The sequence below is a fragment of the Bubalus kerabau genome, chromosome 23 (genome assembly GCF_029407905.1).
Source record: "Bubalus kerabau isolate K-KA32 ecotype Philippines breed swamp buffalo chromosome 23, PCC_UOA_SB_1v2, whole genome shotgun sequence".
Lineage (NCBI taxonomy): Eukaryota > Metazoa > Chordata > Mammalia > Artiodactyla > Bovidae > Bubalus > Bubalus kerabau.
The window spans coordinates 1,455,847-1,720,647 of record NC_073646.1 but is presented as its reverse complement, the minus strand read 5'-3'; the positions used below and the strand labels follow the sequence as shown (position 1 = coordinate 1,720,647).

The following is a 264,801-nucleotide window of genomic DNA, read 5'->3' as shown; positions in this document are numbered from 1 at the left end:
GCCTGGGTCAGCAACTACGTGCCAGTTCCTTTTGTGAAAGCTTTGGCATTTTAAGCTAGGGAGCCATGCTTTGTTGCTGTCACAATAGCAGCTCTTGTCCGGGTGCACCCGCTGAACGGAGACCGACACCGGCACAGTTTCCTCCTGTGAGCAGCTCCCAGTGTGTCCAGCAGGCCTGGCAGCCATGTCCTCCGCTTACCGGGGAGGGGCCACCTCCTTAACCCAGGATTCTGCACTCGTCATGAGATGCTGGCTCGTCTCCAGTTCATGTCCAGTTGACACGGTTTTCCATTTGGCTTCAGCCTCAACGCCTGTCTTTTGAGCATTCAGAAGACAGACCGGATTCAGGGGTGAAACCTGCGTGGTGTCCATGGACCCATGTGGGCCTCAGCAGGGACTGCTCTCCCCAGGGGCTCCTCCAGCCCCCTCTGGCCTGCACCCCCACTACCTCTGACATAGGTCTTTGGTGGGTGCCAAAACCCTCCCCACAGCGCATTGGCCTGGTTCCCGCTGGAGCATGTCTCAGCTCCGAGCCTGCAGGGGGCGTGGGGCTCAGGTCCTCTGAGCGGTCACGGGCAGCAGCACGCAGCCCCCTAGACAGGAGTCTCAGTGGGGCTCCAGGCACCTGGCTCAGAAGCTGGGCTGGTGGTGCGCTTGCGCGTCATGTCGAGAACCCCGAGTCCTCGTGTCCTGAGTGTCCGTGGAGCAGCTGCACTTGCTGTGAGGTGTCTGGAGCTTGGAGGCCTCCTCAGGCTCTGCACAAAGGCCGGGTCTTGGGCTGGACCCAGGTGGAGCGCTGGGTGGAACCCCTGCAGGCAGAGCCCCTGAGCAGCAGCCCACTTGGCAGTGGGATGGGCCACAGCCCCAGCCACGCAATATTGGGGGGCGGCTGAGGCAGAGCTCCCAAGTCCACCCTCACCAGGCAGCTCATCCTGATGAAAAGTGTCAACACGGCCTCAAAAAGATCTGACGTGGCTTCCCAGTCTGTTCAGAGTCCCTGGAGCCCTCCGCCCAGCCCCTCCATGGACATCTTACTGAGCCAGCCCTGGACACTGCAGCTGGACTGGAGACTAAATTGGGCTTGTCTGCTAATGGCACCCCACTCCAGTACTCTTGCCTGGAAAATCCCATGGGCAGAAGAGCCTGGTGCGCTGCAGTCCATGGGGTCGCTAAGAGTCAGACATGACTGAGCGACTTCATTTTCACTTTTCACTTTCATGAATTGGAGAAGGAAATGGCAACCCACTCCAGTGTTCTTGCCTGGAGAGTCCCAGGGATGGTGGAGCCTGGTGGGTTGCCGTCTATGGGGTCGCACAGAGTCGGACACAACTGAAGCGACTTAGCAGCAGCAGCTGTTTTCTCAGAACTGGGCAGGCTGGTGGCCGCCCCTTTGGAGCATGTCGTGCACCTCAGGTGGGCTGCCCCCCGGGCTCCTGCAGCAGGACCAGGAGGTGGGGGAGGGCGCCCCACTGTGGGGGAGTCTGAGGCTCAGGTGGGGAGCTGGCTACATACACGCTACTTCTGCTCCCGTTGCTCCACGATAAGGTTCACTCAGCACAGTGCTGTTCAGCGTGCAGGGCCATGTTTATGCCACGTTAAGCAGTGTGTCCTCTATTCCACCTTGCCTCTAGAAGCTGTTTTGAAATCCATGACCAAGGAGTTAACCAGCTTTACCTCTGGGTGAGCAGGTCGCTTCCTACTTCTCTCTGGTTCTGAGTTATCTTCACTAAACGTTTTTGTTTTCTGTTAAGGATGAATGTTACTTTTAATAAGTTAGCTTTAATAAGTGAAGTCAAAGGTGAGTGGACGTGAGCTGGGCCAGGGTTATCCACAAGAGCTTCTAAAAGCCCTGTTGGTGGCTGTCCAGGCTGGAGGAGTGTCTCCACCTCACAGGAGGGGCTTCACGCCCTGGGACGAGTCTCAGAGTCTCAGCAAAGAGGAGGCGAAGGTGGGGTGCAGGTAAGGTTCAGGCCCCACCTGGGTTTGGGGCAGGGCCCAGCATCCTGGGATTTAGGAGGGTACAGGTCTTCAGGGCTGGAGGGTAGCAGGGTGTCCAGCCGCCAAGGAGGACCTGTCTTTGGCCAGTTCCAAAGTTGGCCTGCTCCTGGGACCGGTGCCTGACAGGAGGTGCTGCCCAGGGATGCCTGGATCCCACAAACGGGCCATCCTCCCTGGGGACAGTCCTTACAAGAGGGCCCTCTGGTGTGGAGTCGAGCAGGCAGGATGGGGCTGGGACGATCTCAAGGTCTGAGCTTCCAGACACCCAGCAACGGGCGCAGAGAGCTCCTCACCTGGCTGCCTCCTCCTCTGTGCCCGAGGCTGGGGCTGGGGGCAGGGGTCACTGGGACCCCACCAGGCACTTGGTGCTGCATCGGCGCCCGGTAAGCTCAGTCTACGCCTATGCCGTCTGTGCTGTGTCTCGGGTTCTGTCCGTTTTGATGGTGAGGAATCTCCTTTCATCTAAGGAAGAGCTGTTTGATCTCCTTCAAGAGCAGCAGCGGGACCCAGGGATGGAAGCACAGAAGCTGGGCCCTGACCTGCAGGCAGCCCTCCAGCCGCAGGCCTCCCGGACCCTCCGTGGCTGGGCCCCTCCTTCCTGTGCTCCAAGTGTGTGTGTGTGGCTTTGTCCGGAGGCTTGTGTGGTGGTCTGTTATTGATACATCCATGCATCTCAGGCCTTAACTTGGTGAAAAGCACCGTCCAGAATGGAGGGAGTGGGTCTGTCCGTGGTCCATTACACAAGACAGAGAGGTAAGGGTCATGCGTTCCCTCCCGCCCCCACCACTCTGCCACTTGGTTCAGAACCCGCATTCGGGACAGCCAACACCGTGAACGCTTGGCTCATCTTCAGTACCTGGATAGCTCTCTTCCTCTCTTTCCCTTCTGAGAGTGCCAGAATCGGCCGTGCTGTCACAGCGCCCGTGGCGGCCTCCGCTGGACAAGGCCGGGTGTGCGGGCGGCGGCAGCTGCTCTGGTTTGGGAGCCGGCGGCCCTGGGAGGCGCCCTCTGTCTCACCTGCACCTGAACTGGAGCAGAGCCCCCTGCTGCACAGGGAACGCGGCGTGCCGGGTCCTGCCCTCCTTCCCGCAAGCTCCCGCGCGTCTGCGCTCTGCGTGGGGGCTGTGGCGTCGCACACTCAGGGCGGGCTCTGCTCACCCTCACTCCCGCCTCTGGCGGCACCTGCACTGCCCGAGTGGAAACACGGTCAGAGGCATCCGTCAGCCCACGTCCGCCTCCTCACGGGAGCCATCGCTCTGAAAAACACGTCTCTTGCCGTGTTCTGGAATAAGTTTTGTGTTCAGAGTTACACCTGAATACTTTGTTCAGACTCAGCACCACAGCCCCAGGACGGCGACTTGGAGCCATCCGGTGAAGCCGACAATGCAGATCCGCCCGACCTCCTCCAGTCTCAGGGCGTCAGCCCTGCGTGGCCAGCGTGGAGGCGGGTCAGAACTCGCCCTGGCGACCGGTGGGCCCCGTGTAGCACCGCCCGCCTCTCGCAAGGAGTCTGACACGGCTCTCTGAGACGAGCCAGCTAATTCTCATGCACAGGAAACAAAAGACAAAGAAACAGTAAGGCACCGTGCCCTCCAGCCTGATATATGTTAAATGTTTGGAATATGTTAATCCTGAGAAATCTGTTGCCAAGTCTCATTTCCGGTGACAGGAAGCATTCCTGTGTGTTACCCCAAGCCCGCAAAGCCAGCCCAGGTCATTACCGTGGATCTTGTTTTGGGCTGGCTGGCGACACCTGCATGGACCGGAGCAGCAGGGGACCTGGGGCTCTGAAGTCTGGTTGCCACAGCAACCGAGTATTAACCAGCACCGTGACCAAGTGCAGCGGGAGGAGGGTCACCGCGCAGGTCACACGGGTCACTTCCTGTTCCCTGCAGCGCCCAAGGACGTCCGTGAAACACAGACTGCCAATTTGCTAAATGCTTCCTAACTGGGAGCATGCAGTTTAAAATTATTTTATTTAAAGCGTGAAGCCTTTAACCAGCTCTTTCAAATTCACCATCCAAGCTCTGGCTGAAATCTTCACAGATGTGAGAAGTGACCAGGAGGCTCCTATCCCAGGAGACCTGCGCAGCTCACACCAGCTCCAGAGGATTCCTGGGCAGATGGAGTCCTGGGGGTGGGGGGACAGTGGACTGGAGGCCAGACCCAGCTTAGGGCAGTGGGGGGAGGGAAGGTGAGCAGGAGCAGCCGCACGTCTAGGCGGGCATCATTAGTACCTCTGGGGCCTGAGGGTGGCCCAGGTTCCTCGAGGACAGGGCATCTTTGCCAGTGGTTCCAACAGCTGGAGGGGTCAGCGGACCTAGGCAAGGCCCTACGCAACGCGGGGCCTCTGGGAGGGGTGTGAGGTAGACGTGAGGGGCTCCTGCCCTCACTGGACAGGCTCACGGCCGCCTGGTGCCCCATCCAGGTGGGAACAGACAGACACGCGTGTCCCCATAACATGCGGCGGCCGGTGGCTATTTGTAAACACCAGCGGGAGAGTTTCCCTCAGGTTCTGTGTGGCCTCCCTTGTGCTTTTCACCTGGTCTCATTTTGTATTTTGTCTCAACCAAGAAGGGAGGCATGTTAGCTGCATGTTGGGCAGGGAGTGCTGAATGGACGGCGGTGTTGGTAGGGGTCCCGTCTGGGTGAAGGGCGGATGGAGGTTCAGTGTCTGGCCAACCGCTGTGCGGCTCACCCCCCTGGCCGGACACCGCACAGCAAAGCTGCCCTTCGTTCCGGAACTGTGTTCCTTAGGGGGGGCCGCCTGCTGCTCTGGCCCCTCCGTCTCCCGGCTGACCTGTGACCCCGGCCCCCATCCTCCACCCCCTCGAAGGAGGTGTGGCCTCAGGACATAGGAGCGTCCCCAGGACGTGTCCCAGGTGTGAAACGGCCCTTCCTTGGCATCAGCAGCAGCGGATGGCTGCTCTGCCTGGAAACCTGCAGCCCCGCGCCCCGGGGAGGCGCCTTCGCCGTCTCCTGCTCCTGACCGTGAGGCTAATGGGCTTCCTGCTCACCCCACGGAGGGCGCTGTCATCTGTAAAGGATCCTCGCCTGCCGCAGTTAACTCCTCTCCTAAGTAACTGTCACAGTTCCGAGGCGGCTGTGAGGCTTCAGCTGCTCTCGGAGCCCTGGGGCGGCCATGGCCGCTGAAACCTGCTTTAGGTCACCTTTCCTCCCTGTGTGTGCTGCCCGTGACCCTGGGTGACTGACCACAGCATCTGGGAGCCCCCTCTGAGCCCCCGACGGTCAGCAAGCATCTCTCACAGGAACAGCCTGGCCCCACCCATGTCTGTCCTGCAGCGCGATGCCCACCCTGTGGTGGCCACGTGCTCTGTGACGCAGGCCACCCAGGGGCGAATTTTCTGATCCTTGGTCCTCAACATAAGAACGTCTCCCCTCTTCACAGGCCCGGAGGACAGGGCTGAATGCCGGCACCGTGTCCAGGAGCAGTTCTTTGGGGAGCAGGTGCCCCAGGTGTGGGGAGTGAAGTCAGCCGAGAGGCTGAGGGCAGTGTTCAGCACACCATGGGCCTCCCTTGGCTGCAGGCAGCCCCGGCAGGCACGGGCCAGGAGAGAGGCGCTTGGGAGCTCTGGTCTGCCCACCTGCAGCCAATCTGGCCCACAGGTGGCCGCAGCCTGCAGGGTGGGGAGTGTGTCTGCACTCAGAAATGGAGACCACCGTCAGCGGCCGGCCTGAGCCCTGGTCAGGACGGGACGGAATGACACCGCGTGTCCCTGTCGGGCTGTCCCCTGAGACGGTGGGTAAGCGGCTCCTTGGAAAAGGGGGACCACGGAGCTGCCCACGCTCTCCTCTCCCGCGTGCAGGGTGGGGTGCCAACCCTCAAGCTCGCAAGGACACCTCCCACACATGCTGGGCCAGCCTGGACCGTGTCCGGGAAGCCAGCCCGGAGCCACAGCGGTGTGAGTGTGAGCTGCGGGCGGTGTGGTCAGGTAGGTTCCTGGCCGCCTGCTCACTGCCACCCCAAAGCCCCTGGTGGGAGGTCCCCTGCTGCAGGCGGAAACTTCCAGCCCCACGACGGGCCTGCGCTCGGCGAGGGGCGAGGTTGCGCGTCTGGAGGAGGGCTGTCCCGGGCCGCAGAGAACAATGGGGCTCCTTGTGTGCGCCGCAGCTGCTGACCCAGTGGAGGAAGCAGAGCAGGTGGGTGCCAGTGAGCGCTGATGGCAGCAGGCCTCGGCCTGGAGGGCGAGACGGAGTGCCCACGCCCCGCAGGGCGAGGCAGTTTCCGGGGGCGGGGAGCAGGCGGGAGGGCAGGTGACACGTGCGTCCCTGGAGTGCAGCAGGCCCGTCACCTGCTTCCCGGCACTTAGCAGCTCTCTGGGCGCCGCCGTTTGCACGTCACTTTGATGGGTGTCACTCAAGCAGCACATTAAAATTCTGTGTGTCGCGTCTGTGCAGAGCAAGGTGACAGGGAAGGCAGGCCGGGCTCTGGGGACCCCTCCGCCCACCCACGTGGGCCCTGCGAGCTGTGGAGGGCCTCCAGGGAGGTGGGAGGCGGGCCCCACACGGGTGGGCCTGTGCTGCTCCTGCCTTGGCCTCTCTGGGATCTGCCCACTCGCGGGGCCGAGCAGAGGCGGGTGGGGTTGAGCGGCCTGTGAGGGCCCTTCTCAGAGTGAAGTCCGCCCGGAGCCACGTTACTGCCGCTCCACGTTCTGCTGCTGTAAACCGCAGGTTATAAAATGTCCCCATGGCACTGGAAAGCAGTCCAGACTTAATGATCACAACCTCTCAGGACAACACCAGAGAAGCTGTCAAGAAAGGAAGAGTCCGCTTCTTCCTGTTGAGACAGGAAGGAGGTTTGAAGCGCGTTAAGAAGCACAGGTCATCCATGTCCACAAGGAGGACAAGACCTGGACGTGAAGTGGTGGCTCCGGTGTGCGGACCCTCGAGGTTCTACACGGGGAAGGCCCTTCCTGCTGTCCTGGCTGCAGCACCTGGGGGGCCAGCGGGCCCCTCTCCCCTTGGCCAGTCACCATGGGCTCCGCTTTCCTCTCCTGATCACAGAGCCCCCTTGGGGCTCTGGGGCCCACCTTGCTCAGCTCCCTCCTAACAGCATGCCTCCCCGGCACCATCCAGGCTTCTTCTGCTTCTGGAATCAACTCCAGACTGCGTGGGGTGCTCTGCTGTCCTCAGAGCCCGCAGCCCAGAAGGCTCGGCCAAGGCGGGCGGGGCCGCCCCCCGACGCCCGCACCGCGGCTTCCGGGTGCCGCTAGAAAGCAAACTCGCCGGCTTCTTTCCAAGAGGAGGACTGAGTTTCAGAAATCCACAAAGCGAATGAGAGTCAATGGGATTTCTGCCTCCATATTTTACTAGGAAAAATTTTAAGCTGCCGAGTTTCAAACAGTTGTGCAGGGAAAACCCACAAACCCACCAGCTCCACCTGCCCTGGCTGGTGCTTTACTCGTTGGCGTCGCCGTATCTGTGCGTTTCTCCTCTGAACACTCAGTGCGTCTCAGAGCGAGCAGCGCAGACAGGGTTTAGAATTCATTCAGGTTTGTCTGGGTTTTGAGGAAGATGTTCACAAACACTGAGCACTCGGGTGTGCTGCCCACACCCGTGTCCCTCACACGGGCTCCCGGCGGGAAGAGCGACCAGCCCCCACCCGGTGGCACCAGGCTGAGCCACGCAGAGCCTGGACCTGCATCCCCCACCCCCAGCCAGCTCCCCCTCCCCGGGGCAGCCGGGATCGCGGTCTGCTCTGCGCTCAGCACCTCTCAGGCCGTCCCGCCTGGGCTCTGCCGCGGGTGCCCCAGGAAGCTACTGCTCATGTGCTCTCTGTTCCTCAGGGTGGGAGTCCCAGCTCCTGGAGACCGGCTTCCTGGGAATCTTCCTGTGCCCTCTCTGGACGCTGTCTGCACTGCCCAGGGACACCCCCACGTCCCGGGTCGTCGTGTGGGGCTTCCGGTGGCTGATTTTCAGAATCATGCTTGGAGCGGTGAGTACAACCTTTACCCGTTAATGTGCAGGGGGTACGTGCCCTCCTGCCACTTCCCTGAGGTCCACGGGCCTGTTTCTGAGACCCTGACTCCCCCAAGGCCCGGGGAACAAAAGACACTCAGGGAGGCCCCCATTACCCCTGCCCCCTGCCCTCCTAGGGTGTGCAGAGTGTCCGACCCCACCCCAGGGAGGCCTCCCGTCTCTCCTCCCGACCTGCCTGTGTGACCGGTGTCCCTCCCGAAGGCCGCATGCTCAGCGTCCCCCTTCCTGCTGCACACTCCTCCCGGCCCTCGGACCAGGCCTCTGCCCGCTACGCGGCCGGCGGAAGAGCACATCTCAGTTTTAGCTACACCTGTGAGGTTCCAGAAGCTTAAACTAGGAGTGAGGGGACTCACCAGGCAGAGGCCGCGCAGCTCTGTGGTCGGTGCCTCCCACCTCTGCCCTGCTTGTTCCGCTAGAGTCACACCATGCAGACGGGCTGGCGTCTATCTGCTCTAAGCTGTTCCTCGTGGGCAACCACGTGCCTGCAGGGAGTGGGGCCCGTGCGGCGGGCGCGTCCCTGCCCCTGGCCCTGCCGGCCCCCTCAGAGCCGCAGTTCTCCAGGCGTCAGCAGCCACTGTGACTCGGCGGGACTCCATGCCCCTCCTCACCCGTGTTCTGTTTACTCGAGGGCATCTTACACCAGGGGGGCCGCATCCCTGCAGCACAGTGTCCGACACCCTCGTTCCTGCCGGCCGCAGTGAGCGCCGGTCCTCCAGCAGGACGGCGTGCCCCCAGGACGAGGCGCCATGCTCTCAGCTCCACACACCGCCCCAGCCCCGACACCAGGTGCCGGGGATGAGCTTCGTAGGGAGCGGTCAGAGGGGTGGCGCGGGCTCCTGACCCAATCAGGTAGGAGTGGCTGCGGCACTGGGCAGCGCTGCGTCGGGTGACTGTGTGTCCAGGCTCCAGGGTGAGTGCAGTGCTGCCCTCGTTCACACCTAACTGGAGCGGGCATGGCTCGCGGGTCCCTCTGATGAAACAGGAGACCACGAGCCGTCCTGACAGCAAAGGCATTCTTAGCTTCAAATCTGTTTTAGCAGTTCCTTGCCCACCTAGGGCTCGACTCTGGCTTCTCTCTCATCTGGCTTTGAAAAGCATGAAAGCGTACGCAGTGTTTCAAAGGCCTGTGTCAGGATCTCCTATGATGGCAGCCTCGTGTGTGGCACTGAAGCCAAGGGCCAGGGTGGAGCCCAGCCAAGCGGGTGCAGAGCCCAGGGTGGCGGAGCCGTCAGGCCGCTGAGCGCAGCTCGCTGCTGAGCAAACTCCCACGACGCCTCAGAGGTGGTGAATCATTAGCATGTTGTAAAGCACCTTTTATGGAGTTTTGATTGACAGTGAGCACCAGCTGGATAAAAGATTATCAGGTGCACTAAAAGTTGTAATTACTTGATTCTATCTGTACACTGGATATTATTCGCCGTGCTTTGTGGAAAGCAGAGCGGCAAGGCTGGCTTGATGAAAAGGAGGGGCAGCAGCCGGGGTCTGTCCGTGGGAGCTGGGCAGACCTGGGGCCTTACGCCCCCGGGACCAGCCCGGCAGGTTGTCCCGGATGGTCTCTGCCAGCATCTCGAGGATCCACGTCACACCGTGCGTTACAGCCTGAGGAGCCGTGAGCCAGGGTGTCCGTGGGAGACTGCTGAGAGCCGGGCGGGGCTGAAGCAGCAGGGACACGTGTGCAGGGTCTCCATGCCGTCTTTACAGCTCTCCTGAAGTCTAAGGTTTTCTTCAAAATACAACATTAAAGAGACATAGCATGAGCGGCTTCATGCGCGGGCAGTGGGCGCTGAGAGGACGCAGAGGTGGGTGCGCAGCACTGACATGAGAGGGCCAGCGGGGCTGAGCTGTTGTGTGAACTGAGTCAGTAAACACCTCCCACCGAAAACCCCAGGCCACTCCACTGACGAGTTCAGTCACATATTTAAGGAAGAATCAATGCAAACCCACACACACTCATTCAGAGAACACGAGAGGGAACCCTTCCCAGCGCACTCCTGAGGCCAGTGGACAATGATATTTCAGACAGGGAGGTTCCAGAGCAGTGTTCCTCAAGAGCACAACAGAAACTCTCAAGGAACAGTCAGCAGGTGGTCCAGAGTACATGGAGGGGTCAGGTCCACACGGGTTTCCCAGGATGCAAGGCTGGTGATACATGAATTCAGTTCAGTTCAGTCATGTCTGCCTCTTTGCGACCCCATGGACTGCAGCACGCCAGGCCTCCCTGTCCATCACCAACTCCTGGAGTTTACTCAAACTCATGTCTATCGAGTCGGTGATGCCATCCAACCATCTCATCCTCTGTCATCCCCTTCTCCTGCCTTCAATCTTGCCCAGCATCGGGGTCTTTTCAAATGAGTCAGTTCTTCGAATCAGGTGGCCACAGTATTGGAGTTTCAGCTTTAGCATCACTCCTTCCAACGAATATTCAGGACTGATTTCCTTTAGGATGGACAGGTTGGATCTCCTTGCAGTCCGAAGTAATTCACCACGTTGCCAGACGTAAGGAAGAAAGAGATCAGATGACATATTAGTCTCCTACGATGTAGAAAAAGCATTAGACAGTGTTAAACACTTATTCACAATTAACAAAAAAGTTCTTAGCAAACTGGAAATAGAAGGAAATGTCTTCAACCTAATAAAAGATAACATACAAACTGCCTACAGCTGACATCAGACTAAATGGTGAAAGACTGAATGTTTTTTCCTATAAGCTTGGGAACAGGGCAGTACTGGCCACTTTCCTCATGGCTACTCAGCAGTGTGTTGAAGATCTTAGCTTGTCTTTAAAGAAAGAAAAAGTGATGAAAGCCCTGAGGACTGGAAGGAGGAAGTGAAATCATCTGTGTTCATCCCACACATGGACGATCACATGGGCTGCAGAATTAGGGAGTGAAGCTGACCCACGTGCAGGATGTGGCCAGTGTTTCCACCTGCTAGCAAAAACTCAGAAAACAAAGTTACAGATAAACCCTGCTGCTGCTAAGTCGCTTCAGTCGTGTCCGACTCCATGCGACCCCAGAGACGGCAGCCCACCAGGCTCCCCCGTCCCTGGGATTCTCCAGGCAAGAACACTGGAGTGGGTTGCCATTTCCTTCTCCAATGCATGAAAGTGAAAAGTTAAAGTGAAATCGCTCAGTCGTGTCCGACTCTTAGTGACCCCATGGACGGCAGCCCACCAGGCTCCTCTGTCCATGGGATTTTCCAGGCAAGAGTACTGGAGTGGGGTGCCATTGCCTTCTCCGCAGATAAACCCTAACAACCATAAAATACTTAGGAAGTACTCACAGAAGTGTGACACTTGGGCCCTGAAAACCCCCAGACGGTGCTTAGAGGAGCCCTGGGCAAGGAAGTCTTCCTTGTTTGTGGCCAGCAGTCAGTTGTCCCCATACTGGTCGATAGATTTCATGCAGCCCCAACATAATCCTAGAAGAGTTTTTTTTTTCAAAATCGGTGAACTGATTGTTTGGTGAGCACGGAAATGCCCAGGACCGAGTCTTGAGTGGGAGTAAAGCAGTTGGCTTCATGCTACTTGTGGGTCCCGGATGCTCCAGGAACGGTGGCTCTCGAGGTGCCAGGAAGACGCCGGCAAGGCTGCAGCGATGGGCGGGTCAGCGCGTGCAGACGGCGCCATGCTGACATCAGCGTCAGGTGACATTTGGACAAGGCAGTGAGCCAGGTTGGCTACGACAGAAAGGAGCTTCCACAAGAGGTGCTGGGTGTCCATTGGGTGCACGAACCCCCGCCCCACCACACCTCCCATGACAGGCAGTTTGAGGTGGACAAACACATAAAACCAAGACACCTCTCGCAGATAATGTAGAACATCCGCAGTCCTGGGAGAGGTGAAGCCTGCTCACAGCACAGAAACCACTAACCGTTAACGAAAAGACATGGGTTAACTGGACAATTAAAATCTTGAGCTCTTGAAAAGACACCACTGAGAAACGGCGAGCCACAGGCTGGGGGCGCACTCACCACAGCAGGCAGAGCCTCCGCGTGCAGCCCGGGAAGGACGACGGGTCACTCAGGAGAGGGAGCGGTCTGGGCAGGCGTGAGCACAGGCGGGTGTGCACACAGCCGTCCCCGCGCCGGGCGCCCGTCAGCCCCACAGAGAGCAGAGCCCCGCATGCCCCAGGGCCGGGCTTTCCTGGGCGGAGCAGCAGGTGACACCACGTCCTTCAAGCCCTGGAAAGACCGACCGGCAGCCCCGCCAGGTGCCACCGCTTCCCGCCTATCTCCCGCACAGACTGCAGGCCTGGCCTGTGCGTCGCGGGTTCTTATCTTGGTTTTCATTTCCGCGGACGTGGAGGTGACATGACGGCCCCAAACTGTCCCCATAGCAGCCGGGGGGCAGGGGCGTCACCACAGGTGGGGGCCGCGGGCCTTCTTCCTGTAGGAGCCTGCCTTGGGGCAGGGGCTGCCTCGCAGAGACGTCCAGGGCCCACGAGGACGGCAGCCAGAAGACGCAGTGTCGCCAGAGCAAGGGCCGTAGGAACCTGTCTGCTGCTGGACGTCAGTGGGGGCGCCCTGCTTGTGGATGTTGGGGGAGGGCGGGGAGACCATCCGGCTGCCAGGTGTGGGCGGGGGCCTGTCGGCCTGCACCGCATTGACTAGGTTGTTAGCGTGGCTTTTCTTTTCCTGCGTGTTCTCTCTACAGTTCTTCCAACGTCCTTCACTACCTTTCCCCAGGTACCACGTTGTTTTTATTATTGCTTCACATTTTAAGAGTTAAGAACGTAGGACCTTAAATTCTCACTAAGCAATATCACCGCTAAGGTCAGCAGTTTTCACCGAGAATTGCATCTTTGCTGTGGCCGGAGCAGGTTGTGTTTTTTGTTGTTGTTTTGTTTTGTTTCGGGGTTTTTTTTTTTTTACCATGCCACACAGCTTACAGGATCTTAGTTCCCTGACCAAGGACTGAACCGGGGCCCAGAAGTGAAAGCACCGAGCCGTAACCACCGGACAGCAGGGAAGTCCCTGACGCAGGTGGTTTTTACGTGACGTAAATGGAGAGGTCGCAGCATGAAAGGAGACCGCGGAGAATCAGGGCAGGAGGACAAGCCTCCGGGCCCCCCAGGGGCAGCACGAGGATGCGCTTTTCTGTCTGCCCTGGGCAACCCGCGTGCCTGCAGGCTGCGGAGGGCAGCCTGGGCCTGGTTACCACCCACAGCTCCAGCCTCACACCTGCACACACACCCTGGGATTCCCAGCTCTTGGTGTGCAGACCACACCTGTCTGGTTAACGCACAAAAGCTGCATCTAAACTGGAGAAAGAGACACCCCAGGACCCACTGTGCTGAGGCCAGGATGCAGCAGGGCAAGCCGCGATTGAAGGCCCACAAGAAAACACTTTCTTCAGATAAAGGCGGTTTTGTCTGAACTCAGCCATAAAGTCACGCAGACTATCATGAAAGTTTTGGGCCAGTGAATTTGACAACACAGGTGAAATGGACAAATTCCTTGACAAATGTAGCTCACCAAAACTGAGACAGAAGGAAAGAGGAAATCAAAAGGGCTTCCTATCTGGTAAATAAATTGGATTTGTAACAAAATGTAAAAAACCATTCCAGAAAGAATGTGTAGGCACAGATGGCTTCAGCAGTGATATCAAACATCTGAAGAGGAAGTAAGGGCAGTCCTACACACACCCTGGAGAACAGCGGAGGTGGGGCCATTCCCCAGGTCCTTTCACGTGACCAGCAGAACCCGAGGAGGCCAGCGCAGAAGGAAAACCAACCAGCATCCCTCACGAGCAGAGACACGGGGACTCCAAGCAAAACACCGGCAGATCGAGCCTGGCCATGAGAGGCGTGGCTTACCTCAGAAACGCACTTCACTACAGCAGCAGAATGAAGCTGAAGAGCTGTTTGTCCGTCTCAGCACAGAGCACACCGAGGAGCCCATGCAAGGTCATCTCAGGCGGGGCTCCCGTGCCGTGATGAGGGAGAGCATCCATGCGTGATTAGACAGGCCTGCTGCCTGTTTCTGGTGCTGCTCTCCAACACTGTGTTGAAATCCCAGTGCAATAAGACAGGAAAAAGAAATAAAGGCACAAAGATTCCAAAAAAGGAAGTGAAACATTCACAGATGTGATCATACAAAACCCCAGGAATCTTAAAAAGCAGCTACCGAAGTGAATACATTAATTTAGCAAGGTTGCAGGATACAGTCAATGTGAAAAATGAATGGTCCATCATATACTATAAAGAAGTCATTTGAAAATAAAATTCTGAAAATACTATGGGCCATTGCTTGAAAACTCCAATGCCTCATAATAAATCTGATTAAGGATGTAGAAGACATGCATTAAAACTGCAAAACATTGCTGATATGAACGTAAGACCTACATAAGCAAACAGGTGTCCCCCACTCACAGGGCAGAAGACTCAGTATTGTCAAGATGTCTTTTTCACCTGGATGTATATATAAATTCAGGGTGATTTCTATCAAAAAAGCCCAGTGGGCTTTTTTGAGGGAAAGACATGTCAATTCTAAAATTCACATAAAGAGAATCTTGAAAAAGAACAAAGTTGGAGGACTCACACTCCCTGATTCTTAAGGTTAATTTAAAGCTGAAGTATGAGGTTGATCTAAACTACAAAAATACATCCGTGGAGGAGAGGAGAGTCTGGAGAGAGACCCACCTCTGCTGTCAACTGACTTTGAGCCAAGGTACCAAGTCAGGTCAAGGGAAAAGGAAAGTCAATTTTGTAAACAGTGCCGAAATCACCGGGTGTCTGTGTAGAAGGAGAAAATGAGCTTTGAGTGCTGTTTCAACAAAGAAGATCAGATGCTCAGTAGGAAGAGCCTCCTCTCCAGAAGTCAATCCCTGCAGTAAAAACCTTATTAACGTGATAAAAGAAACACGGGGATGCAACACACCACGCCCCCCAAGAACAAATCAAGTAGGCATCCCGGCCACTTCCTTGCGGAGCCTGCAGTCTGTCACCCCGGCTCCTGGGAGGCATCCTGGGACCCTGAGGAGCACTGTCCAAGGGCTCTGACCTCTACCCAGCTGAACTCCCTCACAGCAGCTCCCCTCCCCGTCCCTCGTCTCTGACCAGCCACAGCAGGACAGTGGTGCCTGGACCTGCAGTGGTGGGGGGCCCTGGACCGTCCCCCCCACCCGCTCCGCAGCTCTGGCAGGTCTGTCCCTGGCAGAGGTCATCTGGGCGGTTTTCACAGGCTTCCGGGGTTTAGGGAGGGGGCATGATGAGCCCCCCACCAGCATTATCCAGAGTTTCCCTCCCTTCACGTTCAGCCCAGAGGGTCCCCCACAGCCGACGCAGTGCCCCTCACCTGCGTGCTGCCTTGGTGAGCTCAGAGGGCAGGTTTCTGTTTGACCCCACCTGGGATTCTGAAAGCAGACACTGCCCCGTCCTGGAGAGAAGGGGCCCATGGTGGCCCTGGATTGGCTGGGACCCCTTCATATGTGGACTGTTCAGTCCTGAGACCCCGAGCAAGCCCATGTGCACTCAGGTGAGGTCTGAGCGCTGAGCTGTGACCCTCAAATGTTGCATCATCAGGAGACGGGACACAGGGCTCCCCCACCTCTCGCAGAGCACGTGGGGTCCCGTGGGTCAGCTCTGCGGCCAGAGAAGATGCAGGGCGCTGCCAGATTCGATCAGAACTGAGGCACCCCAGCCCGCATGCCCACAGCTGTGGACACATCCCTGACCAGCAGGCCTGCTCCAGGGAGAGCCGGCCCCCTTCCTGCACCTGCAGATGTGCTGTGTCCACTTGTGGGAGGAGCAGACAGAAGGCAGCCGCCTGTGCTTACAGATGAACAGTGGGGTTCCTGGAGCAGACTCTGAGGGGAGAACGGGGTGCAGGGCACGTGCAACACTGGGGCGCTGACGAGGGAGCTGGTGCTGGCTCGGAACCTGAGGCCGTCACCCCTCCCCCCGCCACAGGCCTGGGAGCCCCTCACCCAGTTAGGTGTGGGGGGACTGATGTAGCATCAAGAAAGTGATGTTCTTTCTGTGGCCAAAGGCCTTCTTTCTCCCGTTTCCAAGGGGGAGATTTTCAGAAGCGAGTTCTGGGACCTGTGAGCTTCAGAGAGAAGCCCCTCTGCGTCCCCTGGGCGCTGTCCCCACCCGCTGCCCATGAGGTGAGGCCTGGGCCCCCTCAGCCGCCCCAGAACGTTCCCAGGTCCTGGCACTTGCCCTTTCCCCAAGAAAAGCAGGGGCTGGGCGGACAGCTGCAGGTCACTTGGTGTCTTACTGGCCTGTCTGTGCCATTTTTTTGGAATTAATTTTGGGCTGAAAAAGGCTCAAAGAAGGCTTTGTTCCTTTGACACTTACTCTGGAAGAAAAAAAAATCCGTGGAAAATCTGACATCTGCATTGTAGAGAGAAATCAATAGATGGGAGGAATATAATTATCCTCTGCTCCCAGAAGAACATTTCAGATTTTTAAGTGTCTCATATCAGCTTAGAATTTGAATGACATTTTAATTATTTTGTTTTTTTTCTTCTCTGCCTGGCGTGAATCTCCAAAGAGTGCCACTCTCGGGTTCCGGGGGATGTAGGGAGCGGAGCCGTGCTCACGGGGAGCGTCGTGTGAACTGGCACGTTGTCCTCAGGAGCCAGCGGGGCGTTCGGCCAACAGGATGCTGGGGTCTGCAGCGCTGCTTCTATGCAGATGCAGCCAAGTCTGGGGTGTCCATGCTGGGAGCTGTCTCCTCAGCACGTCCGTGATCTCAGCAAACCCCCTTTCCAGAGCCTCAACCCCGCCCCCAGAGTGACCTGTCTCGAGAGTCTGCAGACACGGCAAGCAGGTCCTCGGGCGTGGTTCCACCTGACTGCGAGGCGCCCAGGCCCCGGGGGGGTTGCTGGACAGCCACCAGGGAGGACGGTGCCCAGGACAGTTGGGTATTGTGGCCTCCATGGGACACACGTATGAACTCGCTGTTGGGCCGCACGGCAGACTCACACCTGGCCTGTGAGCTCGGCCAGGACACAGGTACTTGGCCTCACCGTGGAAGCTGCCAGTGTGGCTGCCGCAGGGCTCCACTGTTTCTTGTGTCTGTTCCGGGTGCCACGGCATCCCTGCCTCCCACAGGGGCCCAGGCCAGGAGCTGGCTGTGTCCTCGGCCCATCCTGTGGGCTCCATGCTCCCGGCCAGGCCGGAGTGGGGCACGTCTCATCTCCTGGGCAGGCATCCCGCCTTGCTGGCCACCACAGGTGGGGCGACTCACACTGTCTACTCTTGGCTCAGAGCCCTCGACTGTCCCAGAGTCCTTCCCATACAGGCTGCTGTCTTCGTGATGCGGTTCTCACCTTCCAGGGCGGTTGTCCATTGAGACAAACATCAGGGCTGAACCTCTGTGTCAAGCAACAGCCTCACTCCTGCCAGGGGACAGATGGCTTCTGACCATGTAGGGGTCAGGTGGAGCTGTGATTCCCAAGGGCAGGTGAACAGGATGTGTGGCAGGCACGAGAGCTGACTGCCCTCATGGCCACTGAAGAGCAGCATGCTGGCCACTGCCTGGCGGGGAGACTGGCGGGGCTGCCAGGACGCTCACCCACAGGAGCCCCTCTCTGCAGCGGGTTGCCCAGTGGACTGGGCAGCAGAGGAGTCCCTGAGCCCGAGGTCTCCCTCATGCTGTGCCTGAGTGCCGGGGTCTCCCGTGTGCTGTGCCCTGAGTGCCGGGGTCTCCCACGTGCTGTTTCCCATCATGTCAGCAGCGGGTGGATACTCTGTCTGAGGCCCAGTGGGACATCGTCCCTCCCCCATCTTGGCATTTCTGTTAGGCTGTGTTCTCGTGCTTTATGAATTTGCCTTTTCTAAAACCTCACAGTTGCATTACTGTGATGATGCTCAGAGTCTAAAAGCTGGGTTTTAAAGAAACACAGGAGGAACTGACGTAAAAAGGAGAGTGTTTCTTTTTCCTGCATTTGCTGTTACTCCTGAGATGCTGAATGTTCCCTCCAGGAACACTGTTTGCAGTTGCCCTTCTGAGTCATCCCTGCATGTCTGTGCAGGGGTGGCTCACGGTCCTCTCCATCCTTGCAGGGCCTGATCAAGATCCGAGGGGACCGGTGCTGGCGGGACCTCACCTGCATGGACTTCCACTACGAGGTGAGCAGGGCGGCCAGGGGTGGGTGGGGGCGTGGGTGCAGGCTGAGCCCACCATCCCCTCAGGACAGGCCCTCCAAATCCCTGCTCCTGCTGCTGCTGACCACACTCAGGCTCATGCTGGGGCCTTTCCGTGATTCACCTGAGGGCATCTGGCCTCAGAACAACCTTCTCCTCTGGCATCGGCTCAGCCCCCTTTGCCTGGGCTCCTCAAACCAGCCCTGTCTTTCTCACCCGGTCTGGGCACCACCTGTCAGGCGGGATGTCTTCCTTCCCCGGGGAGGCTTCGGCCTGCTCCCTCCGAGGGGGTGGGGGGTCCCAGAGTTGGGGTGCTAGTGCCCAGATGGGGGGCTAGAGGCAGGAGCTGGGGGTCCCAGAGTCGGGATCCCAGCGCCCAGACGGGGGCTAGAGAGGCAGGAGCTGGGGGTCCCAGAGTCAGGGTCCTGGTGCCCAGAAGGTGGGCTAGAGAGGCAGGAGCTGGCGGGTCCCAGGCCCCGGCTGCTCTCATGACCAGGACGTCATCGGCAACAAGCAGAAGAGCATCATGGCCACTGTGCTCCTACGAGACCCACACAAGGTCATCACAGCTCAGTGTTAGGAGGCACAGAAAACTACCCAAGGAGGAAGGGGCTGGAAGAAGAGGGACACCTGGGAAGCTGGGCATCCAGGTTCCTTTACTGTTCTTGCAACTTCTCTGGGCTTCCCTGGTGGCTGAGCAGTAAAGAATCCGCCTGCCAATGCAGGAGATGCAGGTTTAATCCCTGGGTCGGGAAGATCCCCTGGAGGAGAAAATGGCAATCCACTCCAGTATTCTTGCCTGGGAAATCCCATGGACAGAGGAGCCTGGCAGGCCACAGTCCATGGGGTCACAGAGTTGGACATAACTGAGCAACTAAACAACGACTTCTCTGTAAGATGGAAATCGTGTCCAGTTGAGAAGTTAGCAGGAAGACACTCTCCCAGTGGGGGTTGATGGCCCTTCCCTGGGGCGTCGCACTTGGAGCCCCCACCTCCCTGTGTCCAGTGGGACACCACACCCTCCAGGCACCTGGGCCTGCGCTCTCTGACCGGCATCTCCGTGTGCCCACCGCACACCAGGTGCCTCAGCGTCCACAGCTAATCCGCGAGGAATCACACCCACGGCGGGAGGGAGAGGGTCAGGCCGCAGCCACACCCAGGGCCAGGGTGCACGGGCCGCGTGGCTGGCAGCTGTGGGAGAGTGCTTCCTTTCGCTGGGCTCTAAGCCACATCCAGGGGAGTTACCACCGAGAGTACCATTTACCTTTGGCCCAGCCCTTCCCTCTGCAATGCGGGAGACCTGGGTTCAATCCCTGGGGAAGATCCCCTGGAGAAGGAAAAGGCTACCTACTCCAGTATTCTGGCCTGGAGAATTCCATGGACTGTATAGACCATGTGGTTGCAAAGAGTTGGACACGACTGACACTCACTCACTTCCTCTGATGGCTGATGGCAGCCGTGCTGTCTGTATGCGTGCACGTGTGGGCCGTGTGTGTGCAAAGGACACAGGGCCCTGGAGGGGGAGTGCACAGCAGACCCCGGCGCCCTTGTCGGACCCGCTGTGCACAGGCACGGAGAGGCGCACTCTGAGTCAGTGGGGCTGTGGGTCCACCGGGGCTGGGGCCGCAGAAGCCTGGTGTCCCGCCCCCAGCCCCGTGCCCTTCACAGAGCTGGATGTCCACAGTGGCCGCCCCAGCCCCACACAGCATCGGCACAGCTGGCCCCTCTGCGGACGGCTGCATGTGCAGGGAGGACAGGGCCCGTCAGCTGGGCCCTGGGCGCCGGCGCCACGGCTGAGTCAACACACAGGCCTTGGGGACCTGCCGCACCCGCCTACCCCACACACATGTGGAGGCCATTCCCAGGAACACACACATGGGGCCGGGACCCTGCGCCCCCAGCCTGCATGTCCTCGGAGAGGAACTCCACGTGTGAGCTCCCGCCATCCCGCCTCCTCCCCACACCCCATCCCTTCACGGGGGTTTGCCAGCGCCTGAGCAGCTCAGCGCTGTGACCACAAGTGCCCCCCGCCCCGTCTCTGAGCACCTGGTCACCAGGGCCCTCAGGGGTCCCTGAGGGGTCGGCGTCAGAAGTACGGGAAGTCTAGGAGTGCCAACTCGGCCGTGTGAGCTGCTGGAGGGGGTGCCTCTCCGGCAGGGCCGCCACGGGGCACACGGGGTAGGGTGCGGAGGGCGGGTCCCCGGGGGCCTCCAGGCACAGCTCAGGGCCTCCCTCGCCCACAGACACAACCGGTGCCCAACCCCGTGGCCTACTTCCTGCACCGCTCCCCGTGGTGGTTCCACCGCTTCGAGACCCTCAGCAACCACTTCCTGGAGCTGGTGGTGCCCTTCTTCATCTTCCTCGGACGGCGGATGTGCATTGTCCACGGGGCCCTGCAGGTCCTGTTCCAGGTGAGAGCCGCGCCCACGGAGAACCTGAGCTCCCACATCCCATCTGCCGCGCCTGTGGGGGTGGACCCACAGGGCCCCCATCGCCTGGCGAACCGTGCCCCCATCTTCCCGCTCCTCGGCGTGGGGCCTGTGTGCCGAGCTGCCCCAGACGTGGGCTCCATGGTACTGGCGGGGGGAGGGGACCCACGCCAGGAGGGAGCCTGTGGCTTGGTTGGTTGTTTACTATGGCTGCTTCTACCAAGTTCTCTTGTTTCTTGTTTACTAGAAGTTTTGTGTTTTTCGTTTTGGGTATTTTTAGTCATGAGTGGGTGAGGTTTAGCAAAAATGCAGCCACAGTCAGTTACCTTCCTAGAATGAATCAAACTCAGTCGTGCTGCGTATATGCCAACACGTTGCTGGGTACACTTGCTACCGTTTTGTCTGGGTTTTTTGCACTGTCAGTGAGGTTCTTCAGTGGTTTTCTATCCACACTGGCCGTGTCTGGCTCTGCTCAGGGTCTCAGTCTCACCCTCATAAACAAGACGGAACTGTTGCTCCGATATCCCCACTCGGCCCGGGCAGGGCATGGTGGGCGGAGCGGGGTCTTTGTGGCCACTGACAACCTTTCGTGGCTGCTGAACATGAAGGGTCTCTGTTTTCTGTAGGTTTTTTAATGGCAAACATTTTCCTTAGAATTTGTCCGTTTTATCTGCTTTTAGACGTCCTGGTCAAGGAACAAGTGTGGTAGTCTCCTATTTTGCAGTCTGGATTTGTGTCCTTTCCTTGGAAGTTGTCACTCATGATGCTCAGAGCAGATTCTTTTCCAACCAGCCTCATGCTCTTTCAGTGAAAAGTTCCTGTACTTCAGCAGGTGCATTTATTTCCACAGCTTTGTTTTCTCTTTGCCCTTGTTTAGCTCTCCTCTGAGGTTTTTCTCATTCCGTTATTTTCCCTCTCCTAATTACTGAGTATACTGTTTCAGGCGAGCACATGCTGAATCCCTGTCCTTGCCGCCATGATGGTCCTGTGGCTTCAATGTGCCGTCTTGGTCTCCCCTACCCACCTGCTTTTGCTGCCAGTATTTTAAGCTCTACTTTGCTTTTAATCAACAATCTTTTTAAGAACAATGTTAGATTTACAGAAAAACTGAGTTAAGAGTACAAACTGGCCCTTACAGACTGGCATCTCTACTTAGTGATGTGCAGCTGAGGTTGCTTGTGTCCTTCTGTGGGTAGAGAGCTCATCTCTTACTGCTGACTGATACTTCACTGTCTGGATGCACCACAGCTTCTTCCGGACTTGACTCTAGGGCAAAACTCTGGCTGGCCGGTGACCCTTACTCCCAACAGCCTCTGAGGAGGGACGTCCCCAGGAGCCCAGGGGCACTCCTCCACGTCCCTGCCGTGCACACACTTCAGCTCAGGCAAAGGCTCAAGCACCCTTGAGGTCCGGCAGCATGGACACAGCCTCACACTAGACGGTCCTCCACTGGCACAGGATGCCCAATTGCTGGCTCCCCTTTGCTCTGCCGATGGAGAACATGGGTCCCGCTCCCAAGGCAACTCAGAGGACCTGCCTGGAGCACAGCCTCTGTGGGCACCCAGGTCTGCTCAGCCTGCATGGTCACCAGGGTGACTGTGAATCGCTCTTGAGGCTGTGGGGGCATTGATGAGTTGCTGCTTCAGCTGCTTTCACCAGCCTGGGACCACTGGAACCCTCTCAGGGCTATAAACGTGGCAGGGGCCCTCCTGGCATCCCTCAGGCTTCACTGACTAGTTTCTCTCCAGAAATCCAAGCCCAGCTCTGGCAAGCGGTAAGGAAAAGCAAATGGCCATGTCACAAAAAAATTAATTGAAGGAAGTTTGGGTTACTGGTGCAGGTAGACGGGTTTAGCTACTTGAAAATAGGATTTGGGAAGGTATTTATGTTGACATTTGACCCAGCAGCCTCAAAATGCCTTTGTTTGTTCCCAGTGCACGTGATGTCTCATGGCATTTTAGGATGAGGACCCTTTAACTGGACTGGCCTGGCCGAGTGTGTCCTGGGCCGGGGTGCTGGCATCTCCACTGTGGGGGCCATGCAGACTTGGGGGCTCAGGGGTCGGTGGCTCCCAGGCCACATGGCTGGGTCTTCACCCAGCTCGGGCTCTGCTGCCCGGGTGGACAGTGGTGGGCGGTGGTGGCGACAGACACTGGGCAGAGGAGAGCCAGAGCCGGACCCTGACAGGTCAGGCCGACTTGTGGCCCTGGGCGTCACTCTCAAAGGCCAGCTGTGCACTCGCCTTCCGTCCCCCAAGGCCCTGGGAGCCTTGGTCCAGGCACATCCCAGCGTCATATTCCCCCATCCACATGGTGCCCAGGACAGGCCCAGGCTGCGGCTCTTCTCTGAGGCCTGCTCTGTTCCCTCCTGGGGCCAGGCCTCAGCTGTCCAGAGCAGAGAGGATGAACGGCCTGTGGCTCTGCAAGCCCGCCTCCCGGGAACACAGCCCTCTGCAGGCATGGCACTGGGTGCTGTGGGTTTGCATGCTGCTCTCGTCTCCACGCCCGCGACCCCGAGGGTCCCTGGCTCTGTTTGTTTCCGTTTGTTCCCCAGGAGAGGGCTGAGGATGTGAGCACTCGCACCTCCTCCCACGCTCAGTTTGCACAGCTGTTCCGGAAGGTTCTGCGAGTTCTCCAGAGACGGCCTGTTGTCTACATGGGGAGGCGCACCACCTCGACCTCGGACCCCATGCTCTGCCAAGGAGAGACCCTGCAGGGCCAGTGGTCAGCTTTTGCTGTGGGCCCAGCGGGACCTCCTATCCCGACGTGAACCAGACCCGTGGTTCCTGGTCCACGCAAATACACACCTCACATCCCAGACTCCTGTCCCTACCTCCCACCACGTCCGGCTTTTTCTAAACTCCATGACATCAGCCACAGCCCAAGGAACATCGCTGTGGGGACATCACTACAGCTTTGGGCACAGAGAGCTGCCCCCACCAGCCTGAGCGAACTCTCCGCAGCTGGGGTAACAGTGTAACTGCCTGGGGCTTCTGGCCACAGAATATCACCCACGAGCACCCTCCCCCTCCTTGAGGGGCAACTCCTGGGCCTAAGGTCGCACCTCACAGCTCGTCTTCCCACTGGCCCCTGGCACAGGGTCATGGCCAGCGTGTGCTGGACAGGGGTGCCACGACAGCCTCCTGAGTCCCTGGGGCTCCCGCTGCCATGTTAGAAACAGGCCTCCATCCCCAAACGCTCTGATGAACCTCATTCTCTGGGTCAGACCCCCCAGCTGGGCACACAGTGAAGTGACAGGGAGGGGTGTCTCTGGGCCCAGGGGACCCACTGAGGCAGGACTGGGGTGGGAAAGCTAGGCATTGCTCAAAGGTCGTTAGGGCCACACATGGACTTAGGCTGCCGAGTCCTCATGCAGCTGGAACTGCAGGGCCTCAGGAACTTGCTGGGCCAGGGCGTTCTTGGTTGTGGCCTGTGGACCAGCACCCGGGGCCCTGCCTCGCCCCCCAACAAGAGCCCCTCCTGCCACATCCAGACGGTCACGGCCACTCAGGTGGCTGTGCCAATGAGGGAGTGTCCTCATCTCCTGGGCTCCAAAGCTGGGGAGCCTGAGCCAGTGGCCAGAGGACCACGCCCAGGGCAGGCTAGCCAGACACCGGCGTCGTGGGGGCAGCTTGTGGCCCTGGCCTTCCTACAGCTCTCAGGAGAAAGGACCACTCTGGCGCTGGCCCCATACCGTAACTCCTGCAGCTGAGTCTGCAGCCGGGACACCGAGGTCACTGGGCAGGAGGCTGAGGCCAACCAGCAAAGCCTCCTCAGGACACAGAACTCAAAGCCCCAGCCAGCAAGGCCAAGGCGCCAAGCGGACACACTGCCCCAGACCTCAGAAGGCTGCATGGCCCCAGACCTGCGGCCCCCACAGCTCTGGCTAGGAGTGCCAGGGCTGCACGGCGATGGCCTCTCTCCAGGGCTCACACTGGTGGGGCCATTCAAAGATGGAGAACCCCCCCTCAGAAAACTCAGGGCCTGAGCTGACTCAAGGGGTCCCAGCCCCACCTGTGCTGAGCCGCCCGACCCCTCCCTGGGGTGCTTCCTTGGCCCCCAACGGCTGCAGTCAGACCAGCCATGTTTGCCATGAGCGGGTGGGAGAGACTATGGTCCCCCAGGGGTGGCCTGGTGTCTGTCTCTCCAGGAGGGCTTGGGTTACAGCCAGTGAGACGATGGGGTCCCAGACCAAAGCTGGGGGGGCGTGGGCAGCGTCATCGCTGTGGGAGCCACGCCAGCTGAAGCCTTGTGCCCATGCTGGGCCGTGGCCCTCATGGGTCCAGAGGCACCCAGGGCCCCTCAGATGACTCTCATTCCGAATGGAAAATAACTGGCTTGGAACAGAAATGAGGGGAACAAAGGCCCCCAGGGAACCCTGCTGGGCATGTGGGGTCTTCTCATCACAAGCACAAGTTCGCACTCACTGTTAAAGCTTTGCAGCCGTCACTCCAGCAGCTGCGACCACGCTGCGTAACTGCCTCATTTAAGCAGCCCACAGGCTGCCATGTCCAGCCCCTGCCTGCCGGCGTGCGCGTCCTGCTTGCCCACTTTCCCTTTGTGTCCCGTAGTTTTCTAACATTTCATAGCAGAGGCTGCTGGCAGGTGACTTCCCTTCAGCCCTCTGGGGTCTCGCTGGGGAGTCTGGGGGCCCTGAGCCCCACCCCTCTGGCCATGACTCCTCCCTTCTGGCAGCCTCTGTGATTTTTCTTTTTCAGTTTTTCAGCATGTTGATTCAGTGTGCCTTGGGTGTGGCTTTCTTCGAGTTTATCCTGTTTTGAGATTTCCTAGGCTTCCGTGATCTGTATGTAGTTCTCATCACTGAGAAGTCTCTTCATGTTCCTCCGCGCCCCTCCCCTCCCGGGGTTTAGGTCACTCGTCCGCCAGGCTGCTTGGCTCTGTCCCCCGGGCCCTGCTCGGGTCCACTTCTCCCAGTGCCTCACTTCACAGAGCTCCTGTGGTCCTGGCTCAGATTCACCGACTCCTTCTACAGCGTCAATTTTGTCAAAAGCCTATCCAGTGAATTGTTTTATATGTTACTTTTTAAACTCTCGAGTTTCCGCCCAGTTCTTTGGCATTTTCATATTTCTCTTACTTACGACTGTCTTAAGCCCCTTAATTTTTGACAGTAGCTGTTTTCACATTCTCAGCCACTGGCTTCAGCCCGTTTTGGCTTCTGACTCTGCCCCGGGCAGGTTTTTTCTCTGCCTGTGCCTTCAGGCTACTCAGCACTTCCAGGCTGTTACCTTTCCGTCACTGCTGGACGCCAGTGTTGCGGATTCTCTCCTGACAGCCACTGATTCCCTTACAAATCGCTTTCTGAGCCTCCTGGACACACAATGTCTCTCCACATGAGTTCCCAGGACTCAGGGGTCTTCCAGACCCGAGTAAGGTCAGTGAGGACACACCCTGGGTGGGTCAAGCACTTTCCCCGGCCTCACAGAGGAGGCCCCATCCTCCGAGCTCCGTGGCCGAGGGAACCGAGGCGGAACTGCAGCTCTCGGTTCCTGAGCCCCCTGCCCTGTGCCCACGTGGCGAGCCAGCCCCTCCAGCTCCCAGCATCTCAGATGCTTCGTTTTTCCAAATGCAGTCATTTGTGTGGCCTCTGAGCATAAGGCAGACAGCCCTGAGGTGCAGCCCTGCTTCTTGGGGTGGAGGCGGCGGTGGTGGGGTCTTGGCAAACTCGGCTCAGCAGAGCAGAGGAAGTGTGCGGGGAACAGGGGTGATGCCAGTGTCCGTGGGCCTTGCTCTCGATCCTCGTCCGTGGTAGGGGTGGCGGGTCCTGACACTGCCAGGCCTCATGCTCAGCTCAGCTCTCTTGAGGGACCCTGCGTCCTGATCACCCTTCTTCACATTCCTGCTGCTGCCCACCTCCCTCTCATTCATGGAGCTGAGTGGAGACCACTGAGGGGCTCTGAACTCAGTTGGCAGGTGTCCTGCCTCCCTGGGCTGCCTTCCTCACTTTTCTTTCCTTTTCTTCTAATTTTTTAACATTTTTCAGGCTAAAGGCTTACACTGTTTTACTTTTGACTCATCCTCGGAAATGGGAAATGGCCAGAACACGTGTGGGCTGAGGTCTCACTCCAGTAAACTGTAGGCACCCTCATCCCAGGCCTCCTCAGGCCCGAGAGCGCCGTTCACTCTGGTCCGGGAGTCCGTCTAGGAGCTGTTGGCTCTGCTGCATCATCTCCCTCAAAGGGCCTCCTGCGCCTGAGCCACATCACAGAGGGCCCCCACTCAGTCTCCCAGATCACGATTCTCCCTGAGCATCATTCCTTCTGCTGCTCACCTGTCTGGGTTTTAGCGTTGCGTGTGTACATGCAAGGGTGCAGAGGAGCAGATACTGCTCACTCCTCGGGGTCCTTCAGGCTAGCAGTGTCCTGCCTCGGTTTCTCTGGATGCCTCTGGGGTCTCGGGAGCCCATGTGGCCGGAAGGCGAGGCTATGGCTCAGTGAGGGTGCAGGCTGCACCAGCCACAGCTGGGAGGTCCGCCCTTGGGCCACCTGGGGTGAATGTGGGCAGGTGGCTCCAGGAAACCTCTAGCTGCCCTGCTCCGCAGCGTGACGGGGGCAGTTTGAGTGTGGCTGGAGTGGTGGGACTGGTGGCTTCTCCCAGAGCCCGGCGGCTCTGAGCACATGCCACCTATCCGCTGCCCGCGGGGCCCGAGCAGTCACTAGGCCCGAGGGCAGTGTGACAATGGATGGGGCCGGCTGCTCCCCGCACCTTCTCAAGGGCTGTGGAACACGGGCAGGGCCCCCAGGGCCAGACCCAGAGGTGTCTTCGCAATGGAGGCTGCAGTGTGCCAGGGGCTTCTCCCCAGCTCTGGCGGCCGTCTCAGCCAAGAACTGCGCAGTAAGCAGAGGGCTTGCCACCCACGTGGCCCCACAGCTGCACCAGGGTGGCAGGCCCCCGGGGACCCGCGTGTCCTCACCCTCCATCTCCAATGCCAGTGGCCTTACTGCACAGCTGAGCCTCGGAGAGAACGGGCCCCATTCGGCTGACCAGCCCACCCGCAAGCACAATGCGCTGGCGGGGCTGTCAGGAGGGGTAAAGGGACAGCTCCCCTAAGCCCGTGCTGACACAGAGGAGGAACCAGTGGAGATCTAAGGACTTGCTGGTCGGAGACAAGGTCTGCCCAGGGGGAGCTGGGCCCGGGCCACATGACCCCTGCCACCCCCGTGGTGGTGGAGGGCCTGCTGGCACCCCAGCCCAGACCCTCAGGATCCTGCAGTCTCAGCAAACCCCAGGGCAAAGCGCCGTCAGCCCCGAGCAGCCCTGCCAGCTCAAGACCAGAGGCCCAGGGACCTCAAGGGGCTGGGCGTGGCTGTGGGAGAGACCACCAGACTAGGGCAGGCGCAAGTGGGGCCACTTTGGGCACCAGGGTTTGTTAACATCCTAGACAGTGAAACATAGAAATTATTTTTAGGCTCAGAACCAGGAAAATTAGCTTTCCAGAGTAATGCAGGGAGAGACCTCCCTGGTGGGCCAGTGGTTCAGACTCCGCACTTCCACTGCAGGGAGCACGGGTTCGATCCCTAGTTGGGGGACTAGGATTCCCCCTCTGTGCAGCACAGCCAAAAAATCCCAAAGTAATCCAGGGAGAGCTGTGACTCCACATCTCACATCACACTCTGTGAAACCCCATCACGGTCCATGAAACTGACTGGCCAAAAACCCAGCTCCCCGCTAGACCTGGGTCAGGCTGGTGTCTGTGACCACATGTTCTCCCTGGTCACCAGGATGGAGACACAGCTTTAACGACAAATCAAGGAGTGGGTATCAGCTGAGCCTCACCTGGCCGCATAGCTCTGGCCTGGGCCTGTGGTCTCACCTCCTCCCTCAACACCCCACTCAGCCCTGACCCATGAAGCAGAGGAGCCCATGGGCGGCAGATACGCACACAAACGACCTGGGTGGGCACTTGGTCACTCTGCTACTTGGGGGCTGTCGGCTGGTCCGGATCTGACTGCTCTGCAGAAATGTGACCATCTGGTTGGACAGCTGAACTTGATGAAGTCCTCCTTACTCTTCTCATCACCATGGCGACTCCGCTGTGGTCACTGCGGGTCTGCTGTCACTGAGGGTCTCTTTTCACTGAGGGTCTGTTTACTTGCTGGTGCTACTGATCCCCGTTTCCTTCTACCTTGCTGACCTGCAGCTCCTGGTGTCGTTTCCCCTTTTCTGAGGTGGTGTTTGAGGCAGTGTCTCCCTGTAGACACCGCCACATGGACCGCCCACACCTGAGACCCCCGTCGTCCCAGAGCCCCTGCTTCCTTGCGGGTCTGAGCCCCACCACCCCCAGGGGCAGAGCCTGGACCAAAGCAGAGCCAGTGTGACCCTTATCTCACACCTTCCCCAAAACGCTAATTTGAAATAGATCTGAGACCTAAACATATAATATCCAGACCTGGAAAATTTTTAGATCTTTATATCTCTGAAAGAAGAAAAGATTTCTTAGATGGGACGCAAAAAGCAAAATTGTAAAGTTTTTTAAAAGTGTAACTTGCACTTCCTGAAAGTGGAAAATGTCACCTCTTTGAAAACCAAATAATGAAAATGAAGAGGCTGCAGCTGGCAGTCTGCATGCTGACAGGACAGGCTCTGCCGGGACCTGCACTCAGCGAGGCACGGGGGTGTCCGGGTGCTCCCCTCACCCTCCCTGGCCTCCAGCCAGCCCCCTGCTGAGTCACCTGGAGCCTCCTCCCCTGTGTCTGTCACTCCTGTAAGGACCCAGAAGCTCTGTGTGCAGTTGGCCTGGGGCCCTGTGCTCAGAGGCGCCTGCCGGGCACACGGGCGGGCGTGACCCTGCAGCCTCTTCTCCCCTTGAGTGAAGACCACCCCACTCCCAGCCACACCCTTGACAGCCAGGTCTGCATCATGGAGAACCTGCCACTTTGAGTCTCTAGAACAGCTGACAGACATGCGGTTACCAGAAGGGACCCTATGGAGCTTCTGGCTGGGAGGCAACCCCCGGACGCAGGCAGCAACACTCGTGGACAGACCAGGGAGCGGAAGCCCCTTCTGTCCCGCACTTGGGGGACCTTAGTTCTGACAAGTTGTCTGGTCAGTGCCAAGCCCAGGGGACTGAGTACGTGTGGGCTTCTTGGACCCTGGTCATCCAGGCTCACAGGGACACTCACCGGATCCAGCTGGGCCCATGGAGGCTTCTCAAGACGGGCAGTGACCAGACTCTCGGGCAGCCACCCGGCAGATAGCACTGGGAGGTTCACGAAGACAGGGTCCAGCTAAGTTGCATCCAGGTGCAGGCCGACCTCGCAGGCCGCCTGTCCCGGGGATAGACCCAGGCCAGGGCTGGCCTCGTGCCTGGTCACTCCGTGGTGGAAGCCGGGCTGGCACAGGCGCACGCACCAGCGCACTCCCCAGTCCTGGTCCAGGGGAGCAGCGGGAGCCCCATCCAGACCCCGTCCCAGTGAGGGACGCGCTGCAGGGCCCCGGGGCTGGCTGTCGAGGAAGGCACGCTGGGCCTGCTGCTCACTGGTCACAGTGACAGCTGCCACAGACACAGATTCGTCCTTTCCCGGCTGTGAAGCTGAGAACCCCAGCAGCCTCCGCACGCGGGCAAAGGCCAGACTCAGGGTCAGCAGGAGGGGTCTCACCAGAGGCGCAGGGCAGAGCCCACCTCTGAGGTCGTTTGGGACATGGGCATCCCTGGGCCAGTCTGAGGGAGGCAGGGCAAGCGGCCTGGGTGGGGTAGGGGGCTGGGCACCTGGGATCAGCACGGGCTTCGGGAAGGGCGCGACCCCGGCCCGTGCGTCACCACAGCTCGTGAGGTGCAGCGGCTGGAGCCTGTCTCCCCGCAGGTGGTCCTCATCATCAGCGGCAACCTGAGCTTCCTGAACTGGCTGACCATCGTGCCCAGCCTCGCCTGCTTCGATGACGCCACCCTGGGCGGCCTGTTTCCCTCGGGGCCTGGCCGCCTCAAGGACCAAGTCCTGAAGATTCAGGAGGAGGAGGCCCGAGGGGCCGGGGCCCCCCGGACACGTGGTGGGTGACACTGGAAGGCGGGCGTGGCTGGGGAGCCCAGGTGGTCTCCATGTCTGGTGCCAATCAACCCCTGAGGCTATGGCACCCAGCCCCGTGCCCACCCCAGCGGCCTGGGAGACAGAGCAGTGTCTCCACGCCTGGGCAGGGTCACTTTCGCCTGCGTGGTATGGACGGTGTGTCCTGGTCCTCGGCACAGTGACCTCAGATACTCCAGCCCAGGTCTTGGGACAGCTTGGGGGCTGGAGGGGGGCTGAAAGGAGCGGCTGTGTTTCCACATCAGCCTGGAAGGTATCCTAGGCTCAGGGAGAAGGGGCTGCGCGTGGTGGGAGCCCTTCCCAGACTCCCCTAGGGACCAGCTATACCTCTTTTGGTCTCCGTGGGCCCAAGGGGCCACAGAGAGGCCACGCCTGGGGGCTGCAGCCCACCCATTGTGCCCCCTCCCAGCAGGCAGCGTGGCACGGGGCACGGTCAACCTGGCACTGGGCGTTCTGGTAGCCTGGCTCAGCATCCCCGTGGTCCTCAACTTGCTGAGCCCCCGGCAGGTCATGAACAGCTCCTTCAACCCCCTCCGGATCGTCAACACATACGGAGCCTTTGGCAGGTACCTCAGGGCCACTGAGACCCCGGGGGAGACGCGCACACGTGGCCAGCCCCCGCCTGCACCCCCAGCCTTACCGTGGCCTGCTCGGGTCGGGGGTCAGGGTGGGGAGGCTCAGCCCTGACTCAGCCCCTCCCCATCCCTGCCAGCATCACCAGGGAGCGCACGGAGGTCATCCTGCAGGGCACAGCCAGCGCCAACGCCAGTGCGCCCGACACTGCCTGGGAGGACTACGAGTTCAAGTGCAAGCCCGGGGACCTGAGGCGGCGCCCCTGCCTCATCTCGCCGTACCACCACCGCCTGGACTGGCTCATGTGGTTCGCGGCTTTCCAGGTGAGGCCCTCGGTGGGGAGACCCTCGATGGGGAGGCCCTCGGTGGGGAGGCCCCACAGACACAGGATGAGGTAAGGGAGTCTGTGCTGGGGCGTGGCCCATGGGAACCTGCCAGGGCCCCCCCCAAGGCTCTGTGGGTGCCCAGGGCCGGGCCTCCCTGCCGGCTTCTCAGAGTGCTTCCCCCAGAGCAGACAAGGCAGGCATGGCCAGCGGCAGGGCAGCCAGCATCCGCGGAGCCTTCACTCAGACCCGAGCAAACCGGCAGGACTGTGACCCCCGCCCAGGACGACAGCCTCTGGGAGGCTCAGTCACGTGTCTGGGACCCCTGGTCCTGCCAATGACAAAGCCAGGCCTGGCCCCATTCCACCCAGGTCCCCGAGGACAGGACACGGGGGAGGCGCCCAGGAGAGCAAGCAGGCGGCAAGAACAGGAAGGACCAACACCACGGGGTACAGGCCCCCAGGAAAGCCCCACCCAGGAGAGCTAACTGCCAAGTGTGCTGAGTCAGGGCGCCCAGGCCGGCAGCCTGAAGGCTGGTAGCTGTCAGGAGGGAGGGGCGGGGTGCACACACATGGGGGCTCTCAGCTGTCTGCACCCCGAGTGCCCCGTCCTCTCCTCACCCCCAGACCTACGAGCACAACGAATGGATCATCCACCTGGCGGGCAAGCTCCTGGCCAACGACGCGCAGGCCCTGTCCCTGCTGGCCCACAACCCCTTTGAGGGCCGGGACCCCCCCAGGTGAGACGCCCCTGCCAGACAGGCCCCCGCTGCAGCCTCGGCTGCCCCTCAGGGCTTCTCTCCTAAATGCAGAGCTCTGCCCTGGGGGCCGGCCCGGCCCAGAACCAGGCCTGGACACAGCAGTCCCGAGGCCCCACATACCCACTGAGGACCGCAGGCTCAGTCTGCAGGCCCTGAAGCTTGGCCCTTCTGCTCCCGAGCCCCACTGCCTGCCATCACAGGCTGGGCCTCTGGCTGCTTCTGGCCGGGCACAGCCCAGCTCTGCGCCCAGGGCCGTCCAGGGGCTGAGGCTGCCCGCTGCCCTCGCCTTGCAGGTGGGTCCGAGGAGAGCACTACAGGTACAAGTTCAGCCGCCCTGGGGGCAGGCACGCGGCCGAGGGCAAGTGGTGGATCCGCAGGCGGCTTGGCCCCTACTTCCCGCCGCTCAGCCGCCAGGACCTGAGGGGCTACTTCACGTCCCGGGAGTGGCCGTACCCAGAACCTGAGTAGAGGCGGCCAGGGCTCGTGGCAGGAAATAAAGCAGGAAGACAGCGGCTGGTTGCTCTGAGTGGGGGTCTCCGTCCCCAAGGACGTGTGGGAAGCAGGGCTGGAGAGGAGGGGCTGCTGGCCCGGATGGGGTCCACGCTTCCTCGTCTGCCTGGGCCCCACATCGCTGCTCACCAGGGGGCCCTGAGCCCCTCCCTGGCCGCGCTCCAGGTCAGCAGGCCCCGGGCACTGGCGTCCCAGTGCTGCCCGCGTGGCCTCTGCCCCCAGCTGTGCCTGCAGCACCCACTCTGGGTCCTTGGCACCAGCGGGCTGGTCCTCAGCCCAGCGTGTCGTATGCCAGTGTGGCCAGGAGAAAACCCTGCCTCTCCTTTCTGCTCCAGAGTGGGTCCCCACTGCATGCAGGAGGTGCGTGTGTGGGAGAAGCTGGGGCTCCCCTCAGAGCCCACACACCCCTGCACCCACTCTCCCCTGCAGTGACCAATGCCCAAGGGTGTAGACAGGGCCTCTGTCCTCCTTGGGTGGGCTACCCCCACCAACCCTGATCGAGGTCCTCCCCCCACCTGTGACCACGCGCTCCGTCTCACGCTGGAGCCTCCTGCACCCTGACCCTGACCCGGGAGGGGGGCACAGCAGAGCGGTCAGCCCTGGCCCGGACACTGGGGTGCGGGGTCCCCAGGGCAGCCGCTCTGTGGCCTGCTCACTTCAGGTGGAACTGGATTAATGGTTTGTTGCTTGGCGACCCTCCTGGGCTGCAGCCCAGAACCTCCACAGCCTGACGTCAGCGGTGAGTGGACACCTGCCCCCCCAGCCATCCACGGCGCCTGCTGCAATGCGGAGGGTCCCCACGAGAACAAGCTGGTCTAGGCCAGGAGGCCAGACTGAGGTGGGCACAAGCGTGAGTCTGTGCAGAGCCCCCCCGCCCGCCTGGGGGCCAGCCGGCCCAGGTGCCAACAGAGAGGCCGTGTTCTGCTCGCAGGCAAACAGGCGCCCTGTGTCTACCACGGGACAGATGGGGCCTCAGACACGGAGCCTGGAGCCAGCACGTCTGCCCACGATGGCTGCATGGAGCTACCGCTGGCCCGCCGTGCCTGGGCCCTTCCCGGGGGGCTGTCCTGGGGACCCTGCCAGTGGGTGGGAGTACCAGGGGTGCCCCTGTGGGGCCCAGGACGGGCAGGGGGCCTGAAGAGACACTGTGTCTTGGCTCCGGGTGGCCCCCTGGCCCCAGAACCACAGGTGGCCTCCTTGCCAGGAGCCGTGGTGGGTGTCCGCCCTGCCAGCCCTGCCCACCACACTCTGGGCTCAGCGCCACCCAGGGATCAGGCCGGGGAGCCGTCAGGACTCGGCACTCCTGGTATGGGCTCTTCTCTTGGCTTTGGTCCAGCCATACTGGTCCCAAGACTCCTGGGACCTCTTAGGACACACACAGACGGTGATCTCAGACCTGCAGGCTGGGCGGAGCCATGGGTGGAGCCATGGACAGGAGTGATAGCAGGAAGGTGGCCCAGGAACCCAGTGGCATGCTCTCACCCCAGGGGACATCCCAGGTGCAGTCAGGGTGGGTACATGGCCCACTAACAAATCAAGGGCCCCATCAGACCTGCCCATGCCTCCACAGGCTCGGGTCCCTGAGGGGTCCCTACTGGTCAGAAGCGGCCCCACCCCGACCTTCAGAGCCTGTCCTGAGACCCACACCCTCCTGTCGAGAACAGTCAGAGCCCACCCTCCTGCAAAGCCCTCCCATGGTCCACCTCACTGAGCCTGAACCTGGGGTCTCCACCCATCACCTTGCCCCTCCCCTGCGTCCTCTCATCCTGCTCACCCACCAGCCATGTGGGGCCACAGGGCCTTTGCACTGGGAGCTCGCGGTGCTCACGACACTCAGGGCCACCTCTCCTGCCTTTGCTCGACCCCAGCTGCTCCTGGTCACACATGGGTTGGCAGGGGCTCACGCTGGCCCCCCAGTGCTGGATACACTGTTGACCTGATGCAAGAGAAAGGCCCAGAGACGTGTGTCTGCTCCAACTGAAGCTGCCTCTGTCCAGTGTCAGGACAGTCAGCTGTTGGTGGGGAGGTCGGGGGGGCAGGGACACAAGGTTGGGGCTTGGCTCACCCCTCCCAGGACAGGCGACTGAGTCCTGGGGGTCCTGGTGGGTGAGGATCCGCCCTCCTCGACAAGAAGCTCAGCTGCAGGTTGGGAACTGAATTTCTATCAGGTACGGGCCACTGCACAGGGTCCTAGGTTCACCTTCTAAAACCAGGAGTCCACTCAAGGCAGGGGCAGAGATATTCTCACAACACAGGAAGGGGTGGCCTGCTCGCAAGAGAGGTGAGCAGAGTGTGGCCTGGGCATTGACCCTCTAGGGGACTGGAAATTTAAGGTCAGTTCTTCCCACCCGCTCTCTCGAGCTGCCGCCTCATGGAAACCTCTGCCTGACAGGCTGGCCCTCGATGAGACCCCCGCCCCGTCTGGGGGCTTCTCCCCTGCAGAGCACTCTGCCCCTGTGGCTGCCTCAGTCTGAATGGGGGTCTATGTGGTGATGGTTGCAACGCCCGGGCCCAGCCCCACACCTCCCCACAACTCTCTAACTCGAGGGCCCTGCACTCGGCCCTCTTGCTCCAAGACGACTTGGGCCTCCGGTCACCAAGCAGCAGCTAAGCTCAGGTGACCCACTGAGTCTGGCTGGGGGCTCAGCTGGGGGCCTGTCTCAGGGAGGACCCACTGCCTCCCTCTTGCTTGAGGACAGAGCAAAAGGCTCAGCACAGGTCCTATCCCCCTGAGCAGGGTGTGTGAGAGCCTGCCTCCATCAAAGGGGCTCTGGGCATCATCCCTTTGCCAGAAGGTCTTCTCTCTCGGAGATGATAAACGCTGAGGCCACGCCCACCTTCAGTCAGATCCAGCCCTCCTCTCCCCAGGCTTCCGCATCCGCACAGGGATGGCCCGACGTTCAGCGCTCTTAGACCGCCGGCTCTGGAGGGACAGGGTCGGTAAACACCGGCCTGTGGCCCCTCAGGGGCAGGACCATCTCCTGAGGCTGTCAGTTTTTAGAATGGCCCGTGGAGACGTGGAAGCCTGAGCGGCCCTGAGTGCCTGGCTACCTGTCTCGACTGCCCCGCTGGAGGCCGCCCAGGGGCTGAGGCCTGCTCCCCCCGACATTCGTCGGGGGCTGTTCTCGGTCCCCTCGCCCCTGTTCTCAGCAGCCACTCCAGCTTCTCAGGTCAGCTGTCCTGCTCTGTCTCACCCGCACGCGTGCTTTTCCTTCCTGCCACCTTTTCCAGGTCTGCCTTCCGTCTTCTCCTCGGGCTGCACGCTTACTGTCTTTCTTCCTGTTCCCCCGATTTCTAAGCACAGCTGAGGACCCTCACACAGTGGCTGCGCTTGCAGGGCTTCGTGAATTAGACCGTGGTCTCCTCTTAACGCAGCAAACAGCAGAGGCAGGGACTGAGGTGCTCACGCGCAGGGACTGGGAGGCAGCCTTTTACCTGAGTTTTATCAGCCTGTTTGTCACTCCCAGCGCCCCTCGCCCCCACACCGCCAGCACGCTGGGTCAACACCCCTTTCAGAAGTGAACAGACTCTGGTACGAAGGACACTTGAATTCCAAGAAGGCTACTTGCGTCCCTCTGCGGAGAGGTTCCCTTGCTCAGCATCATGACAACCTGTCCCCAAGATCCACTCCCACCCTATATCCTGTGGCCTGAGGACACCATGGACCTTTGCGCTCAGGGACTCAATTCCAAAGGTGGAACTCACATGTCAGAAAACTTAACCTTTATAGTTCCTAAAATAATCAACAGAATTGACGCAACAGTAGCTTTTACTGACGAAAAGAGAAGATACAAACAACTAAAATCAAAAAAGCTAAGTGGGACATTACTATCTACATCACAGACATAAAAAGGACCACAAGAGAACAGTGTGAACAAATGTGCCAACAAATCAGGTAACCTAGACGACCCAAATTCCTAAAGACATGAAACGCTCAAAGTGACTCAAGAAGAAAAAGGAAATTGAAGAGATCTCTTGCACATAAGATTGAATCAGTAATCAAAACTTCCCAGCAGAGAAAAAGACTGAAGCAGATGGCTTTGTTACAGAATACTCCCAAGAATTCAAAGAAAAGTTAACACAAATCCCTCCCAAACTCTTTCCCAAAAAAATCAGAAAAGGAGGGAACACTTCCTAACTCATCTTATGAGGGCAGTATTACCCTGGTAACAAAGACAGACAAAGACACCAGTATCCTTTATGAACAGAGATAATTCTGTTATCAGAATTATTTATAACAAAAATCCTCAACAAAATACTAGCAAAACAAGTCTATCAGCATATTAAGAGAATTATATGCCATGACTGAGTGGGATTTTCCCCAGAAATGCCAGAGTGGTTCAACATAAAATCGATCAATGTAATACACCACATCAACAGAATGTGGTGGTGGTGGTTTGGTCACCGTGTCGTGTCCGACTCTTGCAACCCCATGGACTGTAGCCTGCCAGGCTTCTCTGTCCATGAGATTCTCCAGGCAAGAATACTGGAGTGGATTGCCATTTCCTTCTCTAGTAACAGAATATAGGTGCAGGGAAAAAAAAGTCTTTCAGTTGATGTAAGAAAGTCATTTGCTCTCATGATAAAACCACTCAGAAAACTAGGAAGAGAAGGGCACTTCCACACATAACAAACATTCATGAAAAACCCCACAGCTAATGTCATCCTCAATGGTGAGAGACTGTAAACTTTACCTCTGTGATCAACACCAAGACAAGGACACCCATGTGCACCACTGCTATTCAACACTGCACTGGAGATTGAGCCAGAGCAATTAGTCAAGAAAAATAATTAAAAGGCTTTGAAATTGGAAAGGAAGGAGTGAAACTATATTCACAGATGATATAATCATATATAGAAAAGTCCAGTGATCCACAAAAATACTACTGGAGCTAATAAATTAATTCAGCAAAGACTGAGGGTATGAGATCAACATGCAAAAATCAGATGTGTTTCTATACCTGCAATGAACAATCTGAAAAAGAAACTAAGGGAACAATACCACTTACAATAGCATCCAAAAGGATCAAAAACCTAAGAATAAATAAAACCAAGGAGGTGAACGACTTCTACACTGAAAGGTGCAAAAATGAGAAGCATCTATGTCCATGGATTTGATGACTTAATTCTGTTAAGTTGACAGTACTAATAAAGTATCTACTAAGTTGATGAATCTCTATCAAAATTCCAATGGCCTGTTTTATAGAAATATAAAAGTCAATCCTCAAGTCCACATGGAATTGCAAGGGCCCCAAATAATGAAAACAACTTTGAAAAAGAAGAAAGTCGACGGGCTCACACTTCCTGATTTTAAAACTTAATACAAAGTAATCAAAACTGGTAATAGCACAAAAATAGACACACAGATCAACAGAATAGAAAGCAGAGCCTAGAGAATCCCTCACATGTTTGGTCAAATGGTCTTTGACAGGGTGCCAAGACCATTCAGGGGAAAGAGGATAGTCTTTTCAAATGATGCTGGGAAAAACGGATCTAAATGCTAAAGAATGAGGTTAGGCCCTCACCTCACACCATATTCAAAAATTAACTCAGGGACTTTCCCTGGTGGCCTAGTGGCTAATAAGATTCTATGCTCCTAATGCAGGTGGCCCAGGTTCGATCGCTGGCTGGGAAACTAGATTCCACATACTGCAATCTAGTTCTCATGCGGCAACTAAAGATTGCATGTGCCGCAACTAAAACCCAACGCAGCCAAATAAATATTTCTTTTCTAAGTACCAGTACACACTTCAATGTGGATAAAACTTTCAGTTCAGTTCAATTGCTCACTCATGTCCATTTCTGTGACCCCATGGACTGCAGTACGCCAGGCCTCCCTGTCCATCACCAACTCCCTGAGTTCACTCAGACTCATGTCCATCAAGTCGTTGATGCCATCCAACCATCTCATCCTCTGTCGTCCCATTCTCCTTCTGCCTTCAATCTTTTCCAGCATCAGGGTCTCTTCCAATGAGTCAGTTCTTCACATCAGGTGGCCAAAGTATTGGAGCTTCAGCTTCAGCATCAGTCCTTCCAATGAATATTCAGGACTGATTTCCTTTAGGATAGAGTGGTTTGATCTCCTTGCTGTCCAAGGGACTCTCAAGAGTCTTCTCCAACTCCACAGTTCAAAAGCATCAATTCTTTGGCACTTGGCTTTCTTTATAGTCCAACTCTCACATCCATACATGACTACTGGAAAAAACATAGCTTTGACTAGATGGGCCTTTGCCGGCAAAGTAATGTCTCTGCTTTTTAATATGCTGTCTAGGTTAGTCATAGCTTTTCTATGAAAACATTATGCCCAGTAAAATAAGCCAGACAAAAAGATCACCTGTTATATGATTCCTTTTATAGAAATATCTAGAACAGGTAAATATAAGGATACAAAGCTGACTAGTGGTTGCCAGAGGAGAGAATGGGTGGGGGGGGGGGGCAACTGCTAATGGTTCAGGGCTTCTTTCTGAGGTAATAAAATACTTTGAAACTAGATAGAGTTGATAACTGCATGAGACTGATATACTAAATGTCACTGAATGTTCACTGCAAAATGATTAATCTTAATGTCAATTTCATCTCTATTTTTTTAAATAAAACAAAAAAAAAAACCTTGTAAGTGTCCTGAGACCCTGCCCCAGGGGCTGGGAGACCTCACGCTTCCATGTGTGTGGGGCACATGGCACAAAAGCGTTGGGGGGAGGGCAGATTAAGTGCTCCATCCCTTTACTGCTGTGTGCACACGGCTGGATTCACTCAGGCTGAAACATGTGGCTGTGGTTGGCGGGTGGGATGGAAGGTGGGTGTCCAGAATCAGCCTGTGACCACACTTGGGCACTGACGGTCTTGGAAAGACAGTCACACACGCGACTACCAATTAGCTGAGGAAAGACAAGCAAATGATAAGGGCAGTCATGGCTGCACAATGCTAGGCCAAGGAAAGGAGGGCAAACAGAAGGGCAGTCGTGGCTACGCGGTGCTGGTGATTCTTAAACCTGCGTCTGCTGAGGCCACCGACCCCCTCTTCCCGACTCAGATGAGATTCTTAGCAAGGCTTCGGGGCGGAGCACAGCTGGGGTCCTCTGCCCACTCTCTGCAGGTGTGTGGCCACCTCATCCACTGGGACTGATCTGACGGGTGAGCAGCAGCTGACCCTGCAGCCTCTGGGCTGTGTGACCCTGCAGCCTCTGGGCTGTGTGCGTCACTGTTCCAGGGGTCACACCTGCCCAGGGGTGTGCATGGTCCACATGATAACAGCTTTATCATACATCCTGGGACCTCGTGGTCTCAGCCCCCACTGCTCTAAACTGCCTTGACATCTTTAGCACGTCCCTCACAACAAGTAGAAGCTTCTTGTTCTAACACAGGCAGACTCGTCTCATCTCACTTCACAGATATTGGTGCTTTTTACAAATTGAAACAACCCTGCATCAAGCCTGTCAGCACCATTTTTCAACAGCGTTTTGTCATGTCAGGCCTCCATGTCACATTTTAGTAGTAATATTTACTTAATTAAATATTAATTTAATTCTCTTAATAGTAATTAAAATGTTTGAATATTGCATTTGTTATGGTGATGTGTGATCGGTGATCTTTGATGTCACTACTGTTAATTGTTTTGAGGCCACAACCTGTACCTTTATAAGACTGTGAACCTAATGGATCAACATTTGTTTCCGACCTGTCATCCTCCCAGCTCTCTTTCTCTCCTTAGGACTCCCTGTTCCCTGAGATACAACAATACTGAAATTAGGCCAATTAATCAATCACCCTACAATGGGCTCTAAGTGTTCAAGTGAAAGGAAGAGTTGCCCATCTATCACTTTAAAGCAAAAGCTAAAGATGACTGGACCATAAGGAAGGCTGAGTGCTGAAAAATTGACACTTTTGAATTATGGTGCTGAAGAAGACTCTCGAGAGTCCTTTGGACTTAAGGAGATCAAACCAGTAAATCCTAAAGGAAGTCAACCCTGAATTTCATTGGAAGGACTGATGCTGAAGCTAAAGTTTTTTCCAATATTTTGGCCACCTGATGCAAAGAGCCAACTCACTGGGAAAGACTGAGGGCAGGAGGAGAAGGGGACAACAGAGGATGAGATGGTTGGGTGAAATTACCAACTCAGTGGACATGAGTTTGAGCAAACTCAGGGAGATAGTAAAGGACAGGGAAACTTGGCATGCTGCAGTCCATGGGGTTGCAAAGAGTTGAACATGACTTAGTGACTGAACAACAACAAAGATGTTAAATTTAGTGAGGAAGACATGTCAAAAGTCAAAACAGGCCAAACGCTAGGCCTCTTGCACCAAATAGCCAAGTTGTGAAGACAAAGAAAAAGTTCTTGAAGGAAATTTAAAGTGCTCCTTCAGTGAACACATGAATGATAAGAAAGTCAAACAGCCTTATTGCTGATGTGGAGAAAGTTTTAGTCTAGATTGAAAATCTGACCAGCCAGAACATTCCCTTAAAAGAAAGCTCATCCAGAGCAAAGCCCTAACTCTCTTCAATTCTATGAAGGCTGAGAGGGGAGGAAGGCGCAGAAGGAAAGGCTGAGAGGGGAGGAAGGCGCAGAAGGAAAGCCTGAGGCTGACAGAGGTAGGTTCATGAGGCTGAAGGAAAGAAGCTGCCTCCATGACAAAAAAGTACAAGGTGAAGCAGCAAGTGCTGATGTAGGAGCTGCAGCAAGGTATCCAGAAGACCTAGCTGAGCCAATTAATGAAGCTGGCTATACCAAATAACAGATTTTCAATGCAGACAAGACAGCTTTCTATTGGAAGAAGCCACCTAGGACTCTCAGAGCTGGAGAGCAGTCAGGGCCTGGCCTCAAAGGACAGGCTGACTCTCTTGTCAGAGGCTAGGGCAGCTGGTGAGTTTAAGTTGAAGCCAATGCTCACTGACCATCTGAAAATCCTAGAGCCCTTAAGAATTATGTGAAATCTACCCTCCTGCATTCCATAAATGGAGCCACAAAATCTGGATGGCAGCATATCTGTTTACAACATGGTTTACTGAGTATTATAAGCCCACTGTTGAGACCTACTGTTCAGGGGAAAAAATTCCAGTTCCTTTCAAAACATTAATATTACTGCTCACTGACAATGCACCTGGTCCCCCAAGAGCTCTGATGGAGACGAACAATGAGATTAATGTTATTTTCATGCCTGCTAACACAACATACATTTTGCAGCCCAAGGATCAAAGATAAGTCATTAATTAAGAAACACAGGTCCTTGGATGGACCTGGGCAAAGTCACTGAAAACCTTCTGAAAAGGAGTCACCATCCTAGATGCCATTAAGAACTTTTGTGACTCAGGACTCATCGACACTAAAAGGAGTTTGGAAGAAGCTGACTCCAACCCCTATGGATAACTTTGAGGGGTTCAAGACTTTAGTGAAGTAATTGCTGATGTGACAGAAACAGCAAGAGAACTAAAAGTGGGGCCTAAAGTTGTCACTGAGCTGCTTCAATCTCATGACAGAATTTTTAATGAATGAGGAGTTGCTTCTCATGGATGAGCAAAGAAAGTGGCTTCTTGAGACGGAATCAGCTCCAGTGAAGATGCTGTGAATAGTGTTGAAATGGAAACCAAAACTTTAAAATATTACATGAACTTAGTTGATAAAGCAGCAGCAGGGTTTGGGAGGACTGACTCCAGTTTTTAAAGAAGTTCAACTTTGGGGTAGCCAAGAGTCCCACACGACTGAGCAACTGAACAACAGCTATGGGCGCACTGCTCTCAGTGGTCCTGCCTGCTGCAGAGGGCTCGCTCACAAAGGAAGAGTCAGTCAACGGGCACTCCTGCCTGCTGCAGAGGGCTCGCTCACAAAGGAAGAGTCAGTCAACAGGCACTCCTGCCTGCTGCAGAGGGCTCGCTCACAAAGAGTCAGTCAACGTGCACTCCTGCCTGCTGCAGAGGGCTCGCTCACAAAGAGTCAGTCAACGTGCACTCCTGCCTGCTGCAGAGGGCTCGCTCACAAAGGAAGAGTCAGTCAACGTGCACTCCTGCCTGCTGCAGAGGGCTCGCTCACAAAGGAAGAGTCAGTCAACGTGCACTCCTGCCTGCTGCAGAGGGCTCGCTCACAAAGAGTCAGTCAACGTGCACTCCTGCCTGCTGCAGAGGGCTCGCTCACAAAGAGTCAGTCAACGTGCACTCCTGCCTGCTGCAGAGGGCTCGCTCACAAAGGAAGAGTCAGTCAACGTGCACCATCAGCATCTGCTTTTAAGAACCTGTCACAGCCACCAGCCTTCCGCAACCGCCACCCTGCTCAGTCAGCAGCATCAACACCAAGGCAACTCACAGAAGGCTCAGATGACGATTAGCGTTTTTAAACGGAAGGCGTGTATGCACACTGCTCTTTAAACAAAAGGCTATTGCACACTTAATAGACAACAGCACAGTGTAAAGGTAACTTTTGTATGTGCTGGGAAACAAAGAAAGTCATAAGACTTGTGTTATTGCGCTAAAGCTTCCTGCAGTATGCTGGAACCAAACCCATGATATCTCTAAGTTGTGTCTGTAGTTTACATACAAATAGTGGATGGTGTTATTTCTTTTTTACCCACCTGAAGCTCTTTGTTTTCTTTTTTATTCATTTATTTTGGCTGCACAGTGTGTGGGATTTTAGTTCAGCCCTGAACTAAAATCAGTTTTTCCAGTAGTCATGGTTGAACCATAAAGAAGACTGAGCACCAAAGAATTGATGCTTTTCACTGTGGTGATGGAGAAGACTCTTGAGAATCACTTGGACTGCAAGGAGGTCAAATCAGTCAATCCTAAAGGAAATTAGCCCTGAATATTCATTGGAAGGACTGATGCTGAAGCTCCAATACTTTGGCCACCTGATGCAAAGAGCCAACTCCTTAGAAAAGACCCTGATGCCGGGAAAGATTGAAGGTGGGAAGAAAGGGGACAACAGAGGACTCGATGGTTGGCTGGCATCACCAACTCAACAGAACAAACTCTGAACAAGCTCTGGGAGATGGTGAAGGACAGGGAAGCCTGGCATGCTGCAGTCCATGGGGTTGCAAAAAGTCAGACACGACTGATGGACTGAACAACAACAACAGACCAGGGATCAAACTCAGGCTCTTGGTGGTGACAGCACAAAGTCCTAACCACGGGGCTGCCAGGCAGCTCCCTCTTGTCTTCTTGCGCTAGCTTCCAGGTGGAGGCCCACCATCTCTCTTATGATATCTTTTTTCTAACCTAAAAGTTGTCCCTTTAAAATCTCACTACAGTGAGTTGGTCTACTGCAAAAACCCTTTGGCTCAAACCATGTAAAAATGCTGGAGGAAAAAAAAATCAAATTTTGTATCTGAACTCACACACACAAAATATAATTCAGTACAAGAGGAGGTGAAAGGCAGAACAGTGCACCCCGGGCTGCAGGGAAGAGGCACCTAGTCCTGATGACATGGGGACTCCCAACAAAGACCTTTGCATAAAACAAAAACCCTTTCAGGACCAAACATTAGAGAACAAAATCACTGAAACCGACTCTGATTCCTTGAAAATATCAGTAAAAGGAGACTTCCCTGGCGATCCAGTGGTTAAGAATCCACCTGCCAGTGTAGGGAACACAGGTTCGATCCCTGGTCCTGGAATATTCCACATGCCATGGAACAACTAAGCCCTTGTGCAACAGCTACGGAGCCCATGTGCCCTAAAGCCTGGGTTCTGCAATGAGAAGCCCGCACACCACAATCAGAGAGGACCCCCCACTGCAACTAGAGAAGGTCCACGCACAGCAACAAAGACCAGCGCAGTCAAAAATAATAAACATTTTTGAAAAGAAATGAGTATGTTTGCTTTTTAAAAAGTTTAAACATGTATCAGTAAAAGGGATAAACTTCTAGCCACAATGAACAAGCAGAAAAGGAGACAAAACACAAATTACAACAAGAAGGAAAAGGGGGACATCACTACAGATCCTATAGACACTGAAAGGATAACTAAGAGAATATTGTGAATTTTATTCCAATAGACTTTACATGCCAGTTGAAGTGAAAAAGAATTCCATGAAAGTACACGTTACTAAAACTGACTCACAAAGAAAGAGAAAACCCTAACAGTTCCATAACAATTTTAAAAATTGAATTCTTAATTTAAAATCTTCTCACAAAACTTTAGACCAAGATGGCCTGATTAGTATATTCTATCCAACATTTAATGAAAAAAATATCATCCTACACAAACTTTCATAAAATAGAGGAAGAGGAAACACAAAATATGGTCAAAATATAAAATGTGCAACCACATGAAAAACAGTTTGGCATTTTGAAAAAACATTAAACATGTACTCCCATATGATGCAGCCATTCCTCTCCTAGGTATGAAAACACAGAGACCTGTAAGCAGGTCCATAGCAGACTTCTTCATAATAACTGCAGAGCTGGAAGCAACCCAGGAGCCCATCAGTAGGCAAGTGGATGAACCCATAGCGCTGTAAACACACAACAAATAATTCTTAGCAATAAACAGATCAAATTATTGCTACAAACTTGAACCTCGAAAACATGCTGAGCTAATACACACTGGAATACACACAGGAATACACATTGCATAATTCCATGTATGCAGGGCTATCAGTTCAGTCGCTCAGTCATGTCCGACTCTCTGTGACCCCATGGACTGCAGCACATCGGGCTTCCCTGTCCATCACCAACTCACAAAGCTTCCTCAAACTCACGTCCATCAAGTCGGTGATGCCATCCAACCATCTCATCCTCTGTCATCCCCTTATACAAGGCTATAGGGAGGGGAAAATTCTCAACTACAGGGACAGAGAACAGATCAGGGGTTAACCCCAGGGGGCGGGCTGGGGAGGGGCTGACTGGGAAGTGAAACAAGGAGTATTTACAAGAGCTGGAAATGTTCTGTCTTAATTGCAGGGTAGGTACTTCAGGGTTTCTCAAAAACCGTTAAGCTGTACACTTAACATAGGTGTATTTTGTTTTATGTAAATTATGACTGACTCTGTGGACAAAGCCCTGATTTGTAGTATTTTTTAATTTCCATGATTAAATACTCTCACCAGATCACTCAGCACAGAGCTTGGAAGCAGTGAGCATGGTCAGTCTCGTGTGTCGGTCAAGCCAGCTCCAGCATGCCACCACTTATCCCTCAGTCAAGTAAGAAACCCTGAAACATCACTACAGCAGGCTAAAATAAATAAGACTTTCAATGCCAGGTGTTGGTGAAGCTGAAAGCAGTAGAAGCATTGGTCCCCATTGGAGATTGGTGACATCTACTAAGGTGGACGGTGTACACACCAGGACCCAGTAGTGGCATGTCTGAAGCATCACAACAGAAGTGTAGACAGATGTCCCTGGGCACTACACGCGTGCACAAGAGGCCACAGCAGCACTGACGGATCACTAAGGACCCAGACAGCTCTCAGGAGTGGAGAAATACACACGGGCCTGCACCACACGAAGGGACAACTGACTGCACTCGAATTCTGCCACAGGATTTCACGTACGACTCAACCCCATGGGTGCGCAGGCCAATACAGACAACACTGGGGGGCACCTCCTGGGGCGGTTACACCCACATTCTGTTTGTGAACATTTTCTGAGCTCACATTTTGTGAACTTCCATATGTGTTCCAATCCACAATTAAAATGTTTTCTACAGAAAAATCTGTTTTCGTCATAGTGTCAGACCTTTTAGGCTGCATTTATTGTAAGAGTCTGGAGCTGGGTGTTTGTCTTTTCTCAGACCGTGTGTGCCCACTTGACTCCGGGTGGGGGCCCCAAGCACCTCTCTTGTGTTCTGACCGACACATTTTCCCTTTGATGGTTGCCCATTGTCAAAGGGCTTTGTTCCCCGAGTTTGTAAACCTGTTGCGAGAGACTCAAAAGCCCCCAGACAGCCCTTCCTCCCTCTCCCCCGAGCCCTGAGGACCAGAGCAGGTTCACAAAGCTTCCTTCATCTACCTGCAGGGACACCTCACTTTGGGGCTGAAAGTCAGGCACGCGGTGACACAGAGCTGGCAGAACCAGACAGTACCTCTCACCTGCCTCTCACCTGCCTCTACTCCGCGTGGGGCCACGATTCCGTTTGTCCTGGAAGGGTCGTCCGCGTGGCAGCCCCGGCTGGCGCTGGCTCGGAGGGGCTGCACCTGGGGCGAAGGCCTCGGTGCCAGCCAGCAGCTGCGCTCCCGCCGGGCGTGCATTTGCATCTCAATACGCTGGGCTGGAGCTGGAGGAGCCAGCTGTCGGGGCCTTGGGAGAAACGCGCCTTGTTCCTTTAAGGGGTGGGCTCAAGGCTCTTCATCAAGTGGCCTCCATCTCCCTGCAGTCTTCACACTCACACAATTCTTCTAGACGAAAAAATATGAAGCGCCATTAGCGAGTTATCAGGGGCCAACTGTGTCCCCATCAAAGCCCCTCAGTCCATTGAGGCCGCGTGCAGCTGCAGGGGCTGGCGCCCAGCAAGCAGCCGGCCGGGCCATCCCTCCGTCCCGTCTGTCCATCTCCACCGGGCACCACGGCCCCCGAGGCCTTTTACCATCACATCCAGTGGAGTGGATGGCACGTTCGGAGCTCATGCGCTGTCCTGGGGGACCAGGCCCAGTCAACACCCCCAGACAACTACCCAGCCCCAGCGGTCCCGTCCTCCCCCAGCTGCTTCCAACCCAGTGCGACAAGCACGCCCCTTGCCAACCACAGCCCTGGGGCTTTAGCACACAGGTCTGCCCGAGAGGCCATCCCGGGTCCACCCCAGTGTGTCCCTCACCACGGGTCTCAGGACAGGCATCCCCAGGCCTGGGGTTCCCTGCTCCTCAGTCCCCACACAGGGGGATCAACTCCACCACGGAGGGCCTATAGGTTGGCAGTAGCAGATTGAGTTTGTTGTTGTTAGTTGCTAAGTCATGCCTGACTTTGCAACCCCCACGGACTGCAGCACACCCAGCTTCCCTGTCCTTCACCATCTCCACTGAGTCAGAGATGCCATCTAACCATCTCATCCTCTGTCACCCCCTTCAACTACATGGACCTTTGTTGGCAAAGTGATATCTCTGCTTTTTAATATCTTGTCTGGTTTTGTCATAGCTTTCTTTCCAAGGAGTAGCATCTTTTAATTTCATAGCTGCAGTCACCATCCATAGTGATTTTGGAGCCCAAGAAAATAAAATCTGCCACTGTTGCCACTTTTTCTCCATCTATGTGCTATGAAGTGATGGGACCAGATGCCAGGATCTTAGTTTTTTGAATGTTGAGTTGAATAGTGTCTCCCAAAATTTACATCTATGCAGAACCTCAGAACATAACCTTGAAATAGGGGCTTTCTGGTGCGATGAGCTAAGAGGAGATGCGGCTGAGGTCCTCACCCCAAGAGGAGATGGCACACAGGGGATGTCACCTGATTTCAGCTGTCCGGGTTGTGGGGATCTGACTTCGCAGCCCCGGGACACCAACACAGCCACCATTCCCCCCAAGTGCAGGTGTGACGGGGACTCCCTCCCCCGGCTTCCTCTGACTTCTCTGGTCAGCCCTGGGGGCACACACTTGGCCCCGGCCTCACTGACACACCCAAGTCAGACGCAGGAACAGCTCTCCTTTGATAATTTAGATGAAATGAACCAAATCCCCCCAAACCACAACCAACCAAACCTAATCAAATGTAACAGGTACTGAATAGTCCTATAACTGGGAGGACATTGAATTTGTAGTTATAACTACAAAAGAGAAATGCCCAGGCCCAAGTGGTTTTACTGGTGAACTCTGGTGGTGGTGCTTTACTCGCTCAGTCGTGTCCAACTCTCTGCAAACCCATGGACTGTAGCCCACCAGGCTCCTCTGTCCATGGAGATTCTCCAGGCAAGAATACTGGAGTGGGTTGCCATTTCCTTCTCCAGGGGATCTTCTTCACCCAGGGATCAAACCTGGGTCTCTTGCATTGCAGGCGGATTCTTCAAACATTTAAGGAAGAAATAACAACAGTCCTACCTGATCTCTTCCAGAAAGTAGAAAAAAAGGGAACACTTCCCAGGTCAGCTTTATCCAAACCAAATTAAGAAAGGACAAATAAGAAAATCAGAGACCATCACCCCCTCACAACATAGAAAACAAGTCACCGATCAAGTGGGATCCGCCTAGGAATGGATAGCTGTTTCGAAAGTCAAAAATCAATTAAAAGACCAAATAAGAGAAACCACACAAATCCTATCAATAAAGGCGGAAAAAAATCAGACAAAATTCAGTATCTATTCACGATAAACAGCAAGCACCTCTCAGCAAATTGGGACCAGAGGTTCCTGAGCCTGACAAAAGGCGTCGACACACCACAGCCCCCACCCCTCAGTGGGGAGAGCCACACAGCGGTCAGCTGGGGACTGACCCCTGTTTGGAGGAGCTGGGACAGGGTAGGAGGGGGCAGATAGTCCAGAGAAGGCAGGATGGCTACCAGTGCCAAGTGGGAGAAGCTGGCAGACAAGCACCACGTCCCACACAGAGTCATACCAGGGTCTCCTCCCCAGGGCAGGGGCCCCAGCCCGGGAGCCACCCCCACTCCCCAGGGCCCAGTGCTGAGCCTCGGTCAGGCCCAGGGTGGACCTGCAGATGCCCCTGCCCCTCGGAGGCCGGGTCTGAAGGGGCTGCACCCCCATGTGAACCCCGCAAGTCCAGGTTCAGCCAAGGTGAGTGCTGGCCCGCCACTGCCTGCCAACAGCTCCCAGGAAGGGGCACCCCGAGGGAGCGTCACCATGTCAACAGGACCCCCAGGACTGTCATGCTGACCTCTGGAGGTGAGAGGCTGGCACTGGGCCCCGAGACCCGCCCCCCGACTGACCAGGTCTGGTCTAGGCAGCCTCCCCACGCCTCATTCCACCACCATTTTGACAGCTTCATGGTGATTTTCGTACTCATGAGCCGAGAGCCTGTGTGTTGGCCACAGGGCATCCCCTGGAGCTGCCTTGACCAGTCTGTGGCTCCGGACATCGGCCTCACTCGGACCAACGTCCAGCGTCTGTGGGCAGAGCTCAAGGGCAGAGCTGGACCAAGGGACAAGGGCCTCTCTGCTTGCGGCCCCACGTCATGCAAACACTGGGTAGAACTGAGGGGAAGCGGCCTGGGCATCCCCCGTGGAGGTTCTCAAACCACTAATCTAATCTAACCTATTTCACATGGGTCTTAGATTCTGCCAGTGAGGAAAGGCCAAGGGAAAAATAACACATAACGAAAAGCACACAGATGTGTTTCCTGGTCCTGCTCACACATGAGAGGAGGAACCTGCCTCCCTTTGGCTGTTTCCCCACAACCCTGACTCAAACTTGTGTGCTGATGCCAGCTTTGGTGGCAGGGCCCGCTGCTGCCTCTGACGGTGGGGCCCTACCTCCAGTCTCTGTCCTGTGGAGACGTCTCCAGACAGGACAGCAAAGAAACCCTGAGTGGTCCGGTGGTCAGGACTTGGCCCCTGAGGGGCAGCCAAACCTGCTGGGGGTCTGCCCCCAACTCGACCCCACTCCAACAGCCTCCCAACCTAGAAGACCCCAGACAGTCCAGGGCCCCTACCCCGACACACACCGCTGCCAGACAACCCCCACAGGCCACGCCCACCAGCCCTCACCTGCTTCCCTGCCCAGCCTCCTACTCCCTCCTCCACTCTCTCCTCCAGCCTTGCTGTCACCCCAACCTAAGCTCGCCCCCCCAGCACAGCTGAGCCCCCAGCCTGAGGCCCTGGGCCCTGCTCCCTCGCCAGCCTCCACCTCCGTGTGGCCCCTGGGAACCAGCCCAACACGCGGTCAGCACTCACCCGACCCAGCCCTGGAAGTACCCACCCGCCCCCTGCAGTTCTCCCCCCTCACCCAGGAGCTCACAGCCCCGAGCTCCTCAGGCACAACCAGGAAGGAGCCCACCTACTGCCTGCGGACTATCGTGCTTGGGGCACCTCTGAACCGCTCACCTCTCCGGAGCTCCAATCGCTTTGGGCCCTGAGTGTGTGTGGGCTCGCAGGAGGATGCACAAAGGCACTGTGGCTCCCTGACGCCACTCCCCACCGGCTCCAGGCTCCCACCTGAGCCAGTCGAGACGCCCCCACACAAGGAGCATGGCCCCCCGAGGGTGCACATGCACAGCCCATGGCCCCATGGATCTGGCCCAGCGAGCTGGGCAGGGACTCCCACCCACAGAGCCCAGAGGTGATGGTAAACAGGTGTGACTGAACCCGAGCTGTGGAAATCTGTTACACAGCCACAGAAATCGAATTCCACCATGTGGAAATGTTACAAAACTGATCATAATGCAATAAGGCCAGAAGGTATGAAGTATCAAAAAGAAGACAGAAAAAGACTTCTATGTGGAATTTTTTTTTTTAATTGCTCACTCCTGGATGAGTGGACAAAAACAGCTAAAATTACAGAATTTCTAACAAGATAATGATGTGAAAACACTACATACCAAAATCTTTGAAATACATTTAAAGCACTAATCATAAGACAATTTGCAGTATTAAACATTTTTATTTAAAAATACGAAACAAGTTAAATTCCCAACCCAAAAAAGCTTAGAAAAAGAACTAAGTAAATCAATAAAGAGCATATGAAAGGAAATACTAAAAAATGAGAACAGACATGCCAGGGTGAAAAACAGAAAAAGCACAGTCATGGTTAGTAAACCAAAATCCTGATTTTTAAGTTAACAGAATATGTCATCTATTAGTTAACTGAGAAAAGAGGAGAAAGCCAGATATACAAAATAAGAAGTAATAAGGGCAAATAATCATTGAAACAATAGAAATCATGAAAAGAGGCCACTTTACTTCAGGCTCTACAAATGAGTCTGAAGCCTTGAAATGTCCTGGGGAAATATACACCAAAACTGACACTGTTAGAGATGGAAAACTCAGACCTATTTCCATGGAAAAAAAGTTACCATAAACCACCCCAACCCACCCTACCCTCCCAAAAAATTAGGCCTAGATAATTTCACAGATAAATTCTACCAAATCTTTAAGGGCCATATGGTCTTAAAGCTTTACAAATTATCCCACAATGTTGAAATGAGGTGGTAACTTTTATATTCATTTTCTAATGCAAGAAGAAAACTGGTAACCTAACAACAATAAGGACAGTATGAAAGAAGACATTTACAAACCAGCATGACTTACTAATACTGATGCGAAAGCACTAACCGAAACACTGGCCATCAGAATACAATGCTGTATGAGGAAAATAAGACACCACACCAAGGGGGATTTATCCCAACACTATCAGAAATTTGATACAGAAAATTCACTATATAGGTACATTTCAGGACAAAAATCACGTGATTATCCCCACAGGTGCAAAAAAAGCACTAACAGGGACTTGCCTGGTGGTCCAATGGCTGAGACTCCAAGCTCCCAATGCAGGAGCCCACGTTCGATCCCTGGTCAGGGAACTAGATCCCACGTGCCACAAATAAGCCTGGGCACTGTAACTACTGAGCATGTGTGCCATAACGAAGACCCAGCACAGCCAAAATAAATAAATATTTTTTAAAGCCCTGACAAAATTTAATTTTCTATATAGAATTTCTGATAGTGAAGTAACTTTGGAGTCTTGGGAAAAATCCGCCTTGGTTGTTCAGTTCAGCTCAGTCGCTCAGTCGTGTCCAATTCTTTACAACCCCATGGACTGCAGCACACCAGGCTTCCCTGTCCATCACCAACTCCTGGAGCTTGCTCAAACTCATGTTTATCGAGCCGGTGATGCTATCCAACCATCTCATCCTCTGTCACCCCCTTCTCCTCCTGCCTTCAATCTGTCCCAGCATCAGGATCTTTTTCAAAGAGTCAGATCTTCACATCAGGTGGCCAAAGTATTGGAGCTTCAGCTTCAGCATCTGTCCTTCCAATGAATATTCAGGACTGATTTCCTTTAGGGTGGACTGGTTGGATCTCCTTGCAGTCCAAGGGACTCTCAAGAGTCTTCTCCAACTCCACAGTTCAAAGGCATCAATTCTTTGGTGCTCAGCTTTCTTTATAATAAGTCCAACTCTCACATCCACACATGACTACTGGGGGAAAAAAAAAATCCATACATGACTACTCCTTTCCTCAAGCAGAGTTGTATTCTGATGGCCAATCTTTCAGTTAGTGCTTTTGCATCAAAATTCAACAACTAGAGGGACTTCCCCGGCGGTCCAGTGGTTAAGAATCTGCCTTGCCATGCAGAGGACCCCTGGTTGAGGAACTAAGATCGCACATGCTGGGGGGCAACAAAGACCAATTGCTCTGGAGCCCGCACTCCACAACTAGAGTCCATGTGCCACGACTAAGACCTGACACAGCCAAATAAATAAATATTAAAAAAAAAAATTCAACAGCTGCAGGTGACAGCTGCATTGGACAGCAGGCTTAGCCCTAAAGAATCAATGGGGAAAACAGACTCAAACGACAAGTGAGTTCACAAAGGCATGAAATTCACACACAGAAATCCAGAGTTTTCTGTCCACACAAAACAACCAATACATACCCACCCCCTGCATCAACCTCGGAAACCAAGGAGATGAAACACTTGAGAATTAACCTAACAAGTCTGCAGAAGTCATTATGGGACAATTAACCGTGAACTTCCAGATGTTCAAGCTGGTTTTAGAAAAGGCAGAGGAACCAGAGATCAAATTGCCAACATCTGCTGGATCATCGAAAAAGCAAGAGAGTTCCAGAAAAACATCTATTTCTGCTTTATTGACTATGCCAAAGCCTTTGACTGTGTGGATCACAATAAACTGTGGAAAATTCTGAAAGAGATGGGAATACCAGACCACCTGACCTGCCTCTTGAGAAACCTATATGCAGGTCAGGAAGCAACAATTAGAACTGGACATGGAACAGACTGGTTCCAAATAGGAAAAGGAGTACGTCAAGGCTGTGTATTGTCACCCTGCTTATTTAACTTCTATGCAGAGCACATCATGAGAAACGCTGGGCTGGAAGAAGCACAAGCTGGAATCAAGATTGCCGGGAGAAATATCAATAACCTCAGATATGCAGATGACACCACCCTTATGGCAGAAAGTGAAGAGGAACTAAAAAGCCTCTTGATGAAAGTGAAAGAGGAGAGTGAAAATGTTGGCTTAAAGCTCAACATTCAGAAAACTAAGATCATGGTATCTGGTTCTATCACTTCATGGCAAATAGATGGGAAAACAGTGGAAACAGTGTCAGACTTTATTTTTTTGGGCTCCAAAATTACTGCAGATGGTGATTGAAGCCATGAAATTAAAAGACACTTACTCCTTGGAAGAAAAGTTATGACCAACCTAGATAGCATATTGAAAAGCAGAGACATTACTTTGCCAACAAAGGTCTGTCTAGTCAAGGCTATGGTTTTTCCAGTGGTCATGTATGGATGTGAGAGTTGGACTGTGAAGAAAGCTGAGCACCAAAGAATTGATGCTTTTGAACTGTGGTGTTGGAGAAGACTCTTGAGAGTCTCTTGTATTGCAAGAAGATCCAACCAGTCCATTCTAAAGGAGATCAGCCCTGGGATTTCTTCGGAAGGAATGATGCTAAAGCTGAAACTCCAGTACTTTGGCCACCTCATGCGAAGAGTTGACTCATTGGAAAAGACTCTGATGCTGGGAGGGATTGGGGGCAGGAGGAGAAGGGGACAATAGAGGATGACATGGCTGGATGGCCTCACCGACTCGATGGACGTGAGTTTGAGTGAACTCTGGGAGTTAGTGATGGACAGGGAGGCCTGGCATGCTGCAATTCATGGGGTCGCAAAGAGTCGGACACGACTGACCGAACTGAACTGAAAGAAGTATGAGTACAAACTTCAGATTAGAGAACACCTAGTGTTGTTTGTGGAGAAGGCAATGGCACCCCACTCCAGTACTCTTGCCTGGGAAATCCCATGGACGGAGGCGCCTCGTAGGCTACAGTCCATGGGGTCGCTAAGAGTCGGACACGACTGATGCGACTTAGCAGCAGCAACAGCAGCAGCAGCAGTGTTGTTTGCGGTTAACATCCCGAGTTTGCCTTGTGCTTCAGTTTTAGGAGAATGAACACTGAACACCTCGTGTTTAGGAAACACACCCCTGGAATATGTCAGGGGCGGGCACTGTAATGCAACTTAATCTCTGAGGACAAACACAGGAAACATTGACTTTTGGGTGAGCTGGGAGAAAGGAATGCAGAATTCACCATACTGTTTTTTTTTTTTTTTTTGTCCGTCCCAGCGCCCGCGGCCCAGTTGAATTTCCCTCCCCCCGCCCACGCTCCCCACACCCGCGGGGCGCCCCAGAGGGTCTTGGGGGTGGGGGGGACGCCCGCCGAGCCGGGCCGCGCGGCCTGAGGTAGAAGCTGAAGTGAGGTGAGGCGGGGGTGACGAGGAAGGGCCGCTCCCGCGCCCGCCTGGGGCCCAAGATGGAAGCGGCCGTTGGCCCGCACCTTCCCGCCGGAGCCTGTCCCTGAGGAGAGCGGGCGTCGAGACCCGCCGCTCTCCCTCCCGCCCCCCGACCTCACCCCGGGGAAGGCCTCCGCCGGACTCGCAGGCCCCGCCGGACCCCCGAGGAGGGATTTCCCCGCTCCCCCAACCCGGCCCCGCGCCCCGGGTCGACCCCGGCGCTCACCTTCACGTCCCACCATACTGTTTTTGCAACTTTCCTCTAGATGTGAGATCATTCCACAATAAAAGGTTAAAGAACTGAATTACAAATACCCACCTTCTGTGACCCGGCACTCCCCTGCAGGAACCTGGGTCACACTTGTGCCTGTGAGTGAATTTTCTTCTACAAAGATATTCTCTGTTGTGTCCAGACTGTGTTACCAACTTTTAATGTCACTAAATTACATCCACAAAAGACAGGCCATGCAGGTGGAGTCAACCCCTCACAGAAGGTGCAGAAGGGGGTGTGTGTGGAGGGTTCTGCGCACACAGAACACCCAAGACACAGAGAAGCAGGGGTGCACCCATTTCCCAGGGAGGAACTGGGAGCACTGGAACACAGAGCTCATGTTTCAATGCATATCCCTAAAAATTAAATACTTTAAGACATAAACAACATTGATACCTTCAAATACAAGACAATATATGCTGGCACCCTGCTATGGGCTAAACTGTGTCCCCCAAAAGTAGATGCTGACATCCTGACCACAGCATCTAAGAAGGTGACCTTGTCTGGAACTGGGGCCTTAAGATAAGGTTTCCCCCCTCGCCCCCCGCCGGGGCCTCCCAGGTGGTGCAGTGGTAAAGAATCCATCGGCCAATGAATGCAGAAGATGAGGCCCCCCTGGAGGAAGGCAGCCCTGATCCCCTAAGACTGGAGGACTTACAGGAGGAGTGTTAGGGAAAACAGACTGAAACCACCCATCCTGGCCAGGCAAGATAGAAACCACCTGTGAGAGTTCTCTTACAGCGGCAAGTCCTGGTAAGGAACACGGAACTAACGAGTTACCACCAAACGAAATAATTTGGGAAAGGTCAGAAGGAGAGAGAAGACACCAGCCCACAGGTCCTACAACCTCCCAGAGCCCTCCTTGCTGGAGTCCACCTTGGCTGAGCGACATGTGCACCGCCAGGAAGCGCCGCGAGTCAGGATGACTGGACAGACAACCCAGAGAGACCAGGCGCCATGCTTCCAAGCAATGCTCCTGGGCCCAGGCGCCCCTTCCCAATAGTCTCTGGCTTTGCCAGCACGCAGTCTCCTGGGACAATTCATTCACCAAAGGTTAGACAAGCGCCCACTCTCAGGCTCTGGAAGGGGTCCCCCTTCCTGCAACAGGAGGAGAGACACAGCCAGAGCAGTGTGAAGACGAGACCAATACCAAGGGCCATGGACAGCCCTAGAAGGTGGATGAGGCAGCAAGAGCCTCCCCGGAGCCACAGAGAGTGGCCTGATCTGACCTCCGACCTCCAGACTGTGAAGGGACGGGAGCCCCCAAGCCTGTGGCGTTTTTAGGCAGCCCTGGGAAAGGAACAGACCCTGAAAGCAAACAGGCCTGAGTCCAAGGTGCAAACATCCGAGGGACCCATCAGCCAGACAGGGAGCCCAGGGGCTGAGACCGCCCCTCCCGAGTCTGTCCCTGTCACAGGATGCAGACTCGGCTGCGCTGCAGCCAGAAACCACCTCGGCCTTGTTAAGTGCAAATGTGGGCTCTTTCAAATGCTAATCGGGATGCGCAGGGGGCCCCCAAAAGGAAACCAAGAAATGGGCCCAGCAGGGCCTGGGGCAGTTAGGAGGGGTGAGCAGGGACAGGCAGTGGCAGACAGGAAGTGCGGCTCGGCAGACAGATGGACAGGGTCTGTGCGCTCAGTGCCGCCAGAGGGGCTAGGGTCCAGACCAGAGAGCTGAGGGGACAGTGACAAAGCGCCCGGCAGAAAGCCCAGTGACCACAGTGTCCACCTGCAGAGCCACCCCAGGTGACCAGCGCTCCTGAGCAGAGCTGTGTCCGCTGAGAGAGGCCGGGGGTCAGCAGGGCAGCCACTGGCCCAGGGAGCCAGGCAGGGCCCCACCTCAGGCACAAGTGCGGGAATAGCTGCTGAGCTGACTCGCCTGACCCTGCTTCTGCACATTACTGCCCGAGCCACGCCAACGTGCACACACACAGACACACATACACACAGAGACACATGTACACACATGTGCACAAGCACACACCCCAGCTTCAAGGGCTCACCAGGCCTGCGTCCATCGGTACATAAATGACCTTCTTCCAATAAGCCAGGCATCACTGTTACCCCAATTCTCAAGAGAAGGAAACTGAGGCAGTGTTGTAGCCACGCGTTCCAGGAAACAAACTCACTCAGAAGGACAATGCAGATAGTGGAGTGCAGTTTATTACACCGGCGGGCCCAAGGCAGAGTCTCCTCTTAGCCAAGGACCCCGACCAGCATTTGTGAAAATCTTTTATACCCCATGTGTACGTGTCTGAACCCACCACTCCAAATTCCTTGAGACTTACATAAACCAAGGAAAATACAATCCCAATAACCTCATGATTCACGTGCTATGTGCTCATGTGCTCAAACAGTCAAACAACTAGCCAATAATCAATAAACCCGAGGTTACACTCCGATAGACACAGAAAAGTTTATGGCCTGTCTAGAGGAAGGGGTGATTGGTGTATATTTTCTTTTAGGCGATGAGTAACCTAGATACAATCTTCAAGGTTCCCCTGTCTGGAGGGGGTCTTATCCTTCTGTTGTTGTTTTCACACAGAGTTCAGAGTCCATTGGAAAGGTGGCCGAGCATGATCAGCATGAACAGGCCTAAGATGGAGTCCTGGCCCTATGAATTCCTTCTTCAGCAGGTGATGTGACCCTATCCACAGCAGATGGCGGTGGAGCCAAAGTCCCCATGGTGGGGGCAAGGGTACACCCTCACTGTGCGGGTCCTTCCCGCCTCCTTATTCACTTATTCCAGATCAGCTCTGTCCTCTCCAGGCAAGGCGACAAGGCAGGTCCTCACCAGGGACGCATGCCACAGAGCGGAGGAACAGAGACAAGTGCTCTGAGTGGCGGGACTGGGATTCCGTGTTGAGGATACACGTCCCACAGAGGCAGTGAGGCTGTGGAACTGGGGGCATCAGAGGCACATGGGCATGAATTCAGTTTCAGTCCAAGTGGCTACAGCAGAGGTGCATGGACAAACGTGTGTGTGCGCCCTGCCACGTCCCTGAGCTCCTCCAGAGTCCCCTCCCACTGGAGGGCCCCAGGCTCCTCAGAGTGGCATGGGGACAGCAGAGCTCGGACACCTGTCATCCAGAAAGGAGGGGGGCTCCCACTGGCCAAGGCCCAGATGCTGGGGCAGGAGCAGGAAATAGGACATTGAATGAATGAACGAATGGAGACTCCAACAAGGAGCAAGACCTTTGGAGTCCACACAGCCAGAAACAAGCCACGTGGAAACTACAGCCTCCTGACAAGCAGTGCCAGGCAACGATCCTTCACAGAGGCACACGCGTGAACCCCCTGTCCTGAGGCAACATCATACAGACCGAAGTTTGGGTCCCCACAAGGCTAGGGCCCCCATCCTCCAAAAGCTGAAAGTCACCAAATCCAGAGGAGATGAACACGCTTGCACACTGGCCTGTGCTCCAGGCCCACACGCCTCCCCAGCCAGCACGGGGTCCACTGCGGTGGGCTTAGGGTGCACCAATCTGTCAAAGTGTCTCCCTGCCCAAATTCCCTAAAGCATAGATGAGCTTTTATGGTGAATTTGCTTTGATTTTTCCCTAAGAACTTGGTGACCCTCCCTTGACACAGAGACTCTCCCAGGATCCAGAGTGGGGGAGGGCGGCTGCAGCGGGAAGGCCTCCTCAGGGACTCGGAGCCCCAGGCGAGAGCGCTGCTCTCAGGGTGGTTTGGGAGGCCTGCTATCTGGCAAGCTGCTCCCTGGCAGGGCTGTAGCCAGAGCAGTGGCGCTTGGCCGGCCCGGGTTGAAGGTCCTCCTTCTCTCCCTGGCCCTCTGACCTGCCCCAAAGGGATGCCCCCACAGTGTTTTCTGGGAAGTCTCCATCCTCCAGTTGGTCCCCCACGACATTAAACAGGACCCCTGAGGCACAGTCACCCTCACAATGGCCAGACAGGGGGAAAGCCTGGTGTGCTTTCTGGGCCAGTGACAATGAAAGAGACCTCCCCTAAAACCCAACAGCCCACTGAGCCCGCCGGCCTGTGGGACTGACCTGCGCAGCCAGGCAGGGCCTTCGGCAGCAGCACCAGCCTAGTCGCCGCTCCGCCTCCGGGGGGTTGTCCCCCAGGCCCATCCTGCCCACAGCTGCATGGTGCAAGCTCGCTGCTTCTCTTCTCAGTGTGTATTTTCTCTGGACCCCAACCCATGGGCTCTTCTGCATTCTCTTTGAGATAAAAATCAAACACAAATCTTTAAAGGCCATCTCCAAAAACCACAGAATAGCTGGAATTAAATAAAAATAAAGCTTGTGGTTTTCCTCCCAGGAACTTCCTGCTTATCTAAAACGCACTGAGTCAGCAGCACCTCAGAGCCCAGATGGAGGTTCCTGGGGCCTCAGCCTTGGGACAGAGTCAGCCCCGCAGGTGACCAGCCCCCAAGTCCCAGGGTACATCAAGGGAGGGGGACAGTGGCCAGACCTGCTGATCCAACACCGATGTACACATGTGCAGTCCACACGGGAGGCTTAAGAGTGTCCCCAAATACCCACATTCGCCATGATTCATGCCCAGGCTGTTGTGTGCTCTCTCATGAGACAGTCGGTCAGGTGTGGCCACAGAAGAACATCTGGGGAAAGCCAAGTTTATCAAATTCACAGACCCCAGAGATGGAGCCACATGTGCAGGGCCACAGGGAAGCACAAGAGTGGAAGCCGGACCCGGGGGAGGCCTAGAAGAGCCTTTCTCCGTCCCGGGGGCCAGGGGCTCTAGGGCTGTCCCCAGTTGTCTGGTCCCTGGTCCTGGGTGACCAGTGGCAGGGGGAACACTGGCATAGGGTGTGGGCTGGATAAGGAGGTGGGTGGGGTTTAGAAGCTAGGTTTCTTAAGATGCCAAAATGTCACAGATACAGAAAACTGTAAAACACAACCAACACAAGCTGAACATCAGATCATGACATTACGCGGCAATGGGGTCCTCGCAGATGGAATGAAGTAAAGAAGCTTTAAGACGAGATCATCCTGGATCAGGGTGGCTCTAAATCCAATGACTGGCATCCCCACAGAGGAGAAGCCACATGAAGATGGGGACAGAGGCTGAAGTGACATGGCCTCGGGTCAGGGACACCTGGTGCCCCAGGAGCTGGGCAAGCCTGGATCTCTGCTGCAGCCCCGTCAGCCTCCAGACGGGGCATGGCCCCGAGACAGCGCCATCTCTGATTCCAGCTCCAGCCTGCAAGAGAACCAGTGTTGTCTTAGGCCCCCAGTTTTAGTGATTTATTGAGGCCTGAAACCACGGTCTCAAAAACGTTCCTAGGGGTTTCGGCATCATCGTGAAACAGAGTCGAGAAACCAATAAAATTGACTGTGAAATCTTCCTTTCAGCTGCCAGGAGAACACCTTTGGGATGACATTTAAATTTAGGGGCGGGAGGCAGAAGGAATGCTTTGGTTGAGAGTCTGCCAGGACTGGCACCACAGGAGGAGGATCAAAGGTTTTCACCGGGAAAGCCCTTGGTGTATGAACAGGTCCTTCTCACCTCAGCGCCCGACTCCAGGTTCCTCCCAGGCTCCAGGGAACACACACTGGGATCCGCCTGCATCTCAACACAGCACAAAAATCTCCTTTCCCCAGACAATTAATTTAAGATGCTAGGACACGTGGGGCAAGGCATCTGAAACCTGCTCAACATCTCTGCTGAACTCTATGTGGAATTTGTACCTATCTACTGACTGCCAGGAATAGATGCATCAGCCAAATGACTGCAGTCATGAAGGGCACTCACATGCATCTAGTGGCAAGTAACAGAGCTGCAGGAAGACGGCGAAAGGAAGCCACTGCAACTCTAAAGGGTCCTGGTGCTCATCAGAGAAAGTCCCATCCGTACTTGCCTCTCCCTGCCCCGAAGGTCACCCTCTTAGAATATATATTCCACACAGCCTTAATAGCCAGGAAGGCTCTGTCATACTTTCTGATCCAGAGTTAATAGTTTGAAATAAAAATAAGTTTTATTTTTAGAAAATTTTCCAAATACAAACCATAACATAAAATTTAATGTGACTTTTCTTTCAAGCCATATTGTCTCAAAGTCCTGACAGAGTCTCCTAAAAATGGGGGCAGGGTACCCATCTGAAAAATCACTCTTCTGGAAAAACTGACTTAACAATCATGAAAAGATACAGATGCTTCATGCATTTATTTGCATGTTATCCTTGAGCATGTGCACACACAGACACACACACAAACACACTATGTGCTCAGTTGTGTCTGACTCTTTGTGACCCCACAGAATGTAGCCCACCAGGCTCCACTGTCTACAGAATTTTCCCGGCAAGAATACTGGAGCCGGCTGCCATTTCCTTCTCCAGTGATCTTCCCAACCCAAGGATCAAACCTCTGTCTCCTGTGTCTCTTGTATTGGCAGACGGATTCTTTACCACTGAGCCACCTAGGAATCCCCATCCTTGGGCAGGGGCCATGCTCATTATTGTTTCAGTTTTAGTGCATGTGATAAAGAAGCCAAAAGCACGTGGAATTTAAAGGAACCCACACCCGCATGAATAACTCCAATGTCCTCGCCCCCAGCTTCCCCGATGGTTTCAGCTCCTCCAGACTGATTTAAGCCTGAGTTTTTGTGCAGAATAATCTGACTTCCTTGTACTGATATGGGAAGAAATAACAGCTGTTTTCACAATTCACCATCCACACATGGTAACAAAAGACAGTCACCTCTCAGAAGCTAGCTTTGCTAAAAGTGGCTGTTGGGAGGCAAACTCCTAACTGCACTTTGATGGATGAGACACAGGTTAACTTTGCCAAGAAGGAGAATTTGGGAGAGAAAAGAAAAGACAGACAAGGAATTTCTTTCGTGCAGCAAAAATATTCTACAGCTTTCGGCTGTAAAGTTCTAACAACAAACAAGCTTTACTGAGGAGAAGAAAGAAACCACACACTCTCCAATGCAGAGCCCAAGGCCCAAAGCTGTCCCAGACTTGAGGAGATTGGAGTAAAAGCAAAATCACTGAAGGAACAAAAGCAGAGAGGCTCAAAGGCAGCCTCGAACATCAGTATTTTCAACGAATAAACATCCGCAGGCACCTGTTTCCTGGGAACCAAGAGAGAAAAGCAGAGACTTTAAAGAAAACCAGGGAGTGAGGGGGGTGCCGTGGGGACTAAAAGGCAGCTAATTTTATCTGGCTTCTTTCCAATGATAAAATCTAATCCATCATTTTCTCTGGGTGAAAGCTCTTAATGAAAATTTAGAGAGTGCAACTGAAATTTAGAATTCTCTGGGGATTCTGCCGGGAAGATGTCTAACCGCCACACAAAACTTGCGGCAGCTGACTCTGCCGAGAGAACTGGCCACGTGGGAGGCCATGGGGCTGTAGTATGGCTCCTGGACCTCCGTGCCCCTCGCTGCCACCAAGGGAAACCTCCTCCTCCAGCTAGGGAGCCCAGTTTACTGCTTTCCACTCAGGGACACCCTGTGGGGAGGGCTGATGGAGATGCAGCCTTTCAGCACAACACACTTGCTGACATCCCCTGCATGCCGTCCTCACTCAGACAGACAGGAAAGGAGTCTCACTAGTCTCCCTCGTACAAACATCACACCTGGCTAGTTCCAGACATTTTCATCACCCCAAAAGGAAACTCTGCACCCATTAGCACTCACTCCCCACCCCACCCCAGCCCCTAATCTGGTTTCTTTTTTTATAGTTTTACTTATTTACTTTTGGTTGTGCTGGGTCTTCGTTGCTACGCACGGCTTTCTCTAGTGGTGGCGAGCGGGTTCAGCAGTTGTGGCGTGCACGCTCAGTCACCCTGAGATATGTGGGATCTTCCCAGATCAGAGATCAAACCTGTGTCCCCTGCACTGGCTGGCAGATTCCTATCCATTGTACCACCAGGGAAGTCCTAATCTGTTTTCTGTCTCTCAGTTTGCCTGTTCTGGATGTTTCACACAAGTGAACACATGTCAGGTATGTGGCCCTTTCTGTCTGTTTTCATTCACTTCAAACAGTGGTTTTGAAGTCCGTCCACAATCTGGTGTGTGGGCGCTTCGCTCCTTTTCACAGCTGGATGATGGCCCTTGTATGGACAACTTCACTCCAATTATCCACCATCCATCAATGGACCCAGGCTGTTTTCTACCTCACAGCTGCTGTAACTGCAGGAAAAACCGTGGGCAGGCAGCTATCTGTTCAGGTGCCCATTTTCAATTCTCTTGGGTATGTACCCAGGAGTGGAGTTGCTGGGTCACCTGGTGACTGTGCTTAACCTTCCATGGAAACTCCGACTGTTTCCCACAGCTGCTACACCGTTTTACATCCCCATCAGCCGTGCACAAGGGTACCAATTTCTCCACATCCTTGCCAGCACTTGTCATTTTGCATTTTTATTTTATTATAACCACCAGAGAGGGGGTGAGTGGAATCTCATGGTGGCTCAGATTTGCATTCTGTCAAGCATTTGTTCATGTCCTTGTTGGCCATCCACTTATCTTCTCTGGGGAAGTATTTGTGAATCTGCATTTCCACTGCAGAAGGATGCGAGTTCAATACCTGCTTGGGGAACTAAGATCCCACATGCCACAAGGCATGCCCCCCCCAAAAAAAACTTTACTTAGGCCACAATGTGCAGCATGCAAGATCTTTGTTCCCTGACTAGGGATTGAACCCATGCCCCTCGCATTGGGAGTACAGAGTTCCAACCACTGGACCACCAGGGAAGCCCCTATTGGTGCATTTTTGAACTGGGTTGTTTGTCTTTCTCCCGTTTCCACTCATCTTTCTGTAACCCTGCATGTAGGAGTCTGGGGCATGTGGGGTCCTACTACTCTGTGAGGCTCACAGGGCCCTCCAGTGCACAGGCTATGATCTTTGGTCAGTGTTTGGAAACAGAGGGAATGATCTCAGCCTGTTAATGATCTCCTTCCTGGGTGTTCCCTTAAGGATCTTTGATCAAAGGACATCATCATCCAATATATTTAATATTTTGTTTTCTCCTGGGAAGAGATGGATCCCAGTTATCCCAGGGCAGAAGGAATGACCCAGAGGCCAGGTTAACACCTCAAGCCACATAACACAAGACAGCGATCAGGGCTTTCACATCACTGAAACCCAAGCCCACTGCCACCTTCAATCCCAGAGAGGGCCCGAAGAACCAAACTTCATCAGAAAAAGCCAGAAAACACATAGCGATACCAGATACCACCACCAAGCTTACAGTAGTGACAAACATTCTTCTGCCACTTCAAAGCTGCACCACCACGTCCATCCCCTGTGCCACGGGCTCAGTAGCCCCTTCATTTTCCTCCTTTGATAAACAGGCAATTCAGATTCGTTTCCACAAAAGCAGGGCCCACATAATTCTCAACAGATGTGCTCCAAGCACACGCGATGCTAGAGAGTTGTGCTAAGGCCCTTCTCATCTTAACTCTCTTTCATTCTATAGTGTCTCACCCTGGAAAACCAGCTTGATTCAAAGGAGCTCCCTGAAATTCAGAAACTACGTTATCCTGTACCTACATGAAAATACGGGTATGACCTCTCACACTTGCAACCTGAACACAAGGTTTTCAACGATAAACATTCTAAGCCGAGACTCCCCTGGTGGTCCAGGGGTTAAGAATCCATCTGCCGACGTAGGGGATGCAGGTTTGAGCCCTGGTCCTGGAAGATCCCACCTGCCAAGGGGCAACTAAGCCCATGCACCACAATTGTGAGGCCAAGCTATAGAGCTCGCAAGCCACAGCTACTGAGCTTGTGCTCCCCTACAAGAGAAGCCACTGCAATGGGAAGTCCCCGCTCTCCACAACTAGAGAAAGCCTGCATGCGGAACAAAGACCCAGAACAGTCAAAAATAATTCATAAATTTAAAAGAAAAGAAACATTCTAAGTCATCTCAGCAAACCTCGGCCCAGTGCATCTGCGCCTGGTTAGGATGTGGCCTCCAAGAGGAGGGGCAGGCATCCTGCGCAAGGGTGGCTGCCTGCCCCTCCTGAGGGCGGGGGTCACCGGAGCTGCCTGAAGCCCTTTGGCTCCCCGTGGCCCAGGCAATGGAGCCGATGGATTGGTGGTTCTCTCTGAGCCCAGGGAGACAGGTTCGAGGTGTGGAGGTGGGACATGGCAAACTGCCTTTTCTTACGTGGGACATTGTAAAACCACTTCAAACCAAAATTAGAGGAAAAAACTAACATTTTTTTTTTCAATTTTCCGATATGTGAAGTCCCCCAGACCATGACAAATCACCCGCCCTGTAGAAAGAGCACCCCTCCCTTCTCTGTAACCCCCCATCTGCCTTCCCTTGGACCTCTCCTCTCACTCACCTTCCCACCTGACAGTGTTTCTGTTTCTGATGAAAGCCATCACCTGTCTGACCTTCCCACTAACTGGTGAGTTTCTGTGCATATCACACACAAGGGGAGTGGAGCAGGGGCAGAAGGAGGGCGTGGGGCTCCTCAGTCCTGGCTCTGGCCCCCTCCACCCCCATCGCCTCACCTCACCCCCAGGTCTGGCCAAGTCAGGGAGCCTCTGTGGTGAAGGAAGCTGTAGGGTAGTAACCAAGGTGTGTGGACTGAACTGACAACAGATTAACAGAAGAACAAGTTCATTTGTATGCACATGGGAGCCCAGAAGAGTAGCTGGCTCTATAAATGGTTTCAATTAGATGCTTATATACCTAACTTAATAGGGGAAAGGGAGCCGGGAGAAAAGCCCTCTTACAGGAAAAGCAAATCTCTTCAGGAAAGACAAATGGGTTTTAAGAGAATAATCGAAACGTAACAAAGTATGTGATAATGTCCCCTAGAAGGGACTTGGGATAGAACGTATTCCCAGTGTCCCCTGGGAGCAGACCCCCCACAGAAGGAATTTACCACTGCCTGACTTCCCAGAAGCTGCTCTTAGTCAGATGAGGGACGCTCCAAAAAGCCCTCTTTATGCATCTGTTGATTCTTGCATGCCTTCAGCTCAAAATAAACTTCACATCAAGGTGCTGTATTTTGTACTGTTTTGTTTTGTTAATGCTATTTTAATTTTTTTAAGTTTTATAAAATCTTTATTTGAAATTTAAAAAATGATTTGGCTTCACTGGGTGCTAGCTGCTGCATGCAGGATCTTTAGCTGCCATGTAGGATCTAGTTCCCTGGCCAGGGATCGAACCCCAGCGCCCTGCATTGGGAGCGCAGAGTCTTAACCACTGGACCACCAGGAAAGTCCCCAAGGTGCTGTATTTTTGTCATGGCACATCCTGATCCCCTTCATGACCCATGACCACACATGTTCACCCTGTCACCCAGCACCAACCAAGTCCCCTGGGTCAGCAAGAGTCGCTGCTGTGTGGGCCATCTGCTTTTCCCTCCAAAGCCAGGTACAGAAGATCCTTTAAGGGCTGCTTGATCTCCCACATGAAGCTGATTAGAACATACACTGGATGAAGGAGTCAAGAGGGGAGTGTGGCCCCCCCCGCCTGGCAACCTGGGAGCCCACTGGGGAGCAGAGGAGATGAATGGTGTTGGGTCCTCACACCAGGAAGTCACCGACAGAGCCAAGGAAGGGGGTGCCAAGGAAGAGGACACACCAAAGCCTCCCCTCCAGGCCAGGCCAGTGACCCCTGGTCCACGATGCTCAAGTACAGGTCACAAGAACACCCTCTGACAGAAACCCTTCAGCGGGCTGCTTCCTGGAACCCTGGCTACACCGATGCTGCTGAGTGGCTCACATGTACCACCCCCGCCCCCACTCACCTCCAGCACCCCATCTCTCCAGGGTTTACTCTTCCAGTGAAACCATGGTTGTGTTCAGAGGATGTGATAAAGTTTTGCAACAACAGCAAAAGGCAAGAATTCTGTCCTGATGTATCAGAGTTTTTTCCACTGGGAATAAACTGAATAAATTCCCCTCCTTTTCCAACAAAATATAGACACAAGCATGCTTAAGTTCCTACATAAGACCTGTGCTTAGAAATGTCTATGACCCAAATATTTTGTCAATTCAGTATGTACTGGGACACCAAAAAAGACCAAAAAAATACCAAGCAGTGAGTCCTTTCATAATCCTCTGAATTATGTTTTGACATTTGAGTTTACACAAATCTTGTTTGTTTTTACATGGGACCCATTGTGTTCCTGTATACGTGTTTCTTTTCTAATATGAGAAAAATTACTCTAAGGAGATGAAACAGAATGTCCCACATGTCTCCACAGTCAAAGTCAAGTGGCTGGAAAGAGTGGAGCTAGAACTGGTTCTATGGGATGGGGGTCTGGCATCCTCGAGCTGGGTCCCAGCAGTTAGCAGTAGACCCAGTCAAAGCTGTGAGGTCCATTAACAAAATCACTACCATCATCACCATGACCATCATCACAAATACCACCTTCATCATCACCACCACCATCACCATCCTTACCAGAACTACCATCACCATCACCACCATCATCCCCACCATCATCATCACCATTATCATAACCAAAACCACCACCATCAAAATCACCTTGGGCTCACATTTACCAAGCACTGACCACTAGCCCTTTTAATGTACCAATTTATCTAATCCTCACACCCTGTGGGGTTAACCTCAGTTCACAAGGGAAGAAACCATGGCACAGAAAAGCTGAAGCCACACAAAATGGGAGGGGACAACAGCAGAATGTCAACCCCAGCAGTCTGGCTCCAAAATAAGACCCATTCCCTAAATGTCAGTTAGACCAAACATCAGTCCAACTCCCAGACTCATGGGAGAAAGTCAGCAGAGGGCCATGCTGCTTTCCTTTCTCTTAACTGTTTCTTTTTTTCTTTTTTTTGGTTGTACTGGGTCTTCATCACTTTGCACAGGCTTTCTTTAGTTGCAGCGGGCAGGGGCTACTCTCCCGTTGTGCTGCACAGGCTTCTCATCGCAGTGGCTTCTCTTGTTGCAGAGCTCAGGCCCTAGGGCAAGGGCTCAAGAGCTGTGGCCCACAGGTTTAGTTGCCCTGTGGCATGTGGGATATTCCCGAGGCGTCCTCTGCATGCAAGGCATATTTTTAACCACTGGACCAGGAGGGAAGCCCCCCTCCCTCTGTTTCTGACACACAGAGCTCTGAGCTCTCAAGCAGTGAAATGGGGTGGTCTCTGTCATGCACAAAGCACCTCTGACCCCCATTAGGAAGGGAGAAAGGTGGCATGTGGATATTAAAATGGGAACTTCTGGTTGTTCACCCACAGTTGAAGCAATCCAGGTGACCCACACTCAACATTTGGTGTGCTTTTCTGAAGATAAATGACAAAAAATTCAATTTCTGGGGGTAGGGCTGGTTGTGTTTCTGCTTTAAATGCTATCAGATTCCTCAGATGGGGAGGCCATGGGGCAGGGGGGTGCACACAGGTGGAGGGTCTGGAAGAAGCTGTGAGCCAACTGAAAAAAAGCGGTCAGTCAAGAGACTGTCAAAGGCAGCAGGAACCTCTTCGACCACATCCTGATGTCCAGGGCAGGGGGCTGCCTAAGCGAGTCCTACAAATGGGAAGACTGCCCATCAGCTGTGTCTGAGGGACAATGGGAAACAGAGACTCACCAAAAACATTTATGAAAAGACAGGAGCCTTGATCCTCACTCAGCATCCTCACTCAGTAAGGATGTGTCAGTGAAGAATGGAACCAAAGGCACTTTTTCTAGGAAACAGGCTTTTCCACAAACCAGTTGTCACCAGCACAGTGAGGGGTAAGGACCAGATGGCCATGTGATTCCAAGCCACTTCCACCCCAAGCACTGGGGAGGCGACAGGGATGACCTTCAGGGGCGCCCCCACCCCCCAATCCAGCCCAACCCACTCAGCCCAGAGTGTCTGCCAGCCCTGCAGTCACTGCCTCGTCTGTGCGCACACCCACGCTCCCTCTCACCCTCTCCTGCCTGCTCCCCATGGAGCCTCAAGCCCCTCAGCAGGAGCTGGTCACCCACAACTAACACAAATCCACACGTGGACCCTAAAGGGCAAAGCAGATGAAGGCAGTAGCTCAAGGCCCTGAGGCCAGAGGGAGAACTCCCAGAAAAGCTAAAGGGGGTGTTCTGAAGAGACAGCAGCCTGAACTCACAATCCTACTAGCTCACCTGAGGCCAAGCCCGGCAGGGAGAGAGCAGGCTGTTTGCCCAATGGATCCAGGGAACCAAGCTGGGAGAACATGTGCTGCCCAGACAGAGCCCAACCACTGTGACCAAGGAGCCCCTCACCAAGCAGAGTCTTGGCTCTCTCTGAAATGAGGCCTCAGGCGCGAGCAGCTGCAGGGCTCCTCACCAGGTGCTCCACTAGGTGCTCAAGGGTGTCAGGCCAGTTCCCTCAGCCCTGCTTTGTTGTTGCTGCCTCTCCGACACCGCGTGCTCTCCTGGCCCCCGTTGCCATCCCCTCAAGCACTTGCCCCTTTCCCCCTCCTTCTCCCTTTGAGGACAGGAAGGACCCTGTTCTGTGCCTCCAGGCCCTCTTAATCTCAGGAGAAGGAAGCAGGATGTACAGAAGGTCATGATCCGAGCAGCAGTCACCATCTCCTTGCCCAACCAAGAGAAAAACATCCAACAAACCCCAGGTGAGGGGCATCCTGCAAAATCCCTGACCAGCGCACCTCAGAATGGCCAAGGCAGTCAAAACTAAGTCAAAGACCCTATTCCAGGGGAGCCCGGGAGATGCAAGGACCACACATGACAGGGGACCTGCTGCAGGAAGAGGATGCCACCTAACACTGTGCTGGGGTTGGTTCATAACTGTAACGAGTAGAGGCTAGCAACAAGGGATGCGAAGGGCAGGGGGCACACAGGGACACCATCCTTTCTACTTTGTTTTTCTGTAAGCCTAAAAGTGCTCTTAAAAAAGTTACAGTCTATTAATTACCTTTTTTTAAGTAGCAAGATGCCCCCGTAATCACAGCAGCCCAGTCTCTCCTCAGACCCTGAAAGTTGAAAGGACTGGGACCCTCGCAATCACCCAGTCTCTAACACAGACACTGTCCTCTGAGAACCCCGAATATCTGAGCCTCAGCAAGACTGACGGGGCAGAGTAACCTTGATTACAAACCAGGTTTCTGCAAGCTTGTTTATCCTCATAAAATTACATTAAATATTTTATGTTTGACCTTCCTTATCTTTCAACAAAAAGAATTACAAAGCAGCAAATCAATGTGGACAGAACAGCAGAAAGAACTTGAGTTGGCCACGTAGTTATAACCTAGCTCTTCTAAGGGATCTGCACCAATGATGGGAAAATAAAGCTGTTTTTCTTTAAACTGTGATGTTTACATGCACTGGATTTATCATCACTGGTTTTAAGTGAAAGTCCTAAGTGTAACAGCTGCTCTGTTTTTGTTTCTAAATACCCCTAGATGTCACCATGTAACAGAAACTTGAAAAATTTAGGAGAGTTGAAGAGTCCTGACGCTAAATTTGAAAGGCAGGTCTGGCGTTTGCAACTTGGGGAAGCAATTGGGTAGGCCTGTGGCTCCACCTAGTGGCAGAGGCCAGGCAGGGGACATGGGTGAGCCGCCAGCTGAAGATGGAATGGCCTGACACCACCACACAGTAATGGGACTTCAGGAGCTGCTTTTTTGGAATTCAGGTGAAATGCAACATGAAACTGTGTCTTGGCAGGGCTTCTGGGATCTTCCTCTGAGATCCAGCTCCAAAGACCTAGCTCCACAGACCTCAGCCCAAGAACTGCTCAGGACCTCCAGATACCACAGGGAGCACCTCTTGCCGTGTGCTGCCATTGGTGCATTTGCCCATTAGAGATGGACAAAAGTGGAACTTGGCCATCTGCACAACCCAGGCCCTGCCCAGGACCAGGCCAGGGGGCTCGAGGAGGGAGAGGCTGTGGAGAAACAAGGAGAGGGGGGCCTCAAGGACTCACCAAGATAGGGCGGTGGTGGACCCCCACCCCCGTGGGTGTTGAGCAGCACCCCTGGCCTCCACCCCCAGACCCCACAACCATTCCCAATGGAGACGGTGGTGGGGCAAGACTGGATGTAGATCCCAGGAGACCAGGCTTTACAGCTGCTGTGCCTTGATTCACTGGATTTTGTCTCCAACACACCCCTCCCCCTCCCTACAATCCTGGCTTACTTGCTGTCCAAGCCACAGGCCATCAGGACAGTGCCCAAAGTCCTTACTGAGTCACGATGGAAGACAAGCTTTGTCCCCTGTCGCCTGTCTGCCCAGCCTGTTAGTTTTTCAAAAACTGCCTGGTGTCCAGTTCCATGGCACACCTCAAAATTCACCTGGAACAATAATCACATGGCTCACTCAGGTGTCCAGAACAGCCCTTTAGGAGGGAGGGTGTCCCTTGAGAGGGGACCTAGGTGAGGAGGTTTGAGGGGGGAACTGAGAGGGGGCACCTGAGGGGGAGTACCTGACAGGAGGGGCTGATCTGAGAAGGGGGGACCTGATGGGTGGGGACATGAGGGGAGAGACCTGAGGGAGGGCCTAAGAGCGGGTATCTGCATGGGGAGACCTGAGACGGGTGGACTTGAGGGGGAGGGCCTGACGGAGGGGGGATCTGAGGTGGTGGGTCTTGAGAGGGTGAACTTGACAGAGGGGACCTGAAGGGGATACCTGAGGGGAGACCTGAGAGGGGAGACCTGAGTTGGGGTAACTGAGTTGGGGTATCTCAGGGGGAGACCTGAGAGGGGGAATCTAAGAGGGGTGGACCTGAGGGGGGTACCTGAAAGGGGATCTGAGTTGGGGCACCTGAGAGAGGTGGACCCTAGGGGGAGGACCTGAGAGGGGAATCTGAGGAGGCGACCTGGGAGGGGGCACCTGACGGGGGAGACCTGAGGGGGGGAACCTGAGATGGGGGGACCTGAGGGGTGGGGACCTGAGAGGGAGGACCTGAGTGAGGAGACCTGAGGGGGGGACCTGAGTGAGGAGACCTGAGGGGGGGACCTGAGTGAGGAGACCTGAAGGGGGGGATCTGAGAGGGGGTCCTGAGGGGGAGACCTGAGGGGGGGACCTGAGGGGGGGACCAGAGGGCGAGACCTGACAGGGGGACCTGAGGGGGGGACCAGAGGGCGAGACCTGACGGGGGGGACCTGAAAGGGGATCTGAGTTGGGGCACCTGAGAGAGGTGGACCCTAGGGGGAGGACCTGAGAGGGGAATCTGAGGAGGCGACCTGGGAGGGGGCACCTGACGGGGGAGACCTGAGGGGGGGACCTGAGATGGGGGGACCTGAGGGGTGGGGACCTGAGAGGGAGGACCTGAGTGAGGAGACCTGAAGGGGGGAATCTGAGAGGGGGTCCTGAGGGGGAGACCTGAGGGGGGGACCAGAGGGCGAGACCTGACAGGGGGACCTGAGGGGGAGACCAGAGGGCGAGACCTGAGGGGGGGGGGCTTGAGGAGGGACCTGAGGGGGAGACCTGAGGGGGAGACCAGAGGGTGAGACCTGACTGGGGGGACCTGAGGGGAGGGCTTGAGGGGGGACCTGAGGGGGAGACCTGAGGGGGAGACCAGAGGGTGAGACCTGACTGGGGGGACCTGAGGGGAGGGCTTGAGGGGGGACCTGAGGGGGGGCTTGAGGGGGGACCTGAGGAGACCTGAGGGGGGGGAATCTGAGAGGGGGGACCTGAGGGGGAGACCAGAGGGCGAGACCTGACAGGGGGGACCTGAGGGGGAGACCTGAGAGGGGGGGCTTGAGGGGGGACCTGAGGGGGAGACCTGAAGGGGGGACCTGAGGGGGAGACCTGAGGGGGGGGGCCTGAGGGGGAGACCTGAAGAGGGGACCTGAGGGGGGGACCTGAGGGGGAGACCTGAGGGGGGGGACCTGAGGGGGGAGACCTGAAGGGGGGGATCTGAGAGGGGGGACCTGAGGGGGGACCTGAGTGAGGAGACCTGAGGGGGGGGACCTGAGGGGGGGGACCTGAGAGGGAGACCTGAAGGGGGAGACCTGAAGGGGGAGACCTGAAGGGGGGGATCTTAGAGGGGGGACCAGAGGGGGGGGACCTGAGAGGGAGACCTGAAGGGGGAGACCTGAAGGGGGGGGATCTTAGAGGGGGGACCAGAGGGGGGGGACCTGAGGGGGAGACCTGAAGGGGGGGATCTGAGAGGGGGGACCTGAGGGGGGGACCTGAAGGAGGAGACCTGAGGGGGGGAACCTGAGAAGGAGACCTGAGTGGGGGGACCTGACGGGGGGGACCTGGGGGGAGACCTGAGGGGGGACCTGAGCGGGGGGGACCTGAAGGGGAGACCTGAGGGGGGGAACCTGAGAGGGAGACCTGAGTGAGGGGACCTGATGGGGGGGACCTGAAGGGGAGACCTGAGGGGGGGAACCTGAGAGGGAGACCTGAGTGAGGGGACCTGATGGGGGGGACCTGAAGGGGAGACCTGAGGGGGGGAACCTGAGAGGGAGACCTGAGTGAGGGGACCTGATGGGGGGGACCTGAAGGGGAGACCTGAGGGGGGGAACCTGAGAGGGAGACCTGAGTGAGGGGACCTGATGGGGGGGACCTGAAGGGGAGACCTGAGGGGGGGAACCTGAGAGGGAGACCTGAGTGAGGGGACCTGATGGGGGGGACCTGAAGGGGAGACCTGAGGGGGGGAACCTGAGAGGGAGACCTGAGTGAGGGGACCTGATGGGGGGGACCTGAAGGCGAGACCTGAGGGGGGGGACCTGAGGGGGAGACCTGAGACGGGGGACCTGGGGTGAGGACTTGGGAGGATCTGAGGGGGTGACCTGAGGTGGCGGGACCTAAGGAGGGACTTGAGGAGGGGACCTGAAAGGTGGGACCTGAGGTGGGGGACCTGAGAGGGAGGATATGGGTTGGGCAGAGGCACCCTGACAGCTCATCTCCCCTTTTTTCACAGATTCGGGCGGACGGTCTAGCTCACCAGTGCCGCCGTGGGGGGAGGGGGATGCCTGGCCACCTCAAACGTCACCTGCCATAACTTAACAGGAGCCCGAGAAGCCAGGCCAAGGGAACACCTGAGCTTGACAAGTGACAACGCCACCTCCGTTCCTGCCACGCCTCCACAGAGGACGCCGCCGCCGCCCCGTTGCAAGATGGCTGCGTCCCGCAGAACGGCGTCCCGCGGAAGCCCCGCCCCTCGCCGGGGGGCAGGCCCCCTGCGTGCCCCGCCCCCTCCGCGCTTAGACCCGGAAGGGATCGCCCAAGCGGCAGTGGGCTTCGAGCGCCGCGGGCTGTGGAAGAGCGTTGACGGCGGGGATCGCGGAGCAGCGGAGGTGCCCGGAGCCTGCTGCCGGGCTTTCCCTCGCGGTGCCGCTCGGTACTGTCTTCACGGCAAACACCGCATGTTAACACCAGTAAGAACGCCGGAAACTTGTTTCGCTTAAGTTCTTTAGCTAAACTGGCCGTCAGCCTCCGTCCTAGGAGTCCTCGTCTTCTGATAACGGCGTCTGTCGCGAGTTCCCTGTCCTAATCCTGGCCGTGAGGGGAAGCCCCCCGAGTCTGCCCTGCGTTGCCAGCGGCCGAGCAGCCAGGGCCCCGCGGTGCGTGGGCTCCTCTTGCAGCTCCGCGCCGCCCGGGTCCTCCGGAAGCCAAGCCCAGAGCAGATTCGTCCTGTGAAACCGAGCAGCGAGCCGCGCACACCTCGGAGCCGTCCCGCCGGTGCCGCCCCGAGAGCTCCGCAGTCCAGGACGCGCTCCCGCGTTTGCTTCTTGCGTGGACTCCCTTTGGCTTGGTCCTTCACCGTTTCGCATGACAGACCCTTCCCAGGGAGGTTGAATTCTAGATTCCTTGTAACTCTGGTGTCAAGTTCTGCAGAGCAGTCTGCATAGACTGCATCCAGAAGTGGCAGACCTGGCCCAGGCGAGGGAGCCCTGCGCTGAACCTGGGAGGGGTGAACGATGTCCGCGGTCCCCATGGGAGACCTCGCCCCCTGGCACAGGACGGGGGTCCTTTCTGGAGATAGATCTTTGTGATAGTAGAGGGTCCCCATTCAGTTACTTGCACTCTGCAGTCACCAGAGCTTCTGCAGCTTCAGATGAAATGAGCAGATGGCAGGGATTCCAGGTGTTTGAGGGAAGTCTTTAGATGAAGGACACAAAACCGAGGGTGAGACCTGGGCAAGCCCAGAGCCCCGGGGCCTCAGTTTCCTGCTCAGCCAGTTCATCAGACCTACTCTGGGCGGTGAGCACTGCTGGGCATCATCCCTACTGTGGAAGGCAGCCCCAGCTGACAGCAACGTCCCCTAAAGTGTCTCCTCTGCTTTTGTGGAAAACCTCTGTGCACTGAAACTGTTTCTAGGAGCCTCTTCCATCCACCCCTACATGGTGGGCATATCGCTTGGGACCAGAAGCATACCTGCTGAAGGTGCAAGGCCCACCAACACTTGGCCACCGGGCAGGGGAGGGGGGTGGCTATGGCAGCTGTGAGACAGAATTGGGGGGCCCGCCACACACCCCCAGCTCCACTCACATAGCTGCCCCATGATCAGGTAGAATTTTCTGCAGTGCTGCACAGACCTGGGGGTGCAGCTGCAGATCGAGAGGGAAAACCTAGAGCCATGCCCAGGCCTGGGTGACAACGCACTGGTGGCCCGACGTGTGCATTCGTCCCACTCACCCACCTTCATGGCGAAAGGCCCTTTGGGGGTGCAGACCAGTAGACTTGCCAGCAATGTGCAGGACCCCTGAGTGACACTAGCCTCATCAGAAGGGGACCCCCATGGCCTGTGGGCACTGGAGTGTTCGGTGCTTAGGCAGGTGCAGGCCCTGGGCCTCTTCCTGAACCTCAGCAGCACCAAGGTATAGACCACGTGCGTCTTTCTGACCCACATGCTGGCAGGAGCCAATGTCATGGGAGGACTGGAGCAGGCGGGGAAGGAGAGTCACCTGTGGACCGCAGAGCCATTAGAATAAACTGCTTAACCAGAGTCAATTCCCTGAGACTTTATGACTCACAGCTTATGCTTACAACCTGTGATTCCCTGGAATCATTTACTGTGTATTTTGCAAACATGAGTCTAAGAGCTTAAATTACTTTTGAAAGTCATTTTCAAACACTCAAAGATTATCCAAGAACTACCTAGTTTCTTGTGAGCTCTGTTTAACTGGGTGAAATAGTTTCTTTTTTATCTTCCTATCCCCATGTTCACCTCAGACAGCTGTTTCCAGGGATGGGAGACAAGCAGGCACATCCCCTGAGGCCTCAGGAGGGGAGTCAGCCTGTTGTAATCGAGAGGGTCTCACACCTACCCTGGGATGGGTGCTGGCAGGCTGGGTCCCCACCAGCCTGCCAGCACCTAGGTCTCCTGCCAGGCCTAGGTTCTACAGCATGGACTACTTGTCTTAAGTTTTCTCACCAGAGACCAGGCCTGTTGCCATGGGAGGGTTGTGTGTAGGGTCTGACCCCACCCCTAAGGTCGAAGCGAAGCTGCAGACACAGGGGAGGTGTTCTCACCGGACCTCACCACGCCAGCACATGGGGCCAGATCTGCCCCAGCTGCACATTTCATTGCTGGGGCACCACATGGAAGAGAGCCTGGTTTCAGGAGGACCAAGCGGGGAGCTGACAGCACCAGGTGGCTGTTTCACCAGCATGCTCTGCATACTCAGAACAGACCAAGTGAGAGGTTGCCCTCATCTCTGGCCCCTGCCTAGCGAGGCCACAGGTCTGAGTAGCACTGGGACCAAATCAGGCTGCAGGTCCTATCGGGTTGGGGCGTTTCCTGCCCCTGCCCCCCGTCCTCCTTGGGGACCCTATTCAAAGTGGGTCAGAGCACCCCACACACCACTGACTCGTCCTGAGCACTAGAACCAGCACAAAGGGACCCTGCCTCGCTGCATCTGCCCCCACACCCGTCACATCCCTGGGAGCCCAGCCGGGTCCCCACTCCAGTCAGGAGCCCTACGGGCATGGGACCTGCAACAGCCGTTTCTAGGCCAGCGAGGAGCCCTGTTGATTCTCACCAGCAGCCCAGTTAGGGGAGCTAATTTCAGAAAGGCGGTTGGTCTCCCTGGGTCTGCTCTGGGTGACTGCAAGGTGGCATCAGCTGGAGCACCAGCTGTCACTGCTTCTGGAGCATCCTCCCCCCACCGCAAACCACTGGGCCTCTGCTCATTCCAGACCCACCCAGTCCCTCTGCGGATCTGGGGTTGACAAGTCCAAACTCCCAGGAAGCTGAAATAGGAGGCACCGGTCCCCCAGTTTTCACCAAAGACAGCAGCTTCACAGGCTCACACAAGCATGCACACATCAGCTTGACTGCCGTGTAGTCACGGCCTCTGTCCCACGGGGTCACCAGGGTCAGCACAGAGACCACTTCTGAACCCTGAGGGTCCACAGAGCAGCAGGTGTGGCCGGTGCTCACAGCCAGGAAACAGCATGCAGAGCGGGAATGCACGACCCCACGCCCCACACAGCTCCCGCCATCCTGGTGAGGTGATGACACCCAGGCGTTTTCAAGTGCCATCATGAAGGCCTCTGTGCAGTGGTCTCAGTGGAGCACTCCGAACCATGGAGGAGAGATCACACGACGCAGGCCTCAGAGCAGAGCACAGGGGCCATGCCCTGCCAGGTCACACCAAGGCTCCTCCCAGGGCCAGAACACAGTCCTGGGTTCCCCATTCTGCCTGCACCCTCCATGGGGAAGGCATGGCTGGGGGCAGGGACTGGCTGGCTTGGTTTCAGTCTAAATCTTGAGCCGGTTCTGGGGGCTGACTCAACACTGTGCCTGAGCACCCACCCCTTGTGAGCAGGGCCCCAGCCACGGGAGAGCCCCAGGCACCCCGAGTAACAGGGTGCCTGCCCAGTCACAGGGCACCAGAGGAACAGGCCAGGGGTGGGGGCGGGGAGTGAGGTCAAAACTGCTGGCCATCTGCCCTGAGGAGGATGCTGGCACCCTTGGCTCTAAGTCCCCCCACCCCCCATAAATCCATAAAGAAATAATCCCTAGTTTTCCTAACATGCCCCAGTTCCAGAAGCGCCTCCTGTTCCGTTGTCAGGTTGGTGTGGGAGAGGGCCAGGCAGGCGCCACTGACCTTGTTTTCTGTGATCACAGCAGGGAGAGCCCAGGGCCCGAGGTGGGCGAGAAGCACCCCAGGCCTGTCCCACTCCCGAGTGGGAGCACCTGCCAAAGGCCTGGCCCAGGCTGCCGTGGGGAGCCATGGGGTCTGGCCTCCAAGGGGACTGGTTGGTGAACTGGACCCTGCCACCCACCACAGCTGCCCACTGCTGGCCTGGGAATGCAGGGCAGGAAGCAACTCCACACAGACCCAGGTGCCCTGGTCAGAGTAGGCTCACGCCTGTGGTGGGTCAGCCCTGGGCCTGTCAGTGGACACTGCGGAGGCTGGGAGTGGGGGTGGGGGCGGTATCCCGGCCTGGAGACTCCAGCCCATGAGGAGCACTAGGGTCTGGGGTGCGATCTACCGGCTGATGGTCTTCGGTTCTGCACCACGTGGCAGCCTGCAAGCCCACCCAGCCCAGCCGGAGGACACCTCGCCCAGGGCCAGAGCCGAGCCTACACTGCTCCCAGCTGCACCTCCCACCCCCCAAAGGCTGGCAGAGTGTGCCTGGTGAAGCCAGCTCCCCAGGGTCAGCCCAGCCCCCCAGGAGGGCGGGCAGAGGGTGGGGGCGGTGCCCGGGCCTGGCCCAGGTGGCGGGATGGGCGGGGCACCTGCCCAGGCTTTGCCTGGCTCGCTCGCCCATCACTCGTCCTCGCCATCCCGTGGCCCTCGTCATCTCTGTCCTCGCGGTCGCCGTCCAAGGTAGGTCTCGGGAGCTCGCCCCTGTGCTGAGCAGACTCTGGGGCCTGCCCAGGTCCCACTGGGCTGACCCGGACGACCCCCCAACCCCTGAGGCGCCCTTGCCTATCTGTCTTCGGGCGTCCTCCTGTCCCAAGGGGCCGGCCAGACCGGGGGAGAACCCTCCATCCGCCGGCTGGCTGCGAGGGGAACAGCTGGCTGCGAGGGGAACGGCGTCCGCACGCGCCGCCCACCCGCAGTGCCTACCGAGCAAGCGAGCGCTGTGCGCCAAGGCCGGGGGTGCGCGGCGGGCTAGGCAGCGGGGCTCGGGGGCTGCGGACCCGGCTGCCACCCCCCCTAGCTGGGGCGCGGGGGGATGCACCCACATGAATGTGAGAACCTGCGCTGCCGGGTGGGGTGCTGGAACTCGGGGTCTCTGGGAGGAAGCCCCTGCTCGCCCCCACTGGCTACCCCCCAGAGCATCGCTACTTCCCCAGTCTCACTCCCTCCTGGTAGACCCTTCCAGGAGCCCTTTCCGCACCCTGAAGTAGGCAGTGTCACACTCCTGGCAGCCCCTGCCCACGCTTCCCAGGTCAAGGAAGCCCGTCCCTTGGTTCCCAGCTTCGGTGATGGGGGCAGGGGTTGGGGGACAGCCAGGGGCTCCCTGGGCCCCCGAGCAGGCTGGAGCAGGGGGAGGCAAGGAACAGCCTTGCCTCCCTTCACTTGCTGGCCGGGTCTGGAGTCTGAACCTGTGCTCTGCCGGGTGGCCCGGCAGTCAGGCAAGTTGGAGGAGGTGCAAGGCAGCAAACTGGAGGCTGCAGGGGCCCGAGTCCTGGACCAGCTGGGCAGCCCGTGACTCCAAGACCCCAGCACGTGCCTCAGCCCACCCCCTGGGCAGAGATGCAAATAGCAGCCCCACCCTCCTGGCCCCTGGATTAACCTGCCCTCCGGGTGGGCTTTGCCCATGCAAAGCAAGGGGGAGGGGTGTGTGTGTATGTGCCCAGCCCCTGACACAAAGGTCTTCTGCGATGGGAAATGGGTCCTGCACTTGAAGGGTCAGGGACCTGACCTGTCCTGCTGTTGGCAGGACACTGCCCCTCCCCTCTCCAACCCAGAGGCCCAGCCAAGGTGAGGCTTCAATGGCAGGTAGGGGTGCAGAGCTAAGCATGGAAAGTTTTCTCGGCAGTTAATGAGCCCCGTGGGAGGTGGGGGGCAGGCACGTGGGGCCTGATTACTGTGGCCTCAGCCCCAGCCCTGTTCCCTGGTGGGTGGCGGAGGCCGTGGGGACTCCCCAGGCAGTGAGCGGGTGTCCCTTTCTGTGGGGGGTGCTCACCAGAGGGAGGGTGCATCAGGAGGGTGACTGCAGGCTGGCAGCCCCTGGCTCTGTGGCTTGCCCCATACTCCCCAGCCCCAGGCTGGCCACTTCTGAAGCCCCCGACGCCATGGAGGAGTGGGACGTGCCCCAGATGAAGAAGGAAGTCGAGAGCCTCAAGTACCAGTTGGCTTTCAAGAGGGAGATGTCGTCTAAGACCATCCCTGAGTGAGTCCCCAGGACACCCTGCGGAGCCGCGGCCACACCCCCCAGGCTGGCAAGATTTGTGTCTCATTTCCCTGCCCTGTGCTCATTTGTATGAGCCAAGACCACACCCCCACGCACTGCCACCAGGCAGCACTCCGGGGGCCAGAAGCCCACGTGCTCACCCACCCTCCCCACCACAGGCTCCTCAAGTGGATCGAGGAAGGGATTCCCAAGGACCCCTTCCTGAACCCCGACCTGATGAAGAACAACCCATGGGTGGAGAGGGGCAAGTGCGCCATCCTGTGAGCCCCCGCGGCCCAGACTCACGCCTCCCTGTAAAGTGGACGCCTCTGTAAAGGTGTGAGTTTTATAAAGACTTTGGGAGAATGCTGGTGCTTTTGTACACTTTCTAGGAGAGAGAAAGCAACACCTAGGTAGCCGGTGTGTATCAGGGGATATCTGGTGTAGTCCAGGGTGTCTAGCGTGACCCCAGAGGGTCCAACATGGACTAGGGTGTCCAGCATACGCCCTGGGGACGTCCAGCATGGGTCGGGGTGTCCAGTACAGCCCAGGGTGGCCGCCCAGGCTCCAGGGGCTCACCATGCCCCCTAGAGCAAGTCTCTGATGTACAGGCTGCGCCGCACAGCATTGGAGACGCCCTCCTTGAAACGGAACCACACGTCACTCCTGCCCACTGCAGTGCCCACACGCCGCTCAGCTGTGTCAGTCTCTGGGGCCTCGTGCCCTGCGGGGGCCACACAGTCATTCTTCCACCTGACTCCGGCCAGTCCCTCCACCGCCCACCCCTCCATACACACCTGTGCTCGGGGCTGCTGCTCTCTTGACAACCACACGACCGAAGAAGTCCCTCTCAGGCTGAAGGAGACAGGCTGGTCAGGTTCATGGGGACTGAGCTCTAGCGGACTAGCCCTACCTGGGGAAAGGGCCCAGAGGCCATGGCCCACTCCTGCTGAGCCTCTCTGCATGCACCCTCCACCACGCTCACACTCACCTCTTCCCTGCCAAGGTCAGGAGGTGCCAGCACGCTGCCCAGGTGGGAACTGGGCCTAGGCAGAGCCATCATGCTGAGCAGCAGGGAGCTGGACTCCAGGACTTAGAACCAGCCCACTGCAAAGTCGCCTGCCCAGGCCCCCCAGTGCCGCCCCCACGGCCTCCCACTGATACGTCGGCCCCTACCTGTTCCTCCAGGGCGGCTCTCTTCAGGATACACTCCAGCCGCTGCTTGTGGTTGCATGGGGCAGGTGGCTGCAGCTCCTTCTCCCCCGAGCCCCCCGGGGGACCCCCATCCACCTGCCAGAAGTCACAGACAGTGACAGTTGACTGGGTAGGACCACGGCGGGGCTCGTATCCTCTCCAAGGGCCCTGCCCTGCCCAGGGCCTGGGGAGGCTCACCTGGGGGCCATCTCTGGCCCGAGCCGAGGCCTCCATCCGCCGCATCTTCTCCACTTCCACCTCGCGGGCAATGAGCTGCTTGGCCTGGTAGGTGAGGGGCTTGCGGGCGGGCAGCTCGGGAAAGTGGCAAACCTCCTCCACATTCCTGCTCTTGGGGTGAGCGGGGCAAGGCAAGCCCCGGGACACCTGGTCAGCAGGGACAGGCCACGAGCTACTTACCACCTCTGGCCCCATATGGCAGATGCAAGAGTGCAGGACGGGGTCCAGGCCTGGCCCTGCTATGCCCCAGCTCCACAGCAGCAGAGGCATTCCCACCCTGAGCCTCAGTTTCCCACACCACACATGGGCAGGTGGAGGGCTGCCCAAGGAGGAACTGACACCACACAGCAGGGCCTGGGCTCAGGCTGGGCTGAGCGCATGGAATGAGCATCATTACCGCCCAAGGCCTGCATCCGGCCCCCACTAGTGCCAGCGCTCCACCCCACGGCCCTCTCGGGACAGAGGAGCAGAGCCCTGTGGAGCTCGAGGGCCCTCTGGGGGCAGCTCCTGCGGGCACTGAGGGACTCCACGTACACCTCCAGTCCCAGGGTCGGCCCCAGCGGGGGCTCCACTGCACAGTCACATTCGGGCAAGGAATGAGCTAGACCTGACTCCCCCGGCCTTCAACAAGAGACCTGAGGCTCACACCATGCCTTCAGACTCTGGCCGAGCAATCGCTGTGGCACCTGGAGCCCAGCACCCCCAGCCCAGGTGCTGCGCAGACTCACGGCTCCAGCCTGTAGATGTACTGCCCGTCGGGCGTGCGGTCCTGGCGGTAGGTGAGGCTGTAGGCGAGCATGGTGCCTACCAGGCTGGCCAGCTGCTGCTTCTCTCGGGCGCTGTACAGCTGCGTGCTCACCTGTGGGCCAGCAGGGCACTGAGCCAGGCCCCACCCGCCCCAGGAGGCACGCCCCTCCCGGGCCCGGCACTGCCAGGCCAGGCACTCACTGGGCGCAGCTTGGGCGTGAGGATGTCCAGAAGCAGACAGAGGGTGTCTAGGATGAGTGCCTGCGGTGCAGCCCGGCTGCGGGTGGCTGGCGTGATGCCCGACACCAGCGTCTGGATCAGGTTCTGTGTCTGGTTCATGCGATTCTGGGCCTGGGGTGGAGGGCGGACAAGGACCAAGTCACCCAGGACCCCAGGGCTAGACCCTGGCCCCGGGCAAGGCACAGGCCGTACCTCCTGCTGGCTGCTGGGGAAGGTGATCCGTGGCACGTGGCTGGAAGCGAAGAGGAGGTGGAAGGCCGGGAGCAGGAAGGGCAGGTAGCGCATCAGCTGGAAGCTCTGGCCGTGGAGGGCGGCCCGGCCCAGCAGGTCGTCAAAGGCCAGCCAGTCAAGGGCAGTGCACACGGCGCCCAGGCTGGAGTCCCGTAGCCTCATCCGCAGGAAGTTGTCGAACAGGCCCTGAAGGCAGGTGGACGGGCCAGTCCCTGAGGCCCTCCAGCCTCATGGAGCCCACCCACAGCACAAGCGCCACCCTGGGGGGACCTTCCCCTCCCACCAACCTGTAAGCTGCAGCGAGTGGCCACAGGGCCATGAGGGGGCCAGAAAGGCCTAGCCTGCTGCCCCCACTCGTCTGACCCAGTCACCTCCTAAAGGAGAGGGAAGCTCTGTCCACCAGGGTCAAGGGCACAGAGCCTACACACGTTCCACGTGGGAGTCCCTCCCCTCCAGCCACCACGCTGCCCTCCACATAGTGGTTTTCCGGATTTGCAAGGATCCCCAGCTGCTAATCCAAAGCTGCTTAGCCAGGGAGGCAGCTTACACCAGGCTTCCCGGGGGTGGGGGTAGGGGGGCCTGCCACCTGCTCTCCACCCCACCTGCACATCTGGAATCCAGCCCCTCCTGCCACTGCCGGGCCCTTTAGCTACTTCCCAAAGGGCAGACACAGAGATCCCACCAGACAACCCCCGCCAGCCATCCCTCCTCCTGCCTGACCCTGCTCCCTCTCAGAAGCCTCCCAAGCACCGGGTCCACCAGTTTCTCCTTGGGCTCAGCACCACTGAAGCGTGCGTGTCCCAGTCAGTTGCTGGCCAGGGTCGAAAAATGCTGCCAGAACCGGGCCTCCTGCCCCCCAGCCCCCACGAGGCTGGAGGTGGGGCACAGTTACCTGGACCACCTTCTCGTGCTCGCCTGCAGATGCGGCCATGTGCAAGATGTGGTAGAAACGCTGCGCGGCTGTGGTCAGGGGCGCCTCGGCAGCGAGGGGCCCCGAGCCCGAGAGCTGGTCCCCGAGCAGGAGCATGTGAGTGGGCAGGGTTGAGTCCTGACCCACACGGCGCCTGCAGGGGGAGCTGAGGCTGGAGTGGAGCCCTTGCCCCGTCACCCAGACCCAGCCCTACCCGCCCTCGTCCTCCGGGTAGCACCGGCTTGTGCATGTTTAGGGCACCCTGAGGTGCCACAGGAGGGCGAGGTGCCACGGCTCCGTCAGCAAAGGCAGAGCTGGCTGTCTTCCCAGGGCGAGGGTATCGTGGACATTCCAGGCCAAGGCTGGCCTGCCTACCTCTGGGCCCGGGGCAGCTGGAAGACCTCCTGCCACACAGAAAAGAGCCCCTTCCGCTGATCCTTCAGGCCAATGCGCGTGCTCTGAACGGCCTGAACGCTCAGCTCCCGCTGGCCCCGCCTGTGCAGGAACTGGACATGGGGTCAGGGAGGGTGAGGATGGCTGACCCCAGCTCCAGCAGGAAATGGACACAGGGGAGGCGTGGAGGGGGCGCTGGCCACCCCGTCCCCTGCCCCAGAGCCACCTGCCCACCTGCAGGGCGTTGATGCAGGCGCGGATGTCGTTGTCCGTCTTCTCACAGAGGGCCGCCAGAGCGCCAGGGTCAGCCCGCATGCCCCGCCGCAGGGAGATCTGCAGAGGGGTGGGAGGATGAGTGTGCCCCGAGCCCTGCCCGGTAGCCACCACCTCCCTAGAAACAGCTCCTATCCGACGGGGAGCAAAGGCCGAAGAGCCCTGCGGAAGGAGCTCGGTTGCGCGTTGGAACCACCCACAACCAGAGAACAAACTGGCCCAAGACCTCCACCCAACGTCCTGGGAGTAGCTGGGGGGCCACAGGCGGGTGGTGGAGGCAGGGCAACCCTCACAGACCTCCTGGAGCCGCTGCATGAGCCTGGAGGGCAGCGTGGGCGGGAAATGTAGCAGGAGGGCCTGCTGCTTCAGCTGCCGGAGAGAGGGCGCGAACCTGCGGAAGCAGGGCATGCACAGTGAGCCGGCCCTGGCCAGGGTGCTACCTGAGTCCAGCAGGGAGGGAAGTGGGAAGCGAAGAACAAGCCTCCCAGTGGAGACCCCGCCCACCCGACAGAAGCCCCTCCCCAGCCGAGGCGCCCCCCTCCACTCACGGGTCGTTGCAGATGCAGATAATGGGCCTCATCAGGAGCCCCGCCTCTGCCCGGCGCCGCCGCCCCCCGCCTGTGGGCACAGATGGGCCCCCTGGCCCTGCCTGCTGTGGGCCCTTGCGATCCAAGACACTCAGGAGAACATTAATGGCAGCCTGGGGGGGACATGGAGATGGCAGTGAATCATAGCCCCCCCACTGCGGGATGACCAGCCCACCTGCCAGCCTACCCAGGAGGCCCACCGTGGGGGCCCCATCGATCTCGTCGATGACCAGGCAGTTGGGTCTCCCACCAGCACCCAGGACGGACTCCATCTGCGTGGCCGCCTCGATGCGCGTGCGGAAGGCTTCAGGGCTGCGGTCATCACTGGAACCAGGAGGCCCGGTAGCAGCTGTCAGGGTAGCCAGTGTCCCCAGCCAGACGGTCCCCCAGGGCAGAGCCCCCACGCCTACCACTCAAAGATACTACACAAGGCCACCCCCTGACAGCACGCCAAGTCCCAGGAGCCCTGAGGTGTGGACCATGCCACCGCCATGCACCTGGGACACCAGACCCCACCTCCAAACCAGGCATTCAGGGCTGTGTCCCAGTCGACCAGACACGTTAGGACAGAGGGAGGCCCAGCCTTCCCCCACTCACCTCGCATTCATCTCCACCACGCAGTACCCAGCGTGCCGCGCAATCACGTGGGCCAGGGTGGTCTTGCCCAGCCCTGGGGGCCCACACAGCAGTGCCACCTGCAGCCAGGACAGGAGAAAATGTGCTGCAACCCACGCCGCCTCATAGACTTTGGGAGTCCCTGGCCCAAATACCAGAGACAAAATCCCATCCCACAAAGTGCAGTGCCAGGGGATGTTGCCCTGCCCTGCCCCTATCACCAAAGGAGAACAAGACCCGCCTGCTCGTGGCACAAACAGTAAAGGCTCATGTTAGGTGAGTGGCATTGAGATCTGACACAGACACAGCTGTTACTGCCATGACTGACGCCTGAAACCCACCCACGTTCCAGTGTAATCACTGTGGGAAGGTGCAGGGCCCTTCAAGCAGTGCTGACTTTGTCTAAGTCATTAGAAGAAAGGACTCGAGTCCTAGCTCAAACTGCTGACACTCCACACCAAGACATTAACATCATCACAGCCTCGGGGGCAGTAAATGTGCCTCATGGCCCCCAGAGGCTGCAAAGGCACCAGCCACCCAGAATACAGCCATTAGACATGTGTGCAGAGCAGTCAGGTGCACTCACCTTCTGCCGGGGCCGCCCACTTGGGTCCAGCTCAGCCTCCAGCATCTCCTCGAGAACTTGTTCGTGGCTTTTCCACTTGCTGGAAGCTGTGGCCTCCTTGCCACCACGAGCTGGTTCTGCACTGGGCCTAGGCTTCCGGACAGGCTTCTCTTGGCCAAACACCACTAGGTCCCACAGCTTCAGCCACTTGAGAAGGCAGCGGTTAGTGAACTGAAAAAAGAGAGGCCTGGCCTGGGTGGGGGGTCTCCTCATGCCTGCCCCTCATGTCACCCTACTCTTCAAAGCCCAGAGACACATGCAGGGACGCTGAGGCTGAGTGACCAGTGAAAGGCCCAAATTGGCCTCAGTTTCTTTATCTACCAACACAATCCAACAAAGCTCATCAAATCCTTTCCCTAAATTCTGACACTCCTGTGGGCTGGCAACACAAGGACCTATTAGGCCCTGAGTTCTTTTCTCTCAGCAACAAAGAAGCCAGTCACATTTGAGCAAGAACAAGGCCTCACGTCATCACTGAGCAGCTCCGTATAGCGCTGTGGTGCAAACTCATCCACCCAGAGGCAATGCTGGGAGGCATCTTGGCTGTCAGCTGGCTCCTCCTCAGGCGCCTCTGAGGGCTGGGTCTCCTCCTCCATCTCCTGTGACCTGAGACTGGAGAGCATCATACCCTGAGCCACTGGGCCTTAACCCCATGCAGGGACTACCCCCCTGGAATGCACACTAGGGGTCAGCAGTCCAAGGACTAGCGAGGATCCTGGGGTGGAGAGCCCCCATGTCACCTGCACAGCATGTCTGAGAGCCGCTGGGCCTCTTCCAGCAGTCGCTGCCGCCGCTGTGCAAATTAGATCAAAATAGCTCAGCCACCAGTCACCCAGGAGCCACTCCTTCCCTCCCAGGAAACCCCAACAGCCCCCACCTCGCTGTCGACCTTCTCCTTCAGGGAGGCGAAGGGCATGCCCAGCAGGTCCAACTGGCCACGGCCACGCCACCGGGTGTCACGGAAAGGGCTCTGTGGGGGAAAGCGGGCAGCAGTCACTCCCTTCTAGTTATGGGGTTGCCACAGCTCCCTCCCAACGGTGCTCAGGGATCCATGTGGCATTCCCTAGCATCCACAGCCACAAGGAGCCCCTTCTAGCCACAGACCCCAAGGGGGTCACTGGGATGGCAGCAGATCTAAGGAGAAGGATGAAGGAAAAGGTAGAAAAAAAGAGAAGAAAGAGGGGAGAAAAGATGGAGAAGGAGGAGGAGAAAGAAGGTGGCCTTCCCGAATACAAGACCAGAGGCAGGGTGACCTCTAGAAGGGTACCCGGAGTCATAGTGAGCATATGAGGTCCATGTACCGGCTCGTGGCTACACAGCACCCACCTGCACCCCAGTGCCCACTGGGTCAGCCCGAAGCACCAGAAAGGCCCGGTCGCCGCCCGTGGAGGTCACATTGACGTAGTCTTCCAAGACTGGGGGCCGCCGCAAAACAGAATTGCGGGTGGCTAGCGAGGCCTGAGTGAGACCCGCATCAGCCCCAGAGTCTAAGGGCCTGGGAGGGAACCACGATTGTTATGGGGATACTCAGGGAAGAGCCATGGACCCAGCCCTGCCCCAGGCCCCAAGCGTTTGTTGGAGGAATGGGATCCTTCCAATGCCCCTGGAGACGCCTCTGCCCCAAGTTACACACCCTTCGCCCAACAGCTCATCAGGTATCTCGGGACTTGGTGGGGGAGTGATGTTCAGAGTCGGGGAATCAGGAGGTGTCATCTCTTCCATCTCCTCCGACCTAAAGTTCAGTCTCCTGACAGCCTGCAGTCTGGACCGTTTGATGTGGGGAGCTGGGGAGACACATGGAAGGAATAGAGGACCTTCCCCAGCCTCGCACCCCACCCCTATGCTCTGGGCCCCAAAAACGTACTAGGGGGCAGGGATCTGTCGCCCTGGATGTCAGGAGCCAGATGCCTCTTCCTGACACTGCCCTTGCTGTTCCTTGGAGGTCCGCCTGGAGAACAGTGAATGGCAGCGTCCCCTCCAGCAATTGCCTCCTCGAACGTCAGGCGGGGCCGACCCACAGTGGGCCGGGGGTCCCTGGAAGGCGACAGGGCGGCAGTCCCTGCGGAAGGAAAGCCCATAGCAGTCATCCAGAGCAGCTCGTCTGCACACACAGCCACAGCCCCCGCGGCCGGCGCCGCTGCAAGGCCGTGCTCTCTCCAAGGGGGTTGCGGCCTCTCCCCTGCGCGGCCCTCGGAGCAGCCCTCCTGGACTCCCCGGGAGGGCCAGGCTTCCGTCGAGCTACCTGGGACGAGGCCGCGGCGATACTCGCGCCTACCTTCCAGCTCGGCCAGCACCTCGAGCTCGGCCGCGAATTGGCTGTCGAAATCGTCCTCGACGCCGTACAGCTCCAGCTCGTAGTCCTCCATGGCTGCGGGATGCGCAGCCGCCCGCCGCTGGGACCTGGCTCCAAACCTCCCGCGCCCCGCGCGCCGCTCCCGCCCCCAGCGACCCGGTGCCACCAATCAACGGCCGGCGTGCCCGGCGGCGCGCTCCATTGGCCAGGAGGAAGGGCGGGGAGTGGGCGGGGTTGCGCACGCACGCTGGGCGGGGCCGAGCCCTGACGCCAGAGGGGGAGCCGCGGGACCCGGGCGCTCTCCATTGGTCAGTAGGACCGCCTGTCCGTGCCTTGGGCGGGACGTGGGCGGGGCTGAGACCGCAGGCCGGGCCGGGCCAGGCGCACCTCTGTGGCCTGAATTACTGCTCCGGGACCACTGGGCCGCGAGGCGCGGGACGCGAGTGCGGGAACCAGGGACAGGTCGCGGCATCGGAAGCCCGGACGGCGCAGCCCAGCTGCAGGTCGATCCCGGAGTGGGCAGGGGCGCGGGAAGGATTTGCAGCCAGAGTCCACCGGGCACCCTTCCGCCGGTGTCCATGAGAGTTCCGCGGAGAGGAGCCAGAGCAGGGGGCGTCTGCGTGGGCGAGAAAGGGCCCCGTCTCCTGCTCTGTACCCGCCCCACTCAGGAAAAGGCCGATATCACGTGTCTGTGGCCCGCCTCGGGAAGAATCCGTGGGAGCAGGCTGGAGGGCAGGACTGCTTATCCCCACAGGCCCGGGTCTGGGCAGGACCGCCCCACAGCCAGAACTAAGGGCACCACTAGCTTGCCCGCTCCTAGCCAGAGCCCCCAACCAGTAGACGCCCTGTTCATCCCACTCAGAGGTTGGGAGTGCAGGCACACAGTCGGTCTACAAGCTTGCCTGACAGTATCAGTGGCTTCAGACCGACGGCCCTGGGGAGCAGGGGTGTTCAGGCCAGGTGGGCAGGGCTGTGATGAGGGCTAGGCAGCCCATAACCCCGTTCCACGCACTTGCCTCGCATTGCAGCCACCATGGAGCCAGGCAGTGTGGAGAATCTGTGTGTCGTGTACCGGAGCCATGACTTCCTGGTGGTGAACAAGCACTGGGACGTACGCATCGACAGCAAAGCCTGGCGGGAAACGCTGACCCTCCAGAAGCAGCTGCGGCACCGCTTCCCAGAGCTGGCTGACCCAGACACCTACTACGGGTTCAGGTACCCACAGTGGCTTCCACTGGGGGGGAAGCAGCCCCACAACCCAGCCACCACTGAGCCTCTGCCCCATACTAGGTTCTGCCACCAACTGGACTTCTCCACCAGCGGGGCACTCTGTGTGGCTTTGAACAAGGCGGCTGCAGGCAGTGCATACAGGTGCTTCAAGGACCGGCGAGTCACCAAGGCTTATCTGGCTCTGGTAAGGCCGGGCTGGTCCTTGGGGCAGGAGCCTCCGATCCTCCGTCCACTTTGGTAGGCTGTGGATGTCAGGTGGGCTTCCCAGCAGTGGCGGGTGACCCCATGAGCAGCATGTGACCCCCTGCCTGGCAGGTGCGGGGGCACGTCCAGGAGAGCCGGATGACCATCAGCTACGCCATCGGCAAGAACAGCACAGAAGGCCGGACCCACACCATGTGCATTGAAGGCACACAGGGTACGGAGGGCAGGGGGTGGAGGGACCAGGGACACAGCCGTCCAGAGGGGCCCCTGGATGAGCTGGGGCAACCAGGCCACATGACCGGGCTTCAGTGGACTCAGCCCCGGAGTGGCCTAACCCTAACCCCAGCTATCTCTCTGAGCTTGCCTCGCTCCCCTCAGGTTGTGAGAACCCAAAACCAAGCCTCACAGAGCTGGTGGTCCTGGAACACGGGCTGTATGCAGGTGACCCAGTCTCCAAAGTGCTGCTGCAGCCCCTCACAGGTGTGCCCGGATGTGTGCCCAGGGCCCCTGCTCCCTGCTGACGATGTCCTGCCTTGGCCTCTCCCGGCACAGGGCACCACAGTGTCCCCATCCTGCAGGGGAGGAACCTGCCCGGGAGCCCCCAGCATGCTGACCAGGCTCACTCCTGCCCCCCCATGCAACCTCAGAATCTGCAGCCTCTTGCCCCACACGAGGTCTCTCTGGTCTGGGTTCTCAGCTGACTGGGCACTGCTTTGGCCCTGCCCTCCCCAGCAGCGTCCCAGAAGTTGCTTCTGTTTTGAGCTCTGACTTTGTGGCAAGAAGCACAGGGAGGTCTGACGTCCCCAGGGGCTGCATGAAGCTTCAAGGACAGCACTTGAGATGATGTGAATGGGTTTGGGGTGGGCACAGGGTTGTGCTCCCACCTGACTGCCCCCCTCTCCTCCCCAAAGGCCGGACGCACCAGCTACGCGTGCACTGCAGCGCCCTTGGCCACCCCATCGTGGGGGACCTGACCTATGGCCAGGCCTTGGGCCAGGAGGACCAGCCATTCCGTATGATGCTGCACGCCTTCTACCTCCGCATCCCCACGAGCACCGAGTGCGTGGAGGCCTGTACGCCCGACCCCTTTGTGCCCTCCCTCGACGCCTGCTGGAGCCCTCATACCCTGCTGCAGCCACTGGACGAGCTCGTCCAGGTCCTGCGGGCCGCCCCAGACCCTGACCCCTCAGAAGGAGGCCCCGGGCCCTGCAGCCCCTGCACGCCCCTACCTGGGCCAGGCCGGCCCCCACCACCCCCCGAGACAGACGTGCAGCGGGCCTCCTGCTTGCAGTGGCTATCAGAGTGGACGCTGGAGCCAGACAACTGAGAGCATCATGCTAGGATGGGAACAGCAGGCTGGGACCTGCAGGCCGGGGCTGCTGGTCAGAGCCCTGGAGAGTCCCTGCAGCGGCCAGGCCTAGAGCTGGGCAGCTGCGATCGCAGAGGACAGGACTCTTGGGCTGCAGGACCCACACTGGCCTCCGTACCAACGCTGCTCTCCAAATGGCCTCAACAGCGCCTCGCTGGTTCTAGAGCCTCAGCTCCAGGGACTGACTTGTAGACGTGATTGGGGTCAACATGCAAGAGGCAGAGCCAGGACCTGGGCCAGCCTTAGGTGGGCTCCTTCTGGCCCCCTACCCCACCCCCCAGAGCACCCTGCTGCATATTGCTCTGCCTGGACCTCCGTGCCCGCCATCCCCAGCCTGGCTGGGTCCTCCGTCTGCAGACCTCTACACCCTGACCCCCGCCCCCCGCGCCAGGCTGGTCCTACCTTGTGCCTTTGCTTCTGCCAGATTCTGGCCCCCCCACTCACATGCTGAGCGTCTCGCGTGGAAGTGGGTGTGGGCCACACACGTGCCATCAGCCCCCCCAACCCCCACCACATGTCATTCCTGCAGGCCTGCCCTGAGCATTGCCCTGTGGGGTCTTCCAGGCCCCTCGTTGCAGCCGCTGCCTCTACCGCCTGCCTGACAGTCCCCAGGCAGGACCTCCGCCTGGAGCCAGGGGAGCCAGGCAGTCTGTCCATCCCAACAACGTGGCCCAGCTGCAGGCCCAGCTGGGCTCTGAGGATGGAGAATAAACGCTCAGTGACAACCTGCAAATGGCTGTGAATGTGCCTGATGTGGAGGCTTCGGGGGGGCCTGGTCCCCCACCCCAACCCCTGCACGGAGCAGACCTTTGCCCTAGGTCCCCAGCAGGAGCCTGGATGGACCCTGTGGTCCTAGCTGCTGACCTTCCTACCCCCCACATGCAGAGAACAGCCTGCAGCCCTGCTGTAGGGGCTGGGCACAGAAGCTGGGTCAGCTGCGTCCCTGGAGGACCCCCAGGCCCCCAACAAAAGCATCAGAGCATCCGCCAGGGCTCCCCGCAGAGCTGCTGCCCAGAAAGTGCCAACCTTGGGAATTCCAACATCTCAGAATGCCACAGGGGACAGGGGCAGGGGGTGGCGCGTGCATGGGCCTCCTGGCAGCAGTCACACACCACATCACTGTGCCCACCCAGGCGAGGCCCCTCCTCTCGGCTGGCTAAGGCAGACAGGCCCTGTTGTGGGGCTCCTGGGCTCAACCCAGCTGTGATCACAGCGAGAGCTCAGCCAGGGTGGAGCCAGAGGCAGCTGCCTGCCCAAAGGGTCTCTGAGACCCTGCCCCTGCTCCCTGCGCCTCCATCCCCTCATCCCTAACAGCACTGGGGGAGTCCACAGGGCAACAGCCCGCACAAACAGATGCTTACCGCAGCAGGCCAGCGCCAGCCTCCGTCAACCTGGAGTGGGGCGGGATAGCCTCCCCTCCCCGCACTCCCAGCCCCTCTGTCCTCACCAGAATGGCCCCTCCACCTCCCTCCCACTGTCTTCCTCCTCTGCCCTCCTCTCCCTGCCACCTGCCACCCCCACCCTAACCCAGCAATTTACCTGTTTCCTCCCCTCCTCGGGCCCCTGCAGAGCCTCAGGGGCCGTGTCAGCCTGGCTCCCCTGAGCCCCTCAGCCCCAGTGCAGGCTCCGCCCACAGCCCCTGCTGGTGAGTGTCTTCATGGAGGATGAAGGGTGGTCCCTGAAGGACTCGCCATGAGCCCACCTAGTGCAGGCTTCCGGCCCCTCCCCGGCCCCCTCGCGGCCGCACCCGCTACACCTCCCGCTCAGCCATCATGCCTGCTGCCACCACAGGGCTCACTGCTGCCCCCAGCCCCTCACAACCTGTCCTGGGCCTGCAGTGGACTTTGGAAGTCCCTCAGACACACCCTGTTGCTTCCTAGCTGCTGGCACCTGCCAGAGGGTCTGGGCCCACAGGGGCTGCGGCTGCGGCAGGACCATCTTGACAGCTTCCCTTGCAGATGGCCTCCCTACCCAGCTCAGGCCGGGCCACCCCAGAGCACCCCAGGGAGTGGCCAAGTCTCTGTCCTTGTGCCCCAGCAACTGGGCACCGTGGGGCAGGCGGGGCTCCTGTTATGTCTCCCTGGATCACAGGTCCTGAACTCATGAGGGCGTTTCCCGTGCCAGGACAGAGAATCGTTTTTCTCCAGCGGGCCGGCGGCACTGCTGTCCACCACCCTCAGGTCCCAGGAAGCTGCTGGTGAGGCTAGGGAGCCAAAGGCTGGCCCACCCCCTCCCTTCCGGAGCCAGGAGTCCGCCCCCACCCCCACCCTCACCCTCACCACCTTGCCACAGGGACGGGGGCACACAGCCACCGCTGCCATGTGCCAGACTTCAGGACCTGCTTAGTGCCGAGGGGCCTGGGAGGTCAGTCAGGCTGCGGCCTGGGGCCAACCCTGACTGCTGGGCGGCAGGGTGGGACCTACTGCTGGGGAGGGCCTGGAGGAAAGCCAAGGGCACACAGGACCCACTGCAGAGCACAAGCCTGCTCAGGGCCCAGGGGCTGAGCCTGCAGAGCAAGCGACAAGACAGATGGCAAGAGGGCTGGACTGGACAGACAGGCGGCCACAGAGGGCAGTAAGGCAAGGTGGGAGGGTGGCAGGGCCCATGGGTGCCAGCTGCCCTGGGGATGCCCCATAGCCTAGCTTCTCTTCCTTGAGAGCCCCCCCATCCCCTCTGAGAGCCCCCAGGGCCAGATCTTGACCTGCTCCCTAGGGGTAGCCTGCCTCCCACCACTGGCGCCTGGGCTAAGGCCTCAGAGCCCAGACATGGGGTCCACCCACCGATCTGCCCCCCACAGCCTACTGTGGGCAGCCCACAGAGGTCACGCTCCAGGGGCACGATGCTGGCAGCTCAGGAGCCCAACCTGGCCGTAGGGCCCAATCCCGCTCCCACTTACCTGCTTGGCCAGTCAGGCCTCAGTCTCCCCATCTGTAAAACGGGCTGGCGGGGGCAGAGGCCATGAGCAGTACATGGCAAAGCTGGGGACAGAGGGCCTTTCTACAGCTTGGCACTTGCCTTGTTGCTGTGTTCATCTGTCCACCCGGAGCCTGGGGTGCCCTGGAGGCTGAGCCCAAATAGGGTAGCGAGCGTCTTCCTCCTGCACTCACTGGCCTGTAGGGAGTGCCCTCCGCCCGGCCTGGGCTCTTGGGTGGGTGGAGACCCCATCACCAAGTGACGAATGAGTGCTTGAGAACTGACTGGCCAGCCTTGGGGGGTCACTGCTGGGGCCCAGAGTGAGACTGCCCACCTCCCGTGGGGTCCACCCCCTGAACCCCACCCTCTACAGACTCTAGGTGTCACTGTTGGGCCAGCTGGACAGGGACTCACTGGACAGCTTTCAGGAGGGAGGGACTGTCTCCACCGGCTCTGGGTGCCCTCCAGCTGTCGATGCTGTGGCTGGCCTTCTAGGGGTCAGGGAGTGGCCCTCAGCTGGTCCCTCCAACCCTCAATCCCCAAGGGTCAGCGCCTTGGCTTGTATGTGGCTGGCTTGATGGGCATGTGGCCCTGGGTGAGCTGGCCCTGCCAGGAGGGGACAGATGTGGTGAAAGCCAGAGGCTGGGCACGAGGCATGTGTGACCAGCATGGTCCTCCCATCAAGGCTGCCTGCACACTCTCCTTGCCCCACAGCGCACACACGTGTGGACATGCATGGGAAGCTCTGCTCCAGTACCCACAGAACAGAAACACACCACACATGTCACTCAACCCAGATGCCACAATGGGGCCACGTGTGCCTGAAATCCCTGCTGGGGACACACACGCACCTCCTGCACATGTATGCATGTAGAGGTGTGTGCTCCTGGGGATGCATAGACATGTGTGTGTGCTCATACATAGATGCCAGCACACACGTCAAGTGCAGGTGCGCACACGTACAGGTGTACACGCGACACTCAGGGCAAGATCATGCCTGAGCCAGGCCCCCCTGAGTGGGGAGGGACGTGTGCTGGACCGCTGCCAACCGTGAGCTAAGCCTCCTGCTCCCATGGGGCTGGGGAGCAGGTGCCCGCTGTGCCTGGGGCCTCCAGGGGCTGACAAGGCAGCGTCACCTGGTATAGCCCCACCCCTTCCTCTACACATCTGCCTGGAGGGCGTCGCTGCCAGAGTGGGTGGCTGGCAGGGCAGGGTGCTGAGCGGGTCATGGAGGTGAACGGAGACACGGGCGCTCCCACCTTGCACCACCCCTGTGCTCTAAGGCTCAGTTGCAGGGGCTGACCCCGAGTGGGCTGGGACCCCGTGTCTGGAGTCTACAGCATCCCTGCGTCCAACATCTGCCGTCTGGACCCCGAGCAGCCTCCCTCCAGGACAGACGGCATTCTTAGTGCTCAGGTGAGGGGCAGGGAGGGGCCGGAGCCACCACCCAACGGACACACAGGGGCCCAGCTGTGAATCGGGCCTCCTTGCAGCCCCGGGCAGATAGCTGAGCCCCTCTGAGCCTCCATCTTGCCCCCATGTGGGGTGTTTACCTCCCCATCTTCTTCGTGCAGAGCCCAGAGGCCCGCAGGTACCCCAAGCCGCTAGTCCGTGCATGGCCATGGCCTGGGGACTCGCAATGAGGACGAGGCTCCCTGCCGCTGTCCCCACCCCAGGCCTGTTTTGGCCTCTACCACGGCCAGGGCGCCCAGCAGACTGCAGCATGGGTTGTGCCCGTGGCCAGGTCACACTGGGCATCTGAGATCTGGGAGGGGAAGGGGGCTCCCTGGGCGCCGGGTGCGGGGTGAAGCTGGGTGGCACCAGAGGAGGTCGGGGCCACCAGGCCTCTCCCAGCTGCTGCAGGCACTGACTGGATCCTGGAGGTCCACCACCCACCCTGCCCCCCAAAGCTGTCGAGAGATTTGCTCATGGGAGACATGGCAGCCAAGCCCATGGGTCCCCTGAGCCTGACCTGCAATAAGAAAAGCCCTAAAATCTGGCCTGGCTCCCCCACAGCCCCACTGCTCCCTTTTGTTCCAGAGATTCACTGTTTGTGGGTTGTGCCTAAGACATGGCTGCAGCCCAAGATTCAAGGTCCCCTGCCCCGTGTGACCCTGGATGGTGACCTCCCCTCTGCAACTACCTCCCCCGGCCTCACCACCTTCCATCTCCTGTCCAGCTTGACCTGGACCCACTGCCTGTGACCCTACTGCCTTCCTGCCAGGACGACCTGTCGGCACCACACAGCCATGGGCCCCAGAGCAGGTGAGACGACTCTCCCTCCCCCTCTTGGAGGGCAGTGCCCACGGCTGGCTCCCAGGGGGTGGCAGAACCACACTTCCCCCTCCTGAGCCTCTACCTGGGGTCCTGCCCTGGGCCCACCACTGGGGGTCGGGGAGCAAAGGGGGCGGCACAGATGGGGCACTGGGCCGTGGGGACAAAGCAGGGACAAGGGGGCCACGGCCGGGAAAGACTGAGCATTTGAGGAGCAGGAGGAGGTGGGTGCTGACCCCTGTCCCCTGCTTCGGGGTCTTGGGGCTCAGAGTAAGAGGGCAGAACCGTAGGGGTGGAGGGAGAAGGTGCGCTTATGTGGACACTGCTGGGCCCGTGTGCAGGCCATCACATAGGTGTGCACGTGCTTCCTGACACAGTCACATGCCACCATCCACACATGCATACACACTGTCACACACACGTGTACACATTGTCACATATACGCGTACACACCACCACACATGTGCACGCACACCACCACACATGTATGTGCACACCGCCACACATGTATGTGCACACCGCCACACACGAGCATAAGCACTGTCACAACCGTGTACATATCATCACACACGCACATACACACCATCACACATGTGTGTACACTGCCTCACCAGCAGCCACACAGATATACTGTGTGGGCATGAAGACCACCACAGACATGTACACCCCACCACACGTGTGGCTACATCACCACACAGGTACGAGGTGCACACGCGTACAGCACCAGACAGAAGACACACTGCCACACACGCCTGCCTGTCAGAGGTGCCCAGCAGGCTCGGGGCCAGGCGGGCGCATAGGTGCCCAGCTCCCCAGGTGGTGCTCCCCAGCGTCAGGGGCGGTCACAAGCCCACCCGGGATGCAGGGCCCTGGTGGACCCACACGGGATGCTCCCACACACGTGCGCGTGGCCTGTTCTGTTCCAGGTGCCCTGGTGAGCCCGGGCCTCGCCCTCCTGGTGTCACTCACTGCCCACTGCTCTCACCCCCAGGCCGAGGGCGCCTCCCAGGGAGGCCTGGATGCCAGCAGGGCTGACCTGTGGGCCAGGTGAGTGCAGGCTCCGCGTCCACAATCAGGTTTCCTGCAGCAGATTCCCTGGATGGGAGTGAGGAGGGACCACCTCCAGGGTCTGCTCACGACGTGCGGGCATGGCCGAGCAGGGCTCCAATACAGAGGCCTGGCCCCGGTGGCCCAGGTTACTCGCTGGAGATGGCTCTGGGCCTCTGGGGTCCTGCACTGGAGTCGCACCCACACAGCTGGGACAGGCCCCCCTCCGCGGCCTGGAGACAGTCACTTCCTGTCCTGAGGCCTCTCAGTTTCGTTCTCTCCACCCTGAACCTGGCTGCCCTCTCAGGCCCCAAGACTGAGACCCATCTAGGGGGTCTCCTGGTGGGGGCTGGAAGTCACTGGTCTGCCCCCATCAACGGACCAATCAACTGAACCACCAGGCAGGGTTGCAGGCCCAGCTGGACCAGTCAGGCCCTGGGTGTGGTCTTGTGAGATCTGACCCTCGCTGGTGCATGGGTCTTCTTAGAGTCATACCATGAGGACAGCCTGGCTGTGGGCACCCAGCAGGTGCCCTCCAAACCCTCAGCCATCTTGGGGCCTCGGAGCCCTAAGACCCAGAACTGGGCCCCTGGTACCAGGCCTCAGACCCAGAGTCTGGACAGGGGTCACTTTTTTTTTTTTTAATGTTTATTATTTTTTAAAATTGTATTTGGCTGTGCCGGGTTTCATTTGCAACATGCAGAATATTCAGTCTTCACTGCACACATGGGATCTTTAGTTGGGGCATACAAACCCTTAGTTGCAGCATACGGGACCTAGCCCCACCAGGAATCGAACCCAGGCCCCCTGTATTGGGAGTGTGGAGTCTTAGCCACTGGACCACCAAAGAAGTCTCTGGACAGGGGCTTGTTGTAAGCCTTGCTCATAGCTTGGAGCCTTGGCACCACAAGGGTGCCCTCGGAGGGGGGACGTCCACACCTCTTGCATCTCTCACCCTCACCCCAAGTTGAGGAGTCTGACCTCCATCCCGAAGGCTGCAGTCTGGGGCCCCTACTCCCTCTGCCCCTCACCGTCAGCCTCCTTTCTGCCCAGTGCCAGCGCCTCCCTCCTGCAAGGTTTCTGGTGCCAGCCGGCAAGCCAGCTGTCCCGCGACCAACTTGCAGCTCTCATCAGGAGGATGGCAACACAACACGTCCTCCTCAGAGCCTGGCAGGTCAGCGGCGGCCACCGCCAAGACTGCTTGGGGGTCGAGGGCAGGGATGGACTCCCTGGAGAAGGGCCCCAGGGACAGGCAGGAAGGGAGGTGCCCCTAGCAGGGGGCCCGGGCAGCACAAGGTCAGGATCGTGGGGTCAGGACGCAGGGTAGTTCTCCTGGAGCGCGAGGGCCACTGTACCGACAGTCTTATTATAAAATTAATGTAAAATCAGTAATACATTTGACATGACCTGAAGGGAACGGGACAAGATGTCCAGGCAGGGGTGGATTGGGTAAGTGGACCCTTAGTGAGCCACCATGGTGGGGCCCGACACCGGAGGGGAGGGGCTCTGGGGCTGGTGTTCCCTGTCCTGTTCTCACCTGGAGGTGGATGCAGGAAGAGGCGGACAGGAAGTCAAGTGACAGAGAGCTGCCAGGCAGGAGGGGTTGGTGGACACGGGACAGAACTGAGAGGTGGGTGGGGGCTCCAGGGAGGTCCCAGTCAGAGCGGAGGGCCCAGGAGAGCCCAGGCCATGCAGCGAGTGACATGCTGCCCGCCCTGCCCAGCTCAGCTGCCTGGCCAACCTGGCCGCCCGACAAGGCCTCCAGGGCGACTTCGAGCTCCACCCCCCCGACCTGCTGCTCTTCTATAAGTGAGTGCCCTTCCCCACCCAGCACCTGGCCGTGTGGGCTGAGCACGCTCCCGGGGGCACCTCCGTCACTCAGAGGCCCCCCGTCGGCCCTCCCAGCGGCCCCCCAACCTTTCCGCAGCCTGACGCAGGTAAAGGAAGCAGACTGCCGGGCCTTCATCCGCCGCGCCGCCCAGGGAGACACAGAGTTGCTGGCCAATCTGCCCAACCAGAGGACTGCCCTGCGGCACAGGGCCCTGGTCTGCCTGGTAGGTGCCGTGGGCTAGCTGGCCGGGTGATGGGCTGTGGGACCAGGCTCATGCTGACCTGCTATCCTACAGGGAGGGCCCCAGCCAAGGCTCAACGCCTCCGACCTGCTGCTCCTCGGGGTCCTGGTGTGTGACATGGACGCTTCCAGCATCGTGGCAGCAGGCCCCCATGTGCTGCAGAATCTGCAGCACTGTCCCCGGCTCACAGCTGCCCAGCAGGCTGCCCTCAACAGGCTGCTGGCCAGTGGCAGGACCGTCCTCGGGTGGGTGGGGGCCCCCCCCTTCTGCCTAGGCCTCCCCTCCTGCAGATGAGAGAAGAGGCAGTCTGGGGGTTGATGTTCACAGCCCCACTGACCTCCAAGTCCGACCCAGCTCACGCCCCACCCTGACCCTGCAGCCCTTGGGGTACCCAGAGACCTGGGGCGGGAGCGTCCACTGGGCAAGCCCTGGGAATGGCACTCGGGGAGGGCAAGTGGCCTGACGGGTCCTGGCGCTGCTCAGGAACCGACTCGGAGCCCCCTTTGCACACCAGGCTCCCCGGCTCCTGGAATCTGGAGGGGCTGCGGGCTCTGGGACGCCTGGCATCATACATAAGCCCCAGGCTGTGGATGCAGGTGCAGGAGGTAGGTCAATGCCCCAGGTGGGGTGATGGCGGGGGAAGGGGGATCCAGCCGACCTTCCACCAGCCTGTCCAGCCCTGAGGGCCGGCCTGCAGCTACTCTGATACCCAAGTGGTGTCCCCAGTCATTCCCCGTCATGGAGTTTCTGTCTGAGGGGAAGGAGAAGGGAACAAGTGGCCCTCCCCAGGGTGTGGACTCTGCAGGCCCGCCCGCCAGGCCGTGGGCCTGGACTTCTTCCGCAGCACAGTGGCCGCGTGCCGCGCAGGGCAGCTCAGGCAGCGTGATGCCAGGCGCTTTGTCACGAGCTTCCTCGAGGCCAAGTCCAAGGCGGTGTCCTCACCGTCCAAGCGGGACACAGGTCAGTGTGGCCACCATGGCCTGGGGATGCTGCATTCCCCTCTGCTCGGGTTTCTCATCCTGCAGTGGGGGCCCCAGAGGCATGGCACCCTCTGCCTGGACCTCCTGAGCTTGGCCAGGGCCTGCGTCCTGGCCGGAGCGAGTGGTCAGAGTGGTCAGCCCCAACTGGTGGGGCTGGTTTGGGCACTGAGATCAAGGTCAGGGTTGACTCAGCCTGGTCTTGGCCAAGTTTTTGGCTAGGAGTCAAGCTTGGAAAGAGTCAAGGTTAGGAGTGAGGTGGGGCCCAAAGTCAGCAGTGGTGGTCAGCTCAGGCAGAGGCTGACCAGCCAGGTCCTAAACACCAGCACCCCACCGTACCACAGGGAGACCCTGCGTCCGTGGCAGCATCACTGCGGCCACCCTGCACGATGACCTCTTCCTGATGCGCTATGACTGCGGGCAGCTCGAGTCCTGCCTGGGCAGCAGCGTGCTCAGGGCCAACCTGGACCCCCTGCTGCAGCACCCGCTGCCTGCCGAGTGCCAGCAAGTCGTCAAAGCTAAGCTAGCTAGGGTGTGCCAGGGCCCGGTGGTGGGAGGGGGTAGGGGGTCACGGTGTGGCCTGACCACCACCTGCCGCCCACCTGCAGGTCTACCCGGGCGGAGTCCCTGAGGAGCAGCTGCGGCTCATCCCCTCGCTGCTCTACCTCTACTCCCTCTCGGAGATCGGCCAGTGGCATATCACGTCCAAGGACACGGTCGTGACCCTGTTGGCTCCAGACGGGGCCCTGGAGAACCAGACCGAGGTGAGGGTGGGTTGGGGTGTGGTGGGCAGGAGACGCTCGCTGATCCTGGCCTTGCTGACCCCAACCTTGCCTGCAGGCCATCCTGCAGAAGTTCCTGGACCACAATGGCACCGTCACTGCTGCGCTGCTCGTGGCCATTGGGGGCTCTCGCCTCTGCTGGATGAGCCCCCGGCAGATCCAGGACATCCGGCCCTCAGAGTTCCGGTGAGCCCCTCTCAGAGTTCCGGTGAGCCCCGCTCTGAGTTCCGGTGAGCCCCCGTCAGAGTTCCCGCCCCAACTTTGGAGCCAGCTCCACTCCTCAGCCAAGGCAGGCCCAGGTCGGGGCCCAGGCCAGGCCTTCCGAGGTCACCAGCTTCCCATGGCCACAGTGACAAAGGTTTACAAGCAGAGTGACTGAAAGCAACAGAATCGTGTCCTCTCATAGTCTGGAGACCAGAAATCTGAAATCCAGGCGTCAGCAGAGCCGTGCTCCCTCTGAGACCTGAAGGGGAGGCTCCTTCCTCCTCTCCCAGCTTCGGGGGCCCCATCACCCATCTCTGCCTCTCTGTGCATACACTCCCTTCTTCTTTGGACACCAGTCATTAATTTAGGGCCCACCTTAAGTCAGTGTGTGCCGACTCACTGGAAAAAACCCTGATGCTGGGAAAGTTTGAGGGCAGGAGAAGGGGACGACAGAGGATGAGATGGTTGGATGGCATCACCGACTTGATGGACATGAGTCTGAGCAAACTCTGGGAGATGGTGAAGGACAGGGGAGCCTGGCATGCTGCAGTCCATGGGATCGCCAAAAGCCCGACACGACTCAGAGACTGAAGAACAAAGTCAGGGTGACCGCATCTTAATCTGATTACGTGCACAAACAGGAAAGACCCTATCTCCAAATCAGGTCACACTGTGAGGTTCTTGGTGCACCTGCGTCCACACTACGGAGCCCAGTACCGAGGGCAAGGGGAAAGCCGCAGTTCGGGGTGAGAGGGCGGGGCCGGTGTCCCCAGGTGGAGGGCCCCTGGCCTGCCCACGAGCCGCGCCCCCTCCCCCAGGCTGGCCGGGGCCCTGGACATCTCCTCCTGCCCTCAGACCCGCAAGAACGTGCTCTTTGACAAGGCCCGGGAGGCCTTCGCCAGCGCCAGCACCTCGGACACCTACTACCGCTTCATGCGCCCCTACCTCGGTGAGACCCCGGCGGGCGTGGGGCCCTCCTCCCGGAGCCCCGCCCCCCGAGGCCCCGCCCCTCACCGCTGCCCCGCCCCTAGGCGGTGCCCCGGTGGAGGAGCTGCGGCACTTGGCCCAGGCTAACGTCTCCATGGACATCGACACCTTCACCAACCTGAACCCCCGAGTGCTGCAGGTGGGTGGGGGCTGCCCATCAGGGGGAGTCGGGGAGCCTTAGGTTACGGTCTGCAGGCCCCAACACCCCAAAGTCTGAGGTGTGCAGACAGTGTGGGCCCCAGGTCACTTCTCCAAGGTGTTTCGCAGGGTCTTACCACCCCCGCCCCCGGCCAAGTGCTGACCCCGCCCCTTCCCTCCTCCACCCTTCACTGCCTCCCGCAGAGCCTGACCGTGGGCAACGTGACGACGCTGCTGGGTCCGAATGTGGGGGACCTGCAGAAGGCTCGGAGCCACCCCATCATCAGCTCCTGGCTCCGTAGCCTCAATCGGTCAGCCCTGAGCGAGCTGGGCCTGGACACGGACGCCACCAGCCCCACCAGCTCTGCCCACTCGACCACTGGGACGCCCAGCACCACCCTCTGGACGCGCCATCAAGCCCCCACCTCAGAAGGGCCTGGGAGCACCGCCCCCAGCTCGGGTACCCTGCACCCACCCTCCCCCTGGGGTGGGCCATCCACCCTCTGCTTTGTGTGCCCCTCCCCCCCCCAACCTGACACCCGCTACTGGCTTCTCCTCTTTCGCCCAATCTCATTCTCTGCTGGTGACGCTTCCCATGTGCCTCCTTGGGTGACACATGGGTGACTCTAACTTAGCACTGCATTGCCTGCTGAGTTAGTGAAGACACAGTCACCTCCCCAAACCTGCTGAGCAGCAGAAAGTGGAGGATAGGGGAGCTCTGAGGTCCTGGTTGGGGCCCAGAAGAGCAGCGCGACCTGGGGGTCCTCACCGCTCTTCCCCACCTTCAGGGGCGGCGGGAGCTGTGAGCCCTGAGCCTGGGACGCAGGGCAGCCTGGGAGCTCCCAGCTGGGCTGAAGGTGCTCCCTCTGTGTCCTACCTGCAGGCAGCCCACCAGCCCCCCTGGGGTACCTGCCACTGGCTGTGGCCCTGCCCGCAGGCCTCCTGTGGCTGCTGTATGGGGGCACCCCAAGGCCCAGCTGGGAGCACCTGCAGGGCATCTGCGGCATGGTGGAGGACCTCACTGCCCCAGCTCCACATGCAGAACAGGGGTTGGCATGTGGAGCTGGACGCCTGCCTAGACCAAGACGCAGGCCCCAGGGGACCTGGCCACATCCCCCATCCTAGGGGCCTTCAGGGCCAGTCCCTGCCTACGCCCAGCTCCCAGGACCTGGAGCCAGAACGAGGGCCTGGGCCCGGGGTCACGGCCCCAGCCCGTGAGGAAGATGCTGCCCCTGTGCTCAGGCTTCTTCCATGGACTGACTTGGCCAACTGACTTGAATAAAGGACAAGGTGATCTTCCTGCCTGTGTCCCTTTGATCTGGGCCTGAGGAGGGACAGAGCCCCTCTCAGCTGGGATCAGGACTCCAACTGGCCATCTCCTGGGGCAGTTGTGTCACCAGAAGCCACCTGGACCATTGGCCTGAACTCGGGGGAGACCCTGCGTGGAAACAGCGCCAGGAAGGCCCTGAGGGCCTCCTGCCTGGAGCCCCTCCCCCTTCCAAGTGCGCGTGGGAGGGGCTGCAACCCAGGCGGCCCTGTGCAGGGGGCACAGCCGTCAGGGCTCCCCTTCAGTCCTCAGAACACCACGGGGCACCTCTACAAGAGGGGGATGGGGTTCTTTTATTGAGCTCCAGAGCCCTTGGGGTCCAAACCCGGTGGGGTCTCCACGCAGCGCCGGTCGCCAGGCCACAGCAGCAGGCTCAGCTCAGGACCGAGACCAGGAGCAGACTTGCGGTCACAGTGAGCACGGGTCCAGGCCCTTGTCCGAGGCGGTGGGGGCCTCCCGAGGAGGCCTCTGCACAGAGAAGAGGCGCCTCAGCCCCTGCCCCTCACTCTGCCCGACACCGCCCAGCCGGCCACCCCAGCCCACCTCGGCCGCGGAGGTCCAGGACCAGGTAGCCGTTGGGGACGCCGCCGACGAGCCCCAGCCCCAGCCTGTCCAGGTCCTCCTGCGACTGCCGGGAGATCCAGTCCCGCAGGAACATGTTCCCCGCCTCAGCCTTCAGGCCCACCAGGTTTGGGCCCAGAAGTTTCTGCACCTCGGCCACGGTTAGCGACTGCCAGAGCCCGCAGGCGGCGGTCAGAGTTATCCTGCCTTTTCCCAGAGGCTTCGGTCTTCTCCTGCGCCCAAACCACCCCAACATCCCACCCACGGACCCCGCCTTAGCCTCTGTAGACCCTGGAAGGGGCTTTGATGGCCGCCCCTCCCAAGACCCCGCCCCTAGAGGCCCCGCCCACGGGAGGGCCCGCCTTTCCCTGCCGTCGTACCAGCACCGCCTCTGTTGTCAGTTTCTTGAATGCCGCCACGTCTATACTGATGTTCTGCGAAGTAAAAACCCGCAGGTCTTCCGTGGAGGCCCCACCTGCCCTCGGGGAGAGGAGACCCCAAGTGTGAGACCGTGCAGCAGCCCCCAGTCCCACCCTCTGACCACAGGCTACCAGAAGCCACTTCTTCTACCAAGAGTCCCTTTTCCTAAGGAATTCCTGGGCCCCTGATTTGCCTGCTGACCACCTGACCCTCTGGGTTGAAGGACAGGTTGGAGGTACCCAGAACTCACAGGGTCTCAGCCAACACACACTTGGAGGGACAGACTGTGAACACTGGTCACGCCACCAGTGGACTGCCCAAAGACGGGGGAGCCTCAGGCATCATTCGCCCTGTATCTTCCCCGGGCTCACCCAGGAAGGGCTTGATCCTTGTGAAGTATTCAGACCCGCTGACGTTCTGGAAGGCCATGCGGGCCTTGTGGTAGAGGACAGCCATCTGCGGTGGGCTACACGCGTCCAGGTCCTGGGGTGTGGTCATCCTGGGGAGGCAGCATGGGGCTGGGCAGCGAGCTCAGAGCACAGCGAGCTCGGAGCACAGCACTCCCACCACCCCCGACAGACCCCAGGACTCACCAAAGCACGCTGAGCTGCACGGAGCCCAGCTGCTCAGGGCGGAGGAAGCACAGGTAGGCAGGGCGGAAGGTGGCCAGGGTGTCCAGGGCGGCCTTATCCAGCTGGCCTCCTCCCCCTACATAGCGGGCAATCAGGGCAGCCACCTGTGGGAGAAGGCCACTCAGTGGCTTGGGGCAGGGAGATGTATGCCCTGGGCCTTGACCACCTCACACCCTGTGCCACACCCAGGCCTGTGCCATCTCACACTGCGCCCCCCCCACCGGGCCTGCACAGCCTCACAGCCAATGTCTGCCCCTCCCCACCCCCACAGCTCTTACCTGAGCATCTACCCCACGCCCTTGGCTGACTTTGAGCAGAGATTTCACAGTGTCCAGGGAAGTCACATTCCACTTGTGGATGTCCGCAGGGGTGACGTAAAGGAAGAAGTAACTCAGGTGCTCGATCAGGGACTGGGGATACCCCTGCGGGTAGAACTTCCGGGGGAAGGGACCGTGAGGGCCGCCGCCATGACTGGGGCAGCGGGGACGGCCGCAATGTGGCAGGCGGGCTGAGCCCTGAACTACCTCATCCAGTTTGCGCTTGAAAATGTGCAGCTGCTGGTAGGTGAAGGGAATCAGGTTCACTTGTCTCATCTGCGTGGCCAGCAGGGCCCCGTCCACACAGGCCTCCAGCTCCCACTCCTCATAGAAGAAGAGGTTCTCATCCACCACTTGGGCCTCCCGCCCGGGGGGGCAGGCCTTCTCTGCAGGGACAGCCAGGGGGTGGAGGGTGCTGGGCTTCTCCTGTCAGCCTCCTCCTCCTCCTCCTCCCACAGGGTCTCCCTTCGCTGAGACCCTGAGCAACACACGACTCTCTGGGCCTCGGTTTGAAAAGTGAAAGTCGCTTAGATATGTGCGACTCATCGGTCCATGGAATTCTCCAGGCCAGAAGACTGGAGTGGGTAGCCTTTCCCTTCTCTAGGGAATCTTCCCAACCCAGGGATCGAACCCAAGTCTTCCACATCACGGGCAGATTCTTTACCAGCTGAGCCACCAGGGAAGCCCAAGAATACTGGAGTGGGTAGCCTATCCCTTCTCCTGTGGATCTTCCTGACTCAGGAATCAAACCAGGGTCTCCTGAGTTGCAGGTGGATTCTTTACCAACTGCGCTATCAGGGAAGCCTGGGTCTCCATTTACTCATCATCAAATGGCGCGATTCTATTCACTCTCCCGCGTTATCATGATTGAAGGAGCTCAGTGGCCAGGAAGGGCTGCAGGTACAGGTAGAGGAGACCTCACGGTGCTAGCCCCCAACCCCCGCCTCCTGACACCGATGGGGCTGGGCTGCATGCTCACTCTCTGTGCCCCGCCGGGCCCTCGGGAGGAGGACGGTCAGCTCAGGCTGCTGCCAGGACAGGTCCCAGGATGTGCGCTGCAAACTTGAGGTCAGGAGAGCCTGAGAACAGAGCAGAGCTGGGACTGAGCGGGGAGTGTCCTGGGGTCCGAGGAACCCGCCCAACCAGGGCCAGAAAACGTTCCCCTGACTCCCCAGAGGGTCCTTACCAGTCCCACGTCTGCAGCCTGGGCCCTGGAAGGTAGAACCCAACCTGTAGGGGAGGGGACACCAGGCTTGAGGGGTGGCCAGGGGCTCCACCCTGGGAGGAAGGGGGCCACGGTGGTCCCTCCCGGCCATCCCCTGGTGTCACAGCCCACGACACCCCACGAAGGAGCACAGGCCTCCCCATCCTCCTCCCGGGGCCCCTCTGCTCAGGACAGGCAGACGCCTGTGCTATGGGCACCCTCAGTTTGGCCTGTGCCCCCATCACTACCCTGCTTCGGCCTCCAGCCCCGCCAGGCAGGGGGGTCCAGCAGGGCTGCCAGACACAGTCCCCTCTGGGGGCAGAGATGAGGCTAGCTGCCTGCCTGGAACTCGCACCTGCTGACATTCAGGACATGGGTCTCTGAATTCAGGGGCACTGGATGGGGTGGGGGGCCGTGCCCACAGTGGGGGAGCACCCGCAGAGCCAGCAGAGCCTTTCCTGAGGCCCCGGCCCCCTGCGGACAGCCCCCCCCCTCCCCCCACCGATCTCCGCAGTCCAGCATCCGGCCACCCACCCTCAGTGCTCACCAAGGCAGAGAAGCAGGAGCAGGAGGCTGCCATGGGCGGGGGTCCCCCAGGACCCCAGGCGGGGCGGAGTGGTCTGCAAGGCCATGGTCTGCGGCGCTCTGATGTCCCCCACACTGTGTCCCCCACCTGCGACACGGCCCCAAGCCAGTGCTGAAGGGGCACCGGGGCTGGAGGGCTCAGACCTGCACAAGCCTCCAGGGCGTCTGTGCGGCAGGCCCCCGGCACCAGCCGGCCCTGGCCCCACCCATCTGGGAAGTCGGCCCCTCCTGCGGGGTCAGGGTGAGTCAGCCCGGCCCCCAGCTGTGAGGGCCCCAGCTGGCGCAGGCCTCTCGCCCCGCAGGGCAGGGCGGGGCAGGGCAGTAGTCTCCTGTAAGGAGGCAGGGCCGCTGCTGGCTCTGGCTGACCTCGGTTCCCCACTCAACACTGGGGAGCTGAGCGGACCCCCACCCTACCCCGCAGCATGGTCATCTCCCCTGGGCTTTGTGCAAACCCAGGGCCTGCTGGGGCACCAGGCTGGCAGGGCCCACCGGGTTCCCTCCTGAGCTCCCCTCCAAAGCAGAGGCCTGGGAAGCGCCAAAGGGAGTTCCGCAGGGCCTAGGGGTCAGAACTCCAGGCTTTCACTGCTGTGGCCCAGCTTCAGCCCCTGGTGGGGGAACTGAGGTCACACGTGCCATGTGATACAGCCAAAACACAACCGAAGGTGACAGCCCTTTCTGCCAGTCAGCCCCGTGGGTCGGGGCAGCCGGACATTCTGGGGGGACCCTCCTGTGCTCTCTGGAGTGGGGTTGGGGCCTCTAGACCAGTGTGGGCAGGAGGTGGGTGGGGAGTGGATCTCTGGAGAATATTGTCCCAGAATAGGTGGGGGTCAGAAGCAGACCAAACTGCTGTCCACACGCATCTCCCAGGGAGGCCTGGAGGGGGGCCACCAGGGCCAAGTGGAATGGAACATCGCCCTCCACCAAACCTCTGCCCAGGCCTGTGTTGGGCCCACCCCGGCCCAGAAATGGGGGCACACTTCTGTGCTTCAGGACCCCCTTTCATCAGGGCAACGAGCCCAGCCTGCAGGGAGTGTCCTGGGGAACAGCAAAAGCCCAGGGGGGCCCCCCGCCCCCACCAGGCCCCCAGACCAGAAAATAGGCAGTTGAGTGGGGCCTTGCCCCAGGGGTGGGTGAGGCCTTTCAGGAGCTCTGTGTCCCCCTGCGGTCTCCCCTGAGCCTCCAAACCCAGCCTCAGGTAATGAGGGACCCCACACCCCAGGTAGGGGTGCCCTCAGAACCTTTGCCGGCCACTGTGGGCCCTGGCACCTGTAACCTTTGCACCCCATACCACCACGCAGGTTAGGTCAGGGCCACTGAGGCACCTCAGCTGTCAGGGTGGCAGCTCCCAGAGTGGCCCAAGTGTGATCACAGGGGTCACGGCTGTTTGGGGCCCCCCAGGCCACGAGTGCAACAAGGACACAGGCCACTCACGGCGCTATCTCCCTTCACAAGACCGCTTCCCTTTCTGGTACCCAGGGTGGTCCCCTCTCCAACCTTGAGTCCTTCAAGACCGGTGTCCACCTGGCTACCTGTCACTCATGAACCACCTGCACACTCCCCCGAGTGCCACTGGATGTGGGCCTGCATAGACACTGCACTCGCTGGAGAAGGTGATTTAGGCCCTTGCCCAGGACCTGGGGTGGGCCTGCCTGGCAGCACGTGGGGTCTGGGGTCTGAGTGGACCACCAGCTCATCAGAGAGGCACACGAGGTAGCGGTGGCCGTGGCCGTGTCTGTGTCGGGCTGGCTCCAACGCCCAGCCCAAGAGTCCTGAGCTCATGGCCTCCAGCAGGTGCGCAGCTGCAGGACGCTGGTGGAAGCTCTCTCCCTTCCCACCTGTCTCACCACCCACAGGCCCTCCCACCCCAGCCCAAGCTCGGCCCCCAAGGTCTGGCTCTCAGCTGGTGGAAAATGAAGTCAGACCACATTCCCTGCCAGCCCCAGGCCACTCTAGTGAGAGAGGGAAGGGGCATAGAACACACATTTAGAGGCTTGGATACAGGATCATTTCATCCGCCCCAAGCAGAGATGCCTTGCGGCTTGCCTGTGGTCACACAGCCTATCAGGAGCAGCTGGGGCTAGGATGGAATTGACCCTGTGGGCATAGCCCTCTGAGATCAGGGGAGGTGGTCCCCGCCGCTCCCCAGGTGCAGTGGCGAGAAGGGTGAAGCACCAGTGGGGGCAGGAGAGGGGGGCTGCCCTGTCTCCCCCAGCCTCCCAGGTTGGGCCCAGTACCAGCCTCCGCCCAATCCCTGCTCCCAGCAGAGCTGTTTGGCTGGAGGTGCTGACAGAAGTGTCCCGCCGTCACCTCCCCCACACGCCCTCCCTCGTGACCCCACCCCACGCAGATGAGGCCGAGCTCAGTCAAGAGCCTGGAGCCTGGGCTGGGTGCTGAAGACCCCGGTCACTTCCCCAGGGTCAGCGGAGGGGGGGCTCTGCCCATGGTGACTCTGATGTTCTGAGCCTGTTTCCTCAACTGGGATGTAGACTCCTGGTCTGTCAAGGGAAACAAACGAGGGGCTGGCCAGCAGCTGGGAGGGATAGGACTCAGGCTGCAGGAATGTGCGGGTGGAGACCTGGGGAGGGCGTGGGGGCAGGGGAGCCGCCTCTGTCTTTTCCTCTGTGGGCAGGCGTGGGAGCTCCAGGTTGGCTGACCGTCAGGTACCAGGCATGTATGGGGAGTCAAGGCCTCGCCTCATCAGGTTTTATTCTCCCATTTCTAAGGTGGTAAAACTGAGGCTCAGTGCCGCAGAGATGCCACAATCGCACAGTAAAGCCAGGGAGTGGCCCCCAGCTGGTGCTATGAGGGTCTTGACCCGAGTCAGCACGTTCTGGGTGATTGCTGCCCGGCCAGGACATGACCTCCAGGAGTGAGCTCCAGGCTGGGGGTGGTATGGTGGTGAAGTGGCCAGGGAGGGGGCCTTGGGAGCTCACCTGCCCATACACTGGCCATCTTCCAGAAGGGAGGTGGAAGACACCTTCCTGCTGCTGTGGCCCCCGGGGTGGACAACATGTGTCTTTGTGCTGGCTGGACACCAGTGTCTGCATCCTGACTTGGGCACTTGTGGGCACTCGTGCAGATCCTGACTTGGCCCCACAGCCTCCGTGTGCACCCCTGGAGCCAGAGTCCCTGGCAGCTCCTTCGATCCCTGCCCCGCACCCTCGATACTTCAGTCAAGTCTGTCTGCAGCACACACCTGCAAATGTTTCTGTTTGTTGATCTGTGTATGTACAACTACCCCGTCTCTGACCTCTCTCCATGGGCTGGGTTTTCTATTCTGTGCAGTCAAGCCCGATACCAATTCATACAGAATTCAGGACGGCTGCCAGGTACATTAGGGGAGGAAATGGCAACCCACTGCAGTGTTCTTGCCTGGAAAATCCCATGGACACCAGGGACATGAACTAACTCACAGATAGAAGTGTCTTTTTTAAAAAAAAAAACTCATGTTCATAGATAACAACTGAAAAATCCAGGACAAAATATTTAAAAACCAACTCCCAGGACTTCAGTGGGTTTAGACTGGGCGCTTCCACTGCAGGGGGTTTGGGTTCAATCCCTGGTTGGGGAACGAAGATTCTTCATGCTGCATGGCACAGCCAAAAACCAATAAATTTATTTTTTAAATACACAACAATTCCGAGGGCTCTGGGGAGTGAAGGGAAGGAGGCAGATTTTGAATGGGAATTGATATTCATGGGAAGGTGTCAGGGAGCATAGATTTCCCTTGTGGGTGTAGCTTTGTGGAGTGGTGTGCTCAGACACCAGCCGAAATTCCTCATCTTTCTGGTCGAAGGAGCCAGAGAGCAGAGTAACTAGAGAACTCTGAAAAGGAGACAGCAGAGGAAGGGCTCCCAGATTCTGTGTATGAGCCCCACCCAGCCCCTCAGTGACACCTGAACCACTGTGTGTGCGAGGCAGACAGCTGAAACGGCCAACTGGCCAAAACTCTGCCCACCTTCTGAATGGCAGGGGTCACAATTCAAGCCTGACCAAGTTCATTCTCTGCCAAAACAGAGGCAGCAACAGTCTTTGTAGAAATATAACAGAATGCAGTGTCTACACAACAAAAACAGTCACAACAGTCAGGATAAAATCCAAAGCTGCTGGCGCAGGGAGAGCCGGGAGACTGTGACTTGTCTTCAGGGAGAAGAATCTGCTGGGGCCGCGATAAGACAGTGTTAGGATTATCAGACAATGAGGTCATGGAAAAAATGGGTTCTCATGCATGCAGAGGTAGGGAAAAATGAAAATAGTCCTTAAAGAACCAAGTAGGGCATTTTGGAAATGAAAAATACAAAATCTGGAATTTAAAAATTCACTAGATGGACTTAACAGGGTTAATCGCTTCCACTGGAGGGTTAGGTGGGGCCCCTGCAACTGCACATTTCCATGAATTTGGAGATGTGAGGAGGTTCCTCTGTGCCTAACTGCAAGAATTGCAGTTTGAGCCCAAAAGAACCAACAGCTGCAGCGCAGGTGGGAACTGACAGTTCACGTCCTACGTTACTTTGATTGCACAGGAGGTGTGTGTGACTCGTTACTTTTCTTGTTAACATGAAGACCATGCTTTGCATGTAAGTTCTATTTTCCCTCCTAACTTTAGGTTGCCTTCATTAAGAGACACAATCAGGCCCCTAGCAAAAGCTAAATTCCAAAGCCATTCAGTGATAGATGATTCAAGTTAAAGGAATCACGCTGAATTGTACACTTTACATGGGTGGGTTAGATGGTGTGAGAATTCTTTCTCAGGAAAGCTATTTTTAAAAGACAGGCCAAGGGGCTGAACCGGCTTCCCTGGGACTCAGTGGCAAAGAACCCACCTGCCAATGCAGGAGACATGGGTTTGATCCCTGGGTTGGGAAGATCCCCTGGAGGTGGAAATGGCAACGCACTCCAGTATTCTCGCCTGGGAAATGCCATGGACACAGAAGCCTGGAGGGCTACAGCTGATGCCGTCGCAAAGAGGCAGACACAACTGAGCAACTGAACAACGGTCAACAGACAGTTGACAGAAGAAGAATCGGGAATGGCCAATGGGCTCGTGAAAAGATGCCTGACTCACTGGGGAGGTGCAGATCACACCCCTCGCCACAAGACACACACCCGCCCACCAGAACCAGGACCCTTAAAGGGACCAACAAGGACAAGTGTGTTGCGGGCGTGGGGCAGTGGGACTCACACCCTCTGGTGGGAGCACAGGGTGGTGCTGGCATTTCTGCCAGGCGTTTTTTGTTTGCTTGGCCATGCTGTACAGCTTGTGGGGTTTCCTGACCGGGGACTGGACCTGGGTGCCCAGCGGTGGAAATGCAGAGTCCTGACCACTGGACCACCAGGGAATTCCCTTGACTAAGCTGTCTATTTAAGCCACCTCCCGCCGTAAGCAATGGGATGGAAGATCAGTGTATCGGCCATCACCGGACATGGGAAGGTGAGCTGAAGGCCCTGCACGCTGTTCTGGTCCGTGTGTGCAGAGCCGTCGCCCCGCTGGGTGGTGGTCCGGGCTGTCTTGATCCACCCTCACAGCCAGGTGATGGCAGGTCCCCCGAGGGCTGTGCGTAGGGTGTGGTCGCCACCTCCCAAGGGAGATGGCAGGGAGGCGGCGCACTCGGGTCTCTCCTCCTCTCCGCAGGACGACTTCAGGAGTACACTCAGCGTGTTCACCCCCACCCCGGGGCACCACAGTGGGCCAGGACCTTGCACGTGGGAGCTGGGTCCTCCTCACTGGGGCGCCGCTCCACACAGGCCGCCCCAGCTGCAGCTGGGACCACCTCGTGGCCCAGAAACCCGGGATCCAGCTGCCGTCGCTGTTTTCCACCCTCTTTCCACTTCTTAGTTTCTTAAGAAGTTGGATATGCTCCTAACCACAGAAGGTAGCCATTCTACACCTAAGTAATCACTCCGGAGAAATATGCCTGGATGTGCACACAAAGCCTCGTACGTGATTATTCATAGCAACTCTGTTTACAATAGCCCCAGTCAGGGGGAAAAACAAATTTCCATCAATAGACCAGCAGGGAAATGAAATATGATATTATTCCTATGATAACATACTAGTCAGAAATAACAAGGAACAAACTACTGATACATGAAGAAAAAGATGAATTTCAGCATCATTATGCTGAGTATGGAGAAGGCAATGGCAACCCACTCCTGTACTCTTGCCTGGAAAATCCCATGGATGGAAGAGCCTGGTGAGCCGCAGTCCATGGGGTCGCGAAGAGTCGGACACGACTGAGTGACTTCACTTTCACTTTTCACTTTCATGCATTGGAGGAAATGGCAGCCCACTTCAGTGTTCTTGCCTGGAGAACCCCAGGGACGGGGGATCCTCGTGGGCTGCCGTCTATGGGGTCGCAGAGTCAGACACGACTGAAGTGACTTAGCAGCAGCAGCATGCTGAGTATATACCGCATGGTTCCGTTTCTACAAAAATGTTAAATTGCAAACTAATCTATCATGACAAAAGCACAGCAGTCATTGCCAGGGGCCAGGCAGCTTCACTAAAACTCAGGACTCCTGTTCGTAGGAGGGGCGGCGAGGGATCTTCTGGGGCTGGTGGGAACATTCTGTCTTGACTGGAATGCAGTTTCACAGGTGTGTAACCACCAAAGCTGTTTGGACTGTGCCCTTATTGGATGCCTTTATGGTGCGTAAGTTACACAATAAGATTGATTTAAAAGTCAGTAGCATAATATTTTAAATGGATAACCAACAAGGACCTATTGTATAGCACAGGGAACTCTGCTCAGAGCTATGTGGCAGCCTGGATGGGAGGGGGGTTTGGGGGAGAACATGTGTATGTATGACTGAGTCCCTTCTCTGTTTGCCTAAAACTATCATAACATTGTTAATCCCCTATACCCCAGTACAAAATAGAAAGATCAAAAAAAGAAAAAGAAATAAAAGAGGCAAATCAGGGAAAAAAAGATCAAGAGCATAACAGCTGCTGACAAGGATGGGGAGGAACTGTCACGTCGGGGGTTGTAGGTGGGGATGTCAAGACGAGCCGTAGCTGCGGAGGACACTCTGGCAGGTCGTCAGGACTCGAGCCTGGGGCCACCGCGTGACCCTGCAACTGAAATACACCCCAGGCCAGCGGTCCTCAACCTTTGTGGCCCCGGGGCCAGTTTCCTGGAAGAGACTTTTTCCACAGACAGGGGACACAAAGTCTCTAGAAATCAACCTCAGTAGGTACACAGGACACCTAGCTTTATATGGAAGAACCCAGCCTGATAAAGGGCCCCTGACATTAGTCTATAAATTCAATTCAACCCTAGTGAAAATGCTAGGAGGACCTTTTTTTCAGGAACGCAACAAACTCATTCAAAAAAATAAAGAGAATAAATATCCATGGTGATATAAAAAGAAGAGGCAAGCTCCCAGATATTAAGATAAAGTCAGAGTGATTAAGATAGGAACAAAGGCTCAGATTAGAGACTTCAGGCAAAACACACCTGTGGCGGGACTTCACGCCCGGAAGGCGGTTCCTCAAAGCAGTGGGGGCGCAGGTCCAGGGGACCGGTGGTTTGGGAAACAGGACGCCCTGGATGAAGAGAAGGGAAGCAAGACCCCTAGTTTACACCACGTGCAAGCTGGATACTGAACACGGTCAAGACCTGTGTGTGGTGGAGGGAACTATATAGACAGAAAAAAGGCAGTGATTGAGGGAGATGCCCAGACCCCACAGCAGGACTTTCACTGTGCGGCATGGGCAACCCGACTTCCTCAGAGTCGAGGACCCCTCTCTACTCAGGAGACGAGCCAGCAGCTAACAGCAGCTCTCAGACGGAGAGAAGACACGTCCAACACCCAGAGTGCCTCGGCTCAGGAATGAGACCACGCAGAGGACCGCACACCAAGAAAAGCTGGACATCAACAGAAACAGTGGCCAGGACACAAGCACGAATTCTCATAGGGAGGCCGAGCGGCTGGTGGCTTCCGAAGCCAGAGCCGACCTTCGCGAGAACCGTAGAAAGTCGAATTCAAACAGGAGGTTTACAGAATTAGAAAGGTGGACAATAACAAGTGCTGAGACAGAACCAGCGATAGGTTTTTTTTTTTTTTCTGTAATAAGCAAAAGTAAGTGATGCTTATTGAAGAAATGTAGAGAAGCGTGGAGAGGAGGCGCGGCTTTGCCCCTCGCTGGGCTTCCCTGGCTCATGGCCAGCTTCGCGCTCAGCCCCCCTCAGGTGAGGCCCCCACTTGTCCTGCCAGCTGTTGCTCCCAGGCAGTCCTTGGCTTTTCCACTCTCTTTGGACAAACAAAGCAACTTTAAGGCTGTTTATTCTGCCCGTTAATTTTTTTTTTCTTTTATTTTCACACAGCTATATTCATTCTCGTCAGGGCACCCTGACACACCTGAGAATCTGGATAAACAGTCACTCCTGGCTTTGCTGGTTTCCCCCAGGACCCATTTAGCTCTGATCCAATAATCCCCATGAGGCCCAGGGCAGCCGGCCAGCTCCCCGTGTAGGACCCATGTCCTCAGAGGGCAGGAGCCATGCCCCAAGCTCAGGAGGCTGGCTCCTGCTCTGGCTTCTCAGTTTGTCCCCCAGTGTGGGCAAAATAGGAAAGAGGACTGGAGGCTGCTGCTGGCCTGGAGCCAGGGGCCAACCCATCAGTGGGCCTCTGTTCCTGGTCACCTCCTCCAGGAAACCTTCCTCACCCCAATTCAGCCAGCGCAAGTGGCCTGAGTGTGCTGGTACCGTGAGTGGCTCTCCTGGGCTGGGGGGTACGGGACAGCCACTCGCCCAGCTTATCTTATGCCCAGATGTCCAGTGCTGTCTGGCCACCTCCCGCTGGGCCCCTGCCGCCGCCTGGGCCCAGCCCACCAGGTCAGTGCCACCAGATGTCTGGCTCTGTGGCCAGGCTCGCCTGCAGCTGCAAATGGCGCCATCTGGTCCAGACCCTGGGGGCCTTCCTGCGATGACTTCAGCAGATAGAGGCATAGGCAGGCATGGGCAGCCTGGTGCTGGGGGTTGGTGGGAGAAGGGAGAGTGGCAGGAGGCTGGGTGTCACCCCGTCCACATGCCTTGACCCCAGAATGAGGGGCTGCTGCAGGGTCTCCAGCTGCTCCAGCACCAGGGCCCACAGCATCTGCCGAAACTTCCTGCCCTGCAAGGTGTCTGGGGGTGACGGCAGGTGAGCAGGGCCACCTTAACTCTCTGACCCCCAACCCCACCAGTCTGGGGTCCTGGGGTGGTCACTGGGGGCAGCGGATGGGCAGGGTTTGGGAGCAACCCTGGCTAGAGTCAGAGGTCAGGCTCGGACCCCGAAGGGCCCGTCCCAGGTCAGGCTCGGGGGCCTTCTCCCTGCAGGTGTCTCAACCCCAGTGTGGGCAGAGAGCGTGCGCACCTTCACATGCACACGCGTCTGTACCTGAGTCTGTGCAAACTCCCAGCTGTGGAGGGAAAGGACCTGGGAAACCACCTGTCTCCAGCTCAGCACCTGCTTGGAAGGAAACTGAGGCTGGGGTTGGGGTGGAGCGGGCAGGGCGAGGAATGGGGGAAGGCAACTTGAGCAGACAGGCAGGGGGCCCGGTGTCAGGGTGGGGCCAGGTGTCACAGTGGAGTCCAGGTTCAGGGTGGGATAAGGCCAGGCTGACGGGCAGTGCCCACCCTGGCCTGGGGCCTGGGCACACTTATGCTGGCCCGGCTGGCCGCCAGCCCCAGGACCTCAGGCGTCATCATCACCCGGAAGCTGGATGAGGACCAGGCCTTGGACCAGCTCTTCCTGGAACTCTGTGGGTGGGCCTTGGGACTGGCCCCTGGCCTTGGCACAGTTGGCACGGGGTGGCGTGCCCAGCCCCTCCCACTCTGCCCTCAGGCTGGGGCTTGTCCCACACAAAGCAGGCAGGGGGGCTGACAGATGGAAGTCAGGAGGGTCAGACTGGAAGGAGGGGTCAGACCGGCAGGAGGGGCACAGGGATGATGCCCCTGAGGCTCACCTGGTGCTCTGGCCGCCAGCACACCAGAGGGGGACATGCTCATGAACCTTGACCCCAGGCAGTCTGGGTGGGCAGCCCAACTCCTCCCTGACCGTCACGTTCTTGGGGCCAGGCTGGTGGAGCAGCTATGGACCCCCCATGCCCCCGCCTGGAGTCCTGCTGCGAGGGCCAAGGGTAGGGGAGCAAGGGAGGATGAGGAGGGTGCCAGGGGACTGGGGCCTGACAACAGAGACGAGGGGGCCACCGGTCCCACAACACTTGCAGGGGCTGCCTCTCTGGAAACCAAGCCCCCAAGACCTGCGGTTGAGCCTGCGGCTCTGCAGGCTGTGGGCACCTCAGGGAGTGCGGCCTGGGTGGGGACCCCTGCCCCACCCAGAAGCCTCGCGGTCCTGCTGCCAGGCACACGCCACCTTGGAGGCTCCAGGTGCCCCCTGACGACCTGTGGGCTGAATACAAAGTGTGGCTGCAGAGGCAGCAAAGGGTGGGCCGGCCTTGACACTCTGACAAGGCGGCCGGGGCAACAGCACCACCAACCAGCTGCAAACCCGCCGTCAGGGCAGGCCGAAACACGCTTTAGCGGACGCCCTGCAGAGTTAGACCCCCTCAAACCAGCTGTGTGACCGGCGCTCACCCTCGGAGACACAGACCAGGTGCCCGGCCGCCATCCTTGCAGGCCCGAAGCCCCGAGGCTCCACGATGGAGGTGGGCCCCGTGCCCAGCACCCCGCAGCCGGTGGGGGGTACCCCCTCAGCCTCCCCACCTGTGCTGCTTGGCCCACCGTCCCCAGAAGCAGCCTCCTGGGCTAGGGCAGGGCCAGCCTCCGGTGTGAGGACAGTGTGCGGGCCCTCCCGAGGTCTGGAGTTAGGGCACGGCGAGGGCCTCTCTGGGACCGAGTCTTTCTGCTGCTTCCTGCAGCCCCCCGGCCCTGGGCAGCAGCGTGGGGGACCCCGAAGGGCTTCTGGGCTCTCCCGGAGCCCTCTCCTCTCCAGCCCTGGCCCTGGCTACAGAGCGAGTCACACAGGCCCCTCATTAGGCGCTAATTGCCGCAGGCGCCGGGCCCCCCCCCCAGGGCCGTTGCTGGGATCACACCTGTTGACAAGCTGGGGCGGCCCCGGCGGGAAGGCTCACGGCATTGATGATGCCGCTAATGATGTGTTCTTGGCCCACAGTGATTCCCTTCCACTAATAAAGCCCTGTGCAGCCCGGGGCTGCAGGTCTCGCCTCGCAGAGCCCGGGGGGCTCGGGTGGGGATGCCTCAAGCCAATTTCCTACAAAGGTCGACTCCTCTCTGGGGTTCTAGACTGAGAAGCACAGGGACCGGCCCCAAGTGGGCCCCCCACACCCGGTGCTCAGAGCCTGGAGCCGCTCAGAGGGCAACGGGAGGGTCTGCACAGACTGGCCCGGAGGCTGCGCCTCCATGCCTACTGAGTCATGGCTGGGGGAGCACCTGGGACCAACAGAGACCAAGCTGACCTGCCCAGAATCCCCAAGGGTGAAGACTCTTTACCTTGTAAGGAGACCCTAGCGGGGCACCCGTACTAACAAACAGTACAGTCCCCGGTTTATGAAAAGGAAGAGGAGGGCTTGGAAGGCAAGAGCCCCGTGGCTGGGTATGAGGCTGGCCTGGCTCCGGGACAGTTGCCTGGGGCAGGCCCCTGGGACACGAGGCCCTGCAGCCACGTGGGCAAGGCCTGCGGCCCCGTGGTCTCCCCATTCCTCTCACCCGGTGGCTCCCGGCCCCAAACTTAATACGGAGCACTTTTCGGCAGGTGGCCCTGCCAAGCTGGGGCGGCAGCAGGAATCCCCTGCCCCTGGCCCGAGTCACCCTCCCCAGTCCAACCTCCACAAGGGCATCTGGGTGGGTCCTGTGGACCACAGAGACCTTGACCACGTGGGCTGCACCCTTGAGGCATATCCCTGCTCCTACACCCCAGCCATGTGGAACCCCACTTCTGTCCAGCTTATTGGGGGGCGTTGACCCACAACACCATAACAGAGAGAACATGTTTCAAAATCACATGTTTAGGAACATTTTTAATTTATTTTGGGAAAGACAAACTACCTTTTACTTGTCCCCACCAGGGTCATTGTATTCCCACTGCACACAGACTGTCTGCCTGGCAGACAGCTGCTGGCCCAGCCCGGGGCTGGTGGTCCTTGACACCAAGGCCCATGTCCCCTCTGCCTGCCCGTGTCCCCTGACTGTCTGCCGGCCCCTAGAGGAGGGGGCTACAGCCAGGTGAGCCACACCCCATCATGCAGCCCTCTGCTGAATCCCCCGATTCCCATGAAAACGTGGACATGTGGCCTGCGGTGGACTGAATGGTGCCTTCCAGCAGAACCCGTGGACGGGGCCTTTGTAGACATAATTAAGTCAAGGCTCTGGAGAGAAGCTCATCCTGGATTAGGGTCCTGAACCTAGGGATCCTTACAGGATCAGAGAAGTGGGGAGACACAGGAGCCATGTGACAATGGGGACAGAGGCTGGAGGGACGCAGCCCACGCCCAGGGAGGCATGGATGCCCAGAGGCTGGATGGTGGGACGGATCCCCCCAGAGCCATTAGTGGGGCCCAGGCCTGCCAACACATTGATTTCAGACTTCAGGCCCCCAGACCACGAGAGAAAACTCTTCCGTGGTTTTAAGTCTCCCAGCTGTGGTTTTGTCCCCGCAGCCGCACGGTTCCGACGCCTCACAGGATGAAACTGAATCCACGGGCAGGAGGGCTCAGTATATCCACATGCCTTGGGAGAAACCCCACCTGCTCCTGTCCAACCACCAGACACTCGATGGTCAGGTTTGGACAAAGCAGGTCCTGTGGGCGTGGCCAGAGCAGAGGACGAGCTCTGCACCCGCTCGGGTTCAGGGACAGGGGTGCCCACACACAGCCAGAGCGTCAGAGAACGTGCTCAGGCCTACCAACCCGGCCTCAAGAGCCTCAGCCCCTCCCTGTGTCCTCATCTGGCCCTCGCGGTCCCCCATGTATGTAAACACTGGCATTGCACATGGGAAGCGCAAGGTGAACGCTCGATAATGATGATGATGAAATAATTTGCAAAATGTGAGGGCACACACACCGGAGGCGAGGTGTATTGTTGGCACAATAGCCTAGGGGCTCTAGGGACATGGCTGTGAGTTAATAAAATACCCCGAGGGGCTGAAAAGTCCCTGCTCTTGGCTCTACTCAGAGCAGGCAGGAGGAAGACCTGCCCTCATCGTGTGTATGTGTGTGTCAGAGAGAGAGGTCAGAAACCCCTGTTCAGCTTTTTTCACCAGAAGCTGGCTCTGGCACTCCCCCAGGCCCTCCTACACGGGTAGACCAGTGTGTGCTTACTGCCTGGGCCTCTGGGGGCCTCTTGGGGTAGCCAGCTTGAGTGGCAGCCTGCAGCCCCATTTTTAAAAATACCTTTAAAGAGATATAAATACACATACCATGAAATATGCAATTCACCCATTTGTAGTGTGTGATTCAATGGTTTTTAACATAATACATTATTAATTTTAAAATTGTGTTAAAACATACATAACAGGTCTTCTCTGGTAGCTCAGCGGTAAAGAATCCACTTGCCAATGTGTGAGACGTGGGTTTGATCCCTGGGTTGGGAAGATTCCCTGGAGTAAAAAATGGCAACCCACTCCAATAATCTTGGCTGGAAAATTCCACAGACAGAGGGGCCTGTCTGTGGGCTACAGTGGGGCTACAGGTGGGCTACAGTCCGTGGGGTCTCAAAGAATCAGATACTACTGAGCACACACACAATAATGAGACTGTCAAGATTTCAGGAGCTGTACCCCAGACCTTAGTCAGATATTGCCAGGACATGGAGGGGATGCCGGGCCCGGAAGCCCACCGTACAGCTCCTTGGGAAAACCCCTCTTGATGCTGAGAAGGAACTCCCATCCTGGGAGCCAAGAGGAGCAGCTGCAGGGGCTGGAGAAGGTCACGCCAGCTTGTGGGCTGCAGCGCCCTGGACTCCACACTTAATCCACAGGCAGGTGAAGAGTCAGCAGGTAGCGCCCACGTCAGGACAAGAACACCAAGAGCAGAGGCCGGGATGGCCTCCCAAAACGTGAGATCATGCCCAGGGGATAGTCTGGGGCTGACCCTGCCAGGGTGCCTTCAGGGCTGGGCCCAAGTGGGGCCCTAGGATGCACCAGATTCGACCACTGGAGTTTTCTGGAAAGCCCCCATAAGAAGTGGTCATTAAATGTATATGACGGAGACGTCCCTGGTGGCCCAGTGGTTGAGAATCCACCTTCCCACGCAGCGGATATAGCTTCAATCCCTGGTCGGGGACTAACATGCCACACGCCACGGGGCAGCTAAGCCCAAGCCGCAGCTGCCGCCTCTGTGCTCCAGAGCCAGGGCTCTGCAAGAAGGGATGCCCCGAGCGCCGGAACGGAGACCCAGCGCAGCCAAAATGAAAATAATAATAATAAAGACCTTTAAAAAATGTATAGGACCACTGAAGAATTGAGTCCAGCCAGCAGCGTTCTATCCGCGTTCCACAGAGAAAAGGGCTTTTCTCAGGCTGGTCTCCGGAATAACCGGGGGCGGGCTTGCCAACGCAGGGGACGCGGGCTCGATCCTCGGGTGGGGAAGATCCCCTGCAGGAGGAACTGGCAACCCACGCCAGTGTTCTTGCCTGGGAAACTCCATGGACAGAGCAGCCATGGGGTCGCAAAGGCGTCGGACACGACCACGTAATTGAGCACACACCCTCCCAGAGCTGCGGGGCCCTGCACCGGCCGGCCGCCTGGGGGAGCCGCTCCGCACCCCTGCTCCCATTCCCTTCTCACTCCAACCGAAGCTGGCCGCCTCTGCGCGTCCGGCGCCCTTCCGGGTTCTTGGGCTGGTCCAGAACCAAGAACAGCGACTCTGCGGCTTCTCTCCGGGGCTGACACTCGGGGAGGCGAGCCCGGCGCTCCGAGAGAGGCGCGGCTCCTTCCCCGCGGCCCTCGCCGGCGCGGGGTGCGGAGCACCGGCCCGCCAGCAGGGGGCGCGCGCCCCCGGGAGCCCGGCCGCGGGGCCAGCCGCGCATGTGCACGCGGCGCTTTCCGGCAGTGTGGCGGAACTGCCTCGCTGTTTCGCGGCGTTTGGCGACGCCGTCCGCGCCGGGGCCGGCGGCAGTGTGGCGCCATGGCGTCGCCCTTCAGCGGGGCCCTGCAGCTGACGGACTTGGACGACTTCATCGGGCCGTCTCAGGTGGGCGGGCCGGGCGGCTGCTTCGCGCAAGGAGTCCTCTCCGCCGCGGTCTCCCCCGCCAGCCCGAGAGAGGGGGTCGGGATCGGGGGGCCTGCTGGGTCGCACAGCCCCGCGGTTTCCGGGTCCCCTTCCCGGGCGGCCACGACAACCAGCTCGGGGCCGGGAGGCCCCGCCGAACTTCCCTGGCCGGTTCCTCGCACCGCCGCGAGGGCAAGGGGGGGCGTTCCGCTGCGGTCAGCGCTGTGGTCGGCGTAGGTGTCGACCTCCCGGGGAAGGAGACAGAGCGTGTCCCCAAGGGGACAGGCCAGCCGCACGTGAGGGCCGGCCGCCTCCCCTGCTGCCCCGCTTATCGGTTGCCGGCAGCCGCGCGGGACCAGGGCTCGGCAGAGGCGTGTCGAGGGGAGCGCGAGAGGCCGGACGGACCTCCTGCCAAGGCTTTCCGAGGCTGCTCGCTGGGAACGCGACGGCCCGCGAGCTTCCTCTCAGGCGGAGAGGAATTGGGGAGAAAGGAACCATCTTCCAGGAACTGGGCGAGGCAGAGCTTTTCTGCCGACCCTCGGCCTCCAATGAAATACTGGCCTTCCGTGCGGTGCCCCAACCGCCATTTACTGGCGGTGTCCGCGGACAGTTAGGTTGGCCACAGCGCCTGCACCTGCATCAGGTCAGCGACCTCGATGCACTCGACAGGCAGGGCAGTGTCTGAACGCGCGCGAGTAGGGTAAGCAGCCACAGCGCCAACCGCTTCTGCGGCGGGAAGGCCGGAATCAGGGCAGAGTTTTCGTTCCAGTCAGTGTTGGGGCCCCTCCGCCGCTGTGCGCTCAGGCGCCCTTCGGGTCTTTTACGGGTAGGACTGCATCAAGCCCATGAAGGTGGATAGGAGGCCGGGAAGTGGCGTGGCCAAGATCCACATCGAAGATGACGGGAGTTACTTCCAAGTCAGTCAGGTAAGTTCCAGCCCAGCTGACCTGTCCAGTGACAGGTGCAGTGACCATGGCACCTTCCACGTGTCACCAGCCCTTTCTCAGGTGTGCACTGCAGAGGGCTCTTTGCAGAGGTGGCAGTTCCGGCATCCCTCTCTCTCGAGTTCTAATTGTGTAACATTTTTTAGTCCAGACCACTTGTTCTTAGTGAAACCTACTTCCTGTGTAATTGAGCAATGCCAAGACCCTGGTCCCACGGCGTTAAAGTTGACACCCCGACTGTCTGCCATTTGGGTCCTCGAGAACACCCATGCTGTCCCGAGGACTGCAGGCACCAATGGGCGCACCGGCCCAGGGGTCCCCCCCAGCAGGCGAGGAGCCACAGGATGGCTCGCGGCAGGGCCAGACAGCGGGAGCCAGCGATTCCGGGGAAGGAGTCGATGTTTACTCAGCCCTGGAGGGCGACCTGGCAGCCCAGCTGGGGTCCCGCCTGAGCCCAGCAAGCATGGGAGGCGGGGTCCTTCATGGGGCCGGGGGCCCTGCTCCAGAGCAGCAGGGGTTGACCTGGAGGGAAGGCCAAAGCACATCAGTCCCTGTTGGCCTCGAGGCTGGCCAAGCACCCTGAGCTCCGCCTGCCACTGCAGTGCAGCGTGGGCCTCGTGAGTGGGCTGGGAGGGGGTCCCGGCTAGTCAGCCCCCAGTCACAGTTTGGGCCCCTGAAGCTTTGCCGGCCCTGACTCAGACCACTCCCGTGTGTGCAGAGGAAGCGAGGGCTCTGCTGGGCCCGTTTGTGGCTCAGAGCTGCCCAGCCGTCGGCCTGGAGGCCAGTGTGAATGCCCAGTCCTCGACTGTCTGGCTGAGTCTGGCGTCCTAACTGCCCCTTGCCTGCCTCGCCCACTCTTCTCTGTGCAGGTGTTGGGGGACACAGGCTCCCACCACCTCCTCCTCCCTGTTCCTCTGTCCTTTCTTCTTTCATCTTCGCCCTTGCCTTTCTCTTCCTTCTCCTTTCAGAACCTGGCCTTGAGCATTTTCCTGTCCCCACAGCACTTTCCTGTCCCCGTAGGCACAGTCTGGGGACCAGTGATGAGTCGGCTGCTTCTTTGCACATTTAATGTCCATGTCCCTCCCCTGGTGGGCAGCAAGGCTCTTTAATACAATACGCCAGCCACATTTGTACCCGAGTTAGGATTTGGTGCCTCTAGGAAAGTTTAGAACATATATATGTATTTCTGTACTAAGTATTTACTTTCTAAAAACTTACGGCACATGAAGCCAGCCAACTACCATGCTGCTTGTCAGCACTGTGAGCCAGAGAATGAAGCTCTCCCATGGGTCCCATCATCCTGAGTGCGCTGTGTCCTCGTGTGGAAGGGCCCTTGGGGTACCGGGTTCTTGTGCTTCCAGGATGGAGGGATGAAGAAGCTGGAGAAGGCCAAGATCTCGCTGGACGACTGCCTGGCGTGCAGTGGCTGTGTCACCTCAGCGGAGACTGTGCTTATCACTCAGCAGAGCCACGAGGAGCTGCGGAAGGTTCTAGGTGCCAATAAGGTGAGCAGTGGGCCGTCTTCACTAGTGTGGTTAAGGCAGCTCATCTGGTGCTACTTGTCCTGTGTCTCCTGGGGACTCCTGGCATTGAAGTGTTAACCCTAAACTTCGAGTTCTGTGTGTTTGCAAAATTGACACGCCCTGATGTGGTCAGCAGAGAAGGCAATGGCAACCCACTCCAGTACTCTTGCCTGGAAAATCCCAGGGACGGAGGGGCCTGGTGGGCTGCAGTCCATGGGGTCGCTAGGAGTCGGGTCGGACACAACTGAGCGACTTCACTTTCACTTTTCACTTTCATGCGTTGGAGGAGGAAATGGCAACCCACTCCAGTGTTCTTGCCTGGAAAATCCCAGGGACGGGGGAGCCTGGTGGGCTGCCGTCTATGGGGTCACACAGAGTCGGACACGACTGAAGCGACTTAGCAGCAGCAGCACCAGCAGCAGATGTGGTCAGGCTGTAAACCACACAGAGTGAGCCGTGGGTCCCGTGCTTTGCAGACGGCAGCACCTGATCAGCAGAAGCTGGTTGTCATCTCGGTCTCGCCCCAGTCCAGAGCGTCGCTGGCTGTGAGGTTTCAGCTGAATCCTACGGACACCGCCAGGAAATTAACAGCATTCTTTAAAAAAATAGGTAGGTGCTGAAGCTCGGCGAGCTCCCGCGTGGGCACGGGGCTGAGGTGACACCCGGCTGTCACTGGACTTAGTGTATCAGAAGCTCTGTTGGAGGTCAACTCAGCTTGAGCTTCTGTTGTGATGATTGAGAGCAGGGCCTTTTAATAAAAAACCCCCTGAATTTTGATGCTGCACATCCCCGGGCCTGGAGTTCACCTACTCTTTACTTCGTTTTTAAATTATTACCACCAAGGCACGGTTCTCAGGCCTGAGTTCGGCCCCTGGTCGGCCCCTGCACGCCGGGGGCAGGGCTGGGAGGGCATGGGGGGCCCAGTGCAGGCGGCTGTGCCGGCGTGTGCGGGGTGCGGCCTGGCACCTGCAGGCCTGAGCTCAGAGGCAGGGCGCCGGGCGTCCACCACCGACGCATCCCGTGACACCCGCCCAACCCGGGCGCAGCCGTCCTTCCAGGGGTGAGGTGGGTGCTCCCTCACAGGCGCACACTACGTGTTCGACACCGCCTTCTCAAGGAACTTCAGCCTCCTCGAGAGCCAGCGGGAGTTTGTGCGGCGGTTCCGAGGACAGGCCGACCCCGAGCAGGCCCTGCCCGTGCTGACTTCCGCCTGCCCAGGTGTGCGCCCGCGGCCAGTAGCTGGACGTGGTGAGGAGGGTGGGGGCTCTTCGGCAGGAGCCACCTGAGGGTCACCTGGAGCTACTTCAGTTCCTGAGGGGTGATCACGGGGACACTAGAGACACGTGTTGGCAAGAGCAGAGCAGAGGGCTCTTTGGTGGGACCCTAACTCCTTGCATGAGTCGGGCCACCCCCGGAAGTCACCTCACTGCCCTGCTCACACCCCGCGTCGGCCTCAGGCTGGATCTGCTATGCCGAGAAGACCCACGGGAGCACCCTCCTCCCCCACATCAGCACGGCACGGTCCCCGCAGCAGGTCATGGGCTCCCTGGTCAAGGACTTCTTCGCCCAGCAGCAGGTAACGGGGACCCAGAGTGAGCCCCCTGCGGTGCCCCCCCCGCTGCCCCCCGTCAGCCCCGCACCATCACCTCACTGCCACGCCCTGCGCACAGCATCTGACCCCCGACAAGGTCTACCACGCGACAGTAATGCCCTGCTACGACAAAAAGCTGGAAGCCTCCAGACCCGACTTCTTCCACCAGGAGCACCAGACACGCGACGTGGACTGTGTCATCACCACAGGTGCGCGCCCGGGCCAGCCAGCGCTGTGGCCGGGAGCCGCGCGTCTGTAATGGCCTCTGTCGCTCTTGAGACTCAGCTGAAGCGCGTCTGTGCTGTGGTCTCCTGCAGGCGAAGTCTTCAAGCTGCTGGAAGAAGAAGGGGTCTCGCTGTCAGAGCTGGAGCCGGCTCCTCTGGACAGTCTGTACGTCATCACCGGCCGTGTTGGAGGAGCTGTAAGCTCACCCAGCACTGGGTGCTCTCCACCGGGGGGTCCCGAGGGTCTGGGCAGGCGGCAGGAGGGGCCGTGGCCCTCAACGCAGGCACTGGCCTCCTCCCTTTTCTCTGGCCTGGCCTCCCTTGGCCCCTCGTGTGTCTCGGTGTCTAAGATGCTTGAGATCCCGAGGCAGCCTGTGGACAACTGGCTGATGGTCGTCAGAGCTGACCCTGACTTCACACAGGTCTGAGCTCCCCCGGGACAGGTGGTACGACGGAGGGGACAGTCCTTTGCCGCACAAGCCTCTGCCCAACACACCCTCAAAGCCTTGGGCTCTATGACTCATCTTCTGCTTAGAAAGCAAATGCTCTCAAACCTGAGACAGAGGTTGCTCCGAGGCCTCGGTGGGCAGCAGCCCCAACACCACCTGAGGCCTGGCCTCTTCCCCAGGTGCAGCAGTGCCTCTGCCCAGGAGCCCACGAGCCATCGGGGCGGGGGCTCAGGGGGCTACCTGGAGCACGTGTTCCGGCATGCAGCCCAGGAACTCTTCGGGATCCATGTCACTGAGGTCACCTACAGACCCCTGAGGTCAGTGGGGAGGGCCGGAGTCAGGCCCTGCGCTCTAGCTCAGGTGATGGGACCAGCGCTCCCGAGCCCTGGGTCTCCTCATGGTAGAGCTCAGTGTCCCCTACCCACAGCACTGGGCTGCACGAGGGCGGGACGGAGCTCCTGGCACACACTGTGTCCTGATGTGAGCCCCCACTCCAGGGAGGGTGGGCTGGGGCTCATCTGACCTTGGGAAGGTGGGGTTCCCATTCTACAGACCAGGAACCTGAGGCTGGGACTACCTGCCCCACTGGTGGGAAGGAGCTTCTTCCCCTCCCCCCTCACCGTCCCCACCGGGAGTGAGCCTGGTATGCTGTGTGGACAGCCAGGTCTGTGCCCTCAGGAACAAGGACCTCCAGGAGGTGATTCTGGAGAGGGAGGGCCAAGTCCTGCTGCACTTTGCCGCAGCCTACGGCTTCCGCAACATTCAGAACCTGGTGCAGAAGCTCAAGCGCGGGCGCTGCCCGTACCACTACGTGGAGGTCATGGCCTGCCCAGCAGGTAGCTATGGGCAGGGGGCCCCCGGGACCCTGTGCACCAGCCGGCATTCTCCGTGACCACGCCTGCCCCCCTCTGCCACAGGGTGCCTCAACGGCGGGGGACAGCTCAAGGCCCCCGACATGCCCGGCAAGGAGCTCCTGCAGCAGGTCGAGAGGCTATATGGCCTGGTCAGGACAGAAGCACCGGAGGACGCACCCGGGGTCCAGGAGCTGTATGAGCGCTGGCTGCAGGGCGCAGGCTCGGAGCGAGCTGGCCGCCTACTGCACACCAGCTACCACGCTGTGGAGAAGGCTGGCTCTGGACTCAGTATCAGGTGGTAGAGGCCTCACGGGTCCAGCCAGTCCACTGCCACCAACACCAGGACTCCTGAGAAGGTGGGGGGTCTCCAGCAGGGCAGTTGCCCGAGACCCCGAGGGGCACCCCAAAATGCTGCAGGGACACTGGGACCCTCGGAGCAATGGGACTCGGGATCGCTCTCACCTGGACTCCTCCTTCGGGGCCGCAGGCTCTACCAGTCGCTGGCCCTCTCCATGGTCCTGAGCCTTGAGAGGCCCGGGCTCCCCCTGGGTGTGGGGTCTCAGCTCGTCCCGTGGGAGGGCTCCTCAACTTCCACCTCTAGAGTCCCCCCAAACTGCTGTGGGGCGGTGGTGACAGGCTGGACCTGCCCAGCTGGTGAGGTCACAGCAGAGCCTGGGGAACCTGCCACACTGGGCAGCCGAGGACACTGGCTGGACACAGGCAGCCAGCCCATGACCCCACCTGGGGTGGGGTGCCCTTCCACCGAGACCAGGTGTCTGACAGAGCTGGGATGCCTGGGGCCAGAGAACCTGCCTCCCGGGGGCTGAGTCCTGTGTCCACAGCTGGACCCCTACTGGCTGGAGCCGGGGTGGGACACGTCCCTGAGAAGCTCATCTCTAGTAAAAACAGCTTCTTTTCAAGAGTGTCTGTCTGCATCGAGAAAAAGGCCTTTCCAAGCTTTATTTGAAGTTCAGGAGCCCTGCGCACCCCACTGCACTGTGTGCAAACACCCCTGTCTCACTGTGGCCCGGAGTGGGGCTGGGTGTCCAACCCCAGAAGTGCCAGAGCGCCCACCCTCTGGGGCCGGGCAGGACTGAGGATGGCCGAGCCCTCCTGTGGGTCGAGGGAGGAGGGCCGTGTGGCCTGGCCCATGTAGAGCTCACTTCTGCCGGGGTGTGCTCAGGAGCCCCCACTGCAGCGCGAGGAGAGCCCGGGCCTGTGGCTGCAGCGGCTCAGCCGCCCTCTCGAAGCTCGCTCGCTCCCTGCAGAGCACGTCCAGGACGTCGGCTGGGGCCGCCTTCCCTGTGAACTTGCGCACAGACTCCTCTCTGTGGGGAGAGGGGCACTGTGGGGTTCAAGGGAACCCATGGGGTGAACCAGACGTGGTGGTAGAGACAGCCCAGGGACCGGCCCCCTGCCACCTGATGTCCAGATAAGTGCAGGGGAGACCCAGAGCACAAGTCAGCCCCATGCCAGCCTGCTGTGCAGCGAGGTGCCTGGGGAGGACACAGGTCCCCAAGACGCACTGGCTCAGGCCCTGCCCCGTGCTCCCCAGCCCCCCTCACCCACACGCGAGGGCCCAGCATGTTGGCTGGTACTCACGCCACCCTCAGGAAGGGGTTGTAAAGGAGTTCCTCCCCCAGGGTTGCGGGCACCGTGGGCACATCATCCTCATCCCTCTGCTGGAACGAGCACAGGCCCCAGTCACCGCCTTGTCTGGCAGCCCCAGGCAGCTTGGTTCCGTCACCTGCAGCCTGGGGGTTTGAGCCTAGGCCCTGAAGGTGGGCACTCAAGGGCCAGTCTGCAGGTGGCCCAGAGCCTACGATGGGTGAATGCCCCAGCCAAGCCAGGCCTGGTCACCCAGGCCAGTAGTCATGGCTGACACCCCACCCACACACACACACTCGGTGCTGTCCTGGCCCCAGCCCGCCCCACCCTCAACCTTGCCACCGAGAGTGGAGGAGCGGCCACACCTTGGCCCACGACAGCTTGGCCTTCACATGGTCGTTGTAAGGCTCCACTTTCTGTGCGAACTCGAGGTTGCCCAGTGTGTGCTCATGACCACAGAACACCTTCTGGAGAGACGAGGTGCTTGGGTGCACAGCAGTGCCATGGGCAGAGATGCTCCCCACCCCCTCGCCGGTCCACTTCTCGCCACAGCTGGCAAGAAGGCAGTCATCCTGAACCCTGGCATAGGCAGGTGCAGTGCGTGCTGCTTATATGGGAAGCCGGGCCCCCACAGCCATGAGAGGGCAAGGGGCAGACTGCTCACTGTCTCAGGGGGCAGGGTGCCCAGGGTCTCCACCAAGCTCTGGTACATCTGCTGAACTGTGCCCTCCAGGCGTGAGCCGCAGCCGGCCACGGACAGTGCATCCCCTGGGGAGTTGGGTGGGTCAGAGAGAGTGGAATGGGGCACGGGGAGGTGGGGCAGGTGGGTACAGGGCAGCCAGTACCCGAGAACACGGCGGGAGGGTCCAGACACTCCTCTTCCCACAGGAAGTAGCTCATGTGGCCCAAGGTGTGGCCGGGCGTCAGGAGGCAGCGCACGTGGATGGCCCCAAACTGTGGCAGAGGAGCAGGTGAGGAGGTTGGGCTCAGGCTCTCTCCCCGTCCCTCCCAGGCGAGCGCTCACCCGCAGCTCCTCGCCATGTGCCAGCCTGCGCGTCAGCGCACAGATGCGCTCGTCCGCACCCAACACCACCAGACCAGGCAGCAGCCTCGCCAGTTCCGCGTTGCCGCGAGCGTGGTCCCTGAGGATGGGTGAGAGTGGAATCACGTGGGGTTGGGGCTGGGTTGGAGTGAACCCGCCTGCCTCAGCCCTGCCCCTACGGCACTCACCAGTGGTGATGGGTTGTCAGCACAGTGGTCAGTGATACCCTCTCCCGGCCCACGATCTCCAGCAGCTGAAAGGGATGGGAGTTAGGGACATGCAGATGGCCCAGGTGGCTGCCTGCATTGGGGCACCAGGCCTGGGTGCACAGTGTCCCAGGCACGGGATGGTGGTAGGGGCAGTGGAGACCCAGCAGACAATTAGTGAGCACCCACTGCGTACAAAACAGGCACCAGGTGAAAAAGTCCAGAGATGGCTCTAACCTCAGAGAAGACCCAAATCAAGACACCCTAAACTCCAAATAACCAGAGACCAGAGAATAGGGGAGGGTCTGCCCCCAGCAGTGTTGTCCAGAGCCTCTACCGGCGGCCTAAGGTGCCTGGGCCCACAGCAGTGCCCCCGCTGCCTCAAACCTGCCCTCACCCTTTTGGGCACGGCCACGTCCACGGCCACAGCTTCCCGCGTGCGCTCCTCGATGACCAGGTACATGTAGTTGTCCTCAAGCACAGGGATGACTTTGACCTTCATGGCCGCAGAGCTCAGCCGCACAGCGCCTCCTGAGCCCCTTCCTCAGCGTGGGGCTGCCCTCTCCAGACCCTAGGCAGGGCTGTGCGCGGGAGGGGTCAGTTCCACACACACGCCAGAAAGGAGCCCCGCTGGCTGCTCCCGGACTGTCCCGAGGCCCGTCTGGAAGGCCAAGCTCCAGGTTCCAGATGACCTGCAGCTGCGAGGACCAGTCCCTCGCCGAGACGCCTCCCGCCGCAGGCTCCGCCCCCACGCCAGAAGCCCCGCCTATACAACCACGCCCCCTTCCGGTCCTGCCCCCAGTAGGACCGCTGCCCGAGTAGGCCCCGCCTGCTTCCCAGGCCCCGCCCCCCACGCCCTCCCGGCACAGCGCGACCCCGGGCCCGCCCCTCTCCGGACCCTGCCCCTCTGCGGATCCGGCCCTCAGCGCCGCTCCTCAGGCCCCCGCCCCAGACACCCTCCCGGCCCGGCCACCCCCTTCCCAAAGGTCCTCTCACCTCTGTGGGTTGCGCCAGCCGGTCGCGCGGACTCCCTGAAGGACAGCCGGACAGAGGCGGACCTCGGGCGCCAATCCCGGGGCTTGGACGGAGCGCGCCACTCACGCCGCCGCCGCCAACGGCCCGGGCCCGAGGGGCCCGCCCGCGGGGCCGGCCCGGAGCCTGCGCGCCGCGGGACCCGAGCCCGGCGCAGGGAGCACGCGTGCGCGGAGGGAGCGCGCGCACTCGTCCGGCCAGTCGCGTCCGGAGCTCTGGCCCCTACTCCGCGAAGCCCTCTTGGCACCGCGCTGAGCCAGTCTTCCCGAGTCCCCCGGCCCCGGGTTGGGATGTCTTCGGTCGGGCTGGGAGTGTAGGGAGGCTCCCGTTTGTTCGCCTGCTCGTCCCGGCGCTCAGCCTGGGGGCCTAATGAGTGTGGAACCCACATGATAAGGCAAAGCGCGCTGCCTGAGGATAACAGTGACAGGGGCGGCCGCTGGGCTCCCTGTGCGCTGTCCCACACCTCCCCAGCCTGGGCCTTCTGCGCACTCCTGATTCCATTCTCGCCCCTGAGATATGCTGGGGTGACCGTCTGAATTTCCCAGATAATGGAAAGGAAGCCGGAAAGGTGTCACCAACCACTGAACTGTTCTGCTTGCCCTCGTGGGCGGGGCACCGGGAGTCTCCTGGGAACGACAGAGGCCTTGGCAACACAAGCCACGGTGTTGCAGTAACAGGCCGGTAGTCGAGGCGACACTGGGCTTGGGGCAGCCTGCAGTCCCTTCTGTGTATGGAGCATGTGGCAGCCCCAGGGCCCCCTCCTCGGGCCACTGAGAATGTGAGTCCTCCCAGGACGCTGCTGCTTTTGGGGGTGTCCCCTGTTCCCTCACAGGCCAGGAGGGGTGTATGTACTCAGGAACCGAGCCTGATCCTGGCCACGGGAGAGCCTGCCCCAGCTCTGCCAGGCTGGGTGTGCGAGGGTGGAGGCCACAGCCCGGGCCTGAGACGAACCTTGGGGTTGAGTGGTGGTGCCTCCCTAGGTTCTGCCACGGGCCGAGGCCTGGCTGCCAGGAGTCCCTGGGGGTGCCCCAGCCTGGGCCACCAACCTTGGGACAGAGCTTCCCTCAGACCTAGAGGTGAGTGAGGAGCAGCGGCTGCAGGTGGGTGTGGGGCTTCTGGGTGCTGGCAGGAGGGAGGGCATCCCCAGGGCCTCACAGACTCCACCTCTCACCCTGACCAACCCCAGGTCTGCAAGGAGCTGGTCGACCTGCAGATCAAAAACCAGCACCTGCAGGAGCAGCACGATGCTGAAATCTTTGAGCTGAAGACTGAGGTGGGCACTGATGTGTGCCCAGGTGTGGCATCCCGAGGGCATGTGGGGGGGAGTACAGGTATGCCCCGAGTGACTATGTACACTTGCACAGTGTCTGTAGACACTCACACACCCCACCTGTCCTGTGTGTGCCGCGTCCCTGTGGATGCCCAGATGGACAATGACCTGGTCTCACGCAGGTCCTGTGGCTGAAGAGCCGCATGCTGGAGCTGGAACTGCAGGGAGCGCAGGCGGCCCCAGCAGAGGCTGATCCAAGGCACCACCCGGCCCTGGCACAGGAGCTTGGGCACAAGGCCGGGGGGCAGGGACACTCCTACCGTCGCAGACTCCAGGTCACCGGGAGTGCACAGTGGGAGGTGGGGGCGGGGGCTGCCTGGGTGGAAACTAAGCGGGTCCAGGGAGGAACAGTGAGGCCTAAACAGCTCTTCTGTGCAGGCACAGTCCACAGACTTCCTGACCCCCGAGAATAAGCAACAGGAGCTGGGGGATGGCACAGGTGTGCAGCCACCCAGCCTGAAGGTCTGTCAGGGTTTCTCTCAGCCTGGGGTGGAGGTGGGGCGGAACAGGGGACCTGGGGCTTGGGCTTTCATCCAGCCAGCCATCGTGTGCCCCACAGCTGCCGGCAGAGGCAAAGCGGGTGCAGGAGCAGCACGGGGCTCAGCAGAAGGCCCTGGAGACGTGTGTGTGAGTGGCTGCCTCCCTCATCTGGGACTGGAGGGCCCAGCGAGCCAGGGGGCTGTTCTCAAGGGGAAGAGGGGGTCACCCTTCCTGGGCCCGGCTGAGCCTCACACTCTGTCCACAGGGCAGCCCTGGGCCGGCAGCTGCAGGGAGCCTGGGAGGAGGCCAGGACAGCTGGGCAGCAACTGGCTGCACAAACCGTGGTGAGGCCCAGCCATACCTGCTTTGTAATCTGGCTCCGCAAAGTCCAGCTGTGGGACACAGACTCAGGGCCTCCTCCACCCCCAGGTGTTGTCTTCCTGCCGGGGCCAGCTCCACCAGGCTGAGGCAGAGAACGCCCGGCTGCAGCTGCAACTCAAGAAGCTGAACGAGGCGTATGCCATCCGACTGCAGCACTGCGCCCAAACCGTGGCCGTGAGCACCGAGGGATGGCCTCGTACTGGGTGGGAGGCCTCTGGGTCCTGGGGAGCCTGAGCCTGGCCTGACCGCGATCAACCACCTCTGAGACTCCTGGCCTTGTTGGAGAGACTTCAGGCCTACCCAGCACACTATCCTCAGACCAGCTCTAGGGAGGGAGTTAAGAGGGAGATTGGATCCGACCAAGCCCCGCCCTTCCCGGTCCTGGCCCCGCCTCCTCCAGGGATACGCAGATGGCGCAGGCCCGAAGCCCACAGCCGCAGCCCTTCGGACATTCCTGGAGACCACTCTGGAGGACATTAGGGCAGCTCATCACAGCCGTGAGCAGCAGCTAGCCCGGGCTGCCCGCTTCTACCGCAAGTGCCTGGCAGATCTGAGCCGGAGGCATGAGGAGCTGCTGACCGCCCACAGGTGGGCCCCTCCCTGAGACTGGCACCTGGGGGTGGACAGCCCCTCCCTGAGGCGGGCATCGGGGGGGCAGACGGCCCTGTGAGACCCGGTGTGGAGCTTAGTGTGCAGCAAATGCTGGTGAACCCTTTCAGAGCCCCGGGGACCCCCAGGGCTGCCTTTGGTGCGGCCCCCTCAGATGTGGCGCTGCTGCCCCTGAGCACAGTCACTGAATCCACCCACCAGACAGAGGACCAGGCCAGGATGGAGAAGCAGCTCCAGAAGCTCAAGGCCCAGGTGACCCCTCCCTGCTGCCCCCTAACCCACCCAAGGACCCCTTCCAGGCTCAGCCAAGCCCAAACCCTCAGGCCTTGGAGCAGCCTGCCCTGTTTAGCAACCCCTGCTCTTGTTCCTACAGAAGGGATCCAGTGAAGTCTCCCAGGGGGGCACATTAGAGCCACAGTGAGTACCTAGTGTGGGTGCTGGGGGGACCCATTTATTCTGGAAGCTAACTACAGGGGCAGTGTTCTGGTTGCTGCAGCAAACAAAGTGATCTAGCTGTGACTTCCAGTCTCGGCCTGCTTAGGAGACACTATCTCAGAAAACCAAGCGCCTGGAGTGAGGAGGGGTCCTGACAGGAGAGGGGCTAACCTTGAATGGGAGGGTCAGGGAGACGCCCCAAGGAATGGACATCTCGGCTGAGACTCAGGAGCCCCAGCTGTAGACCGCTGGGGGTGTGGACAGAAGAGGGCCCGACCCAGGACAAGGCAGGAGCAGCTGCCCGGTTACTTTCACAGCCTTTGTGCCTTCATGTTCCCAACATGAAGTCTCCTTACTGACACTGCAGTCACTGTCTAAGCTGGCCCGGTGGCTCAGCTTTCTGAGTGGCCAGTGGGGCCCCCACCCCCACCCCCTGCCATACAGAGCTGGCGCCAAGACTCAGGCAGGGCCATCCCAAACTTGCTCCCAGGAGGAACCTCAAGGACCGCAGAGCCCTGACTTGAGCAGGGTTGTTGATCAGCACTTGGGTCAACGAGCAGGGTTGTTGATCAGCACTTGGGTCAATGAGCAGGGTTATTGATCAGCACTTGGGTCAATGCCAGCTCTCATGCCCACCTCTCTGCCTCCCCTCAAGGGGCCTGGAAGCTGCGTCCTGGGCCCAGATCCACCAGAATCTACAGGAGTTCGCCCGTGGCACCCAGGTAGTGAGCAGAGCCTGGCCCGAGGCCCATCCTCACACTGAGCCTAGCTCATGGCTTGTGTCCCCCACGCCAGGCAGAGCTGGAGCGGGAGCGGGCACAGCTGCTGGTCCGCGCCACGATGGCAGAGGAGCAGCTTTCTGAGCTACAGGAGTATGTGGACCAGCACCTGGGAAGGTGGGCCTGGGATCCGGGGACCTCGGTTCCAGGCACTGGCAGCAGGGCTTGTCCACAACTAGGCAGGTGACTAACCTGGTTTCTCTGAGCAGGTACAAGCAGGAGATCCTGAGGCTGAGAAAGCTGGTGGGTACAGGGGACCCCTGGAAAGTGGGGGCCATACCTTCAGACAAGCCCCAGCACCCAAGGACCTGCAGCCACTAACTGGTCAACAGGCAAACCTGGAGCAGAACTCTTCATAGTCAGCCAGCATGGCGCTCTCCCCACAGCACCCCCTAGAAGATGACTTCACCCAGCCCTCCAGCCAACAAGCAGCAGGGTGGGGTCTTCCCTTGTGGTCCAGTGGCCAAGTCTCCACACTCCCAATGCAGGGCACCCTGGTTCAATGCCTGATCAAGGAACTAGATCCCACATGCCACAACTAGGAGTTCTCAAAACATCCCACTGCTGCAACTAAGACCCAGCATAACCAAATAAATATTAAAAAAAAAAAGAATCAAGGTGGAGCCCAGAGTCTTTATTGCGTGCAGTCAGCCATTCTGAGAATTGGGGGTTCCAAGTATGGAGGCAGAACTGGGCCCTGGCACAGCCTGCCCAGCGGGCCCACCTCTATGGATGTCATAGGCCCAGACTCGGTCCAGGCCCTCACCTACCACAGCCACAGGCTGCCAGGTAGGGAGGGGGAAGCGCCCAGACACCACGCGGGCTCCTGCAGGCAACTCTGCCTGCAGCTTGTCCTCCAGCAATGGGAGCTGTGGGAGAGAGGGGAGGGTGGCGTGGGCCAGGGGGACATGGCTCCCCCTAACAGCTCCTCCAGGTCCAGTGCCTACACTGGGGATGGCCTGGGCGTCCCATGGAGTCAGCAAACCCCAGACCTACCACACTAGGAGCCAGGAACACAGACACATTGTGGCAGTCCCTCAGGCTCACCTGCAGGAAAAGGAAGTCACCCCAGCTGGGAAAGAGGTTTGGTGGGCATGGAATCACCACAGCTTCCAAGGCCCAGCCCCAGCCTGCCAGGTGGTAAGAGGCACCCGGCGCTGTCAGCAGAGCGGCCATGCCAGAACTGGAAGCGTGGAGATCAGGCCTGGGGTCTGAGGGGATCCAGGGCTCCCTGGGTTACCTTCCAGAGGTCCTCACGGTGGTAGCGGACACTGCCAGCACAGCCTGCCCTCCAGGCACGCAGCCGCGCCAGTCCCACCAGCCAGGGGTTCAGCTCGTAGCCCACAGCGGGGCGGAGGCCGCACCTGTGGGCAGCCAGCACCTGTAGGCCCAGAGAGTCAGGACCAAGAGACGCGGAGGCGCGCTCACAGAAAAGGTTATAGCAAAGATGTCCCCAACACACACAGTCCTTACAATCCTGCCGTCCCCAGAGCCCAGGTCCACTGTCTTCCCAGGACGGCCTCGCAGCAACGACAACACGTGCTCCACCTGCCTGGCACTCGCGCCGACATACGGCACCTGGACGACGCGGAAGACGGGGCTGTGAGGGTGGGGCCCGCCTCCCAGGCCTCCTCTCTGGGCGAGGGCTGTCAGGTCCCACTTGAAGCGAGCTCCACCCCACAGCCCCGCCGGCCCGGCGCAGCAGCACCCTCCGCCTCACACCTGCGCTCAGCGACCCGCCCCAGCCCAGCCCACCCGGCCGGCGCAGGCCCGCCGCACCCCGGCCCCGCACCTGCAGGCGCAGCGGCACGCGGCGGAAGCCGGGCTGCAGCAGCAGCGCCCACACGGCGTAGACCGCCAGGCCCGAGCCCGCCGCCACCTGCAGCAGCTCCAACGGGCCCGGCCGCCGCTCGCGCAGCTCCGTCAGCGCCTCGGCCGGGTCGTCCTGCTCCATGGCTGTGGGGCACTGGCTTAGGGGCGTCCCGCCGCAGGGACCCTCCCCGGCTCAGGCCCAAGAGCCTCACACGCCAGCCCGGGCCAGAGACCGCCCCTCCCCGCCGCCCTCGGCCTGCACCGCGCAGCTCCTTCCTGCTCCCCGCCCGCCCGACCCGAGTCGCCGACGCCGGAAGGGGCGGGGCGATGGCCGCTCTGAGACGCCGGAAGTGGCCGGTCCTGTCGCGTCCCGCTTCCCCCGGGTCCCGGGCCCGTGTCGCGGGTTCCGGGGCGACGCTCAGGGGTTCTGGCCGCACAGCACGCGGCGCATAGCGCGCGTCCCTCAGTCGCGGACTGTTGCTGCAGACCCCAGTGCCGCGCGTCCCAGAGCGGGGGCCGCCCGCGGGAGGCAGTGCCGGGCCCTGGGGACTGGCGGCGGAGGCCCGTGCGGCCTGGGAAGGGCTCGCGCGGCTGAGGCGGCGACCAGCACACCCCGATCGCCCTCCGAGCCCAGGAGCAGTCTCGGGGGGGCCCGGGCCCTCCCACGGCTGAAGGCAAAGAGCCCGGGTGCGCGGGAAACGCCGGGTTCTGCAGGGGCGGGGGCCGGGGGTTGGTCTCCGCTGAGGGGCCGGCGAGGGGGTTGACAAGGAGAATTCAGCAGAACGGAGAAGACAGATGGCTGTCTCAGCGCGACGGGAGGGGAGGCGAATGCGAGGGGCCGGACCCTCTGGCAGCTGGCCCAGCCATGGGGGTGGGAGGAAGAGCCCCAGGAACTGGGGAGACCACCTCCCTTCTCCAGGAAGCATCACACACACAAAGAAAGATGGAGCTCCCAGAAGTGCCCTGGCAGAACTTGGGAACGGGAGAGGGAACTGGCAGGACAGAGCCAGGACCCCCTCCTGAGGCCAGAAGGCCTTGAGTGGTAGAAACTTGTCTGCACACAGGCTCCTCCTCCATCCATGGCCCGTCAGTAGGCCCAGCAGGGACGGACGCTGCTTCAGGCAACGTGGACCTGCCGGATACCACTGTCCGCCCGCACCCCCCCCCCCCAAGTGCAGACTGCTTCACACTGGGGCCCCGCTGCCACCAGCGTGGAAGACAGGTGTCCTTGTGCCCTGCTCCCGAGACCTGAGTACTGAAGAGGAGGAGGGCTGCTCCCACCTCCAACCCAGAATCTCGTGCCTCCTTCCTGGCTCCCACTGCCCCTCTCCAGAAAGGGCGACGTGCACTGGGCTTATACAGCATCCCATTCTTGCCTCTTTAGTTCCTCAAATTATTCCTGGTGCCTGGCACAGCACCTGACACCTAGAAGAAACTCAATAAAAGCTGGTCAAGTGAATGACAGCGCCTACCCAGACTCCCCCCTGAGCATATTCACAAGTCCTTCACTTTCACACCTGCATCTGCTCCTCACCTTTGGGCACCGGTGCACAACTCTGTAAGTACACGCACCCAGTGGTGCCCCAAAGGCATCTGCTCCCATAGCCCCAGCCCACATGCTCACCCACACCTTTCCCTTTGGCCACTTCCTGGAGAGCAGGCATGAAGCTCCTGGCCCAAGCCTTCCTGGTGCCTCCCAGAGCACCCTGGGCCTCCTTTGGTCCTGTTGCCACACCCACTCCTGCTCTTTCTGCTCCTCCTGAACTGGTTGCAAAGCTCACACTTTCTCTGGAGGAGGATGTGTGCATCAGAGGTGCTTCATCAGAGGCACTTCCTGGGGCAGGTGGGTAGAGGCCAGTGTCCAGCCGAGGGCCCACCCCAAGGCAGCTGCCCTACATTTTTATGACAGATGGTCCCAGAGGCAATCCACAGTGACCACTGGGTGTGGCTGTAGGCCTCTCTCCAAAGAAGAGGAGAGCTGGCCAGAGCATCATGCCAAGAGCCAAGGGTAAGGCACCCCTCAGGTCTGGAGGGGAAGCCCTCCTTGGCCAGGGCCTCTGCAGACAGAGAGGAGGAGGGGGCAGGAGACCACACCCCCCTCCTTCTCCTTTGGTCTTTACTGAGATACTCCCTGTTGGGGTTGGGGGGGGGGACAAGTATACAAGGGTCTGGTCGAGGAGAAAGATCCATGGGAGATCCAAATGTGGGGTGATCAGCATGTTGGTGGTATTTAAAGGCAGGAGGCTGGCCTTGCTCGGGATGTACTCGGAGAGGAGGTCTGGGGCCTGAGCCCCAAGCAATCTGGGGTTGCCAGTCTGAGTCTGGGGGAGCAAGAAGCTCCGCAAGGAGCCTTAAGAACAGCAGAGGTGGGAGGAACCCAGGGGCTCTTGCCCTCCAGGGTGACTGTACTCGCCCTCACAGTTCTCAGCAGTCCCCTCAGCAAGTGGCCCATCCGAGTGAAGAAGTATGTCCCCCCGGCACTGTAGCCTTAGACAGTCTGCCCCACGGAAACTCCAGAGCAGCCACTGGAGTGTCGCACTGTCTGCACAGGGCGTGGCCACACGAGGCACCTACACCAGCTGAGTCTGGCAGCAGGCGCCCCGAGGAACCTTGCTCCCTTCCTGCCGGCAGGATGGCAGGGCTGCTTCTCCAGTGAGGACTGCAAGGAAAGTTGTTTCTGGGGCTCAGCCCAGGAATCTCCCCAGATATGAGCTATGGGACTGGGTCAGCAGAGCCAGCTCGTTCCAGCTTCCGAAGTCCCCCATGCACAGCCCCCCACCCCCTTCTCTTTCCCCTACCCCCCGCCTGGCACTGGGGCCTTTTAGCCTCAGGGCCTTCAGCGTGGTCCACAGCGCGTGGTCCAAGGCAATGACAATTAGGCCACTGGGGAAAGGTGGTGGAAATGGTCCTTAAGAGACCCCATTGTGTACCCCCACCCACTGGAAATGGGCAACAAATAGGACCCCTGCAGGAGAGACCCCACAGCTGTGGGGGAAACACATCGGTGGGGCCTGGGGACAGAGGCCCATTCTTCCCCATGGGTGGGGTGGGGCCAGGGTGACCGCTGGGCTTGCGGCACACCACTTGGGGAAGTTGGCAGGTTGCCAAACCGCAGCCCTTTCCCTCAGGGTGGGAAGTGGGGTTGCCTGCCTGCCCACCTGAGACCTTGGGGGTTATGGCCCCTTTTCATTCCCACTCTGGTGGTAGAAGCACCTGGCATTGGGGCAGCAGACCGAGGGTCACATGAGAGGGGGTCCCTGCGTGCACCCCCAGCAGCAGCCCCTCGCCCGGGCATGGGCTGTGTGGCCGCGGTCTTGGGCTCTCTGAAGCAGGAGCTGTGTATCCCGAGGCTGTGGGAGGAGAGAACGGAGTGAGGCGGCCGGGGCTGGGGACCATATGCACACTGGCTCATCCATTCAGCGCTCTTATTGGTCATCGCTGTTACCTCAAAAGCAGGTGACGCTGTAATTCCATCTGCAGGCCACCCCCCACCCTCCCCAGCACCCTGCTCCCAGGCCTGTCAGTCCAGCACCACCTCGCAGGGGTGCAGGTGGTCAGCGTGGGCAGCCGCATAGGCACGGCTGAATTCCTGGAGGCGGGGAGCGCAGCCCAGCCAGGCCTCACCAAAGCGGTTCCAGCCCATGAAGAGGAAGGTGCCAGGGCCGGGGCGCACGCCGCAGTGCAGTGGGGTGCGAATGGAGGCCTGCCTGTGGCCCCCAGGGCCCCCCACCCGGAAAACCGGCAGCGTCTGGCGGAGGACGCGGGCAGCTGCCACAGTGATGACAGACTCCTGTAGCTCTGCGTCGTGGGCGACCCCGAGGATGGTTCCGTAGATCACTGTGGGGACACGTGTTGGCCAGTGGCCTCAGGGGAAGACAGGCCCCTGGCTCCTCCCCACCGCCCGCCCCGCAGCGGGGCACTCACCAAAGTCACTGGTGCACACGGCCAGGAGGAGCTCGGCATCACTGCAGGGTCTGCAGGCAGCTGACATGCAGGGCAGGTCAGGAGTGGAGCCCTGAGCCCTCCCCGAGCTGGACACTCCTGTGTCCAGGGCGAGGGCAAGCTCCCAGACCCCCCTCAGGGCCTGATGGCACCTGTGGTCTCAGATAACTTGTGTGCACACTCTGAAGACACCCTGCACTTGTAACACTAAAGGTTCGTGCGTGTGTGATGCACACACAGCCATGGGCCAGCACGCAGGCACAGGGCCCACAGGCCTGGAGCTGCAGGGCCAGGTGCCCGCCCATCTCCCATGCAGTACCAGCAGGCAGTAACTCCCTGTCTCCCAGAGCTGCTTCCTGGGCCCAAAGACACCAGCCCAGCCCACGGGGCAGGAGGTTATGATGGGTTCGGGGGTCAGGGGACAGAGCAGACACCGCCCTCATCCCCCGTGGGGTCAGGCTCCGACCTCCCTGAGAGCAAAGAGCTGGGCCTGGGGCCCTGCGGGGAGGCGGGGCTGCGTCTCCATGGTGACAGGCTCACAGTGGACTTCTGTTATACTGGGCTAGGGGAGGGGAGGGAGGTCACCGCTGGGCCAGGGAGCCCTGGACAGCTTTGGCCGTCATCCCCTCCCCCAGCCCTTCAGGACCGGGTGGCCCTGCCTGGTCTCCAGGCCCCTGCCTGGTCTCCAGGATTCTGCCCCCCGCCCCTCCCCACCTGCCCTGCCTGTGACAGGCCGCCTCCGTTTCTCCCCCGGTGCGGCGGGGAGGACAGTCAGGTCTCCACCCAGACCCGCACTCACTATCTGCTCCAAGGCTGCGGGCCTGCGGGGGCAGCTCCGGACGCCCGTCCTCCCGCAGCTGGAAGCGGAAGGAGGCCAAGCGGCGGCTGAGGTCGGGATGCGGGGTGGCCTGCAGGAAGAGGGCCCGGCGCTCGCGAGGACCCCAGCGCGCGCACCGGGCCCCGGCCGGGCCCTGGCCCTCGGCCAGCAGCAACTCTAGCGCGCCGCCCGTCCGCTCCACGAAGACTTGGGCGCCTGCGAAGGGCCGCGTCGGCCGCAGGCAGACGATGCCGGGCTGCGCGCTGGGCTCGGAGCCGCCCAGAGTGAGGCGCAGCGCCCCGGCCGGGTACAGCCACTCGATCTCGCCGTCCGAACAGGCCAGGGCGAGCTGTCCCACGCTGCCGGGCTCCTGGGTCAGGCCGCTGCGGACGGACAGGCGGCGCTGAGACGGGCGGCCGGCGTCCCCACCCGGTCAGCCCGTTCCCCCCGCACCCCGTCCCCGCAAGCACCAAGAGCCGCGTCCACTTGGTGGAGAACGAAACTGAGGCCCGGGGTTCAGAGACTGGGAGGCGAAGGTGGCAAAGGCAAGGGTTCGGCGCCGGGACGGAGCGCCCGAAAGGGCGGGCGACACATCTCCCAGCCCCCGCCTAAGAGGCTCACACAGCTCCGAGGGGTTGGCCCGTGGGGGCTTCCAGTGGGGCTCGTACCTGCCCCTCCAGCTGCAGCGGTCCTCCGAGTAGCCGGCGCGAGCGGCCGCGGCCAAGAGGCAGAAGCAAAGCGCGCGGAGAAGTGCAGGGGTCGGCATGGCTCGGGGGACGCGCGGGGGCGCGGCGGGAGCAGCCGGGGCCTTGGCCCCGGCCCCCGCGCAGCCCCGACCGCCCGCGCCGCCGGCCACGCACCGGGTAGGAGCCTGGGAGCGGCTTAGGCAGTGGGCGGGCCGAACGGCCAATCGCGCCGCGGGCCCAGAACTTTCCACCAATCGCAGCGGCGCTCTCGGGGTGGGCGGTTCGCCAGGGGCCCGGGAGGAGCCGGGGAGGGGGCTCCGCGGACGGGGAGTTCTGCGTCACCTCCTCAAGGTCCCCCTACTCCCCCCGCCCGCCTTCAGCCTCGCCCTGCACGGCCCCTGTCCTCCAGGCCTTCGGCGGCAGTGGTGCCCACTGGAACATCTGGGGTAGGGGGGCTTCATCTGGGGGGCTCTCTCTAAGAGTGGTACCTGGGCCTGCGGCCCCCATCTCTCCCCAGCCTGGCCCTGGTGACTCCCCACATCCAGGTGGGTAACCCCGCGATGCGGGCTCAGGCTCGGTGAAGCAGCAGGAGCAAGAACAGCCCTAGCCCCCGGAGTCAGGCCCTGGTAGGTCGGGCAAGCTAGAGCCGGGCACTCTTTTAGAGGAAACTCGCAGCCAGTGTCACTGTGGAGGCCAGCGCAGGAGGAGAGGCGGGGTGGTGATCAGCTGGGGATTGCAGAGACGGCCAGACAAAAGGGAGGGGCAGACAACCTTGGCAAAGGCCTGACGGTGTGGACCCAGCAGACAGGCCCCAAAGAGCCTGGTGAAACGCCGGGGTCGGATTACAGAGGCCTTAGGCCCAAACCCAGGACTGCAGCCTCAGTACTGGACCGCTTGGGGTCCCTGAGAGCTTTGGCTGACAAAGACCCTCTGCCATCTCTGGGTGTAAGGTCCCCCCGGCCCAGCCTCCTGCTGCCCTGGGCCAGAAGTCCACCCTGACAGATGAGGCAGACGGCGCCAATGGGAAGGCGGCATTGGAGCTGTTGCCAGGCCGAGCAGACCACCGCCTCCTCTCCGGCCCCACAGCCCTTCCAGGTCAATGAAAAGGCAGGCACACACAGGGCTCAAGGGCTCAGTTGCCCCTGGCTCTAGGCAAGGCGGGTTGGAAAGTGAAAGTGTTAGTCACTCATGTCCGACTCTTTGTGACCCCATGGACTGTAGCCCACAAGGCTCCTCTGTCCATGGGATTCTCCAGGCAAGAATACTGGGATGGATTGCCACACCCTCCTCCAGGGAAGCTTCTCGACCCAGGGATGGAACCCAAGTCTCTTATGTCTCCTGAACTGGCAGGTGGTGGGTTCTTTACCACTAGCACCACCTGGGAAGCCTCTCAGTGAAGTAAGCCAGTCACAAAATATGAGTCTACTCACATGAAGTACCTAAAACAGTCAAATTCATAGTGAAAAAGTAGAATGGAGGTTGCTTGGGGCAAGGCAATGGGGGACTGGTGCTTAATGGGGACAGGGTGTTCATCTGGGAGGAATAGAGTGTTCTGGGGGTGATGGTGGTGACAGTGGCTTGACACACACACTCGACGCCCCAGTGCACTTGGAAATGCTGAAGATGCTAAGCTTTATGTGTATTTTACCCAACTACGAATTTAGAAAGGGGCGCACAGGGCAAAAAAGATTTTCATGACCCAGATAACCACGATGGTGTGATCACTGACCTAGAGCCAGACATCCTGGAATGTGAAGTCAAGTGGGCATTAAGAAGCATCACTACGAACAAAGCTAGTGGAGGTGATGGAATTCCAGTTGAGCTATTTTAAATCCTAAAAGATGATGCTGTGAAAGTGCTGCACTCAGTATCCCAGCAAGTTTGGAAAACTCAGCAGTGGCCACAGGACTGGAAAAGGTCAGTTTTCATTCCAGTCCCAAAGAAGGGCAATGCCAAAGAATGCTCAAACTACCACACAACTGCACTTATCTCACACGCTAGTAAAGTAATGCTCAAAATTCTCCAAGCCAGGCTTCAACAATACGTAACTATGAGCTTCCAGATGTTCAGACTGGATTTAGAAAAGGCAGAGGAACCAGAGATCAAATTGCCAGCATTCATGGACTATGTCAAAGCCTTTGACTGTGTGGATCACAACAAACCGGAAAATTCTTAAAGAGATGGGAACACCAGACCATCTTACTTGCCTCCTGAGAAATCTGTATGCAGGTCAAGAAACAACAGAACTGGACATGGAACAACAGACTGGTTCCAAATTGGGAAAGGAGCATGTCAAGGCTGTATATTGTCACCCTGCTTATTTAACTTATATGCAGAGTACATCATGGGAAATGCCAGGCTGGATGAAGCACAAGGTGGAATCAAGATTGCTGGGAGAAATATCAATAACCTCAGATACACAGATGATACCACCCTTATGGCAGAAAGTGAAGAAGAAATAAAGGGTCTCTTGGTGAAAGTGAAAGAGGAGAGTGAAAAAGTTGGCTTAAAGCTCAACATTCAAAAAACTAAGATCATGGCATCCGGTCCCATCACTTCATGGCAAATAGATGGGGAAACAATGGAAACAGTGACAGACTTTATTTTATTTTCTTGGGCTTCAAAATCACTGTAGATGGTGACTGCAGCCATGAAATTAAACGACGCTTGCTCCTTGGAAAAAAAAGCTCCTTGGAATTAAAAAGTGGACATATTACTTTGCCATCAAAGGTCCGTCTAGTCAGGGCTATGGTTTTTCCAGTAGTCATGCATGGATGTGAGAGTTGGACTATAAAGGAAGCTGAGCGCAGAAGAATTGATGCTTTTGAACTGTAGTGTTGAAGACTCTTGAGAGTCCCTTGGACTGCAAGCGGATCCAACCAGTCCATCCTAAAGGAGATCAGTCCTGAATATTCACTGGAAGGGCTGATGCTGAAGCTGAAACTCCAATACTTTGGCCATCTGATGCGAAAAGATGACTCATTGGAAAAGACCCTGATGTTGGGAAAGATTGAGGGCAGGAGGAGAAGGGGACGACAGAGGATGAGATGGTTGGATGGCATCACCAACTCGATGGACATGAGTTTGAGTAAACTCTGGGAGTTGGTGATGGACAGGGAAGCCTGGTGTGCTGCAGTCCATGGGGTTGCAGAGAGTCGGACAGGACTGAGCGACTGAACTGAGCTGAGCACAGGGTGTGCCACTGAGCACATAGAAGGCAAAGAAGTCTCCAGTGGGAGAAAGGGAGCGGGAATCCCGGTCGGTCGCCTTTGCTGAGACCTAGGTTCAGTTCTGGAGGGACTCCCAGGGCCCTGGACCGCCCTTGCCCAGGCTGGCGAAGCTGACAGCGGGCTTCAGGCGCCCTCCAGTGTCAGTGTGGGGATTTGCTTCAGACCCTCCTTCCGCCGGCTAGGGGCCCTGGCTCCCCACCCTCCCCGTCGGCCCCCTCCCACCCTCTGAGAATGGGACAGTGTCCCTGGGTTCCTGGGAGGGGTTCCTAAAGAGTGACCTGGTCTGGCAAGGGCACAAGCCTGGCCCTGAGGTGGCCCCCCCCGATAGCAGGCTTCCCCTTCCTCCTGCCTAGCTGGTTCTCCAAGGGCTGGGTGGTGGCACTGTCACCTGCGGAAGAAGACCCCGCAGGCTGCCTCTGCTCACAGCTCCTGGCCCTGCAGCCTGTGAGGGGTGCTTCTCTGAAGCACCCAGTGCGGTTAGCCATCAGAGGTCTGCTGCCCACATCAAGAAGCCCAGAAGGCTGTGGGTGCAGAAAAAGACGTGCTCGGTAAACACCCAGAGAGTGAGTGTGTGGACGGACGAATGACACCCCAAATCTCAGGTAACTCCCCCAACGCTGTGTTCCATTGGAGGCTTTTGCGTGTCCCCCTAGCTCCAGACCCTGCAGTGCTCTGACCCTCCAAAATGGGCCTTTCTCCACTTCCCACTCAAAGCCCAGGTCCTGGCTGGGGATGAGCAGATGGTGGAACCAGGAGCAGTCTCAGGTGGGCCATGCCCTCTGGCAAGGGGGCAGCCCCGCAGGGTGCAGGGCACAGGTGAGGAGCACGCAAGATCGGGGTGGGACTGGGCCGTCCAGGGCCTGTGGGAGCCACACAAAGCCCACGCAGAGTCAGTGGGCATGGACGGATAGGAACAATGGCCCAGGTCTGGTTGGCGCCCAGGGCAAACCAGGAACAGGAAGCTGGCCAGTGGGAGGCGGGAACTGGCTTCAAGGGGTCAGCTAGCCGAGCTCCTGAGGAAATGGTGGGAAATCCCAGAGGGGTCAAGTTCCCCCAGCTGCCGAGACGTCTCATTTGGGCTCCCGTTTCAGCAAAATCGAGGAGAGGGAGAGACGTGGGCTGAGCAGAGGCCAGCTGAGCCTGTGGGCATCCAGACCCCCGCAGCCAGGACCTCCTGAAGGTGTGCTCCAGCTGACCTGGGGCAGGGCGCCGTCACCCTTGGAGGGGCTGGGGGCTGGAGACACCAAGATGGTTCCCACAACTGAGAGCCACGTGGTGCCAGGAAGCTGCCACCCAGTGGCACACTCCAGGGGTGCCCACCATCAACACTGGCCTGGAAGGCTCCTGGCCAGCCTGACCTAGGGAGCCCCAGGGTGCTGGAGGGACCAGCCCTCCCAGAAACCCCTTCAGGGAGCCAGTCACATCTGTCAGCTCTCGCGGGAAGCCTAAACAACCTCTGGTTCCCCTTCACCTGCACAGCCCCCACCCTGCTCCCAGGTGGACTCTGGCCTGGCCCACCTATGAGCCTGTACCTTAGGACACATGGCAATTTTCCTCCCTTGACGAGAAGTCCACTGCCTCCCTCCCGCCGCCCCACATACACCTTGCATCTTCAGGAGCCAAAAATGCAGCTGCAGATTGATTTGCAGCTGAGCTAAAAATAACCGCCAGGCTCCAGCCAGGGCCCGGGAAAATATCCCATTGCTAGGAGACAACGTTACTGGGAAACCGCCATTGCTAGGCAACAGGGTTGCTTGGTGACAGCTGGGCCCTGAGTCATACTCAGCCCTGGCCACTCCACCCCCCGCACCCCCTCCCCTGCCTTGGTGAGTCGGGCCTGGGTCCCAGGAGGAGGGAAGGCAGGGAGCAAAAGCTGGAGGCAGCAGAGGCCTGCACCCACCGCCCGCCACCTCCCACAGCTGCCAGGGCCGCCCCACGCTGTGAGGTTCTCACTTCCCTGGGCTCCCATTGGGCTTCAGAGTGCTGAGGACCGCCAAACACACCTGTGGCCTCCCCACGCCACGTTGTCCCCCCCACAGGCCCTCTCAGGGGGGCCCCTGCCTCTGGGTGGGGAGCAGGGGCAGTGGGAGCACAGTGTCCATCCTCCCTGTGGGTCCAGGGCAGCCTGACCTCTGGGGAGCATGGGACTGTCCCGACCCGCGCTACACCAGGATATCCAGGGCGACCCCTTGGGCCCCAGACTCACTTTCCAAGAGGGGACCTGCTTGTCTGAGGCCCCACCCCGGGAGGGCGGACCTGAGCCCAGGTTTGTGATCCCTGAGCACACACTTCACCCCAAGGAAAGGCCGTTCCTTCCCCGTGAGGAGGTCGGGCCTGCAGAGCCCTGAGGTAAGCAGCTCCTCCGCTCCCCGATGTGTCTGCGGCTCCCTCTCAGGGCACAGTGTGCCAAAGGCCTTTCGTCCTCACCCCCTCATGCTCCAGAGCTGGAGACCCCCAGCTGCCTGGGCTAGGGAGACTCTCTGTGCCCAGGCATCAAGACGAGGGGAGCTCCAGGTGAGGGGTGCCCCAAGTGAGTGCAGGGGTGTTTTAGGTGATGTGGTGATTAGGTGAGGGGTGTCCCAGGTGAGGGGAGCTCCAGGGGAGGGGAGCCCTAGGTGATGGGAGCTCCAGGGGAGGGGAGCTCCAGGTGAGGGGAGCCCCAGGTGAGGGATGCTCCAGGTGAGAGGCACTCTGGGTGAGGGAAGCTCCAGGGGAGGGGAGCTCCAGGGGAGGGGAGCTCCAGGGGAGGGGTGCTCCAAGTGAGGGGAGCCCCAGGTGAGGGGAGCTCCAGGTGAGGAGAGCCCCAGGTGAGGGGTGCTCCAGGTGAGGGGAGCTCCAGGGGAGGGGAGCCCCAGGTGAGGGGAGCTCCAGGGGAGGGGTGCTCCAAGTGAGGGGAGCCCCAGGTGAGGGGAGCTCCAGGGGAGGGGAGACCCAGGGAAGGGGAGCCCCGGGGAGGGGAGCTCCAGGGGAGGGGTGCTCCAAGTGAGGGGAGCCCCAGGTGAGGGGAGTCCCAGGTGTTGGCACAGCCTGCTCTCTGCCTGGGCCCTGGCACCTGCTGAGGGGCGAGAGGCCCGCAAAGTGCAAAGTGAAGCCCTGCCTCTCAGTCAGGGCAGTGTGCACACCGGGTCGGGGTCTGGGCTGCCCCACTGCCCTCTGCCCACCTGGGCTGAGCCCACGTGGAGGTGACAGGCTGGGTCAGACAGCACTCCCCAGTCACCTCAGGTCTCACGCACCCCCACCCACCCCACCAGTCCTCCTCCTTTGGTCAGGGTCAGCAGGATGGGGGCACCAGTCTCCACCACACACAGAGGTGTCCTCACCCCGCCAGCACCCACACAGCTGCCGGCACCGCCCAGGCCAGCGCGGAGGGCCAGCCTGCCCCCTCCCGCTGCCCCGCCTCACACCAGTCCCCCTGGGTCTGCTTCCTGTCAAAATGTTGCTGACAACAGCTGGTTTCGTTTTCTATTAAGGCTCTCAGGGGGCTGCCTCTCTGCCCTGAGGCTCTTTCCCTGGTGCAAAGACCCCGCTTTGCTCTCCCCACACCTGGTCCCTCTGCTGTCTCCCAGGAGGTCCCAAGGTGGGCAGTATGAGCCTCGGTCCTCCACCCCGAGCCTGCTGGGAGGCCTGGCGTCCCCAGGGGCCCAGACAGAGCCTTCCGCATCCTCCCGCCCCGCCCCGTCCCACCCTCTCTCCAGGCCTATTCCAGAAGGAACGTGCCTCAGGACCTTTGCACACCCCTTCCTGAACAACTTCCTTTGCCCTCTCTCCCTTGGGGGACTCAGTTTAGTGTCCTGTCCGCAGGAGCCCCACCACCACCACCACCCTCGGAGGCCTCCATCACGTGTCCCTCTTGAACCTCCATCGCGCTCGTCTCTCTCCAAAATGATCTACTGGTCACTTGTTTCTCTGCTCTGCGGGTGCGCAACTGTGTCCCCCGCTGAGGGAGGTTCCAGGGCCTGGTACCCACAGGTGCGCGGAGGATGTGATGGCCGGGCGGTGAAGGGGGCCCGGCCTTCCGCTCCGCAGGAGGGGCCGGAAGGGGGAGAGTCGGACCGCTGGCGCCCAAGGGCTCGATCCTCTGGGGCCCGCTGGATTCGGGGTCCCCGCCACTCCTCCGAGGCAGGGCTCGCTCTAGCCTGGCTCTCCGTTCGCGGGCCTGGACCTTCCTTCGCCTCCCTCCTGCCCTCGCCGGCCCTCCTCTCCGCTCCCCGCCCCGCGCGCGCCGGGTTTGTTATTGTGCGGGCGCCCGTGGCAAGGGGGAGCGGGGGCGCGTGCCGGGCCGGCGCGTGGCCGTGGGCGTCGCGGCGGGAGCGCGCTGTGCGCGCGGGAGGGCGCGGCGGGGCGGGGCGGGGCTCGGCATCCTCAGCACCCCCGCCCGGGCTCGCCAGCCCGGATTGGCTACCGGCGCCGGGAGCGCGCGAGGGAGCGGCGCGTAAGGCCGGGCTGGGGGCGCGCGCGGCGCCGCCGGCGGCCGCGGAGGAGCGCGGGGAGGAGGGCGGAGGAGGAGCGCGGGGAGGAGGGCGAGGGGAGGGAGGAGGCGCCCGCCCGACTCCCTGCAAAGCGGCCTTATTTATCTGGGCACAGCCATAGCCTCCCCGGTGGGAGGCTCGGGGCGGCCGATCCTCTCCCACCGGGGAGCTCCTCTCGGGGGGCAGCGGAGGGGCCCGGCCAGGCCGGACGCGGGGCGCGGGGCGCGGCCGGGCCCTGCCTGCCAGGCCAGCACCTCGGTCGCCTCCCTGCCTCGCCGGTGCCCATGCCGGGCTCCCCATGACGGGAGGACGCCCGGTGGACAGCGTGGCATGAGCCAGGAGCCCGGGCCGAGGTAAGGTGTGTGTGCCGGGCCAGGCTACAAGGCGGGGAGGGGGCAGGCCACAACACTGGGGAGGGGGCAGGCCACAACACCGCGGAGGCCACAATGAGCAGGAGGCTGGGAGGGGTCTTGGGACAGCGCCGCCGCTGCCCCCCCGAGGGCTTACGTAACCGCAGCCCCTTCCCTGGCAGCTGCAGCTGGGCCTCCAGCCCTGCCAGACCTTCCCCCAGCCCTTCACCCCAGCGGCTGCCTGGTTGAGGCCCGATCCCCATGGCAACTGGACCAAGGCTGTGGGTCGGTGCCACCGTGCTGTTCCCCCATGGACCCCGAATTACAGGCCCCCAGCTGGGCTGCCTGGGTGAGCTCCTGGACCCCACAGCACTCAGGACTCCTCACCCCAGCACCATGAGCCCCTATGCCTGGAGACAGGTGTTAGATACAGTTACACTCCAGGAGGAGCTTGTGAACGCGAGGCCCAGTCTCTGACCTGCCCCTGGACACCTGAGCCCGGCCCTGCATGGAGCTGCCACAGTGGGAGGTCGAGGGGAAGGGAGGGCGCTGGCCACGTGTGCTCTGGAGGAGGGGCCGGGCACTGGCCAAGGCTGGAGGGCCCCAGAAGCAGAGCTGGGTACCCTGAAACTTGCTGGGGGAGGGTCTGTCCTTCTGGGGGGTTGAGTGGGTCGAGGAGTCCCCCACCCATGACCTGAGAAGGAGAGAAGGCCTGGCTGTTGGAACCTCCAGGAGCCTGCAGCCTGGCGGCTGCTCCTCCACCCCTCCCAGCCTCTGCACGGGAGGCTTTCCCTCCATGGACAGGGCCCACGGACCAGGGTCAGCCCAGGCCCCCCTGGCGCCAGGCAGAGCCTGGGCCCCTTTCTTCCCACAGATGCCTTCAAAGGATGCTGGACGGCAGCCTTGGGGCAGGAGGCCTGGGCGGGTTGGGAGCCTGAGAGGTTTCGGGCCCCCCAGGGCGACCCACTGGCTCCACAGGAGGCGGCTCTGGGGCTGGCCGAGGCTGTCTGGGGAGGAGGGGGATTCAAGGCCCAGTCCCAGACACAGGCAGAGCGGGGAGGCTGTGCAGGCCCCAGGGCACCCCAGGACTCATCTAGCCAGGTGCCTGCTCCCTCTGTGGCCTGGCTCCCCCTCACCGGGGGCCTGGGGGGCCTCTGCCTCCCCTTGCTGTGGGCCAGGCCTACGGGCATCTCTGACGCTGCGGGGATTCACGGGGCCGATGCCACCCTCCAGCTCACACCCACTTTTGGGGCACTCACACAAGTCCTGTCGCCCACTAGTGAGAAGGGAACAAGTAGTTGTAGGTTGGAGCACCCGGACATTCAGGCCAGCTGGGCCCAGCCTCAAGAAGGGCTGCGCTGCGGGGACCAGGGAGACCTCACCTGGAGGCTGGGGAAAGGGTTCCTGGGCTGGCACTGTGAGGTGTCTGCAGCCCCCGTCTCATCACACGTGGGAGCTGCTACTGTGTCTGAGGGCTGGCTTGAGGGACGAGCGGAGGTGGCAGCGAAGCGGGTGGCCCAGAACCTCCCCTCCCAGTGGCCCGGGGGAGCCTCAGTCAGACCCACTGCAGAGGGTAGGCTTGGCCTCCCCTGGGCAGTGTTTGAGGCACTGGATGCACCAGGCCCTGGAGGGCATGGACCCTTCAGAGCAGAGAGGCCTGGAGCCTGGCACGTACTCCCAGAGGCGCCCGGTCCCACGTGGCTGAGCTGCCCTGAGCTTGGCCACAGGACATGCTCTGCTGGAGCGCCAACTCGGCTCTCTCTTGAGGCCCACGTGCTGCCTTTCCAGAGCCCTGGGCGCCCGGGTGGGGCAGCCCTCACCCCCAAGCATCTCTGAGCTGGGGGCGGGAGGGGAGCGCTGCTGCTAGGACGTGTGCAACGTGGTAGGGATGTGCGTGTGCCTGAGTCACAGAGCTTGTCACGGAATTTGTCAGCCCGCGCCGTGTCCCCAACCCCAAGCTACCCTGGTCGTCACCCCAGTCCCTGGGCCACTGCTGCAGGTTGACCTGATGTGAGCTACCCATGCCCTGTCTAGCTCGATGGCCCTCAGCCGGCAGGGGGAACTGATCAGTGCAGGTTCTGTTGTATTAGATGGGGTATCAGGGGTGAGTGAAGAGACCTCTGAGCTGAGGACCATGATGGGTGGGTATGAGCAGTCCCAAAGATGAGTGTCTCAGTGGTCAACACGCAGCTTACAGCTTCTGGAAGGAGAGCAGGGGCGTGACAGAGGGTACACTGGGAGAGACCCCGGCCCAGGGCTCCAGGTTGGGAGAGCATAGGGACTGAACCAGAACAGAGCAGAAAAAAGGAGGCAGCAGCAGTGGGCGGGGGTGGGGGTGGTGGTGGTGGTGGGGCGCAGGGTTGCACTCTGGACAGCCATGCCTGGCCTGAGTCTTGGGAGTAGATCAGCTGGAGGACTTGGGGTCAAATCCTAGATTTGTGCAACTTCTGAAAATGCACTCTGAACCTTGCTGTCCTGGCTTGTGTGTGATGGGCTGAGATCAGCAGTGCAGTGGGAGGACGTGGCGCTCGGAAGCTTCCCTCCCTTCTAATGCTTCCTGTCCCCTTCCCCCTGGTCCGGCCAGACCATTGGGAACAGGCAGCCAGCACCCTCAACCCTGCAGCCCTCAAGGCGGGGACTTGGCCAAAAAGAAGACACAAGCCGTCCCCTTCCCAAAGGTCTGAGTAAAGGTACAGCCCGCCCCAAGCCCCAGGGTCTTGGGAACCTTCTCAGAGACCCTGGCATCACTCTTTCCCTCCCTCATGGACACCGGCCTCTGTCACAACCTGGACTGAAGAGCTGAGCCACAGTTGAGCCCTTCTGTCAACTGCCCTCCGTCCCACCTCCGGGGAAGCTGCACCCCTTTCTACATGACCCTGATCATTGGGCTGGCATTCTTCATTCACTCAGCCACCCAGCCAGCATGCTGTCTGTCCTCAGGAGAGACAGACAGGTAGACAGTGATGACAGTCCACGTCATGGCGGACATCTGGAGATGCTTTCAGGCCAGGGGTCCCACGGGGAGAGGCAGGGCAGTGCTCACACCAAAGGATAGAACAGGAGGAGCTTGCGGGGTTAAGGATCCTGGAGGCCTCCTGAGCAAGCAGGGGACCAGCATGTGCCTGGGCAGAGGGGGAGGAGAGTACAGGACAGCAGGTCTCACTGAACTGTAGGGTCAGGTCTGGAAAGGGGCTGGAAGTGAGGCTCTTAGGTGGACTTGCTGGGTCTCAGGGCCCAGTGACTTCATCTGTAGAAGAGGCAGCTCCTCAGGAAACCCCAGCATGGCGATCTCCAGACCTGGAAGCCACCAAGGTCTGGAGTCCTTGCAGGACTCACAGTGCTCCCCGGATGCCCTCTGGCCCCCACGGTTCCCGTGAGTCTTCTGGGGAAGCAGAGGCCTGGTTTGCTCTCCTTGATTCACCTCTGGCTCAGGCTGGTGAAGACAAGAAGCTAAATTAGTGACTACCTCACTCCTCCTGTGGTGAACCAGGAGCCTGGAGCCCCTGCAGCCATCATAGGAGAAGCCCTCCCCCAGAATCCCACTCCTCATGGAGACACAGCACACCAGGGGCTGAGGCTGAGAATAGTGCAAGCCTGACTGTCTTATTTTAAAAGCCTCTTTCCCTGCACGTTAGCTGCTGGTGCTGCTCCCTAAAGGGGAGTAGTCCCCAGGGGACTGGCTGCCCCTGCCCCGTCCTGACAGGAAGACCAGGCGGGTCCTCCTGGACACACTAGGTGCAGCGGGGGCAGGTGCCAAGAAGGTAGAGACTCTGCAACCTGTCTTCTGGGTCAGAGGGTCAGAACCAGGCTGAGGGGCCCTTGTCCCAGCCCCCCAGGGGCCTCTTGCCTCACCGGCAGGAAGACCCATTTCTGATTTGAGCATTGTCCCAAAGCCCTGACCCCTGCGCTAAGGTGTGGCTGTTTCCAGTTTCGAGCTGAAGATCTAGGGCTCAGACTAAGTCAACGAGGCTGGAGGGTGAGGAGCAGCTGGAGCGCAAGACCGTGGACACGGCCGGGGAGCAGCAGGCCTGCTCTGTGGGAAGGAGGCTCAAACCCAGAACGTAGTGGGTGGGGAGGCTAACCGACAGGCCGGCCAGGGGCTGTGGAAAGAGGGGCGGCCAGGTCTCGGACACTCCCTGCAAGCTGCTGTAAGCTCTTTTCCGTGGATGGGCTCCACCCAGAGGTCTGGGGGGTGGGGATGGGATTGTGGGTGTATGCAAATGTGAGCTGCTGTGGGGGACGGAAGGGAGCCCCGCGGATGCCCGGGGCATACACGTGATCCCCTCGACTCAGGCTCCACGTGCGCACCCATGGCTGGGAGAATTTTCAACCTAAATCGGCACTGCTCTTGAGTTATTTCTCCCTTGGTGCCGCCTCCGCCGCCTCCTCCTCCGGATCTTAGCTGGGCGGGCGTCTTCTCCCCCCTCCCCCCGCAAGCCTCCCGGGCCCCTCCCAGCCGAGCTGAGTTTGCCGGGCCGTAGCCTCCCCGCCGCGCGCTGCCGCTGTCCGTGGTGGCGCGGCCCGGCCCGGCCCCGGAGCCCGCACGAGGCTGCTGCGGGGGCGCTGTCCATGGTGCTGCCGCCGCCGGGCGCGCCCTGCTCTAGGGACGCGGAAGGTATTCAGACAGGGGCTGCCCCTCTAACCAGCACAGCCCGCACGAGGGAATTGCCAGGATGCTCTCCCTTCTGGCCCCAGGATGGGGGTGGGGGGGTGGGGGGCACTTGTAGGCTTCATACTGTCCCCCCATGCGGTGCTGTTGTCCCAGGATGGCCCCTCCTATGTACTGGCATTAAGGGGTCTGGCCACCCCTGCCACTGTGGGCAACTGTAACTCCTGGGAGCCTCATGTTCCTGGTCTGAAAACGGTGCTCACAGCAGTGCTTCCTCCTGTGCCCCCCAGCCGGGCAGTTGTGAGGCTGACATACACTACTAACCCAGTGGGCACTCGGCACGTGCTGTTAGGGATGTCGTGTATCAGCCCAGGTGAGGAATGCAACTACCTGGTCATGGCCTGCAGTGAACGGGCAGCCAAGGTGTGGGGGTCTCCTCTTGGGGCGTAGACTGGCAGCCTGAATGTTCATGACTATCAGGGCACGAAGGCCTTTGGATTCAAAGCTGGGCTGGCAGCCATGAGGGCCACGTGTCCTAGTTAGACCCTTGGGCCCAGCCCAGGATGCACCCTCCCCAGATGTGGAATGCCGGCAAGTGTAGTCCTGTTCAGGGCTTGGGAACCAGTGGAGGTGTGACTCTGGGAAGGGCAGGGCAGTGAAGGACCACTGGTTCCTCTCCCCCTCCGGCCAGCAAGCTCACTCTGAGCCATGCCCTTGGTCTTCTTCTCATGCTGTTCCATGGGGCATATCGTCACCCCCAGGCTTTGAAGTGAGGAAAGTGAGGCTTGGAGCAGGGAAATGGCTCCCCAAGGCCACACAGCAATTTGGGGTGAGCCACGGGGTACCCACCTCCAAGCTGAGTGTCAGAGGTGGGGACAGGCAGGAGATCTGGAATGAGAGGCAGATGGTAGCCCTGTGAGGGACTCACTGCCTCTTCTCTCTGGGGTCATCTGCATCCTGTGCCCTCTGCCACCCATTCACAGCCTTGGAGGCCTGAGCAGGGGAACGGGGAATGGTCTCAGTCCCACCCTGTGGGAAGATCCCTACACATAGCCTTTTGCAGCCAGTTCTGTGTCTGTGTCTTGGCTCCACCACTTGCTGTGACCTCAGGCAAGCAATTCATGCTCCCTCAAGCTATGGTTTCCTCATCTGTACAGTGGGTACAATCATCAAAGCATTGTCCTCCGTGGGTTGAGTGGGAGATTAAGGAAACAATATATGTGCAGGGCTCATTGTGCTGGTATCACCATGAGCACCCTGGGAAGACACTTGCTCTTTCTCTGGGTATGTTCTGAGCCATAGAACCTCCTGCAGCCACAGAGATTCTCAGTGCATGCGCCTCAGATGGAGCACTTAAACCACTCCAGAGAGCTACACAGGCGTGACATAGAGGAGTGGCTAGAGAATGCCCCAAACCCTCAGTTCCCCAGCCCTGCCTGGCAGAGAGAGGCCTGGCAGGTGCCGATGGTGGGCAGCAGAGGTGAAGGGGACGGTCACCAGCGAGTGTCCCTCCACCTCTGTTCTGTCCACAGAACCTGGGGGTCAAAAAGCTCTGTGGTGGGTGGAGGTTGAGCTCAGTGCATACAGTAGGTGCTCAGGAGTGTTGTAGTTGTGACCAGCCCTGCCTTCCTGCACCTGCTCAGTCAGGGAGTCAGGGCTTACACTCAGACCCTTTCTGTTGGGCGTTTCTGGGAATGGCCTGGGAGGGGACGCGGGGGGGTGGGGCGGAGCCTAGTCCTCCCGCGCAGGACTCACTGCCGTCTCCTGGACCCTGTCTGCAGCCCGAGCGAGGAAGATGTCGAGCCCGGGTGTCGACGGCGACCCCAAGCCTCCATGCTTGCCTCGCAATGGCCTGGTGAAACTGCCGGGCCAGCCCAATGGCCTGGGTGCAGCCAGCATCACCAAGGGCACGCCAGCTGCCAAGAACCGCCCTTGCCAGCCACCCCCACCCACCCTCCCACCACCCAGCCTGGCTGCCCCGCCGCCCCGGGCTGCTCTGGCCGGGGGCCTGTGCCCCCAGGCAGGGCTCCCCCTTGGTGGACCAGCCTTAGCCCCAGTGCCCGGGCCCCCAGCAGAGCGACCGCCCCTGGCCACAGATGAGAAGATCCTCAATGGCCTCTTCTGGTACTTCTCGGCCTGCGAGAAGTGTGTGCTGGCACAGGTGTGCAAGGCCTGGAGGCGTGTGCTCTACCAGCCCAAGTTCTGGGCGGGCCTCACGCCTGTGCTGCACGCCAAGGAGCTCTACACAGTGCTGCCTGGAGGTGAGAAGGAGTTCGTGAACCTGCAGGGCTTCGCAGCACGTGGCTTTGAGGGTTTCTGCCTGGTCGGCGTCTCTGACTTGGACATCTGTGAGTTCATCGACAACTACGCGCTCTCCAAGAAGGGTGTCAAGGCCATGAGCCTCAAGCGCTCCACCATCACTGACGCCGGCCTGGAGGTGCGCACTGCCACGGGCCCAGAGGAGCAAGGGTTGGGGGCTGGGCCAGGCAGCAGCCACTCAGCACATGTGTGTTGTAGGGGTGGGGCGGTGAGGAAGAAGCTTTCACACACAAGCAGCAAAGTGGCTGAGGGTGGGGCTGGTGCCCTGAGGAGTGTGGCTGTGGGGTGGGGGGAGCAGGGCTGGCTACTTAGTTTGGGGGATCTAGTTCAAAATGAAAATTTGGGTCCTTTGCTCAAAGATAACTAAGGATTTCAGGACAGTAACAGCAAAGCAGGGGCTTCCCAGGTGGCGCTAGTGCTAAAGAACCCACCTGCCAATGGAGGAGACAGCTTCAGTCCCTGGGTTGGGAAGATCCCCTGGAGGAGGATATGGCAACCCATTCTAGTATTCTTGCCTGGAGAATCCCATGGACAGAGGTTGCAGAGTTGGACACAACTCAACTGACTTAGCACTCATGCATGCAACAGCAAAGCAGACAAATGTGAGACCCTGCATGCTGAGGATGCTGGAGGAGGTGGGAGAAGCAGGGGCAAAGGTCAGAGGAGCAGCTGTGGAGGTGGCCCCTTCCCCAGGAAGGGGACTCTAATCATCACATCATTAACACCAAGGGCTCTGAGCACCTGCTGGGGCCTGGCCCCGGACTCCCAGATCCCCTGTGCCCTGCCTCCTCTCTTAGAAGGTTGTTTACATGTAACGAACACACTGTAGAGTGCACTTGGCCGAGTCCAGCTTGATGGATGTTTACACTGTCTGCACCCTCAAGAGCACAGCTTCCTGCCCCTCGGCAGGCTCCTTCCACCCTGTCTGCTATCAGCCCACCATGCCTGTGGGGAGTCTCATGCTTGGGAAAGCACGGTAGGCTTGAGCCCCATGGAGGCCTCCTGACCCCCTCCTGACCCAGCACCTGTCCACAGGTGATGCTGGAGCAGATGCAGGGCGTGGTACGCCTGGAGCTGTCAGGTTGCAACGACTTCACCGAGGCTGGGCTGTGGTCCAGCCTGAGCGCACGGATCACCTCGCTGAGCGTGAGCGACTGCATCAACGTGGCCGACGACGCCATCGCGGCCATCTCGCAGCTGCTGCCCAACCTGGCCGAGCTGAGCTTGCAGGCCTACCACGTGACGGACACAGCCCTGGCCTACTTCACAGCGCGCCAGGGCCACAGCACGCATACACTGCGCCTGCTCTCCTGCTGGGAGATCACCAACCACGGCGTGGTCAACGTGGTGCATAGCCTGCCCAACCTCACCGCGCTCAGCCTCTCTGGCTGCTCCAAGGTCACGGACGACGGCGTGGAGCTTGTGGCCGAGAACCTGCGGAAGCTCCGTAGCCTCGACCTCTCCTGGTGCCCGCGCATCACTGACATGGCGCTCGAGTATGTGGCCTGCGACCTGCATCGCCTGGAGGAGCTCGTGCTGGACAGGTGTGCACGGCCCCACCCCTAGGCCACGGAGGGCAGAGCCAGGCGAGGCTGCTGGACCTCTAAGAAGGGAGCCTAGTGGACAAACCTGTAGTTAGAGGAGGGCTGCAGCGAGGGGGGCGGGGCCCTCATAAGAGGCTAGCCTAGTGTGGACCATAACACGGGGGTGGGGCTGAGCAGTGCCCGCCACCCCCCACCGCCCTCCCAGGGAATATGACCTAGCGGCCAGTTGGGGGCAGAGGCTGGGTGGGGCGCGGCACTGTGGGGCAGGAAGGTAGCTCAGCTCTGGGCGTCTGGGGCGGAAAAGGAGGAAGGGGCCAGAGCTGAGGGGCGGGGACAGGTGTTTTGAAGGTGGGCAACCCCTTCTGTTGCGACCACAGGTGTGTACGCATCACGGACACTGGCCTCAGCTATTTGTCCACCATGTCGTCCCTCCGCAGCCTCTACCTGCGATGGTGCTGCCAGGTATCAGCCCTCCATGCCTCCAGAGACTAGGGAGTAGCGGGGGAGGTGGGGGGCGAGGGGAAAGCCCCCACCCAGATATGCCGCTGACCTGTAAGGAAGCCCACTCAGATCCTGTAAGGAAGTCTGGGATCCCTTCACACCCAAGCGGCGCGCACGGAGTTCCCAGGGCCCTCAGCAACTCCGTGGGGACCTGAGAACCTACCCCCCTCCCCCCTACGGCCTGACGCTAGGAGTGGGGCTCCCTCGAGGCGGGAACGGAAATAGCTAACACGCCCCGCTCTCCCGCCCAGGTGCAGGACTTCGGGCTGAAGCACCTCCTGGCCATGAGGAGTCTGCGTCTCTTGTCTCTGGCAGGTGAGACCCTGTGCCGCCCTCCTGGGCAGTGGCCACTCATCCCCACCTAGGCCGACTCCGCCAGCACTGCCGGGACCCTAGTGCAGACCCACGCCTGGTGTTGACTCACGGCGGCCCAGGCCCCACCCGGCCAGAGGCGGAGTCTCGCTTGGTCCGGGCCCCGCCCTGGTCACGCCCACTAAGCCCCGCCCCTCCGCAGGCTGCCCGCTGCTGACCGCCACCGGGCTGTCGGGCCTGGTGCAGCTGCAGGACCTGGAGGAGCTGGAGCTGACCAACTGCCCCGGAGCCACCCCCGAGCTCTTCAAGTACTTCTCGCAGCACCTGCCCCGCTGCCTCGTCGTCGAGTAGTCGGGGCCTCCCGGCCCTCGGCCCCTCGCTCTCCTCCCCGCCCCGCCCCGAGCAAGGAGGGCGGCGGGCGGGCCAGCCCCGCGCACGCACGCACGCACGCTCGGGGAATTTGTGCATGCCCCTCGCGCCCGCAACTGCACGCCCGCCCTTCGCCACGCCACAGTCGCCTCCATCATTCGCCCGCCCGCCGGAGGCGGAGCGCTGGGGCTCGGTCCTGGGGGCGCTTTGAGCTCGCCAGACGGCCGCCCCTACCGCCTTCTCCGCCACACCCCGCTCTGTCTCCCCACCCCGGGCAGGGCCCAGGGGGATTGAGGGGAGCTGGGTCCCCTAGGACACAGGGGCCCGGAAGAGCCCCCAGGGCTTCCCGCATCTTCCACTGCACCGCGCCTGGAGCCCTCCGAGGGGTGCGAGGGGAAACAGGCCGCCGCCAAAGCCATGGCCCGCCCAGGAGCCCAAGTCCCGCCCGCCCTTCCCCCCGCTCATGCCAGCCTGACCCTCAGCGACCTCCCCTCTTCCTTGCCGCTGTGTGAGAGAGGCCCGGCTCGCCCCACCCCACCCACAGACCTAAGGTCCTCGGACCCTGGCCAGGCTAGGGCAGAACTGGATTAGGAGAGGGGCCACTGGGCTGACAGTGACCTTGGCATAATCAACATTAGCCCAGCTGGCCCCAGTCCACCTCAACTCAGGGGTGGCATAGCTACCTTGAGAAGCCTGCAGCTGGAGCGACCATTAGGGCCTGCAGGCCTTGGGAGCAGTCCTGAGTGGACCCTGCCCTGCAACCCCTGTAGCCAGCTGGGCCCAGGCCCCTCAGCGCAACACTTCATCCTGGGCAGGTCTCCACCAGGTGGAAGCTGGGAAAGGGGGCCCTAGCCAGTGACCAATCTTCCAGTGACCAGCTCCCCCTCAACACCCAAAGGGAGGGCTCCTTTCTAGCCACAGCCTCCCTCTCCCCAGCTTCCCAGACTTCTACCTGCCCATGTGGGCGCATCGTGTTCTGTCTAGTCCCAACACATCTGGAAGTCCTGGGGTGCTGGCCCATCTTGGCGATTGCTGAGGAGGGGGCTGGGACCCCTTTCCATCCCAACCTTGAGCACCCACACCCTATCTTGGGACACCCCCCCCCCAATCTGGTTGGAAGAGAGTAGCCAGTTTCCAGAGAGCCAGAGAGTGACAGAGAGAGAGAGAGAGAAAGAGAAAGAGCGAGCGAGAGATGCTGTTGAAGAGAGACAGTTCAACAGCCCAAAGATTTCCCTGCCCCTGGAGTGCTGGCCAGAGGCTCCAGGGCTGAGAAGGTCAGGAGCCAGTTTCTTCAGCCCCTTCTCCCCACAGCTCCCAGTGGGGAGGGGCAGCTGTCCATTTGTCCAAAGTATTAATGCAACTGAAGCTGTGATATTTCCAACGACTGTAGGAGGAAAAATTAGGGGGACAGAGGAAAACAAAACCAACCAACCCCTAAAATCATTTTCTTATTGTACATAACGACCTCATTCTCCTGTATATGCGGAAGATATAACCTTATATTTGGTAAGTGTTTCTTGTGCTATTTTATCACGTGACCTGTTTATAAAAATATATATTAAAAAAGTTGTAAAAACACATGTCTGAATTGTTTTTAGGTCATCACACCATGGTGGGGGGAAGGTGTTATCTGTCCTGAGTGGCCCAAGTCTGAATGTTTGTGCACCCCTCATCAAGTTTATTGGTTCTCTCAATAAACATGCAGAGACTGGTAACACTGTGCCAGGCTGGAAACCCAGCAGTGACCACCACAGAAGGCCCCTAACCTCTCACTGTGTCAGCGAGGAGAGACACTAAAATCATTACATATAACAGTCCTTCCAAAATATCTAGGATATAGCCCATTCTTCCAAGGGCAAAAATGAGGGCTGCTAGGGGTATCCTTGGAGAAGGAAGTGGCAACCCACCCAGTGTTCTCGCCTGGAGAATCCCAGGGACGGGGGAGCCTGGTGGGCTGCCGTCTATGGGGTCGCACAGAGTCGGACACGACTGAAGCGACTTAGCAGCAGCAGCAGCAGCAGCAGCAGCAGCAGGGGTATCCTAGACGATCACACAGAGCAGCAAGCACAGGCCAGGGCGCATACCCAGCAAAGAAAGGGCGGCTCAGAGAGGGTCACTGATTGAACCGTTTGTGTGAACAGGTCCAGTCAGGCACCAGAGCTCTTGGAGACAGACGGATGCGAGTTCACACTCGTGTGAAACAGATGTAATCAGTATACCAGGTTGTGACGAGTGCCGTGGAGGCCACTTAGATGGGGTGGCCGGGGAAGGCCTCTAAAAACGTGCCATTTAAGCTGAACTCTGAGGGATGAGAAGCGTTCTGGGGAGGACAACGAGCGAGCACGTGCGATGACCGTGAGGCAGGCAAGGGCTCGGCCGGCTGGGAGCCGCCGTGGCGGGAGCTGCGCGGAGGGGACGGGGCCGGGAGCTCGGGATTTGCCTCCCAGCGCGGTGAGGACGTGTGGAGGCCCGCAGGCCGAAGAGTCCCTGGCTGTGTGGAGCTCAGATGAGTCGGGAGGGGGACCCCTGGAGAGCCGCTAGGAAGCTGTTCCCAAGTCCCGAAGAGGGCGAAAAAGAAGGCGGAGACGGAGGAGGGGTGTGGGGCTAGCCTGGGGATGCCTGGGCTTGCTGATGGACCGTGGGGCAGAGATGAGCACTAGCGTTAAAATAACACGAGTAAAAGAGGAAGAGGAAGAATACCGGAGGCGGAACCGGCGGAGCCTCTCTCCCACCTCTGCTCGCCCCTCCGCCTCCAAGGCGCGCTCCCGTTCCGGAACGTTTGTGGTGTGGGCACCAGCTTCCAGCGCTGGGCTGGAAAGAAAAGGACCACGTTCGGCGGGGGGCGGGACGGAGACGGGCTGCTTCCGGCGCGGCCGTTCCTCCCCGGCTCGGCAGTTTCGGGAAATGGCTCATCTGCCCGCGGAAGGAGAGACTTCTCCCTTCCTCCGGTTCTGTTCCCGCTGTCTCCGCTCCTGCCGCAACCTCTGCGCCGCCAGGCTCTCCTGAGCGGTCGCGCCAGCCATCCCTCGGGCTCCGTAAATAGCTCAGTCCTGGAAGCCCCTCTGACCCTCGCGCCTCTGTAGCCTGTGTTCTCTGGGAGTCTCTGGTCTTCCTGCCCCCTTTCCAGAGGCCGACGGTGCACGGTGGGAGCCATCTGGCTTCCCTGGCGGGACTGACTGCCCGAAGGTCCAGTGACCATCCTGATCTGGCAGTTAGGGGGTTGGAGAATTGGCCTGGCCTGGGGCTGACCAGGTAAGGTCTCCCCCAGAAGTCACACATGGGGCTGGCTAGCCTCAGGGCAGCCATGGCGCCCTCCGACTGCCCGGTGAGGGTGATGGAACTTGCCTATCAGACCGACTAACGGTGGACTCCCCTGGACTAAGCAGTTTTGGAGGAACCACCCAGGGTGAAGGGTCTGAACGGCCACGCCCCTGCCGCCAGGCTGACCAGGCCTGCCCACTTCACTGATCTGTCCTCGCCACCCGTGCAGCCATGGAGAAGATGTCCCGCGTGACCACGGCCCTCGGTGGGAGCGTGCTGACTGGCCGCACCATGCACTGCCATCTGGATGCTCCGGCCAACGCCATCAGCGTGTGCCGTGACGCGGCCCAAGTGGTCGTAGCAGGCCGCAGCATCTTCAAGATCTATGCCATTGAGGAGGAGCAGTTTGTGGAGAAGCTGAACCTGCGCGTGGGCCGCAAGCCCTCCCTCAACCTGAGCTGTGCAGACGTTGTCTGGCACCAAATGGATGAGAACCTGCTGGCCACGGCAGCCACCAACGGCGTGGTGGTCACCTGGAACCTGGGCCGGCCGTCCCGCAACAAGCAGGACCAGCTGTTCACGGAGCACAAGCGCACAGTGAACAAAGTGTGCTTCCACCCCACTGAGGCCCACGTGCTGCTCAGCGGCTCCCAGGATGGCTTCATGAAGTGCTTTGACCTGCGCAGGAAGGACTCTGTCAGCACCTTCTCGGGTGAGGCCCTGGGAGGCAGGTCAGGCAGGTGTGCATCTCTGCAGGTGGCCGACCTGTCTAGGCAGACTGAGGAGTGCTGTGTGTCAGAGGCCCTCAGGTGTGCTCCCAGAGGGCTTCCTGGAGGAGGAGCCAGCTGAGCTGGCACTGGAGGAGGGGGTGGAGGTCAGCAGGGAAGGGGCAGGGGTGGGCCTGGTGGAAGTGTGAGGGGTACCTGGAGTGTGGGCACAGCGTTGATGCACTTGCGGGGCCAGCAGGAGTCAAGGGTAGTATGGGATCAGGGAGAGGGCAAATGGGTGGCTGCCCTGGCAGCTGAGCCTTCTCTCGCCATGCCTCAGAGCTCCAGGCCACCTCATTGCATGAAGTCTGCTTCCAGGGTCCTCAGCCCAGGGAAGCAGTGGGGAGTGGGGCATTGCCTGGTTCCTCCCCCCTCAAGTTCCCTTCCCAGCAGGCCCAGCTCTTGACACCCCCGCCTTGAGCCAGCTCACGTTTTTACCTCGATGAGACCAAATGAAGGACAGGGCAGAGCCCTCAGATAATCAGGGAGCATCTTACGACAGTCCTTGAGCTCCCTGTGCAGGGGAAAGCTGGGTGCTACATTCGCAGGCTCCTGGTGTGGTGGTCCTCAGGGCTAGACGTGTCCCCTCAAGGTCTCCAGTCCTTGGGGGCTGGCCAGCCTGGCAGCTCCAGCTCAAGGTGTAGGGCCTGGGCAAAGCCTGGGGCATTCTATCCCTGCCTCCTGAGGCCTGAGGCTTCCAGAGGATTGTGTTTGGCCCACCAAGGCTCCTGTTCACACAGTGCTCTGACACCTGGTCCTGAAGTCGTGACAGCTTTGCACAAGGATGGATGTCAGATGCAGAATCCAGAGAAAATCAAGGTCCAGGAGTCTGTTAAAAACCACCCGATGCCTGGTGTCCCTCTCACCTGCCTAGGCTATTATCTGCTTTGCCATGCCTCTCTTCGCCCCTGTCCACTCTGGACAGGCCTTGGCAGTGTCTACACCACCCTCCAGGCCTTCTGGTCTGGGTCATGGGCAGGAATGCAACACCAGCCCACATCCATTCCAAGGAATCCCCATTGGTTGCTTGCTTTCCCTCCTGGAGCTCCTGTGGGCCACCCCGTCCCCCACCCCCAACCTTCTCCCTCCACTAATGTCCATCCACAGGCCAGTCTGAGAGTGTGCGTGACGTCCAGTTCAGCATCCGGGACTACTTCACCTTCGCGTCCACCTTCGAGAATGGCAACGTGCAGCTCTGGGACATTCGGCGGCCTGACCGCTGTGAGCGAATGTTCACAGCCCACAATGGGCCTGTATTCTGCTGTGACTGGCACCCCGAGGACAGGTGTGGGCTGGGGGCCAGGGCAGCGGGGCAGGGTGGGTGGGCTTGTGGAAGGGCTCTCTGACTGCCTCAAGACCTGTGAGACAGAGTGGGGAGCCCTCCCACCCCTAAAGAGGTCACTGAGGACTTCATGGGCCTTCCCCAGGGGCTGGCTGGCCACAGGTGGGCGTGACAAGATGGTGAAGGTCTGGGACATGGCCACACACCGTGCCAAGGAGGTGCACTGCGTGCAGACCATCGCCTCCGTGGCCAGAGTCAAGTGGAGGCCCGAGTGCCGCCACCACCTCGCCACGTGCTCCATGATGGTGGACCACAACGTCTACGTGTGGGACGTGCGCCGGCCCTTTGTGCCCGCCGCCATGTTTGAGGAGCACCGGGACGTCACGACGGGCATCGCCTGGCGCCACCCGCATGACCCCTCCTTCCTGCTCTCTGGCTCCAAGGACAGCACTCTGTGTCAGCACCTGTTCCGCGACGCCAGCCAGCCTGTTGAGCGTGCCAACCCTGAGGGCCTCTGCTACGGCCTCTTTGGGGACCTGGCCTTCGCAGCCAAGGAGAGCCTCGTGGCCACCGAGTCGGGGCGCAAACCCTACGCTGGGGATCGGCGCCACCCCATTTTCTTCAAGCGCAAGCTGGACCCTGCCGAGCCCTTTGCGGGCCTCGCCTCCAGTGCCCTCAATGTCTTTGAGATAGAACCCGGCAGCGGCAGCATGAGCTGGTTCGTGGACACGGCCGAGCGTTACGCCCTGGCCGGCCGACCACTGGCCGAGCTCTGTGACCACAATGCGAAAGTGGCTCGAGAGCTTGGCCGTAACCAGGTACACAGGGTGGGCTGAGGGCTAGGATCTTGGTACAGGGCCTGGCACTCCTCTAACAGCTGCAGCCGGACCCTGCCCTGAGTTCAGAGTTCAGCTCTGGCTGAGGACACCCCCAGCTTGCCCCAGTAACTGAGAGTGTCCAGAGCCCCAGGAGTGGGCCAGATGCCAGTGCCATTCCTGGGGTGCAGGCCTGGGTGTTGGGTCTTGGCCCCTCTTGGCTTGTCCTTGCTTCTAGACTTCCCAGGATGTCCAGCCCTACAGAGAATGTCCACATTGCCTTGCTCACCATCTCCCTGGGACCTCAGGCCCATTTCCATGTTTCCTCTGCCCCTACAGGATGGAGGCTAGGTTTTTTGTTTTTCCTATGGGCCTTGGCTTCCCACCTGGGGTGGGCCAGGACATTGGGTCCCTGGGGCAGCTGAAAGCTGAGGGTTTGTGGTTCTATCCAGGCAGAGGGGAGCCTGTGCAGGCCTCCAGGGACCCAGGACCCCCATGAGTGACTAGTGCCTACCCCTAGGTGGCTCAGACGTGGACCATGCTCCGGATCATCTACTGTAGTCCTGGCCTGGTGCCCACCACCAATCTCAACCACAGCGTGGGCAAGGGCAGCTCCTGTGGCCTGCCCCTCATGAACAGGTAGACACCTGGGGGCAGCTCTCCCCAGAGGGTGGGACTGCTGGTGCCTATCCACCCATCGGCCCTCCCTGCCTCCAGTTTCAACCTGAAGGATATGGCCCCAGGACTGGGCAGTGAGACTCGGCTGGACCGCAGCAAGGGTGATACACGGAGCGACACAGTGCTGCTGGACTCCTCAGCCACACTCATAACCAATGAAGGTAGGGTGGGGGCGGGCAGAGAGCCTTCATGGGATTGGGAATGGGTCTCCAAGCGTGAGGCAGTCCTGGAATGCCCTCCTTCCCTCCCTTGGACAGATAACGAGGAGACTGAGGGCAGCGATGTGCCCACCGATTACCTGCTGGGCGACGTGGAAGGTGAGGACGATGAGCTTTACCTGTTGGATCCGGAACACGCACACTGTAAGTGGGGGCGTGGGGAAGGGGTGGGGTGGGGCTGGGAGGCGGGGCCAGAGCCTGCCTACCCTTCCTGCCCCTATGTCATAGCGGAGGAGCCCGAGTATGTGCTGCCCCAGGAGGCCTTCCCGCTGCGCCACGAGATTGTGGACACCCCACCGGGGCCCGAGCACCTGCAGGACAAGGCCGACTCGCCCCACGTGAGCGGCAGTGAGGCAGATGCAGCCTCCCTGGTGCCTGTGGACTCCTCCTTCTCACTCATCTCGGTCTCGCACGCGCTGTGCGACAGCCGCCTGCCGCCCGACTTCTTCAGCGCCCTAGTGTGTGACATGCTGCGTTTCTATGCCGAGCAGGGTGACGTGCAGATGGCCGTGTCCGTGCTCATTGTGCTGGGTGAGCGCGTGCGCAAGGACATCGACGAGCAGACCCAGGTGGGTGACAGGGTCTGGGGGTCTTCCCGGAGCAGCTGCCACCCCGAGGACTGCCCCTGCACGCCCCGCCTACACCCGCACCTGTGTCTATGCCCAGGGAACCCTGGGTTCTTACTCCGCCCTCCCCGCCCTGCCCACCAGGAGCACTGGTACACGTCCTACATCGACCTGCTGCAGCGCTTCTGCCTCTGGAACGTGTCCAATCAAGTGGTCAAGCTCAGCACCAGCCGCGCCATCAGCTGCCTCAACCAGGCCTCCACCACCCTGCATGTCAACTGCAGTCACTGCAAGCGGCCCATGAGCAGCCGGGGCTGGGTGTGCGACCGCTGCCGCCGCTGCGCCAGCATGTGCGCCGTCTGCCACCACGTGGTCAAGGGGCTCTTCGTGTGGTGCCAGGGCTGCAGTCACGGCGGCCACCTGCAGCACATCATGAAGTGGCTGGAGGGCAGCTCCCACTGCCCCGCCGGCTGCGGCCACCTGTGCGAGTACTCCTGACCCGCTGCCGGGCTGGTGGGGATGGGCTTGTGAACCAAATAAAGGACGCGGGAAGCATTCTGAGCGGCTTGTTACCTACTCGCGTCGCTTGGGGTCAGGTGCCGGCGCGGCCTACTTTACCGGGCGGAGGGCGAGGCCTCCGCGGCGCAGTAGCCAATAGCATCCCTTGGAGCGGCCCTCGCCCCGCCCCCCGGAAGCGCCCCCCTCCTTCCGGGCCGAAGGAAGCGGCTCCCCAGCCGGTCGGTGGCCTCACGGAGGCAGTCCCGGCGTGCCTCGCGGCGGCAGGCTCATGGCGCTGGAGGCGCGGCCGCTTCTGTGGCTCGCGCTCTGGACGCTGGCGGTTCCCGCCCGGAGCTTCGGGAAGGACGCCGACGGAGGGTGGTGAGCGGCGCCGGGCGGCCGGGCGGGGCGAAGCGGGGCGGGGAGCGCAGCGGGGCGCCCGACAAAGTGAGCCGCTGTGTCGGCAGGCGACGGCCCGGACCGGGGGCGCCGGCGGCCGTGACGGAGGAGGAGCACTGCACCGTGGAGCGCCGGGCTGACCTCAGCTACGCCGAGTTCGTGCAGCGGTACTTGCGGCCTCCTGCGGGGCCACACCTCCCGGAAACCTGTCCCTAGAGCCGTCCCCTGCACCGCCGAGGACGCGCACTACTCGTCCTCCCTATGCCGCTTCCCCTTGAGCCCCTTCGAGCGCGTGTGGGCGGGAGCCGAGGGTGGGCGCGGGTCAGACCTGGCCGTGACCCTGCCCTTCCTTCTAGCTACGCCTTTTCCAGACCTGTCATTCTGCAGGGGCTCACCGACAACTCGGTGAGTATTCACGCCCCTCTCGACGACCACTCGCCAGTGCAGGGCCCCGCCCCGAAGTCCTTTCTCTATCTCCGCAGAGGTTCCGGGACCTGTGCACCCGTCAGAGGCTGCTGGCCTCCTTTGGAGACAGCGTGGTCCGGTTGAGCACCGCCAACACCTACTCCTACCAGAAAGGTGAGCTGCCCCACTCTGCAGCCCAGCCTACTTGCCAGCATCTTGCAGGCAGCACCAACTAGTCCTGACCAACGCCTTTCAAACTGCAGTGGACCTGCCCTTTGAGAAGTATGTGGAGCAGATGCTGCACCCCCAGGACCCCATCTCCATGGGCAATGGTGAGCCAGACAGGTGACCATGGGTGTGTGTGGGGGGTGACTTGGAGATCCCTGTGTCCTGTGTTTTCCGCTGGCAGACACTCTGTACTTCTTTGGGGATAACAACTTCACCGAATGGGCCTCCCTCTTTCGGCACTATTCTCCACCTCCGTTCAGCCTGCTGGGTACAACTCCTGCTTACAGCTTTGGAATTGCAGGTGGGTGCCCTCCAGGACAAAGGGACTTGGGGGCTGGGTTGGGGAGGATTAAGCCTGGTAACCAGGTGCTCGTAACTTGCCCCACAGGAGCTGGCTCTGGGGTGCCCTTCCACTGGCACGGACCCGGGTTCTCGGAGGTGATCTATGGCCGCAAGGTCAGCACAGGGTGCGGGCTGAGACTCTGGGTTCACTGACCAAAACACAAAGCGTAACTTTGCTGCTCCTCCCCACCCTCCAGCGCTGGTTCCTGTACCCTCCTGAGAAGACACCCGAATTCCACCCCAACAAAACCACACTGGCCTGGCTCCGGGACACATACCCGGCCCTGACACCATCTGCACGGCCCCTGGAATGCACTATCCAGGCTGGTGAGGTCAGTAGCTGGCAGGCAGGGGCCAGGCTGAGCCGGGCTAAGGATCCCCAACCAACCCATCAACCCACATGTCCCCCCACCCCTCGCCAGGTGCTGTATTTCCCTGACCGATGGTGGCATGCCACACTCAACCTCGACACCAGCGTCTTCATCTCTACCTTCCTCGGCTAGCCAAAGGGGGTGGCTGGCGAGCCCACTGCACACCAGCACACATCCCTGCAGTGCTCACAGGTTTTATTACAGGGACAGAGGTGGCGGCAGCAGCCTCAGCCCAGCCCACCTCACCCCCCCTTTCCGGCCCAGAAGGAGGATGAGAGGCTCGTTGCCCAGCAGAACTGATGGGGGTGGGGTTGGGGACACCAGGGTAGGAATCCAGGGACACAAACTATATACAGAAAACTAAGGGCTACTGCCCCAAGGCCCTCCTGAGCTAGGGTACAGGGCAAGGCAGGTGGGTGGCCCATACACCCACCCTGCTCAGTAATCCTCTACCCAGCCATTCTCAGAGATGAAGGCATCGATGACCTCTTTCATGGCCAAGTTGGGGATGAGCTGTTCCTGGGTCAGGGGGCTCCGAGTCACAGGGTCAAAATGGCCCACGCGCTGTAGTGACGACAGGATCAGAATTAGGAGCTGCTCAGTGTGTGTGGGTCCTGCTGCCAACACCCACAGGCCCTCACCTGCAGGTGCTCCTCGATGTCCTTGCGGTCATACGTGATGCCGCTGGGCGTGATGCAGGGCTCCCGCATCAGCTCAAAGCTGATCTTGCCGCACAGGTAGTCGGGGATGTCTCGCTTCTGCAGCACACAGGGTTGGATCAGGTCAGGGGCTGGGAAGGGACACTGCTCCGGCTACCCACAGGCCCCAGAAGACGGGCAGCTCACCTTTCTCTTCTCGTCTACTTGGGAGAAGAGCTCGTCCATGTCCGCCAAGTACTTGTCCTGCAAAGAACCAAGCAGCCACTTGTGGGCCTGACACCCCTCTCCCCTCCCCAGACACTGAGACACACAGACCCAACAGGAGCTGGGGCACCGCACATCACAGCACGCACACACACACACAGGAACCACACTTGGGCTGGGGCATCCTCACATGCTTGGCTTCAATGCAGGCCTGCTGGGCCCGTATGTGGCTGTCGTCCTCGTCACCCTCGTGGTTCCGCTGACACTCTTCCAGTTCCCTGGGGGTTGACCAAAAGGTGATCAGAGATGGGTCTGGCCAGGGGCAGTCAGACTCCATTCCAGTCTTAGTATCATTCAGGCCTCATTCCCCTCCATCTCCTGCGTGCCAGAGTTGACCTTCAATAAACACTTGTGTTCACACCTCAGAGTTAACCTAAGAGTGGTGACTCGAGGAGGGGAGCCCACCTCTCACGCTCAGCCACAATAAGCCGTGTAAGATAAGAGTGCAACTCATTTTCCTGGTGGATGCGTCGCTCTTCGATGCTGTTCCAGCGCTTCTTCTTTGCGATGCGCAGAGCACTGGGGATGTCATCCCCAAAGTTGAGCCGCTGCTCCTTGGCCAGGTTGTAGGCTGGGGGATAGAGTATTTGGGTAAACTTCAACCAGTCCACCCACCTGGTCCCAGGCACCCTGGAACCGGCTAGCCTATAAGCCCACCTCGCTGCAGGTTGGCAATAGCCTCATCATAGCTTTCCATCTCCAGCTGGCATTGCCCCAGGAAGAAGTGTGCCTTCACAGACTGCCCGTCCAGCTCCAGGGCGCGCCGACAGTCAGCCAGGGCTTGCTCGTGCTGCTGCATCTTCAGGTAGCACAGTGCCCGGTTGGTGTAATACACTGCCACCAAGGGGTTCCGGGTCTGGGGACCAAGGCCGGACCAGCCGGCGTGAGGGCGTGAGCTCAGCCTGCCCACTCTGTCCCAACTTGAGGCCCACAGTTGGAACCAAGACACTAGCGTTTTCTCAGCTTCCAAGCCCTTGGGTTCTGAGGGAGGGTGAAGCCTACGTGTGCCCACTCTCTGGACTCCAATGAGTCTTGTGAGGTAGCTTTCCCAGACTCGTGGAAATGCCCAGCATCGCGTTTGACTCCTCAAGGAGCAAGGGTGCCTGGTCCCCAGCCCAGTGGGCCTCGAAAACCTACAGTTCCCACCCAACACAGTTCTCTGGCAGCCGCGCTGGCTTGGGAAAGGCGCGGCCTTGGCCCCAGACCCCAAGCACCCACCCCCTCCCTCCGAAAGTCTGGCGGGCACGGCCTGACATGTTCTGGAGAGGGCGCGGGGCAGAAGCCGCACCCCGGCCCCTCCCCTGGCTCGGACGCCAAGCCCCTCCCGCAGCGCGGGCGCACTCACGATGGCGCGGCCGTAGCAGGCCGCCGCCTCCGGGTACTTGCGGCCCACGAATAGCCGGTTGCCCTGCTCCTTGAGCTCCTGTGCGCTCGGGCTCTTCTCGGGGCTGCCGCCGCCGGCGCCCAGCCGTGCGCCGCCCTCCTTCTCCTCCTTGCCCTTCATGGCGCCGCGCGGCACCGCCTGGGCTCCGCTCCCAGGCTCCGCGCCCAGCCCGCCCTGCGCCCGCAGCCCGAGCCCTCGATCCGCTCGGGCCCGGTCCAGCGCTCCGCCACCGGAACTTCCGGTCTGCAGGTAGGCGGGGCCAGCGGAGCGGACCGCCGCGCGGGTGGGCGGGGCCGCGCGTGCCCCGGCGCGCTGCGGGGGCGGGGCCGGCGGGGAGCGTGACTCTCTGGCAACGCGACGCGACGTCGAGGCTTGCGAAGCGCCGGGTCACACGGGCAGACGCCCGCCGCGGCCGTGCTCCGACGCCCCGCCCCCGAGGCCCCGCCCGGCGCGTGGAGATGGCCGCGGCCGGCGGGCTCTGGAGCTGTGCGGACCCGAGTCGCTGGGCCGCGGTCTTGGAGTGCCGCGGGGCGGTGCTGGGGGCGCGCGCGGGTCCCCAGGGGCGTCTGGAAGCGCTGGACCGGTGGTAGGGCGGAGAGGGCAGGGGCGGGCTGGCCGAGCCCCGTGGCCCGGATTCCGTAGCGCCGCCTTCCCCCAGGTACCGAGAGGAGCTGCCCGCGGCCATCGGGGACCGCGCGGAGAAGCACGTGACACGAGACGAGCTGGAGCGGCTGCTGGCGTGGAAACTAGCGGTAAGGTTTCCCACGTGGGGCGCGGCACAGCCACGTGGGCGGGGTTTCTCTGGGGGCGCACCCTCGTGGCAGTCTTGGGGCTCCTGGCGAGGGCCACCACTCGTGACACCCGACTCGACCTGGCCACAGAGGGGCCGCTTCCGACCGCGCCTGCAGCAACTCGTGGCCGCCAACTCTCCGGAGCTGGTGGTGCAGCATTCGGCCGCCGCCTTCCGTCTTCTGCCAGACATGCACGCAGCGGTCATGGCTCTGTGCGCCCTCCGTGGCGTGGGCCCGGCTACCGCCTCGGGTTAGTCGGGAAAGCTGGACCACCCCCGGGCAGGGTCGCGGGCGGAACCTGGGCTGTTAGTGTCCTTATCCATGAAGTGGTCCGATGGTCAGATACATGATACAGGAGAGTTGCTGGGGACAGCAGTCCCAGGCCCAGGCGGGGCTGAGTGCTGTCCATTCACTGCCCACAGCGGTACTGGCTGCTGGAGCTCCTGAGGTGGCAGCCTTCATGTCTGAGGAGGCAGTGGCCGCAGTGCCCGGCCTGCCCGCCCTGCAGTACACCGTCAAGCACTACCTGCTCTACCTGAGCCGGGTGCAGGAGCGTGCAGCAGCCTTGAGCCAAGGTGCGGAGACCACGGGCGGCCAGGGTGGTCACGGAGAGTTCTCTCTGACGGTAGGAAGATCGGTATCTCTGAGCCCCAGACTCTCTCTGCCCTTCTCTAGGCAGTGCGTCTGGGCTGTGGACCCCGCACCATGTGGAGACGGCCCTGTGGACCTGGGCTGTAGGTCAGAAGATGTGCCCAGACCTGCTGCCAAACCTGGGTCCCAGCCCGGTCCCTGCTGAGGACATCAGGCCAGCCAAGAAGCGCAGGACCCAGGCTGAGTGACTTGGCTGCAGCCCAGAGCCTGCTCACCTGCCCTGTGATCTCAGGCTGTAAGTCTCTGGACAGGAGGCTGGCCGGCCAGGAAGCTGGTTGCTGTTGAAGCTCAATAAATGCCTGCTGAACTGACACCTGAATGTGAGGCCCACAGCCCCTCCCCAGGGCTCCTGGCTCCCACAGACACACCTCATGCTGGGTACAGAAAAGTAAGGTGGGGGTGCCCTCAGCCACTCTTGTGGAGGGAAGGGCTCTCACAGTTGCTCAGAGTTAGCGGGGAGATGAGCCCAGCCCCGGGCCCCAGTACAGCCAGCTGATGCTGTGTAAAATATTTATTTATTCTTCAAAAAGGCTTAGACTGCAAGTCTCAGGGAAGAGGTGGGGGCAGGGTCTCCTCTGGGGCCACCCTTGGGGACCTCCACCACCCGCCCCAGGCCAGCAATCCTGTCCCTCCAGCCTGGGAGGGGGTGGCCAAGGCTGGTGTAAGGCTCGGCCTGGACTCAGTGGGCCACAGGGGCCACCAGCCCACACCGGGAAGGAGCAGCCTCAGGACTACATTCACTGAGGGTGGACATGCAGGCCCTCCCAGTGGCTGGCCCTGGGATCCTGCACCCTGGCCCCTATAGACCTGGGGACCCTGTCAGGGTGGTGGGGGGATATGGGCACCCAACAGGTCGTAGGCAAAGATGTTCCAGAAGATGGCGAACAGCAGGAAGGTGCCATAGGCAAGCAGCACCACCCACCAGCCGCACTGGTCCCGCAGGCGCTCTTCGTAGCTGCGCAGGATGGTCAGGCCCATGCTGACGCCCACCACCGCGCCCGCCAGGTGCGCCATAAAGCTGGGCTGTGGGCCTGAGGCAGGCAGTGGCGGGGAGAAGCGCAGCCACACGGCCCGGCCTACCTCGGAGCTCACTGCAGGGGGAGGCGGCAGGTGAGGCCCCCTGGCCAGGGGCTGAGACCCCCGCCCTGGCTCCCTACTTACTGCACACCAGGGCCAGCACCATCCTCAGGAGCTTGTAGGGACACCTCATCCCAGCCCAGTTCTGATGGGGTGCAAAGAAGAGGTGGTGAGATAGGTCTTGTGGGCCCCTCCCCGCACCCCACCCCAGGGGCTGCCCCGTTACCATGACGACATTGGCCAGGTGTGCAGAACACAGGGCATAGACCCCGCCGGAACCCCCCACCACAGGGGCCCGCATGTCAGTAATGGAGACGGTCAGGGAGCCTGTGTGAGCAAGGGGAGAGCCGTGAGGGCGAGGCCGGCCGGGGCGGCCCCGGCGCAGGCAGCTGCCTCACCTGCCAGCACACCCGCCAGGTAGAGCAGGCTGATGCGGAGCAGGCCGTGCACCATCTCCAGCGGCACTCCAATCATCAGCTGCAGGAGGGCATTGAACCCCAGCTGCTCCAGCCTGGCCATGGGGGGCAAACGGGTGTAAAGGGAAGGGTGGGGTCCACAGTGGGGCTGCCAGCCCCCTGCCCCCTCCTCAAGGGGCTGAGCTCTCCAGACCCAGTCTGGGAGGGCGGGGTGCTCACCCGACATGCATGAACATGTAGGTGAGGAAGCGCCAGGCCCGAGCGCGGTGGCCGGGGTGGTACACGAGGGGGCTCTTCATATATTCGGGGTGGTAGGTCTGCAGCACCCACTTGTTGAGCCGGGCCCCGTAGCACAGGAACACGATGATCTGGGGGGACAAGTGCTGGGGCCAGGCAGGACCAGGGGCGCGGGAGGCTCCCAGGGAGCTGGCTGGACAGGCAGGCCCACCTGGGCAAGGGTGACCGAGGCCATAAACACAGGGGGCGGGCAGCTGCGGTGCCGGTAGAAATACCAGTGGCGGTCCACCTCTCGGGGCAGGATCTCGTAGGCCACGTAGCGCACGAACCGCTTGTAAACACCCAGGCCCGGCTCATCCAGCAGCCCGTCCCGAGGCAGTGCCCGCTGTCCGTTGGCGATGGCCCGCTTGAAGCTGCTTGAGCGCTTGCTGCTGATCTAGGGGGCGGGGCCCAGGCATAGACCACCACACTCCCCCCCAGGGCCGCCCCTCCTGAGCGGTCCACCCAGCTCCTCACCGGGTCCCAGGCTCTGCCCCATGTCCACAGCCCCGACCCGGGTGGGCAGGGCAGGGAGGAGGGGCCACCTGCCCACCCCGCTCCAGCCCAGGGTCTGCACGCGCCAGGTCGAGCCCCACCCCGCTGCCCGCCTGCAGCACACTGACCAGGTCCGCCAGCTCCTGGTAGCAGACCTGGCCCCGCTCGTTGCTCTGGGCCAGCGCCACCAGCATGTCCAGCTTGGCTGGGTCCAGGGGCAGCTCATGGCGGTGCACCAGGCCAGTGAAGGTGTCCGCACCGATGAAGCCTGTATTCTCAGGGTCCAGCTGCTGTGGTTGTGGGGGAGGAGGGGTGGCCAAGGCTTGAGCGTGGGCCTGGCCCCCAGACCACAGGGCTGGGCAGGTCAGCCTGGGGAGGCAGCCTCTGAACACCCCAGGTCCAGGCCCCTGTGCCCACGTGGTCCCAGGAGCTGCAGGCACCAGCGCCTAGGTCCCTGGCCTGAAGCTCCGCTAGTTCTCTAGGGGTCTCCTCACCTCATTTCAGCCCTGCCTATCCTGGAGGGGTAGGGCCAAGGTCTGAGGGCAAGCACCCCCCTCCTGCCACGCTGCAAGCGCCCTGCTCTGGCTCGCCCTTTCCTGGGTCTTGGGCAGGAGGCTAAGGTCGTGCAGGGAGAGGTTGGGCTGAGGGTCTCTGAGAAGTCCGTTCCCCCGGCCCACCCAAGGGCGAAGGGCCGCGTAGGGGGCGGTGCCGTCGCCCCCTACCTCCGCACGCACCTGCTCCTGGATAAGCTGCAGCAGCGAGCTCCTGTCCATAGAGCCGGGCCGGGGGCCGGGGCCGGGGTCGGCGGCCGCGGCCGGGAGGGGCTGCTCTGCGGACGACTCCGCTCCGCCCCGGCCCTCCGGCTCCGCCCGCTCCGCTCGGCGCCGCGTCACGGAGCCGCCCGCCCCCGCCGCACACGCCGCCGCCACCGCCCGCCCAGCCACGCGCGGTCGGGACACGCGCGCGCCCCGCACGAGGACGTGCCCGGGCAAGAACGGTGCGCGGCTCCCGGTTCCCATCCCGCTAGTCCCGCGGAGCGGCAGCCGTGAAACTGAGTCAGGCGCAGCACCCAAGCCCCTCCCGCGCACGACCCGTTTTCCCGGGCGGGGTCTCAGCGCCAACGCCACCTCCTCAAGGAAGGCCTCAAGGGAACTGCCCACTGCTGGAACTCTCCAGGCGGGGGCTCCCAGAAGGTACCTCCCTGTAGGCAACTTGCCCATCCTGACAGACTGGCGTCACCGCCCAGCCGACAGACAACTAGCAGGGGGCAGGGAGGGCCTGCAGTTGGCCCTGCTCGGCAGGCAGGGACCAACACACCTTGGCCTGGAGGCTCCTGACCCCGCCTGTGGCCACAGCTGGGGTGGGATGGGAGGCGGACCTGGCCCCCAGGGAGAGCAGGCGGACAGCTCCAGTAAGGAAGGTGGCACTCGGGACACGCACCGCAGGGCCACCCTCACCCCCGTGCAGCTGGGCCTTGCGATGGACCCAGCAGCAAAGAGCATCCTGCCAGGCCTGGCACCAGTGAGGACTGTACCAGGAGCCTCGGGTGTGGAACTGGGGGCCAGCGGGATGGTCGGACAACGTCCAGGTCTGACCCCCAGCACGTCCTGGGCTAGGCCTGAGCGTCCCTTCTGGGTGGGCAGCTCCCCGCCCCCTAGAAACAGCTTGTCAGGACTTGAGGGCCCGGGCCCAGGGCCTACCTTGCACAGAAAGACCAAATGTAGGCCGGAGGGGGCAGGAGCCCAGGACGCAGGCCAGAGCAAGGCCTGAATGCCGAGCTGGGCCCCCACCTCAGCCCCAGGAAGGCTCTCTGCCCGCTTGTCCGCAGGCTGTCCTCTGCCCAGCGGGAAGGGCAGAGGCTCAGGGGGGGCGGGAGGAGCAGTAAGAAATAAGGCAGCTCCCCTAGAGCAGGGCCACCGCACACCCCAGAGCCTCAACACACTGTAGCCAAGCTGACAGCCGGAGGCTGAGATTGGAGAGTGGGTACTCCTGGCAGTGGGGAGGGGGACGCATCAGGGGGACCTCCAGTATTAGGCAGCCCAGCCTCTCACCCTCAGCCAGCATGGACTCAACTTGAGGTCCTCAAGGCTCTGAGGCTGCATCAGGGCTGAACTGGTCCTGACCTGGACCCGAGGCCTCAGGATGGTCACCCAGGCCCAGACGGGAGGTGTGAGCTTAGGAGGGATGTTCCCAGCCCACACCCACGAGGACGCACTTTAGTTAATTCAAGAATTCGTTTTCAGTAAGCAAGACTCAATATGGAAAAGACACAAGCGACGTTTAATCAGGAAACCCAATCTCACGTCTGCCCTGGACTGGTCTTCAAATCGGGGTGGGGGAACATGCTGGTCCAGCCGTTTCTTCCTCCCACCCCCTGCCTTTAGTCCCAAGTTCCTACCTTTGTACCCCCTTCACACCCACTGGCCATACACGGAGGACCAGGAAGAAGGGATGGAGCCCTGAGAATTCGGGTCTGGGGGCACTGACTTGCTCAAACACCCCCGGTCCCTCCAACACCTGATGCCCAGAGGCAGACCACACCCAGCATCTGCAGCAGCTGGGAGCCAGGCCTACCCGTGGGCAGGGCAGGGGCAGGGCAGTGGGGGGCTGTCCTCAGGAGGAAAGCGGAGACCGGGGGGAGCCCTGCCCCCCCAGCACCCTGAGATAGACCACGGGGCCCGGGGCCTCATCGGCTCTTCACCAGAACCCTGTAGAGGGAGAAGCTGAGGACGGCAGCGACGGCGGCCCCCACAGCCCCCAGCGCCACCCGGAGCCAGAAGGAGGTGGCCTGTAGCTGCCCGTGGACAAGGTGTCTGCAGGAGAGAGGAGACCCTTGCTGCTGTACCCCCGTCTCCCAGAGACCACAGAGCCCCCGCAGCTGCTCCCTGCCCGCGCCCACTCGACAGACCGCCCAGAGCAGGCGGATCCTATGAGGCCCGGTCCCTAGGGCCCGCCCTGCCCCACCACAGTCCCAACACCACAGCCACGCCGCCCTCCTGGGACAGGGTGCATCTCCCACACGGGGGCTGCGTGCTGGTACCCACGGGAAGGTGGCCATGGTGGCCAGCCGGGTGAAGATGCCCATGCAGGGCTCCACTGGACCGGCACAGGAGAACAGGGTGGGGGCGGGCAGGCGGTGCCGGCGGCAGAACTCAGCAGGTGACAGGCCGGGCAGCGGGACGCCTCCGGGCAGGTCAGCCTTGGAGCAGACGAAGAGGCAGGGGGTCTGCCCATCCATGTAGTGCTGCTGCAGGGCGGGGGCCAAGTGAGCACGCCGGGGGTCCCTGCTCACGCGCTGCTGCCTCGCAGGCCCCCAGGGCGGGCGGGACCTTGCCTTATAGACGCTGGCACACAGCGCGAAGGACCTGAGGTCACTGCCGTCAAACATCAAGCAGGCCACGTCACAGGAGGCGTCCGCCGAGGCGGTCAGCAGGCTGTCTGCAGCCACCTCGCACAGCTAAATGGGATGGCCACAGAGGGGCACAGGGCTGGGTCCCTGGGCCACGCTGGGCAGCGCCCCCCGCGTGCATGTGCCAGGCCACCCTAGGGACGCCCGGCACTCACGATTAGGTATTTCTCCTGCCCGTTGACCTGCACTGTGTCGATGGCATAGACGGAGGGCTCCCCGGCATCCTGGTGCTGAGGAGGAAGGCCCCTGCAGCTTACGGCTCAGCCGCTCCCCAGAAGCCCAGCCCCCAGGTCCCCTCACAGCCTCACGGACGCTCACCCCCAGGCTGTGGCCAAGGAAGGCCCGCAGGAAGGATGACTTGCCCACACCGCGGGCCCCCACCACCTTGCATAGGAGAACGTTTCTCTGCGTCTGTCCCTTCTCCTGGTCCAGTCTCTTCTCTCGGGTGACTGTGGGCAGGAAGAGAGGATGAGCAGGAGGCGGGGGCTGCGAAGGAAGCACTGGCCAGGGGCTGGGGTGAAGCGGGCACCCACCTGTGATGGCGTGGGCCTGGGAGTCCTGCTCGCAGAGCGTGGGGTAGCCCAGATAGCCCAGGTGCTCAAGAGAGCGCCGGACATCCAAGTAGGTCACCAGGCTGGGGACGGGAGAAGGGGGCATGTGGCGTCGCTGCAGGGCAGAGGGCGTGGGCCTGTCTGGGCAGGCGAGGGCTACACTTACGTCCACTGGCAGAGGTACCCGTGCAGGGGCAGCCTCCCGGCCTTGGTGCGGACCGTGCTGGGGAGTTGGGGGCCCCAGGGAGCAGCGGGAAACACGCTGAAGAGGCTCTGCAGCTCCGCCGGGGACAGGGCACCGTCCCGGTCCTGCGGGCAGAGGGGCGGCAGTGACAGGAGCTCAGGAGGCCACGGGGGTGCAGCCGGGGCCCAGCGCCCTCACCTGGTCGTGCTTCTCAAACATCCTCTGCACAAACTGGTAACCTCGGTGGTTGAGCTCGGCGCTGCAGCCAGGGGGCACACGGAGCCTGTGGGCGCCGGGTGGGGCTGTGCTCAGCTCCCGGGCACTGCAGGGCACTTCCTCCCAACACAGGCCGGCCACACAGCCAACCCCCCAACCCAGAGAAAGACATGCCAAGAGCCCCCAACGCAGGATCCAGGAGCCCCATGCCCAATCCGACACAGAGCGGAGGTGAGCCCTGAGCCTGAATGCCACTCACGGTGGGCAGAGGTAATCAGCTGTCAACTCCAGCGAGTCTCCATAGCCAAAGCGCCTCAGGATGGTCCACGTGGTCTCGTGGCGGCCTCGCTGGATGAAGAGCGTGTTCAAGAAAAGGAAGCCTGCTCAGGGGTGCAGAGGATGGAGTGGCACCGGACACAGCCTGGCCTTGCCCACCCCCGATCCCCGGGCAGAAAGGGCGTCAGGCCTCACCGTCCAGGGTTAGCTGGTCATCCCGCACACCTCCCGCCACGTTCTTGCTCACCACCATCTTCACGTCCTCCAGGGCCTGCGGGGCCAGCGGGTGCCCGAAGCAGGACGTCTGTCTCCAAGAGAAAGCAGTTGTTGGTCAGGGATCCTCTCCCTCTGTCTCAAGGGTGGCCCAGGAGTGGGGGTCCGCTGCTGCCAGGGGGCATGGGAGGAGCCGGGAGACAGGCAGGGCCGCACCTGGAAGGCGTTGAGCTCCTGGTCACTGAGTGCCTGGTCCATGTCCTGGTCTGAGAGCCTGAAGATGCGGGTGAGCGCCTGGGCGCACGCGGGCCTCAGCTGTGGAGACAGTGGCTCAGCAGCCCCGCCGCTCCCTCCTGCTCCCCCCACCGCCAGCACCCGCTGCCCACCTGCTTGGCCTCGGGGTCGTAGAGGGGGGCTGTGGGGTGCAGCACGGCCTTCTGAGCATAGTAGAACAGCTCTGAGATGTTCTTCAGGTTCTTGGCCGAGCACTGGGACGTGTGGGAGCAGACTCGGGTGAGACACGAAAGTGCATGCCCTCGCCTCTGCAGCCCCGTGGCCCTGGTCCACTCACCTCCACGCAGGTCTCAATCTCAGGGAACTGGCTCATGATGGGCAGCACGGCCTCCATGGAGCCCCCTGGCCTCAGGTCCGACTTGTTGCCCACCAGGATGATGGGAACCCTGGGGAGAGGCCCATGGTCACCAGGGATCAGGGAGCTGGCAGGGCCCAGCCTCCTCCCTGAGCCCTGCCTCCTACCTGGGTCCCCTCTTGGTATCCCCGTTCACCAGCGGGATCCATTTGGTTCGGATCTGAAAGTAAGAGCTGTTCGTGAGGGCTGGGGCCCACCCGGCCCACAGCTCCCAGGAGGAACTCTCACTTGGCTCAAGACAGGCCCACTGAGGAGCGAAGTCACAGCCACCGGCAACAAGGCCAGCGTGGGAGAGCAGCCAGCAGGCGGTTCCCAAACACCCACAAAGGGCCTGATGTCAGCAGCCCTTCCCCAGGGCCTAAAGAGACTCAAATGTAAGGCCATCCACCATCTCTGCTCAGACACGTTCCGAGGAATTCCAGGGAAGCTGGGTGCCAGGGGCCCCACGAGACTCCCCAAAGCCCTCGTGAAACACAGGGTCGGCTGCGGATGCAAGTTGCCCTGAACCTGGGCCAGCCTGGGGTGTGTGCGAACGGGTAGGTGACCAGGCTGAGCACCAGTGACGAGAACCTAGAACGCTCACCTTCTCGACGGTGGCCTCTTCAGACACGTCATACACCACACACACCACGTCCGCCTGTTGAGAGAGGGCAGAGGTTGCACAGCGGGACCTGAAGCTTCCTGCTCTGCTCACAGGTGAGACAGGACAGGGCTCAGAGATCAGAGAAGCCCACTGCTCCAGCTGCTCCCAGGCTGAGTCGCTGGCCGTTGGCCACCCACACCTCAGGCCAGCCCTTCGCTGCCCTCTTCTGCTGCAGAAGCCAGGCCCTAGTACTCAGCTCTGGCCAGCAAGTCCCGTGAGGACTCAGGACACAGCCACCCTGACATTTGGCACCCCAACCCCAGCCTCAGCTCTTCGCTCCCTGGCCCCTACCGACAACAGCAGATAGACAGCGACAGCACAACGGGGTGATGGTAAAACAGTGGCTGTGGCCTGGACCCTGCCCGGCCGCGCCCCAGGACACAGCGGAGGCTGCAGGGGCGGCACCCGAAGCTTGGTCCAGGCCCAGGTCCTCTCGAAAACAGGAAGGCAGAGAGCCCTCAGCCCTGGTCACGATACCCAATGCAACTGGGTTATCCAGGACGGTGTGCTGGACTAAAGGGTCAGGACTGGGGGTGTGGGCACACAGCTGTCAAACGGATCACTTTCAAGAACTTGGAGGCTGCTCCCCAGGGTCCAGCAGAAGAGGGAAGACGAGGCAGGGAGGGCTGGAGGGCTGACCAGCCCGGTGCGCAGGAGAGGTGGAGCCCCGCCCCCGCCCGAAGAGCTCGGGACAGAATTAGCAAGGCTGTGGCTCCTTAATCCGCTCCCTGGGAGGATGAAGCGGATCCGGCCCGCGGCGGCCCCGCCCACAGGCCATGAGCCCTGACCCCGCGCCCAGCAGCCCCCCAGGACACCCTGTACCTTGTCAATCTCACCCTGGAGCTCCTCCACCGTCTGCTCCGTTTCTGAAACAAGAGACCCCGCTGCAGACCTGCCAGAGACGCCGGCTCCCGGGCGGAGCAGCGGGCGGCCGGCCGCGCTACCTGAGTAATCCACGATGTGGGTGGGCACCTTCTCCGGGGTGACGTCCGCGGGAATCGTGATCTCCTCCGCCCGGGCGGGGACCTGGGCAGACGCGGCCGTGAGGGAGCCGGGCGGGGGCGCGGGGGGCGCAGGGGTCGTGGGGACGCAGGGGCGCGGGGCGCTCAGCCTTACCTCCTCGGGGAACTCCTCGCCCACCAGCGACAGTATTAGCGACGTCTTCCCCACCTGGGCTGCGCGGGGCAGCGCGGTCAGCGCGGCGACCGAGGTCGCGCCGCTCCGCCCCGCCCCGGCCCGGCCCCGGGACCCCCGCCCGCCCCGGACCCAAGCGCCTACCCTCGCCCAGCAGCAGAATGCGCACGTCCCGCTTCATGGTGGCACCGGGAGCTGCAGCCCGGGGACACCCGCCCGCCCGCGACCGCGACCCAGACCCGGCCCCGCGCTCGCGGAGCTCGCACTTCCGGCCCCGCCCGCGCAGCCGCACTGAGGCCGGCGGGCCAGAGCGGCGGCGGAGTGCGGCGGCGCCTCCGTGTGGGCGCGCCGAGCACTGCGGGCGCGTGCGGTCCTGGCCCAGAGCAGGTCTGGGGCTGGGGGTAAGCTGAGCTTTGGCAGTAGTCTGCAGTGACAAGACGACGATGCCTCACCGCTACACGCACATTTATTTGAACTGTACAAGGCAGAAACAAAACCCCAAGGGAGAGGAGCTCCGAGTACTTCCCACACGTTCAAGGTCCTGATGCTTCACACATGCTCCTAAGGTGCCGGTGAGGAGAGCCCACTGGGCCGACAGAACCAGCACAAGGCCCGGGGCGGACCCAGCTTCTCAGTCAAGCCTCTGCCAGGCCAGGGGCCCAGCTGAGTGGCAGGGCTCAGCGGCCTGTGACTTCCCACACCAAGATCTCGCTGTGGGCTGCCGTGAAGAGCAGCTGGGCTGACGGGGCGAACCTGCACAGCTGCACAGAGTCGTCATGGCCCGCAAAGTCCTGTACGGCCCCCGATGCGCAGTCCAGCAGCCGTACCATGCGCTCTGCAGGCAGACAGCAGGGGCTGGGCCAGGGTGGGGGCGGGGGGCCTGCTGCCCCCTGGCCCTCTCTCCAGATGGTGCCTCGCTGGGGAACCCGGCGCCCCACCCCTTCACAGACCCTATCTGTGAGCCCCAGGAGTGGTATCCTCAGTCCACTTTTAGGGACAAGAAACCCGGGGCCCAATGGTGAAGAGTATGGCTCTGTGAGGGAACACAGCAGTGCCCAGCCGGCCCGACTCGAGTCACCAGCACTCACCAGAGAAGCCAATGGCCACAAGGTGGGCCCCAGGGCACAGACTCATGGACACAGCAAAGAAAGGCAGCGGGATCTTCTCCACCACCTGCGGGCAGCAAGCATGAGGCTCTGGGGGAGGGGCCCCTGGCCCTGAGACCTGGCCCTCCCCAGCCCTGGGTCCCTCAGGCTCCCAGGACCACGGCGAAGTACACGTGCCTGCTTCTGGCGGAGGCTGTAGAAGACCACCTCAGGGTACACGCCAAGGCCTGCACACACCAGCAGCGCCGGGTCCCAGGGGCAGAAGGCGGCGAGTGAGGGTGGCAAGCAGCCGGGAACCTGTGGGGGCACAGTGCAGGGTGGGAGCCGGGGGCACTGCGCCCACGGGGCCGCCGGGACTCTTACCTCTGTGAGGCCGGGTGCTGGGAAGCTCAACCAATCCACGAGCTCACAGTGGTCCCGCAGCCAGTCAGAGGCCCACACGCTGACTCGCTGGTCCCCGCTGGCGGCCAGCCACAGGTCCACGCCCTCTGCCCCGAAGTCTCCACACTGGGGGAACAAGGGCTAGTGGTGCTGCCTGCCCTGTTCTCCCACCCTGTCCCACCAGCACCCCAGCCTGTGCGAGCCCCACCCAGAAAGGACCAATCATGTCACCTCCTTCCTCGTGCTCTGGAGAGTGCAGATGGGGGCGCCGCGATGGTCACTCAGCACCCGGAAGGTCATCCCTGTGCGGAGGCGGCTCACGGCCACGAGCCCGTCCTTGTCTCCAGAGATGATGGTCTGACCTGGGCCAGGCAGACCCCATGCTGTCACTTGTGCGCCCGGCCTTCAGCCCAAAGGCGCGACCTGGGCCAGGCAGAGCCGCAGAGCCATGCCGCCACCGGGAGCCCAGCCTCACCGTCAGCGGAGAAGGCAAGGGCCCTGATTGCAGCCGCGTGAGGGCACATCTTGAGCTCTACGGCCGAGCGTGCGATGCTGAAGACCCGCAGAGTCCCGTCGCTGTAGCCCGCTGCCACGTGCTCCTCTTCTGGGCGTCCGCACGACGGGGGGCTCCAAGCCAGGCAGAGGCAGCTCTGGGGACCACCAGCGGAAAACATCAGGACCCCCCGGGAGGGGGCGGGGCCCGGGCCCAGCCAGACACCAAGGCTGGAGGGAGGCCATGGGGCCTGCATGAGGCCAGGCCAGCAGGGACCTGGCCCGGGCTCTACCCGGATATGCCCCCAGCCCCGGGCGTGCCCCCAGCCCCGCTGAGTACCTGGCTGAGCACCTGGAACTGGATCAGCAGCTCCGTGCTAGCCACGCACCACACCCTCACGCTCCCGTCGTCACTGCACGTGGCGCAGTGGGACTCGTTGGGGCTGAAGGCCACCTCATTCACCTGTGAGGAGCCACCAGCCTGCCTGAGCCCATGGCCAAGGAGGAACACAGCCTAGCCATGTGGCTCTGGAGAGTATCCGCCTCCCCCTGGAGTCTGCCAGGCCCCAGCCCTGCCATGTGACACAAACTCACTGTCCCAACCTCCCGAGGTCCCCCACGAGGCCTGGGTGAAGGCCCCTCCCGAGGTTCCCTACGAGGCCTGGGTGAAGGCCCCTCCCGAGGTCCCCCACGAGGCCTGGGTGAAGGCCCCCACCCGAGGTCCCCCACGAGGCCTGGGTGAAGGTCCCTCCCGAGGTCCCCCACGAGGCCTGGGTGAAGGCCCCTCCCCAGGTCCCCCACGAGGCCTGGGTGAAGGCCCCTCCCCAGGTCCCCCACGAGGCCTGGGTGAAGGCCCCTCCCGAGGTCCCCCACGAGGCCTGGGTGAAGGCCCCTCCCGAGGTTCCCCCACGAGGCCTGGGTGAAGGCCCCCACCCGAGGTCCCCCACGAGGCCTGGGTGAAGTAAGGCTCCCTCCCAAGGAAGGTCCCCCATGAGGTCTGGGTGAAGACCCCCTCCCGAGCTCCCCCACGAAGCCTGGGTGAAATGTGAAGCCCACCAGTCAGCTGAACTTGACCGTCCACTTGCTGGGACGTGACAGAAAGAACTGTTCTGACAAAACCTAGAACACAGGACTCCTGGGGACCACAGACTGAACTAAAGGACGTGCTGTTAACCAGGCCTCATGGGGGGCTGCGCAGTGGGGGGTGGCCTGAGATCGTCACGTGTGTGGAAAGAAAGATTACACAGAATCAGGGTCTCTGGTATAAGAAAAAGGAGATGAAGACCATGCACCAATGTGTGGGCAAAAGCCAAGTCTTGAATTTGAATAAAAAGCTAAAAATTGAGCCCTGCCTGGGTGAGAAGTGCTTGTCCCTCTGACCCACATACCATGACCTCTAAGCCCAGTTCCCACTGGAGGGGCACAGAACTGAGGCAGGCAGGCCAGGGTCAGGCAGAGCCACAGAGGGAGGGCCTGGAGCACGCGTGCCCCTCGGGAGGCGGGACCAAAGTCAGCACCAGCTCTGGGAGACTTGGTACCAACAAGGCCACTGCCACTGCCACCAGACACGGGCACTGCTGGAGAGACACAGCGCTCCCCAGGGAGTCAACGCCGACTGGCTGGCCCTGCGCCAACTGGCTGGCCCTGCCTAGACCCCGGCCCGGCCTCCAGACCCCCGGGATCCTAGAGGGGCACACCCAGCCCCGCTGGTGGGGGATCCCAGCAAGGACGACCAGCTTTCTCCAACAAGTAAACTAGAAGCAAAGGGGCGGGACAAGCAGGGTCGCGAAGGCCATGGGGCCTGGGGCTGCTGCGGGGACACCTCGCAGACACAGCACCCATGGGCAAGGGGGAAGGAGCGAGGAGGCTTCCCACTTGTGCGAGCAGCGGCCCGGCACTCACCTTGCTCCGATGGCCACTGATGAGGCGAGTGCTGGTGCCCTCAGCCCAGCTGATGTACCAGAGCGTGCCCGCTGTGGTGCCCACCACACCCATGTCCATGCTGTCGTGGAAGACCGCGCTCACGATGGCCCCGTCGAGGGTCAGCTCGCGCTCCAGAAACACGGAGCTGGACCTGGAGAGCAGGGATCGCAGGGCAGCAGCGGGAGGCCAGGGCGCCAGGTGGATAAGCCCACAGCCCTGACTTGCCCGAGCACACCCCTGGGGGGCGGGTCCAGCCGGTTGGAGCGCTACCTGCGGACACAGCACGCACGCTCACCTGGCCCCCGAGCCCCTGTGCCGCAGCTCCGGCACAGCCCCCACAGCCCACAGGCGCAGCCGCCGCGTGTTGCTGCCGCTGACCAGCCAGGTACCCGAGCACAGCAGCACTCCTGGGGAATGGGAGCTGGCGTGAGCCGTGTCCCCAGAGGCCTGGGGCTCGAGAGGGCATCCCACCGCCCTGGCACTGTGACTCCCAAGGGAACAGCGCCCCAAGGGCCGTGGGCTCGTCTGATACCCACCGATCTCGCCATCGTCCGCCTCCCAGGCCAGGAAGCAGCAGCCGGCACGTGTGTCCCACACGGACACCTGGCCCTCGCTGGAGCCGCAGTACAGCAGGGGCGCGGCCCCGTAGCAGAGCGAGCTCAGCTCGCAGCCCCCTGCCTCCTCGGGGACTGGCTCCCGGTTGGCCTGGCGGGAGAACAGCAGGGGTCAGCCACGCCCGGGCCGCCACACCCCGTCCTCCAAGGCCGCCTCCCAGCCCCGGCACCTGGAGGCTGACGTCGCCCGCCTGCCCCCACAGCAGCTGCAGGATGAGGACGCCCCGGCCCACGCAGGCCAGCTCGCCAGCGTGCCAGGGGCTGAAGGCCATGCTGTGCACTGGCTCCGGGAGACGCAAGGAGGACAGGAGCTCACAGGTGGCCGTGCTCCACAGCGCCAGGGTGCCGTCGCCGCAGTCCCCTGGGGAGACGCAGAGGGCCCGTGTCAGCAGCCCAGGGGTCCCAGGATCGGCAGGGGCTCAGAGACCACCATCCTCCACCCCTGTCCACTGACCCAGTGTGACAAGGAGCCTGTCGTCTGGTGAGAAAGCCAGAGCCTGGACTGCAGAGTCGTGGTGAGAGAGGAGCTGCCGGCAGGAGCCCCGGGGCACGTCCCAGAGGCGGATCTGGCAGCGGGAGGCAGTGCCGCTTCCGCCGGAGGCTGAGGCCAGGACCTGGCGGTGGAGGAGCACCATCAGCACGGAGGGTGCAGTCCACGGGCCCGCTCGGGTTGCAGGGGCACCTCAGCTCCAGGCCTGTGCAGGGGGCCGCAGGGCGGGCACCTGGGCGTCGTGGCTGAGGGCCAGCGTGGAGATCTCCTCAGGGTGACCGAGCCAGTGCTGCTGGGCGCCCGAGTGCAGGTCCTCCACCACCACCAGGCAGCCGCACGTGTAGGCGAAGAAGCCTGTGGGCAGACGGAGCCCGGCGGGCCAGCACACCATGGCACGCTTCCCCACGGGCCCAGCCACAGGGGCTCACACCCGCGCCCCACCCCCCCACGGAGAAAGGCGGGGGGGGCAGGGGGCCCAGAGGAGCATCAGGACAGGCCCCCCACAGCCCCTGGGCCGTGGCCACACCCGTGTGTGGGCTCCAGATCAGGTTGGTGCGCCCGTTCCCGTTGTAGCCCACGACGGCCTTCAGACGCAGCCACTCGTCACCAGCAGGTGGCAGGGAGAGGCCCTGTGGGGAAGCGACCAGGACGCGGGGTCCCCACCTCAGACTCTGCCCTCAGGCCAGGCCTGGATGGAGCCCGCAGGTGTGGCTCCGGGGGTGAGGCGGCAGAGGGCAGGACTGTGGGAGGACGGGAGAGAAGGGAGGCCAGGCAGGGGCTCCTGGGAAAAGCCTGGGGTGTGGGGAGACCTGGGCAGGGCAGGGAGGAGCCTGGAGGAGGCCTTGGTGGGGGGAGACGGGAGGGAGCCGGCACGGTGTGGGGGAGGGGGCACACAGGACACTCCCCGCCCCACTGGCACGGAAGCGAGCCTTAACCAGCCCGTTGGAGGCATGGACCGGGCTTGAGATGGAGGGTGACCAGAGGCCTCTAGCCCAGGGAGCTGCCCCAGGGACACGCCAGGAGCCACTGCTGACGGTGGGGGAGCCCCTCGGACACCACAGGCTGCATTGCCCAAGCCCAGCCTCCACAGCATCCGTCAGTGGCCAGGACCAGGAGGACCCCCGCCCGGCCCACCTGGGCCGGTGAGGAGGCCTTGTAGCGCGCAGTGAAGTGCCTGTAGGAGTCCGGGCGAGCGAGGGTCTGGGCCCTGGCTCCCACTGTGCTGCAGGCGCCTGTCGGGCAGGGCGAAAGGCTGTAGACCTTCGGGAGCACACAGCGACCTCCCCGCTGTTGCCCTGCCCTGGCTGGTCAGACGCTTGGAATCAGAGGGCACTGGCGGGCCACATCGCCCTGCCCGCCTGGCTTGACTGGGGCCTCGGGCTATCTGCCCTGCAGGTGACCCCGCCTTGTCTGCCGGGGCAGCTGGCTTTGTCCTTAGACCACCTGGAGTCCACGAGGTACAGGCACCTGGGCCCCAGCCCAGTTACGAGGGACCCCGCCCCACGCTGCTGCCCTGCCCCTGCTTACTGGGCCAGCCACAGGGGTGGGGACGCCTGCCAAGGTCCCAGGGGCCTCCTGTCACCCCACAGGCCCCATCGTCAGCCTGGCCAGCCTCCTTCTGCACCAGCACGGATGGGCCTGAGGCCTGATGGAGATCCTCGGGGCCACGGCTCTCGTCTGATGGGAAGAGAGCACCTGGGGAGGTTGGGGAGACAGCAGGGGTGGGGAGCAGGCGCTCTGAGCCCCCAGCCCGCCCCCAGGCCAGGAGCAGCAGAGCACGTAGGGGGGAGCCTCCCCCTCCCAGGACCCCCACCCTCACCGTCAAAGCCCTCAGGGGGCCCAGCACAGAGGCCCGGCTCGGGCGGGAGTGCCAGGGGTGACACAGACACCTGCCGGGGGGGCCCTCTGGCCCCGGACGCCACGCCCTCCAGCTCTCCTGCACCCGGGCCTGCGGACGGAGGAACCAGGCTGTGCTCAGAGACGAGGAGCAGGGGCACAGAGCAGGAGGCGTGCCAGCCCCCCGCTCCCAACCAGCTCTGGCCTGGGGCCCCAGCCAGCATTAGCGTGTGCCTCCCACACCAGGGGTCACCGCAGGGCCTGCCAGCCTGGTGGGGCCACTCACCTGCTTCGCAGGTCAGGGGGGGCCTGGGAGCACCCTGGACACTGCAGAGACGACAGAGGAAGCTGTCAGTGTGTGTTGGGGGTGGCGGGTGCCCAGAGAGGCCTGGCAGGTTCAAGTGAAGGCAGACACCTACCTGCCTGGGGACCACCCCTCACGGGGAACCAGAACATCCCAGAGAAAGATGGTGTCTCCCACGCTGAGGAGCTGCTGCTGGTCGGGGGTGAAGGCCACGGCCCGCACTGGCTCCGAGTGGCCAATGTACACCTGGGGTGGCGGTGTCGTGCAGACCTGAGGCACGGCCCTTGCGCAGTATCAGCGGGGCACCCAGGGCCGTCCTCCACCTTCCTGCCCACCCACCTGGGACACACACCTGGCAGGTGAGGCCAGCCTGCGTTGCGTAGTCCCACAGCCTGACAGCCCGCTCGGCGGCTGTGAGCAGAAAGCGGCCATCTGCGCTGAGGGCCAGGGAGGCGCAGGCCGTGGGGTGGCCACAGGACAGCTGCAAGAGAGTGCGCTTGCTGCGAGGCAAGGTGGGCGCACCCGGGACTGCCAGCCAGGGGAGCCCTCCCCAGAGCGCAGCCACCCGGGAGCAGCAGGCAGCCCAGGGCCGCCCCGCCGTGGGCAGCAAGGCCGGAGCCGGGAGGAGGGGGGCCAGGTCGCCAGCCACGGCCTGGGCTCACCTGCCGGACCACGCGGCCTGACCTGGCGTCCAGCACGGCGATCGTGTTGGAGGACATGGACACCAGCAGGTGGCTGGGGGATGAGGGACCAAAGCAGAGGGCCACAGCCGAGTCCAGGCAGCTGCCAGCCAGGTCCAGGGCACTGACGTCGATCCTCAGAAGCTGCAGGAGGAGCAAGTATTGCCCCCATGAACTCCAGGCGGAGCTGGGGCCCCCGAGCAGAGGCCCAGGTCATGGGCAGCCTCGGGCACTCTGCCATGCCCAGCCACCCGCAGCTCATGGGTCCTCTATGCCCCTGAGGGGCCCGGGACCTGGGTCCTCTCTGCAATGAGTGTGGCCTCCCGCCCACAGTAACAACCCAGCCACCAGGATCAGGGGTGCCCACAGGGCCTGTGCACCCTCAGCAAACGTGCAGGGCTCCGGCTGACTCACCTCATCCAGTGAGGCTGTGTCCATGACGCTCACCGTATACTTGGAGGGACCCACGAAAGCCAGCAGGCAGCTGTCCCCGCTGACCACCAGGATGCTGGAGCTTGGACAGGCCTCCTGGCACACCACGTTAGCTGCCAGCACACGGGGGCAGGCAGTCAGCCGGGCAGGGCGGACCCCACGGCAACGTGCACTGCCCGAGCGCCGGGGCTCTCCCAGTGACCACCCAGAGACCGCCTGGCTGGCCAGAGACACAGTGTCCATGGGGGCCCGGCCCTGCCCTCTGGTGCTCGGGCTGCAGGCGATCACCCACTCCTGGCGCAGGGCGGGCGCACTCTGATCTCCCACTTGGGGAGTGCTGGGCAGTCCTAAGATCACATCTGGCCCCATGGGTCTATGAGTGAGGCTATGGGACACAGTGCCGTGGTCAGGGAGGTACTGGGAGGGCCAAACGGGGCCGGGCGTGGGGGCCTGACCTGCTACTCGCAGGACGCGGCACCGGGGCGCACCGCTGTGGTACTGGGTCAGGGCGCCCTGGGAGCAGGCGCTGAAGAGGAAGCGACCGTCAGGGCTGGTGGCCAGGCCGGTGATGGCTCCTCGGTGACACCTGCACCACACGGAAAGGTGTCAGACGCCACGTGTCCAGAGGCAGCAGAGGGCGGGCGTCCACGTGGGTATCTGTGGGGCAGGCCTGCCTGGGCACCCACCTGTGCTCCACCAGGGCCTTGGCAGACTCCAGGCTGAAGGAGCGGACGGCCCCGCTGCTGAAGCCGCAGAAGAAGGTCGGCTGCGTGGGGTGGAAGGCGACAGCACGTGGGGCCTCCTCGGGCGACGTGAAGTCATACAGCTGTGGGGGGGGCATGTTAGGGCAGACAGCGGGCCCCCGAGAGCCAGTCTCCCCAGGGGGCTGGAACCTCAGGCCCCAAACCCGGGCAGAAGAACCCAGGGCCCACCCTCCAGGCCTCAGTATGGCCTGTGGCTTCCAGATCGCCCTCCCAGCCGGTGCCCCTCTAGCTACACCCCACCTGCTGCAGGGTCGCCAGGTCCCAGACGCGCACGGTGCAGTCCTGGGACACAGTGGCCAGCTGTCCCCGGCTGCGCTCGGTGGCAACGGCCAGCACCGGGGCGGTGTGGGAGCGCACAAGCATGCGATACTCCTGGGACGGGACGTCCAGGAAGCCCAGGTGACCCGAGGATGTGGTGGACAGCACACGCAGGCCGCCGGGGCTGACGCGGACGGAGGTGACTGGCCCCTCGTGCTCTGCAGGCAGGGGGCTTGGTGACCATCTGAGCCTGCAGTGGGGCGGGTCCCGCACCAGAGCCCACCCGAGCAGGCTGAACCAACCCCTAGCCCCTCGTCCAAGACAGCAAGAAGTGTGTTTTCCTGCAGCCTGGAGCCCTGTCTCCCTGTGAGCTAGGACCAGCACCGCCCCCGTGACTACCCACTCCCAGGTTCAGGACACAGCCCCGTGGAGCCCCACGCTGTCCAGCCTGGGGACACGGCCCTCCTGTGCCGCCTCGGGGGCGAGGTGGTGTGCAGGCCCCACCTGCCTCCAGGAGGACGGAGGAGAAGTCCAGAGGCCAGAGGCGCAGGTAGCCATCCTCGGAGCCCACGGCGCACACGGACCGGGAGATGCCAAGGCTGCTGATGGCGATGCCGGGGCCTGGGTGGGGGGAGCCGGGTCAGCCCCCAGCAGCAGGGCCCCTCCCCCTGCACAGCAAGGCCCACCTACCCGAACTGAAGGTCTGCTTCTGTGCGAGGGGGTCGCGGGGGGTCTGCAAGGGCAGGAGGCGGCGAGCGTGCCGCACGGCCATGCGCTGGTGGTCAATTTCCAGGATGTGGCCGCTGCGGCTGCACACGTAGCTGCCAGGGAGCAGCAGGTAAGGGCTGTGGCGGCAGGGGTGGGGCGCCGGGCCTTCAGGGAAGGGGGCGGGGAGGGGGGTGCTCACAGAGTGTGGCCATCCTGGGCTGGCCCGAAGGCCAGGTCGGTGAACTCCAGAGCGTGGTGCTCCCCCAGATCCACAGCGCAGGAGCGCAGTGTCCCACCTGAGAGCCGCCACAGCCGCACACTGCCCCGCCCGCACGATGCCATCCTGAGAGGGTGGGAGGTGAGTGGGGCGAGGGGCGGGCTCACGACTCAGCGGCCCCAGCACCCAGAGAGGGCAGGCAGTCACCTGGCTTCGTCGAAGAAGGCCACCCGGAACGCCTGGACATCGGCGTCACTGTGCGCCTGCGCGACGATGACGGCCTCTCCGCCTCGCCCCAGCTGGGCCACGCCCCACACCAGCACCATCTGCAACAAGCCTGCACTGAGTGCCTGCCCACCCACCCGGCACCTCCAACAGAAGTCAGAGAAGCCTGCCCGTGCCCACCCAGGGAGTCCACAGACATGTGTCTGCAGAGAGGAATGGAACACGCAACCATAAGGGGAGGGGAGGCCCCGGGGGAACACCCAGCTTCAGAGACACTGGCGTGAAAAAACATCTGTCTCAGGCCTGCAGGACTCGCCAGCAAAGAGAGCAAGGCCAGTCACTCGAAAGGCAGCTCCACCCACAAGGGCGAAACAGGTGCCCTGTGGAGCGTGTGACTTGGGGGTGCCCGGCCAGGCTGAGGGAGGCCAATGGGGGTCCCTGCCGCCCGCCTGTACCCTTGGACGGCTGCCCCACCTCCCCGCTGGCTCAGTTACCGTCCGCCCATGGCGGTCCTTGCCAACGCCGCAGAGCAGCTCCCCGCTGTTGGAGAAGCTGTGGACAGAGGCGACAGTAAGCGTCACAGGAGCTGGCCCCCACCCCTCCGGAGGCCCTTCACCCACCTGAGGGAGCAGATGTTGTGGACCGGGCTCCGGAACAGGGCCAGGCAGCTCCCCGTCTGGAAGTCCCAGAGACGCAGCATGCTGTGGGGCCGGGCCTGGGCCGAGGCCAGCAGCGAACCGCTCCCATCCAGCGCCAGAGCAGAGACCTGGGGGCAGGGAGTTAGGAAGGGTACAGGCCAGCAGACCAGGCTGCCCCGGGCCAGGGGTGCCCACCTTGTCTGTGTGGCCAAGGAAGAGACGCTGCTCCCGGGTTTCGACGTGCAGGACGACAACGACTGCGTGGCAAGGGTACACAACAGCAGCCCCATCCAGGGTCCACAGGGCCTGCAAGCAGGGGCCGGAGGCTGAGGTCACAGGCTAGTCAGCTTCACTCCCCGCCACCCTTGAGCCCCCCGAGACACAAGTACAGGATTCACCATGCTGCATAAGCCTAAAGGACAGAAAGCCTGGTTGTACGTGGGTATGGCAGAGCTCCCGCTAAGCAGGGAACTATAGGGTTAAACTAACAAGAGGCTGAGAGCCCACAAAGACTCAGAGCCCACATCCAGGACAGCCTAGTGAGCACACGGCCACCTCTCCCACGGCTGCCTCCACAGGGACCCTGTCTTGCCCACACCAAGCCCCCTTCGGCTGGACGACACGCATCCAAGACTTAAAGGATGAACAAGGGTCTCAGGTCTCTCAAAGCTCGAGCATCTGGACCAGCACCACCCCAGCTGGTGCTCACAACACAAAGGGCCGCCTGTGTCTGGACATCACAGCACCAAGGACGCACCAGGCGTGTGCGGACGCGGGCGGGGCTGGGTGACCACAGCAGTGCGGGGACCTGGTGCCTAGGGGAGCTCAGAGGCCCACAGCCAAGGCAGGGAAGTGCAGCATCTGCCCGCTGTCTGCTCGGTGTAGCTGACGCTTATAAGACCCAACATGAACACAGGATCCCTCACCCATTTGGTGCTGTGACCCCCAAAGCCGATGACCCCCTTGAGCCTCAGGATCGGATCTGGGAGGAAGCTCTGAAACAGGCAGACGCACAATGAGACCCAGGTGGCAAGGCCCCCGTTGCAACAGGGCTGTCCTGCCCAGAGCCAGTTCCGGCCTCCCAAGAAAGCCACCCAGTCCTGAGCTCCGGCCAGCTACTCTGCGGCAGGAAGCCAGGACTGCAGCCACTGCTGGATCCTCCAGGTGCCCCAGCCCTGAGGTTTCCCCGCAGATCACCGGGGCTGGGGGCAGGGCACCGGCTCTCTTACTCTTTGTTGAAAACGCTTCTTGCCCAAAGCCGCCTCCGGTAAGCTCTGCTTCTTTCCCAAAGCCGCCTCCGGTAAGCTCTGCTTCCTGCCAGGAGACTGGATGGGAAGGGACCATCAGAGGGGACCACCTGCCCCTCGCCCATTCCCAGGCGGGCAGCAGCCCGGCAGCCCTCCATCCACTGCTCATCCACACGCAACCCCCTCGGGGGCACAGTCCAGCCTCACCTCATGCGGAGCTGCATGCTCTGGGACCGTGGGCTCCACCGTCGGCTGACGGGCAGACACGTGAAGGCCGTCACCAGCTGCATGCTCATCAGTGGCCACCGCCCAGGCCGAGGGCTCCTGGATACAGCCACCAGGGCCAGCCACACGGGAGACCTCTGAGTGCTCACAGGACACGCTGACCTCCGGAAGGGGCCTGGGCATGGAGGGGGCCCAGCAGGACTGCAGGAGGACAAGTGCCCATGAGCACCCTGCCTGAGACCAGCACCCCCAGCCCCACCTCGGAGGGCGCCGGGCACTCACGGTTGCGGGGTCATGCTTCTGGACCATGAGGGCCCTGCTGTCCCGTGCACGCTTGCTGCAGGCCACTGGGGAAGGGAGCAGCCGCGGCACATGCCCCACTAAGACTGCAGCGGAGAAGAACCGACTGAGCAGAGTGCAGACAGGCACAAGGCACTGGGCAGGGGCGGCAGGGGGCCCGGCCTTGCCCACTCTGCAGGAGAGGGGCCACGCCGACAGCGGCAGCCCACCTAGCAGGGGCCCCAACACCCATACCAGCAGGAAAGTTTGAAGCCCCAAGCACTCAAGTCACAGCCTCCCGCTGCTCCAGAGCCTCAAGGCCACCTCCCCGCGCCCTTACAGGCACCACACTGCTGGGGTCACCTCCCCAGATGCAGCATCAGTACCCCTCTCCTGCCGAGCGCCATGGGCCCTGCAGACCTGAACCCCGGTCACCGCTGCCCCACAGGCCCACCTGCCTCAGGAGGGAAACCGCTCTTCTGTACCAGCTCGGAGGGCACGTGCGAGCTGCCGCTCGGAAACCTCGGTGGGGTAGAGGGAGAGTCAGCTTCCGGGACGGCCCTGCCCAACCTGTGCCTGGGACGGCAGAAGCACTCACCGGATATGGACATAGCGGTCGTGCCAGCTCTCTCCCTTTGGCACTGGGAAAGCCATTTCTCGAGGTATGGGGGTGACAGGCAGTTTTGCACGCCGGGCTTCAGCAACGGTGACGGCTGCAAAGAGCAGCGCTGGTCCAGGTCCAGGGAGCCGTCCAGGCCCCTCTCCCAGCCCAGGGCTCTCAACCAGGGGCCAGCAGGGTCCCGCCTGGCCACCAGCCCAGCCGCCACTCCCTCTGATGGCTGCCTCGGGAGCTGGGAGGCTCAAAGCTGGCACAGCATGGGCATTTCCACTGAGTGCCAGGGACGGAGCGGAGGGCAGCACACAGGGAGCAAAAGCAGGTGGGCTGCAGGCTAACACAGCTGGGGTCCTCACCGGGGTCGAAGCACAGGTCACTGGTGTAGAGGTTCCGGACCATCATGCTGGCACACAGCCTGACGCCCTTCAGGTGACTGTAGCATCGGTGCAGATACACCAGCAGGATGTCGTGCAGGTCAAGCTGCAGGCAGGTCCAGCGGGCACCAGGGGAGGCCACACCTGCAGGTGTGCAGGACTCGTGCCAAAGTCAGCACCTACCCTCTCACCAACCAAGCCACAGCACTGCGTCCTCGGCCTGTTCCCAGTCTCGTGGCCACAACCACGTGGCCCCCACCCAGACCTCCCCCTGAGCCTTCTGACTGGACGCCTCTCCCAGACCATCCCCGTGTCCCATTCATGCCTCATCTGCACGGTACCTTCCCTGGGTGTCCCAGCCTCACAAATGAAGGGGAACTGAAGCCACGTAGCTGTGGACTTGAACTCCTTGAAGAGGTTGGAGAAGGACACTCGGATGACCTGGCTGTCCTGTGGGACACAGCATGGACATGAGGGGTCCAGGCTGCCGCAGGAGTGCAGGGCCCCGGGCGGCCCCCCTCTCCCAGCTCAGCACCTCAGTGGACACATCCAGGTGAATGACGAAATGCTTGGCGGGCAATGGCCGAAAGAGCACGTACAGGTACCGTCCAGTCAGCCCCAGGGACTGGGTGCTGGTTTTGGGGAGCTGGATGTAGTTGCTCGCAGAGACAGAGCCCCGCACGCGGTACACGGTGCACTTGAGGGTCTTGTCCTGGAGAGAAAGACGTCTTGCAGACGTCCTGCAGCCCGGGGAGGCCGGGAGGGCTGCAAACAAGCGTCCATAGAGAAGAGAGGAGACGCCGCCGCCGGGCGCCCCGGCCACTCACCGTCACGGCGGCCACGTCGCCCTCCTTAGTGGAGCGCTTCCACTCGTTCACCTTGAAGTGTCTGAAGACGTTGAGGAACGGCTGCTGCCACACTGGGGGACAAGGGGACGTGAGGTGTCAGGCCCACCGCAGGTCCAGGGAGGGCCCGGCAGGGCCTGCGTTCTCCCCAGCGGTGACGGCCAGCGCGGCGCGCGGACTGGGCTGCGAGCGAGTCTCAGCACCAACCCCTGCGCGGCGGCCCGGGCCCTTGGACCCCAAAACCCAACACCGGTCCGCGCGCCGCTACCTCTCGCCATGGCGCCGCAGCTCGCGCTTCCCGCCTCTGCCGACGCGCACCGCACGCAGGGCACGCAGCGCGTGCCTAGCAACAGAAGCCCGGCAACGGCGCCACTGACGCCGCACGGCCGCAGGTACGTCACCGCGCCTGACACGTGACTGCTGCACGGGGCGGGGCCTGGCGCGGGGCTAGACCCTAGCTAGGCAGTTTCCCCCGCTACTTTTCTTCCGGTAGCCCCGAGTTGCTGTCTGGCCACTTCCTCTTTACTGCTGTTTTGCCACGGGACAGGAGCCTCCGCCCCCGAGCCTCTGCGGCCATCCCCAAGCCGGGACCCCGTGGGCTTGCTCTAGCACCGCCGGCACCCCAGCTGTGGGGTCTGATCCGGGAGGTTCCTGATCCTGAGGCCCGTGTTCGCGATGGGAGTGAGACGCAGCCCAGAAATCCTGACCGCACTTGGCGTGGGCGGTCCTCCCCTCCCCTGCTGCTGCCCAGCCCTCTGGAGGCGCTTATGTCAGCTGCAGGCCTCACAGGACCCCGAAGGCTCCCCGCCAGACCTGGGGGGGTTCAGATACGACAGCAGGCGTCCTGAAACCTGACCCCAATTCTGTGTGGCTGAGACCCCAACTCAGGGTCAGTTAAGTAACATCTCTGGGTCTTGAGAGCAGGTTTCGACACCTGACAATGATTACAGGGAAAGGAAGGGGGCGTGGGTGTCAGTGGGATTGGCTGGCATTTACAGACTTCTACGCAAAATGACCTGGCCCAGGACACAGGAAGGCAGCTAGGCAGGAGGCTAGGTGCCAGAGCTGGACAGAGCTTCAGCTGTGGGGAGACGAGACTACTGAGCGAGTCATGCCCGGCCTGGGGCCTGGACACAAGCGCACCTCCCCCGCTCACTCCCCACAGCCCACGGAGTCAGGGCCTCTCCAAAAGGCAGTTTCTCAACTTTATTAGCCTGGAGCTCGTCCCTGCCAGCCCCACGGGCTGGTCCCCGGGCACAGTGAGCAGGACTGAGGTCAGACAGTTTCAACCCCTGGCCCCCGGCAGCCTGGAACAGTTGGGCCAAAGGGTCAGCAGGGGCAAAAGTCCAAATGCTGGCACTTCAGGTGTGGCTGGCGCCTGGCCAGGCCCAGGGTGAAGCACAGCCTGCCGCAGCTGGTGGACAGGGCGCCGTGGTCCTCTCCTGGCAGAGGGTCCAGCGTGGGGTAGGGCCAGGCCCTGCACAAGACAGCCTTCCTTCCAAAGCTGTGACTAGGAGCAGTTGGTGATCCTGGCCAGGAACTGCTGTGCCCACCACTCGTCCAGGTCAATGGGCACGAAGTCTGTGGAGAAACAGAAGGCTGGGCAGTGACACACCTTCCCGGCAGACCAGCGTGAGCTGGCCACAAGCCCCTCACCCAGATCCCAGCTTTAGCAGACACTGGGAAGAGTGGATCAGGCTCCATTCCTCACCCCACCCACCCCCTTGGGGCTAGAACCTGGCTGAGCCAGGTCAGGGGTGGATGGCAAGGGGCGCTCCTTGAGGGTGGGGGAGGGCTCACTCTGCAGCCTGGGGTTGGGGGTCCTCTCCACGTACTGCACAGGCCTTGGCCCGCTCTCACCGGCCGGGCCACCACCCAGCTGCTGCTCCACTTGCTGCCAGGCTGTGGGGAGAGGACGGTTAGACTGAGCCAGGCCCCTGGCACCCATCCACCCTAGTGGCTATCCTGGACCCCTGCCCGGAGCTGGGAACGGAAACGGGCAGCCTGCTGGACGGTCACAGGACAGACGGGCCCAGAGCCCAGGTACGTCCCAGCCCTCCAAGGACTTCAAGTTCAGGTTACAGTGGGAAGGGGACCAGTGGCCTGGGCCACTCCCTCAGGCCTCAGCGCTACCTTCTGACACAAATCGGACGTTCTCCTCGTGGGCCAGTGTGTAGGGCTCCTGGGTTCCCTCGAGGGATGGGGACGTGGCAGGCGGCCGGCGGCCATTCACCCGATTGAACACGAGCCTCGGCCCTGGACTGTGGGAAGGCAAGGAGACGCTTAGCCACGTTCCCAGGCCAGGTGCTACCTGGCAGAGCTCCCGGAGCAGTCGCAGGCCACCCCGCCCCACAGGCCAGGCCCACTCCAGGCCCTTCCCTGAACCACAGGGCAGCTGTGGGCTGCAGCCGGTGGCCGAGGCCTTTCTCCTGCAGGCCTGCATCCCCAACAGCTCAGCTCACACCTACAGCCCCTGGTCCTGAGGCAGGTCTTAGTCTGCAGAGGGGCTCTGTGTCCCCAGATCTCCACAGAGCCCCATGCTCAAGGCACACAGACGGCCCCCCATGTGTCTCTCAGGAACCTCCATTGCCACCTGCCTCCCCCCTCCCCACTGACGGGCCAGGCCTCCAGCAGCCCAGGTTCTGACCAGAGTAAACAGGTTTTTCAGCCCAACCCCGCCCCCAGGCACAGTTCTTGGTCACTCTCTCCCCCACAGAAGCTTCTTCATCTCAAGATGCCCCCAGGATGGAAGAAGGACCCTAACAAGAGCAGGTGGACTTTGCCCTTCGCAGCTGCCCGGGCTCCAGAGACAGCTCCTGGTCTGGCTAGACAGTGCCAAGTGCTGAGTGGGCCATCCTGAGTGGGGAGGGTAACCGTGGCCCTGGTCCACCCCTGCAGCTTCCAGGCAGGGACCATGCTCTTGCCCACAGGGCAGGAATGCTGAGTGAGGAGATGGCCCTGGGTGCTGGAGCCTGGCCTGGTGGGCATTCAATGTCCAGATGGCCACTGGGCCCACCCCAGCCAGCCGGGCCCAGGGCATGGATGGGCTGCCCTGGCCGGAGTCAGCTGGCCCAGCCCTGCACACATGAAGCCCGGGACAGGGCCACGGAGGGAGCGGGGCCCACACCTACAGCAGGAGGTGGGAGCCGGGAGTCCTGGGCTGCACGTGCCACTCCGCCAGGCACTCGCGGTCCCGCCGGCCTGCTCGCCATCCTGGGCTCAGGTGCCCCACCGCCGCGCGGGGTTCCTCCTCAGTTGAGAGGGGCACTAAAATAAAGAGGAGCATCCTGAGGGGCACCAGTCCCGCCAGCTCCAGGCTGGCAGGTCAGGTGGCCACAGAAAACGTGGAGGGGCAGGGCTGCTCTCAGGCTTGAGCAATACCAACCAGAGGGCGTGGATGTCTGTCCTCAAGTGGGACAGCCCCTCGCTTGCCTGCTAACCTTACCCCTGCAAGGCCACAAACTCTAGGAAAACTTGGAGACTGAGCATCCAAGAAGGAAAAAAAGAATTGCAGTCAAAGGCTACGAACTGCCAAGTACTTAGAGGGTGCTTTCCCTGGTGGCTCAGTGGTAAAGAATCCGTCTGGAGACCCAGGTTCAATCCCTGGGTCAGGAAGATCCCCTGGAGAAGTAAATGGCAACCCACTCCAGTATTCTTGCCTGGAGAGTCCAGTCCATGGGGCTGCAAGAGTCAGACAGGACTTAGTGACTCAACCACCAGAGGGCCCCCTGGCTGGGGCTGAGAAGGGGCTCAGGCTGGCACCTGCCCGCCCCCTGCTGGCAGTTACGTAAGGCGGCTCCGCGGGCCCTCTGGAGGAAAGGGCACTGCTCCCCTGTGCGCCTATGGTCGAGTCCGGTGCCACCCCCATCTCCACCCTCGTGCCAGCACCCAGGGACACGGTCCACTGGCAGGCCCTGCCCACGGCAGCAGCAGCTTTGGACTCCCTGCTCAGGGCCTGCCAACTAGGGCCTCCTATTCATCCCCTTCACTATCCTCCAACATAGACCACCCACCCATTTTCAGCCAAGGCTCAAGAAAGAAGTGACCTGTCCAGGGTCACACATGGTGAGTGGACGGCAGCATCTGAACTGTACGCGTGTCTGAGCCCGAAGCCCACAAGGCAGTGCAGCTCCCAAGCCTCCTCCCCCATCAGCCTGCCTCCCCTGCACCATCAGCAGGTCACAGGTTCCCCTTTCCTCTTTTCCCCCGACAGCAGGTCTTACTCTCTCTGGCGCAGAGGGAGAGAGCTCATCAGAGGCCCAGATTCACACAGCCTGTTCACCACCATGGGCAGCGCCCAGACCCAAGCCCAGTCAGGGGCAGACGCTTGGGGCACCCGCGGTGCACCAGGCACAGAGCGCCCCAGTGGCTCAGACTCCTTCCCTGGCAAGCCTGGCTGAGGGAGGGTGGACCGGAAGTCTGGGTGGAGTGATTTTGGTAGGTCCCCCCCCAAGAAGTTTCAGGAGCAAGGCTAGGGGTCCCCGTGTGGGAGACCTGAAGGTGCTCTGGCCTCCCAGTGGGGGCTCGCCCCTGAGTCTGGGAGGGGAGCGGATCAGGGAAGGGGTGACTTCAGAGGGAAGGGGGGATGGCACGACCAGCACAGTCTGCCTTCCTGCTGCCCCCCTGCCAGACGGGGCTGCGGAGGCGGGGGCAAGCACCAGCACCCCCGACCGGGACCTGGCAGGCTGCGGCCCCTTGTCTCATCCATCTCTCCTAGCATCTGGACCCTGCACACACCGCATGCTTCCTCCCCCACTCCCCGGCAAAGGTACATGGAGAAAGCACAAGCTTCTCCAGGTAAGAGAGTGGGAGCTTCCTGCCTGGGTGTTGGGGCGGGGGCCGACACTCCTGTGCCTCGTTTCCCTCCCCCGGGGCGGGGGGCACAGGGCGGCTGAGGACCAGGGCTGACGTCACAAGGCAGGGTCACAGCGCAGTGGGCCCTGGGACTCACCCCTACGGCCGCACACACCCCTCTCCCCGGAGGCGCTTGTGGTCCTCATAGGACCAGTCTCAGAGTGTCAACATGCTCCCAGCAAGAGGCTGCCCGAAAGGGCCTCAGCCTAGAAGGGTCTCACAGGCTGCCCCCACCTGTGGCATCTCAGGCCAGCACTGAGGGGGAGGGCAGGTTGAGGGCGCGCAGCAACACAGCCCCCAGCTCTTACCAATCTGGAGGCCGTCTGTCCTCAACTAGAGAAGAAATCCCAAGCCCTGTCGGTGCTTCCCCCACCCACCCACAGCCTGCAGGAGCCTCAGGCCTGTGTGGCCTGGACCAAGCCCTGGGCCCTGAGCCTGCAGAGAATAAGTAAGAAGTAAGACCAGAAAACAGACTCGAGCCAAAAAGTTACAGGTTCAGTCCCAGAGATGGAGGCGCTGACCTCCTGGGCACAGTGACTTGGAGACCACAGTGGTTGAACTGAGGCTCCCAGCAAAACTGCTGGTCAGGAAAAGCAGAAAAGCACCGGTGGGGGCTAGGGGAGAAGGCGGAGGAGAGCAGAGGCCTGGCAGGGCCCGAGGGAACCACGTGCACCTCTCCCCCGCTGCTCGGCCAGCACGGGGCTGGCAGCCTCCGGCGGCGGCCGCTCCCGCCCTCCAGGGCAATTCCGCGGTAGCTCCTCTCAAAGCGTGGCCTCCGCCGCCCAAGGTCGGCCCGGGCACCTGACTCAGCCTCCTGGAGCCCCTAAGATCCAGGAGCGGGTCGGCTTCCTCCCGACTCTGGGTGCGTGGGGCCCCAGGGCTCGGAGGAGTGTCACGCACCCCCGGCCCGGTTCCCTCCGACCCAGCCAGGTGCCAGGTGAGGCGGAAGCGCGGAGTTGCGGTCGCGAGCCTCAGGCGGGCCGGGTCGGCGGGCTCCGCCCCCTCCGCGCCCGCCGGGAGCATGTGGCCCGGGCTCCGCTAACCTTTCCCCAAGGTCACCCTCGCGGCCCCGCGAAGGCCGGCGGGGGAGGGGAGAGGAGGGCCGTGCGTCTCACCTCGACAGAGGCCAGGGGCCCAGCGGCTGTGCCCGCGGGTGCTGCGGGGTCGGAGCGGAATGCCGGCATTTCAGGAGCTCGCCGAGCCTGCTCTCCACCTGCTGCTGCGTGGGACCTGCGGGCACCGGGAGCGCGCGTCAGCCGCCGGCGCCGCGCCGGCGGCGGGCAGCGTATGCGGACCCCCGCCCGTCCCCTCCCTGCCTTGCCCGCCCCCGCCGCGCACCTGTGCGCCGCTGCGCGACCAGCTTGCTGGGTCCCTTGGTGATAGTGTACATGGTGCGGAGGGGCCGCAGTGCGCCCGCGCCCTCCGCGCCCTCCCCGCCCGCCGGCCCGCGGCCAGACCTCGCGCCCTCCGCCCGGCTGGCACTCTGCTGGCGGCGAGGGCGCGGCCCCTTTAACAGGCGGCCGGCGCCGCGGGGAGGGGGCGGGCCCGCCGCACACCCCCGGACCTTAAAGGGCCCGCGCCGAGGCTCGTGGCAGGGGTGGTGCTTGAACCTTGGGGAAACTGGCGGGACCCCCTGGCGAGGTCTGAAGGCGGAGTTTAAGCAAGTTTCTCAGGGCCCGGGCCGCCGTCCGCCATTGGAGGAGGCTCGAGGGGCCACGGGCACCCAGACGTGGCGAGGCTCTGGCTCAGGCCCTCGTGGGGTCGGCGGTGGTGTCCCAGGAGCCGAGGAGTTGACAGGTGCTGGGAATGATCTGTGTGGACTCTGGAAGCAAGGGTGTCCCCACGCACAGCACGTCGGAGACCCTCGGCCAAGGTGCCTGGGCCGGCCTGGGCCAATGCTGCGGTTCACTCACACGCGACTGAGGGGTGTCAAAGATGAGAATAGCGGGTCGGCCCCCGGGTTTGGGCAGAGACATGGCACCCTGGGAATCTCCCTTTCATCCTACGGAACAGGAGCTGGGTGCCGTCTGCCATGTGTGCACCTGCAGACCCCAGGAAGGGGGAGGGAGGCCCTTTACCAATCTAGGAGTACCCTGGGTGCTGGGGGGGTGCAGAAGGCAGGTGAAGGAGCCCAGCTCGCCTGTCATCCCGCGCGAGAGAAAGAGCACTTACTCCTCCACCCGCCCCAGACACTGGGGTCAGGACGCAAGCCCTACTGCAGTGATGTGCCTCAGGAGGAACCAGATATACCTGCAGGGGAGGGTCTGGGGGCTGGGCCCTAGCCTGCCCACAGCTCCTTCCCGAGGGTGAGGTGGAGCTGCTCCCCCTCCCACAAGGCCTGTGACCTGAGAGGGGAGAGCATGTCCAGGGAGCCAGGGCATGAGCACACCCCCCACCCACACCCCCGGCCACGCTGGGCCCCCTTTCCACCCCTGGGGCCCCTCCCCCGCCCCTCCCCCCACTCCCAGCTGTGTCAAGGCCAGCATGGTCCTGCGTCATCTGTGCTGCCGGCCCTGGTCTCTTCAGTGGCCTCGAGCACAGTGCTAACTCATGCTGGGGAGACTTTGAAGGGTGAGGGGCCTGGGAGTGGGGAGGGTCTCTTCCAGAAGGCACATGCTCTGGGCAGGAGGAGCCAGGCCCTGGGCTGACACAGAGCTGAGAGCTCCTCCTCTCATGGGCAACCCTTCAGGCCAACATGGAGAGGACCCTGTTGATGGGCAGGCAGGCTTGGCCTTGTTGGTGGGCAAGGCTGCTAGACCCTAATATCCCAGCCCTGCCCCTGGCCCTTGTCTGACGTCAAAGGTTGTGTCCAGAGCCCTTGGAAAGACTCCAGGAGAAAGCCACAGAAGAGGAATGGTCCTGCCAGGTGAGAGGGGAGGGGGTGCAGAACAGGCTGGGGGTGGAGGGGGTGGTGAAGGAACCCAGAGGGCCCCCAAAGACACTGAGCTGGGGCAGCAGGCAGCCAGGGGGAAGAAGGCCAGCTTGTAGGGAGCAGGCAGCAAAGCCCTGACACCTGTGTGCAGGAGGGCAGGGCCTATCTCCCCACCCCCACCGCCACCCAGAGGCCTTCCCAGACTCCCTGCTGCCAGAACTTAGCCTGAGCACCTGAGCCACCCTGACTTGGGGACAGAGCCAGGAGGCATGGGGAGGGCCCAGCCTGAGCCGGAAGAGTCAGGGTCTAGTCGGTCTGTGACCATGAGCTCAGGTCGGTTCTCCAGTTGGGGTAGGAAGCCTGGCCAGTCTGGCCTTGCCTGGACTACACTGTCCATGACAGTGAGCAACCTGCTAGGCCCCCAGAGACAGCGTCTTGCAGCCGGCAAACATTTCCTATTGTCAGAGAGGCTGGGAACACAGCCCAGAGTCAGTCACAGGCAGCTGAACAGGAGGCAGGAGCCTCACCCAGCAGCCAGCCACAAGCCCAGAAACGCCTGGAGCCACACAGAGAACATGGGTGTCGTAGCAAGGAGCGACCTTTACCTTACTGACTCCAGTTAACCCTAATGAAGACATTAGGGTTTTTCTCTTCTTTGCTGTTGTTCAGTCACTAAGTTGTGTCTGATTTTTTGCAACCCCATGGACTGTAGCCCACCAGGCTCCTCTGTCCCTGGGGTTCTCCAGGCAAGAATACTGGAGTGGGATTCCATGCCCTCCTCCAGGGGTTCTTCCCAACCCAGAGATAAAACCCATGTCTCCTGCATTGGCAGGTAGATTCTTTACCACTGAGCTGCTGGGGAAGCCCTTCTCTTCTGTGTGTTAGTCGCTCAGTCATGTCCAACTCTTTGTGGCCCCATGGAGTATAGCCTGCCGGGCTCCTGTCCATGAAATTCTCCGGCAAGAATATTGCAGTGGGTTGCCAGTTCCTGCTCCAGACTTTCTCTTCTAAAAGGCTCTAAACATGATATGGAAATTTCATATTAGAGGAGAAAGTTTAAGTTTTCAGCCATCCTCAGTCATTTTGCAGGTCTGAAGTTCATGCCCTCACCAACCCAGACTGGAGGATGGGCTTCTGCCAACAAAGCGTGGTCAGTAGCCCCAGGAAAAGCTCTGGCAGGATGCTCCCATACCTGCCACCAAGTGTCCAGGGACTGCCCATCCCTTTTCGTTTGCTTGTTTGGCTGCAGCTTGTAGGATCTTAGTTTCTTAATCGGAGATTGAGCCCGGGTCCTGGGAGTGAGAGCGCAAAGTCCTAACCACCGGACGGCCAGGGGGTTCCCAGGGCTTGCCCGTCCCCACACCCAAGTACAATGAGCTGAACAGTGGCCCCTCAAAGAAACACCACCTGGAACCTCAGAAAATGACCTTGTTTGGAATAATGGTCTTTGCAGATATAATTAAAGCAAGGGATTTGAGATAAGGTCATCCCAGATTAGAGAGGGTCCTAAAATCCAGTGAAGCCTGTCCTTGGGAAAGGAGAGGGTCGTATCCTCCCATTGTGTGAAAATGGTATAAATCCTAATTATGTTGAATTGGTTCATAGTGCTTTTCAGGTCTACTCTATCCTTCTACTTGTCTATTCAGCATATTAAATTTTAAAATTCTATTAATTTCTAAGAGTTTGATATTGAAACTCCAACTAAAAATCTTACTTTATCTACTTAAAATAATTGTCATATATAGTGGAACTTTATGTAACTTTATATTTTCCAAGTATCCTGTAAATGTGTTATCATACTTTCATAACTTAAAAAAGAAAAAAAAAATTTAAATACAGATAAAAAGGAGAGGGATATTAGGACACAGAGAGACCCAGAGGAGAGATGGCAGGGAGGTGGCCACAAGCCCGGGAGCGCCTGGAGACACAGAGAGAGGAGCAGGAAGCTGTGCTGACGAAAGAGCTTCCGGTAGGGCCGTTGGGCAGCCGAGATCTTTATTCTGGACTTCTGGCCTGCAGAACTGTGAGAAAGGAAACTTGTTTGGAGCCACCACACTTTGGAGTAATTTGTCACTGTAGCTCTGGAAAATCAATGTACTGAGGGAATCAGTAGTGGGCGAGAACCCTGGGTACACACTGCAGGGCTCCGGAGGGAGCTCAGCAGGTGGCAGGCACCTGGGCCTGGACCCCAGGAAGGAAGCTGGACGCCGCTGTTGGCTCTGGCCATCACGAGGCAGCAGGAGTAGCCGAGAGGGCCCTTCTGGCTCCAACAGTAACCCTCAGGACACAACCTCAGGAGGTAGCACTGAGCGCAGTTCCAGGCATGGGATGCTTCCAGGGGTCCCATGTTCAGCAGCTCCTGGGGGGCTTCAGAGTCTGACTTACATCCGGGACTTTATGGAAAGTGTTCACACGTTCACACACACACATTCACACAGTCCCAGGTGCTCCCATGCATGCATTCACACACGCATGTGCACTCATACTGCAGCAAAGCCCACTGCTCTGCTCTGTCCACTGTCTCTGCCCCAGGCTCTGAGGGTGCTGAGTGTGGAGGGAGGGCAGGTGTCAGTCAGTCATACAGAATCCAGCCCAGAGGGATGAACGGCAGGCAGAGAGCAACTTGAGGTCAAGGGCTGTTAAATGGAAGACCTTGCTGGGCATGTGGGCAGCACATACAACATGAAGGCTTGCTCCCTCCTACAGGACGAATCTCTGACTCTTTGGATCCCAACTGGGTATCCTGCAATCTAAGTGGATTCTAACTCCACCCACCCATTGTCCACACAGATCCACAGGCTCAGGGCTCAGTCCCACAACACAACAGGCAAGAATACTGGAGTGGGTTGCCATCCCCTTTTCCAGGGGATCTTCCTGACCCAGGGATCAAATCGGTGTCTCCTGCAGCTCCTGCATTACAGGTGGATTTGTGACTGACCAGCTGTAAATCAGGGTCCTGTAACTTGCCAGAATGACTCACAGAACTCAGGGGAGCATTTTGCTTACCTTATTGGTTTGCCACAAAGGACACAACTTGGGAACAGATGCAGGAGATGCCCAGGGAAGGTGTGGGAAGTGGTGCAGAGCCCCACACTCTCCCCGGGAGCCACCCTCCCAGCCCTCCACATTCACTAGCTGGAAGCTCCCTGACCCCCTCCATTTGGGGTTTGAGTGGAGGTCCATCACATTGGTAGGAGTGGTTAATAATGGAGATTAACTGCATCTCCAGCCCCCTATCCCAGGCAGGAGGTCAGAGGTCAGGAGTGGGGTTGGTTTCCCCTGGCAACCAGCACCCCCCCCCCCGCCCCTCCTCCTGACTTGTCACCTGTCTGGTGTGAACCCGGGTGAGATTGAAAGGGGCTTGTTATGCATAACAGATGCTCCTCTCACTCCTTCCTTCAGGAAATCCCAGGGTTTTAAGAGTTCTATTCAGAAATCAGGATGCAGACCAAATACACATTTCCTTCTTTTTTTTTTAAGTTTCTTTGGCTGCTCTGTGTCTGGGTGTTTGTTGCCGCACAGAGGATCTTTGATATTCATTGCAGCATGCAGGCTCTTTAGATGTGGCATGTGAGATCTAGTTCATTGACCAGGGATGATGGCTCAGCGGTAAAGAATCTGCCTCCTGAGTGCAGGAGACGGGTTCAGCCCCTGGGTTAGGAAGATCCTCTGGAGGAGAGCATGGCAACCCACTCCAGTATTCTTGCCTGGAGAATCCCATGGACAGAGGAGCCTGGCCAGGCTACAGTCCATGGGGTCGCAAAGAGTTGACTCGGCGACTAACACTTTCTTTCCCATTGGGAGTGAGGAGTCTCAGCCACTGGACTACCGAAGACGTCCCTCTATTGTTTATTGTATGAGAACAGCGCAGGGCAGCCCAGGGAAGCCAGGGAGCTTTGTGCCTCTTGAGTGGGCGAGGAGGCTGAGGGGCCTGGGTGGAGAGGCCCCAACTGGCCACTGATCATCACAGGTGGGGGCAGAGATTCACACTGAGGGACACCTCTTGTCCACCTGGAGACGCAGAAAATACCCAACAAACCAGGCGTGCATGCGTTGCTCTGTTGTGTCCCTCCCCCACTGTCCGTGGAATTTTCCAGGCAAGAATCCTGGGTTGCCATTTCTTACTCCAGGAGATCTATCCCAATTCAGGAATTGACCCCATGTCTCTTGCATCTCTTGCATTGACAATGCTGATTCTTTACCACTGGCACCACCTGGGAAGCCCCAGCAAACCAGGACTTGAGGCAAAAGTGAGTCAGGTAAGGAAAGCTTATGAAATGAGAAAGTCGGCTAAGAAAAAAGTGTGGTAACACTGAATGCTAAAGGGGTTGTCTGGAGGCCGGCCCACTGAAACTTTTCTAGGGGCCTTGTATTCACATTGGCCAGCTCTACACCACCTCTTGTCCCTAAGAGGCAAGGCTGTCCTCCCCGTCTGATGGCATTCATACTGTAGTCTCTGGTCCCACTCTGCATGGCCCCGAGAGAGCACCCCCAGACTAAAGCCCGGTCAGCGCCATTCGCAGAGCTTTTTGTCAGAGCGACCCTGGGTGGGTGGGTGTGTGTGTGTGTGTGTGTGTGTGTGTGTGTGTGTTGGGGCCGGGAGGCGGGGGGGAGGTGCAGGGAGCGTCTAGCGCAAGAAAAATCGCCCAGCAAAGGAGATAAGCTAGACCTGAGTGTTGAGCGCCGCCTCACGCCTGCTAAGAGGGCCCTTTCCGAGACACGGGCCCCGAGACAACCAGGGAAGAGCGGTAGAACACACAAACCGGCCTCCGACGAGACTCAGAGGTCACCGACCCCTTAACACCCGTGAACCCTGGGTTTGCACTGCTTATCGCAGGGCCACAGAGACGCCCTGAGCAGTAAGGGCTCGTCTCCGCAGGCAGCCCGCCCCTCCGGGGGCCGCGCCCCGTCCACCGCAGGGAGCTCCGCCCCGCTTCCCCGCCCACCACAGGGAGCTCCGCCCCGCGGCCCCGCTCAGACGAGAGCCCAGTCTAACCACGAAGGCCCTTCCATGGCACCGTACCCACAATTTCCGGAATGCCGCGGTTGCTATGGTTTCCCCGGCGTCAGTTCGAATCCAGTCGGCCAGAAACCGCGTCCCTCATCGCCGCTCCTTCCCCTGGAGTGCTGAGTGCCCGAGAGACTAGGCGGGACCCCCGCCTTCCCGCTCCCCGCCCCTCAAGTCCAGTGCTTCCAGCCCTGCAGCTCGCGCCGCAGCGACGCCTGCGCTCTGACGGCTCCGCCTGGGGCTGGGCGGCGGGGCTTGCGTCACAATCTCCTAAGTCTCGCGGACACAGTTATCGCCAGCCGCGCCGCTGGTGTAGTGGTATCATGCAAGATTCCCATTCTTGCGACCCGGGTTCGATTCCCGGGCGGCGCAGGTTATGATATGTATTTTTTTCCCTCTCAGCCCCCAAAACCCCCGAGGGATTTAATTAAAAAAAAAAAAGAAAGCCAGACAAGGTGAAGGAATCCATTCCAGTACGACAAGAATGAGACAATTTCGGAGTAACAAGCACTATGAAAAAGTGCTAGGACAGCCACGGGCACCGGGGTGCTGAGCCAATGGACGCCTGTAAACTAACGACCCAAGCTTGCCTCCCGGTTCCTGTCCAGAGGTAGCGGCTCGCAGCGCGCCTCCCGGGACTGCGGTGCCTTTACGGCGCGGCGCGTGTCCTAATGGGAATTGTAGTCCGTGGAGGGGAAAGGCCAATTGCAACACGGCCAGGCCACAGCCCCCGCCCTCTCGCAGTGCCTGACTACCACTCCCGACGGGCCCCGCGGCTCCGGACTACCACTCCCGAAGGGCCCCGCGGTGCTTGACTACCGCCCCCGACGCTTCCGACTGTGCCAAACTCGTGAAGGCGCTCTCCGCCGGGGACTGGGAAGATGCTGGTTGCGGAGGCCGCCGAGCGGAACAAGGAGCCCATCCTGCAGGTGTTGCGGCAGTACTTGGACTCGGCCCAGCGCGGGGTCCGCGTGCTGGAAGTGGCCTCGGGCTCGGGCCAGCACACAGCCCACTTCGCGCGAGCCTTTCCCCATGCGGAGTGGCAGCCGTCCGACGTGGACCAGCGCTGCCTGGACAGGTGCGGCGGGAAGGTGGGACCCTGCGGGTGAAAGTGGGCCCCATCCCGTTGCCCTGGACCCCCCCGCTATTGTGGTTCCTCTAAGCTTCCTCCAAGCAGGATTGCAGGGGCTCAGAAAAGGCTGCACAGGCCACCCCCACCACGGGCTGTCCTCCCGCAGCATCTTGGCCACCACTCAGGCCCACGGGCTGCCCAACGTGAAGGCCCCGATGTATCTGGACGTGACCTGGGATTGGAAGCAGTGGGGCGGGATCTTGCCGCAGTCGCTGGACCTGCTGCTCTGCATCAACATGAGCCACATCAGCCCCCTGAGTTGCACCGAGGTCTGTGGGAGCGTGGGCGAGCCACCCAGGGGCCACCCACCAGCGCCATGTGGCACTCTTTTTCCTGTACTGGGAGGGAGCAGAATGCCCGATCTGCCCTTTATCAGCGATGGGGACTCAGGCCAGGGAGGTCCCGGGAAAGCTCCTCACTGCTATCCTGCCTCTCCGCTCCGCAGGGCCTGTTCAGAGCAGCAGGACACCTGCTCAAACCCAAGGCTGTGCTCATCACCTATGGGGTAAGTGCTCCTGCCTGAGATGGGCCTCCCCAGGCAGGCGGCCTTGGCTGTCCTGGCTTTTCTGGACTGCCTTCTCGTCTTGGTATTTTCAGTTGCCTTTCCCTCCAGCTTCCTATCAGCACTGAAGCACACCCAAGCCCTCTGCTCTCCAGCACTCCCCTGTCACTTGCCCTTGCTCAGCACTGTCCTCCGCTGTCCCCTCTCTGGGGATCATCGAGGGGTGGGTCCTTTCCATTCTGTGGGTGCCATCCTGCAAGTGTGCACAGTGCTTGGCTGCGGACGGCTGAGCCTGTGGACAGTGGGCAGAATCGTGTCTCCCGTCTCCACAGGCCTATGCCGTCAATGGGAAGATTTCTCCCCAAAGTAACGTGGATTTTGACCTGACTCTCAGATGCAGGTCAGAGCTGGGTGGGTAGGGGGCTTGGCTGGGGGGCAGGTGGGTCGAGTGACCCCCAGGCCACGACCCTGCCACTTCCCCTCATGCAGGAACCCCGAATGGGGGCTGCGGGACACCTCCCTTCTCAAGGACCTGGGCCAGGCCAGTGGCCTGCTCCTGGAGAGGATGGTAGGTAGAGAGGGCTGTGGTCATGGGCAGCCTCCCTGGGGACCAAGAGCAGCTTCTCCAGCCCAAGTATCTCCCCCAGGTGGACATGCCAGCCAACAACAAGTGCCTAATTTTCCGGAAACAGTAACTCCCTCTTCTGCGATGCCTGTGTCCCTGGACAAAGCCCCTGCCGCCCTGGGCCAGACTGCGGGGCGTGGCCCTGCCCAGACTGGGGATTTGTGACCAGTGGCCACAGGGCTGCTGAGAACCTGAGAATAAAGTGTTTCCTGCTGCCCCACTCCTGGTATCTCCCATGTCATCTCCTGGGAGCACCCCTGCAGGGTGCCTGTGGGCTGTCTCTGTCTGTGAGGTTTCCATACTGGGCACAGGAGGGGTCTGGCCTGTGGATCAGGACTCGCGGGCATCCTGGACTCTGCTGCTCCCCTCGGGCAGTGAGGGGATGCAGGGATAAAGGCCCCGGGAATGCTGAGGCAGGACCGAGCTGACTGCCTGGTCCTCTTGCCAGGGGGAGGTGGCACCCACCTCCCAGGCTGGTCCTCACTGGTGCTCCCTCCTGATCTCAGAGCAGAGCCACGTGCGCATGTGAGGGCCAGGACCCCAGCACGCACAGGCTGTGAGGTCCAGGACTTTTATTCAGGCAGAGGGTGGGAGTGTGGGGAGGGCGGGGCCTAGCGGGGAGCTGGGGCTGTGGGTTGGTGGGCAGGCTAGTCCTGGAAGCGATTGAGCAGCTCGCAGGCCTTCCTCTCTAGCAGCTCAGAGATCTTCTTGATGCGCTTTTCGCTGGCGGCGCGCACATAGCTACCCGCATCCAGCATGGCTACGCCGTCGCGCACCTCGCCCATGATGACCAGCGGGCCGTCGCCGGCCGTCACGTTTGGGCAGGGGCAGGCTCGGTCCACACCGATCAGCGTCACCTCCAGGTACTTGGTGCCCAGGAGCCTGAGGCCCATCTTGTCATCCTTGAGCACTTCGTCCAGCGCCACGCGCGCAATGCCGCCGCCCCCCGCCTCGGGCTCCTCCAGCACCTCGGTGAGCCGCCCCACGATGGCGAAGTCGCTGCGGCACAGGCTGAGCGCCAGCTTGCTGCGGAGCCGGCAGGCCCGGCAGGGCGGTGTGCGCGGCACCGGGCAGGCGTGCTCGCAGCTCTCGCGGCTCTCGAAGTTGTTGCCATTGCCCTCGCAGCCGCTGTACTCAAAGGGGTGGCAGTGCTGCAGCAGCGGGCTGTAGGCCCAGCGCGGCTCCCAGCCCTGGCAGGGGCCCTGTACGGCCGGCAGCGCACAGGCGTCCCCAGGGTCACGGGCGCACGCCTGCTGGCACGCCTCATAGGTCTCGAAGCCCTGGGCGCCCCCAGCACAGCTGCCCACGGGGAAGGTCATGCAGCCGCGCCGCTGCGGGTCAAAGTGCCAGAGGACCCGGCCAGACGAGGGGCCGACACAGGCCTGCGTGCTGGGCAGGCACTGGGCCGGGGCGTTGGCGGCCTCGTGAGCCCCAGCCCCGGCTGGATCCCGCTGGACCACGGACAGCGGGAAGTCAGCCCGCAGCAGCCCGGCGGCGTTGCGCGCCGTGCACGTGTAGAGGCCGGCATCCTCTGGCCGGGCGTTGTAAAGCACCAGCTGCCCGATGCTGGTGACCACCACGTTGCCGTACATCTGGTCTGGCCGCATGATCAGGTTCTCCCGCTGGTCACTCTGCTTCTCCCAGGTCACGGCGGGGGGCGGGCGGCCGCTGACGTCGCAGTGGAGGCTGGCCGTGCCCCCAACATATACTGCCTGCGGGGAGGGGCTGCTGTAGAGGGCAGGCGGCACTGGGGCATCCCCGGGCGTGGGGCGGGCGGTGGTCTCGGGGGGCCTGGGGCTGCTGGGTGGCCAGCTAAGGACGTGCTTGCAGGGCACGACGCGCAGGCGCAGGCCACGCAAGCAGGCCTCAGCATCCATGTAGCAGCGGTTGTAGTAGGTGAGGCCATCCGAGGCGCAGGTGAAGCTGGGCTCCTTCTCACAGCGGTCCCGGCAGCGGCACACTGGCTGCCCATCCCAGATGTCACAGTCGGAACCCTGCTGTGCGCACACGAAGCCCTCACACGAGGCCGCCAGCCTGGATGCAGTCGGGCCACTGTCAGGGAAGCGGGCGGCCACACAGCTTTGCAGCCCGCACACGTTGGTACAGCACTTCTCGGTGGCCGCGCAGTCCTGGGGGGTGGGGGGCACAGCTCAGCGGGCACCTGAACGCTCCTTCCCGCCCAGCCCCAGCATGCCCAGCTTAGGCGGGGAAGGCCTGCTGCCCCTCCTTGCGTCAGTGTCCCCTCTGGAGCCAAGCAGGTTGGCTTTCCATCTGGGGGTGAGCCACAACTGCCAGCAGCCCCTCACAGGTCACCTTGCTGAACCTCACTACGCCCCCAGACCCTTGGCCCCCAAAGCAGGTGGTGCTACTCCCATCGTACAGATGAGGACACGAAGGCCTGGGGGGGACATACAACGTTCTTAAGGCCTCAGCAGTGCTGCGGGGTCGGGCTGTAAGGACAGCACATCCAAACAGGGCCCTGGCCTCTGCCTTGCTGGGCACGAGAACGACTAGTTTCAGGGTGGGGGTGGGCAGGTCTGGGGACAGAAATGAAAGTCGCTCCGTCGTGTACGACTCTTTGTGATCCCATGGACTGTACCATCCATGAATTTCTCCAGGCCTCAATGCTGCAGTGGGTAGCCATTCCCTTCTCCAGGAGATCTTCCCAACCCAGGGAATCAAACCCAGGTCTCCCACATTGCAGGCAGACTCTTTACCAGCTGAGCCACCAGGGAAGCCCCTTCAATCTTCAGACACATGGAGGCAGCATCTGGGGGTGTCTGTCCCCAGGGCCCCTCAACACGGAGCACAGTGCCAAGAGTGGGGAGCCCCAAGAGAAAATGACCTCCAGGGTCAAGGGTGGCTGGGTCCTCTCTGCAGTGCAGGCAAGGCCTGGGGGAGGGGTGAGATCTGGGCTCCTCCAGCGCTGACCAACCAGACCAAGACACCCTGGGCCCTCCAGGAGCTTGTCTCCCCCGCAGCCGGGCTGGGGGAGACTGCCTGTGCTCACCTGATCCCCGACGCACTCTCGCTCACAGGTGCTCTGCGCGTCCACCCACAGGTTGGGGCTGAGCTGGTTGGGGCACACCCCCGGGTGGCCCCCAGGGCCTGGCGGCAGGCTGGCCCCCGCAGTCAGCCCAGCCAGGAGCAACAGCGGCAGGAGTGGCCTCAGGGCCGGCATGAGGACCGCAGGACCACAGGGTGGGGGGTGTGGCCACTAGCCCCTCCTCAGACCCCGCGAGCCCCGCACCCTGCAGGCATCCACCCTCCCAGACCTGTGATTGGTGCCCCTGCTTTCTGCCCCGGGCTCCCCTGTACCCCAAGATTGGAGCCCACAGCGGACGCTGGCCTCGGACCGGGTAGAGCAGAGTCTGTGCATGTGGCACCGGCCCCTCCCCCGCCTGGCCCTTCTGGTCAGCTCAGGGCAGGGGGCGGGGAGATGAGGAAGGCTGGGGAGGGGCTGGCGCCAGAAGCAGAGACACTGGCCACGAGGGTCACCGAGGGGCGGAGAAGGGCGGCTCTGGACAGAGAGGGGAGGGGGCACTGCTGTAACCGGAGCCCCTCCTCCCTCCAGGCCCTGGGTTCAGGGATGGAAGGGCCCTGGGATCAAAGCTGCCCTGCAGGAGGGGGCAGGGCTGGCCAGCCCCTTCCCCAGAGCAGGCCGCCCCCTGGGAGTCACTGTGTCCATGCAGAGCTGCAGGGGCTCTGCATCCAGCCCAGTCACCGTGGGGTTCTGCTCCCTTCCCGGGGAGCCTCTTCCCCTGCTCCTTCCCACAGGCACAACCCGAGAGCAGGTCTTGGGGTCAAATCTAAATGCTTTCTGCTGGAGAGAGGCATTCGCAGCGCAAAGATACCTGGTGGGCGGTGCCGCCTGGGCTTGCTCTGGTGACCAGTGGTTGGTGGAGGTGGGGAAGCTGATGCAGGGCAGAACTCTGCATTTAGGGCCCCCACCCCCACCCAGGCGCCCGACCCCTGGTCCAGGGCTTTCCTCAACTGGCTAACGGTGGGTGCCTGCAAAGGGTGGGTCCTAGAGCTGTGGTCACATGAGACGTGGACACTAGACAGGCTGAGTATTTGCTTGGACTGATTTGAATCTTAGTGGCTGTGTGTGGCCCTACGTGGGGCTGTGCAGTCCTGAGAGAGACCAAGGGCATCTAGGAGCACCCTGAGAAGAGTCCCAGGAGAGCTTAAGAACAGCCAGGACCCAAAGGCATTGGCCTGTCCCCTGCAGGCCCCACAACAGGGAGCCCTGCTCCTCATGGGCAGGGGCAGATCAGGGCCCAGGGGCCGGACCGCCCACTCTGAGACCAACAGGAAAACATCCTGCTACCCCATGTCTGACCCGTTGACTTGAGAGGCAGGGTCCTAAGAGCCTGGTCTGGTGCAAACACCACCAGGAGACACCCCAGGTGCGGAAGACTGAGCAGGACAAAGCAGCCGTCTGCAGTGCCATCTGCCAGCCAGCCCAGCCCATGAGAGCCAGACCTTCATTCTCTCCCAACGCAGCCCAGAGACCAGAGCTGAATTATGTTTACTGAACAAAGAAAAAACCGTCCCAAGACAGGCCCAGGAATGGTGCAGGTGTGGACAGCAGCAAAGGGTAGTGTTGACACGGTGAACGCAGGCCCGTCCGTTCCCTCCACACAGTCCAAAGGGGCGCCCGCTGGCAGCCGGGATGGGTGGGCCTCCTCTGCAGGCCCTGCTGGCAGCCGGCGCCCGTCCACAGATGCTGCGGCTCCCCCCACCTCACCTCCCAGGACAGCAGCCCCCAGGGCACCCACCACACAAGTCCTGATCAAGGGGTCACAGGCCAGGGAGGGGCCCACAGGCAGGAGGTAGAGTTGAGCACCAGTGTGACCTGTGGCCACGTCACCAGCCAGGCGGACGGAAGGAAGCCAGGCCTCCAGCTCAGGCTGGCTGGTGGGTCCTCGAGGAGGGGTTCAGTGTCCACCACGAAGAAATGGGTGAGGAAGGCTCTTGTGACGTGTGACCTCACATTGTGACGTGTGACCTCACAGAGGGGTGAGTCTGGGTGAGGAGCAGCTATCGGATCCTACCCAAGGCCAGGAAACTGAAGCTGACCAGAGTAGGGTCTAGAAACTCCAGGGCAAGTGGGACTGGCTCGGTCCAGACCTACCCTGGCCTCAAGGCCCAGCGAGTACTGCCTGCCTACAAACAGCTGTGTCCTCAACTAGGAGAGAGGCTGAGCCAACTTCGCGTGGCAATAGGTACAAATGGAACTGAAGGTGCAGAATCTCAAGGCTGTCAGCCCCCGAGTGGGGAGAGGGCGCGGGGGAGGGATGTGGGGGTGTGCCCACTTCCTTTCCCAAGAAAGCTGAGACCTGCGCGTCACCCCGGCCCTGACCCCGCGGCTCGGGGCTCACAGGGTGTCCTCCAGGAGGGCTGGTGGGCACCCTGGCAGCTGCAGCCTAGCGTCCCGGGGCAGGTGCACCAATCACCATGCTCAGAGGCTGACAGTGCAGCTGGGGGTCCCCGTGACCCTCGCTGGCCCCCGCAGCCACACCCCATGTGAAGTGCCCTGTGAGTTCAGACTCAAGCCTGGATGGTGGCTCCCTTTCTGGTCTCAGCCTCACCGCCCTCCCCGTGTTCCCAGGCTTACCCCCTCAGCAGCTGTGCGCTCACTGCGTGGCTGCACAGAGGCTTCCCTGCTGGTCCTTTAAAAATGTACAAAACGTGTGTTACATAAATAAGAAAGGGGGCCTAGCCCCAGTCCTCAGGCCATCACCAGGCACAGCCTCCTCGGGGCCCTTCTCGGCCACTCCTCAGGGTCCCGGCGTGCTCCACCACCATCTGCACAGCATGGTCCCCGCTGTCCTGTGCAGCTGGTCTGGCCGAGACCACTAGCCTACCAGATGCGTCCCCCATGCCTCCCAGGAGGGGCTATGTGGCCAAAGTCCCCGGCACACAGCACAGGGCCCAGAGCCCGCCAGGAGCATTCCCAGGCTGACCCTCCCGTGGCTAGGAGATCTTGCAGTTGCTGCGCGAGCAGTTCTGGGGGGGGCTCTGCGGCGGCCGGATGGACTTGGACCGCTTGAGGCTGTTGCCCTTGCTGCCGCCACCCCCAGCCCCACTGGCCAGCGAGTAGGAGCGCCCGTGCATCATGACGGCGTTCATGCCATTGGCCATTGAGAAGGACTTGAGGTGGCTCTTGATGGTGACAGGCAGCGGGAGCTTGTCGATGAGGTGCACGGGGGTGCAAGAAACGATGGCCCGGCAGCAGAGGTCCTGCAGACTGAACACTGCGGGGGCGGGGAGCGGGGGTGTCAGATGATGAGGGGTCAGGTCTGGGGAGGTAAGGGGGGGGGTCTTGGTGGCAACTGACAACCTCGCCATCAGATGAGCACAAGTGACAGAGAAGGGGCTTGGGGACTGGGAGGGGCGGTGCGCAAAGCTCCCAGGGCTGCTGAAGCGGAACAACCCCCACCCCACACCAGGCAAGCCCAGAGCAGCCACTGGGCACCCCGCCCCTGTCTCCTCCCCACCCCGCAGGGCTCGGCGGCTAGACATCCAAGCCCATAACCCTGGGTAGGAACTGAGCCTCCCTGCCACCTCGTTAGCTCTGCTCTGGTAGGACTGGGGCCTGGAACCTGTCCTCTGACTGACGGTGGGACAGGTCAGTCCGCAGCCGGCCCCTCCCCCCAGGCCCCGCCCCCGCAGCCGGGCCCCGCCCCTCCCCTGCAGGCCCCGCCCGCGCCTCACCTCTGTTGGGCCTCCAGATCTTCTCCATGCCATGCCGCATGAGCACGATGCGGGACAGCTCAGTGAAGGACTCGATGACGTTGAAGTTGCACAGCGGGCTGACCTCGAAGAAGGTCATGCAGTTCTTCTCCGCGTAGGCGCGCGCCTGCTCTGTTGGGACTTGCCGCTTGAAGGCTAGATGCAGCCGGTTCCCCACCAGGATCCGGGGGACTCCGGGTGCGTGCTAGGAGGTGTGCAGGACTCAGCACAGGTGCAGTGGCAGGATGCCCCTCTGCACCCACCCCCACCCCCCAGCCCGCGGGCCAGCCCTCCATCGATTCCGTGCTGAGGGGCCCCTGGGGGCCCAGAACCCCAACCCGCGGTGGCATTGCAGCCAGCGGCCAGCGGCTGGGGACGCACAGAACCTGGGCATGGGAGGCGCCGCAAGTGGGGGCCACAGAGGCTCCCTTTGCAAGTGGGGGATGTCGGCCCACATGCCAGGGATGGGTGTGGCCCTGGAAGGGGGTCTGGGGGAGTACACTACCTCGTCGATCTCTTTGATCCACCGGTCAATGCCGTCGAAGGACCAGCGGTTGGTGATGTCATACACCAGCAGGATTCCCTGCAAGGCAAGTGAGGGCATTACGAGGTCCAGGTTCCCACGGACGGACGGGGTCTTGTTCAGGCTCTGCCCCGCAGCCCTCCATCCCCATATGGGCAGGGCCGGGGCACTTGCGCTCACCCACGCTGCTCATGGGCACCACAGACAGCAAGGGGACAAACGCGGACCCCAACGCCACACATGGGCAGTTTTAGAGAACAGAAATACAAACACAACACACAGAACAGACTTCCACAGACGTGACCACCCGTGGAAGGGCTGGACAGGGACTTATTTCCTTGCTTATGCTTCCTGTGTGATGTTTATTTTTTGATTCAAGCATCTTTATTAACCTATCAATGTTACATTTTACACATAATATAAAAAGGGATCTACATTAGTACATCATGTTAATAAAGCAGTGCTCCAAAGTGACCAAGAAGCTGGGGAGGGAAAGAAATTTTCATTTTGGTCTTTTTCTTTCCCCTCCAGCAAATTATACTTTCAATTAACAGCAACAAGGGTATCTTAAAAATGCTCTGCTCGTTACATTTCTGTGCCTTACTACAAATTAAGAGTAGCACTGGAGCCTTTGGGCATGTGACTGAGTCTTCACTGACAGCCCCGTCCAGGCTGGGTGCAGCCCTGGTCAGAGGGAGCACGGACACGTGACCTCCGGGGTCCTTCAGGAGGGGGAAACCTCCTCTGGGGCTGTCAGGCTCCCATCTGGCCTGGAGCCACACCAGGACGAGAGGCAGGGGCTGCCATGCAACAAAAGGCCTGGTCATGCCAGTCTGCGGGGTAACTGCCAAGGTGGAGGTGAGCCAGCAGCCACTGAGGCCGACCAGAAAAGGCCAGGGCTGAGCCTGGCACACGGGCCACACAGCCCGAGGACTGCTGAGGCTGTGGGGGCCCAGGTGCTGCCACGGCCATGGCTGAACTCCACCCTGCTGTGGGCGCAGCTGCCCTGAGCTCCCGGCGGCCAGTGGGGGGAGGCAGCAGCGCGGGAGTGCTCCCGACGGCCGCTGGCTGGAGCCCTGAAACCGGCGTATCCGTCAAGCCAGACGCCGACAGGACGTTTTCAGTGATTTCGTCCTGGCTTGTTAAAGCATCAGAAGCTGACTGCCGCGCTCCAGAACCTGAGCGGGCCGTGTTCCGGGAGCGCCGGGAGCAGTGGCGCTCTTCTACCCCCACACCCTACTCCTGGGCACCTCTGGGTGGTCCTGGTTGCCAAGCCATCCAGCACGCAGTGCATGCTATTTCCAAGTCCCACCGGTTCTTGCCGAAGGTCTCACCCAACCTGACTCAAGGGGTCTCGGCCGGCCGTGAGCAAACACTCTGCTTTGGTTTCCTGCCGTGCAAGGGCAAGGTCAGCACTACCAAATCTGCAGCAAGACCCCCATCTCCACGCTTCTGTCTCCTTGTAACTCCGTCAGCACTAATCCATCCTAAGTGTCATCTTCATCATGAACAGGAATCCGCAGACATCCTCCCCCAGCGGAGCTTTGATGATGGCTTCCCACTCAGTCCACCTGCCCATTCCAGGAGATTCCATACATGAAACTCCAGAGGCGCCGCCCTGGTGGTCCAGGACCTCAGTCTCCCAACGCGGGGGGCCCGGGCTCCAGCCCTGGTCAGGGACCCAGGTCCCACAAGCCGCACCTCACAGACAGCTCACCTCACCGGCAGCTTGAGCGGGCCCCAGCCAATCGCACAGACCCACCAAGCCAGTGCGGGCAGGTGGGGAAGAAGAGGGGACCCGTAACGTTTAAAAGCTCGAGCAAACGGAAAGAAGCCCATCTTTTGGGTTCAGGCTCAAGTGCACCCCAAGGCTGTTGAAGAGCCTCTGGCTGGTCTCCTAGCTGGCGCCAGTCTCTGCCTACCACCGCCACCTGTGTCCGCCAGGTCAGGCTAATGACAGAAAGGTCACAGGATGAAGGACAGCGAGACGGCCGAACTGTGGGCAGGGACCAAAGGGACCACAGACTTGGCAGGAAAGACGCCTGGGACTGAGCACAGGTGGCTTCCTTGAGACCCCAAAATGAGGCTCCTGGTCACCAGGACCCCTCCAAAGGACCCCCGAGTCAGCTGTGACCTTAGAGAGCCACAGGAGTGGCAAAGACATTCTTACTGTATTCTCCCCTTTTCTCTTAACTTTGGCTCAGCTTCTTAAAACTGAGTAAGCCTCCACGGTAGAGACAGAGGCTCTGGTCCTGCCCCCGCCCCAGTCACCTGCTGCTGTCTTTCAGGTGCCCACAGGCGTCTCCTAACCCAAGAGGGTCCTGGTGCAAACCGCCCGGCGCAGCAGGGCCCTTCCCCACAGCAGCCACACTCTTGCACCAGGCTGGTCAGCGGGCGAGGCTGCTGGGTCACAGGTGACACACCTCATTTTGTTACAAACATTGGCAGCGAGCCTCTGAGCACACACAGGTGACTCGAGCTGCGAGAGAAAACCTCCCAGGTGTGGGTGGGCGTGTGCACCCTTGTTGCCAAGGTTGTTTATTGAGCTTACACACCAAAAAACGTAGGCATTTCAGGTGTGACCTGTTCAATGAGTTTGGACAAACACACACCTGTGCAATCACCACCTGACCAAGGTTGGAGGGTGGCTTTTACCAGTGAGTGTGGGGCTGAGTCACGCGGTTGTGGTACAGCAGCCAAGGAACCACAGGCTGTGGCTGAACGCCCCTGCCCACGCCCCACGGCGCAAGCACAGCTCTGCCCAGAAACGAACGCGCTGACGAGGGGAGCAGACGAACTGCATACACCCCACCCAGGCTGGTGTCCTACTTGGCACTCGCTGGAAGGGCGCATGTGCCCAGACCACTCACCTGTCTCCAGGAGACCAGCGCCTGGCTGAGCTCCCCTTGGTGCTAACCCAGCTGATCCCAAGCCCCAGCTCAACAGGACGCTGCCCTCCCCGGTTCCCCCCACACGCCCAGCCCGTGGGAACTGGCACAGGGGACCACGGTCCCCCACACAGGGAGCGCTGGCCGCCTGGGCCACAAGTGGCCACCTCAGACCTCAGCAACGGAAACAAGGGTCACAAGTCAGGAGACCTGAGACAGAGAGGGCCTCCCAGGAAGAGACACATGAGTGCAGCCAGGGCTGCGTCGGTGGCTGTGGGGCCCTGGTGCCTGCGAGGCCTCCGGGGACTGCGCCAGGGCAGGAGGGCGACTGGACAGACAGGACCTGGGGAGGAGCAGCTGCTGATCACACCCCGGGCCGCACAGGCCACGCTGCAGCCAGCGTGGGTCATCGACCAGGCAGGAGACCTGAGGTCAGCTTCCCAGCTGGAGACCCACCCCCACCCGCCACCCGGGCCGGAGACACACCCAGGATCCACGACTGGTTCCTCCAGCCCAGAAGCAACAGGAGCCTCCGGAACTAGAACAGTCAGCATGAGTGACACGTCCACGCCCGCTGCCCTGCAGAGAAGTGGACGCAGAACGCGCTCCCCTCCCCAGGTCCTCGCAGGTGAGCCCTCAGCCAACCTGCCTGCGCTCATCCCAGAGGAGTTGGCCTGCGTTCAGGGGCCCCCAGGGCCTCCTTGCTGTTCTCCGATCGCCCTATCCCCATAAACCGAGGTAACTACCCACCCCCCACCTCATTTCCTGTTTTATTGAACGAGTAGCAATGGGTGCATCGTAAAAATTGGGAAACATTCAAAAGCAACGGGAAGAATAGAGACCTCGTCAGGAAGCCTGTGGTCTCAGGCCCAACACCCGTTCCCCCGTGCACGAGTAGACTCCCCGTCAGACCCCCCTACAGAAGAGGCCGCAGGACACCCCTGGGCGCCCGTGCTCTCCCGCGGTCCTGGGCTGTGGGGAGGCCCCCACACCCTTGTGTCTGCGCTGGTGCCAGCCAGTCTGCGGGCTGTTGGCTCTGACCGTCTGGAAGCAGCCACTCCAGGTGGGACCGCCAGGCTAAGCAGGTCAGCAGCAGCACCCTCGCTCGCACCTTGGTGGAGGCCTGCACAGCCAGGAGCCCCGCCGTGGGGCTATCCACCACACGCCCAGCCGCAGTAGGGAGCGGCGCTCTGGACGCTCCTGAGAGGCACCTGCAAACGTGTCAGCTCCTGCTCACCAAGCAGAGGAGGCCCAGCCTCCACTGTCCAGTCCACCATCGGGGGGCACGCCCCACCTGGTCAGAGCCTGGGCCCCCCACAGGTCCCCTGAAGCCAGTCCCCTCGTGAAGGCAGCGAGTGGGCAGCTGGTCTATTCACACAACTGCTGCTTCCCTCCGTGCAGCCTCAAATCTCACACTGACGGCTGGCACACAGGCCACCAGGAGATGCCCAGGACAAACAGGGACAAGCAGGGCCCCAGGAGCCCCCACACTGCACACAGCCCAGCCCCGGAGCTCCTCCCTGCAGGCCCGCCACCACAGCCCGTGTCTGCCCTCTGGCATCTGCAGCAGCCCTTCCCACAGGGCTCAGCCCTCTGTCCAGCCAGCTGGCCTCGAGCCCACAGCTGCCGTGCCCCGCACAGGGTGCCACAGCCCTGCAGACCCCATGGAGGATGGCCGTGCAGGTCTTACCTGTGCGCCCCGCGAGTAGGACCTGAAGATGGTGCAGAACCGGCCCTGGCCCGAGGTGTCCCTGAAACAAAGTGGGGGGATGCGACCCATGGGAGCCCACCTGCATGAAGGACCCCGCCCCTCCCCCTCTGCATGGGCCCTGAAGACCTCCTTGGTCTGGACACCCCAGAAGACTGCCCTGTGGGGCTGGAGAACCCAAGTGCGGGGGAAGTCACACATCAACTGCGAGGGTCTGCAAACGCCCTCAATGTGGAATCCGGTAGCGGCAAGGAAGGAAGGGCCGGGGCCCCCTGGAAACACGTCTTTATGGGCAAAAGGGAGCCAGGCTCTGCTAGGACAGGCAGCCCTGACCTTCTGGTCTCTGCATCACATGCGGTCCCGTGTCTACACGGCTGCTATACTGGTGGTTTCTTTAAGGACCTGACTTACTTCACCCCGCTCCCTGGCCCCGGCAACAAGGGAAGCACAGCAGCCCCCGCCCAGGCGTCTCGGCGCGCAGCCCAACTCACCAGAGCTCCAGCTTGACCCGCCGGCCGTCCAGCAGGATGGTGGTTGTCTTGTAGTCTATCCCTGCAATGAAGCAGAGAGCGGGTGAAGGACTCACCTGACCAGGACCCGGTCTCTGCAGCCCAGAGGAGACAGGGCTGCAGCTGGGGAGCCCAGCGACCTCAGTCACCCGAGCTGCCCACCCTCCTGTCATCCCAGAGGCCCAAGGGGGGTGCCAACGCGCCAGCCAAAGGGAGGGTGGTTGGTCTCAGCACTGGCCACGTCACATGCTTCTCAGAGCTAATGGATTTCTGAGTTCCTGGGTTCACCCACCACCCAGGTGCTGACAAGTGGAGTGTGCCTGGAGCACTGTTAATGACAAAGTGGCACCTGAAATGCTTCTTCTCTGGAAAGTGCTCAAAGAACCTCTGCTGGCCACGTCTTTACTTTTCATTTTTTGAATACTTTAAAAATTGAAGTATAGTTGAATTACAATTGCTTCAGCTATACCACAAAGCGATTCAGTTTTATACGTTTATCTATTCTTTTTCAGATTCTTCTCCATCATAGATTATTATAACATACTGAATTTAGTTTCTGATGTTATACAGCAGTTCCGTGTTTATTACTTTCTTATACTTTCATGCAGAAAAAGCTAAATAAGTCCCGTCTCTGGCAGGGGCAGGAACAGTGATGGGCGCATCGCCTTACACCAAGGTCTTCAACTGGTGTCCGAAAAGCTGGGTCCTTCGTCCTCCTCCCTGGAGCCTTAGGCGTCCAGGTTCTCGGCTGTTCACAACACCTGTTCCAGGGAGGCTTGGAAATAGGCATTTTCCATGCAGACTCTGCACGTGGGCAGAGTCCACCACAGCGCTGCACGAAGGGCCCCGAGGGCCTTCCACCCCACTCACTGCTGGCCACATATCAAAGCCTGGCTCCCACCCATCAAGACACTCATCAGAAGGAAAACGTAATCCACAAAATGGGACGTGATAAATACTTGCAAATCATGTATCTGAAAAAGGACCAGTATTCAGAAAACATAAAGAAATCTTAAAACTCAACAAAAAGAATCCAATTAAAAAGTGGACCAAAGACTTAAAGAGATGTTTCTCCAAAGAAGATAAGCAAATAGCTAACAATCACATGAATTAGGGAAATGCAGATCAAAGCCATATGAGACACCGCATCACACCCATCAGATAGTTATTATCAAAAAAGGAGAAAACAAGCAGTGTTGGTGAGGATGCAGAGGAACCGGAACCCGTGAGCACTGCTCGTGGGGCTGGAAGATGGCGCCGCCGGGGGGACAGCACGGCGCTCCCTCAGAATTAAACTCAGAGTTGCCAAGGAATCCAGAACGTCCATCCAACATGTACGTATCGCACACGCACGCTCACAGCAGCATTATTCACGACAGCTAAAAGACGGACACAACCCCAGTCTCTAAAGATGAAAGAATGAATCAGCAAAACGCGGTCCATCTGTACAATAGAGTATCATCCCACCTTAGAGAGGAAGGAGAGTCTGACACGTGCTGCAACGGGAATGAACACTCAGTAAAACGAGCCAGACACAAGACAAGCCCTGCCTGACCCCTTCTGCGAGGTCCCTGGAGCATGAGCCTCAGACGGAGAGTGGACGGAGAGAGGCCGCCTAGGGCCGGAGGCGTGGGGGAGAGGCGCTCAGCGGGGAGTCCCAGCTGGGAAAGTGGAAAAGCTCAGGAGGTGCTGGGAGGGCCACTGAACTGTACACCTAAAATACTTAAAATGATAAATTTTACGTTGCCTATATTTAGCCACAATTTTTTTCAAGACGGAAGAGAAGATTCTCCCACACGCACTCTCGAGGTAAAGAAACACAGAACTCGGGTGTCTCCCCCGTCTTTCCTGTGCATTCACCTCCCCTCAACTGTCTGCCGACAACCCACTTTTTTAGGTGGGAACTCCTGGAATTCTCTGTCAAACGGGGAGCTCAGATTTGGCCCTGGACGCCTTAGAGGGTACGGGCTCTCTGGCTGCGTGAGCCAGACCCTATGAAGACAGCGCTGGCTACAGCGATCCTGGGAAGGCCACAGACGCCCACGCTCCAGGCAGTCACCTCTGTGGGTGCTCAGCCCAGTGGGTGCTGGCCACGGGGACCCACCCCAAGGCCACCCCCATGAAAGGACTGTGGCCTATGGACCAGGGCCGGGGGGCCAGCCTGGAGTTGCAGGGAGGAGCGGGCACCGAGGGAGGGCCCAGGAGGAAGCAGGGCACAGGGAGCCACTGGGGAGCACGCCAGCCTCTGTGGCCCTGGGGCAGTGCACACGGGCACCTCACCCACCCCTTGCCTGAGCCCGCCCGACTCCTTACTCAGGACTTCAACTCCAAAGAGGACGGCCAGCCCCCAGCCTTCAGGGCCTCTGCTCAAAGCGCTGCCAGATGCCCCAGAGGGCCCTGTGCGGACAGGCTCGCAAAGCTGGGCACAGGCACTGCAGAGGGACCAGCTCCACCTTCCCCGCAGCACCCCCTCCACGCACAGCAGCTGGGCCAGACGGCCCACCGACGGGAACCAGTGGGACTCCCACCCAGGAGCCCGCCCCAGGGCCGGAGGATCCTCAGGGCAGACAGCGGGGTCCAGCTGAAAATGGCCAGGGGCCCAGCTCTGCAGAAGACACAGGAAGCCGGCAGACTGACACACTCCCTCGGAGATTCTAAACAACCTCAAGGAGGGGCTTCCCTGGCGGTCCAGGGGCTAGGACGCTGTGTTTGCACTGCAGGGGCGGGGGTCCCATATTCCTCGGGGAACTAAGATCCCACGAAACACACAGCGTGGTTAAAATACATCTCAAGTATGCTCTTCAAGCTCACCCTGCCGCTCACCCACCCACCTGCCAAACCTGGGCAGAAACGTACAGTGTGCGTAACAGACTGAGAAAACCCAGACACTCGAGTGCAAAGGGAGGCCCACCCACAGAGGCAGCGCCTCCTTCAGGGACAGTGTCAGACCTCACGGCTTCCCAGCCTGGACCCCCTCTGTGGCCTCAGGACCTGTCCCAGCAGAACTGCAGTCCCCCGCCCATCCTCGAGGACCAGCAGCTTCCTGGGATGCATGTAACACCTGGTGGGCACAGAACACCACCAGTCCCAGCTGCCAAGGCGACTGCCCAGCGCACACAGAGGCGGGGCAAGGGCACCTCACACACGGGGAGGAGTCCCCACAGGACCTGGCCAGGGGCCTGGGACTCCAGACACTCCTCCAATGGACACAGGGCTCAGGAGGCCGCCGGGGGCCAGAGCAGGCTGGCTGTGTCCCCACTGGCCCCTAGCTGCCCAGGCTTCAGCTCTGCGCCTCCTAGACAGCCGGCCCCTCTCTCCTGGGGGCTCACGGGAGGTCTGCCTGCTGCTCCCCGGGGCTTCTGAGGGGGCGCAGTTCACCTGACACAGTGGCCTTCTGCACGCCTCACTCCGCCAGGCCCCGGCCACCACGCGCAGCCCCGAGCCAGGAACTGCAGCCTGAGCATCGACTTCCACCCCATGCCCCGCTGCGGCCGGGTGTTCACAGCTGAGACCCCACCTTGACATCGCGTGGGGTCCGACATTTCACAGGGATGTTTCCACTTTATGAATCATAGGCGTCTGTTGTTTGTTCAGAATCTGAACAAGAACTGTTCACCATCTCAAAAATAATCGCATCGTGCATAGTGACACCGTCACCAGGTCCATTTTCACCGTCACCTTCTCAGCATCGCACGGCTGTCCCCAGGCACTGACTCACTCGGCCACAACCACCTTACGACTTCGCCCGCACCCCTTCGTCCTGCTTCACGTTACAGATGTGTGTGCTGCAGCGACGACTGTGGGCAGAGCAGGTGATCCACTAATTTCACTCCTTCTCAGGACAGTCAAGGGGATGCTGCAGAGACCTGTCCGGGAGGGCCGACGCCTAGGACCCCGCGTCCCCTGGCCCACGGGACCCGCCCAGCAGGGAGGCGCACAGCCCGGGAGGCAGGGACGCGACAGGAACTGCCCGGCACTGACGCTTCCGCCCTCCCCAGAGGTGCTCAGAGCAGGGCTCGGAGGAGGAGGCAGGTCGCTCAGGTCCCATCCTGGCAGGTGCCCACGTCCTGGTGATCGGGGAGTCTATCGGGCACCCCTCAGGGCTCGACAGCCAGCGCACCTGGGGCTGGGACTGCGTGCACGGACACACAGGAGGAAGGCCAGGAGGCCCCAGCCAGCAGGAGAACCCCACCGCGGCCCCAGGGCCCTCCTGTGGAGGACGGCCTGGTGCGGGGGTCGCCTCCCTCGGGCCCTTCTCCCCGCAGTGCAGCAGGCGGTCCTCCCTTGGGACCCACATTTCCCACACCTGCGGGCACAGATGCAGGACAAAAGACCTTGAGAAAACCCACCTTCACTCGAGCCCTGGGAATAACAAGGTCAGCAGGGTGAAAGGGACAAGCAGCATCAGTTCTCAGCTTTAGCCTGCGCACAAACCAAGTCTGTGGGTGTTCAGAAGCCCAGGGCTCTGCCCTCCCTGGGAGCAATAGCTTTCAGGAGCAAGACCACCAGGCACAGCCTGCCTGACCCCTGGGGGCTGAGGGGGCACTTCCCATGCACCAGTCCAGGCTAAACTCAGACCCGTCTGCAGGACGGGCAAGGAGGGGTGCCCCACCCACAAAACCACCTGCCACCCCTGCTTCTGGCCGAACTTTAGTCTTCACAAAGGAATCGGCAGCTCTAGTGTATATCCACCCAGGCACTTCCCAACAAGATGAAAAGCCACAGGACAGCTTGTTAAAAATTCGTAACAGTGAGAAAAAAACAAGTGATGAAGACTGGGTTAAGAACGAAAGAGAAAATGCTGATCAATGCCTTCCCTCGCGCCTGACACGGGCGCACAGCTCCCGGGCATGGAGGGGCTGCCGTCACCCCGCCATCCCTGCGCGGGAGGAGCTGGTCTCCCAGCACGGCCCCCAGACCCCCGCTCCCCTCCTGGACCCAACACGACGCCAATGCCCAGCGTCAGGGTGCTGCCCCAAACCCAGACAGGCAGCCGCTGCTCCTCAGAGCTACTCCTTAGGGAGGGAAAACCAGATATCACCAAGTTCCCAGAGACAGACAAAGGCAAAAAAGGCCTAGGTCCTTGCGGAACCAGAAACAGCGTTCAGCAACAACGGCAAATGTGCAGAAGTGCTGGGGGCCGTGCATGGCCGTGCAGGCAGTGCCAGGCCAAGCGGTCCTCCTGACACACCTGACCAGCCCTTGCACACCCTCTCCCCGGGGGTGGGGGGGACAGCAAGGCCTCTCTCTGCCACATGCCTCCTTCCAGGGCAAGCGGAGGGCAGAGGAGGGTCTCTCGCAGTGTGGCGGGCCCTCACAGGCGGGCACAGGCCCCAGTCTTCCCGAGAGTGATGGGGGCCAAACCTGGTTTCTGCTCCTCAGAGAAAGGCCCAGCAACGATGGCCACTCCACGATCACACTGCACAGACAGCCCTGCGGCTCCGTGAAGCAGGAGGCTCCTGGGGAGAGGCCTGGCCCTGGACGGAGGCCGGGCACCACCGCTGGCAACACTCAAGCTCAGCGGGCCTTCAGCCTGGCCCACGAGTGCGCAGAGCCCCCGAGGCCTGGATTCCTGCCCCACAGACACGTGCGTGGCGCTTTCTGGTCGGCTCGAAGCTGAAACAATTCCACAGTCTGGGACTCATGGACAGCAGACGTTTATCCCCCACTGTCTGGAGCCCGGGAGGGCACTCAGCACGGGGGATCCAGCATCTGTGGGGGTGGCTGCCCACCGTGTCCTCGGGGGGAGGCGGCGAGGAAGCCCTCCTGACCAGATCACCTACCGAAGGCCCCACCTCCTAATACCATCTCTGGAGTCAGGTGTGAGCATGTCAATTGCGGAACGCCCGCCCAGTGCTGGCAGGGGCAGAAACACGGACGTGCACTCCACCGACCAGCCTGCAAAAGCCGACCAACACCAACAACCCAAAGAGCCTTCCATAGGGCTGTGTGGTCCTAGTCCTGGAACCTGAGGACACGCTTCCCACAGGGCGAAGGGCTTGGCCGACATGATGGGTCCCGGGCCTCAAGAGGGAGAGGACCTTGGGCTCCCCAGCCTGATGTCATCGCAAGTCCTCAGAGGTGGGCACCCCTGGCCAGTGAGTCTGACAGATGCGATGGAAGGAGGGCCCTGCCCTGGCTCTCAGAGTGGAAAGGGGGACCTGGTGAGGAGTGCAGGTGACCCTGAGGGGCTGGGACAGCCCTCTGTCCACAGCAAAGGAACAGGGACTCGGCCCCACCTGACTGACCACTGCGCCTGCAGAGCGGCAAGACAGCGAGTGACGGCAGAGGGAGCGGCCGGGGGACGGGCGACCGCGGCAGTGGTTTCAGGGAGTGTCCAGGGGATGGGTGACCAGGGCGGTGGTCTCAGGGAGTGCCCGGGGGACGGGCGACCGCGGCAGTGGTCTCAGGAAGCACCTGGGGGACGGGTGACCAGGGTAGTGGTCTCAGGGAGCGGCCGGGGAATAGGTGACCACGGTGGAGGTCTCAGGGAGTGCCCGGGGGACAGGCGACCAGGGCGGTGGTCTCAGGGAGTGCCTGGGGGACGGGCGACCGCGGTGGGGGTCTCAGGGAGTGCCTGGGGGACGGGCGACTGGGGCGGGAGTCTCAGGGAGCGGCTGGGGGACGGGTGACTGCAGCGGGGATCTCAGGGAGCGCCCGGGGGATGGGTGACCGGGGCGGTGGTCTCAGGGAGCGCCCGGGGGATGGGTGACCAGGGCAGTGGTCTCAGGGAGTGCCCAGGGGACAGGCGACCGGGGTGGGGGTCTCAGGGAGTGCCCGGGGGATGGGAGATCAGGGCCGGGGTCTCAGAGGATGGGTGACCACAGCAGGGGTCTCAGGGAGAGCCCAGGGGACGGGTGACCGGGGCGGGGGTCTCAGGGAGTGCCCGGGGAATGGGTGACCGGGGCGGGGGTCTCAGGGAGTGCCCGGGGGATGGGTGACCGGGGCGGGGGTCTCAGGGAGCGCCCGGGGGAATGGATGACCGGGGCGGTGGTCTCAGGCTGTTTCTAGTAACAACTCGACAGGGTCTAAAACCCGCCTGCTGGGAGGATTTACCAGGAGGCGGCCCTCAGCACGATGAGCGTAGAGTGCCCGCAGCCCTCACGCCCTCCCCGTCGGGCAGAAACTGCACGTCTGCTCTGGAAAGCTGCCAGGAGGTGCCCACCCCCAGCACTCACCGCACCCCTGACAGAAACACGCGTGCTCACTCGCCCAGACACATGTGAGAATCTGCACACCAGCGCCCCTCAGGGTGACCCAGACATGGAAACCCGCTGGTTGAAACGAGAAGACAAGAGAGGCCAAGTCGTACAGCTCCGCTTACAGAAGTTCAGGCAGGAGAAGCGGGCCGGAGGGGCGCGGGGTGGGGCAGCTGGGGCCTGAATCGCACCATGGTCAGGGCCACCCGCTGATCTGCTGGCCACAGAGACGCTCTCAGCACACGCACGACGCGCTGCCCACGCCCGCCCTGCGGCGGCGCAGGGTCGGAACCACAGCTGCAGGCGGCAGCCCGCCACAGGCCTGAGGGGACGGAGCACACGCCCCTGCACACGGGCATCGGGCTGGGGAGCAGCTCCAAGGAGGTCATGGGCTGGCTCCCTTAACACCTTGAAAACTACATGAGACCAAACCAAAGCAAAAGCTTTCTGCTGTCAACGAAGAGCAAGCCATGTTTCACACACAAAACTTCTGTTATTTTAAAAAAAAACAACACAACACCCTACCGATAATCCCAAAACTCAAAGGTGACCATTAACGTTCTTGAGTGTTTCAGCCGATGATTCTGCCCTTTGTCTTACTTACACAGACTTGACAAGATGACAAAGGCTTTCCTAACCACTGAATGTTCATTCACTATTTCTCCACACCAGCATTTTTAAAGGCTCCACAATATCTCACCCTACCCATTTCCATATGTCCTTGCCAGACCTGTGGGCTGCTTCAAGTTTTTCATTTTTATTTTTTTTAAAAAAAGAAAAAAGCTTTGCTTTCCCGCAGATGTGCCCCTTAAATTCCTCAGGGTGGGTACCTTACCACTCGCAGGAAGGGGGGCTCGTCCACGTCTGGACACAGGTGGCTGCACGGCCGGCGGGAAAGCAGGCACCCTCTGACCTGGGCTGTGCTGAGCTCATGGGCGAGCACCCCATCCCGCTGCACCTCAGGGCTGACGTCTTCCCACGTCCTCCCCCTGAAGCCTACGTGTTGCCAAGTGCCAGAGAGGAAAACACTCCCAACTACGACAGCATGACCAAGTTGCTCCCATTGTTAAGGGATGTGGGTGCTGCTGACGCGGTCCAAGTCAAATCACCACAGCCCCATGGTGTGTGTGTACGCACGCGTGCACACCCGCAGCTGACAGGCCTCTGTGGCCACGTCACACCTGAGCCCTGTGCTCAGGGACACACCTCCTCCCGCCCAAACTGCATCCGCGGGAAGATCTGAATCCGGCAGTCTGAGGACAGACATCGGACCCAGGAAGGTAGGGGCCAGATGGGGGAGGAGAGTGCTGAGCCACCACAGCCCCGGGGCAGCGCGGCCCGCAGGGCGGGCGCGGGTGGCCGGCAACGCTGCCACACTGCAGCGCCCATGGGCCCCGCAGCGGCTTCTGGACCTGAACACGGAACCTCGGTGCTCCTCAGATGGATGTCTCTGCGTTCTCAGGCCTGCACACCCCATCTCATGCACCATCCCTCCCCATCCCTCCCAGAGAGGCGCACACAGCCCTCATCCGCAGGCACCCCCCTCACCTTGGACCAGGTGCTCCCCCGGAAGGGAAGGCGCAGCCGGCTGTCCGCTCAGCTCACGCCCCCAAGAACCGCCCCGGTCCCAGGACATCTGCCCACTGGGGATCCACGGTGCCGTGCTCAGTCTGACCCACAGAACACACCAGGTAGCCTTTTGGGCTCACAAACACGTGTTTATCACCAGCCAAGATCTCTGTCCAGGGGCTTCCCAGGTGTCAGTGGTAAAGAATCTGCCTGCCAATGCAGGAGACCCGGGTTCAATCCCTGGGTCAGGAAGATCCCCCGGGGAAGGAAATGCTGGTAACCCACTCCAGTATTCCTGCCTGGAGAAGCCCATGGACAATGGAGCCTGGCAGACTACACTCCATGGGGTTGCAAAGAGTTGGACACAACTGCGCAACTAAGCCGCACAAAGACCTGTGTCCAGGGTTGGCACTGACTCCTTTGCACCTGCTGTGGGCAGAGAACTGGCCCACTCCCAGGGCTCGGGCCTTCCCCGCTCTGCTCTTCCGTCTGAGGACAGGCGTCCTCTCTGCCACGCCCTCTGCACGCCTTGACTCAACTAGGCAGAGTCCGCCCAGGATCCTGGAAGCCTGCCTGCCGAGCAGCCTCCCTGTGTGTGAGCACATCTCCTGAGCGCTCCTGGTGGTGCCCACCGCCCCCATCGGGGCTGGTCTCCCTCACCATTGTTTCCGCCCCCCTGCTTCTGAAGGACGCATGTCCACAGCCAACGAGGGTCTGGACATTCCAACCTCCACAGAAGAAAATGGTCCACCATGGACACCAGAACCTGCTCATTACTACCAGATCCCGAATGTGACTGAGAAACCTCAGTTACCACCTTACACTCAAGAGTTCAAGTTCACCTTTCCTGCATGCCCAGTTGCTCAGTCCAGCTCTTTGTGACCCTGTGGACTGCAGTCCGCCAACCTTCTCTATTGAATTTCCAGGCAAGAATACAGGAGTGGGTGTCAGTTCCTCCTTCAGGGGATCTTCCAGACCCAGGGATCGAACCTGTGTCTCCTGCCCTGGCAGGTGGATTCTTTACCACTGTGCCACCTGGGAAGCTCAACTTCACTTTATTCACTTCTATTTCCCAGCTCATTCCCACAGGACTGACGAAGTCCAACTGCCCATCCTGAGAGTGACCTGTGCACGGTCTCTGACACCCGCACGCAGTTCCAGCGTGCTCTCCAGAGCGCCCAGGTCAGCACAGTCAGCCCAGTGCCACCTCCCCTCCCTCCCGCGTTCCTTCTGCAGCTCGCTCCAGGTCAGGGTGCCGGACACTGACACCTTCCCCACATTCTCCAAGCGACTGAGGGATGATGTCCCAACTGATGTGGTCCTGGGCCCTGTGAAAGGCGTGTCTCCCGCACTAAGTACTGCCCACGCCCAAACCAGGCAAGTGGCCAGCTCTTCAGGGAGCAGCCACTGTGCACCTGGTCAATTCCTGGGCTGCACCGCAGATACGAAGCGCTGCAGTGGAGGACTGTGGTCATTGGGGAGAAGAGCCAGGCCCAGGCCCAGGGTGGAGATGCAGCCAAGGGTGCAAGCACAAGTGTGAGAAGGGCTTGCCGCTGCACTCTCACCCCAGAACCCGGCACCCGACAGAGGGAAGGCAACCCCGAAATCACCTAGCTCCAGACTGCGGTGCCCAGGAAAACACAAAGGAAGAGAAGAGACTGGGAGGGGTTGGGTGGTAACCATGAGCCCAGGGGTGCCATAGCAGGCTGCCTGCTGTGCCTCCCAAGCGCAAGTCTCCTGCCAACACTGGGGACAAGGCAACGGAGAAAACAGCAGGGGTCACACCCCAGCACGAGAGCTCCGGGTCGGCACCGAGGACGGAAACCAACCTCCAGCCCCAGAAACAGCTGGACCTGTCCAGGGACGCACGCCACACTGGGTCACAGAAACAGAAATAACCGTCAGGGCAGACCCCGGGCAGGCCACCCCTCAAACCAGCTCGCCCCTCCGGCCCCTCCATCTCTTTCCTTCCCTCCCCCACACCCCAGGCTCAAAGGAGGCGCACGCCCAGCAGCACTGACACCAGGAGCAGACAGTGAGGACGGAGCTGTGCCTTTTCTCCAGCTTCCCAGGACATGGGCGCATCTCGACGTGTCTTCCCGCTGCCCCTAACCCTGAAGACCCTGGGAGCCAGGGAGCCAAGGGCGGAACTGCCCTCTGTGAACGGGCAGGGCCCAAGGGGCAGCAGAAGGCTTCCAAGCACTGGGGCGCATTGAGCGCCCCAGGGACCCAGTAGTGTGGACAGTGTCGGAGCGGAGTCTGTGGAGCCCTGGGGAGAAGCCGCTGGGCTGCCGGCGCCTCCCGCCAGCTGCCTCTGTGCCAGCAACTCCCAGGGGCTGGTCCACAAGAGCCAAGTCTTGCCACAGGCACGGACCCCTCCTCTGGCCCCATGGCAGGGTGTTAGCAGAAAGGAATCTGAGCTCCCAGGGAGCGGGGAGTGAGAGGACCACCCGTGAGAGGCTCCCTTCACCGTTTCTGGCTGACCCGCGCTGGCCCAGGCCACTGGGAGTCCCTGAGTCCCTGCCATCTCCACGCCTCAGGCAGCGCTCCGCCTGTCACAGGGAGGAGGCGGGTCCCCTCTCCACCTGTGGCTGTGTCCCCAGTGCTCACCACACCCAGCAGGAGGACCCTCGGCAGCAGAGGTCTCGTCTGAGGAAACCTCTGCTGCCCTGATGGCGCCCTGGCCTCGGGATCTGCCGGATACGCACCACCAGCCTCCTGGGCATCGGCTCCGGGAAGGTGACTCAAGAGTCCACCATCCGCGCCTGGAGACACCCAGCAGTGGCGGTGGAGGCCTCCCGCTGGCCCTCTTGCCCTTAAAACGAACCCAGGGCCCTACTCTCGCTGAGGCTGGGAGCATGTGCTCAGGGAGGTGGGACAGATCTCAGCAGGAGGGGGCCCGGCCAGCCCAGGTAGCCCTACGACCCTGACAGTCCTGAAAGGAAAGGATGGAGGAGCAGCGTCCACAGTCTCAGCCGCCACAGGCCAACAGGATAGTCAACAGCCTCCGCAAGATCCCAAGACACAAAGAATGTGAAGGACGAGGACGCCAAGAAGCAGAATTCCTCAGGAAAGACAGCCTTGCCGGGAGCACGAAGGTCCCCGGGAAGGAGCGCCAGAGCCTGGGAGGGGCCGCGCTGCCCCGTCAACCGCGGACGCTGAGAGGAGCCCAGGCAGGTGCCAGGGATGCCTATGTGCCGTGTTTGGGCCACACGTCCGGGAACGTGGACAGAACGTTTAATCCCGTCAGGAGCGCGCGTTTTCCTCCAGCACAAGGTGCTGATGCTCGGAGCCCGGAGCCCGGAGCCCGGAGCCAACCGCCTTCCTCTGAGGACGCCCAGGTGTGTACACCTGGAGCGGCCGCGCGGCCAAAGCAAGGCCCTTCTTCCTCGGAGACCCGAGACCAAGTCTCCGCCCCAGAGACGCCGCGGGCCGCGGCGGGCCCCGGCGAGCTAGGGCGCTGATCCCCGGCCCCCGCCCGGCGCCGGCCCGCGGCCAGGCAGACGCAGGTCGCCGGGCGGCTCCAGGTGCCGGCTTACCGTTGCTGTAGGCGTACGGGGACTCGGCCGCGCCGTCCTGCAGGCTCTCCAGGATCTCGCCCTTGCCCACGTCGCTGTCGCCCACCAGCAGGAACTTGAGCAGGTAGTCGTAGCTCTTGACCGGGCTGCCCTGCGTCCCCATCGTCGCTCACGCGCGCGCGGGCCTCGCCCGCATTCCCACGGCGCCGCGGAGCCCGGCGGCGGAGGCCTCCGGCCGACCTGCGGGCGCCGGCGCGGATGAGTGGGGCTGGGGGACGGCGAGGCCACCCAGCCCACACCTGCTCCACCGCCCCCGCCGGGCCTCTCCTCTCCTGGCCTCAGCGTCGCCGCCGCCCCGCCGCTTCCCGCAAGGCGCCGCTCAGCCCCGCCGCCCCGCCCCGCCCCGCGCGCCGCCATTGGTCGTCCGTCATCCCCCTTCCCACGGCCATTGGCCGGCGGCCACGTCCTTCAGCACCACGGGCGCCCCCCAGCCCCTGCCCCCGCTTCCCAGACTTCGCCGCGAGACCTCCGCGCGCCCCGCCCCGCCGCCGCCCCGCCCCCGCGCCGTCGCCATCGGTCATGCCCCGCCCCCTCTCCGCGGCCATTAGCCCGAGCGCAGGTCCATCACAGATGCCCCGCCCCACCGCTTCCCAGGCCGCGCGGAGAAGCCCGCAGATGCCCCGCCCCGTCGCCGCCGCGCCCCGCCTTCCCGCCGTCGCCATTGGCCCTCTGCCGCCCGCTTTCCCGGAAGCACTGGTCCCCCTGCACGTCCGTCACAGCCCCGTCGTCCCCGCTGCGTCCCACAGAGCATCCCGGACTCACCGGCAACCCTACCCCCTGCTACCACGGCTCCTCGGCCCGCCCTCCACTTCGCCACTGGCCGCCGCTGCAGACCCTCCCACAGCAACTGGACCACCCGCACATTGGTCTCGGCCTCTGAGCCCGCCCCCCTTCCGAGATGCTCACCAATCAGGAGCCTGGAGCTCCAGGTTGTTTGCATACGCCCCTCCTTCCGCGTACGGAGCAGGACGGCGGCCGTCCCCAAGACGGGGTGAGGCGGCTAGGCGCGGGAAGACTGGGGTCTCGGGAAAGTCGCGGCCGCTGCCCCCACGAAAACCTCGGACGGGACGGAGTGGCCGGCTTACTTCAGCGCCCTCGGAAGCTGCTCTCTTCGACAAGGGGGGCGTGGCGCGGAGAGGGGAGCCAATCGGCGCTCGGAGTGGCCTCGGGAGGCGGGACTTCCGCTCCCGCGTGGGCGCCGGGGCGGTGAAGTATGGTGTGAGGAGGGGGCGGGCCCGGAGGACCGAGGAGGGCCGCGGGCGGCGATGAGGATGGTTGGGCGGCGGTGAGGAGGGGATGCTCGGGGGCGGCGAGGGGACGCGCGGGTCATGACGGGGGCGCAGGGCCCCCAGCGCAGCAGGTCCGCTCCGGTCCTTCGCCTCTGCTTTTCCCCTGGCAAGGCCTGCAGTTAGACAGCGGGGCTCCGATGGCCGGACCCTGCGGAATGGCGGGCTCATTGCGCTGGTTTTCCTCCGGCTCCAGAGAAGATGGCACTGCCGGCTCGGAGCTGCTGTGACCGGGTGGGGGGCCCAGGAAGAGGGGCGGGGCGTGGGGCTCTGAGGTTTGACCAGGGGGCCTCCAGGAGAAAGTGACTTTGAGGTTGTTTACAGGATGGATTAGAAATGCGTGTGAACACGTGTGAAGATAACAGTTTTACTCTTCAAGATGGAAAGTAAAGCAAAATAATACTCTTCTCCCCATTGGATCGGCAATGTCACATGTGGGCCACGATGTGGGGAACTGCTCTCTGGGAGGGAGGTTGGACAGCCTAATAATCCCGTGTCTTGTTTAGCCTGGAGAAGTTGTCAGAAACAAGCTCAAAGAATCACTGTAGAGCATTGTAGTGATGGTGAAAGTGGTGAAACCACCTAGACCCGGGATAGGGTGCCATTAAATCAACCAGGTTTACGCAGCCCCTTCAGTCATTGAGGTAAACCGCGAACAATACTGACCTGAGAAGACAGACAAATGATAGTACAGTTATACCCAGTGTAACTTTAACAGGAATGCTTTAAAGTTTTAATTTGTTTCATTCTAGATTTGTGTGTAGAGAAATATAATGTGTGCACAGGATGAAGTCTGGAAGGATGCTCACCAAATGGACAACATGGTTTCCTTTGGGGATGGAGAGTGGTGTTCTCATTGATAAACATTTTCCCGGGAACATATTCCCACATGACATGTAGTTAACAAAAGTTTAGCATATGGGCTTCCCTAGTGGCTCAGTGGTAAAGAATCCACCTGCCAATGCAGGAGATACGGGTTTAATCCCTGGTCGGGGAAGATTCCACATGCCACAGAGCAACCAAGCTCATGCGTCACAATTACTGAGCCTCTAGAGCCTGGGAGCCCAAGAGCCTGTGCTCCGCAACAAGAGAGGCCACTTGAGTGCGAAATCCGCATACCACTAGAGAGTAGCTCCCTCTCTCTGCCACCAAACCAACAAAGACCCAGCACAGCCAAAAATAAACAAATTTTTTTACAAGTCCAGCATAGAAGTACCATACAATGCAGCAGTTCCTCTCCTAGAGAAATGTAAACATACTCTTATACAAAAACTAGCCTATGAATGTTCACAGCAGCATTACTCACAGTAACCAAAAGGTGGAAACAACTGAAACATCCATCAGCAAATCAACAGATAAACAAGATGTGGCGTATCCACACAACAGATTTTCATTCTTAAAAAGGAATAAGGTGCTGATGCCTACTACATTTATATGAAACATCCAGACTAGGCAAGTCCACAGAAAGTAATCAGTGGTTGCCAGGACCTGGGGGAGGGGAAACAGTGAGTGCCTGCTTACTGGGCACAACGTCTCTTTGGGATGATGAAAATGTTCTAACAGTGGTGACGGTTATACTACTTGGTAAAGCTATGAAAAACCCAGTGACTGTAGGGACTTCCCTGGTGGTCCAGTGACAAGGACTCTGCTCCAATGCAGAGGGCCTGGGTTCGATCCCTGGTCAGGTCCCACATGCTACAACTAAGATCCAGTGTGGCCAAATACAAATATTTTGTAAAACTCAAGAATTGTACACTTGAAATGGGTGAATTTTGTAACATGTAAAGTATGCCTTAATAAAGACATTGAAAACAGTAAGTGAAAAGGACCCGAGCTGGCAGAGGCCACGTGGGTTGGGGCTCCCTAGAAAGACTGCATGCAGAGGGGACAAGCACATCAGCACAGCAACTAGGCCCTGAGGACAGCTCAACTGGCACGTGTCCAGGAGGTGAGCAAGAGGGCACCAGCAACTCTTCCTAGCGGGTCACCGAGCCTGGGCCATTCTCCAGCAGTAGGTGGTCTTCACAGGGAGCGGACCTCTGCGTGGCAGGGGCACAACTGAGTGACCACCCCCACAAGCTGCAGATAACCTGCAGTGAGCCGTGTGGACTCTGCCATTTCACTTTGGTGGGGTACCTGGGGAGGCCTCCTAAGGAGGCCTGGTCACTCTTTTGGGTGCACAGCACCTGGTGACCGGGCCCTTTCTCACCTGCCTGCAGGGAGAGGCTCAGTACCCTCCTAGCTCTGGGGCACTCATGGGCAGAGGGGTGAGCAGGGCCATCCGGTTCACTCAATCCACAGAGCGGCCATAGCCTGGATGCTGGCCCATGGCAGACAGGGCCGCCAGCATGCCAAGACAAGGCACATCCTCCCACAACACAGTGTTCGCAGAAATGCCAGCCCGTGGGTGGAGTCTTGTTAGTCCTCAGCTGGCGGGGCTGGGGAGCCACAGCCAAGCCAAGCCTCTCCTGCAGAGGTCACTGCACCAACCTTGGAGCCCACCTCTGCCTGGCCTTGCCTTCTCCCTGCCCGAAAGTCACTCCTCACTGGTGGTGACATTTCTTTCTCGGAGTCTGAGGCTGCTTGGAAGGGATGGTGGGTGAGAAACTGTTATCCCACTTTGAAGAGAATTTTAAGTCAAAACCACCCTTTATACCTCAGGACCGGGGGCCCCCGCTCCCTGGTTCTCCATTACCCAGGACAGAGCGAGGCCACTGGGTCCTTACCAGCACAGCCTGTGCAGCAGGTGCGGCCATCCGAGCCCTGTCCGCAGAGTCCAGTCCTGGGAGAAAGACGCAGCAGCCTCCCAGGTGCCTCCTGTCCTGCGGACTTAGCAGTTTCCAGCGCCACTGTCCTCTCTGGCCTCTGACCTCCCAGCCCCAGGGCAGAAGGGCTCGGCAAGAATCCACAGGGTCTGGAGCCAGGGGGCCCAGACGAGGGAGGGATGGCGGAGGGGTGCCCTTCCCTGAGCCCAGCAGGCCCTGTGGGTGGAGAAGCTGGCCTCCACGTAGCTCATCCTTTCTGCAGGGATAACCTTTGAGGAGCCTGAGGCCAAGGACACAGCAGCCCAGAACAGCCCTCTGCTCACAAGTCCTGGGTCAGCCCCGCAAGGTGCCCAGGTGCTGGGTGGTCGAGGGTCACTCTGGGCCCCTCTGGTGAAGAGCCTGACGGTGTCCCCTGCAGTTCCGCCATCCACTGGCTGGGGCCAGGAATGGGGGACAGGCCCCCAGACCCAGCCTCTATCCAGAGAGGGGGAACAAAGAAATGGTCTGGAGCATCTCCCCCTCCCCACTGAGTAGGGCCTGGGGTCCACCCATGGGGTGAGTCACACAAGTGACTGACACAAGTCACAACAACTGGCCCGCTGGTTACTCAACCTCCAACCCCGGGCCCGGGCCTGCTGCCAAGAGAGGCCCCACTGAAGTGCCTCAGGTGGAAGGCGCTGGAGCATGCGCATGCCCAGCAAGAACCAGCAGGGGACATTGCAACCAGTGGGCCAGAGCAGGAGGAGGGACAGGACAGGGGGCCGTGGTATCTCTGTACTGGTCACTGTCACATGGAAGGGACAGCAGCTTGCAGAGACAGCCCTGGTGTGTCAGGCTGACTTCACAGGGATGGGCAGACTCGGTGTTCCTCCCAAGGTGATGCCTGAGGTCACAGTGGCATTTGCGTGTTCCCACCAAGAGCACAGGAGCTGAAGCCCAGGATCATCAGACGAACCCCACATAGGGACAGGCTACCAAGAAGTGACTGGCAGGATCTTAAGGACCCCAGTGCCAGGACAGGCAGAGCGGGGCGGGGGACACTTGGGGGCAAAGGGAGAGGGGGAAGCAGCTGCCCCACCCCTCTCAAGTCTCCCTTTGCCTCACAGTGCCCTGGGTACGTAGGTCAGGCCTTGGCCCCACAAGATAGGAGGCACAATGGGCCTTTCAGGGCACAGTTAGGGGCAACTGATGATCAGAGTATGAGTTCAACGAAGCGGCCACAGCAAGCCGGGAGCCACGGGGATCTGGTGAAGGGCGCGAAGTGGCGTGCCGGCTGTCTCCTGGTGAGAAGTCACAGCGGGAGCACACCGTGGGCCTCAGGCCACCTGCTTCAGCAGCTGGCCGTCCCTCTCTGAGCCCACCTCTGCAGCAGAAGAGCACCGGGCCCTCCTCTGTGGGCGGCCGTGAAGACCTGTGAGGGAGGTAGTGGCCCCAGATGAAAGGGGAATTGTCCATTTCTCAGGGCAGCCTGAGTTGTATGTAGCACAAAGCCCTATCAGGTCAGCGTGGTAGGAGCGGTCAGAGCCCTGGACTGGGGTGGGGGCCACTGATCAAAGCCATACAGGTCCAGAGACCAGACAGGATGGGAGCAGCCGGGACATGTAGGTGGCGTGTCTCAGTGGCTGCCAGTGGCCAGTGTTCCCTCTGCTGGCTCTGGGGCCAGGCCTGGCCCTTGGGAGATGGGCAGGCAGTCCTGTACCCAGAACGAGTGACAGCTGCCTGACAAGGCCAGGAACGTGGCTACCGCTGCCCAGCAGGCTGAGCGGAGCAGAGGAGAATTCAGCAGGTGAGGCAGGCCCCGGGTACTGTTTCTGAAGGCGGAGACCCTTCTCAGCAGAACGTGGGGCATAGTCCTGTCCGCCAGGCCCCAAGTGGGTCCTCTGCTGACCCTGGTGGAGAGGCTGGAAGTTGCCAAGTGGCCTCTTCAGGCTTCTACCCTTTCCCCCACAGCCCGGACAGCAGGCTCAGGGCAGCACCCGCGGGCCCTGGAGGCTGCAGGACAGAAGAGTTCGTCAGGAAATACTCCTTCTGTGTGTGGAGTCCCAGGTCTCAGGCAACAACACGCTTATCAGAGCTTACCCGCTCACCCAGAGGTCTGCATCCCAGGCCCATGTCCTGCTCTGGGAGCCCCTCACGCCAGGGCAAGGCCCAAACTAGAAAGCAAGTGGCCCTGGGTCCGTTCATCCATGCCAGGACATCTTCAAGGGGCTACACACCCAGCCCCCAGATCTGCAGAGGCCTGCGGAGTGCCCACTGCCCCCCAGCTTGGTCATCATCTCAGGACAGACAGTGGGGGCCCCTGCCCCAGGAGAAGGGGCACCTCCCCAGACCCCGTTGCTCAAGTGCTGATGAAGACACAGTGGTGCACTCCAAGCACATTGGAGGCTTTATTGTCCTGGCAGAAAAGACAGAGCCAGGACCCACCCTCCTGACCCTGGGCTGTGGGGATGCGCCCAGGCCTGCCCACTGTAGCCCCCAGCGGGGGAGCGTAGGTGTCAGGTGGGCAGTCCTGAGTGCCTGGGTGGATGGGGGCACAGCCCCACCGCCTGCTGCACGCACATCTCCACCTTCACGATGACACGCTGTCCATGACGCCACCGCCTCTTGAGGTCCCCCGTCCCCGGAACTCTGGGCTCACACCCACACCCAGGTCCTGCCTGTGGCTGCCAGGCAGGTACAGACCAGCACTGGGACCCCTGCCTGGGGGCTTCCTGCCCCTGCCACAGGCCAGTGACAGGATGGAAGATACAGCCAACAAGCCTGATCCTGCAGGGAGTAGGGTGGGAACGGGCAGCCAGGTAGGCGGGTCCCTGCTGCCAGCAGGGGCACCCCCTGTGGCCTGGCTTCACTGAGAGACATCCAGAGGTCCGTGGGCAGCTCCTGCTGCAGAACAGTCTCCCCAGAAGCGTCAACAGGAAGCCCTGTGTGACTCGGTGCCAGAGGCGCTGCTGCCCAGCTTCCTGGAACTGCTGGACCGGGCTGGGGGTTGGCAGCGGCTTGGATCCCCCAGACTGGCTGGCTTCTTCCCCACTGAGACAAGCTGGAAGGCACTGGGGACCCCAGGGGGCAGACCCCAGGGAAGGAGATGCTTGGGGGACAGAGTCTCGAGGTTACTTGAGTGCACCCTGGGAAGGGCCCCCCTACCCATGACAGGGCGGGGCGCAGGGGAGCAGCCAGGAAGATCTGCCGGCCCATCCCACTGGGAACGGGCAAAGCGGGCAGAGGCAAGGCTCTGCACACCCATCCGGGTCTGGGGCAGGTCCAGGGGCCGGTGGGACAAGGTGAACCGTGCCGTCACAACAGGTCAGCAGGGGGCCCCAAGGCAGAGCTGATGGTGCTGAAGCTGGGCACTGGCTTGGCTGACTGTGCGCGGTCCCCTCCTCACCACCCCCAGGACCGGAGTCGGGTGGAGATGCGACGGGTGGGGCCTGCAGAGGCCCCGACAACCAGGGGCAGCAAGAGGTGTATGCCGCCCTGACACCTGGCAGATGGCGGTGCGAGGCGGGCCGGGGGCCAGGCCCTCAGTCCTGCTTGTCCCCTCTCTGCCTCCAGGGGTAGATGAGCTCCCCGAAGAACAGCTTGCGGCACAGGGAACCCCAGGAGTGCTTGGGGTGGCAGCCACAGCTGGGGAGGCGGTAGGTGCGCACCACGTGGCTGAAGGGCAGGGGGTTTATCTGGAAGCACAAGGGCAGCGATCAGCCGGGACATGGCCCCAACCCCCGGGACTCCCTCTCCAGGCCTCGCAGGCTGTCCTGGGGGTCCCTGGGCTGAACAACTGCAGGGCAGGGCTGGCTCTGAGCCAGACACACTCTTGCTGGGGCACACGGGTCAGGCAGGCCCGGGCCTCAGTCAGCAGTGCTCTGCTCTGGCCCGGCTGCGGGGGCCGAGCCCCCGCTCCAGGACTCGGTCCTTGAAAACCACCTCGCTCCAGGCCTCCCCAGAAAACCACACAGGCTCCTTAGCCTCTGAACTCTCCTCTCAGGCCAGCCTGGCTGCTTTTGCGCCTCAGGCAACTGGCCCACAGCCCCAGCAGGACAGGCCCCAACCCAACAGGGCCGGCCTGTGCCAAGTCTCTGCTATCCTGCCTGGAGACAGAGCCCCGGCCCAGGGCAGGACACAGGGACGCAGGGCCCAGCAGGTGGAGCCTGGGTGCCCCAGGGTGTCTGGCACACCACAGGGATTCAACGCTGGGGGAGGGCCCAGGCAGAGGGGGCGTCACGGTGCCCAAAGGCCTTGGGAGCGGGGGAGTCTCCCCGGGGCCCCTGAGGCCCCCCACCAGGGGGGCAGAGAACATGCCCCAGAACAGGGGGCCTCACGGTGGGCAGGGCACCTGTCCCCGGGCAGCAACGCGAGGGCCGCAGGGAGGCCTTACCTGCATCAGGAGGCGCAGGGGCCGGCCGGCCTCATGCTCCAGGACCCGGAACTTCACGCCGGCTGTGAGGAGAGTGAGGCCCGGTGAGGGGGGGCGGCCCCCGCAGTGCGCCCCTTGGAGGGCTGCCCGCTGTGGGCAGCAGCTGCCCCTCACCAGAGCTCCAGCAGAACCGCACTGAGACCAAAGCCCAGGGTCTGCAGGCAGGGAAGAGCCAGCAGGCTGTGCTGCTCTGTGAGCAGGGCAGGGGTTTCCTAGAGTGGACATGGCACCCACTGGGGGGTGGGCACCCTGCTCATCACAGTGCCTTCCAGCACAGCTGACTCGGAGACCCACCACACTCTAGCCTGCAGTGTAGGCTCCCATGCCTGGGGATCCCCAAGGTGGAAGGTTCTTAAAAGGAGAAATAGGAGCTAATTATCAATTGATGAAGAGGCCCCAAGGCAACGCAGTGGAGAGAAGAGGCGGCATCTGCAGTCTTTCCTGTGAAGTTAAAAGGACTGCGCAGGCCTGAGCACGGGCGGGCCAGGGAGGTGCCAGGTCCGGGGGCTGAGGTGTGGTGGGGGCGGGGGGAGCCTGGGCCACCTGGGGGTCAGCGGAGGAAGCTCTTGGAAAGAGGGTTTGAGGACATCCGGTGGGCAGACTCAAGGCCCAAAGCCCACAAACATGCACATTCATGTCTCCTGACTCCAAACTGGCTGCGAGCAGCCGCCACGAGCTCTGGGGTGGGCCAAGCTGCTGGCTGCAAACCAGCCCAGGGCCTCCTGGGCACACTGGTCACCCGGGGGCCACGCCAGGAACCCCCAGGTTCCCCGACTGTTCAAAGACCCTGCACTGGGTAGGCTGGACCACAACTCTGACCAGTTGGGTCGGGCCTCCCCGTGCCTGCAGTGGGGACGGTGTCCCGTCAGGGGCATCTGGCCAACCTGCAGCTGGTGTCAGCATGCAGACAGGGGCCTCTGCCTGCAGGGGGGCCAGCGGGGGTGGCTGGGCTGGCCAGCATGGCCCCAGCGGGCAGCAGTCTTCTGGGGGGCCAGCCCCCAGTGGAGGGACGCCAGCAGGCACATAGCCTCACAGCCACAGGGGACACGTCTCTCTTCTGAGCCACACACAGGCACTGCCCATGCTACACTGCAGGCACGCTTCCGAGCAAACTGCACACTCATTCCAGGAAAGGCTCAGGAGGCAAGAGGGCTGCGCGTGCAGCCTCTGAACCTGAAGGTGGGCTTCCCTTGCAGCTCATGCCCCAGAACCAGGGCCCTGTGCTCCCTGCCCGCCTGCCACACAAACCGCGGCTTCCAGGGCCCCAGGCATGCTCCCCGGCCAGCGCGCAGACCTACCCGCAAGCCTGTAGGGCCGGCACAGCCGGAGGCCGAGCGAGTACAGCGGCAGCGAGTTGATGAGGTCCACGAGCAGATGGACCAGGCCCTGCACGGTGACCACCAGGAGCCGGAGCTGCAGCACAGACGGTGCTCAGGGCCTTGGGCCTGGGACCGTGGCCAGAGCCACGCTGCACACGCCTAAGCCGAGCGGCCTGACAGGTCCCCGGGGCGGGCAGGGGCCCAGCCCTGAACCTGAGGCCTGAGCACAGGAGTCAGGAAACCCCCTCCCACTCGGTCAGAAGACGGGGCACTCCAACACAGGGACACACGCCACTGGCCCCTCAGCCTGGCCACCCGGGTACCACACCCCTCTGCTGGCCACACTCTGCCCCCTAGCACTATAGAGAGCCCTGCCCTCCATGCATCCAGCAGCGCATGCCGGGGCAGTAGGGGGTGGTACCCCCCAGGGTGGACCCCTGTCCGCTCCAGGGCCCAGTACACAGAGTCCAGAACAGCCACCCTCTGTTGTGGCCGGCACGGGTGGGTGGTCTGCCCACAGCTGCCCGCTGGCAGGCAGAGCCGGCAGTCACCACTCTGCGCACGTGGCGTTCGGCTCACCAGGGTGAACACCAGGTAGTACAGGGCCGTGGTGGGAAGCAGGAAAATCAGGATGGTGAAGAGCAAGGTCCCGATGAACAGCTACGAGGAGAAAGGATGCCAGCATCAGCGGCAGCAAGAGCCCCATGCTGGGGGCGCCCCTGCCTGCACTGACCATAGCCCCTCCGCCAGTCCAGAGGTGGAGCGCCCACCGCTGCCTGACGCCACTTGGGACAGCCCTCCCCAGTCCTGGGAGGGACGCCTGCCCTCCAGACCTGGTGACACAAGGGCAGAGAGTGGGTAGAGACAGGACCAGCTGAGAGGTGTGCAGCCCATACACTAGACAGGAGGAGGTGAAAATCAGGCAGGAAGAGAACACCCTGAAGGGCAGCACTCAGGGTCCCCGTGGCAGGTGTGGACAAGCTAACAGGACGAGCCAGGCCCCATGCGCGCTCACCTCCAGCGCCTGCTGCCCTGCAGCCTCCTGGAGCAGGATCTGTCCCCACCTGCGGCGAGTTCTGCCCCGTCATGGCCCCGTGTACACCCTGCCCCTTGCAGCTCCCTGAACCCCTGGGGCCTGCGGAGCAGGAGCGAGGCTGCCCCTTGTGATGCCCGGGCCACTGCATGGGCCGGCGCAGGCCGAAGGCCGGCTGGACGGAGCTGGTACCTGGTCCAGGTCGTAGGAGCAGGAGTCCACGCGCTGGCGCAGGACGTTCCACTTCTTCCCTCGGAACAGGCGCCACAGCGAGGACAGGCCGTGGATCTTCAGGCAGTAGAGCCTACAGACCACTCCTGTCAGGGTGGGGGCCGCCCCACACCTGCCCGGCTCGGGAGCCTGTCTGCGCCCAGGGCCCAGGGCTGCACGCACCAGCCCGCTGGGGGGGGCGGGGGGGAGGGGGCGGAGGTGGGCGGTACACCCACCTGGCGCCGTAGACGTAGAAGCAGTAGATGTGGAAAGTGAGAAGGGAAATGATGTCCGACAGGATGGACAGGGTGACCGTCAGGCCCAGGCAGGCCGAGAGACCCAAGTGCCACAGGATGTGCTCGATGAAGGGGGACATGAGGTGGATGTAGCCTGGCGGGACGGGGTCAGCCTTGAGGGGTGCCCGGGGTCCTGCAGCCCCTGGTCCTCCCTAAGGTCGGCTGCCTGAGGTGTGGCCCAGCTCCACACACAGGGTTCTGGGCCGACAGGAAGCAGAGGCCAAGGGGCCCCATTCCCCCTCGGCTGGGCCTCTGTCCCCGGGGCACGCACTGCGGGGCTGGCGGGCACTCACTGATCCACAGGTGGATGTGGTACAGGAAGAAGCGGCCCAGCACCTGGTCCAGCGCCCGGTTCATCTTGAGCCCGGCGGGCGCACCCATCAACCACTGCAGCAGATGCTGGAGCTCCTCGGCCACACGCTGCGAGGATGGGGGTGTCACCCGGTGACCCACCTAGGGACCCTACATGAGCCTGGGGGTTCAAGCTCATCAGGGACCCACGAGCTGGGCAGGGATGGGGTAGCTGGAGGGTCCCACGGAGCGAAGAGTGACGAGGGGTAAGGGTCTGGCACGGGGCCTCACAAGGAGCGAGTAAGCCGACCCCCATCCTGGCCACCCCAGGAGGAACACGGTGCCAGCACGGCAGGCGGGCCCTCAGGCCTGGGCCTCGGCACCCATGGGGGGCCACAGGTGCCCTGTCCCTGCCTCGTCTGCCAGCCCCTCCTGCCTGCACACAGGCCTCTCCCAGCCCTGGGTGATGGCCTCTGCCGCGTCTGGGGCAGTGAGAAGGGAACAGAATGTTCTTTATAAATAGAGCTTATTTAATATTTAAAGGGTAAGAGCTTGGCAGCAGGAAGAGGCTTTCATTTTTAAATTAAATATTTATATTTCTGAGCAATTCTGCAGAAAAGAGACCTAGGATAAAACTGGCCAAAAGGCAGAGCGAGGATGAAACGGGTGGAGTGGCCGAGCCCCCTCCCAGCCCCCAGGTCCCCCCTCCTCCCTCCTGGGCCAGCCTCCCTTAGAAGCTACGGGACTTGGCCTGCGGGCTCCTGCCCTGTGGGGTCCTGGCCACCAGCAGGCCCAGTGCTCACCTGTGACTGGAGACTAATGATAACAGGAGTGGCTGAGCCCACAAGGATGCTACAGCCAGATCTCAGAGGCTTGACCACGCCCAGGGCCGAGAGGGCCCCAGAGGCCTGGGAGGGGTGCTGAGGGGCTGCCCTGGGCAAAAAGACAAGCTCCCAATACAAGTGCAGAGACGGCAGAGAGGAGGAGAACTCAGAGCCTGTGTGGACGGACAGCAGGCAGGCGGCCATGGTTGGGAGAGGAAGCCGGGGCTTCTGGCCCTCAGTGCAGGAGCCAGAGAACTGGCGGGGGGGCGGCAGACGGGAGGCTGAGTGCGCCACAGAGAGCGGCCTGGAGGCACGGGGTCTCCGTGACGCCGACCTGCTGACCGTGCACAGGCCCGGGCTGACGGCCAGGAGAGCAGAAACGACCGCGCACAGCAGGGCCACGGGGTGCTAGGACCTGGGCCTGGCAGGCAGGTGGTGCCCCTGCAAAGCCTGCACAGGGGCTCCTGATGGCCACCGTCAGGACGGGAAGGCCAAGGCCAGCAGCTGCAAGGTGGCCCAGCTGCAGGGCCCACATCTATGCAGCTCCACGGGTCCCGAAGGACACAATGGCTGTGAGGGGACCGGGTGGGCCTGCTGCGAGCTGCTCCCAGGAAGGGCTCGCCCCACCCCCAGGAAGCAGGTGCTGGAGAGCAGCCGGGGCCCTCCCACCAACTCACGTCAGCCACAGGGACGAGCGCCTCGGCCAACTGAGCAAAGCGGTCCTTCCTGTGCAGCCAGGACAGCAGCAGGAGGCCCAGGGCCATGTCAAGCAGCACGGAGACCAGCGTGTTGGCCTTCCTGGAAGCAGGTTCAGCGGGCGTGAGTGTGCAGGCAGCTGCGGGGGTCAGTGGGGGGCGGGGGGCCCGCAGCGCCCGCACCTCATCAGCTGGGCAGGGCCCTCGGCCCTGCGGGCACTGACGACGAGCGTGAGCTGGTCCAGCCGATGCCTGAGCTGCTCGCAGGTGGATAGCTTGCTCCAGATGAAGGACAGTGGCCACGGCCGGAACACCCTGCGGGGGACGGAGGCAATGGGCCTTCGGGACCTCGGGTTTCCCTGCATTGGGGCTGCCACAGCCACAGCCACTACCCCTCAACGTGCAAAGGGAAAAGGCCCTGGTGGCCCCAAACACCCGTGGCCACACTGCTGAACTCCGTGGGCTGTGGACACAGGGGAGGCCCTGTGGGCAGCCCAGTGGGGGTCACAGTCGCTCCTATCAACTGGGAACACGAGGTGCTAACTCCAGGCACTGAAGCTGAGCACCTGCTGGACAGACGACCGTGTCCAGGGTCAAGCCCAACAAGACTGACCCCTCACGCAGCAAAGGAAGCACCAGACGCTTCACAGACCTGCAGACATTGAGGGGATGTGTTCTCAAGCAAATGTGAACAAAGTGTCCAATGGCAACTCACGCCTGACTCCAAGGCAACCCAGAGCCCTGCTGTTGGCCAGAGGGGCCGACGGGGCACCTGCCAAGTGCAGGACCGCCAAAGGAGCACGCTCAGGGCCCCGGGGGGGAAGGGGGCCTTGACCCTGGAGGTTTAGACTTTGACCCAACTCCCAGACAGAAATGCGGTCAGCACACCCACGTTCCACCCAGTGGAAGGCAGGCGATGGGCAGGGTCTCCCCAAGGCCCAGGCCAGCCCCCCAGGACTTCACTCCTGCAGCCACAGCCACGCCTCACACTGATGTCTTGGGGCTCCTGATGGCCACCAAGGACTAGCACCTGCCTCTGGGTCTTCGGGACCGGGGGCACGCGAGCAGCTCACAGCTGTTCTTGCGTTCTTTGAAAGCCAACAAAAGCAAAGGAACTTCTCTTCTCAAAAGTGCCCCCAGGCAAGCCCAGACACTGTCACATGACTCATTTCAAGGTCAAGACACTAGCACCCCTATAACCTAAGGTGCTGCCCATACACAGCTGCTGGTCTCTCTGTGGGGACAGGGCCACATGCCCCCAGAGCCCCTGGGGAGTAGGCGAGGCCCGTCCCCAGACCTGAGGCCAAACCCCTCGATCTGGGGTACAGCACGGCTGTTCCGCACCCAGCGGTGCCTCTGGGGGGCTTCTCACAGGGAGAGGGCCCACAGCCAGGAGTGCTCTGGTGAACCCCGAGACCAGCCCCCAGGAGACAGTGAGGGGCTACTGCCCACAGCCTCCCGGTGCGGCCACTCCTGCAGCGCCAGGGAACGGGGTGGGCAAGTGCCGGGAGACCAACAGGGGACCCTGTGCGGAACAGCCCAGGTCTCCCCAGCACCTAAGTTCCCTGTTGGGGCCTGAGCTGAGAGTCACCGTGTCCCCTCCCCAGTGGGTCCCACACAACCACCGAGGCTGCTGGGAAGCCTGGCTTCACCCAGAGCAAGAGGCACCAAGAGAGCAGCCCCCAGTGGGGACGGGACGTGGGACGAGAGCGGGGTGCAGGGGCAGTGTGGGCCTCAGAAGGGCCCGTCTGGCCTCTGTGGGCCCGACCTACCCGCCCTGCCCCGGGGACACCTACCGACAGGCACTGGCAGCGGAGACCAGTGACAGCAGACAGGCCAGCAGCAGGCAGACAGGCCCTGCCGCGCGCTTGGCCAGCTCCACGAGGATGCTGGCCTCCACACCCTCCGACTGCCAGTGCGTCAGCTGCACGGGGCCCTCATCGAACCGGTCACTTTGGAAGAGCACCTCACTCCGCGCCACTGTGTCAAAGACGGCAGCCAGGCCGCCCGCGCTGGCTGTGGCATCCCCAGCCTGGCACTCGGGCAGGGCCGCGGGCGGGTGCAGCCGTGATAGCAGCACCTTGCGCTGGTCGTAGAAGATGAGCATGACCTGGTCCTCGCAGGCAGGGGCAAGGGGCGCAGGCCCCTGCCGGCGGGTGGCCTTGCAGCTCCAGGACTTGCTGCCCCTCTCCCGACACAACTGCAGCCAGGGCTCGTGGGAGAAGAGGGCGCCCAGGCCCTCAAGGAAGTGGCCCAGGCTCTCCTCCGGCTCCTGCCGGCGGTGGCACCAGGTGCCCAGCACGGCCACGCCCACCTGGCTGGCCTGCTGCACCTGGGCCAGGAGCTCCTTGACCTGGACGGGGATGAAGGGAAAGTGCACCACAGCCAGAACCACAGCACTGCTCTGCTCCGGAACCCACCGTCCCACCAGGAGGCCGCTGTCTGCCGAGGCGCAGCACGTGGGGAAGAAGGCCTTGAGCACCATGCTGGGGCCGCTGGAAAAGAGGAGGGCTCAGCTCAGAGCCACCACCGCCCTGTGAGGGCCCAGGGTGGCTGCCAGTGCTGGGGAGACAGGCTCTGGCCACAGCTTGTGGCTCAGACAACCCTGACAGACACATCCACGTGTCTACTGGGCCCACAGATGGGGGCGACCCGGCTTCGGGTCTAGTCGCAAGGCTGGCGGGGGAGCCCCCAGCTACCCATCTCCGCCCTGGGCTGCAGTGTGCGCAGGCCCAGGCCACGCCCACCCCCACCCAGAGGCAGGGCCAGGCTTCCCTGCTCCAGACACAGCACCTGAAACTCAGCGCCACTTACAGCCTGCTCGGGGCTGAGCACAGGGCTAAATTTTTGTTTTTAAAGAACTGATTACGGTTTTTGACTGCAACACAAGGGAAAATCTACAATCTCATTAACAATTAAAGTAATTTAAACATCTCAAAGCTTGACTTACTTACTAAGCTAGCAAGAACAAAGATGCACATCTAAACAAATCACTGCTGAGCTGAGGAAAGTCAGGCGCGTGCCCACTGCCGGCAGCTGTGAGCCTTGGTGTGGGGGCCCCAGAAGATGCCTCAGCACGTGCCTGGTGCCCGAGTGAGCCCCTGGGGAGCCTCAGTGCTCAGGCTGGGATCCACCGGCATCCACCCTGCCCCAGCCTACCCCTGCGTGGGGCCCACCCCTCCCTGGGCCCCCACCCTCTTGTCACAGCTGAGCACCTCCCTCAGGACCTCCCCCCCACAGGCTACAGAGGTGGGGGTGGTGCTCCCCAGCCTTCACATGATCCTGGACAGCAACAACCTCCCCAGGAGGCTGCGGTTTCTGAGTCCTGCGGGGCTGCGAGCCTCACCCTGCACAAGAGTCAGCCTGCTGCGGAGCCAACTCTCAGCAGCTCTCCACGTCCCACCCTGGCGGGCCTGGCGGGCAGGAGCTTCGCCTTGGTGAGGGCTCACTGGGGCTCTGGCCCCCTCCCAGACACGAACGACCCCACTGTCAGCACAAAGCGCACAGCAGCGCCCTGCCACACCCGAAGGAGGGACACAGGCCTCTCACTGAGCCTGGCCCTCCAGGCCCCCGGGCTCACCAGGCCCTTGGGGACAGGGGGACAGCGAGGCTGAGGAGGCGTGACTTTGAGGGAGCCCTTTCCTGAGGGTCGGGAGCTCTGGAGGGGGCCTCACACGCCCAGGACTTAACAGGCAACTGGGGCAGCTACTTTCCTCCCCTCCAGGGAGCCCAGAGCGGGCTGGAGGGAGAGGCCTCTTCCCGCTGTGGGTTCTGACTGAAAGGGTCCCCCTGAGTCCAGAGCAGCCAGACTCCCAAATGCCCCTCCCTGCAGAGATCAGAGACAGCAGGCAACATGGCGTCTGCAGGGAGACCTGGAGCCCAAAGGCAGCCCCGGGCCAAGTCCCTGTGGCCACTGGCAGGGGCATCAAGGACTGCCCTGTCTCCTGACACCTGTCAAGGGCATCACAAAAGGGACAGAGGCATTCTGTGTGTGAGTCCCGCCAATGCATGTTGACCACCAACGGGGAGCAGCCAGCACGGCACAAGCCTCTCAGCACCAGCCAGTTGCAACCACCAGGTCAGCCAAATGACAGGATCATGGTCCCCTGCTTGGGGACTCCTCTCACAGGAGCTAAGAAAACCGCCCATAGCTACTGTCAGAAGACAAACACACTTGGCCTAACAGTGAGCAGATGCTCTGGGCAAAGCTGGTTACACGGTGGTTTCACTTGCAGAAAATTCATCGAGCTGTACACATACGATCTGTGCACTTTGTGTGTTTTATGCTTCATCTACAAAGTTTACCTATTAAAAGAAAGAAAGAAAGGAGAAGAAGAGCTCCTCATGTCTGGGGAAGGCAGCAGAGGGCAGAGGGTGGTGTTCCCATCTGTGGGGCAGTGAGAGAGAATTCTTAAATCGAGGGGCAAGTTTCCATCCCCACCCCCACCTCAGCCTCTGGGAGTGACCAACACAAAGAAGTCTGCTCAGATCAGACAGCCAGAAAAAGATGAAAGAGCAGGCAATCGATAGCAGAGGTGCAGATGGGAGAAAGCGGGGCAGTTACTCGGCACCGTGTGCATCTTAAAAGACTGCGATAAAGACAAGGGCACAAGCCCAGGAAAGCTGCCTGCTACCCAGGACACCAGGTGCCCTGTGACCCAGCCCACCATCCCAGGTCAGGCAACAGTCTGTGGGACACCCCTCTCCACACGACCTGAACTTAACCATCTACCTTGTGAAGCCGGCAGTCTGTCGCCCTCCGCCAGAACTGATTCAGGGCAAACACCCAGTTATGACTGGCCAGGGACCCCTCACTGCCTAAAACCATCCTCTGGGGAGTCTCCTGATCACTGCCCTTGGTAGCTCACAAGAATTCCTTGTACTCCTTATGTCTGCGTTTAAAAACAACAAGGATTGTGTTTAAAGAGGGCTTTCCCCCTCTCTTTTCAGAAGAAAGGACACGAATCCAGGGCTCTGGGTTTTGGCCTGTACCGCAGTCAGAGACGACGGTAAAGCGCTGATGGCCAGTCCCCTTGACCCTGAATGCCCTTCCACCGGGTCCACAGCGGGACCGGGTGGGGCGGGCCAGAGGGCACCAGCCGGCCGCCCCTCACCCCACAGGGCCGGGCTCCAGACGCCCCGCCAGAGCTCCCCCGTGGCCCGCCGCGAACCTGGGGTCGCCGCCCCGGCCGGCCTCCGGTGGCGCCCCCACTTTACGGCTGAGAAAGCAGGGGCTCCGAGAGGTAAGAGGCCCGCGTCGGCTCCGGAGACCCCCGGGCTCCCCGGCCGCCTCGGAGGGGCCTGGGCGCACAGCCCGGCGGGGCGGGCCCCCAAGGTCGCGCCGCAAGGCCGCCGGCCTCCCCCGCGGTGCTCACCGGGGCCGCGCACTGGGCCGGCGGGGTCCGGCTGGGGTCGGGGACCGCGTCGGGCGGCCCCAGGCGGGCGGCGGCGGTCCAGGCCCCCAGCCCCGCCGCGGCCGCGCCGCGGGACACGCGCCCCATTTCCGCCCGCTCCTGGCGTTGCCGCGCGACGGTCCGCCGCACAGGCGCCCGGGCTGCCCGCTGGCCCCCGCCGGAGCGTTCCGCGCACGCAACGTTCCGGTCCCGGAGCCAGCGGCCCGCCCGCGCAGTGCCCCGGTCCCTCTGGCGGCCTTATCTCCCCACGCGCTGCGCACAACAGCCTTCTCCCCGTCGCAGCGCTTCTGTCCTCCCCAGTCTACCTACAGTGTCCCCCAAACCATTGCCTTCCAGTCCCCCACCACGGCGTCCAGACCTCCCCTGTCCCTGGTTTCCTCGTCTGAGGGCTCCAGACCCAACCTTGCCCCATCACCGCGGGGTTAAAGGACCCCCAGGCCCCGGAGGGGGTGGGGCGCCAGGGGTCCCAGAAGAAACTGCCTCTTCAGCTCCGGGCTGGCCCCCTAGCACTCTGCTCCCTGCAGAGGCCAAGCGACCCCTGAAGTTGCCTGGCCAGTCCAGAGGGTGAAGCCATCTGGGATGGGGGTTGGGGGGCGCCTCTGGCCCCCTCTTCTCCAGGGAACAAGACCCCTAACTCAGCAGCAGCCATCAGCATTGACGCAGCACCTGTTCCCCGCACTTCGTTACTCTGACCCACTTAATCCAGGGCCATGCTCTCAGGAGCAAGGACACACGGACGGACCCTGAGACCACCCGCTCACCACGCCCAGGGCCAGACTAGGCGTGGCCCACCCCGGGAGCCCCTGATGGAGCTGGGAGCCTGGCTGGGCCCAGACTCTCAGGAACCCCACTCCTCGGCACCCCCAGCCTGGTTTTTCTGTCTGTGCTCACAGGAAGGCTCTCCTGCTCTTGACTACTGCCCGGGACTCTCTCCCTGCCCATGAGCCTGAGCTGTTTGGTCCAGCTCCAGGAGGTCAGACAGTCTCACGTGGGCCCGGAGCATGGAGGGTGGTAACCCAGCCGTGTGTCACCCCAGGGCGCCTCCAGGTGGCCCTTCCTCTGCTCCCCTCCTTACCTCAGCTGGGCCCAGAGAAGCTGCAGGAGTCTCGGCACCCAGGGCACCTCTGAAAACAGGGGACAGTGAGGAGCCGCACCCCTGCCCAGCCCAGCCCAACCCAGCCACACCTACCCTGCCTGCCTCCCTCTGATTAGGAGGCTGGGGCTGGAGCACTGAATGGAGAGCCGGCCCAGGTAAGCGCTGGCGGCTGGCCCAACACGCCGGAGACATCCAGGCTTCAGCTGCTGGCCACAAAGTGCAGGCCTCCTAGACCCTGGGGGCTGGAGGCAGCTGATTCCGGCTGCCCCCTGAATCTGAATCCTCCGCAGGAGAAGGAGAGGAGGCCAGGCCAGGGCCCGGTATGACGGGGCTCAGGACTGTCAGCAAATGTCCAGGGTCAGGAGGGCGAGGCCCACGGCCAGGAGAACCCTGAGAAACCTGAACATTCCTTCCATCATGGTCTGGACCCAGGGGGCTACGCCACGCACAGAGAGGGGCGCTGCGGTTCAAGCCCACAGTATCAGTCCAACTCCAGGTGGGACTGGTACACTTTGATGTCGCCGTCCTCTGCGTCTGCCACCAGCAGCTGGCCCTGGGGCCCACAGGCCACACCCAGGGGCCGCCTCAGCCCCTCGGAAACCAGGCAGAGGGGCGCCCTGGCCTGGCGGAACAGGGTCACCTGGCGCCGCCGCTGGTCCGCCACAATGACACCGCCCGCTGCGTCAGTGCACACACCTGCCGGGCTGCCAAAGGGGTGCCCGGTCAGGTCCCCCAGGGAGCCCAGGGGCTGGCGGGCACTGCCAAACAGCCGTACATCCCCAAACTCCTCGCTCACAGCCAGGCCCCCGTCGGGCGCCAGGCCCACCCAGCAGGGGCCCTCCAGGCCTAGCAGGGAGGCAGGGGCCAGTGGCGCCAAGTCAGGGCCCAGTGTGAAGCTGTGCACAGCCCCAGGCACGTAGTCTGTCACCAAGAGGCGGCCGAAGGCATCAACAGCCAGCCCCCGGGGGGCGGAGAAGGAGCCCACCGTCACCCAGCGGCCTTGAGGGGCTCGGGTGGTGTGCTGGAGCGCACGGACAGCCCCGTGGACCAGGTCACTGACCACCACGAGCCCAGCAGCTGTCGCCACCACATCTTCCGGTACAAAAGCCCCAGCCCCTGGCACGTAGCAGGGCAGGTGGCAAATGGAGCGTCCCTCGAGGTCCAGCACGTGGACGCAGGGTGCGGCACCCGCTGTCAGGAAGAGCAGGCCATCTGGGGAGCAGTGCAGGCCCCGGGGTCCCCCGGTAGCCGCGGCAGGCGCTGGGATCTGCCCAAGCAGCCGGGGCCGCCGGCAGCAGGCAGGTCCTCCAGGAAGGTCCAGTGCGGGGCACCGTCCCCAGGCCGTGGCTGATGCGCTGGTCGGGGAGGCCCAGGAAGTCCAAACAGGAGGCCTGGGAGCAGGCGCTGGGCTGCCGTCACGGCCTCAGCGTCTCTGAGCCAGTCCTCCAGCCCAGCCAAGCGTGGGGCTGCAAGACAAGTAACAGCCCGCTGTGACCCGGGCAGCGCTGTGGGCCCGACACGGCTTCCTGGCACCCTGGTGTCCTCTCAACCTACAGACCTGACTGTCCCACCACGCCCTGACTGCCAGTCATGCCTCTGGGCCCTGTTTTTCCAGCTGTGGTCCCTGAGCACAGTTCTGAGAGACACACGACCCCCGGATGGCTGCTGTTCCGCTCTGAGGTTCAAGAAGAGCTCGGGGCACCTCGCTGTCCGAGGTGGGGGAGGGGTGACAGATGAGCAGTGTTTCTCTAAAGGCAGAGGAACGAGGCCTTGTTGGAGACCTCCAGCCCTGAGGGGTAAAGTAGGGGTCCTTTCCTAGGCCTCTCTGGCCGGGGGGAGGGATCTCCTACCTGGGACCAGGCTCCCTGGGCCGCAGGCCTGTGTTGTTGGAAACCAGAGCTCAAGGGGGTGGGAGGAGCCTCAGGGAGGGGCCGGCAGAGCTCTGGCTAGGTGGCCTTTGAGCTGCAGCCCAAGGAAGCCCGAAGGAAAGAGCCTGGCACTCAACTGCTACCCGCCAGACACCCTCCAGCGGCGCCGCATTCCCGCCTCAGGGCCTTTGCACTGGCCTCTGGGACATTCCTCAACCTGCCCGGCTGGTTGCACTCAAGGTCCACCCAGCCACCCTCCCCAGGGGTCCAGGGCCTCTATTGCCACCATCTCAGGGGATAGCACCCACTCCGTCCTCCAGCCGGACCACAAGTTCAGGACTGAGGGAAGGGCTGTGCCCCTCGCCTGCTGGCTAGCTCACTCACCGGAGCCCAGGGTGGGGGCGCCCCCGCACAGGCTACAGGTTGGGTCCTGTTTCTGCACCTGTGATGCGGGGATCACGCACCTCCTGCAGAGTCAGGCTTACATCTGTCCAGTGGGTGCTAAGAAGTGGGGGTGCTAATGGGGGGCTGAAGTGGGAGGGGGCTCCCTCAGATTCGGGACCTGGGGATTCTCTAGACCCCTCATGCGTGGCTCAGCCCTCAGCCCCTAAGCCCCTCCAGGAAGCCCCTGAAGGTGGGGTTCAGCCCGTGTCTGTAACCCATAGCACTCCCTACCCAGCCGCCTACACCCCAGCTCTGGAGGCCGTTGGGGGTGGGTGCGATGCTATCTGCTGTCGCCACGGCTGATGGGCAGCTGCAGTCCTGATCCGACTGGCCCCAGCCCGGCCAGCCCAGCCTGGGGAGCCGAGAGCAGGCAGGAGCGGCCCTCCTGGGGCCACTCCTGGGTGGGCACAGAGGTGTGGCCAGCTCCCAGGCAGAGAAGCGATTAGCTGGGCCCAAGGGTCCCTGGGGCACCCCTCCCCCCGCTGTGGGAAAGCCAAGTCTGGCTGCGCTGGGAGGGAGGCAGTGGGCTGTGAAAGCCGCCCGATGCCTATCGCAGCTGCAGGGGCTGGCCAGGGCCCAGTGAAGTCCACACTGCGCGACCAGCCCTGGGCCACAGCACGTGGGGCACCGTTTAACCAGAGCAAGCAGCCTCCTGGATGAATCTGACATTAGGGCTGGCCGGCCAGATGGGGTTGGAGGCATGCCCTGGGGTCTGTGCCCACCACCTGTATGCAGAAATGCAGAGAATCCGAGACTGTGCACGCCTGCTTCCCCTGCCCCTGCTCTGCCCCCGTGGATAGCACCCCACTCTCTCCCCAGACTCTGGGTCCCGGGGGAGGGCCCAGGACACTGTGCCCCGACACCCAGTCTGGGGACATTTATGTGGACGGTGACGCTGCAGCGGCAGTGAAGAAGGAGCCCAGATGGGAGTGTGAAAGTGGTCTCCGTTTTAATGTCCACAACCGTGCTCACCAAGGGGCCCTGGGTGGTGCCTCCATGGCCCTAGAGGCAGGCGTGGCCACGGCAGGTGGGGGTCTGTCCCCGGGCATGCTGGGGTGGGAGGGGAGCCAGGCGACGGGCGCAGGGTCGGAGGAGGGCACCCGTCCAGGAAGGACCATGGGGGCAGCAGGGGCTGTGGTCAGACCTCGGCACCCGGCGGGCTCTGCAGGCCCGGGACGGCCTCGGGGGGCCAGGAGCCCCCAGCCCCACCGCGGGCGCCCCAGCTGCCAGGAATGACAAGGTCCTCGGGCGCCTGCAGGGGAAGGGCCGGGGGAGGGACACTGGAGTCGGCCTCACACTTGGTGGTGTGGCTGGTCAGAGGCTGGGCCGGCAGCAGGCCGCGTGGCTCCGGGGTCCCCCGGGCCAGTGTGGGGCCCAGCTCCGGCTGCGTCCACGGCCCCGCGGGCACTTCGTGCCCCTTGGCGGGAGCCCGCTTCACAGAGAGGTCAAGGGGTGCGTCGGGTGGACGTGCGGCTCGCACCAGCGCCTGGTGGATGGTGAGCAGCTCACGGCGGATCTTTCCCAGCTGCTCCCGCAGGGGCCGCGGGGCCAGGCCCCCGGCGGGCGCCAGCTGGCCCAGGCGCTGCTCCGCCCTGGCACAGTCGCCCAGGGCCCGCGTCAGGTCCCCACCCACGTGCCCAGGGCCCCCCAGTGCCAGGCCCAGTGGCTGCGGGGGCAGTGAGGCTGCGGGGCCAGCAGTCTCAAGGTCGCTCAGCTCCTCGTCCTCAGGCCAAAGCATCGCGGAGGGGCCGGTCCGCAGGCTGGGGGTGGTGGGAGCCGGTCAGGAGGCTGCACTGTCCCCATGGTGCCCACCCCACATGCCCCTGTGCAGCCTGGCACCCTGGCCTGGGGCCTCAGAACCCCAGAAGGGAGGAAGGCTGGCTGTGTGCTTCAGTCTCCCCTCTGCAGCCTGCAGCCCATATTCCTAGCGGCTGAGCTCTGGTGGGGGGCCACCCGGCCACCCTGACCCCTCAGCCCTCCTCCCGCCTCCCCAAGTGCCCCATGCCTGGGCCCCCACACCCACCTGCTCTGGGCGCTGATGCTCGCTCGGCTGCAGGGGGCCTTCAGGGGTTCTGGCTGGGCCCCCAGGGCCAGCTTTCTCTTGGCTCCGCTCTGGGCCACTCGCCCCAGCTGCTCTTCCTGCCCGGGGTCCCTGAGAGCACTGCGGTGCCAGGGCCCACCCAGCCCCGGCACTGGCACCTTCAGCAGCCCAGGGACCAGGGCCCCAGGAGGCCCTCTCGGGGGCACTGGGGGCTTGGCGAGGGCGGTCTTGCCTGCCGGCAGCCCCAGGCTGTGCTCCAGCAGCAGGGGGTAGTACAGGCGGGGGACCAGGGCGGGGCGTTCAGGGGGCTGTGGGGCAGGGAAGGCAGCGGCTGGAGGCAGCAGGGGGCTGGCCGAGGCCAGGAAGGGCACATGGGCGGCGGCAGCCAGGGAGGGCCCCAGGTAGGAAAAGAGGCCCGGGCCGAGAGGGTAGTTGACGCCCAGCAGGGACAGGTGGAGGCTCTGGGCCTCGGGGAGCTCCCCGGAGCTGGGCGGGGGGTAGCAGGGGACACTGGTCTCGGGGCCCACAGTGCCCACCACGGCTGCACTCCTCCGGCCCCCGCCCGACCCCAGCTTCCACGACTGGGCCAGGAGGCCCTCCAGGCCCGCACCCTTCTGCACATCCCCGGGCTCAGGGGGTGGTGTCCCTGGGGAGGAGCCCTCGGCCCCCAGCCGGGGGCCCCCGACACGGCGGCGCAGGGAGAGGACATCGGTGGCCGCGAGGTCCAGGTCGGGTGTGGCGGGGGCATCCGGGAGCCGCGCCCCTCGGGGACGGGCGCCAGGGTCAGCTGGGGCCAAGGGGTCCGCGGGGCGGCCTGGGGTGGCCGCGGGAGGCCGGGATGTGCCCGGGGTGCGGCGACAGGCCCAGTCGGGGGAGTCCAGGAGGAGGGACAGCGAGTCCTTGCAGAGGCTGTACTTCATGTGGTTGTAGAGGTGGGACTTCTCCAGGCAGGTGAAGGGGCACTGGAAACACTTGTAGTTGTAGGGCTTGCCCCAGGGCCGCGGGATGTAGTGCGGCTTCTTGGGCTTCCGTGCCCGGGCACGCGCCCCGGGGCCCAGGCGGCAGGAGCCGGCCTCTCGGGACATGGCAGCGGCTAGCGGGCGGGCCCCGGCCCCATGCCACCTGCGAATGGGGCCTGCGTCAGCGCCGGTGCCCTAGCCGACCCCCCCACCCGCCCTGTCACCACAGCGGCCCTCCACCTCCCCCTCCTCTGCTGCCCAGACCAGCAGGCCTCCCTGCCGGCCTCCATGGAGGGTCAGCAGACACGGTCAGCACACAAAAATGGGGAAACGGGACTGAGGCAAACAGCAAATGCTTTCTTACTGTAAGTATGGCCGAGCCAACATTTGGGCACTAAAAAATTATTTGTTGTTTATCCGAAATTTAAGTCCTGTACTTTCTTGGTTGGCCCTACGTACATGTCGACCAGTCCCCGGCAGGCCCAATTCTGGGGTGACTCCATCCACACCCATCTACCCCATGCCGGCAGAGCCTGGGTCTCCGTCTACCCCTGGGGCACTGGTGAGTGACTAGAGGAAGCCAAGTATGAGCAGACTCACTCCTGGGGACGCAGCCCTTCCTGTCTCACCCCACCCCCAGAGACCCCTGCTCCCGGGGCAGCCGAGATGAGGAGCAGCAGGAGCTCTAAGAGCCTG

General features: G+C 61.1%; 24 protein-coding genes, 1 long non-coding RNA gene and 1 other non-coding gene across 52 annotated transcripts; 11 read left to right on the top strand and 15 right to left on the bottom strand.

Moving 5' to 3' along the window:
* Positions 1-45,032: 45,032 nt before the first annotated feature.
* LOC129637475 (uncharacterized) lies at positions 45,033-74,294 on the bottom strand. Of its 3 annotated transcripts, none has more exons than XR_008707491.1 (4): positions 74,237-74,294; positions 71,359-71,513; positions 46,753-47,047; positions 45,033-45,166 (listed from the first exon to the last, which is right to left on the bottom strand). It is a non-coding gene; the product is annotated as an uncharacterized LOC129637475 (long non-coding RNA). The 3 variants fall into 3 exon arrangements; XR_008707489.1 differs by having other exon boundaries at positions 74,117-74,254; XR_008707490.1 differs by lacking the exons at positions 71,359-71,513; positions 74,237-74,294 and adding an exon at positions 49,519-49,777.
* A 6,077-nt stretch (positions 74,295-80,371) lies between these two features.
* Positions 80,372-80,754, top strand: GNG13 (G protein subunit gamma 13). The gene is made up of 2 exons (XM_055562571.1): positions 80,372-80,469; positions 80,649-80,754. Exons 1-2 carry the CDS (start codon positions 80,372-80,374, stop codon positions 80,752-80,754), a joined length of 204 nt encoding a protein of 67 aa, XP_055418546.1.
* A 50-nt stretch (positions 80,755-80,804) lies between these two features.
* On the bottom strand, positions 80,805-88,951 carry CHTF18 (chromosome transmission fidelity factor 18). Of its 2 annotated transcripts, XM_055561491.1 has the most exons (23): positions 88,797-88,951; positions 88,386-88,580; positions 88,155-88,305; positions 87,848-88,016; positions 87,399-87,491; positions 87,262-87,314; positions 86,989-87,133; positions 86,483-86,692; positions 85,879-85,976; positions 85,482-85,605; positions 85,243-85,394; positions 84,992-85,085; positions 84,656-84,754; positions 84,404-84,534; positions 84,011-84,182; positions 83,406-83,492; positions 83,080-83,304; positions 82,849-82,998; positions 82,629-82,759; positions 81,862-82,006; positions 81,646-81,759; positions 81,267-81,324; positions 80,805-81,193 (listed from the first exon to the last, which is right to left on the bottom strand). In XM_055561491.1, the coding sequence occupies exons 1-23, from the start codon at positions 88,885-88,887 to the stop codon at positions 81,057-81,059; spliced, it is 3,024 nt and encodes a 1,007-aa protein (XP_055417466.1). In that variant the 5' UTR covers positions 88,888-88,951; the 3' UTR covers positions 80,805-81,056. The 2 variants fall into 2 exon arrangements, with proteins under 2 accessions (XP_055417466.1, XP_055417467.1); XM_055561492.1 differs by lacking the exon at positions 83,406-83,492.
* A 227-nt stretch (positions 88,952-89,178) lies between these two features.
* RPUSD1 (RNA pseudouridine synthase domain containing 1) lies at positions 89,179-91,941 on the top strand. Of its 2 annotated transcripts, XM_055561484.1 has the most exons (6): positions 89,179-89,317; positions 89,843-90,029; positions 90,105-90,228; positions 90,360-90,462; positions 90,627-90,728; positions 91,160-91,941. In XM_055561484.1, the coding sequence occupies exons 2-6, from the start codon at positions 89,848-89,850 to the stop codon at positions 91,573-91,575; spliced, it is 927 nt and encodes a 308-aa protein (XP_055417459.1). In that variant the 5' UTR covers positions 89,179-89,317; positions 89,843-89,847; the 3' UTR covers positions 91,576-91,941. The 2 variants fall into 2 exon arrangements, with proteins under 2 accessions (XP_055417459.1, XP_055417460.1); XM_055561485.1 differs by lacking the exon at positions 90,627-90,728.
* Positions 91,942-96,068: 4,127 nt separating this feature from the next.
* On the top strand, positions 96,069-104,255 carry LOC129638139 (mesothelin-like protein). Its single transcript, XM_055562705.1, has 16 exons — positions 96,069-96,121; positions 96,755-96,795; positions 97,731-97,851; positions 98,905-99,025; positions 99,575-99,660; positions 99,779-99,905; positions 99,978-100,168; positions 100,438-100,528; positions 100,742-100,883; positions 101,245-101,432; positions 101,509-101,664; positions 101,741-101,868; positions 102,705-102,835; positions 102,918-103,012; positions 103,216-103,498; positions 103,907-104,255. Exons 1-16 carry the CDS (start codon positions 96,069-96,071, stop codon positions 104,134-104,136), a joined length of 2,184 nt encoding a protein of 727 aa, XP_055418680.1. The 3' UTR covers positions 104,137-104,255.
* Positions 104,256-104,549: 294 nt separating this feature from the next.
* MSLN (mesothelin) lies at positions 104,550-108,236 on the bottom strand. Of its 2 annotated transcripts, XM_055562085.1 has the most exons (10): positions 108,020-108,236; positions 107,455-107,498; positions 107,248-107,347; positions 106,476-106,654; positions 106,230-106,385; positions 105,913-106,055; positions 105,691-105,818; positions 105,280-105,374; positions 104,882-105,068; positions 104,550-104,806 (listed from the first exon to the last, which is right to left on the bottom strand). In XM_055562085.1, the coding sequence occupies exons 1-10, from the start codon at positions 108,102-108,104 to the stop codon at positions 104,712-104,714; spliced, it is 1,212 nt and encodes a 403-aa protein (XP_055418060.1). In that variant the 5' UTR covers positions 108,105-108,236; the 3' UTR covers positions 104,550-104,711. The 2 variants fall into 2 exon arrangements, with proteins under 2 accessions (XP_055418060.1, XP_055418058.1); XM_055562083.1 differs by lacking the exon at positions 104,882-105,068.
* A 14,806-nt stretch (positions 108,237-123,042) lies between these two features.
* On the top strand, positions 123,043-129,734 carry CIAO3 (cytosolic iron-sulfur assembly component 3). The gene is made up of 11 exons (XM_055561496.1): positions 123,043-123,211; positions 124,060-124,155; positions 125,535-125,678; positions 126,173-126,305; positions 126,780-126,914; positions 127,154-127,272; positions 127,367-127,496; positions 127,605-127,677; positions 128,140-128,277; positions 128,639-128,796; positions 128,878-129,734. The coding sequence occupies exons 1-11, from the start codon at positions 123,146-123,148 to the stop codon at positions 129,114-129,116; spliced, it is 1,431 nt and encodes a 476-aa protein (XP_055417471.1). The 5' UTR covers positions 123,043-123,145; the 3' UTR covers positions 129,117-129,734.
* A 5-nt stretch (positions 129,735-129,739) lies between these two features.
* HAGHL (hydroxyacylglutathione hydrolase like) lies at positions 129,740-132,811 on the bottom strand. 5 transcript variants are annotated; one of them, XM_055561501.1, is made up of 9 exons: positions 132,667-132,811; positions 132,068-132,251; positions 131,653-131,717; positions 131,447-131,564; positions 131,268-131,376; positions 131,087-131,190; positions 130,788-130,889; positions 130,417-130,496; positions 129,740-130,142 (listed from the first exon to the last, which is right to left on the bottom strand). In XM_055561501.1, exons 2-9 carry the CDS (start codon positions 132,170-132,172, stop codon positions 129,974-129,976), a joined length of 852 nt encoding a protein of 283 aa, XP_055417476.1. In that variant the 5' UTR covers positions 132,173-132,251; positions 132,667-132,811; the 3' UTR covers positions 129,740-129,973. The 5 variants fall into 5 exon arrangements, with proteins under 5 accessions (XP_055417476.1, XP_055417479.1, XP_055417478.1 ...); XM_055561504.1 differs by having other exon boundaries at positions 130,417-130,493; positions 132,667-132,801; XM_055561503.1 differs by having other exon boundaries at positions 130,788-130,886; positions 132,667-132,801.
* Positions 132,812-133,174: 363 nt separating this feature from the next.
* Positions 133,175-137,061, top strand: CCDC78 (coiled-coil domain containing 78). 4 transcript variants are annotated; one of them, XM_055561498.1, is made up of 14 exons: positions 133,175-133,480; positions 133,683-133,778; positions 133,889-133,975; positions 134,155-134,307; positions 134,411-134,494; positions 134,592-134,659; positions 134,778-134,856; positions 134,942-135,067; positions 135,294-135,481; positions 135,613-135,754; positions 135,876-135,919; positions 136,593-136,659; positions 136,737-136,833; positions 136,926-137,061. In XM_055561498.1, exons 1-14 carry the CDS (start codon positions 133,433-133,435, stop codon positions 136,943-136,945), a joined length of 1,299 nt encoding a protein of 432 aa, XP_055417473.1. In that variant the 5' UTR covers positions 133,175-133,432; the 3' UTR covers positions 136,946-137,061. The 4 variants fall into 4 exon arrangements, with proteins under 4 accessions (XP_055417473.1, XP_055417472.1, XP_055417475.1 ...); XM_055561497.1 differs by having other exon boundaries at positions 136,733-136,833; XM_055561499.1 differs by lacking the exon at positions 133,175-133,480 and having other exon boundaries at positions 133,499-133,778; positions 133,889-134,033; positions 136,733-136,833.
* Positions 135,833-138,804, bottom strand: ANTKMT (adenine nucleotide translocase lysine methyltransferase). The gene is made up of 5 exons (XM_055561506.1): positions 138,509-138,804; positions 138,190-138,294; positions 137,957-138,097; positions 137,713-137,763; positions 135,833-137,585 (listed from the first exon to the last, which is right to left on the bottom strand). The coding sequence occupies exons 1-5, from the start codon at positions 138,668-138,670 to the stop codon at positions 137,364-137,366; spliced, it is 681 nt and encodes a 226-aa protein (XP_055417481.1). The 5' UTR covers positions 138,671-138,804; the 3' UTR covers positions 135,833-137,363.
* Positions 138,805-141,352: 2,548 nt separating this feature from the next.
* On the bottom strand, positions 141,353-144,189 carry METRN (meteorin, glial cell differentiation regulator). The gene is made up of 4 exons (XM_055561654.1): positions 143,956-144,189; positions 143,270-143,670; positions 142,453-142,512; positions 141,353-142,365 (listed from the first exon to the last, which is right to left on the bottom strand). Exons 1-4 carry the CDS (start codon positions 144,051-144,053, stop codon positions 142,049-142,051), a joined length of 876 nt encoding a protein of 291 aa, XP_055417629.1. The 5' UTR covers positions 144,054-144,189; the 3' UTR covers positions 141,353-142,048.
* Positions 144,190-158,426: 14,237 nt separating this feature from the next.
* FBXL16 (F-box and leucine rich repeat protein 16) lies at positions 158,427-161,658 on the top strand. Its single transcript, XM_055562304.1, has 5 exons — positions 158,427-159,068; positions 159,986-160,494; positions 160,872-160,956; positions 161,247-161,310; positions 161,510-161,658. Exons 1-5 carry the CDS (start codon positions 158,427-158,429, stop codon positions 161,656-161,658), a joined length of 1,449 nt encoding a protein of 482 aa, XP_055418279.1.
* Positions 161,659-164,513: 2,855 nt separating this feature from the next.
* On the top strand, positions 164,514-169,822 carry WDR24 (WD repeat domain 24). The gene is made up of 8 exons (XM_055561460.1): positions 164,514-165,649; positions 166,812-166,989; positions 167,132-167,804; positions 168,322-168,440; positions 168,519-168,640; positions 168,737-168,841; positions 168,926-169,266; positions 169,408-169,822. The coding sequence occupies exons 1-8, from the start codon at positions 165,169-165,171 to the stop codon at positions 169,759-169,761; spliced, it is 2,373 nt and encodes a 790-aa protein (XP_055417435.1). The 5' UTR covers positions 164,514-165,168; the 3' UTR covers positions 169,762-169,822.
* A 109-nt stretch (positions 169,823-169,931) lies between these two features.
* On the top strand, positions 169,932-172,789 carry JMJD8 (jumonji domain containing 8). Of its 4 annotated transcripts, none has more exons than XM_055561464.1 (9): positions 169,932-170,142; positions 170,229-170,315; positions 170,517-170,565; positions 170,643-170,739; positions 170,829-170,897; positions 170,975-171,094; positions 171,182-171,249; positions 171,333-171,467; positions 171,558-172,789. In XM_055561464.1, the coding sequence occupies exons 1-9, from the start codon at positions 170,051-170,053 to the stop codon at positions 171,636-171,638; spliced, it is 798 nt and encodes a 265-aa protein (XP_055417439.1). In that variant the 5' UTR covers positions 169,932-170,050; the 3' UTR covers positions 171,639-172,789. The 4 variants fall into 4 exon arrangements, with proteins under 4 accessions (XP_055417439.1, XP_055417438.1, XP_055417440.1 ...); XM_055561463.1 differs by having other exon boundaries at positions 170,229-170,327; XM_055561465.1 differs by lacking the exon at positions 170,829-170,897 and having other exon boundaries at positions 170,229-170,327.
* Positions 171,685-173,933, bottom strand: STUB1 (STIP1 homology and U-box containing protein 1). Its single transcript, XM_055561462.1, has 7 exons — positions 173,775-173,933; positions 173,087-173,285; positions 172,835-173,000; positions 172,560-172,647; positions 172,352-172,408; positions 172,148-172,264; positions 171,685-172,070 (listed from the first exon to the last, which is right to left on the bottom strand). Exons 1-7 carry the CDS (start codon positions 173,931-173,933, stop codon positions 171,945-171,947), a joined length of 912 nt encoding a protein of 303 aa, XP_055417437.1. The 3' UTR covers positions 171,685-171,944.
* Positions 173,932-175,568, top strand: LOC129637359 (uncharacterized). Of its 2 annotated transcripts, none has more exons than XM_055561467.1 (5): positions 173,932-174,062; positions 174,472-174,565; positions 174,695-174,854; positions 175,027-175,179; positions 175,280-175,568. In XM_055561467.1, exons 1-5 carry the CDS (start codon positions 173,932-173,934, stop codon positions 175,441-175,443), a joined length of 702 nt encoding a protein of 233 aa, XP_055417442.1. In that variant the 3' UTR covers positions 175,444-175,568. The 2 variants fall into 2 exon arrangements, with proteins under 2 accessions (XP_055417442.1, XP_055417443.1); XM_055561468.1 differs by lacking the exon at positions 173,932-174,062 and adding an exon at positions 174,203-174,399.
* A 183-nt stretch (positions 175,569-175,751) lies between these two features.
* RHBDL1 (rhomboid like 1) lies at positions 175,752-178,538 on the bottom strand. Its single transcript, XM_055562704.1, has 8 exons — positions 178,110-178,538; positions 177,648-177,809; positions 177,197-177,421; positions 176,968-177,116; positions 176,731-176,843; positions 176,559-176,659; positions 176,417-176,477; positions 175,752-176,346 (listed from the first exon to the last, which is right to left on the bottom strand). The coding sequence occupies exons 1-8, from the start codon at positions 178,536-178,538 to the stop codon at positions 176,075-176,077; spliced, it is 1,512 nt and encodes a 503-aa protein (XP_055418679.1). The 3' UTR covers positions 175,752-176,074.
* Positions 178,539-179,778: 1,240 nt separating this feature from the next.
* RHOT2 (ras homolog family member T2) lies at positions 179,779-185,054 on the bottom strand. 4 transcript variants are annotated; one of them, XM_055561452.1, is made up of 19 exons: positions 184,939-185,054; positions 184,777-184,835; positions 184,605-184,686; positions 184,483-184,526; positions 183,601-183,654; positions 183,125-183,177; positions 182,940-183,048; positions 182,755-182,856; positions 182,585-182,683; positions 182,351-182,459; positions 182,139-182,259; positions 181,862-181,946; positions 181,646-181,788; positions 181,462-181,562; positions 181,247-181,377; positions 181,084-181,158; positions 180,854-180,976; positions 180,564-180,766; positions 179,779-180,332 (listed from the first exon to the last, which is right to left on the bottom strand). In XM_055561452.1, the coding sequence occupies exons 1-19, from the start codon at positions 184,973-184,975 to the stop codon at positions 180,206-180,208; spliced, it is 1,857 nt and encodes a 618-aa protein (XP_055417427.1). In that variant the 5' UTR covers positions 184,976-185,054; the 3' UTR covers positions 179,779-180,205. The 4 variants fall into 4 exon arrangements, with proteins under 4 accessions (XP_055417427.1, XP_055417428.1, XP_055417430.1 ...); XM_055561453.1 differs by having other exon boundaries at positions 180,564-180,763; XM_055561455.1 differs by lacking the exons at positions 180,854-180,976; positions 181,084-181,158.
* Positions 185,055-185,249: 195 nt separating this feature from the next.
* On the bottom strand, positions 185,250-200,485 carry WDR90 (WD repeat domain 90). The gene is made up of 43 exons (XM_055561451.1): positions 199,717-200,485; positions 199,431-199,522; positions 199,139-199,315; positions 198,945-199,053; positions 198,586-198,747; positions 198,212-198,326; positions 198,068-198,135; positions 197,617-197,720; positions 197,317-197,535; positions 197,092-197,187; positions 196,789-196,857; positions 196,058-196,168; positions 195,845-195,990; positions 195,719-195,776; positions 195,207-195,325; positions 194,982-195,125; positions 194,765-194,895; positions 194,579-194,695; positions 194,057-194,292; positions 193,739-193,878; positions 193,508-193,638; positions 193,035-193,165; positions 192,603-192,764; positions 192,293-192,421; positions 192,056-192,186; positions 191,923-191,963; positions 191,620-191,748; positions 191,328-191,495; positions 190,935-191,032; positions 190,327-190,429; positions 190,033-190,154; positions 189,765-189,924; positions 189,481-189,671; positions 189,233-189,401; positions 188,992-189,103; positions 188,676-188,847; positions 187,114-187,236; positions 186,757-186,931; positions 186,513-186,643; positions 186,264-186,407; positions 186,078-186,197; positions 185,883-185,967; positions 185,250-185,629 (listed from the first exon to the last, which is right to left on the bottom strand). Exons 1-43 carry the CDS (start codon positions 199,724-199,726, stop codon positions 185,472-185,474), a joined length of 5,508 nt encoding a protein of 1,835 aa, XP_055417426.1. The 5' UTR covers positions 199,727-200,485; the 3' UTR covers positions 185,250-185,471.
* A 154-nt stretch (positions 200,486-200,639) lies between these two features.
* MCRIP2 (MAPK regulated corepressor interacting protein 2) lies at positions 200,640-205,817 on the bottom strand. 3 transcript variants are annotated; one of them, XM_055561457.1, is made up of 6 exons: positions 205,641-205,817; positions 205,418-205,532; positions 202,580-202,735; positions 201,582-201,709; positions 201,249-201,350; positions 200,640-201,029 (listed from the first exon to the last, which is right to left on the bottom strand). In XM_055561457.1, exons 1-6 carry the CDS (start codon positions 205,690-205,692, stop codon positions 200,959-200,961), a joined length of 624 nt encoding a protein of 207 aa, XP_055417432.1. In that variant the 5' UTR covers positions 205,693-205,817; the 3' UTR covers positions 200,640-200,958. The 3 variants fall into 3 exon arrangements, with proteins under 3 accessions (XP_055417432.1, XP_055417433.1, XP_055417431.1); XM_055561458.1 differs by lacking the exon at positions 202,580-202,735 and having other exon boundaries at positions 205,641-205,808; XM_055561456.1 differs by lacking the exons at positions 205,418-205,532; positions 205,641-205,817 and adding an exon at positions 204,824-205,382 and having other exon boundaries at positions 202,580-202,715.
* Positions 205,818-212,483: 6,666 nt separating this feature from the next.
* Positions 212,484-212,554, top strand: TRNAG-CCC (transfer RNA glycine (anticodon CCC)). The gene has a single exon. It is a non-coding gene; the product is annotated as a tRNA-Gly (tRNA).
* A 423-nt stretch (positions 212,555-212,977) lies between these two features.
* METTL26 (methyltransferase like 26) lies at positions 212,978-214,661 on the top strand. 3 transcript variants are annotated; one of them, XM_055561360.1, is made up of 6 exons: positions 212,978-213,260; positions 213,346-213,583; positions 213,760-213,819; positions 214,149-214,216; positions 214,306-214,384; positions 214,464-214,661. In XM_055561360.1, exons 1-6 carry the CDS (start codon positions 213,064-213,066, stop codon positions 214,509-214,511), a joined length of 690 nt encoding a protein of 229 aa, XP_055417335.1. In that variant the 5' UTR covers positions 212,978-213,063; the 3' UTR covers positions 214,512-214,661. The 3 variants fall into 3 exon arrangements, with proteins under 3 accessions (XP_055417335.1, XP_055417336.1, XP_055417337.1); XM_055561361.1 differs by having other exon boundaries at positions 212,984-213,260; positions 213,421-213,583; XM_055561362.1 differs by having other exon boundaries at positions 213,068-213,260; positions 213,360-213,583.
* On the bottom strand, positions 214,448-218,812 carry WFIKKN1 (WAP, follistatin/kazal, immunoglobulin, kunitz and netrin domain containing 1). Its single transcript, XM_055561364.1, has 2 exons — positions 217,452-218,812; positions 214,448-216,570 (listed from the first exon to the last, which is right to left on the bottom strand). Exons 1-2 carry the CDS (start codon positions 217,620-217,622, stop codon positions 215,089-215,091), a joined length of 1,653 nt encoding a protein of 550 aa, XP_055417339.1. The 5' UTR covers positions 217,623-218,812; the 3' UTR covers positions 214,448-215,088.
* A 142-nt stretch (positions 218,813-218,954) lies between these two features.
* Positions 218,955-240,249, bottom strand: RAB40C (RAB40C, member RAS oncogene family). Of its 2 annotated transcripts, XM_055561358.1 has the most exons (7): positions 240,060-240,249; positions 239,115-239,333; positions 226,790-226,850; positions 226,281-226,341; positions 221,685-221,762; positions 221,162-221,384; positions 218,955-220,701 (listed from the first exon to the last, which is right to left on the bottom strand). In XM_055561358.1, the coding sequence occupies exons 2-7, from the start codon at positions 239,254-239,256 to the stop codon at positions 220,421-220,423; spliced, it is 846 nt and encodes a 281-aa protein (XP_055417333.1). In that variant the 5' UTR covers positions 239,257-239,333; positions 240,060-240,249; the 3' UTR covers positions 218,955-220,420. The 2 variants fall into 2 exon arrangements, with proteins under 2 accessions (XP_055417333.1, XP_055417334.1); XM_055561359.1 differs by lacking the exon at positions 239,115-239,333.
* A 5,318-nt stretch (positions 240,250-245,567) lies between these two features.
* On the bottom strand, positions 245,568-257,781 carry PIGQ (phosphatidylinositol glycan anchor biosynthesis class Q). Of its 3 annotated transcripts, XM_055561355.1 has the most exons (12): positions 257,659-257,698; positions 256,589-256,670; positions 254,080-254,778; positions 252,467-252,598; positions 252,266-252,386; positions 250,767-250,893; positions 250,414-250,567; positions 250,160-250,271; positions 249,514-249,594; positions 248,914-249,028; positions 247,577-247,638; positions 245,568-246,878 (listed from the first exon to the last, which is right to left on the bottom strand). In XM_055561355.1, the coding sequence occupies exons 2-12, from the start codon at positions 256,627-256,629 to the stop codon at positions 246,726-246,728; spliced, it is 1,797 nt and encodes a 598-aa protein (XP_055417330.1). In that variant the 5' UTR covers positions 256,630-256,670; positions 257,659-257,698; the 3' UTR covers positions 245,568-246,725. The 3 variants fall into 3 exon arrangements, with proteins under 3 accessions (XP_055417330.1, XP_055417331.1, XP_055417332.1); XM_055561356.1 differs by lacking the exon at positions 256,589-256,670 and having other exon boundaries at positions 257,659-257,781; XM_055561357.1 differs by lacking the exon at positions 256,589-256,670 and having other exon boundaries at positions 257,455-257,771.
* A 4,462-nt stretch (positions 257,782-262,243) lies between these two features.
* On the bottom strand, positions 262,244-264,231 carry PRR35 (proline rich 35). Its single transcript, XM_055562797.1, has 2 exons — positions 263,129-264,231; positions 262,244-262,865 (listed from the first exon to the last, which is right to left on the bottom strand). Exons 1-2 carry the CDS (start codon positions 264,229-264,231, stop codon positions 262,244-262,246), a joined length of 1,725 nt encoding a protein of 574 aa, XP_055418772.1.
* Between the last annotated feature and the right edge of the window lie 570 nt (positions 264,232-264,801).

Excerpts from the sequence above, each read along its gene's own strand:
- GNG13 (XM_055562571.1), top strand. The coding sequence starts at position 80,372 with ATGGAGGAGTGGGACGTGCCCCAGATGAAGAAGGAAGTCGAGAGCCTC. Across the intron at positions 80,470-80,648 it reads TCGTCTAAGACCATCCCTGA|GCTCCTCAAGTGGATCGAGG; the intron begins GTGAGTCCCCAG and ends TCCCCACCACAG.
- CHTF18 (XM_055561491.1), bottom strand. The coding sequence starts at position 88,887 with ATGGAGGACTACGAGCTGGAGCTGTACGGCGTCGAGGACGATTTCGAC. Across the intron at positions 87,134-87,261 it reads CTCTCAGACATGCTGTGCAG|TCTCAGGTCACAGGAGATGG; the intron begins GTGACATGGGGG and ends GATGCTCTCCAG. Across the intron at positions 85,395-85,481 it reads AGATCGATGGGGCCCCCACG|GCTGCCATTAATGTTCTCCT; the intron begins GTGGGCCTCCTG and ends TGTCCCCCCCAG.
- RPUSD1 (XM_055561484.1), top strand. The coding sequence starts at position 89,848 with ATGGAGCCAGGCAGTGTGGAGAATCTGTGTGTCGTGTACCGGAGCCAT. Across the intron at positions 90,030-90,104 it reads GACACCTACTACGGGTTCAG|GTTCTGCCACCAACTGGACT; the intron begins GTACCCACAGTG and ends GCCCCATACTAG. Across the intron at positions 90,463-90,626 it reads GTGCATTGAAGGCACACAGG|GTTGTGAGAACCCAAAACCA; the intron begins GTACGGAGGGCA and ends CGCTCCCCTCAG.
- LOC129638139 (XM_055562705.1), top strand. The coding sequence starts at position 96,069 with ATGTGGGGTGTTTACCTCCCCATCTTCTTCGTGCAGAGCCCAGAGGCC. Across the intron at positions 99,906-99,977 it reads ACAGGGCCCTGGTCTGCCTG|GGAGGGCCCCAGCCAAGGCT; the intron begins GTAGGTGCCGTG and ends GCTATCCTACAG. Across the intron at positions 100,169-100,437 it reads AGTGGCAGGACCGTCCTCGG|GCTCCCCGGCTCCTGGAATC; the intron begins GTGGGTGGGGGC and ends TTTGCACACCAG.
- MSLN (XM_055562085.1), bottom strand. The coding sequence starts at position 108,104 with ATGGCCTTGCAGACCACTCCGCCCCGCCTGGGGTCCTGGGGGACCCCC. Across the intron at positions 107,348-107,454 it reads AGGCTGCAGACGTGGGACTG|GCTCTCCTGACCTCAAGTTT; the intron begins GTAAGGACCCTC and ends CTCTGTTCTCAG. Across the intron at positions 106,056-106,229 it reads GGCGTGGGGTAGATGCTCAG|GTGGCTGCCCTGATTGCCCG; the intron begins GTAAGAGCTGTG and ends CTTCTCCCACAG.
- CIAO3 (XM_055561496.1), top strand. The coding sequence starts at position 123,146 with ATGGCGTCGCCCTTCAGCGGGGCCCTGCAGCTGACGGACTTGGACGAC. Across the intron at positions 126,915-127,153 it reads GCTGACTTCCGCCTGCCCAG|GCTGGATCTGCTATGCCGAG; the intron begins GTGTGCGCCCGC and ends CGTCGGCCTCAG. Across the intron at positions 127,497-127,604 it reads GGACTGTGTCATCACCACAG|GCGAAGTCTTCAAGCTGCTG; the intron begins GTGCGCGCCCGG and ends GGTCTCCTGCAG.
- HAGHL (XM_055561501.1), bottom strand. The coding sequence starts at position 132,172 with ATGAAGGTCAAAGTCATCCCTGTGCTTGAGGACAACTACATGTACCTG. Across the intron at positions 131,718-132,067 it reads ACGTGGCCGTGCCCAAAAGG|CTGCTGGAGATCGTGGGCCG; the intron begins GTGAGGGCAGGT and ends CATCCCTTTCAG. Across the intron at positions 130,497-130,787 it reads CCAAGCTGTCGTGGGCCAAG|CAGAGGGATGAGGATGATGT; the intron begins GTGTGGCCGCTC and ends TGCTCGTTCCAG.
- CCDC78 (XM_055561497.1), top strand. The coding sequence starts at position 133,433 with ATGGAGCATGTGGCAGCCCCAGGGCCCCCTCCTCGGGCCACTGAGAAT. Across the intron at positions 133,976-134,154 it reads TCTTTGAGCTGAAGACTGAG|GTCCTGTGGCTGAAGAGCCG; the intron begins GTGGGCACTGAT and ends GGTCTCACGCAG. Across the intron at positions 135,920-136,592 it reads GGGGGCACATTAGAGCCACA|GGGCCTGGAAGCTGCGTCCT; the intron begins GTGAGTACCTAG and ends CCTCCCCTCAAG.
- ANTKMT (XM_055561506.1), bottom strand. The coding sequence starts at position 138,670 with ATGGAGCAGGACGACCCGGCCGAGGCGCTGACGGAGCTGCGCGAGCGG. Across the intron at positions 138,295-138,508 it reads GCGTGCCGCTGCGCCTGCAG|GTGCCGTATGTCGGCGCGAG; the intron begins GTGCGGGGCCGG and ends CGCGTCGTCCAG. Across the intron at positions 137,586-137,712 it reads TGTTCCTGGCTCCTAGTGTG|CTCCCATTGCTGGAGGACAA; the intron begins GTAGGTCTGGGG and ends TCTCTCCCACAG.
- METRN (XM_055561654.1), bottom strand. The coding sequence starts at position 144,053 with ATGCCGACCCCTGCACTTCTCCGCGCGCTTTGCTTCTGCCTCTTGGCC. Across the intron at positions 143,671-143,955 it reads CGCTGCAGCTGGAGGGGCAG|CGGCCTGACCCAGGAGCCCG; the intron begins GTACGAGCCCCA and ends GTCCGTCCGCAG. Across the intron at positions 142,513-143,269 it reads CCGCAGCCTTGGAGCAGATA|CTGCCTGCAGACCCTGCAGT; the intron begins GTGAGTGCGGGT and ends CCTGCATGTCAG.
- FBXL16 (XM_055562304.1), top strand. The coding sequence starts at position 158,427 with ATGTCGAGCCCGGGTGTCGACGGCGACCCCAAGCCTCCATGCTTGCCT. Across the intron at positions 160,495-160,871 it reads GAGGAGCTCGTGCTGGACAG|GTGTGTACGCATCACGGACA; the intron begins GTGTGCACGGCC and ends TTGCGACCACAG. Across the intron at positions 160,957-161,246 it reads ACCTGCGATGGTGCTGCCAG|GTGCAGGACTTCGGGCTGAA; the intron begins GTATCAGCCCTC and ends TCTCCCGCCCAG.
- WDR24 (XM_055561460.1), top strand. The coding sequence starts at position 165,169 with ATGGAGAAGATGTCCCGCGTGACCACGGCCCTCGGTGGGAGCGTGCTG. Across the intron at positions 166,990-167,131 it reads GACTGGCACCCCGAGGACAG|GGGCTGGCTGGCCACAGGTG; the intron begins GTGTGGGCTGGG and ends GGCCTTCCCCAG. Across the intron at positions 168,842-168,925 it reads GGATCCGGAACACGCACACT|CGGAGGAGCCCGAGTATGTG; the intron begins GTAAGTGGGGGC and ends CCTATGTCATAG.
- JMJD8 (XM_055561463.1), top strand. The coding sequence starts at position 170,051 with ATGGCGCTGGAGGCGCGGCCGCTTCTGTGGCTCGCGCTCTGGACGCTG. Across the intron at positions 170,898-170,974 it reads CCCCATCTCCATGGGCAATG|ACACTCTGTACTTCTTTGGG; the intron begins GTGAGCCAGACA and ends TTCCGCTGGCAG. Across the intron at positions 171,095-171,181 it reads TTACAGCTTTGGAATTGCAG|GAGCTGGCTCTGGGGTGCCC; the intron begins GTGGGTGCCCTC and ends CTTGCCCCACAG.
- LOC129637359 (XM_055561467.1), top strand. The coding sequence starts at position 173,932 with ATGGCGCCGCGCGGCACCGCCTGGGCTCCGCTCCCAGGCTCCGCGCCC. Across the intron at positions 174,063-174,471 it reads CCGGAACTTCCGGTCTGCAG|GTACCGAGAGGAGCTGCCCG; the intron begins GTAGGCGGGGCC and ends GCCTTCCCCCAG. Across the intron at positions 174,566-174,694 it reads TGCTGGCGTGGAAACTAGCG|AGGGGCCGCTTCCGACCGCG; the intron begins GTAAGGTTTCCC and ends ACCTGGCCACAG.
- STUB1 (XM_055561462.1), bottom strand. The coding sequence starts at position 173,933 with ATGAAGGGCAAGGAGGAGAAGGAGGGCGGCGCACGGCTGGGCGCCGGC. Across the intron at positions 173,001-173,086 it reads TATTGCCAACCTGCAGCGAG|CCTACAACCTGGCCAAGGAG; the intron begins GTGGGCTTATAG and ends TCTATCCCCCAG. Across the intron at positions 172,265-172,351 it reads AAGTAGACGAGAAGAGAAAG|AAGCGAGACATCCCCGACTA; the intron begins GTGAGCTGCCCG and ends TGTGTGCTGCAG.
- RHBDL1 (XM_055562704.1), bottom strand. The coding sequence starts at position 178,538 with ATGGGAACCGGGAGCCGCGCACCGTTCTTGCCCGGGCACGTCCTCGTG. Across the intron at positions 177,810-178,109 it reads TGCCCAAGACCCAGGAAAGG|CAGCTGGACCCTGAGAATAC; the intron begins GCGAGCCAGAGC and ends CCACAACCACAG. Across the intron at positions 177,117-177,196 it reads CCTCGGTCACCCTTGCCCAG|ATCATCGTGTTCCTGTGCTA; the intron begins GTGGGCCTGCCT and ends TTGTCCCCCCAG.
- RHOT2 (XM_055561452.1), bottom strand. The coding sequence starts at position 184,975 with ATGAAGCGGGACGTGCGCATTCTGCTGCTGGGCGAGG. Across the intron at positions 184,836-184,938 it reads CATTCTGCTGCTGGGCGAGG|CCCAGGTGGGGAAGACGTCG; the intron begins GTAGGCGCTTGG and ends TGCCCCGCGCAG. Across the intron at positions 181,159-181,246 it reads TCCTTGGCCACAGCCTGGGG|CACCAGGATGCCGGGGAGCC; the intron begins GTGAGCGTCCGT and ends CTTCCTCCTCAG.
- WDR90 (XM_055561451.1), bottom strand. Across the intron at positions 188,848-188,991 it reads CACAGGGGCTCGGGGGCCAG|GTCCAGCTCCGTGTTTCTGG; the intron begins GTGAGCGTGCGT and ends CCTGCTCTCCAG. Across the intron at positions 187,237-188,675 it reads TCAGTGGCCATCGGAGCAAG|GTGAATGAGGTGGCCTTCAG; the intron begins GTGAGTGCCGGG and ends GGCTCCTCACAG.
- MCRIP2 (XM_055561456.1), bottom strand. The coding sequence starts at position 205,325 with ATGCTCCCGGCGGGCGCGGAGGGGGCGGAGCCCGCCGACCCGGCCCGC. Across the intron at positions 201,710-202,579 it reads CCCGGCTCCCACCTCCTGCT|TCCAGGGCCGAGGCTCGTGT; the intron begins GTAGGTGTGGGC and ends GCCTTCCCACAG. Across the intron at positions 201,351-201,581 it reads CGTCCGATTTGTGTCAGAAG|CCTGGCAGCAAGTGGAGCAG; the intron begins GTAGCGCTGAGG and ends CTCTCCCCACAG.
- METTL26 (XM_055561360.1), top strand. The coding sequence starts at position 213,064 with ATGCTGGTTGCGGAGGCCGCCGAGCGGAACAAGGAGCCCATCCTGCAG. Across the intron at positions 213,584-213,759 it reads GCCCCCTGAGTTGCACCGAG|GGCCTGTTCAGAGCAGCAGG; the intron begins GTCTGTGGGAGC and ends TCCGCTCCGCAG. Across the intron at positions 213,820-214,148 it reads CTGTGCTCATCACCTATGGG|GCCTATGCCGTCAATGGGAA; the intron begins GTAAGTGCTCCT and ends CCGTCTCCACAG.
- WFIKKN1 (XM_055561364.1), bottom strand. The coding sequence starts at position 217,622 with ATGCCGGCCCTGAGGCCACTCCTGCCGCTGTTGCTCCTGGCTGGGCTG. Across the intron at positions 216,571-217,451 it reads GAGAGTGCGTCGGGGATCAG|GACTGCGCGGCCACCGAGAA; the intron begins GTGAGCACAGGC and ends CCCACCCCCCAG.
- RAB40C (XM_055561358.1), bottom strand. The coding sequence starts at position 239,256 with ATGGGGACGCAGGGCAGCCCGGTCAAGAGCTACGACTACCTGCTCAAG. Across the intron at positions 226,851-239,114 it reads CCCGTACGCCTACAGCAACG|GGATAGACTACAAGACAACC; the intron begins GTAAGCCGGCAC and ends GCTTCATTGCAG. Across the intron at positions 226,342-226,789 it reads CGGGTCAAGCTGGAGCTCTG|GGACACCTCGGGCCAGGGCC; the intron begins GTGAGTTGGGCT and ends ACTTTGTTTCAG.
- PIGQ (XM_055561355.1), bottom strand. The coding sequence starts at position 256,629 with ATGAGGAGCTCTTCTTCTCCTTTCTTTCTTTCTTTTAATAG. Across the intron at positions 252,387-252,466 it reads GGCCCTGCCCAGCTGATGAG|GAAGGCCAACACGCTGGTCT; the intron begins GTGCGGGCGCTG and ends ACCTGCTTCCAG. Across the intron at positions 250,894-252,265 it reads CGCTCGTCCCTGTGGCTGAC|CGTGTGGCCGAGGAGCTCCA; the intron begins GTGAGTTGGTGG and ends CCATCCTCGCAG.
- PRR35 (XM_055562797.1), bottom strand. The coding sequence starts at position 264,231 with ATGTCCCGAGAGGCCGGCTCCTGCCGCCTGGGCCCCGGGGCGCGTGCC. Across the intron at positions 262,866-263,128 it reads AGCATCAGCGCCCAGAGCAG|CCTGCGGACCGGCCCCTCCG; the intron begins GTGGGTGTGGGG and ends CACCACCCCCAG.